General features: G+C 41.0%; 2 protein-coding genes across 4 annotated transcripts in view; both read right to left on the minus strand.

Annotated features, from left to right (window-relative positions):
- Positions 1 to 3,020: 3,020 nt before the first annotated feature.
- Positions 3,021 to 182,719, minus strand: ARFGEF1 (ADP ribosylation factor guanine nucleotide exchange factor 1). 3 transcript variants are annotated; one of them, XM_030553237.1, is made up of 39 exons: positions 182,511 to 182,719; positions 121,656 to 121,686; positions 113,817 to 113,973; positions 112,372 to 112,518; positions 101,613 to 101,792; positions 96,944 to 97,220; positions 96,244 to 96,357; positions 95,220 to 95,392; positions 93,702 to 93,835; positions 81,549 to 81,783; positions 74,406 to 74,505; positions 74,118 to 74,257; positions 73,705 to 73,813; positions 72,234 to 72,435; positions 70,598 to 70,709; positions 69,533 to 69,738; positions 69,362 to 69,446; positions 62,983 to 63,154; positions 60,724 to 60,875; positions 53,838 to 53,966; positions 48,482 to 48,640; positions 46,518 to 46,668; positions 39,376 to 39,466; positions 38,149 to 38,189; positions 37,889 to 38,058; positions 35,851 to 36,002; positions 35,509 to 35,681; positions 33,267 to 33,427; positions 32,165 to 32,295; positions 29,703 to 29,832; positions 27,713 to 27,848; positions 27,488 to 27,626; positions 22,773 to 22,845; positions 13,209 to 13,338; positions 9,886 to 10,025; positions 9,217 to 9,385; positions 6,954 to 7,092; positions 5,344 to 5,461; positions 3,021 to 4,440 (listed from the first exon to the last, which is right to left on the minus strand). In XM_030553237.1, the coding sequence occupies exons 1-39, from the start codon at positions 182,632 to 182,634 to the stop codon at positions 4,276 to 4,278; spliced, it is 5,547 nt and encodes a 1,848-aa protein (XP_030409097.1). In that variant the 5' UTR covers positions 182,635 to 182,719; the 3' UTR covers positions 3,021 to 4,275. The 3 variants fall into 3 exon arrangements, with proteins under 3 accessions (XP_030409097.1, XP_030409098.1, XP_030409099.1); XM_030553238.1 differs by lacking the exons at positions 112,372 to 112,518; positions 113,817 to 113,973; positions 121,656 to 121,686; positions 182,511 to 182,719 and adding an exon at positions 111,834 to 112,346; XM_030553239.1 differs by lacking the exons at positions 112,372 to 112,518; positions 113,817 to 113,973; positions 121,656 to 121,686; positions 182,511 to 182,719 and adding an exon at positions 111,806 to 112,346.
- Positions 182,720 to 223,874: 41,155 nt separating this feature from the next.
- CPA6 (carboxypeptidase A6) overlaps positions 223,875 to 288,358 on the minus strand; it is a 121,229-nt gene continuing 56,745 nt past the window's right edge. The window contains exons 2-11 of the mRNA XM_030553241.1: positions 282,372 to 282,447; positions 268,336 to 268,460; positions 261,729 to 261,843; positions 258,170 to 258,271; positions 257,159 to 257,263; positions 243,864 to 243,974; positions 243,518 to 243,608; positions 233,782 to 233,984; positions 225,801 to 225,885; positions 223,875 to 224,148 (exon numbers count right to left, since the gene is read on the minus strand). Of these exons, the coding sequence (XP_030409101.1) occupies positions 223,961 to 224,148; positions 225,801 to 225,885; positions 233,782 to 233,984; positions 243,518 to 243,608; positions 243,864 to 243,974; positions 257,159 to 257,263; positions 258,170 to 258,271; positions 261,729 to 261,843; positions 268,336 to 268,460; positions 282,372 to 282,447 (1,201 nt within the window). The 3' untranslated portion in view covers positions 223,875 to 223,960. The remainder of the gene's footprint in view (positions 224,149 to 225,800; positions 225,886 to 233,781; positions 233,985 to 243,517; positions 243,609 to 243,863; positions 243,975 to 257,158; positions 257,264 to 258,169; positions 258,272 to 261,728; positions 261,844 to 268,335; positions 268,461 to 282,371; positions 282,448 to 288,358) is intronic.

Below are 288,358 nucleotides of genomic sequence, written 5' to 3' on the forward strand. Positions count from 1 at the left end.
CTGTGAGAATGGAGTGTGGCACAATTACTTACATTAGTTTGCACACTTGTAGTTATTGATGGCCAGACACCTGGTATGTCTCCAATGGCTATGTTAACTAGTTGATTTGACTGTACAGTAGCTTTGTGGGTGAGTGCTTGGCACTTGTCTGACTCTTCATTCTTTCCCAAAAGTGTCACATTCTTGTAGTAATATAAAACCAATAGCAGTGGTAACCAAATAAATGAACATGCATACAGCAGTACACATCACCTCATTCCCCTCATCCTGTGATGCAAGTATGTGGGCACACAAGGCATCCCTCCTTTCTCATGCTGACTTGGACCCCACCCCTAGTGATGAGATGCACTTGGATTTTCTGTAGCAGGCCTACAACCTATCAGAGGGCCATAAGCTCATACTATGTGAAAATTCTTGCCTTTATTCTTAAATGTGCAGAATCCCACAACAGTACAGATACACTGACTACAACACCATTTTCATCATCCTGCAACTGCTGTGTGTGCAATTAAACCTTTTTGTCAGGGGCTCTGTGGTCAAGGCACAGTTTCATGAGCCATGGTAGCAGAAGGTAAGGAAGGAGAGGAGGCATACTCTCAACAGTAGGCCCAGGCCCATTGATTATGGGGTGGGGGAAGGTAACCACAAGCTTTCAGCACCCTGCCATCATGCACTTTTCCAGTACATCCCAGGTTGGTGTTCATGACCTTGCCTCTATGGCTGACCAAGCTCTGCACAACACTGTTGTAGTAATCCTTTGGGTTGATATACACTTGATCCTTATGGTTAGCACTCCATTCTCTGCAAGCCAGCTATTTACACTTACAACCCAGGGGTAAAGCACAGTATTAATTGCCTCAAATCTCCATAACCCCCACAGCTTAGCTAGGTACCTGTAACAGGCTGGGCTGGGGCATTTTTAGATGGCAACAGCACCCTGCTTCTGGAACAGCATTACCCCCCTCATTTCACTGCTCCATGGAAGTCTTATTTCCTCCAGGGGGACTTCAGGCCTCACTGCTGGTCATCCCATCATGGTATGCTAGTTGTCCTGCACCAGAAGTGTTGATCTACATGGGAGAATCTGCATAAGCTGCAGCAATTGAGGGAACTCTGAGGCCTGCCCCTGAACTGTCATCCACAATCTTGCAGACCATCAATCCTGCGGCATAAGCAGGTCAGCCACAAGCAGCAACAGCTTCTCCAAGGGTGCTGGATCCATGACTTGGCCCCAGCTAGAGTGAACAGGTGAGAAACATGTAGAGCAGGAAGTTCCTCCATTAGAAGTGTTGGTGGGCTAAAACCACTTCCATAATAAACAAAGTCCTAAAGCAGCTTCAGATAATCTTGGATATACCCTGAAAACCTAGAGCCTACTCTGTGTAACTGTTTCACCAGTGTGGCTACATGTACAATTAGGTATGGGTCATGTGGTGCTGCACCATAGGTGCTGGGAGAAGAGCTTAGCTAGTACATACTGTAATATGGATGTGATGGTGCACCTCATAAGGCTTTATAGAAATATTCCAGTTATCAGATACATTCATAAGCATGTTTTATGTAACATATCTATGTAAAGGTTATGCTCTACTGACTATTCCTCCCATTTGTGTTTACATGTATCATTTTTGTGTTTGAAGTTATGAATATTGGCTGTGTACCTGCTTGATTTCTAAGTAGCCTTAATAAAGCATTTGGTCAGCTTCTTGAGAAAGGAATGTGCAAATTAAGTGCCCACTTAAAGAACAATGAATCTTGGAAGGCTTCAATCCACATAAGTCTATCTAAGGATGTTCAGGGTAGGATGTAAACAATGGCTGCTGCCTGTAAAAACCTAGTCATGCATGGACATGTGACTTGTCCATATGACTCCAAAACTCCATCTTGGAGCTGGACTTTGCATAAGAGAGAGGAGGGGGTCTCCACCCACAAGATAAAGTCTATTTAACCCCCTGGGAAACCCCTCTATTTTGTCTTCAGCTGGCTCAGGAGACAGCCCCTCCACCTCCAAGGATACCTGAAAGAAACTGGAACAAAAGGACAGTAACTACAGGGAGTGTGAATGATTACTGGACACAGACTAGAAGGAGACTAGTCTGTAAAAGGAAGCTTACTGGAACACCACATGGATGAGATTTTGTCTGTATTCAGTTTTCTTACTGTATTAGACTCAGACTTGCATATTTTAGTTTACTTGGTCATTCACTTTGTTCTCTCTGTTACTACTTGGAACCACTTAAATCCTACTTTCTGTATTTAATAAAATCACTTTTTACTTATTAATTAACCCAGAGTATGTATTAATACTTGGGGGGGGGGAGGGACAAACAGCTATGCATATTTCTCTATCAGTGTTATAGAGGGCAAACAATTTATGAGTTTACCCTGTATAAGCTTTGTACAGGGTAAAACGGATTTAGTTGGTGTTTGGACCCCATTGGGAGTTAAGCATCTGAGTGTTAAAGACAGGAACACTTAAGTTGCTTTCAGTTAAGTCTGCAGCTTTAGGGCATGTGGTTCAGACCCTGGGTCTGTGTTGGAGGAGACTGGCCTGTCTGGCTCAGCAAGACAAGGTGTTGGAGTCCCAAGCTAGCAGGGAAAGCAGGGGCAGTAGTAGTCTTGGCACATCAGTTGGCAGCCCCAAGGGGGTTTCTGTGATCCAACCTGCCACAATGGACATATCCTCAGAGGCAAAAAAGACAGACAACCATAACGTGTATTTCTCTTCATCCAACTACCAAACACATGCTCTTGTTCATTTTGAGTGCCTCCTTCCACTCTAATCCATCCCCACAGGGAAAACAAACAGCCTTATGCCAGAGGGAAACAAGGCATTAAAACCCTCAAAAGTCTGAAGCTATGCTCCTGGCTGCATCCCTGCTCCCACTCAGAGTGATCGTATTATTTCTTAGAAGTTCAGTATATTTAGCTTCATTTGTTAAAAACAGAATGAAGACTATGAAAGGTCAAGGAAACAGTGAAACAAGTAGGTGCAGATTACACTGGTTTGATTGCACTGATGAAAGAATTCAAAAACTTTATTGACTTATAACCTGATTAGAATATGCCAGATGAGAACCAATATTGTACAGAAAGTTGTACAGAATTTTTACATAGAAAACTTTACATATCTGTACCATATACATTTTGTCCATCTGAAAAAATTTTCTACATCCACTGTAATACAGAATGCTTGACAATCTTGTCTTTAACCATCAGGGCACAATTCACAGTATGAATACATTTCCAATAAATTTAATCATCCCCAAACCATGCCAGATTTGTTACTTTAATATATTCAACATTAAATTCTGTACATAGAGTGAAATCTACATCAAACAAACAAAAAGAAGTGACAGCAGACACAACCTAGACTGTTTGCAGTGATTCAAGTTCCAGTCCTTGAAGGATCATCATATTTCAATGGCTCTTTATATTTAAAAGCCCTAAAACAAGTATATTACAGGTAGTTATGTCAGCTGTGAGATTTTCTACCTCTGTTCTTGACAAAATTCAGCAACACTAACTTTTGGGCTACAACAAAACAAAAATCATAACTCAAAAAAATAAACCCAAACTTCTAGTGCATTTGGTAAACCATAAAATGTTATGGGTTTTTAGCAAATCAATAATACAAAAACAAAACAATGCAGGAAGAACTGTATAGGGTTTAATAATTTATATTACAGACCTGCATCTCTGTACATTTTTCACAGAAGGATGATTAGCAATATCTCAGACCGCCTGAGTGTGCAAAAAATTTTAAGATTAAGAGTATCAGACATAGTTGCTAAATACCTTTTACCATGAACAATAATTTTCCATTCTTTTTTCACTATAAACATTTTATCCTTCAAAATCCAGCTCTCCTGAGTTGTACTTCTGGCAGAAGTTCAAACCTTTACATATATAGTTCTTTGGGTACGTTTTAATTTCACACCCGCCATAAACATCTGTTGCTATACTGCTGTCTAGGACAGTAAAGGATATCGTAGCCCATGCTGACAACAGGACCGTGCTAAAAACTGGCTCTATGCTCAACATGAGCCAGGAAAGAGAACCAATAGAGATAATCCACCAGAAAACTGAAAGGAACTGGAGTGTTGCAAGCCTGAATTACAGCTGTAAGTATCTGTACCATTAACCCTTAGATACACGTTGCCATACAAAGAAACCGTTTTTATGGCTATCCAGACAGATAGCCTCAGCTACCAGGTCCTTTTAAATAGCCAAGGGATGTAATCGCGTAACAAAGGAATATTCAGTCAGTGCTTGCTACTGCTTGTATGTTCCAGGCTCCTGTTCTAGTGGTTGGGATATCTGAAAAACTACACCAATCCGCAGGAAAAACCTTCGCAGAACAGCTCGAAGTTCAGGAATTAGGTCAAACTGCATAATTTCACACAAGAGAGGGTAGTAGAATGAGGCATGAGCTTTGAACTGAGGGGGGAAAAAATAAAAGTTATTCTATTATACATGAACCTTCACAAGCCTGTTCTTTAGAGTGGAGGATTTCAAATACTGTGCATCGAGGTGAGAGACAAACATTAATGGAGTTCAAGTACAAACAATTTTATAATCAGGCTGCTTGTTGAAGGCGCATTGTATGTGATGTATTTTGAGATATCCTGCAGTGGCTATATCCTGTATTTTGTTAAACTATTGCTCATTCTGAGAAAGAAGGGGTTTTTCCTTTTCCATATAAGATTTGTGCACCTTGTCAGCTTACATCTGCGGCATGGCATCAAATTTTACTAAACCCAAGAAAGTTTAATGGGGGCAACGGAGGTCTCAGATGAAAGTACAATAATTACTTGCTATACAATTGCTGAAACATTCTAATTTGTCCAGAAGATTCATTCCAAAATTCATTATTTCACATAGCATACGAGTATACAGGGACTGGGTGTTATGGGAAGAATTAAGAAAATAACATATTTATTAACCACTAATCCTTCCCTCATAGTAGCTGTTTGTGGGAAGCAACTTTTAAAGACAGCCCTCAAGGCAGATGCATCATGTCTACATGTTATTTTATCACAGTATGCTTGTCCTGCCTGCCATCCCCATCCTCCTCTCTAGTGTCTGTCATCATCCCTCACATCCTGTCTCAAATCAGACAGCAAGTTCCTTAGGGCAGGACATTTTCTCAATTGTCCGTAAAGCAGCACGAACATTTAAAGGTCTATAACTACAAAGCCAATATATCGTCTTAGTACTTTTTTGGCTTTATGTTTTCAAAGTTTTTTGAGCATACCAGTGTTCAGATAATAAAACTTGGAACCAGTTCTTATTTCCAGTACTGCTTATTTTATTTTAAAATATTTTTATGCAAATACTTACCCTTTCATCACTTATCTTGAGAACCTTAGTCAAGAATAAGAGTAGTAGATTAGTCCAGGCTTCCCGGTGACTTTCTGATGTAAGAGTAAGGAAGTAACTTAGAGCTTCACTGCAGACACTATAGAGAACATAAAATTACAGAAGGTAACAAAGTGTTTGTAAATACAATTGTAACCATAATCAGGGCCGGCTCCAGGCCCCAGTGCGCCAAGCGCATGCTTGGGGCGGCATGCCACGGGGGGCACTCTGCCGGTCGCCAGGAGGGTGGCAGGCAGCTCCGGTGGACTTCCCGCAGGCGTGCCTGCGGAGGGTCCGCTGCTCCTGCGGGACGTCCACTGGAGCCGCGGAACCCGTGAGCGGCAGAGCGCTCCCCACGGCGTGCCGCCATGCTTGGGGCGGCGAAATGGCTAGAGCCGGCCCTGACCATAATCAATACTGAACAGGGCCCTGGCCAGAATAGCACCATTTTGGGAAAGGGGGTGTAAGCCTCATTAGCCAGAATAAATGAGAAGTGCCCTAAAAAATGTAAGTAGGGGAGAGAATCTCAAACCTCATCCCTGTTGTAGTTTTGCACAACTGGTACTTTTACCAGTCCTAGGACTGTAATATCAGGGATGCTGCCGATCAGGACTGAACTGGCCTGGCAAAGTGAGGTGCCTGCCCCAGCCAGTGCTATCATGCTCAGGCCTATCATATTTTCTTCCGATATATTACACAAAACGGTAGTAGCAGGCTCTAGAAAATGATAGAAGCAGAAAGATACTTAACGTACTTCTGTATTTCATATAATTTCTGGATGTGATAACAGATTTATCAGTCTTTCAGAGTCACTGTATAATCTGTAAATCTGAGTGCTATCACCACTGTATTTAAGTCTTACATTGTTCAGTCACTTGAAAGGGTTTTGTAGACTAATTTTCTGAATTATCATATTTGTAAGAAGAAAATTTTTAATAACTAATGCTCCCAAGAGGCACTGTGTGTCAGTAGGTTCCTGAAGCTCAGTGGCACCTGGGCCATTTCCTACAAGTGAGAGTATGTAGTGAATTCTCAAAGAAAAATGATGTCTATTCTCAGATTCATGTGAAAAGTTGACTTTCTGTCCCCCTTAAACAACAGTAGCAAAAATTTTAGGAGCAAAGGAAATTCCCTGCCCCATCCCCACATGGAACACACACCAGGGTGAAGGCTGACACCATCCTATGTTCTGCCACTTTTGCAAGGTTTTATGGACAGGACAGGGAGAGAGCGGAGAAGATCAGAAGAATTGCTCTCTTCTACCCCACATCAGGCATTTCAGCTGTAACTTTCATTGTACTATTTCCTTTTCAACATTATATAAACATTAACTGTACATATAGCAAGTTAGATAGAGCACATTAAAATATGTATTTAAACACGAACCACATTAATGTTACAGCTATTGCAATGATCTTACTTCAGTAAAAGCAGCAAAGAATCCTGTGGCACCTCATGACATGCACCTGACGAACTGGGTATTCACCCACGAAAGCTCATGCTCCAAAACGTCTGTTAGTCTATAAGGTGCCACAGGATTCTTTGCTGCTTTTACAGATCCAGACTAACACGGCTGCCCCTCCGATACTTACTTCAGTAGTCTTTGCTGGACTTCATCCCATGCACCGGTACGGCTTTCATCCATGTACATGCGGAAAAGAATGCGCAACCCACAGGCCAGGCTACTGGTCTCCTGTTTCAAAAGATTGGGCTTTGATTTGCCTTTAAAACCTGGAGAAATGTAAGGAATACATTTAAATTTGTTACTTTCATCTTCAAGTTTCCCTTTGTACTTTTATCTTTTTAAAATCCTTGTTTGCCAGTAAGTGGCCACTACAAATTACCCATTTATTTAGATCTTGCAGCAAGGGCAGTGTTGTTGTTTGGGGTCTGTGCACTACTGTAACCTGAGTGATGAGACTAGAGTCCAACTGAGTCCTTGGGGAACCGAGTAAAAGAGGAACCTCAACACTAATCAGACAAGACACATGGGAAACAGAGACAGAGAGAGGTGAAATGACTTGCCTAAGGTCATACAGGAGGTTAATGGTAAATCCAGGAATAGAACTCATATCCCAATCCAGTACCCTATTCACTGGACTACACTGTCTGAATCACGCAGCGATGGTTTAAAATACTAATTTTTATATAAAAAATAAATTGCTAAAACACCAAGGTTTAGCAAGCTATTACCATGTGTGCTTATTAACTGCTCTCATAAGGTTCATTATAGCTCAACTGCAATTAAAGATCTATACTATATAAATGCATATTGTTATACATTCACACCACACACAGGATCCAACTGAGATGGCCATGTGAGTGCATGCTGACAACAGACACCAAACAACTAATTATGCATTCACAGTATGGTGGGTGCACTATTGCTGAAAGTATTAATATACCTGGACTTGGTCCTAAAGAATATATGAATACATCATACTACAGGAAATTTCCACTTTCCACCAACAAAGAGTCCTAGACAATGGCATTTATTTCACACACTTAAGTATATATATAAAACAAAGGCTGGAATTTTTCAAAGAAGCCTATTATGGGAATTGGGTGCCTAACTCCTTTAGGCTCCTTTAAAAATCCCAGTGAAAAAATTAACATTTAGTCCAGAGTTTAAGGCCAGAAAGGACCACTGGATCACCTAGTCTGACCTCCTGCATATCAGAGGCCACCAAACACTACCCAGCACCACACTACAGTGCTTTCTGTCATCAAAGCATTTTACAAACATTAACCTATCCTTCAAATCACTGTAAGGTATTATCAGCCCCTTTTATTACACAGATAATTTAATAATAGAAAGTTAAATGAGTTGATGAAGACCAAGCAACAAGTTATTGGAAAACAACAGGAATAACTCTTAAGTTTCAGGCTTAGGACAATAGACCAGTGGTAGGCAACCTACGGCCCACATGTGGCCCATCAGGGTAATCTGACTGTGGGAGCCACTGGGAGCTCTAGGGGGCCATACCTGCAGACAGTCAACATCAGCAAAATGTCTTGCAGTCCACAATCAGATTACCCTGATGGGCTCTAGGTTGCCCACCACTGCACTAGACATTGCTAACCACAGGCACCAACTTTCCAAAGTGCCAGGGTGTGCTCGACCCATGGCTCTGACCCCGCCCTGCCTCCTCCCATCCAGTTCTGCCCATTCCCCCAAGCACACTGTGTCCTCGCTCCTCTACCCTCCCTCCCAACCTCCTGCATACTGCGAAACAGCTGTTCGCGGAAGGCAGGAGGTGCAGGGAGGGAGAGGGAGGCGTTGATTTGCAGGCCTGCCGGTTGGCAGGAGACACTTGATGGGGGGTGGGGGGAAGCTGATAGGGGCCATTTTTCCCCCATGAGTGCTCCAACCCCGGAGAACGTGGAGTCGGCGCATATGTTGCTAACTCAGTTAATGAATTAATGTTAGCTGTATGACCTAAGGACTGAATTCTGTACTTAAATAAAAGTCCCTACCAAAAAGGATATGTGTCTCAAATGAAACCTATCACTAAGCTGTGCATTTACTTTAGGACAGCTAAGTACATCCTCACAGAGTTTGGTTTAATGTTATAAACCAAAACTAAACTATCACACATTTTTATTTTATCTTTTTCCTTTTCTGAAAGGAAAGTTTCTTTTAAAGAAAAAGAAAAGTCAGATATTTAAGTAACCAACTAGAAAAGAATCTCCACTGAGCTCTATGACTAATATACCTATAGCTAGGGCTAATGCACTATGCTGGTGCACCCTAAGGTGATATTGCAAGGCAATCAGCTCAAAACCCCAACTGATTCGGTTCAAAACACAGTAACATTGTTTTCTCAAATACTTTTCTAAATGGAGGTGACCCACCTGCTTTCCAGAGAGCAGTTCTTTGTTCATTGTTTGCATTAAAAGCTTTAGCAAATCTGTGAGATTCCAGCAAACAGTCCAGCAGTTTGAAAAGCTGTTGCGATGTTAGAAAACGATACATTCCTTGATCTTGTGTGTCCACATGAACATCGACGTCTACTGCATCTCTCTTTAAAAAACAGATTTAGAACAGTAAGACTCAGAACAGTACTGACTACTGATTGCTGGGCATGGCAGTCAAGCTTTGCGATATCAGTCATTAACAACTGATTATGCCAACTCAAGGGCAAAAGGCTGTTGAAATTTTATTGTTCTATAATTTCTCTTTTAAAGACAGACACTATGAATTATGCCCCTTACCTTATTTCTAGCCATACACATACTTAAACTTAGAGCTGGATAGAACAATCAAACAAGTAACACCACATACGAGGTAAGGAAATTTTATCACACGCTAGTAATATCTAAATTTAAGCCTCCACAAAGTGGTCTGCCTCTGTGGGGGAGGCTGAATTAATGTAACGTTTAACAGACACTTTGGTTGCTTTGTTGGAAATTATGTAACTGTTCTAAGAAACTATTAGTTGACTGAAGTTGCAAGAGCTTATGGAACTTAATCTACCAGTGAAAATCTTCCCAAAAGGCTAAACACCAACCACTCAAACTTACCTGTGCTGCTGCTAGATTCTCTGCATCTTCTTTTTTGCTGGTTGCTGGGAAGAACACAATGTTGTCGATAGTCTGAATAAGCTCCAGTTGTACAACACATTTGATTAACAGAGCAGCAAACAACTTCTGTTCTGGAAATTCTTAAAAAAACACACAGCAAACTTACTTATTCTAGCAACTTTACTTTTTTTGCCTGAGTAACTGTTAAAGTACAATTTAAATCTGTAAGTTATTTTAGTGAAGACTTTCAGGACAGACCTACACTTAAAAGAATGTAATTGCATGGATAGTTAAAAACCAAGTCTGAAATGTAAAAATGCATCCACTGAATTATCACCACACACAAAAAAGTTTGTCAATATATTTTTTTAATTGGGAAGTGTTTTTTCCTCATCTTTTCCAACCTCTAAAATTGTTGAAGGGTTTTAGTTCAGTTTATAGGAGGCAGGTGTCCATCACCACAAAACTACCAACTAAGTTGCGACTTTTCTTGGCAGTATCAGCAGAATAGCCAGAACTCAACAGGCGAAGTGATTGTCACTTATAAAAATGGACCCTTTCAGACTAGCATTTTGATACATTTGCCTTCTCTATACTGGAAAATACTTGCAAATTAAATAGGGTAATTAGTCACTAGTACGTCAAGCATCTACACATACATTTGCAACCAAGGTTCTAGAGGCTGCTTTGTAACATTTTGTAATATTTGTTAGCTCTCCTCTGGGCAGGAATGAAAATTTTTTGTTCTCAGCTACTGTCAGCTTATAATGTTACATCCCCCACAAAAAATTAAATTCAAGGAAAGAAAGATTAAGTTACTAAATTATAATAATTTTATAAGGAGTCAAATACTGTGTTTAAGAAATCTTGCTTTAAGTTACAAATTTACTAGCAACCTAAAGCAAGATTTTTAAACACAGGGTGAAATCCTGGCCCCGTGGACGCCAATGGGAGTTTTGCCATTGACTTCCAAGGGGCAAAAATTTCACTCAAGGTGTTTTTCTCCTTATAAAACTGTTCCATTTTTGCCTTCACCACAGAGAATTAAAAGTCATATATCCATTAAGTAATATCTTCAACATGGCGTATCTCAATCTTTTTGTGCTGGCAGCCGCCTTTGGGCTTTATAAAAAACTGTGACCCCTTACCTTAAATATCATTAAGTAAATTATGAATAAAAAACTAATATTTCAAACTTATGCAAATATACAGAGAAGTGCTGTCAAGTGATTAAAAATTAATCACGATTAATTGCACTGTTCAACAATAGAATACCCTTTATTTAAATATTGTGAATGTTTTCTACATTTTCAAATATATTATTTCAATTACAACACAGAATACAAAGTGTACAGTACGCATTTTCTATTTTTATTACAAATATTTGCAATGTAAAAACACAAAAAATAGTATATTTCAATTCACCTAATATAAGTACTGTAGTGCAATCTGTTTATAATGGAAGTTGAACTTACAACGTAGAATTATGTAAAAAAAACTGCATTCAAAAATAAAACAATGCAAAATTTTAGAACTTATGAGTCCACTCTCCTATTTCAGCCAATTGGTCAGACAAACAAGTATAGTTACAATTTGCAGGAGATAATGCTGCCTAAGTCTTGTTTACAATGTCACCTGAAAGTGAGAACATGCATTCACATGGCACTGTTGTAGCCAGCATCACAAGATATTTATGTGCCCTATGCGCTAAAGATTCATATGTCCCTTCATGCTTCAATCACCATTCCAGAGGACATATGTCCACGCTGATGACGGGTTCTGTTTAACAATGATCCAAAGCAGAGTGGACCGACACATGTTCATTTTCATCATCTGAGTCAGATGCCACCAGCAGAAGGCTCATTTTCTTTTTTGGTGGTTTGGATTCTGTAGTTTCTGCATCGGAGTGTTGTTCTTTTAAGACATCTGAAAACATGCTCCACACCTCATCCCTCTCAGATTAGAAATCTCACATTGGTACCTTCTTTGTGTTTTGTCAGATCTGCTGTGAAACAGTTCTTAAACAAACATGTGCTGGGTCATCATCTGAGACTGCTATAACATGAAATATATGGCAGAATGTGGGTAAAACAGAACAGGAGACATACAATTCTCCCCCAAAGAGTTCAGTCACAAATTTAATTAATACTTTTTTTTTCTTTAGTGATTATCATCAGCATGGAAACATGTGCTCTGGAATGGTGACCGAAGCATGAAGGGGCAATATGAATGTTTAGCATATCCGGCACGTAAATACCTTGCAACGCCAGCTATAAAAGTGCCATGCGAACGCCAGTTCTTACTTTCAGATGACATTGTAAATAAGAAGCAGTCAGCAGTATCTCCTGTAAATGTAAACAAACTTGTTTGTTTTAGCAATTGGCTGAACAAGAAGTAGGACTGAGTGGACTTGTAGGCTCTAAAGTTTTACATTGTTTTCTTGTTGAGTGCAGTTATGTAACAAAAAATAATAATCTACATTTGTAAGTTAGATTGCACTACAATACTTTTATGAGGTGAATTGGAAAATACTATTTCTTTTATCATTTTTACAGTGCAAATATTTGTAATAAAAATAATACAAAATGAGCACTGTATACTTTTCATTCTGTGTTGTAATAGAAATCAATATATTTCAAAATGTAGAAAAACCACCAAAAATATTTAATAAATTTCAATTTGTATTCTATTGTTTAACTGTGCAATTAATCGCGATGAAGTTTTTTTAATTGCAGTTAATTTTTTTTATTTAATTGCATGAGTTACCTGTGATTAACCGACAGCTCTAATATAGAGTAATTTTTTGTTATTCTTTGCAGCTAGCAAATATGTATGTGCACTTTTCAGCGAGGTCTTCTTGTGCAAAGGATAAAAAAGAGCTCAAGCAAGTACTTTGCAGAATGAAGGAGAGAAGAAGGCAAAGTGCAGAAAATATGATTGCAGCTATTTAATGTACAGTTTCACAGCAATCAAAAAATAAACCTCATTGTGTTGTGTGTACTGAAGTGCTAAGTGCTGATAGCAGGAAACCTTTGAAATTAAGTCAGCATTTGGAAAGTAAACATCCACAGTTAAAGAACAAGCCTCCTGAGTTCTTTAAAGAGAAAATGGAACAGCTTGAATAGCCAGCAACCACTGAGGCCAAATACAAGGAATGTCAGTAAGAATGCTCTTGAAGCTTCATGTCTCACGTCACTTGGTATTGCCCAAACATGTAAGGAACATACAATAGCTGACAATCTCTCACTTCCTGTGGCATTAGACATTGTTACAAGCATGCTCCACCATAAAGCATTCCTCTTTTTATTTAGAGAAAGACTTACTTGCTGTAGGTCTGGTTTTGCTGATCTCTTCACCTGCTGTGGACCCCACAATGGGCTGAATCTGGTGTCTATCTGAAGATCTTGGCTGGACAGTATCATGAATATCTACAGATTTCTGTGATATTGTATCCTGAAAATAAAATAAACCCAACAGTTGGTACATGAAATAAATTGAACAGAAGCTCACCAATGGGTTAACTTTCAATAAAATGTAACTGCAATTTACTGACAACAACAGTTTCTGAGGAGTTTTCTATTTCATTATATTTTTTAAATAATCACAATAATATGCACTATAGCAGTTTTTTATATTAGAATTGGGAGAAGACCAAGTCAAGTAATAAGGTTCACCAAGATAAGGGTTGACAACTTATCATACATGCATATAGAGCAAAGTAATATAATCATATAACTAAAATAAAATATGTAATTATATATTGAAATCAAATCAAGAGCATACTTTGCACTTAAAATCATTTTTTACCATTTTCAAATACTTCAGTGGACCATGTACTAGCATGTCAAGTAAAAGCTTAATTCAAGTTTCAATGGATTAACTAAAATACATTAACTGTACTATAATTCTGAAACCTGGCATTGCTCTATACCTTCCTGCCAAGTGCTTTATTAACAAATTCTTAGACCCACCTAGTGAAGCATCACTCTCCAATATATAAATGGGTGAAAATGAGGCATAGGGATGTAAGTGGCAGATCTTGGAATGCTTCAAATAGCAAGAGTAAGTGGGCAATATATCTGAACTTTAATCTTTATTTGCTTCAAGTCCCCAGAAGTCATGAATGATCATCTCATGATGGGTGGTGGGTATAAATCACAGAAGTCTACTGCAGCAAGATGTTGGCTTGGCCGACGGAAGTATCAGGCAAATGTCCTATTAAATATTATTACTATTATTGTTATTTGATAGCTAGCTGCTTCAGCAGATTTCTGGGATATGTATATCAGGAATACTAAAAAACAGGGGAGTTATATGAGAAGAGCTGACAAGATAAGATCTATGACTTGGGGATGATCTGCAAGAGAAAAGCGGCTACATTATATGAATAGCTTCCTTATTCTTGCTGGGTTGAGTATTCTGCATACTAAATTGAAGAATTTTATTTCATTTTTTCACTATTTGTTGATCACTATTTGTTGATCACTATTAAGGTCTGGTCCACACTACACAGTGAAACCGATTTTAAAAGCGTTAAATCGATTTAACGCTGTACCCGTCCACACTACAATGCACTTTATATCGATTTAAAGGGCTCTTTAAATAGATTTCTGTACTTCTCCCCAACGAGAGGAGTAACGCTAAAATAGATATTAACATATCAATTTAGGGTTAGTGTGGCCGCAAATCGAAGTTATTGGCCTCCGGGCGGTATCCCACAGCACACCACTGGCCGCTCTGGACAGGAATCTGAACTCTAATGCACTGGCCAGGTATACAGGAAAAGCCCCGCAAACTTTTGAATTGCATTTCCTGTTTGGCCAGCATGGAGCTCTCATCAGCACAGGTGACCACGCAGAGCTCATCAGCACAGGTAACAATGCAGTCTCCTGAGAATCAAAAAAGAGCTCCAGCATGGACCGCACAGGAAGTACTGGATCTGATCGCTATATGGGGAGAGGATTCAGTGCTAACAGAACTCCGTTCCAAAAGACGAAATGAAAAAAATTTTGAAAAAATTTCCAAGGCCATGATGGGAAAAGGCCACACCAGGGACTCAGTGCAGTGCAGAGTGAAAGTTAAGGAGCTCAGACAAGCCTACCAGAAAACCAAAGCAGCAAAGGGAAGATCAGGGTCAAAAACATGCCACTTCTACACTGAGCTGCATGCAATCTTAGGGGGCTGCGCCACCACTACCCCCCCCCTTGTCCGTGGATTCCGAGGTGGGGGTTATAATCTCAACCATGGATGAGGATTCAGTGGAGGGAGAAGATGAGGAGGAGGAAGAGGAGGATGAGCTTGCAGAGAGCACCCAGCACTCCGTTCTCCCCAACAGCCAGAAGCTTTTTGTGACCCAGACAGAATTACCCTCCCAGCCCTCCCAAGCCACTAGCCCAGACAGTGAAGCCATGGAAGCGACCTCTGGTGAGTGTACCTTTGTAAATATAAAACATGGTTTAAAAGCAAGCATTTTTTAATGATTGATTTGCATAAGGGCTTGGGATGCATTCACTGCCAGTAAAGTTACTGGAAAAGTTTGTTAACATGTCTGGGGATGGAGCGGAAATCCTCCAGGGACATCTCCATGAAGCGCTCCTGGAGGTACTCCAAAAGCCTTTGCAGAAGGTTTCTGGGCAAGGTAGCCTTGTTCCGTACACCATGGTAGGACACTTTACCACACCATGCATGTAGCAAGTAATCGGGTATCATTGCATGACAAAGCATAGCTGCGTATGGTCCCAGTGATTGCTGGCATTCAAGAAACATCCGTTCTTTATCTCGCTCTGTTATCCTCAGCAGAGTGATATCGTTCATGGTAACCTGGTTGAAATGAAGAAATTTAAGTAAGGGGACAGAGAGATGGGGGAGGGGAGGAAGGATAGCGCTGAGCTTTTTAGCATTTGGCCAGCAGGAATCTTCCCAGCTACCAGCCACGCGGTGGGGGGGGGGGGGGGAATGGTGGTGATTAGCAGTGATCTTCCATGATACCAGCCATGTGGTGGGGGGAGGGGTAAAGCAATTCTAGAGAGATGGATTGGGGAGGGGAGGGGTTGGTGTCTGCTGCTTCTTGTTAACAGGAAAGAAGCAGCAAAGGGAGAAGCTCTGCCTTACCATGACCGCATGCAAGCTGAATTGTGATGCCCGGACCTGCGCCTGTGTTGATCTGTAACACCAGAGCCGCAGGCACTCAATATTAAAAGATTCCAAATGTGACCTTGTAGTGAAATCACGTGCTATGTAAAGTGAATAGTGTTGTTCACTGTGAAAGAGTATAACTAGTGTTCTGTAAAATGTATCTTTTTAAATCCTTTTCTCCCTATCTTCCCCCACTCATGCAGCTGCACATTTTTCAAGCCTCCCTACACCATCCCGAAGGCTAGCTCAGATAAGGTGGAGGAAGAAGAGGACATGAGATGAAATGTTCTCAGAAATCATGGAAGTAACCCGCAATGAAAGAGCTCATATGAGGGAGTGGAAGGACGTGGTAGCAAAGTACAGGAAAGATGCCAGTGAATGTGAGGACAGGAGGGATCAACGTGAGGACAGGAGAGATGCTCGAGATGAGAGGTGTAGGCAGGAAGATCAGCGGTGGCGGGATGCAACGCTGGAGCTGCTGTGTGATCAAATGACATCCTCCGACGTCTGGTGGATCTTCAGGAGGAGCAGCGGGGTCACAGAGTGCCGCTGCAGCCCATGTTTAACCACCCTCAGTACTCACCATGTTCCATGTCTTCCTCACTCAGACGTGTAAGAACGCGTGGGGGAAGGCTTTGTGCACCAGCCCACTCCAACCCCGTGGACAGTCCAACCAAAAGGCTGTCATTACATTGAAATGTGCTTAGTGGCCTTTTCCTTCCCTCCTCCCAAACCACTCCCGGGATACCTTGTTAATTAACTTCCTCTTTTTGTAATTACATGCTTTTTCAATGAAGGAGGAGGGTCGGTTGCTTACAGGGAATGACTTTTAATAAAGAATACATGCTTTTTAAACGATAGTGACTTTATTTCCTTAAGCAAGCTGTAATTGAAGGGGAAGGGTGGGTTGCTTACAGGAGGAGTCAATAAAGGGGGGGGAGGTTCATGAAGGATGAAGGAGAAACAAACACAGCAGTCACATTGTACCTGGCCCGTGATGAAACTTGTTTTCAAGGCTTCTCTGATGCGCACTGCTTCCTGGTGAGCTCTTCTAATCGCCCTGGTGTCTGGCTGCGCGTAATCAGCGGCCAGGTGATTTGCCTTAGCCTCTCATCCCGCCATAAAGGTCTCCCCCTTACTCTCACAGAGATTGTAGCACACAGCAAGCAGCAATAACAAAGAGGACACTGGTTTGGCTGAGGTCTGAGCAAGTGAGTAATGTGCGCCAGCGGGCTTTTAAACGGCCAAATGCACATTCTACCATCATCCTGCACTTGCTCAGCCTGTAGTTGAACAGCTCCTGACCACTGTCCAGGCTGCCTGTGTATGGCTTCATGAGCCATGGCATCAAGGGGTAGGCTGGGTCCCCCAGGATAATGACAGGCATTTCAACATCCCCAACTGTTATTTTCTGGTCCGGGAAGTAAGTCCCTTGCTGCAGCCGTTTAAACAGAACAGTGCTTCTGAAGACGTGAGCGTCATGAACCCTTCCTGGCCATCCCACGTGGATGTTGGTGAAACGTCCCTTGTGATCCACCAGTGCTTGCAGCACCATTGAAAAGTACCCCTTGCGGTTTATGTACTGGGTGCCCTGGTGCTCCGGTGCCAAGATAGGGATATGGGTTCCATCTATCGCCCCCCCACAGTTAGGAAATCCCATTGCAGAAAAGCTATCCACTATGACCTGCACATTTCCCAGAGTCACAACCTTTCGTAGCAGCAGCTTAATGATTGCTTTGGCTACTTGCAACACAGCAGCCCCCACAGTAGATTTTCCCACTCCAAATTGATTCCCGACTGACTGGTAGCTGTCTGGTGTTGCAAGCTTCCAGAGGGCTATTGCCACTCGCTTCTCCACTGTGAGGGCTGCTCTAATCTTGGTATTATGGCGTTTCAGGGCAGGGGAAAGCAAGTCACAAAGTTCAAAGAAAGTGCTCTTATGCATGCGAAAGTTTCGCAGCCACTGCGAATTGTCCCACACCTGCAAAACGCTGCGGTCCCACCAGTCTGTGCTTGTTTCCCGGGCCCAAAATCAGCGTTCAATGGGTAGAACCTCACCCATTACCAGCAGGAGCTCCAAAGCGCGGGGGCCTGCGGTTAGGGAGAAATCAGTGTCCATGTCCTCATCACTCTCGTTGCCGTGCTGCCGTAGCTGCCTCCTCCTCCCCTGCCTTTGCAGTTCATGGTTCAATCATAGACTGCACAAGAATGCGCGAGGTGTTTACAACGTCCACGATTGCACTATTGATCTCAGCAGGGTCCATGCTTGCTGTGCTATGGCGTTTGCTTTCAGTTCACCCAGGAAAAAAGGCACGAAATGGTTGTCTGCTGCTTTCAGGAAGGGAGGGGTGAGGCTGTACCCAGAACCACCCGCGACAATGATTTTTGCCCCATCAGGCACTGGGATCTCAACCCAGAATTCCAAGGGGCAGGGGAGACTGCGGGAACTATGGGATAGCTACAGAATAGCTACCCACAGTGCAATGCTCCGGAAATCGATGCTAGCCTTGGACCATGGACGCACACCGCCGAATTAATGTACCTAGTGTGGCCGCGCGCAGTCGACTTTATAATATCCGTTTTATAAAACCGGTTTAAGTTAATTCAAAATTACCCTGTAGTATAGACGTACCCTTAGACTACTCCCTGCCTTTCATTTTTAAGTACTCATGGGAAGAGGTAGAAATATTAAATTATGTAATTTAATTTAGAAATATGAATATTCTATCATTAACTGCTGAAGTAGATTATATAGATGTGTGATTATTATTCCTTTCAATAAGCAAATATTTCCAGTGTTTATTGTCCAGTAAATGCAATTTGAGATTATGATGATTTAAATCTAAGTATACGACATTTACAAACAATTACAGCACACCAATAATAGTAACCAGAATTGGGTATTCATCAAATAGTGGACAACTCTTCTCCTCATTTTATATGAATGCATGTTTGATTTTATACTATTGCGTATAAAACCCAGCACTGTTACCAGGGCTGGCTCCAGGCATCAGCCCAGCAAGCAGGTGGTTGGGGCGGCCAATGGAAAGGGGCGGCACGTCTGGCTGTTTGTCAGCGGGTCGCTCAGTCCCTCTCGGAGGGAAGGACCTGCTGCCGAATTGCTACCGAAGACTGAAGGCTTTTTTTTCCCCCACCACTTGGGGCAGCAAAAACGCTCGAGCCGGCCCTGACAGCTGCACTCAAAACATTTTAAGGAACAATCTAAGACAAGAGGGCCATTTGGATACAAAATAAAGGGAGGCAAAGTGCTCTACTGGTTATGGAGGAATGGGAGTCAGAACTTCTGGATTTCATTTCCAGTTTTTGCTGATGCCTCGCTCACTGCACGAAACTGGGCAAGTCAAAATGACTGTCTCTCAGATTATGCATCTGAAAACATGAGTATAAAGACTTTCTACCTACCTCACAGGAAAACTGTGAATCAGCTTTATTTTAAAAAAACCGAGTAAACTTAACTGCTGATTGATCATGAAAATCCGTAGACCCCTGCAAACCATACCACAGGATCTAAGGCTACGTCCTCACTGAAAAAGGTACATGTTTTACATTCAGATAGCTAACTTGACATAAACACACGTTATTTTTTTGCAATGAAGACAAAGCCTGAGACTCTGGGCTTTTTATAAAACATCACTGTGACACTTAAAAAGGACAACAGCAGCTTTTTAGTTTATTCAAATGATCAAGGACTATCCAGTGCAATATTCAATTAATTTACATATTTTACAACTTTCAGCTTTATTTCTAATAATTTCAAATGACTGAAAGTTCAAAAATATTGCCATCATCTATCATTTTATATAGTGCTTTTCATGTTCAAAGCACTTCACACACATCAGGATGTGGCAAGTACATCTAATAACACTGAATGAGAGTACTGGCTAGAGGTCTAATACAACCAGAAATGAAACTGTTCACATTTGTGTTTGGCCATAACTAGACTCCATGAGGAGAAATGGAGGAAGTTCACATCTTAGGGTATGTCTACACTATGGGATTAGTCAGATTTTATAGAAACCGGTTTTTTAAAACAGACTGTATAAAGTCGAGTGCACGTGGCCACACTAAGCACATTAATTCGGCGGTGTGCGTCCATGTATCGAGGCTAGCGTCGATTTCTGGAGCGTTGCACTGTGGGTAGCTATCCCGTAGCTATCCCATCGTTCCCGCAGTCTCCCCCGCCCACTGGAATTCTGGGTTGAGATCACAATGCATGACGGAGCAAAAACAGTGTTGCGGGTGATTCTGGATAAATGTCGTCACTCAGTCCTTCCGTGAAAGCAACAGCAGACAATCATTTCGCGCCCTTTTTCCCCTGGACTGCCCTGGCAGCATGGCAACCATGGAGCGCGTTTAGCCTTTTTTCACTGTCACCATACGTGTACTGGATGCTGCTGACAGAGGCGGTACTGCAGTGCTACACAGCAGCATTCATTTGCCTTTGCAAGGTAGCAGAGACAGTTACCAGCCCTATTGCACCGTCTGCTGCTGTCATGGGTGCTGAGGTCAGCCGGGGGCGCATGGACAAAAATGGGAATGACTTCCCAGGTCATTCCCTTCTTTATGTTTTGTCTAAAAATAGAGTCAGTCCTCCCTAGAATATGGGGCAAGTCTACCTGAGAACCAGAGAGCACAGTCGCTCCAGGTGAGAGCCCCAGATATCCCACAGAAATGAGGAGCTGCATGACATTCTAGGAGGTGCCTCTGCAACAACCCCACTCGTTGTTTCCCTCCTCCCACACCCCTCCTGGGCTACTGTGGCAGTTACCCCCCCATTTGTGTGATGAAGTAATAAAGAATGCAGGAATAAGAAATACTGACTTTTTAGTGAGATAAAATGAGGGGAGGCAGCCTCCCGCTGCTATGATAGTCCAGAATCTCCATTAGACATGAAAGTGGGGGGAGAGGAGCTCAGCCTCCAGCTGCTATGATGAGGATGGTTACCAGCCCTATTGCACCATCTGCCAGGACTGAATCTGCAGGACACAAAGCTTAAAGAAGGGAAGGACCAGGAGTCATTTCCATTTTTGCGCCCAAGCGCCCCTGGCTGACCTCACCGAGGCCAGCCAGGAGCACTCACAGGATGATGATGAGGACGGCTATCAGTCATATTGTATCGTACCCTCTGCCACAGGGGAGGGGAGGGGAGAGGATGTTACTGTTTAGCGCTGCAGCACCCCATCTACCAGCAGCATGTAGTAGACATACGGTGACATTGAAAAGAGGCGAGAAATGATTTTTTTCCCTTTTCTTTGAAGGAGGCAAGGGGGGGTAAATAGATGACATATTCCCTGAACCACTGGTGACAATGTTTTGACCCTTTAGGCACTGGGAGCTCAGCCAAGAACGCAAGTGCTTTTCAGAGTCTGCAGAACTGTGGGATAGCTCGAGTCCTCGGTCCCCCCTCCCTCCCTCCCTCCACGAGTGTCCATTTGATTCTTTGGCTTTCCATTACACTTGTCACACAGCACTGTGCTGAGTCCCTGCTGTGGCCTCTGTCTATCATAGCCTGGAGATTTTTTCAAATACTTTGGCATTTTGTCTTCTGGAACAGAGCTCTGATAGAACAGATTTGTCTCCCCATACAGCGATCAGATCCAGTATCTCCCATACGGTCCATGCTAGAGGTCTTTTTGGATTTGGGACTGCATCGCCACCCGTGCTGATCAGCGCTCCATGCTGGACAAACAGGAAATGAAATTCAAAAGTTCGCGGGGCTTTTCCTGTCTACCTGACCAGTGCATCCGAGTTTAGATCGCTTTCCAGAGCGGTCACTATGGTGTACTGTGGGATACCGCCCGGAGGCCAATACCGTCGAATTGCAGCCACACTAACCCTGATCCGACATGGCAATACCAATTTCAGTGCTACTCCCCTCGTCGGGAAGGAGTACAGAAATTGGTTTTAAGAGCCCTTTATATCGATTTAAAGGGCTTCGTTGTGTGGACAGGTGCAGGGTTAAATCGGTTTAATGCTGCTAAATTTCGTATAAACGAGTAATGTAGACCAGGCCTTAGTGTTACTGTTCTGGACCTTGATCCTGCAATGGCATCCAGATAGATGGACCTTTTCACTCATGCAGAGACCTAGGCCCCCCACATCCTATGAAGATTTACCCATGTGCTTCATTTAAAAAGCATGAGCTGTTCCATTGAAATCAATGGGACTCAAGCCCTTGTCACATAAATATGCAAATCCAAAGAAACAGCAGCATGTCAGTTTATACCATCAAGGCTATGAGACTAGATAGGCTACAAACTTCATTTATTGTTAAATCAAAGTTTATATTCTTATTATGAAACAATCTGAGAGAAACCCTAAAAAAAAAAAATCACTGAAGTGCAATGATTCCTGTGATTGATTTTATTGTGTTAGCCTAGCTAAAAAGATAAATGTACTCACTTAAATTAAATCAAAACAATGTTATAGTCCAAGGAGCCTGGACATCACTATATATGCAGGTTATCAGGAATATGCACATGTACTGGAATATAGGTTGCCTACTTCTGCACAACACAATGTATGAGCACTGCATAAACAGACTGAAAAAACACTTTCTTGACAACTGAATTTTTTTTAAAGTACATTATCTAGAAAAGCATTTCTAACCAAACCACACCAAAATTTGGATCTAAACTAAGCAAATTTTAATTGTTCCAAACAACAATGTATATTCAAGGCAAACCTGTGAAAGCTTTAAAAAAAATTAAAACTCATTTTACAAAACATACCAGTTGTTTCTCTTTCACAGCAGATGGTGATACAGGTCCAGCCTCTCCACCTGTCGGCCGCCAAGTCAACAGCCTTGAAAACACAAAGAGCACACACTCAGCAGTTTTGAAACACAAATCACATATTTAGATACTTACATACAAGACACACATTCATATGCAATGGTCGCCCTGTGTCTAGTATTGTTAGAAATTAAATTGATAAAAGGCATGAAAAATGAACAAAAAATGGAGGCAAAAATATACTCTGTTAATTGATACTTCCAGAAATCTATTATTTATATACTGTTTTTGAAATATAATTTGCTTCCATTATACGCAAGAAATAAAAGCAAAAATGTTTACTTCACACTTTTCCAACTATAGCTACTTTAGTTCTTAGCTTTAAAAAGAAAAAAACCTCTGGTGTTATTTGTAAACTTTATAACCGATACAGAGCAGAAGCGACAGTAATACTTTGCACTTCCTTAACTTCCACCTTAAGATGTCAAATCACTTTGCAAACACTGAAGAATACCCTTGTGAGTTATCTGTATTACAGCAGTGCCTGGATTTCCTAACTGAGATCAGGGCCCCATGGTGGCAGTGCTGTACATGCACATTGTAAGGTCTTCAGAGAGCATTACTATCTAAATAGGCAAGACAGATAAAGGGTGGGAAAAGTGTATACTAACATTTCTTATTTAATAGAATTGGAACTAAAATCCAGAGAGATTAAATGATTGATTTGACAAGACTAGAACGGACAAGAAGTCTATGGAAGAGCTTGGAATTGAACCCAGATCTCAAAAGTCCAAGTCACAAACAAGTCTTCAGGCAACACAAAGCAGGCAGAAAGTTGTCACAAAGGGGTAGCTGGGAATCCTTCTGGAACAGAGATGGCTAAAGCCAATGTAGTTGGTTTTATGCTACCCAGTCATCATCATTACCTGTGAAAGGAGGTGGGAAATGGGCCCAGAGCATGCTGCACTCTAACAATTCTCACTGGCATAATGGACTTAGGGAGCTATTAAGTGCCTGCAGAAGTTAGACCAGGGGTCGGCAACCTTTCAGAAGTGGTGTGCTGAGTCTTCATTCATTCACTCTAATTTAAGGTTTCGCATGCCAGTAATGCATTTTAACATTCTTAGAAGGTCTCTTTCTATAAGTCTATAATATATAACTAAACTATTGTTGTATGTAAAGTAAATAAGGTTTTTAAAATGTTTAAGAAGCTTCATTTAAAATTAAATAAAATGCAGAGCCCCCTGGACCAGTGACCAGGACCCAGGCAGTGTGAATGCCACTGAAAATCAGCTCGCGTGCCACCTTTGGCACCCGTGCCATAGGTTGCCTACCCCTGAGTTAGACTGTTCCAATTTTTGCTAGGAGCTAGTTCCCAGCTCCTGGCCAGTACCAGGATAAGAGGAGGGGCAATTTTGCCTCTATCAATCTCAGCTATGCCAAACTCTGCTTTGGCACACCTGAGGGTATGGCTTCAGCTAAAACAACATTATAAATTGTACAGATTGTATTATTTCTTCTGATTTGTAACAAAGATGACTTCCATCCAGGGCACCAGACTCTGATGCCTGTGACATACTTAGAAGTGTGTGCACATGCCTGGTGGGGCTCACGGCAGGATTTTTCTATTGTCACCATGTTGCATAAGTACAGGAGCAAAGGTAGGGCAATGGATTTCTGCAAAAGCAATTGAGATATTGAAGAATTAATAACTCAATGACTTTGCAAGCATGCCAGGCTACCCACATGATTCTTCACAAAAGTGATAAGTAATTATTTTAGTTACCTCAGCAAAGAAAGAGTTTCTCAAAGAAAGACAAGTATTATTTCAGGATTGTTTAATCACTTTTGAAAAGAAAGAGTACATCTACACTTGGAGCTAGCAGTGGGATTCCCAGCTCGAGCAGACAGTCTCTCACTAGCGCTCATTGAGCTAGCATACAAAAAGAGTAATGTAGACACAGTAGCATTGGCACCGGCAAGCGGCAACATGGACTAGTCACCACACATCCATGTCCAGAGTCTGGGAGGGTTTGTACTCAGATGGACTAGCCTGTGCCACTGCTTGCAACTGCCCATGTTAGAATGGCCACACTACTATTTTTAGCAAAGCAGCTCGATGAGAGCTAGCGTGAGTATGTCTAGCCTAGCTGGGAATATCACGCACAGCTCCAAATACAGACATAGACAAAGAGAGCCTGGCAGCACTGGCAGATTCCAGTACTATGTATGAAGACTCGCGTATTGAACAACTTTTGAAGCAATCACAATGTTTCTCACACTTAGAGGGATATAAAATACAACATACAAACAGGTTTACTGAGTTGCCAATATTAAAAATAGTGTGAGGTAAAGTGCTGGCTGGTTCAAAGGTTAACAACAGAATACAGGGTCTTAGGGTACGTTTCGACTGAATCCAAGACATAACTGCAGCTTGGGTAGGCACACTCTCCCTAGCTCTAATCCAGCTAACATGGCTAAAACTAGCAGTGAAATTACAGCAGCACAACTTCAGTGCCGACTAGCAACATGACTATGTACTCAAAGGGCCTGGGTGGGCTTCTTCACTGCTAGTTTTAGTTGAGATAGCAAGATTAAAAGGTACCTGTCTGAGTTGCAATCACACCTTCACTTGCATTTTAGTCATACCCTTATTTTTAAGGCATTGGGTCAAATGCAGCCAGTTCGTATGCTGGAAGGCACCTAGAGTTAATACTGAAGTCATGACACCTGGAATAAATGCTAATTTATTAACTAACCACTTCCACGCTACTAGTAATAAAGCCCTTGTCCTTGATGCAACCATATATTCCTCTGCGCTCTTTGCTTCTGCCTGCACTTCAACAAACAGTGTCGGAACAAGGAGAAAGGAAGAAAGAGTACGTGAAGTTACTCAGAGCAAGGAGGGGTTGTTTTCCTCATCCCCAAGCACTGGAGCAGCATTCAGAACAAACTGTGTTGTCAGGGCTGCACTGTAGAATAGAAAGAGGAGAGAGCTGAGGCTCTTTGTACAGCTGTAAGGGCAGGAAAAGCCCCAGCCCAAAGAGGAGAGACACAAAAAGATAGGACAATAATATGAACTCCATGAAGAGGAGACTCTACAGAGAAACTGCACTGCAGGTCACAAGAGAGCTATAGCACAAAGGCCCAGCTCCCATTGGAAGAGGATGGAAGCCACACGCACGGAGGGAGGAAAATAAAATAGTTTAAGGGAACAGAAACAGCAGAAAAACAGGATGAAAACAAGGAGTATGCAAAGAGAAGTTCATTTTTGAAAGAAATGGAGTCAGTATTTCCACTAACCCTTCTAGAAAGTCTTAAATTTTGCTGAGAAGACATGGCTAAAATGAACAGGTCATTTTGGGCAGTTTCATGTTGCATCAGGGTTGTCAGTAACAGTGATGGGTACCAAGTAAATGTCCTCATATGCCCTGGAAGATGAGGCAGATGACATACTGATCAGAAGACTGTATGTAAAAACCCTGATAAAACAGATGATGTTTCACTGGGAAGACTGCATATCTCCCACAGACTATAAATGAGACCAGAGGGATGCTTGTGATAATACAAAAATTTCAATCTATAAAGCTCAAGAAGAAACAAAATGAAAACCTGAGGAAACTCTGACAGAAGACACACAGGAAAAAGAGAACAAACATATGGAAAATGTGATAGAAAAATCACAACATTCGTGGAAAATGGGTCCAGCCTGAGAAGCAAAATACCATAAATGTCAGCAAAAGGGAAACTGTGAAGCATTATGCACGTCTTAAAAGCAGGTGCTTAGTAGACAATGCAAAAGAACCATCGTAAGATGTCCACAACAGAAATTGTTATGGAGCTGCCGATGTCTGATTGTATGAATGCACAGAACGGTGAAGGGGCTTGGTACTTTGGTGAAATGAAGACTTAACACGTTCTGCTAGCACAAGTTCATATTAAAAATGTACACGGTAGCTGACACAATGGGTTAGTGTGTTTGGCTTTTCACATCTGGCAACATGGGTTCAAATGTCACACTCGGTCACACCAACAAAAAACACGGTGGTAGCTTTGTTCCAGCCTTCAGCAAACAGATATCCACATCATTTCACCACCAGCCACAATCTGATGCTTTGATAGGGTGTTTTTAAGTAAACAGATTAAAACTGGGCAAGTGTGAAGATGATGAACCAACTATATGGCTTCCCTGACAAATTAAGAAGCTTACTCTAATACATCTCACTTGGCATATTTTATAGCAAAACTCCTGTTAGATTATTTCATGTGTACTTAAAAAACTGAAAGGCCCACTGACCAATAAATAAGACTAAGAGAAGAAGCAAATAAAACCAGGAGATACAATTCTTCCTCAGTGAAGCTGTAATTTTAAAAATTTGATTAGACCTCAATAATTCCTGTTAAAAAACCTCCCATGTTATATTTCAAAGGTTTTTTAAAAAACAGTTGATTAACATTTACAATATGTAGAAAAGGTACACTGAATACCCTTGTTATTCTGAATCAATTTCCTGTTCTAAAAGACCATTTATTTTTAGTCTTCTGTTGACAAATAAGCAAACAAAATATTAAAAACATTAAATATAACATCCTAACTTTTTGGTCACCCAGAGAAAATGAAATTGATTTCAAACCATGGAGCCCTTATCCAAATTATCTTCTAAAACGAATAGCAAATACAAATTTTACAGTAAAAAGAGGAATTTTCTTACGCATGGGGGATTGTGGTTTTGAAGATATCCAGCATGCAGTTGCATGTTTTATCCCAGATTTCTAGGGTAAACTTTTCACCATTTAGAATGACGACATTCTCCAAACAGTTGGTACCAGATCGTGCTAGCTGTTCATTGTCTGGAACAGAAAATAGTGCATTTGTTTGTTTGCACTCAACAGGATAAAATGTTAGCATTGTCTAATACAACTTGGTACAGTCTTACCTTGCTGCACACACCAGTACAGCTGTGCAAATATATCATCCAAAAGGACATCACTAAGTACTTCTAAATACTGGGTGAATACATCACATATTGCATAAAGTGCATGATTGCAAGTAGTTGTCATCCATTCAGCTTTCTAGGAGAAAAAATAGCAAGGTGTGTACTATTGTAAAGTTTCAAATGTATCTTATTAAGAATGCATGAAAGTCTTATTTTAACTTGTAGGCAATTCCTGTTCATCTGTGGGGGAGCTATTGGGTACGTGTTCCATCTGCACCTCTTTCCTAATTTCTATTTTTAATCTCTACTGCTATCCCTAAACTAAATTGCAACTACTATCCACAACGACATGTAATGCTGCATGGATATGGAGGATAGGGTGGTCTAGAATCAGTCCCTCCACTTTTACCCTGCTTACTGTGAGGTTAAGAGCATCAGTTTCACTAACCCATTGATAGCATTAAAAAGCATAAACGAAGAAAGTATGAAAATCTGATCCCAAGGAGAAATTAAGTAATGTAAATATGAAGAGTACCTGATATAACAACTGTAGCATACAGTAACTCCCTTTCTTTTTGCTGCTATTTGAGAGCAATGTAAAGACTATGTAAATCATTGATGAATGCTAATATCAATTTAGTCTCACTCACTATTAGCTAACTTTTCTATATCTTAATATTTGACAAAGAAAATCTGGCCTTTCACAAATCAACTCTACATATTTTCCAAAAGTAGTTGATATCTTGACCATATTTATCACCTATTATATCTGCCACTTTAGGATAAAAAAAAATATATGGCACAGCTGAAATGTATGAAATAAGCAATCGCTAAATTACCAGAACTTAGATGATCTTTCTTTAATGCTTTTAAAAGCAAGTGGCACCCCTCACTACCTCAGAGGTGTGGGGGAGGGATATTGTGGGCTCTGTGGTTTCTTTCAGGATCTTTCCATTTTATCCTGCTCACGGGAGCTCAGCTTTCTCATGAATTTGAAAGGTGGGATTACTGCTGGGGGCAGCATCCTAGCTGACTGGCTGCTTTGAGGGTTGCACTGGAAGCTTATTGGTTCCCATGTACCAAAGGAGAGAGTAAACCCACACTCCCAGCCCAGAACAACAGCTCCCACACCTGGGGTTTGGGGTGGACATGTTGTTTTGAAACTGCTGTGGATGTTGAATGAGTTGCCTTTTTAAAATTGGGGAAGAAATTTTATTCTCACTGTCAGAATGGCCAGCATAGGAAGAGTTTTTTGCCTTTCCTACAGTAGCTCAGGGACCTAGTGGGTAGGTTAGAAGTTGCAACTTGGCAGGTGTCCAGTGAAGGTACTCATTTGATAGGGAGTCTGGTTCCCTGATAACAGGAATTGGAAGCTAGAGGAAGGTTTCCCCTAATGAAACTAGGAATGGGATAGGAACTCCTGAAGTCTGGTACGGAGAGGTGTCAACCTCTTTTCCCCCAGCCCCTTATAAACTTCATATGCATGCTGTGCAGTGAGATCCCAGAAATGGGTTGGAAACATGTGACAGATACCCTTCACCAGGTGAGCAGATTATGAAAGGAAGGATGACTTGCACTGAACGGGTTACTGATGGATAGTTCCCAGATGACATCAGTTAATAAATTTGCTGCCCAGTTCAACCATATCCCTTGTGTCTGATCTTTCTTCCTGCAATTACCAATTCCTAAACCATTCTTCCAACACGCAAAATAAGGAACTATTATAACCTAGTACATGGAATTATCAGCCTTCACTATACAGATGGGGTTGACAATACAAATAAGAAGAAAGATCCTGAGTACGTTCAACAGAACAGTAATACAATTAAGATAGTTCTAGCAACAAGTGAAAAATTCTGATTCACAAGACATATGGGTGTGGCTTTATGTGTGAGAAACATTTATTCCCCCTAGCTGTGAATCTTATGAAAATCTCTCCCCCTCAACCTCTCTCCCCCTCCCTTTTTTTTTTGTTTTTGTTTTTGTTTACCTCTGTCTGCTGTTCTGGCAGTTTCATATTGTCAAATATCCTGAAGACAATCCTAAACAAATCCTGCCACCAGTGTTTTTCATAAGTATGGCCATATGTTTTCATTATTTCAAACATTACTGTTAAGCCCCTGCAATTAAAAAAAAAACACACTAGTATGAGAAATCATAAAAAGAAACACTACATGCCACAGATGTGGCACTGCTACACTAATGATAATATTCAAAACCTGCATGAAACACATTCTATACATTGTTTTTATTTTTAAAAAAATGAATGGTAAAGCCAACGGGTTAAAAAAATATATTTTTAGAAATTGAAGTGGTACCTGGAAAATAAAGCAAGCATTCATGAGTACTTCAAACTGAATAGGATTTTAAAGTTGAATTTCAAGGGATAGAAAACTGAGGGCACAAATTTCACCTGAATAAACTCTTTATAATTTTGTGTAACTTGTCAGAATTTACAATAAAATATCATGAATGGAGATACCAACAAGGTAAATCAGTGTATATTTTCTTTTAAAAAAAGTGAGCTTTTCCAAATGCTGGCTGAACCTAGGAAATATTCAAGGTGACTTGTAAAAGGGAAAAAATTGGGTTGTGCCCTTTTTGATTCTCTGTAAGAACAGACAAGAGTTTTTAAAAGATTCTACTTATTTTTTTAACTGAGAAATTCAGGTCTCATTTTTTTTCCCCCCAGGAAGACTAAGGATATGTCTAGAGAACTGGGAATATTGTGACATGAGACACCATGCATATGAAATCTAATTGAGAGAGGAAGTTATTTTTATTAAGATTTTTAAAAAACTTTTCTAGTAACACATTTAATGTAAAAATATTCCAGAAACAGTTAAGAAGAAATTATCTAGTAAAGATTCACCACCTCTCACCCTTTTAATTAAGGGCTGGGAATATTTCCAGTCAACGTCTTTGACCTCCAACAAGTCATACAGCACAAATATGAAAAGAAGCCTTCACATTTCTGATACTTTAAAATGTAAAAACAAGCGTTCTTTATTTTAAATACCAGGTGTTTATACATTAGATGGAAGCAATACATTGCATACAGTTCCATCTTCCTGTGCAGGTCATCTTTTAGCTGCAAACAGCAGCAACTCATTTACAAACCCTCTTCCTTTCATCTATTTTACATTCTGAACAATAAAAATTAAACATTAAAATTAAATGTATCCCAATAATGAGCCCTTCAAGTAAACATACATGTATCTCTTTCAACACTTCTTGATTTTTAGGGCTGGGCCTAAATTTGGCTTTACAGTTGTCCTTCCCAGTCTTTATCACAGGTATATAGAATTATAAATTGCCAAATACATTTGTATAAGTTGTTTGTTACAGTTACTGGAATTCTAATATACTTTTTGATACATTTGAATCTGAGTTGTTTCCTGTTAGTGACATTGAAGAATTAACCTCAAAAATCTAAAATATAGTTTACTTTTCTATCTCATTATTTGACACACTGTAAACACACTTCCTTTATGAAAAAGGAAATCCAAACATTTCATATACATCATTAAAATTTTCAATTAAAAAAACACACATTACAGAATAGTAATAGTAATAGAATAGTGTGGGAAAGTACGGTATAACTTCTCCCTTTCAATCTCTTTCTGCAATCAATTACTAATTTGCAGACTCTATTACAATATCTGCTCTGGCTTGAACATAATTTGCAAATACTCAAAGAAAATATGCAAATTCAAGTATTCAACAGAAACCACAAAGGAATCCTATAGGATTTTGTCATAATTTTCTATAAATATTAAATCTGGTTATTACACTATTTGTTCACATTTGTTTAACAACAACAAAATAGTGTGTAAAACTGCCAGGGGAAAAAACATATTTGGAAGACATATTAACCTAATTTCCTATTTTAACAAGAGTTTAGGGCATACTGGTTGTTTACACAGTTGGCCTACTGTGTCAAAATTAAAACTGAATGATTCTGACTAATTTACAACCTCTATCATAAGGAGGGAAAGTTACTGTTTTACTTTTACTGAACAGGCACTAAAAACAGCACTGGGTTTGACTATCACAGACTTTAAGAGAGAAACAAGACATACAAGAGAAGCCCATATCATAATGTCAAGTATTTCACCTGTTGTATGATATTTCTAAAAGCATGTATCCATGTTCAATGGATCTTCATCAACTTAAGTAACAAAGCTAACTTAAGTCAAAAGTTTCTTCAGAGAAAAAACAAAAGATTTTTTTTAAATTAATGTTTCAGCATGTTTAAAATGTATTTATAGCACTTGCCTATCCTCCCAAAGTGATAGCAATTAAATCCAATATGTAAGTTACCAATTTTAGTCAAATCCGTTATGTTTGCCAACAGACAATTACCTCCACCTGTTTTTAAAAATTTTTAAAGGCTCATAAACAAGAAAAACAAACCACTTGAAAATTTAAATTACAAATACTGATTGTTACCTGGTTCTTACATCTAATTTGCATCTATTGATGATACAGGATAACTCAAAGAGAATTGGGAACCATCCTCTCACCCACACCCTGTCTTCAGGAGCTACATTCATATCATCACTTGTGTATTCCTTGAAAGCCTTGAGAAGCAAATATAGGATTAATGTAGCAGAAGCATAGTATCATTTACAAGTTATAAACTTTCTATTTTGGTGGAAGGTAGAAGTACTAAGATAATATTAGAGTAAATGTATTATATAAAGCACAATTTAAGTACCGTTATGGATATTATATTAGAAAAATTATATTCAGTATTTTACAATTTGGTATTAAGGTTTGTAAATGATACCACAAAATATGGCAATAAAATCTACCTTAGGAGATACATTGTGGTCAAGATAAACTAAACATTTTTTAAAATTATTCTTATAAAAGGTATGAAAAACACATTTTGCAAGAAACACCTGGATGATCTACTCAGCCACCATTTTTAACTTTTAATTTAACCTCTCAGTCTCCTATTCTGTCCTATAGAGACATCTTTGAGGATAATAGTAATTTTTTTAATTGACACCTATACCTATGCCACTATAGCAGGGGTTGGCAACCTTCAGCATGCAGCCCATCAGGGTAATCCGCTGGCAGGACGTGAGACATTTTGTTTATGTTGACCGTCCACAGGCACGGCCCGTAGCTGCAGTTCGCTGTTTCTGGCCAATGGAAGCTGCGGGAAGTGCTGGTGAGCACATCCCTGTGGCCCACTGCTTCCCACAGCTTACTCTGATGGGCCACGTGCTGAAGGTTGCCAACCCCTGCACTAAAGGTATGTTAGCAAAGGGTGCTCCCTGCATAGGAACAGATACTGAGAAGTTCCAAGCCCCAACAGCTCTCACTGAAGGTCCCAAGAAAATTAACCAACACAAAGTGCAACTTGTTCAAAGCCTACATCAAGAAGTTTATAAACAAACGTGCAGCCCATGCTCTCTCCTGGACTTTAAAGTCCCTTGTAGAATTTAAAGCCAAATTTTTAAAGCTGGTACAACTGCACATTTTTATGTAATGAAATTATTATTAATTTAAACACTTATTATTTAAAAAGTATGGTTTATACCTGAGGTCTGTCTGATACATATTTTGCACAATGGCGAATGAGGCGGATTGCTTCCATGCTTGTGTCCGGAAAAGCTGCATTGCATGCAAATTCAGACAAACATTTTACTGCATCCTGGAAAGAATCTATGGTGGCTGGGAAGTGTTTTTCAAATACAATTGCTGGAAAAAATACATATATATAGTAAAATTAACACATGGGTCCTTCAAACATTTTCAAACAAAATGTCGATTGTCCCCTAAAACAATTTTTAAAAGAACAAGATGTGAATATAGCATAGGAAAAGTGAAGACAAAAGCGATAGAAATGGCTGAACAGATTTGTGTCGCTGCTTGGTTCTGTTAAATGTGTAATTATTACAAAAACCAAAAATATTCTGTTAAGAATTCATACAGAGGGCACTGTGTTTTTATAATACACCTCTACCCCATAAAATGCTGTCCTTGGGAGACAAAAAAAATCTCACCACGTTACAAGTGAGACGGTGTTATATCAAATTTGCTTTGCCCCCCCCTTCCCTGTTCCCTGACCGCCCCCTCCACAGACCCCAATCCCTAATCACCCCCAGGATCCCAACCCCTACCCAACCCCCCTGTCCTCTGACTGCTCTAACCCCTATCCACCCCGATAGCCACTCACCAGCAGCGGCGGGAAGCGAAGCAGCCCGGCCTGTCCGCTCCCAGCCACGGTGCTCTGCTTCCCGCCGTCCGTGAGTGCAGAGAGGTTGGGGAAAGGATGCCTCCCCCCCGCACTCACTTGCAGCGGGAAGCAGAGCGAAGCAGCCCCAGCCTGCTCCGCTTTCCTTGCCCCAGCCCCAGCCGTGTCACTGAGGGGGCGGCTGGGGAAAGGTCCTGCACTCACCTGCAGTGGGAAGTGGAGCACCACGGCTGGGAGCTGGCGGAGTGGAGCTGGCTGGGGCTGGGGCTGGGCTGCTCCGCTTCCTGCCGCCAGTGAGTGAGGGGAGGTTGGGGAAAGGACAGCCCCCGTACTCACGTCGTCGTAGGAAGTGGAGCACTGCTGCTAGGAGCTCGTGAAGTGACGTGGGATGGGGCCAGGCTGCTCCGCTTCCGCCGCTGCTGGTGAGTGCAGGGGGAATCCCTTCCCCCAAGTCCTGTCTCCCAAGCGACATGGCTGGGGCCGAGGCGATGGAAGCAGAGTGGGCTGCTTCCGGCCCCCCACTAATTCCCCGGGCCACTTGGGACTGCGGGGCCCCCAAAAGTGCCCCCTCACAGCTCCTGCCCCACAGATCCTGGGGGGGAGCCCCTGAGCGCCCCTGAGACCCTTTGCCCCTTATCAAATCCCTCAGCCCCGGCCTGGCCCAACACCCTTAACACGCTGCTCAGAACAGCATGTCAGAGCTTTACCGTGTTGTATGTGAACCCACGTTCTATCGAGTCGCGTTATAATCGGGGTAGAGGTGTATATTTTAATTTCACACCCATTCACTGATGTAGTCTTCTAAAGCAATGAAAGCCCACAATTAAATGAGTTAAGGCTTGATATTTAGCACTATCTATATTTAAACACATTTTTACTAAGAGCTGAACAGCATCCCCCAGGACAGACTACAGCATCAGTAATCAGTTGTAGGCCTTTTCCCCCCACCCCATATTTGTGGTTCAATTGTATTGGCTTTACATATTCACACTTGAGCAGTGAATTACAGAGCTTTGAGAACTTTCTTGAAAGACTGCCTGTTGCAGTTGCACAAGCAATCCCTTTTGGCATTGAAAGCTTGGAGCCAAAATCATAAAAGATCATACAATCCCAACTGCCTCACTTCCTTCTTTTAAGATAGAACCCTAGGCCAGAACTCAGAGAACAAATGGAAGGTGTGCAGGTAATGTGATTATGCAACATACTTGAAGAAATACATCTGAAAATTTTAAATTCACAATCAAAAATGAAAAAAAAGTATAACTTGTTTAAAAAATTCATTGTCTCTCAATAGTTGACTTTTCAGTCTAGAATAAATGTTTATAGCTCTATTATAAAACTTAAGTGTAGAGTAGAAAGACAAATGACAAACATATTACTTTATTACTTTTTGAAGTATATATTCTCAGTGAACTATAAATTTTTAAAGAAGCAGTACAAACAGAGAAATGTTGTTTAAACATGTATTTAGGAGAATTCTGCTAAGCAAATAATAAAATTAGAGCAAACTGAAAAGAACAATGAGCTGTTCATTTGCTTCCACATACCCTGCAGTGATATCTGTAAATTATGCATCAGTACTTACTGACAATGTGCCCTGTAGTTTGAAATGCAAGTTCCACTATACTTTCATCTTGATCTGATGCGGCCAAATGAAACACTGAAAATATATTCTTCCAACCTGAGCGAATGTTGGCAGCTTGAGAGTTTACCATCTGTGCTATGCACCGTACAACCATGTCTCGAATGGTAGGAGACCTAAATTATAAACAAAATGTTAATAAATAGTAACTGAAGCTACTGTACTGATTAAAAAACAGAACTTTTCTAAGGACCAATTTTATTTTACAGAAGCAATTCAGACAAAATAACGGATTCAAAAAGCTGCTGGTTATGTTCCCAAGGAATCAGTTAACTGCATAATTACCTGTTTCTCTTCATTATGTGTTCAAACGGCCTTAAGAAATCCTTCTGGAATCGGAAATTAGCAAGTTCTCCTTTTTCTAAGAATTTCATTGATAACTGCCTTAAGGAATCTACTGCAAAAATAGCTACATCTTCATTAGGATTGCAGCCAACCTAGTAGTGTAGAAGTAGAAAACACACATTCGCATTAAAACTGCATTTTAAGAAATGAGTCTGAATTGTCTTTACATTTGAAGATGGAAACGGAAGAGCAGAAATCACAAATTCAGAAGTAAAACTTAAGATACGAAGTTAAAAATAAAATTATTAATTCAATCAATTCCTACCAGCAGCATGGCTCAGTACTTAACCAAATACGTTTCTCACTTCCTAACCTATCCAACTTGTATTTTGAAGAACACATCCCAACTTTTAGAGCTCTCTAAAGATAAACAAATGAGCTCATTAGAGCTACTTCACTGGTCAAAATGATAATACAGCGGACCCTTGCTAGAATGTGCGTTTATATAGTGCAAATTTGCTTATAGTGCGGGACCGCACATGGATCCCAAATTTAAATTATCTTCATTGGAATCCATGGTAACGCAGTCCCCGTGTTAGCGCGGGACCGCGCATGGATCCAAAATACCACGTTCTAGCGAAGGTCCTGTGTATTAAAAAACACAGAAGACAAATAAGACATTTAATTTAGAACAACAGATTAACCCAACACTGCAAAGAGCCAAAGCTTAGTTAAGAAACACAAAAAACACTTTTTACAACACCCAATGACCGCATATTACCACCTACAGCAGCCATCTTTAGGTCTATACCATGATTAGGGCCGTACCAAAGTCATTGTTTATTTTGGTCAATTTCAGAGTCACAGGATTTTAAAAATGGTAAATTTCATGATTTCAGCTATTTAAATCTGAAATTTCACGGTGTTGTAATTGTAGGTGTTCTGACCCAAAAAGGACTTGGGAGGGGGATCGCAAGGTTATTTGGGCGGGGGGGGGGAGGAGGGTCGCAAGCATATTGTAAGGGCGGTTGCAGTACTGCTACCCTTACTTCTGTGCTGCTGCTGGCAGTGGCACTGCCTTCAGAGTGGGCAGCTGCAGAGCGGGCAGCTGCAGAGCGGCAGCTGCTGGCTGGGAGCCAAGCTCTGAAAGCAGAGTGACCATCAGCAGCAGTGCAGAAGTAAGGATGGCACGGTATGGTATTGCCACCTTACTTCTAGGCTGATGCATGCAGAGCTGGGTCCTCAGTCAGCAGCCGCCACTCTTTTTGCCACCCCGTTCTGAAGGCAGCAGCGCAGAAGTAAGGCTGGCAATACCATACCATGCCATCTTTACTTCTGTGCTACTGCTGACGGTGGCTCTCTATCTTCAGCGCTGGTATGGTATGGTTTTGCCACCCCTACTTCTGTGCTGCTGCTGGTGGAGCGCTGCCTTCAGAGCTGGGTACTCAGCCAATAGATGCCACTCTCCGTCGCCCAGCTCTGAAGGCAGCACAAAAGTAAGGGTAGCAATACCACAACCTTCCTAAAATAACCTTGTGACTCGCCTGCAACTCCCTTTTGGGTCAGGACCTCCAATTTGACAAAGATGATCTCCTCCATGAAATTATTAAGTAGAGGGTAAAAGCACACAAAGACCATATTTCATAGGGAAACACGAGTTTTCATGGTTCATGATGCATTTTTCATGGCCATGAATTTGGTAGGGCCCTAACCATGATTAACAAGTTTGCCAATTTATGCCACTGCCTTTGCATTTAATACAGAATATATCAGCCTTGTGAACAGAGAATAACTAGACAGTCCAAATATGGGTTCAACAGAACAATATAGATAGCTTTAGCCCTTCTACCCCACATTTTGTATTTTTTTTCCTTTTCTTCTTTAATGTTCTATTTCTATCTATACTACAGGATAGTCAGTTAGAACTGAATTTAGGTGTAAAATTTTTCAAATTTAGTTTTGCAAGGGTTTTAAATAGATAGGAATCATTTTCTGATTGCGTGAGCAATTCAAATAGTGTAAGGATTAGCAAACATACCTTATTAAAATGATCTCCAATCACTTCCCAGATTCTAGACCACTGTAGTCTTATCCGACCCATGTTATAGTAAGAAATCTCTACTATCTTCTGCAGACTAAACATTCGAGGATGGGTAGCAGACAGCAGTTCATCCACAGATACGGCACAAAGCCAACGGACAAAATCCACTATTAAACAATCAAAATTCATTTAGTATTCTTTCCAAGCTTTATCAGAAGGCTACTTTGTAGATTAAGATAAAAAGTGGCAAAACTTACCAATAGCATTTCCATCCAGCCTTGTAGATCCTGTAAATATTCTGAAAAATTCACAATTTATAAGACTTTATTATTTTAAAAAGGGGCTTCTTTTACAAAAAATAATTTATACCACAACTATTTTGCTGCTGTGCTACTGCCCAAACAGATTTCTGGCTATGACAAAATCTAACTGCCTTAAATAAAGCATGTAAGACTTGATAGGTAAATTCTCAAAATCTGGAACTCTACCAAAAATGTGAATCATGGTTTATTATACTTAGTAAGATTTTAGAACTACTGTCCCTCAGCAAACTTCAAGAGAAGGTAAAGTATACCAAGAAACACAGCATTTTAAATATATAAATCAGAAAGTACTTTTCATTATGCCAGAAAGATTTGGGTCAATATTCAACATTTACAAATGATACCACATGATATAATTTTGACCAAAATATTTGGTCACAGTAAATACCCAGAACTGACATCAGTCTTGTGTATTATGCCTAAATCCTAGCGACTCGTGCATTCCTTCAAAGGAATATCACTTTGAAATAAAGCTATCAATTTTGAAAGCTATTTAGATACTGGGGGCCTCAGACTTCTCCATATAAAATAGCAAAATTTATGAAAGGTTCCTGTCTGATGCAGTTTTGAAAATAAAAACCAACATACTCCTGTAAGAGTCCACTTTACTTTTAGGGAAAATCTAAAACGGTAATAAATATCAAAGACAGCATTCTTATAGATGAGTACTAGTCAGGGGGGAATAGATTTGCAGTAATTGGGTAGAGAAGCAAAAGTGTTTAGTGTCAGTAGTTCTCTCTCTCTCTCCATAAAGGAGACAAAAATCTATACATTTTAACTGAAGTATTTATTCTTAAATTTATATAGAAAATCAAGATGGATCACATTTTATACAGCAATAGCAGCTTCTTTTACACTCCCTCAGTTTTGCCCCTGCAGTTATTACTAACTATCTGTAACTATCCTGCTTCTCTTTTCCCTGCCTTCCTTCTACCTTCTGCTATGATGAGCAACTCCTACTGTGCAATAACACAAAAACAAAATAAAACAAAAACAAGCACTTTGTGACATTGCAATATGGTGATGCAGATATAGCATTTTTGTAATTACTGGGAAGTCAAATAACCTACTTATTTTTTCTATCACTAGTTGAATCTACTGTATTCACATACTGTGAAAAGTTCATGAGGTATCCAACTGGAAGGAAGTTAAATACTGTACCTGTCTACAGCAACAACAACACTTTGGGAACTAGTTTCTCCAATGGATTCCTGAATACTCGCTATCTGCTTCCAGTCTACATTTCCTCCAACTATAGGGAACAATTAAAAAAAGAAAAGAGAGGGGAGAGAAGGACAGAGAGGAAAGTATTTATGTCAGTATCAAAATAATTGAATATATTTGTATTTACGAAGACGACCAATTTTTTCCTTACCTGTTAAATTGGTCATCTCATTGAGTTAGGGTTGCTCCCCCAAACTTGCTTCAAGAGAATTCTCTCTCCAGATTCCACTTCTGTTGGAATCAAAACTCCCAGAAAATACTTCCAAAAAATGCAAACAGGAAGAGTCCTATCGGATTTTAAAGTTAGCTTTTCTGGTTTTTGCATCTTTGGAAGTATTTTCTGGAAGTTTTGGTGTTGAAACTGGATAATTAGTAATAGCGTCCGGTGCCTGGAGAGAGAATTTGCATATTCTACCAGGAGCAAGTGAACAGAGCTATCAGGATTGGCGAAGGGCTACTCCATGCGAATGAGGAAAAACTAATCCCTGAGGGCAATGTTCCTAACACCATAAAATACAAAGAACAACAACTAGAAATAAATGAAAATACTTATTTTGAGAGCTAGAAACTGTGGCTAAGATTTTTTAAAAATCAGCCCCTAAATTAGTCTCCTAAATCCACATTTCGGGAACTTTCTGAAAATTCTGGTCAAAACCAATAAAAACCAGAAACATTGAATTAATATTGCCATGGTGTCTTATTAAGGACGACTCTTAGGCACTGTAACACACAGAGAGTGTTGAATTGTTCTAAAATAATCTATCAGGAAAAGGAGCAGAGTAGAGTCAGAGTTCCAAGGCCAGAAGGGATCACACCAGATCATAATAGTCTGACCTCCTGTATATCACAGGACACTCAGCACCCCCCACACTTAACCCAACAACTCAAACTAGACAAAATATTACAGCCCACAGCAGACTAAACTATTATGGGCAACATGTGGAGAACAAGAGTGACTGAACTGCACCAGAACCCAAAGCAGAATATTCAATGAAAGCCATTTTTTTCCAATTTTAGAATCTGGCAAACAGAAAATTATTGTTTTTTTCTTAAGTCTCCCAAAAATGTGTCACTCGGGGGTTTCCCCTCTATGCAAAGAAAGTAGAGTCAATTCAATTGTAACAGCTTACCTACTTGGTTCCTCACTCTTCCAAAACTGAACAAGAAGTTGTAACAAATTCTTATGTGAATATTAATTGTTAATTTTCTATTTTTTTTTAAATATGTACATCACCCTTACTGGCTTGCAGAAACTAAGTGATTTATTTGTATTAGTGAAATTGATGTAGGTCCAGATTGAGAGAGGCCATAAGAAAGAAAATGACCAAGCAATATTTTCTATTCTTTCCAAAACGGTCTCCCCTCAATCTGTCACAGAGGAAGGAGTAAAACAATAAACAGATGAAGTGATGGGGGAAAAACAAAAGTAGTGAGAAAATAATATGGAAAATAAGGATTGCAAGTTTTGCTTAGGAAAAAACAGAGTTTATTTTGAGACCACCTAATTTCTTTAAGGTTTATTTTCCTCTGAAAGGATGTGTCCGCTGTGGTAATTGTGACGAGGTAGATATTCAAGACCAGGTGGCTGCTTTACAAAATTCCTTCAGCTGAGGCTCTAGTTGTGCGTATATTATGCTTTTCAAAGTGGTTTGAAAGCAAGTACATAAGCTTCTGCAATGCAATACTCGATCCAGTGAGAGAGTTTAGAAGTTTTGGCTTCTAATAATTTTGGATGAAAAGCTTAAGTGACAATGGGACTAACCAACTCAGGGATTCAAAAGGGGGTAGAGAAAGCTTTAAAAATAAACAAGTTTACATCCTATGGTGGAGAAAGTTTTGGATGGTGGCTTGACTTATTTTGCTGCCTCCCAGAGTCTTAAAATGTGGGGAAGCAATACCAGGGAAAATCTCTACAATAAATTTGGAACCTCCTAGGTTAAGGATGTGACTCTCTAAAGAGCATATACTTGGAGATGCACATACTTTAGTGATACAAAAGAACTATAGGACTGGAATTCTAAAAATCTTTGAATTAGGTCACTGGCCACGTCCAGTGAATCAACTGAAGTATTTTCTCCAGATTACAGAGTAGCCTTTCAGGGTAGTCAGTTCTCTGGATGTTGCAAGTGTTTCAGCCACTTTGAGAACTTGATCTGGTCAGAACTTTCTGTTTCAACATGGACGCTCTCAGGTTTGATTAGCTTGGATTTGGGTGTTATAGAAGTCTCTCAGTGAGGAGATGCAACCTGTTAAGAAGCTCTGGATGAAGAAGCAGGTACATCTCTGTCAGGTCAGAGAACCCTGTCCTCCTCTGGCACTTTGTTGTTGGATTTCTCCTTTTTAATATGGAACTAGTGGCATAAATTGTAGGTGGAAAAGAGTATGGAATGTAGTTCCATGAATGAGGCACAGCATATATTCCAAAAGTTATAAGGTCTCTTTTCCAACAGAAGTGCAGTCTCACCTTCGCAGTTCAACTTGATAGAAAGAGTTTACCTTCTGAGAGTCTCAATGTGCCCATTAACTTTGTTTGCACAACCCCTTCACTTGATTTATTGCTTACCTGCTGAGCCAGTCACCTTCCCATTATATATGTGTTATAAACAGATAGCTAAGGGTTAATGTCTCTTTCACCTGGAAAGGAGTAACCTGAAACACCTGACCAGAGGACCAATCAGGAAACAAGACTTTTTCAAATCTGAGTGGAGGGAAGTTTTGGGTGTGAGTTCCTTGTTCTTTGTCTTGTGTTTGTGCCCTCTCGGCTATGAGAGTGATTTTTCTATCTCCTGGTTTTCTAATCTTCTGTTTCCAAGTTGTAAGTACAAAGATAGTAAGACAATACGGTTTATATTGTTTTCTTTTGTATTTACATGTGTGTAGTTGCTGGAATGTGTTAAATTGTATTCTTTTTGGATAAGGCTGTTTATTCATTTTTTTCTTTTAAGCAAATGACCCTGTATTTGTCACCTTAATACAGAGAGACCATTTTTATGTCCTTTTCTTCCTTTTTATATAAAGCTTTCTTTTTAAGACCTGTTGGAGTTTTTCTTTAGTGGGGACTCCAGGAAATTGAGTCTGCAGCTCACCAGGGAATTGGTGGGAGGAAGAAGTCAGGGGAAAAATCCCTTTGTGTTAGATTTACTAAGCCTGACTTTGCATACCCTCTGGATGAAGGGGGGTGGGGGAGAGATTAGCTCTCTCGGTTCTTGTGTTTTCCAGGACTGGAAACAGGGAGGGTGGAGTCCCTCTGTTTAGATTCACGGAGCTTGCTTCTGTATATCTATCCAGGAACCCAGGGAGGGAACACCTGGAGGGGAGGAGGGGGAAGGGAAATGGTTTATTCCCCTTTGTTGTGAGACTCAAGGAATCTGAGTCTTGGGGTCCCCCAGGGAAGGTTTTGGGGAGACCACAGTGACTTAGGCACTGTATAAATCCCTGGCTGGTGGCAGCGTTATCAGGTCCAAGCTGGTAACTAAGCTTGGAGGTTTTCATGCTAACACCCATATTTTGGACGCTAAGGTCCAGATCTGGGAAAAATGTTATGACAATATGTCTTTGTGAATACAGATTAAAAAGGATAGAGCCTGTTTCACCCAGGTGAAGGATACGCAGTGCCTCCCTGTGAAGGGACAAGCTTCCCATTCCTGTTTATTAATGTACAGTATGTTTCTGTTGCATCAACTGACAATCTGGACATGGATTTAAGGGAGGCTTTCTTGGAAAGGCTAGCTGGGCTAATCTGGTAACACTTCATTCTGGCAGATGGATGTTCCTTTTCAAATCCATGCCACACATTAAGTGACCCAAATATAATGCCTGAATTGGTTACTTTACTGCCTGGTAGGATGCAGGTGTGGAAATCATACGTAACCTTTGCCCTTTGATTCCACTAATGGAGATATGATAGTACAGATTGCGGAAACACAATTCTCTATGTCTGCAGATGGAATCACTGCATGTGCCACTATGATTAGAGTGCGATCGCAATACAAGAGACCATGATCTTTGGTGTTATAGTAAGAAAACGATTAATGAGAGGTTGGCCCTTTAAATCTACTATCTAAGTACTCCTGTTCTTTTTTCGGCTACAGACTAACACAGCTGCTACTCTGAAACCTAATATAAGATGTAGCTTTTGAACTGATCTTCTGTGGAAAAAAATTATGGCCTATAGTGAACCTGTCTGTATTCATGCAGAACTAGGAGAGTGAAAACCTGCCCCTCAGAAGAAAAAGTGATTATGGCTCTACTGTATATGCTTCATAGTAAGGAAATGATCAGGAAGAGTCTGGGCTGTTCTAGACCTCAAGAAGCTGAACAGGTCCATGCAAAAAGAAATTTATTCAGAGCAGAACTCTCCTCAATCAGGAGGCCTTTTCACAGACAGAAAACCCAGGAGGTGATCTGTTTACTCCATTTGACCTGGACTGCCATGATGGGAAAAGAGGAACATGAAGAGAAATCTCAGTGGATGGTCCCACTTGACAAACAAAGCACCAGAAATTTGTCATCTTTCTCCCCCTAAAGGACAAAGGGAAAGAGACAGAGAGAGAAAAAAGGTTTTGCCTACTGTTGCCCCAAAATACGCGTTACAAATCAGGACACTAATGGATAGGGCAGGAACACTTAACTGCCACTCTGTTTGCATAGCAAGATACAGAGATTCTGTCACAAGAGGAAAAGGGGTATTTGCCTCTGGAGTTTGCCTCTGGTATTTGCAAGAATGAGGTTCAGTTCAAAACGTGTTGGGCTGGAGGGAAGAGGTCAGCCTACAGAAAAATTCTTCTAGTTGATTCTTGTCAGAACCACTTGCCTTGGGGATGTTCTCCTTTCATAAAGGAAATGTTGAGGGAAAACAAAGAACTGTTAAACCTCTAGGATTTATTAATTAAAAAAACCACACATGTCCATACATGGATACTGTGGTGCAATTCTTAATTTTAGACTTTTTTGTGGGTTACCATAATTCTCACCTAGAAGGGAGAAACTTTTCTTAGACGAGAAACACATTACTCCAACTTGCGAATTCATTCTGCACTCATCCACAGATAAGGAAGACTGAGAATCTCTACTGTATCTTATTTCTGAGTTCTCATGCATGGGATTAAGAGCACTTAGAAGTCCCAACTTTTCTCCAAGGATATGGCAGAATATTTTCAGTTTGTTTACTTTTAAACTTCTTTTCCTAAATCTAAATCTTTTATCACTTATTCCACTAGGAAGGCTGATAGGGGTCATCTGTTGCCCCCGTCCTCCCACCCATGCAGCTGGTGTCGCGGGCTCCCTCCCTCCCCCACCTAAAATTCAATCAGGGATATTTATGGTATAAATCATGGACAGGTCATAGGCCATGAGTTTTTGTTTCTTGCCCATGACCTATCCATGACTTTTACTAAAAATACCCGTGATTAAATTGTAGCCTTAGACATGAGTATTTTTCCTTGAAAAAAACTATGCCTGTATAGATGTGCATACATACTAGGATATTTAACAGGAAGAATACTGCTGGAAAGCAGTAATGTCAGAAGGGACCTTGAGTGACTGTGGGAACCAAATTAAAATGCAAGTTTGCAGCCTAAGAGAATAAAACCAAAATAAAGGTAAATTGATTTGGACTTGCATGCTTCAAGAGAGAACTATCCTGGGCAGTGAAGCTGTAAACTCTCTTTTACAGGGACTAGAATACTGTGTGCCTCAACAATAGCAAAATCTGTAGCAGTGTAGGGAGAGTGGATGGAGGCAGGTCATAAAAGGGAGCCAGGGAAAAGGATTGGCTGAGGAGTCAGGGCTGATATTGGGCTATGGAATAGACTGGGACGACAGCCCTCAGACCCCTGGCTGCGGAGCAATACCAGGCAGCTAGTAACAGAATCATAACTGCTCCAGGAAACGTGTTGCATGACAGAGAAATCTTTAGCCAAGACTCAAGCTTTCACCAGCGTGGAAAGCTGTTCTCATGAAGCAAGAGGGAGTCTGGCATCATACTAAAATCAAATTTAGAAAAATCAAATGTTTCTGTTTAATGGTCTGCCTGGGTACGTGAGAAAGAAAACTGGGCATTGTAGTAAGTGCTTGAATTGTATCTACAACCTTCATGTTTTTCCATGGATTTACTGTTGCATTACTCCCCATTCTCAAACAGATTTCTTGAACTGCAACCTTAATTTTAATTTAGATTTTTTTGTACATTTGTTTGGCTTTATTTATTTATTTTGGTGTTATGGAATGGGTGTGAATTCAAGAAAGTTTTATTTTCAATTACATAAAAATGTTCCAACATGTTGGTTTTAATGGCTTTTTTTTATCTAACACTGAAGATGGCACATCTTTTAAAAAATTACAAGTTTCTGTCTAATTAATAAGAAATATAACATCCACTTTTTATCATAATGTAAAAATAAAGAATCTTACTGATGGAATGAAGTTTGGCTCTCAAAACTTTTTCTATAAAAAAGTAGCCACATAAGTAGGTAACAGATTAAGATAAATAATTTAAATCAAGTTTTAAACTAATCATTTAAATCACTGTAGTTTAAACCAATCCACCCTGCATATTTCTCACAAAAAAGTCCACAGGGTGTACCAATCAATCCACATTCATAAATCTACATCCCAATTTTATTTGTATGCAAGTTTGGCAAAACAGACATATATCTGGTACAGCGAATTAGCAATATTGCTCAATCTAGCAACACAATACCTTTAGTATGAAGTACTTTTGTGATCAGCTACATTTTAATTTCCTCTAAGAAAGTACTATAATATTAATAAATATTGCAATGAAGCCATTTTATGCCATTCCTCACCCTGTATCCCCCACAAAGTGACAATAAATAGATAAAGTATTCTTAAACATATTTAATTTGAGAGTAAATATCTCAGTCACAGTCCTGCATTTGTATTAGCAACAGAAGAAATGTTTTTAATAAATAAGGATTAAAATGACTTTTTTCCATAATTATGCCTCACTTCAATAAAATATCTCTGGCAACCGCGAGCTGAGAACCAAATTTATTCAAATATTATATGTCTATACGAAGCTGGATAACTAAACTACTTAGAGCATTCATATTACTCACCTAACCCCAGGCCCACAAATTCATCAGGTGCCTGATCCTTCGTTCCAGTAAAAGAACCTTCCCTGCCTCTCACCGTCCCAGAGATGTAACGTGGTTTTACTCCAGTTCCTATTAATTGTGCCAGCTCAAGTTGACTAATACATTTCAGAATCTAAATTAACACAAAACAAACTATTTAACAGCAAGAAGTGGATTTTTAAAATATTTAATATCCTCATTCACTTTTATAAAATTCATTATGAACGGGCAGATTTCAGGGTTTTAAAAAATAAAATTCTCATTTACACATATACATACATACTACACACCCAGACTATATGTGTATACAGAATATGGCAAAAACTAACAGTAATCTTTTAAAAATACAGTTACTATCACTTCACTTTATGAACCCAATCCTGCAACTTTACTCATGTAAGGGCTGTAGAACTGGGTCCAAAATATGCAAGTCTGTGAAGATACAAAATAAAATTATAAACATAAAATGAATGTGTACATATAAACACCCACTCTATATACATACATACATACATACATAGCACATACATATTCAAAACCCACTGTACTCCTGAGGGAATTGTGTGCCAGGACATGGACTTGGCAGCGATACTGCACCCAACCCTGACACAGCACAAGGGCTTGACCTTCCCCAGAAACAGCCTGGGGCCCTGGCATAGCAGGTGTGGGCCGGCAGGCTCAGCCCAGCAGGATGCAAGTGTGGAGGAGCTTAGTGTGGGGGGATCCAGATGTGGGGTGAGAGCGTTCTTTGTGGGACAGTCTGGGTGCAGGTGGGTCTGGGGGAGAATCTGGATATACACGGGCTTGTTGGTGGAGAGGAGTGAGGGGAGGGGGGAGTTCTGGTTGCAGGGGCAAAGGGACTGTATGGATGGGGTCAGAGTGAAGGTGGCTGGGGCTCAGCTGGGGGGTCTGAGTATTGGGGCATGGGGTTTGGCAGGGGGTTCAGGGTGTTGGGGGCTCAGGAGGGGGTCCGGGTGCTGATGGAGTGGGGCTTTGTGGGGTGGGGCTCCAGGTGAGGGGGGCTTCTAGGAATGATCCCCATGGATAGGGGTTGAGGCTCATTGGGAGGGAGGATCCAGTGTGGTTAGCTCAGCAGGGGGTGGGGCTGGGTCCAAGAATGGGGGTTCGGATGCAGGGGGTGGTCTGGAAGCAGAGGGGATCCAGGTGTGTGTGTGTGGGGGGATCAGCGGGGTGTGGTCTCGGTGCAAGGATGGGGGTCCAGACGCAGACGTGTACGGCTCAACCAGGATTCTGGGGCCAGGGGAGAGGGAAGACTCAACGGAGTTGTGTCTGGGTGAGGGAGCATCCAGATGCATGGAGGTTGGGTGGACAAGGGAGCAGCTTTCCACTGCGGCTAAGGAGTGATGGGGCAGGGTGCAGAGCCAAGGGAGATTTCTGGGGGTGGGTCTGACCTAGTCTTCACCATTCCGTGCAGGGGAAGTATGCTCCTCTCCCACCCCCAGCCCAGCCAGACTACCAGCTGCTGGGTGCAGGGAGGTGGGACTTGATGTGCATGCATGCATCTCCGGGTGCAGGGGATTGCAGATGAGGATTGGCACAGTGGAGGTTCAGGTGCAAGGGAGTGAGGCTTGGTGAGGGTTCTGGGTATAGATGTATAGATGCATGGAGGTTGAGCAGATGGGGGGGAGGAGGCCTGGATCACACACCCCTGCCCCCCGCAGAAATTTACCTCTTCACTGGCTGCTACAGGCGACCTAAACAATGCACCTGCGCTGCTGGGAAGGGGCATGTGGCTGCTCTTGCAGCTCCCTTTGAATCCCCATCAGAAAGTCATTTTTCTGCAGGGAAGCAAAGAAATCTGTGGAGGACATGAATTCTGCATGTGTGCAGTGGCACAAAATTCCCCCAGGAGTAACACTGTATACAAAATCAATGTATTTTCATGTACATACTTTCTTATAGTTAAGAATGAACTACTCTTGTACCTCATGCCAAGAATTTCCTAAATAGTTTCCATCTGTATGAGCCACTGTGATGAGTGTTTTTATTGTGTCAATATTCTTCTGTTTCATTTCAGTTATACCAGAACTCACTGTAAGCAAGGTAAATCTTGCTAGCGCTTGGACATAAGCATCTCTTTCAAGCTACAGAGGGAAACAAAAATGAGTTGTTTCTGTTAGTTTACTTAACTTGTCAATGTCTAAATATCTTTTGGTTCCTTTATGTATTATGGAGGCAATCAGACAATTTTTATTTTGAAATCGTTATCTCTTATAATAATCCCATGCACACATGAAAAGTGTATTAGGAATATAGCATCAGATGTTAGTTCTGTATGCCCACTCTTTGAATAATTGTATGCACCACCCATCTATGCAGTAATCTGAGCTGTTTGGTTTATAAGGCCCATATCCCTAGCTTACCCTACATTGACATAGATTTCAACCTCAAATAGCTGGTTGCAAGACCTCAATGGCAACTACACTGAAAAGTAGGGAGCCATTACAGTCATGAAATTTAATACTGATTGTTGCTAAACTCATCTGCAAAATCTCTTTGCTTACTGAAACTTAAAAACAGGGGAGTTTTCAATGAGAACCTATATGTTACTGAAAAAAATAAGGTAGGTTTCATATAGCTGAATTTCAAAGCATTATATTAACTTAAAGCATCCCTCTCTCTTTCTCTAATGAGCTATAGGATAAGGCTCTCCTTGTAAAACTGTAAACCTGGGAAGGTAAGGTGTCACATGTAGCAGTCTAAAGCATGTCATTTTTAGTAATTTCTTCTGAAACAAGATGCTACATTTTGTATTTCAAGTTAAGATAAACAAATATTCAAGACATCCCACCAGATGAGATGCACTCACTGTAAAAAACTGTAAGGGAAAAAAAAGATATATGACTCCCCAGCAGCCTCTCCCCAGTTGAGAGATACTATTGCCCATGCCCAAGCGCTGCCTTGCCATGATCTGCTGACAGACTTTCACCAGAATAAGTCCTCGGAGAGAGGATCCAAGAGATATTTATTAATTGAAGGCAGAGACCTACATTATGCATTTGTGTGTTCAGAAAAAGAACTACTATAAAATGAACTTGTTATAACCCAATTCCTGAGCTCTAGAACATCTGAATGTAGGAGCAACCCTTTCTGGATAGGTGAGTGACTGACCTACCTTCCATGTGAACAGAGTAGAGCTACAAAGAACAAGAGAAGGGGTTTCTACATGTGTATAACTGATGTGTGTGGATGACTTACTCATGTAGAGGCCAAAGGCCAGAAAATACATTCTTTGGAAAAGGAAGCTCATTACAACTCTATTTCTCATATGAACCTATTGCAGGAAGTAACTATGAGGAGATTAGAATTGATCTCACAATGAGTATTTGTGGTTACAGCTCCTGGAAAGAGGGTTTCTTATAAATCTGATTTGGATAATACCGGAGGACATATTTTTTCCCTTTATCTTTTTTATAAAACATGGACCTAGCCTGCAGAATTCCACTCCTGCAAAGTCACAAAATAGATATTAATTACAAAATGCAGCGAGCTGTTTGGGAATTTATAAGGCAGGTTTTTAGATAAAAGTTAAAGAGCAAAAGAGCTGGAATAAAATGTGCTACAAGCAGAACAGATATCCATTTTGTTGGGTACAATCTAGTATCTTTTCTGTATTTGTGAAAATCCTCAGATAAGAAGTCAGCAATGGCCAATTGGTAGCAAACAGAAATTCTGTGTGGGCTGCAAGGTTTATAAAAATTCCAGTGTATATGAAGTCCAAGAATTTACTGCTAATTTATTTCACGTAGAAAATACTGGCAGCAGCATCAGAATCTTGTATAGCTAAATGTTCGATAAACCTGTGGGATTACATAATTCAATGGGCCATATTCAATACTGACTGGCATTCTACTTTACTCTGGACTTAGGCAGAGTGAACACAGTTCAATCAGAGGAACACTCTCCCATGATACCATCAGATGAAGAGGGACTGCTGAACAAAAAGACTCAGAGTCAAATCTCCCATGAAGAGAAAAGCAGTAACAGAGAAATTTAAGGCACTCTCTTCTCATGGCAGATGTTCTATTTTCCCTCATGAAATGAGAAAGAAAGAGTGATGCCTTTTTCTTACTAACCACCACTACTACAGAAGGGGAGAAAAACAACAAATGAGCCCACCCATCAACTAAAAAGGATAGGTGAGCTGAAATATGCAAATTAAGCACAGCCCTTGAGGACCCCATTCTGGAAAAATCATGGAGCAGGGTTGAAATAACTGGCTCTGTGGATACAGAGAAAGAGGTGGATGTGATATACCTTGACTTTAGCAAAGCTTTTGAGACGGTCTCCCACAGTATTCTTGCCAGCAAGTTAAAGAACTATGGACTGGACGAATGGACTATAAGGTGAAAAGAAAGCTGATTAGATCGTTGGGCTCAATGGGTAGTGATCAGTGGCTCGATATCTAGTTGGCAGCCGGTATCAAGTGGAGTGCCCCAGGGGTTGGTCCTGGGGCCAGTTTTGTTCAACATCTTCATTAATGATCTGTATGATGGGATGGATTGCACCCTCAGCATGCTCCCAGATGACATTAAGCTGTGGGGAGAGGTAGATACGCTGGGGGGTAGGGATAGGGTACAGCGTGACTTTGACAAATTGGAGGATTGGGCTAAAAGAAATCTGAAAAGGTTCAACAAGGACAAGTGCAGAGTCCTGCACTTAGGAGGGAAGAATCCCATGCACTGCTACAGGCTGAGGATCGACTGGCTAAGCGGCCATTCTGCAGAAGACCTGGTGATTACAGTGGATGAGAGTCAACAGAGTGCCCTTGTTGCCAAGAAAGCTAACAGCATATTGGGCTGTATTAGTAGGAGCACTGCCAGCAAATCGAGGGAAGTAATTATTCCCCTTTATGTGGCACTAGTGAGGCCGCATCCTGTGTCCAGTTTTCAGCCTACCACTTCAGAAAGGATATGGACAAATTGGAGAGAGTCCAGCAGAGGGCAACGAAAGTGATTAAGGGGCAGGGGCACATGACTTATGAGGAGAGGCTGAGGGAACTGGGCTTTTTAGTCTGCAGAAAAGAAGAGTGAGGGGGGATTTGATAGCAGCCTTCAACTACCTGAAGTGAGGTTCCAAAGAGGAGGGAGCTAGGCTGCTACTCAGTGGTGGCAGATGACAGAGCAAGAAGCAATGGTCTCAAGTTGCAGTGGGGGAGGTCTAGGTTGGATATTAGGAAAAACTATTTCACTAGGAGGGTCATGAAGCACTGGAATGGGTTAGCTAGGGAGATGGTTTTTTAAGGCCTTGCTTGACAAAGCCTTGGCTGGGATGATTTAGTTGGGGATTGGTCCTGCTTTGAGAAGGGGGTTGGACTAGATGACCTCCTGAATTCTCTTCCAACCCTGATCTTCTATGATTCTATGATCTGGTATAAGATATGGAGTGAAAGCCCCAAGACAGACTTGTGTTACAGCATCAGATTCACTTTAAAACTATAATAATGAAAAACAGATTTTAAAAATGAGATTTTATTGTGCTCAGAGGTGAGGATGCATGGCTCACAGAACTGTGCTGTGCTGTGCTGTGCAGGAAAAATCCATAAAATCAGAGAGACCCTTCCAGCTATCAATGTTATGATTTTATCATGACGCATAAAATACTGATTGTTCTTAGAAAGTGGTCTTGGGTAACAACCCATCTATAATTCTTCAACAAGACTGACACACAACATGAGAACACCAGTAGGAAGGTGGGAGAAAAATTTAGCATGGAACAGACAACATACTTCTCAAACATTCTTTATAAGGGAAATTTACCAACCATTCCTCAATCCCCAAATAGTCTTGTGTCCAAAATGGGCAATACTTATCAGAATCTTGCACAATAGGAACTTCCTAATCTAAACAAGAGAAATAAGCACAGTATCTTAGAGATCACTGAGTGGTAATTGTTGGCAAGCCATAATTATTTTAATGGCAACCAAGATACAGAACTCTCCAGAACCTGAAGGTAATATCATGGTCCTCACTTAAGAGGGAAAAGAACCAATAAACAATACATTTTCCTTTGAGATTGAGGATTAATCATCAAGAAAAATAAGCAGAAAGCCCTGAATGACAAGGAGCAACCTACAAACTGAATGAGATAAATCCCTATGTTTTGACAGAGGCCGATTCCAAGGAGCTGTTCTTAGTCTATATTGAAAATTCTGACATGCCGCTTTCAGTAAATTATTCATGGACCATTAGTTGCTTTTCACAATTTAAAGACATTTATGCTGACCAGTGTGCCTTTCATGTTGCCAGTACACGTGCTCAAAAGAAAATATGTTACATCACACTGAAGCCCCAGTGTTTTATTCTCTGATGGCAAGACAGATTCATTCACTGATGCCCATAATACTTGTGAAAGTGGAAGACATTGGCTTCTGCTGAGAGAGACTCCTACACACCTATTGCTAGTATGAGAAGGCAATTATTAACTGCCAAAAAAGTTATAAGAGGGAGATTACTATTTTCAGGAGGTGATAGTGTAAATGTGTTTAGCTTAGGGATCACTTTTTTAATAATTAAAAGTTTATTTTCTATTTTCAGTAGACTCATTTACAATTGTGGTGTCAAACATAAAAGAATTCAGCCTTCATCCCAATCACCAACATATATTCTCAGATTATGGAAGATCAGTACATTTATTGGCCATTTCCCTATACTGGCAGAATATTATGTTTAACAGCTGAGAGTTTAAAGCCATCAAAAGAAACTGATTCCCAAGTTTAATCAGTATTATCCACAAGAGCCAGTGTGTCTGGAATTCTTGACATCCCATTTTATGCGAGATGCATTAGTGCATTATGTCTGGAAAGACATTCCCAGTGCCACAGAGTTAAAATGATATCCAATTACAGAAGTCTCAGAATAGCTTTGGTCTCTCTCTAAAGATGAGCATAATGTTTCCACCAAGGTTCAGTGAACTACAAATTTTCAACTACACAATATATTTGAAAAAGATTCATGTTAAGAAACAGAACCTTTTGTGGCAAGATTTAAGATGAAAATAAAAAAAGTTTGTCTGTTCATCTGAAAACTCTTCTTCGTAGTCCTGTATATATGGAAACGTAAAGTTTTACAAACAACATCTGAAGCAACTTAGAATTTAAAATAAACTCAATGCACTCAGTTAAAACCAGGTACAGTAATAACTTCAGAACAAAGAAGTCACTGGGTATTGCAGTACTTACATCTTCAGGTAATGATGTAAAGAACTTAGTGAATGTACTACCATTCCATTAACAGCACCTAAGCCAAAATATTCTCATATAATCTTAACATTTAACATTACCTGAATGCTGAAAATGCATGCAATCCTGATTGCACATCGTATGCCTTCCAAACAAAGAGATGCAACTTCTGTATCATCACAGTCTTGTAGACCCACACTGAATGCAGCTAGGAATGGTGTCCATGCCAACTGGAACAATAAAACCACACATCTTACATTAATTTTTAATATTCAGTCTCAATAAGAGAAAACTTTATTCCAACAGAAAAAGAAGTATAAACATCACTGTATCTCGCTGAAAAATAATAAAAAACAAAATGCTTAATCCACAATAACTTCGGAGTGGACTTTCTACTAAAAAGAAATGGGAAGCAGAAATAGGGAAAAGAAGTTATAAGGCATGGGGATGATTTTGGACCAACTGAAGTGTAATACAGACACATAGGTTCTAGTGACAATGCAGTCTTGTCCAAAGCATTTTTTAAATTATATATGTTTGTTATCTTAGGCAGTGCGAGGGGTTCTAAAAGAGAAAAGCTGTGTGTAAGTTATATATAGTGGATATTGTTTTTATATTATCTAGATAACAGTTCTCCATATGCATACATAATTCTTTGCATAATCAGATACAAATAAATATATTTGCATATAAAGTTCTGACAATAGCCCCAAAACTTAATTGCACAGTGAAAGGTGCAATTCAAATTTGCTGAATGGTGCCATCCTGACACACACAATTTCAGAGAATTACTCCCATATAAAGAGTCAGATTGACAAAAATGTAACTGCAGAGTTCTTGAAAAACTGTTAATGAAAATATTTATCCTAGTGCATGCCTTATTTGTTAAGGGAAGTAAGATAGGCTGCTCCGCTCAGCTGTCTATAGCATATTATTATAATGATTTTATATTAGTTAAACAGCATGGCTAACTACTATTTGGCCTTTTTCATACGATGAAAAAACCCTAACTATACAATAATCATCCCTACCAAGGTGCCAGGGGTGGAGATAGAAGGAAAGACAGTTTTTCCCCTCTCCAGAGAAGGGGATTCTGACATTCCTACAGTGACATAACTTTCAGTACTTCAGTTTGAATTTTGAATGAATAGAAGAGGAGATTAGATTTCTATTACTTTAGCACGTCTTTTTCCTTTTCTTTTCACACTGAGATTTTCCCTAATGTTTATGTGGACAGCAGTACTATAAGTCATTAAGAGTGTTTCTAATAGGACATTGTTTGCATACTACAATTTTGCTGTATGGTGTGTTACACATACAGTTAGATTCACATTATGGTAAATTTCTAGAATTTCTTCAAAATGTACCATTTGCTCATTTAGGATGAAAATCATCCCTTATGAAGCACAAGTCCTATTTTGAGGATTTCAGTGGTTCACAGGCCTTGTGGTCGCACACAAGGTGAATTTCACCTGCACTTATTTTTATCATGATATACAACATCACTAGGTTATAAATTTCACTACTTCATTAACAGGAAAAGATATGCATACAGATTTGAGAATGTTTACAGAACCTAAATATGAGGAAAGCCAGGATGGAGTGAGCAAATATTTATTCTTTACTACATTGTAATCACTACTTTGAGATGATAATTATGATTCCAATCACTGGCTCTAAACATTAAGCTGTATTATTGGTTCTTACAATTAGTTAATGACTGGGAATGATAAAAGGATGAATGTCTTGGAACTGAGTCTAGTACACCTCCACCTCGATATAACATAAATTAGGATATAACGCGGTAAAGCAGTGCTCCGGGGGGGGGAGTAGGGGAGGAAGAGAGGTGCACACTCCGGTGGATCAAATCAAGTTCCATATAACGCGGTTTCACCTATAATGCAGTAAGATTTTTTGGCTCCTAAGGACAGCCTTATATTGAGATAGAGGTGTAATTAGAAACTCAAAGAGGAAGAGATATCCACTGAAAGCTCACATTACAGCTTTGGGTTTTTCTCCCTTTAAAAAGAGATGGGTTTTGCAGATATTCTTCTCTGCAAAGTAGAGAGAGAAAATTTTATAAAAATGGGAAGTTTGTTATTTTACATATGCTATGTGACTGACATCACATTCCTTAACTTAGATGGATCAATTTCCGTTTTTTAAAAATACTTAGGAAACTCACACACCCATAAATAATGTCTGTCACAGTTCAAGGCAACTGCACCTGTATTCCTACACTGTGGTCCAGCAAGGGCACCAACTCAAGGCTCCTGGCTTCTCAGCCATCACCACTCTTGGGTAGAGACCCACATCTCCCTCCTGCCAGGCATTTATTCAGGCTGCATTGTTCCCTGCCTACACTATGTTATTCCCAGTAAGCCAGACTCCCTAGACAAACCAGCGTCTGTGCTCTGCTTTTGCCTCAGAGGATATAAACAGTATCATTGCCCTCAGTTATAAGCTACCACACAGATCTTTCTAAGCAAGTCTATTTATATGCAAGGTGAAAGCACTACAGAGATAATCTATTAAAAACAACAAAGGAACCTATATGCATCATGAAATGCTTATCAGAGGTCACCTCAACTCTAAGGTCTTCCAGGTGTCAGTCTTTCCAACCCTTCCTTAAGGATTGCTCCCCCACAACCTGGACAGAAGGTTCTGTCTGTTTGTATGATCAAAAAAAAAAAAAAAAAAAAAAAAGGCCCTCATTCAGTTTAAACTCAGGGTATTTATCGGTTACCTTTGAAGAATACAATTTGAACCAATTTATGCGGGCCTGTTCAGATGATGGTACCACTCTGGATGTGTTAAAATCTGAGTGAATTTGCCTAATCACACTAACTGTCCTTTGTTCCTGGAGAGCTGTGAAAGCACCTTTACTTGCTAAGCTCCCCATTCCTACAGCCCTTCCACCACTACAGGGAAACGGTCTAGCAGGAGAGAAAGGCTCTGCCAGTTCCCCACTGCTGGAGCCCTTCCTCACCACAACAAAAGGTCCCAGCAGTGAGGAGCTGCTGAGCCCTTTCTCCACAGCCTCCCTGATTCTGGAGCCTTTCACTGACACCTGTAGCCACACACAACAATGTGGACGTAGTGAGCTTTTCATGCCAGCACACAGCTAAACATACATTACACACCGCCACCAATGGGGTGTAGTGTAGATGAAACCAGAGTTTGCAACTCCCTACCCATTCTGAAGTCTCACTGTCTCTGTCCTGACTCAGGTAACAGCACTGCTGGGCCTGCACATGACTGCTGGCTCCATACCATTTTCTCCTTTCCCAAGTTTGACTTCCTGATGTTACCTGGCCCAGTGGAGGGATCAGGAACTGATAGTGGGGGTCTGGGATGCATGCAGCATTCAGGCTGAAGTGCAGAAGGAATTGCAGTGAAGGAGGACTTCCTCCTCACAAATATATCTCACCCTGCCCTGTCTTTAGTAGCTAGAAACCTCTTCAACACGCCACTCAATAATAACACATAATCGACAGAAAGGTAGCCAGTTCCCAGATGTTTCAGGTTTTAATTTAATAAAACAACTCTTTGAGCTAAACCAATAATAAATTTCACACCCTATCAAAGCATCAGATTGTGTGTGGTGGTGAAGTGATGTGGATAACTGCTTGCTGAAGGCTGGAACGAAACCACCACTGTGTCTTTTGTTGGCTTTGCAGGCTCGTTTTCATCCTGTTTTTCTGCTGTTTCTGTGCCCTTAAACTACCTTATTTTTCTCCCTCCGTGCCTGTGGCTTCCTTCCTCTTCCAACAGGAGCTTGGCCTTTTCCCTGCAGCTCTCGTGGCCTGCAGTGCAGTTCTTCTGCAAAGTCTCCTCTTCATGGAGTTCATATTTTTCTGTCCTTTCTGTCTCTCTCCCCTTTGGTCTGGGACCTTTCCTGTCCTCACAGCCCTACAAGAGCTGCAGCTCTCTCCTCTTTCTATTCTACAGTGCAGCCCTGACAACACAGCTTGTTCTGGATGTTGTTCCAGTGCTTAGGGATGAGGAAAACAACCCCTCCTTGCTCTGAGTAACTTCACATACTCTTTCTTCCTTTCTCCTTGTTCCAACACTATGTTTGTTGAAGTGCAGGCAGATGTGAAGAGCACAGGGGTATATACGGTTGCATCCAGGGCAAGCACTTTATTACTAATAGTGTGGAAGTGGTTGAATAATTAGCATTTATTCCAGGTGTAATGAGACCTATAGTATTAACTCTAAGTACTTCCTACTTCAGCAGGAATTTGAATTGATAATCCCACTCCAGGCTGGTTCAGGACTAAGCCACCTTCTAAGGGAGTACTCTTCTCAATTATCAAAGACATCTGGTGCTCTGCTCTGCATTTGACAGTGTTACCATGATAGACAGAGACACATTTGAATATATATTCTTAATCTGGGAGCTGTTAATCTGAAAATCAGTTTTTAAGTGGGGCAAATAGAAGATTGCTTAGATCTACACCAAGGTAAGGACAAGCAATTCAGAACCACACATTAGCAAAGCTGTATCAAACACTAACCTACTCCTTCCATTGCAAACACTAAAAAGTAAGAAAATATTTTAAGTTATTGCACACCTTTTCACTATACCCAAGAGCCCACAAATTCACAATTCCACTAAAAGCAACAGCCTGTTTTGTTAGAATGAACTTCCTTTGGCCAACACATGACATAAAACAAATTAAATCTCCCTCAGAATGAAGAGGAATTCTTAACCAGAGAACAGGGCTGTGTAACAGTTACTGACTACTGCCTTGTCATTTCCTTCCTATGCAAATCCCTTCACGCTATTGCCTTCTCTCAACAAATATTTACAATTTCTCATTCATTCCTCATCCTTTACCCTGCACATTTCTCCTCAATTTCTTTTTTACCTTTTTGGTTCCTTGTTTGAGGATGTCTCCCCGCCACCTTTTTGAGCAATTCCTTTTTAAAATAAAAAACACTTACTTTAAAAATACACCCCTTTTCTTCAGCTTTAGCTGTAGCAGATAAAGGGCTTCAGTTCCTCCTTTGAAATTAGGCCTTACTGGTAGGCAAAATAATGAGAGGATGAACTATTTCACCCATCACTCCCTTTTGGGGGTCCTTAAAAGAAAAGAAATGTTAAAGGGGAAACTGTCTGCAGAGGCTGTCTGAAATTTGATGGCTGGGAAGCAGGTGGATTGGAAAAAGTATACTTCAGTGTCATGGCTGCCATCCCAAGAGTCTCCCGGGACAACAGGATTCAATGTAAGAACTGGGCTTTTGTTGTCCTGATCTCGAAAGACGTTCTGACTAAATCAGGCCAAGGACCAGTCGACACTGTCACCTCCACTGGCTTTGGCTAAATCCCGAACACGACCTGGCATGTGAGATTTTGGTTCCTTGCTGTCACCTCTTCCCCCCCATCATGTATCCTTTTCCTTCTCTTTCCTACACCTCTCCTTTTGCCTTCTGTGTCTGACTTAGCCAGCCATGACTGTATATTTTGCAATACTCCAGTAAGACCAAAAAGGCAGCTAAAAACAATGCCCTACACAGCGCAATGCTAGTATAAGTTTGCCAGCTCTCAGAGTGGCTACTAAGACTGTGTACCATGTCTGTGTTTTTCTAGCAACAAGGCTGAAAAAAAAATAGCATCAAAGACAGAAACTGCATTTTCTATCTTTGCTGTTCTTTCCTCTCCCTAGTTGTGTCTGTGTCTTGATTTGTCTTCTAGGAAACAGAATCAAATTTTAAGAGCAGCAACAAGAGCTCTGGCTCCTCTCAACTAACTTCTTCCCTTTTTCCCTGAAAGGACAATTACCACCATATTTAAAACCATCTCAGAGACTATCAAACAGGGTTGTGTTTTCCTCCCCTCCTAAAACCTTTATCCAACTAAAGGGAAAAGAGACAAGGGACACTGTTAAAAAAAAAAGCTGTATTTAATACTTTACATTTCTAATCCTCTAACTGCCTTTCCTTTAGTTTTTGTATCTTTACGAAAAGGTTGAAAAGATTTTTAATGGTGAGCACCATGGTACTAAGTAGACCGAAGGCTCTGTATTCAGAACCCTGAACCTTGTTTAAAATCATTGTTGTACAGTGATAGAGTCATGTTAATATCTTTGGCCTGGTCTACATTGGGGGGGGGAGGGGAATCAATCTAAGATACGCAACTTCAGCTATGAGAATAGCGTAGCTGAAGTCGACGCATCTTAGATCGACTTTGACTGACTTACTTCATGTACGAGCGGCACAGGATTGACAGCAGCTACTCCCCCATCGACTCCGCTTCCGCCTCTCGCCCTGGTGGAGTTCCGGAATCAACGGGAAGCGCGTTCGGGGATCAATGTATCACGTCTAGATGAGACGCGATACATCAATCCCCAATAGATTGATCACTACCTGCCGATCCAGCAGGTAGTGCAGACATATCCTGTGACTCTCGGGGCCAATTAATTCCATCAAAATTAATATAACAGAACACGCAAGAATGGAAAAGGAGGGGGAACAGAGAGAAAGCAGGAGAAAGGGAGAGGACAGGTAGGAAGCTTTTAAAATATATATTAAAAAGTTACTTATGCAAATGAAGACTTATCATTCCTAAGCAGCATGACGTTGACAGGCACAACATCTTTCAGTAAAACAACTAAATGGTGCTTCTTATTGGTTTAGTAATATCAACCTGGGCTCTATTTCTAAAACTGTGGTGTTTAGCCCAGGATACGGTTATAAACTCATGCAGGTAGCACCCCTTCAAGTTATTTAAACAGTTCTACACTTCCAGAATAGATTAAGTAATGCGATTTTTTTTTAAACAATTCTGATTAATTCTTTTACAACATGAAACAAAGTCCAATAAGATTTAGATTACTCTTCTGGAAGTTTTGAAAGACCGAACATTACCAGTGAAATAATATGGAATCCCGTAGTATTTCAAACAATGCCTTGCAATCTCAGTGTTCCAAGTTAACATTATATACCTATGTAGAATTTCAACACAGAACATGAGAATCTCACCTTGAACATTGGTCTCACATGCTCCAAATGGGTTGCACTAGTAAAAGGTGCCTGAACATGGCTCACTGCTTCCATGAGGGCTTTTGCTGTTTTAGCCATCTGTTCCATTTCCAAGTTATACAGAAGACGTCTCTGCTTTTCACTAGCAACATCTATAAACACATTTTTCCTTTTACATTTGTGTTTTAGTCAAGGCTTTCTCACAGAAAGTAAGTAAAATAGTAATTTTGTTACATTAATCATTTAAATGTTGTATTCTGATATATTTAGAAACTAATGACATCTAAAAGTTAATGCAAATTTATCTTGTTTGTTTATACAGTAGTATAAAAATCAAATTACATCAATGCACTAATAACAAAAGTATGTGAGTAGTGAAATGTTTGTTTTTTTAAATGACAGTTTACCTTAATTTTAGTCTATACAGAAATAATCTATATACTAAATCAAAGAAAGCTTATGACTGAACTGAAGCAAACTATTTTAAGAAGAAATACTAAGCAAGGTACATGGGCTGGATTAATTTCACAAAGTGGACAAATTTTATATCGAACTATCATAACAGCAAGGAAGGATTAAGTGTGGAAAGATAAATATTTATCTCTTTCTCAAATGTATGTGGCAAAATGCCTTAAGACCTTTTCATGCTGGTATTGAAGCCTCTATCTCATAGTGAGGGACAACCCAGAGAGAGAGTACAATCAGAAGAAACAAACACTTAAATTTTCAGGGAACATTTAATTCATCAGAGTTTAATGGCTTTATAAAAAGGAAAAATAAACTGCTAGACAGAAACAAGCTAAAGAGCAGGAAAAAAAAGAGGTAGCTACAGATGGAGACTTGTGACGTTGGAAAGGAGTTATGAGTAGAGTGTTCTTGGGGGCTAGTTTTAGAATCATTCATTAACTATATATACAGAAAAAAATTGGGTAGCTTTATAAACAACAGGATCTTCACATTTGCAGAAAATATGAAAACCGAGTGCACACAATGAGGAACCATCAGATTCAAGAACATTTGGACCATTAAAATGATGGTCCAGAAGACAAACAGTTAAATGTTTTTTAAAACTATTTAAGGAAGGAACCAATCTAGGGAACGTGTGCTAAACGAGCAATTATAAGCCATAATGAAAACAAGATTTTGAGGTGTTATTGTTGGGAAAATCATAGAATATCAGGGTTGGAAGGGACCTCAGAAGGTCTTCTAGTCCAACCCCCTGCTCAAAGCAGGACCAATCCCTAACTAAATCCCCAAATTGCCCCCGCAAGGATTGAACTCACAACCCTGGGTTTAGCAGGCTAATGCTCAAACCACTGAGCTATCCCTCCCCCTATTATTGCATTAAAAAAAGATATTGCTATAGGTGATGGACAGGATACAAAACAAAAAGTGACATGGTTACTTTACTATAAAGGTCTCCTGTGGAATACCGTACACAGTATTCATCACTGTACAACAGCAAAAATTATGCTGCCAAGGAAGTGCTGTGTAGAGCAACAAAGATGACACCTGTACTAAACAATATCAATTCTGAGGCAAGATAAAGTCAGAATAAACCCAGTTTAATTAATGCATAAGACTTCAAGGGGGCATAACTGACTTTCAAAATTAAAAGGGACAGACATATGGTAATAAATAGTCACTCAATTACTGCAGAAGATGACATAACTGAAACCAAAAAGAAGATGACCGGAACAAGAGCTCTGTGTAGCTCTAAAGCTTTTCTCTCTAACCAACAGAAATTGGGCCAATAAAAGATATTACCTCACCCACGTTGTCTCGACAAAAAGAAAGGAACTGATGGATGGGCAAAGAGTAAGAAAGTGAGAATAAGATTAAATTTAAAGAGGGCAGGAATTTTGGGAGCCAGAGTTCTTAAATATTAAGTTCACAGAAAGAATCATTTAGTACTACATGTAAAGACCTGTAAAATTAATCATCATAGGTTCACTTTTTATAAGATAGAAAAGAAGAGGGGGGGGGAAGAGAGAGAGAGAAAGCAAATTTAATCCCATTTCAGATTTCCTAGTGTATCCTTTCCTGTGTGTTTCTCTTAATATGTATGTTTTTCAGGGTAGGTACTCGTGTATAGTATGGCACTGAGATTACTACTGGTCTTAAACCAATAACTATTCACAGTGACATTAAACAAGACGCTGTTAGTTTAGTACACCACATTCTTAAACCAGGAGACCACATTATGAAACAAAGAGCCAACATTTATTCTGTGACGACTGATACACTGCTTGTACTTACTTTGTTTACTGGATTTTGTGGGTATTACTAGTTCTTTCGTTTCCTTCATAGATATCTTCTTCCCTGCTATTTCATTATAGATAGCTGACAGATACTCCTCAGGAAGGTCCTTACTGTCATTGATACCTCTGTTCATCTTAATATACTGCTCCTTGGTCATTTTGTTCTTTACCTGGAAACCAAAAAGAAGCAAATAGTATGAATGAGAGAGGCAAAGGGGATGATTTTTAAATGGATTTAGGCACCTAAACAGGCAGATAGGTGCCTAAGCCCACCAAATAATCACCACTGACATTTTCAAAGCCACATCTCAGGTGTTACCTAATCCTCCAAAGTGGCTAAGTTTCCACCAGTCAGCATTTTCAAAACGGTCTAAGTGCTGCTGCCACCCCACCGGCGGTAACGAGGTGCTAGAACGGTTAGCTCAAGCCAAAGCCCTGGAAGCTCCAAAGCAGAATTTTTAAATTAGGCAGGGGGATGCTTATCTTGCCAATGGGGGCCTGATTAGGGTGACCAGATGTCCCATTTTTAAAGGGACAGTCTCATATTTAAGCTCTTCTGCAAATGTCCCAGCTTTTAGGCAAATTGTCCTGTATTTTGTGACTCTCCTCCCCATCAGTACTGGTGGGTCCTGCTTCTGGCCCGATCCCTGATCACTAGCTGCCTGCCCATCAGCAGTGAGTTGGGGGTCCAGTGGCCAATGGGCGGTGGGTATGCAAGGTTGGTGGCAGGGCTGGATGCTCTGCTCACTGCGTGCTGGCTCTCGGCCCCGTCCCATTTCCAGCCAGCACTGGCTGTGCGCTCCAGTGGCTGGTGAGTGTGGGCAGGTGCCGGTGGCAGCCGGTTACGTGTCTCCTCTGTAGCCCACCCATCAGCCTTTTACGTGCTCCTCCTCTTGCTGTCCTCTCCCTGCTTTGTCCCTTCACATATCCCAGCCCTACTACTCTTTCATATCCTCCCCAGCAGGGTGTGTCCCGCTCCCAATGCACTGCGGGGAACCAGTCCCTGGTTGGTGAGCTGAGCACTCCAACAGCCTCGCCGGAAGGCTCCTTCCTTCCCCCACTGTCGCTGGCTGGGCCAGCGCCCCAGGAAAGCCCAAGAACCTCCAGCCTGGGGCGCTGGCTAGGAGGAGCCAAGCCCTGCATGTGCCAAAGCCCTGCACGTGCCAAAGCCCTGCACAGCACTGTCATGGGGAAGCCTCTCCGACCCTCAGGAAAGCTCTGTAGTGGCGGGTGGAAGTGATTTCCAGCCTGTTCGCACCTCGACCCTGCAGGCTCCACAGCAGCAACCTGGGCAGGGGCTTAGCACTCTCTTCACCCGCCCTTCCCCTGCCTGGTTAAGTCCCCAAGAACCACAAGGCTGCTCCATCCCCTAGGCATCCTCCCCCATTGTCCCACCTCTCTGGCCGGTTCCCTGGGCCTTGGTGCACAATGCATCCTTAAGGCTTCACCCCTTCTTGCCTGTGCTGTAACAGGGAGACAGGAAGTTGCTGGGTTATGTTAGTGGCCAGCCTGGAGGTGTTAACTGCCTTTTAACACTGTGTGGGCAGGAAAGGACAAGGGGCTTCCAGCCACAGGGGAGAGGGGAGTGCGGAAAAGATGAATTCTGCCAAGACATAGGCCAGGTCATCTCTCCCCCCGCCCCTCCTCCCACGTGGCTGGAAGCAGCTCCTGTCCTTTCCCTCCCACACAGTGCTGAACAGCTGCTGCTGCCACACTCTGGTGTGAACCCTGGCAGAAATCTGGGGAGGGAGGACATGCGACCCTGCATGCCCCCCACGTGTTGTCTCAGGAAGACACAGCGTCAGATACAGGAGAGGCAGATCTGTCCTGGGGGCCCTGCCAGGCACAGAAGACGAAAAGGTCCAGGAAGGGTGGGTGGATCAAGGTCAGTCGGTCACCCCCCGTTTGAGCGAGGTATAGGGGTATGTGTGTGTTTGTGACCTCTTCCCGAGTGTGTTGAGAGTAGGAGTGTGTGTGTCACCTCTCCCTAGGTGAACCATAAAACCTTAAAGATAAGAAGGTAAATAAAAAGAATACAACTACACAATATTTTTCTTTAATAGGAGCTCAGTCAACTTGATGTTAATTTGAACACTGGCACTGCATAGTTCTGATTGCCATTGAACTCGCCTGAATAAGAGTAATTTTACCAGGTGTCCCATATTCAGCATAGCAAACTATGGTCACCCTACGCCTGATCCTTTAGGTGTATACTGAGCATGTGTAAGACCTGATACTCGTTAGATCCCACAGCAAGAGAGCCAGATGCAGGCTACTGACAGGCAGAGGACACAGCACATGCACAAAAGACAGGAAAACGTAGGATGAGCATGAGCAGGACAGAGAGAGAGAGAGAGAATATCAGCTGCTGGTGGACTACCTAAGCAGCTGACTTTCAATAGGTGCCTAATTCCAGAAGAGGGTTCATAGCTGGTGGATCCCAAGCAGAGAGAGGTGCTTATCTCTGGGCCATCAAGCAGGTAACACCAGGTTAGCCACTGATGGTATGTCTACACAGCAATTAAAAACACACACCTGGCCTGTGCCAGCTGATTCTGGCTCACAGGTCCCAGGCTTAGGGGCTGTTTAACTGAAGTGTAGATGCTGGGTTCAAGGTGGAGCTCGGGCTCTGGGACTCTCCCACCTTGCAGGGTCTTAGAGCCCTGGCTCCAGCCTGAGCCCGAATGTGTACACTACAGTTAAATACCCTTACAGCCCAAGTCAGCTGGCCCAGGTCAGCTGCGGGTGTCTAACTGCAGTATAGATATATCCTTTAAGCCAGTGGTTTTAAAACTTTTTTTCATTGGCAGACCCCTTTGGAAATTTTAGACATAGTTTGCAGATCTCCAAGAGTCCGCGGGCCACAGGCTGAAAACCACTGCTTTAGGCACCTTAGGATACATTCATTTCCCCAACCCCTTCCCTGCATTCATTCCTGGATAGCTTAGGCAGCTCCTCACCCAGCTGACTGGCTCTGAAAATCCCTTTCTTAAGCACTTAACTATCCCCAGGCACTTTACAGGGAATCTATTGAGCATGGCGCCACCTAACTCCAAGCTGAAAATTCCATCACATAGTGGGCTGCCCGGGGGCTAGGCATTGCTTCACTCACCTGAGAAAAGCCTAAAAGTGTTTAAAAATCTGGTCTAAAGTTCATAGAAATCATGCTAGGATTCATGAACTCTAATGAAATCTATCCATTTATCCAACAAACTGATAACTTTTCTCATTTGTTTGTGGATTGAAGAAAGTTTGTCCTCTCAAAAAAGCAATTCTCAAAACTGGTACACCGGCAAGTGCAGACTCTTCCCTATTCATGCTCTGTTAATGTACCATAATCCTGTTTTATCCTGAAACATCCCTGTGGTAACAATTCTATTCTTAGCCATCTCTTAGAGTACCTATTGGGTTTCTGGGTCTCCTCTTAGTGTAGCAGGGTGGTTACCTGCTCCTGCCCTTCGGGGCTTAAAACAGGCTAAGAGAGGGCTGTGGCTAGGGCAAGAAGCCTGGGCTGATTGGGGAAGGTAATTTCAGATGTGGCCAAGCCCCAGTCATGCCCAGCTGGCCCCTATAAGAGGCAGTGAGCCAGGAGCCTAGTCAGTCTCCATCTGTCTGTAGAGGGAGAAGGGCCTGGCTGTAAGGTGTTAAGTAAGGAACCTAGATCTGGAGCAGGACTAGGAAAGGGCCATGGAGCTGGGAGCTCCAGCCTGGAAAGCCCCAGGCTGCAGGCCTGCTGACAGGTCTATTAGGTACTGGGTTGCAGGGGACAGCCCATAGATAGGCAGAGGCAGCAGGTCCAAAACTCCCTTTGCCTATGATGAGGGGCATACACTACAGTCTGCCTCAGTGAGCAGGGGCTAGATGGGGACTGTCAGTAGCCTAACACTGAGGTGAAGCAGGGATAGTGGGTGAAGGTTCCCCTGGGAGGGGGAGACCCTGATACTGAGCGGGTTCTGCAAGGGGGGGTGCAGAAACCCAGTGAAGGGGCACTGGGTCCTGGGAGGGACATGGGGGCCAGAGTGAGGAAAGGCAGAGCACCAGCCAGCAGATGGCGCTCCTGGCTGGAAAATGAGCAATGCCTGAGGATGATTAGCAGGAGGTGCCGCAGGGGTGAGCCTGAACACTTACAGTTAGATATACAGCATGTGTTGAAACTAGAGAAAATCTACAGAAGAATCCCACCAGTTCAGATGAACCAGTATTACCACCAGTAGGAGCCCTACAGCAGATAAGACTCCCACAGCTAGACCTGTTTTACCACCAATTTAAAGCAAGCATAACTGAAACCATGGTCAAATGGGTCCTGCAGCAGGAGTCTACACTACGACTCCAACAGGGGCTAAATATTATTTCATCTGAACCAAAGGACTTTTTTTTAAAAAACATTTCCCCAGCGTAGACAAGATTCCCCTCTCAGTTATATGAAATGGTGAAATTATGTGGGCATTACATGATACTGATGAACATATGGTAGAGATTAAGCCAAGATCCAAATTAGTCAATAAGCATAAAAACAGAACTATTATGGCACACAGCCTAAACAATCTACTCTAAGTTTATTACTTTTTCAAGGTTAAATCAGAGGTAGTACCAAATACTCTAATAATTTCAAATGTGGTGAGTATTGCATTTATAAAGGAGCTGCACTGACGGGGGTCTTTAAGCATTTTCCCAAATGGTGAAGTTACACAAATCTCTTTCAGTTTTCAAACTGGATGGAACCAGGGCAGATTTAAGATAAAACAGTAGTTAGTATCTGCAAGAATTCTAGCTTTGATTGTAAAACCAGTCACTAAGGAAAGTAGTATAATATAAAAACCAGTGGATATAACTCAATTCAATTAAAGCTAAGAAAGAAAGTGACATCTCACTGCAGGAATGGCCTAATGGACTTGAACTGAAAACTTCAGAAGCAAGAGAAACATGTTAGGATAAAGATATTCAAGCCTGTCTGCAAAGGCCTATACTTTAAGTATTTAGGTGTATTCTTATCACTTAGCTAGTTATAGAGGTATAAACGAAAGAATCAAAATCACTGTCTGTGTAATGGCCTTCTCTTAGGCCACATCCAGACTAGGGTATTAAAATCGATTTTAGATACGCAACTTCAGCTACGTGAATAACGTAGCTGAAGTCGAATTTCTAAAATCGAGGTACTCACCCGTCCACACGGCGCGGCATCGATGTCCGCGGCTCTCCATGTCGATTCCGGAACTCCGTTCGGGTTGATGGAGTTCCGGAATCGATGTAAGCGCCCTCGGGGATCGATACATCGCGTCCAGACTAGACGCGATATATCGATCCCCGGGCAATCGATTTTAACCCGTCGATGCCGCGGGTTAGTCTGGACGTGGGCTTACTGTGACAGGCTAAGACCTTCAGCTAAGATGTAGTTAGGCAGCCATAAGCTGGGAAGTGTATGTTCACATCCTCACATTCCAAACTAGTCACAGTGAAATAAGGTGCTATTGGCTATTAGGAATACAATCCTGTCCTGATATTCCTAACACCTCCAGAGAAAGGGAAGAGCTTAGAAGATGTAAAAGGAAACTTAGTTTGATCGCATCCTGTCTGGCAAGAACTCACTTATCAATAGACACAGCTGGAGAAACCTTATGTCTGTATAGATGTAGTTGTGAAATCCTCACTTCTGTATTGTTTTGTATGTTTATTTGCATGGTCTCTGTCTGGTTCTGTAATTGTTTCTGTCTACTGTATAATTAATTTTGTTGAGTGTAAACCAATTAAGGTAGTGGGGTATAATTGGTTAAATAACCATGTTATAATATGTTAGGATTGGTTAGCTAAATTTCAGTAAAATGATTGGTTAAGGAATAGCTAAGCAAGACTCAGGTTTTGCTATATAGTCTGAAGTCTATCAGGAAGTGGAGGGGGGAAATGGAAACCGGGACTGCGGATGGGGGAATTGGGATCATGTTTTGCTAAAGGGGGGGATGGGGATGGGGACAGGGACACAGGCAAGGATCTGTGGTGTCAGAGCTGGGAAGGGGGACACTAAGGAAGGAAACTGGAATCATGCTTGCTGGAAGTTGACCCCAATGAACATCGAATTGTTTGCGCCTTTGGACTTCAGGTATTATTGCTCTCTGTTCATGCGAGAAGGACCAGGAAAGTGAGAGGGTGAAGGAACAAGCCCCCTAACAAAACACAGATTGTGTGTTACTTAGAAGGAGCAGACTTATTAATGTTAGTACATTAGTATAGAGTAGAGCACAAAAATATTACAAATACATTGCCGTAAAAGTTGAATGTTCTTATGTTAGAAATTCTGTGACATGCACCAAGTCATTTAAAAGTACAAGAAATGTTGTTTACATGAAACCTGATATATGAGAAAGTTCTTTATAGCAACATACCTGTGGGCTATGAAGATCTGTCGTTAACATGATAATTGAGTAAGCTAAGACATATGCAGTGTCTGCACTAGCAAAAAGGGTTTGCCTGAAAAAACAACAAAGCCACATATTACTAATTCTTACTCATCACTCAGTTTCACAAAAGCATTAAAATAAGAAAATATTGCTTACCCTTGGTTACATTCTAAATATCTGGCAGCAAATTTCTCCATTAGCCGATCAATTTTCTGAGCCTCTCCTGGAAGACGGAATCCCTCTAAAAACATGCGTAGAGCCGATACAAAATCCTTTCCTGAAAAGTCATGTTGGTCCACATATGCATACATGACTTCTTTGTTAAATTTATCATTGTCTCCCAAGAACTCTCCAACCTGAGTCTAAAATAAGGACAAAGAGAAAGGTAGACTACCAAAACAACATGCTGCATTTATGTACAGTATGCAATCTGCCACAGCATATTTAAAATCTCCTATTTATAGCATTAGGAATCTTTTCCTGCACCTTTTTCCTGGCTTCTGATTGACTAAGTCAACCCAGCACAATGTTCTAAACAAATATTAATTAGACTGTATCCAATGAAAGCCCTTCATACTTAACACTGCAGAGCTTCCGAAGACAGGGAAGGAAAAGGTGGGCTAGCAGCAGATGAGAACTGGAAAGAGTGGCACACTGCGCTACATTCCTTCACAGTGAATATTTTGTTCACACGCAAACAAAAGCAGCTCTTTAAAAAAATATTAGTAATGTTTCTCCACTGGTCTGTAAATAGCATATTTTTATTTTAGCCACACACACCAGAACAGTGTCTCCCTGGTGTGCGCTCTTCTGTCTACCCTTTTCCTCCTTGCCATTCTGTTCATTCACCATTTTGCTCCACTCCGTGTGTTATATGCATGCATGGAAAAGATAGCAACAGCGTATCAAAAAAACCCTTGTGACAGGTCAGCTGCACTGGCCATTTCCCGTTCTTCTCCACCCAGTCTCTTTAGGGGAGTGTATAGTAAGTGGGCATAGTAAGTGGCCATGCAATGCACTCTTATCCCTACATTCCTGGATCCAAGGTCCGGTAGGCCACACAAGATCCAATGTGAGGATTCCTTCTTCCCCTTACTCCTTTGTACAGGCATAGTACACTCCAAAGCATTCTAACTCTATGTGATTTATAATTAGCGTAAACAGGTAGCAACATAAGCACAAATATCAAACAAACTAAAGTTACCAGAACAGTTTCCTTACCGAGTCTAATCTTTCCTCTTGATGCAAGAACTGGGCAATATCTTCAGGAGTAGTGCCCAGCATTCCCTGCTCTTGCAGGTACTGTATTCCTCTCTTTGGTTTCTTATTAAATCTGCATAAGCAATGTCAATATGGTATTAATTATAGTAAACATCTCTCTCTCTCACACACACACACACACACACACACACACACACACACACACACACACACACACACACACACAGATAAGACAGTCAAGTTACTGATATCATAGGTAACATCAAAATCATTTTTTTATTTGCTAATTAAAGTTATTTTAGTTTTCTTCCTCTAAATTGGCCAAAATGTACACAAAGTAGGGACAGACCACTCTCGTCTTTTCTGCAAAGATTGAAGAGGTTAGTCTTCAGTAAGGATTTAGTATCTGCCCTCAACCATTCATCATGGGATGCCTTTTAGTCTTTCAAAACCACTTTCTTTTGCTAATGATTGCCAGTATTGAGGTACTGAACTGGGCAACTCCCTCTAAAGATGGTCTTAATGTATCTAAGGCCTTGGCTACACTGGCTTTACAGTGCTGCAACTTTCTTGCTCAGGGGTGTAAAAAACACACCCCTGAGCGCAGCAAGTTACAGCGCTGCAATGCACCAGTGTAAACAGTGTCCCAGCGCTGGGAGCGTGGCTCCTAGTGCTGCAAGCTAATCCCCACGGGGAGGTGGAGTATCTGCAGTGCTGGGAGAGCTCTCTCCCAGTGCTGGCCATACCCTAAGTCCTCAAATCACTGAGCAATACAAATATTCTTCCTTCTCTTTAACCAATGGAATGTTAATGTGGTGCAATATTGTTCACACAAGTCCAGGATGCTGGAGATTCAAATTGTCTGGAACAGGAACTTCTGTTCCATATAAATTCCAGAATAAAAAAACATTCTGAAATGAAATGAAACAATGAAATTTCCCACAGAAAGGAAATTTTAAAAATTAGTTAAAAAGATCATAACACGTCATTTTGATCTTTTCTAAATGCTTGAAGCTCCTTGAGTTGCCTGGAGGCCAAAGAACCTGCCAGGTGGGTTGTCTTGGGGTGGTAGAGCCTCAGAACTCAGAACAATTTTCTTGTGAAAATTTGAAAAAATTTAATTTTTACCAAAAATGATTTTTCTGTCAGAAAGCTATTCTACCATACAATTCCTAACATTTCTAGTGAATGTCTTAACTATTCTCCAGTTCACATTAGAACAGGGCCATGAAACAACATGCAGAGAATTTCCTTTAAAGGAACTAATAGGTAGACTTTTGTCAAATAAGGCATTACAAAAAGTAAGTCAATTCTTTTGACTGGTCTATTTATTGTATGAATCTAATATACTTTTTTTATCCAAATCTGGATCCCCTTCTTTTATGCCAGGAATGTGGCAGAGGCAGAATGCTCATCCTCTCTAACCATGAGGAAACTGGCTAACATACAGGGCATTGTTGGCAGCCTCCAAATGGAGCAGCATCTAGAGCTCTACCATCGGAGGAACATCTGCTACATCCAGAGGTTTTTGGATGATGGAAGAGAACTGAGGGAAGAATGGAAAAAACAGGGGAGTCCTCAGAGTTCCAAGAGAGCCTGAGAATCCACCATTCTATGGGTGACCAAGTACACTTACAAATCTATTCCTTGTTCTATTATTTCCTTCTGTTGCTTTAGGACCTCAAACTGCTCTGGGTTGTCAATGCCAGACATCTGTGTGCTGTAACTGCCAATTCCTGATGAGGCCGTGGAGTCCAGGGAATTTAAGCTTCCGTATCTGTTAATTGTGTCTGGGTGTTTGGTTTCATTACTCTCCTGCTCTGTAGGTTTTTCTTGGCCTACAAAGTGCAAACAAAGGAAACCAAGTCTTGTTTTCAAAAAGTTAAACATACTGTAAAAATTACAAAATCCCAGTTCAGAAAAAATCTGAAAAATAAATTAAGGTTTATAAAGTTACTTTACTGTTATTTAATAGAAACCCATGCCTAGCGTATATCAAAAAACTTTTTCACAGTATAAAATGTATTTGAAAATGAAGTTTTACATTAGAAGTGGTGTCTCTCAATATAATATTGATGGCAGTTATCTTGCCAAAAGCAGTGACATGGACGTGGGATAACTGTCTTTGTACAAGAACTCCTGAACTCTAATCGTAAGTATTTCCCCTCTGATTTCCAGGAACAAGCCATATGGACAAACTTTTCAAAACTTTGTGCTTAAACTGCCTGGTTTTCAGAAGTGCCAAGCAATTAGTATTCCCATGGCCTTCAATGGGAGCCCTGGATGCTCAGCATCTTTGATAATCAGACCACTTTAGGTGCCAGTGTTTAGATACTCAGTTTGAACATTCTGGCCTTCACCTCTCAGTGCCTCTGTTATCCCATATATTACATGGAAATAAGAAATAGTAATAAAAATAATGAGCATTGTTTACGGCTATTATTATTTCATCATCTGTGGCTCTGGCAATTACTACTGGGCTTTACCTTAGAAAACATAAAAAGTGGTCTCTATCCTGATTTAGTATTAATCAAAATAACATGAAGTTCAGTATTTAAAAATTAGTGGAGATTGAAAGTCTCAACTCAGAGTAAGTTTTATATAAAACAGCTGCACAGAACTGTTTTTCTAATTAGGAGGGTGTAATACAATTAAATTAAGTAGCTTCTGATGTTTTACTAATCCAGGAATTGAAATAACTCAAGATCAGTTAGGCTTGAAACAAATTTTTGCACTGAAAGTTCCATAAGAAATTTAACAAATGGGACATATTGCTCACTTGTTTGTGCAGCTTCTTGTACTAATGCAACAAATAGTGTTTAAGTGCTGCAAGCTTACTAAACCATTGTGGCTAAGTAGGATGTGTTACACTTAGCTTTCTTAAGTGCTTATACAACTGGAAACATTTTTAAAAAGCCTGTATTAGAAAATCAAGAGCTTGTGCATTTTTGTGAATATTAGGTATGACTGCCAAACACCTGAACAGCACCATTCAAATAACCTGATGGATCAGGTTACCTAGTTACTTGAGCAACTATGGTGAAGCTCCTAAGCAGCACATCTCCACTCATTAAGTGCTAAAGCATAAATATTCCAAAACATCTTACCAAGGGTTGTCTGAGAATTGGGATTAACATATTGATCCTTACTCCATTCTACCATGCACTTCAAGATCGATACTAAACATTCCAATCCTTTCTTTCTCAAACTTAACTCCTGGAAGAGATTTCAAAAGTTGGACATTTTAATGTAATGAAAAGACTATTTAAAATACACCTCTACCTCGATATAATGCTGTCCTCGGGAGCTACAAAATCTTACCACGTTACAGGTGAAACTGCGTTATATTGAACTTGCTTTGATCCACCAGAGTACACAGCCCCGCCTCCCAGAGCACTGCTTTACCACGTTATATCCGAATTCATGTTATATCAGGTTGTGTTATATTGAGGTAGAGGTGTGTTTTATATGCATCATTCCTACAAACTTGTAACTTTATAAAACTTGCCAAAATACCAACCTGAATATTAGTCATGCCAAGTTCTTGGCTACCCCTTCCTTGAGCAATTTTTGATAGGTCATTAACCAGTCTTTCAAATATGTTTGCTGCATTTAAGTCACAGTCATAGTTTACATAAATATCCACTACACTCTGGGCATCTGTAATAATGAAATAAAATGAAATGTTGATAAAACTTATGTAGCAATAGAAATAAGAATAAAAAAAAATCAAAAATTAAAAGATATTTGCACCTGCAACTTGTCTAGGACACAAACATAAAAATCAGAACCAAGGGATTGTTAGTACCTGCACATATCCTTGTCAGTGTTTGTATAACCATCCATTTATGATCAAATGAGCTAGTAGATGTTTCCAAGATATATAGGAAAATTTCTTTGAAGAAAACCTAGGAATTATTTCAGGAAGAGAAAAAAGCCATCTATTAAATTTCAACCACATGTACTTCTTATAAACACATTTTTTTCAATTGCAGCTTTTGACTCTGAAGCCTTACATTCTGATCCATGCAATACTGAATGCATGTAGATAATATATGAGGCAGTCTCTTGGGGTGGAATATGTTTTCACTCATGATTAGTAGGTTTTACAGTCTGCAGGACCTTAAAAAGTCACTACACATATAAATGTAGGGCTCTTTCCAGAAGTAGTTACAGATTCATCAAGTCTAATGCCAGAAGGAACCACTGTGATCATCTAGTCAGACCTTCTACATAGCATACGCCACAGAACTTCCCCAAAATAATTCTTAGATCATATCTTTTATAAAAACATCTATTCAGATCCCAGAAGGCCAGATGCTGGCTGTACTGTGGGACAACTTAAACTAAGAGAAAATACTCTTGCACACTACAGCTGCTTAATGTTTTTAAAAATATCCATTTTCTGTAATAGACTTGCAGATCTGTTTGGGCTTGGGGGGGTGGTTATTAATTCATTAAAAAGGACCCCACTTCTTATGAGACAGATGGCACAAGGTAGAGAAGGATGAGTCCATATGATGGTTTAAAAGTAACATAACTCTGACAACCTTCAGTTGAAGCGGGTTGTAGGCATATGGAGAGAGGTGTGTATTCTACAGTCCCAGATTACAGATGTTGGACACTTAGCCAGAGAGCACTCTCTGCCTCTGGCTTCTAGGGAGTGGTGCTATGGACCTCGCATCTCTAATGCATGAATCTGGCTCTTACTTTTTCCTCAGAAACATACTTTCAGCTTTCCTTCATCCAAACTGTTGAGGAGGGAGACCTTTGGCTTCATAGCTCCTTTCTCTTCCTTTCACAGAGATCCATAATGGAGTAATCAACTAGAATAGTGGAGTTGTGGTACCAAGTATGCTTGGCAACTAGATTGGGCAGAGTACGAGAGAGAGGACAGACCTGAGCTGTCGTATGAAGGACATACTGATGGTGAAGTATGCCCACAGAATAAGAAACAGTCAAAGACTCTCAGAATATGAGCATAAGCAGCTGCTCAAATTGCCTCAGTGTGAACAGACCCATTAGTTTGCGCCATCTCATAAAATACGAACTACTGCATCAAACTATCTTGCTACTGTCCACTTCTGAAATTTCATCTCTCCCCCCACTGGTTGCTATTAGGATAAGTCTATTTTTGCTTTAGGGTAGAAACATCCACTTATTTTGGGAAAAACAGCAACAGTGTTCTCTAAATAACTTTGACAGTAAGCATTTTTTTAAAGCGAGACTTGACCAGATGTGTAGCATAGATCACCACCACACAGAGCTCTTTAGATTATATATATAAAAAACCCAGATCAGCAGAGCTCTCTAGTTACTACTCACAGTAAAGAAAGGCCACTGGGAAGTATGGAGAGATCAAGGACTACATCCTTTTTGAAGTTGATTTTATTTGATAAAAGCATTATTCAGAGCCACAATACCAAGAGTTTAAAATAAAATAAATAAATAATCACTACCACACTGAACATATCCCTTCCTACTAAGACAACTTGTTTTACCATTTACAGAATCTTTCAAATGCAATACCCACTGTGTTTCCATATTTTGCAGAACCTAAACAGAGCAGCATATGTAAAGCTTAAATTTTTCTCAGACTGCATCCTTATTTGTTATGTATGAGCACATATCCGTTGCTCCTGGGGGAATTCTGCGCCACTATGCATACGCAGAATTTATGTCCCCCCGCTGATTTCTTTGCTTCCCTGCAGAAAAATGACTTTCTGATGGCGAAGCAAAAGGAAGCAACAAGAGCAGTCATGCACCCTCGCCAGCAGTATGTTTCAGGTGCCCAGGCTCAGCAGGAGGGTCTGGGTATGAGGGGGTCGGGACTGGGTGGATGGGGAGCAGCTCCCTGTATAGTGATCCCTCCCCAGGGCAGCCGGCAGAGAGGTAAATCACTGTGAGGCAGAGGGCAGGACTGGGGAAGACCCAGCTGGTGGCTCCTACCCCAACGCCGGGCTCAGCTGCTAATCCAAGCTGGGTTGAGGATGGGACATCCTCTTCCCCTGCATGGTACCCCACCCCCACATTTCTTCCCAGGCTGTAGGAAGCTCTGCAAACTCCACCCCCAACACGCGCACGCGCGCACGCACACTCACACACACACACACACACACACACACACACACACACACACACACACACACTTCCTGCACCTATTGCTCCTCAGCTGCATGGGGAGGGATCACTATACAGGGAGCTGCTCCCCCATCCACCCAGTCCTGACCCCTCATAACCAGACCCTCCTGCTGAGCCTCACCTCCTCCCCTGCACCCAGAACCCTGTGATGAGCCTCATTCCTCCTGCACCTGTGCCACCCACACCCGGATCCTCATTGTTGCAAGTCCCAACCAGCTGCACTTGGATCCCCACCCTACTGAGCCCCCCCAAACCCAGACCCCTCTGCGGAGCTCTACCCCTGCCCCCCCATACCCAGACACCCCTCCTGCTGAGCCCCAACAACCTCCACCTGGGCCCCCTCTGCAGAGTCCCATTGCACCCAGAATCCTCCCCAACAATCCCCTGTGCATCTAGATCCTCCCTGGACCTGGATCCCCCACAACCAGATTGCTCCATTCAGAACCCTCTCAACCCACACCTGGATCCTCCACATTAAGCCCCTGCACACTTGGATCCTGCCTTGCTGAGCCTTCCTGCCCACACCTGGTGCACCTGGCAGAGAGGCAGAGCCCTGGGATATTTCTGGGGCAGACCCAATCCCTGCACTCTGTCAGGGTTGGTTGCAGCCTCACTGCTGAGTCCATGTCCCTGTGGAGGAGCTGCACAGAGATCTCTCACCTTTGTGCAGCCAGCTGCCTGTGCTCCTCAATGCCATATTTATTTGACAAATAGAATTTGCAGAATTTTAATTTTTTGGCACAGAATGCCCTCAGGAGTAATCCATACTGCTAGACAAAGAGTCTGGAAACAAGTAAATGACCAGTTTCTGAGATAGAATCCGTGGAGGTTCCAGTACCAAATGTAGGAGTCCAAAGTATCAGAATTATGGGCCCCAGGCTTGAGCTATGAGGATAACATGAACTTTGTCCTTTTCCGCCCTCCAGACAACTCTCCGAGGAAAAGACATACATTAAATTCAGTCAATAAGAAATAAATCTATAATGCCCAGATCTCTGTGCATTCGTGAAGAGACCAGACTTCTGGCTTTTAGATGGTCTTCAGATAAATACATCTGGGGAGAAATTAATTTTCTGAAAATTGTGGTGACTGTTTTTTTAAGCAACCCTCAGGCTGATTTTAATGTCTATTACTTGGATAGCTGAGAGGGTGGTTTGTTTGTTTTTTTAAACCACCTAATGACAAGAAAGTTTAAGTACTTATGTTCGTCACAGGGAAAACTTGATGGCTATTCACAGGTGGGGGGACACAGGTAATAAATCATCAGGGCCTAAACCCCAGTAAGTCTCCAAGTTATTATAGCCATGCTATTTGCACAGACTGACAAACATTCAGATGCTTTTCTCCCACCCCCAATGACTTTTTTTAATATGATCAAATTACCATTACAATGATGATTCATGCATCAGTGGAAACACATGGAATATATGGACCCTTTTAGAAAGATTGTTACAGTAAGATGAGTGAAGACAGAGAGAGGTCCCATATGTCGGTGGAAAGAAAGATGAGATAGCAACCAGACAGATTCTGATCGAGCCCAGAGGCCATTCTGGCTGTTTAAGTGCAATAAAATAGTTCAAAATGAAAAAGGATGGATGCCAATCTGTGGTCTTCTTTCTAAATAGCCCAAGTGGAGAGCATCTTCCTCTTAAACAAGCAGGTTTCCAAGCCTTCCAACAGAATATAGTGCTCAATCTCAAAATCAAGTGGTCAGTCTGAGGAATTTCATATCTACGTGGAGAATCCTACCCCTGATCCTGAGACAAAAGATTCAGTGTAATAGAAAGCACAGCCTGTGGGCCATCTTAGCTCCAGGACCTCACCACAACTGCCAAGCCCAGTCTGGGGCTAACAATTACAATCTGTCCATTCCTTTTGGACAACCTGTAGGATCAGTGGTATCGAGAGTACACATAAAGTAACTCCGAGTTGAAGTCAAGGAAAAAATACATCTGTCAAAAATTATGGCTCCTGTATTTCCTTGAAACAAACCAGAAACATCTCTCATTTTTCTTGGTGGCAAAAGAATGCAGTGATGATCTGCCTTATTTGTGGGAAAGGGAATACAGGCTTGACTCCTTGAGATATCATGCATGGTTGTACTTGCTTGAGGAGTCTTCTAAAATGATGTCTTTTTCAGGTAAGCACAAAGCCATTAAAGTGATCTGACGATGGATTAATCTTAGAGCATGACAGTTTTCCGAAATGGAACTGGCAAGACTAGCCTCTTTCCTCACAGATGCTATGGCAGAACACCGCAGAATTATCCCTCACATTTGAACAGTTTTAGATTTGATTACAGGGAAGAACTTATCTATATGGTGCACTTATGGGGTCCCCGTTATTGCTGTTAATATATTTATACTCACAACAACCCTGAGAGGTAGCCCTGAAGGATTCAACACCTGAACTGATTATCAGTACAGATGGTAAGAGAGATAGGGAAGGGACTCCAACATCACGTGCCTCCTTTGTCCACCACAGCTGAGAATCCTGAATGTCTTGGAGAACAAACAGCAGCATATCCATGGTGGTTAAACATACAGAGCACTTCCATAACTAGCACTGCAGAGGCTTCAGACAGTATTATGAATGGCATGGAATAGCTACCCAATGCCCTAAAGCCTAAAAGTCACCAAAACCACCACATACTTTCACTGAGACTAAGGCCTTAGAGATTACTGCTTCCTGTTTGTCTTAGAATCTGCTCTTTGGTAAGGAAGCTTTAATAGCTGTGGTGTCTGTATGGGCTTTGATAAATTCCGTCCTTGCTGCTGAGATGAAGATGGATTTCTGTATTTATACCCAGAGAGTGAAACAGCATGCACATCCTTTGAGAACTGAGGACACGGATGAAATGGGATCTTATTCAATCACCAAAATACAAGCAGATTTGTGCCCTGATACTTGAGGAGAGTAGCCACAGCAGTCAAATGTTTTGGTTTTTTCTAGAAAAGGAAAACAGCTAACATGTTTTCAGATACAACCAAATAAACCTAAGTACCAATTAGGCTACATTTTTTGTTCTAAAATTTCTTGCATAAAATACAATTATATTATATAGTGCACAGCTTTTAAATTATATTCTTGTTTTATGCCCTATACTCTAGAACTAAAACTTCTGTTTGCATGGCTGAACTTTGCTTGACAGCAGAGTTTATTTACAGATTTTGTCACTTCAGAATCTCATCATTATCCTTCATCAATACTGTACACAGCCAATTAGATTATATAATTCCCAGGTTAGAGATCTATTCCCAGATTATTTACATTTTGTATATAATTTTGAATAATGTATAACATTATGCATTATTTACATATAATATATAATGCATTATTACAAGGTTATGAATGCCTTTCCTTTCCTTGAAAGCTAATATTCTACAATTCTGTAAATATCCACTTTGGTCACAAAATTACCATGTGTACTATACTGTGGGTATATGGATTTCCTATCTTTCATTAAAATCTGTTCCTGTATAAACAAGGTGAAAGTATGCCTTCCCAGAGAATTAACACACATTCACAGTCAAATATGGTGGAGTTGTGTTTATTTTTTTAAGCAAATTTGACCTTTGACCAAAAACCTGAGCTCAGGTGATAAGGTAAATAATCATTTGTCTCTCAGAAAGAATTAAGATGATTACTAAATTAGTACAAATGAAACTAAAGCTATAATGCAAGTAAAAGTAGGCAAAGAAACGTAAAGGTTATTTTATAAAAGGAGCCTGAAGCCTAGTACTTAGATTGAGGCTTACTGGTAGCAATAGTTAAAAAGGCCATGTTAGGCCTAATAAGAGATAGCATTAGCAAGCAGCCTTGGGTCAGAAGATTAGCAATATATATATCTTGTGATAAACTGTCTAGACTGAAAAAGGTTTCTTTAGGCAGCCATTCTTAACTGCATTGTATTGAGAATCTTCTGTGTGCACAAATGCTTATGATAAATTGTCAGAACCCCAAAAATGGGTAGCAGGTATGACAATATGGACAAGAATCCAAGATTTAATCAAATATTGTCTTGAAAACAGGTGGGTATAAGAAATAGGTGCTTAAAAAAGGGAATCAATTTGACCCTCCGTGGGACCTTTGGATAGCAGGACGATGACAAACTAACACTTAATCTCTCCTTAAGGGGAACCCAAAGCACCATGGATTCACGTTTATATGTGACATGGATTCTGATTTTATTCTTGTTTTCTAGATCTGTGATTTTGCTTATATTGATCATGATAATAAAACTCACCATGGCTATGTGGGTGTTTCACCAATCAACTTCTTCATAATATCTAAGTGCCACCAAAGAACAAATCTTTTATCAGTGACAAAAGCATTTTTCACTCCAAATTAATCATGCCACTGCCAAAAGGATTTCCTAGTAATTTCTGTGTGGTAAGCTAACGAGTCAGAGTATTAAGATTTGAACATTAAATTATTTAAAACACTTACATTAGAACTGCAAATTCAATCTATATTTTCTACAAATATTCCAGACGACTTTCCATACAGAATGTTGGCCTATCTGCTCTACCTGAATGATGTTTCAAGTGCATTATCAGTAACAGCTAAAATACTATCAGTGATAGCTCCCTTTGTCCTTGGGGGAGAAGGGCTTTTGGGGAGTGGGGGAGAGTGCAGCGGTGGGAAGGTTTAGATCTTCTCATATTGGGGAGCTCAGACTCAGTAGCGAGAAACTTGGTGAACAGTATTTTAGAAAAATTCAGTGTTTCCAAAGTAGAAAAACCATTGAGCTACACGAATATGGTACAGTTAAAAAGCAAACGAAGTCACTGAAAACTGTATAACATACCTCAATCTGCATCTTTAGGTGTGTCTTGAAGTTTGAGAGAAGTGTGAGGAATATGGAAAGTGAAAGCTCAAAAACTTCTGGAACAGATGAAACTCCATTCTTGGACAATGCAACACAAAGGTACTGCTTAATAGCATTTATAAACATCTCGTTTGTCCTGAAGACAGGTCCTGCATTCTGTAGAATGGACAGAAGCAACTGCAATGAAAGAATCTTTGATCGCAGCTCATGAGACCTAGAATGAAATAATATATACCAGGTATGAACAAGTTTGTAGTCACAAGTGGAAAACATGCTTCTGGAAAGTTTTCGTGAGCCACACAATTATTTTATGTTTCAAGTACTTGAAATAACATGCTGCTGTTTAAAAACACTTTGTTAAAGAAAGTAGCAAAAAAGGTGATATTAGTTCCAAAAAACAACAACAATTTGGCACATTTCAATCAGGCAAAAGTGTGTTTAAGCCCACGGTAGCCTTTTGCAGACCCGCCCCTCCCTCTGTCACCTACACCTACCCACACTATCCTCTCCCCTCCTGAATAGCTGTTTGGGGCTGGACATGGGATGGTTCTCCCCACTTCCTAATCATGAGAGAAAGAAAAAGAATTCTCTTCTGAGTGGCTTGGAAAGATGGGCTTTCTCTCCCAGAAATGGGGACACGGGGGAGAAGAGTGACAGTTACAGAATTCCATAAATTCTTCTTTTCTCCATATGCTCCTCCAGCATGGAAAAATGAATAAGGGACTCTGTGCAGCAAATATACTGCCTGATCTATTTAGGCTTTTTTCTCACCACTTAGCACTTGACACCTCACTTTTCTTTATACACGTATAGTCAGAGGTCCTGTCATCAGTCTGCCACTTGCTCTACTTAAGAGCAGTCAAACTAAATGGCACACTAATCAAAAGTGCTGCAATAGCAAAGTGGGGTGTGTGATCAGTATACTTGCATTACAGACTAAAACTGAAAAACAATTTTGGAAACAGCTACAACGCCCATCCGTCAACAACCCCCCCCCCTCCCCAAACTAACAAAGAATGAAAAGTCAAACAGCAACCATAAGATCTCCACGGAAGCTATCCAGGGGTGAAAGCAGAAATAGGGATTTACCGGTACGGGGCTGGGCTGGGTTGGGGCCGGCTCTGGCCCCCAGAAGTGGCGGGGCCTCAGGCAGAAGAGCCAGTCGCGGCCCACCCTATACCAGTAAGTGCCCTCCCTGTCCCCCATGGGGGTAGCAGCGGCAGCCAGAGGCTTTGGCGGCAGTTTAAAGGGCCTAGGGCTCGGCCACTGCTATCGCCCTGGGCCCTTTAAACTGCTGCTGGAGCCCCCAGCTACCGCTGCTACCCCAGGGCTCCAGCAGCAGGGCTCCGGCAGCTATTTAAGGGGCCCAGGACTCCCCAGCTTCTACCTACCCCAGGATTCTGGCAGCAGGGCTCTGGAGGCAATTTAAAGGGCCTGGGGCTCCCGCTGCTGCTGGGAGCCTCAGGCTCTTTAAACTGCCGCCTGGGGAAGCCGGACCGCCCCAGTACGGTACACCGGCTTTTGCTGGTACGCCGTACCAGGGCATACCGGCTTACTTTCATCTCTGAAGCCATTCGCCATTTCAAAGAAATTTGAAAAGGTTATATGGGGTCCACCACGGACTACCAATGCAATCACAGGAAAATCAATTTGAGAATGATAGCCTCAGATAGGGCTAACAAAATAACCTTTGTTCATTGCTAAAGAGAAAAGAGATAACATACCATTACTGCCATAATAACCTGAGGAAAAACTGTTCCATGCTCACAAGTTTGGCAGTCAGTTTAAACCTCTGCACATTAGGAAGAATAACTGCAGGGAAGCCTCTGATCCCAGGATGCCCAATGACATTTAACTGTTTTTAAAGTACTATTTTCTTAGGAGCAAAGAATAGCACATTCTCATTTCTCAGATAAACACATTTGACTACTAGAAAGACAAAACTTGGGCCCTGACCAACAATATATAATAATAGAGATGCAGCTGCAGTTTAGGGAGTTAAGGGACAAATTGCAACGACTGTGAATAAATCAAAACCACTCCCATTTGGATTTTGCACTAGCCAAATAAAAGTGACTTCCTCCAATAGTCACTCAAAGTCCTGGCTGATGTGGTAATTACATTCTGGTAATTGTCTTGGGAACTAATGCTATACACAGAGGAAGCATGCTGTCTTAAAACTAGAGGTATGAATGTCAGAAAAGTTTGATTAACGATAGATTTTTTTTTTTTGTGTTAGGGGGGAGGGGAGGAACAAGAGAGAGTATTTGCACCCTTAAGGGTGATGGCATCCATGAAGTGTCCTGGATTGTAGCATGTTTCTCTCTTAGCTATATGAGATTTATCCTTATTTCTGGATGTCTGAGAGAAAAAATGATCAGGTGGCTTTTATGGAGAGCAAGAACATGGACTTGTGAGAGTATGAAGAAACATTTGTTGCTAGTTGCCATTTGTCAGATATAAAGAATTCCGGAAAGAGATCCCCAGATAATACTGATCTAGGAGGTACATAAGATATGGTTCAGTAACTCCTCACTTAACATTGCAGTTATGTTCCTGAAAAATGCAACTTTAAATGAAATGATGTTAAGCGAATCCAATTTCCCCATAAGAATGAATGTAATTGGGGGGAGGGGTTAGGTTCAAGGGTTGTTTTTTTTTTGGCCATACAGTACAGTACTTTAGTTGGGAGTTGCCCCAGCCTTACCCCACACAGGCACAGCCCACTGGCACTGGAGACAATGAGGCAGGCAAGGAGGTTGAAGGTGCTGTAGGCTAAGAGAAGCATGTTGTGCAGCAGCAGCGGCAGCTTCCCCTACTCTGCGAGCACCAGGGGCGGAGGGCTCAACCCTCAGCCTGCCCACGCCACCCCTTACCCCAAGCCCCCACTTAACCCAGCTCTTCTTCCCTCCCTCTTTACTCCACATGCCACATCCTTGCTCCTCCCACCTTCCTCCCCTGCCCGTGGCAATCAGCTGGCTTGCAATGTTCAGGAGGGAGGAGCGAGACACAGCACGCATCCTCACTCCTCTCCCCTCCCTCCTGCCCACTGCAATCAGTTGACTTGCCATGTTCAGAGGGCAGGAAGGAGGATGGAGGAGTGAGAACCTGGCACACAGGCTACCCTCTCCCTCCCCTGCCTCCTGCCTGCGGCAGTCAGCTGGTTTGCGGCATTCAGGAAGCAGAGGAGGGAGGGGGAGCCTGCGTGCTGAGTCCTCAATCCTCTCCCCTCCCTCCTGAATGCTGCAAGCCAGCTGATTGCCACGGGCAGGAGGGGGAAGGTGCTGATCCACGCGGTGTGCAGGCGGGCGGGAGGCACTGTGGATGGGAGGCGCAGGGGAGCTGATGGGGGGCTGCCAGCTGTGGACAAAGCAGGCAGCCAAATGCCGTTATAGCAAAGCATTGCACAACTTAAAATGGAGCATGTTCTGTAATTGAGCAGGGACATAAGATCGAAACAATGTTAAGTGAGGAGTTACTGTACAGGGTTCTATCAGTCAAACATCTGAGCTCCATAACACCAATAATTTTGTTAGATTCTGCAAAGAGAGAGACTAATTTTGTTATATTCACTTTAAGAGACACCGGTGTTACAACGTGGCCCGGTACCACTCTACTGTCACTAGTCTGTTGCAAATGGATCCAATCACTGGTTCCCATGTGCTTCCAAGCCAACTGGAGCTGAGTAAAGTCTAGTCACTGTTTCTAGCTCTGGCACCCAAATAATTAAACTTTAGAACATCCCTGTGACAAAAAGAAGTATCTCCATTTCATTCTACAGAGAAAGACGAGTTAGACAAATGATTTGTCTAAGATCAGACAGGAAATCTATGGCAGAGCTAGGAATAGAATCCAGATCTTGACTCCCAGTCTTGTGTGCTTTTAACAACAAGGCTTCCTCTCCAACAACTATGGTCATGTTCATGAATGCTTACTTTTCAGTAAACATGTTTTCAGTTTATTTTAGTTATTTTTTCCTCTGTTGTTTCTCTTCGTTTTTAAACATTACTGGAATTTTCTCTTGAGACATCTGCATGTGTGTTCTCAGTCTTGCTTTTTCACTACCTGATTTCCAAAACCATTTTTTTTTTAACTTAAGAATTCTCTAAATTGATTTTAGGTACATTGCTAATCATTTATTTTTAAAATGTTGCAATTATCTTATCCACTATTCCCCCCACTAAAAACATGTTTGAAATGGCTGACAAGCCTTCAACGCTTTAGAACCGGAGATCAATTCCAGGCATTACTCCAAATGTAGGACATCTTTGAATGCCTTGGCAGCTGTTTCTTTTTGTCCCAAATGTCATTTCCTTCAATTTACCCTATGCAGAGAGTTTAATTCATCCTAATTTGCAGGTCAAGGACTCTATGGAGTAAAAGGATGGACTCCAAGTGCCTCAGCAGCTACTGCTGCCCTCCAGGAGTAGGTTAACCCATTACTGCCTTTGGTAAACTGATATCCTCATTTCTTAATCTCAGACAGTTTAAAAAAAATCATGTCAGAATTTAAGTTTTCTTTCTGGCATCTATGCAGACCAAGGAGAACGAAAACCAAACACTGTTCTCAACTGATATTCATTCCTTTACTTTACACTTCTGTAGTCCAAAATCATGGATTATTTAACTCTTAAATGCTTCTGGTGGAGTGTCTTCACCTTTAGAAATAGGAAAACTGTTGGATTAGAGCAAATGAAGAGCAGTTTCTGATCAGGCACCAATAAAGCAAGTGGCTTTACAATGAAGTTGGGAACTGCTGCTTTACTCCAACTTATTGCTTTGAAAATCTGAAAAAAATCATTTATTTAAAAAATGAGCACCTGTAAGTGTCAAAGTTGTTTTTGTTTTTAGAAAATAGATTCCTTTATTTTCCTGAAAAGAAATGTTCCTTCAAGGTTCTGTCAAGATCTTCAAACTTCCTATGGCATGAATACAAGAAGGCTCAAGTTCTAGATTAGGAAGGAAGACTTTGCAAGCATTCTTCAATTCAGGCTCAAACAACTTCACATCTGAAAGCAACAGGTAATTTAGCAGGCCTCACTTCCTTACTGTCCGCTTCTGAAGCTTTGAGTACTCTTCAGCTTTGAGGAACATATCCAAAAGTGAACATTCAGCTAACAGTGCAAGATCTTCTAGACATGTGAAACTAAAATACATTTCGAAGTTTTGGACCCCAAAAGAAGAAGCTATATTATCTATTAAGGTCTGAATAGAGACTATTTGCTCAGTAAAAAGTCCATGAACTGAGTATTTATTCTCTGCACACACCTATAGACAGTGTGACAGACCCAGACCAGTAGGGTATAGGAGTCTGGTAGAGGGCAAATATACTGGTCACTGGATGAGTAGTTTTCTGTTCCCTGAGTGACCAGAGCAGGGGCTGCACTAGAGTAATCAGGAACCTGCTAGAACCAATTAAGGCAGACAGGCTGATTAAATCACCTGCAGCTACTCAAGGCAGGCTAACCAGGGCACCTGGGTTTAAAAAGGAACTCACTCCAGTCAGGCGGGGAGGCGCCAGAGGAGAGGAAGTGCATGTGAGGAGCTGGGAGCAAGAGGCGCAAGGAGCTGATAGTGAGAGGGTGTGCTGCTGGAGGACTAAGGAGTACAAGCGTTATCAGATACCAGGAGGAAGGTCCTGTGGTGAGGATAAAGAAGGTGTTTAGAGGAGGGCATGGGGAAGTAGCCCAGGAAGTTGTAGCTGTCATGCAGCTGTTACAAGAGGCACTATAGACAGCTGCAATCCACAGGGCCCTGGGCAGGAACCCAGAATAGAGGGCAGGCCGGGTTCCACCCAAACCTCCCAACTCCTGATCAGACACAGGAGGAGTTGATCCAGACTGTGGGGAAGATCACTGAGGTGAGAAACTCTGCCAATAAGCGCAGGACCCACCAAGGTAGAGGAGGAACTTTGTCACAACAGATAATCACAAAAAAAGATAAGTTTGTTGTACAACAGGTATTTCTAATAGGTATCAAAGCCTTTTGGTTGCACATACACTTCAACTAATATCATGGCGTTAGGAAGTATTTAAAATATTTTCATTCATCTGTGTAGCTGTGCTCTAAAAACAAGAAACACACCAACTTATTTCTTCCAAGAAAAGCACACAGTTTTCTAGGGGACACTCAAATGCCCAGAAGATACAAAATTTATATCCAAAGCTACAAAACGGAAGTTCTGTACTAACAAAGGTCTGAAACTCAAATATCAACACGTGGCTTCCTTTAAGATTAAAGAAAACTGTTCTTATGACAACTGGCCCTCTGAGCCAGTTTGAAAAAAACATGTTTTCAATCACTTGTGTTCATCATTGATTCCAAGTTTTCAGGACAGACTACCAGTAATGTATTCCCTTGCCAACTAAGGTATAATGGTCAAGGTGCCCAAACTGAACAGCAGGGCACTAAGAACACAGTATCACTGACTTGTTGCTGCCAATGCCAGTTCTTCAATGTGAAGAATTTGCTTTTAGATCAAGTAAAATGAGTAATTTCTTGCTTCAACTTGAGTGTACACTTTCTCTAACTTTTTGGTTTTAGATGCAACTGAAGTACAAACAAACAACATCTCCTTTTGGGAAAAATGAAACTGGCCACATAACTGAATCTAGATATTACTAAGAGCAAAGTAATGAAAATTGAAACCACAGATATCCTGCATTCAAGCTCTTTAGGAACACTGCTAGAGAGATGAAGTGTTAACACAGTGGACTAGACTAGTTTAAATGGGAGACTGAATACATTTCTAGGGCACTAATAATCCAGTGTCAAGTTTTTATAGCAGATACAGTGATCACGCAGTCTGAGGGATGGATAACCAGAATCTTATCGTAGAACTTTGGATGAGAATATTACAACCTTTTTTCTGATCCTACAAACTATTGTTCTACTTGCTGAAATCACTAGTATCCTGGACTATTCCAAGGTTATGATATCAGTGGTAGCAGCATTTCCTGACTCTGTTCAAGGGCATCTTCTCTCCCTAAAGAGCTGCATTTAGAATTCATCATCACAGGCAATCCACTTCTTTTATACAACTTCCCTTTAAACTGAATTGGATGGTCAATACTTATTCACACTAAGGAAACATTTAAATGAGTCAATAGTTGTTTTATCTTTATTCAAAACTTGAAAAATCTTATCTCTGAATATATTAGCTTCTGGGGTCATCTGAGTGCACTGTCCACTCCTTCCCAGTTCTACCCCCTCTGCTGCTCAGTGGTCCACAACTTGTGGCTATTTGCAAAAATAAACTGAAATGGGATTAGGGCAACTCATGACGTGGGGTCAAATGGGAGACAAGAGAATATTAATGAATACCCAAGCACCAGGCATGTGTTTCAGGTTTTGGAAAGCATGAGAGATAAAAGACTGGGTGGTTCAGATTATTTAATATATTCCCCCCCTCATTTTTTACATTTTCCTATGGGTGAAGACCCTAATCTCCCAATACAGTTAAAAAATATGCTCTAACAAAACTAAGTTTCTCTGAAATTGACGGTTCACTCTACTAGACCTGTAGAAACTTAACAGGTAGAGGCTTTAACTCGGGTATCTTTGTGTATATGCCCCAACCATTAACTTATGTATTGGTTAGCTTTGTCTGAAGTAGCCTTTGGCAGCTGGTTCTCTGTTAATTCCTTCCCTGTGCTATCCCCCAAAGGACCATGATAATCTAGCAGGAATAAAAAGAAGGAAATTTCCTCACTAGTATATATGCAGTTTACAGTTTATTAGATACCCCGCCCTAGCCAAAATCAAAGAGGGGGGAAAATTATTCTTTGGGTGGAACCAGACTGAACTCAATCATCTCGGTTTCTGCTGGTTAGAAATTTGTTTCCAAACACTAAAGGGAGAGGTTACTTACCTTGTACAGTCACTGGAGTTCGAGATGCATGTCCCTATAGGTGCTCCATGTCAGGATGTGGTGCACACTCGTGCACTCTTGATCAGAGCTTTTTGTCAGCAGTGCCTGCGGATCCATGCCTATGACCAAGACATCCTCATGCTCCACTATGAGGGTATATAGGGAAGAGATACCACTCTGGTTCCTTCTAAACCAGGAAAGTCCTTCAAAAGACTCCAAGGCAGAGGGGAAGGAGACCAGGCATTGGAGCAACCATAGAGGCACACACTTCGAAGAACTCCAGTTACTGTACAAGGCAACCTCCTTCTTCAAGTGAAGTCCCTATGGGTGCATTACATCAGGAGATTGCTGAGAAGCACCTCAGTTACAGAGGAGGAGGATTTAGTATAGTCCATAGAACAGCATCACCAAAAGCCATGTTCAGCTCTGGAAGCAGGCACAAGAACATAATGCTGGGAAAATGAGCACATCAAAGACCAGGTGGCTGCGTAGGTAGATTGACCTCTGGTGGAATATGCAATCACCTTTAGAGGGGGGCACGCCCCGAGGCATCTTAACAGGTTAAGTTGCATCCTAGAAGCTGTTTGGACAATCTTTGGGTGGAAACTGGATGTCATTTCATTTGTTCTGCAATCAAGAGGAAATGCCTGGATGAAGACCTAACAGGGCCTGTAGTGAGGTGGTGTGGCTACCCGCTGCCCTGGAGGGTGCCGAGCCCATCCGGATGCCAGAGTGGGTGGAGCTAGGGAGCTCTAAGCCCACCCCTTAGCAGGTCAGGCGGCGACCTGGTAGTATAAAGGCTCGCCCTCAGAGCTCGATAAGGCCCCAGCTGCCGGAGAGACTAGATGTCTTCAGTCTAGCCTGCAACTGGGAAACTCCCATGGCCCAAGCTGCAGGTCAGGACTGGCCTGACTTGCCCTGCGCTCGCTACCTGGAGGAGATGCCAAACCTGCCCTGCGCCCACTACCCGGAGGAGTTGCCAGGCCTGCCACCTCATCCACTACCCTGAGGAACCTATGGTGCTGGACCCTCCAGAGGACACCATCCTGACCCAGGTACTAACCAAGGGGGAGTCTGGAAGTAGCCCGGGGCCAGATGACCCTAGTTTGGCTGCAACACTGCCAGAGCCCATGTCAATGTGTTGCGGCCAGGATCCCCACTGACTAAGCAGCGGGTCTTCTGCCACTGAGAGGGCCCCGGGCTGGGACACAGTGGACAGGGAGGGCCTGCATCCCTCCTGCCACTCAAGAGTTGGGTGGCAGTCTCCCCCTCTCACAGGCCTTTGGAGGCTTGGGGCCTACTATTGACTGAGGGCCTGAGTTCTGACTCTGCGCTGCCCCGCCCTGACCCAGGGCCTGGGCTTACGGTGTTCGTTCCAATTACCACCAGGGCTACCGAGGAAGACCCCACGAACAGACTAATTCCCCAACCATCAACTGCGGCTAGTGAGCCAATATGGCTCCCCGCCGCCCCGGAGGGGGTCGAGCCCTGGCAAACCCTTGTACAGGGCCTAGTGCTGTCTAACTATGAGGATGGCTACTAAATTTTTTTGTTTCATTTTGTTTAGCACTTTGAGCTGTAAAGGCATTAGGGATAAGAATACAGCCATACACAAGGCCAAGGAATGACTATGGCATCTCCCACCAAGTTGCAACTGTGCCCTCCTCTCAAGAAGAATCGCCTGCACTTTCAAATTGGATGAAGTCACAAAGAGGTCTATCTGTAGATGGTAAGATATAGCTCTCTGAATACCTTGTTCAGTTCCCATTCGTGGTCGATGCAGACATGCATGCTGAGGAAGTGTGCCACTGTCTTCTGTAGTCCTGGTAGATAAACAGCTAAGATCAGTATGTGGTGTGATATGCACCAGTTCCATCATTGTACAGAGTCAGCACATAAAAAGACTGGGATCTATAAGATGGTGGGAGTGGCACGACCAACTCAGCTGGTGAGGAGGATGATTTGTGGAAGGTGATGTTTCTTCTTCCTCATCTGGTTCTAGCTCATGTATAAGATCCTGCTGTGGAGCAAGACCAAAGGGTAATGGGCTGTTACTCCTGATGCGCTCTGATGAGATGCGACCCTGTAGAACTGGTTACTATAAGGGGCCCACAGGTTCCAATAAGCTGACTTTCATGGGGCATAAGGAAAGGGTCAGGACCCCAAGGTTGTCTTGCCAGGGTTGCCAGGTGTACTCAGAGCATACTTCAAGGAAGAAAGGTTGAAAAATAGAGGAACCATGTATAGACACCTTAGAATTGGATGACATGTCATCCTGTGGTCTACTGGAGGGGCAAGTGGTGCCATTACCAGTGGTCAAGTTGGCCTCAGATTCTGAAAGAGATCCTGCAATGTCACTGGTACCACAGCTTGATAGCTGATGGGATGGTACAAGAGAATGATACCAGCTGGAAATGTCTCCATACCCTCAAAGAATGTGTGTGGGGCGGGGGTCTGCATTGGCATCAGAGGATGAGTCACCACTGACGATAGTAGGACCATATGGTACCTATGCTCTGGGAAGTGGGTTGGCACTGCTGGAGAGTGTCTCTCAACAATTCTCTGTAATGGTGATTTAGGCTCTTCCAGGATTCGAAGGTCTTCATGGAATAGGAGCTTGGACTGTGGTGGGGACTCTAGGTGGGTCTCTCGGGCATCATTATGCCAGGTGGTACTGGAGACAGCACTGAAGTGCAATCCGTGTGCTTTTCATATCTGGCTACAGAAGCTGATGACTTTTCCGGCTCAGCTCTGGAGTCGTGTTTCACAGACACTGCGTTCAGTCTGTCTAGGTTGTTTACCTGACAGCTTCTCAGTACATGGCATGGTCTTCTTAGCTGATGCTGGAGTCATGGTACTGGAGGGGATGGGAGTCTCACTGCTACCCACATTGGGATGCAAGGTCTCCTAAGACCCAGACCAAAGGGGCGACTTTCCCTTTCTCTTTTCCCATTCTGGGGTCTTTTTCTTCTTTGAGGGTCTAGATAGCTGTGATGTATCAGAGGGGTAGCTGTGTTAGTCTGGATCTGTAAAAAGTGACAAAGAGTCCTGTGGCACCTTATAGACTAACAGAAGTATTGGAGCATAAGCTTTCGTGGGTGAATACGTCTGACGAAGTGAGTATTCACCCACAAAACCTTATGCTCCAATACTTCTGTTAGTCTATAAGGTGCCACAAGACTCTTTGTTGCTTTTGATAGTTGTGAAGGGCCCCAAGGACCTACTGTCACACCAAAGATAGTCACCTGGGTTCTGTGAGCAACCAGATCCAAAGTATGGAGGGTGAATCAGACCCATGGATCTCAGAGAGCACTCCATCACCAGGTACTCCAGTCTGTCTTCCCTCAATTTCTTACATCTGCTTTTAAGCCTGAGCAGATCTTGCATTAGGAGTAGACATGAGTCTCCCCCAGGCAGCAAAGGCCACTTGAATGACTGTTGTTGTGAAGGGAAGATCTATAGCAGGTCTGGCAAGATTTGACACCCAGGGTCTTGGGCATAATCTGTCCTTGAGGCCATGGACCAAGGTCAGAGTTTAAAAAAAAAAAAAGGAATTACAATGGATCCATCCCCTCCCTATGCACCTTCGTACCACAGAATGAGGATGTCTACGGCACAGGTGCAGCGCTGCAGACACTACTGATGAAAATCTCCAACCAAGAGTACATGGGTTTGTGCACAAAAGGACACTATTTGAAGAAGAACTGTAGTGAAAGTACTCCTGATAGAATCTTATGCCTTCATCCCCAGACAACAATCTGAATTTTGATTAGTTTATTTTCCTTTCTACTGTCTGGGGAAAGCAATACTGTTCACAAGTTGCGACAATATAGAAAGAGAAACAGAAAATAAACTTACAAGTAAAATATTTGTCTTTCAGTCATCACACATTAAAAAGTTATCAAATATTTAAAAGCCTTTAATCAAACATTGGACTTTATAGTTTGGAAGTGGTTTGTAATTAAAAAGTGATGACTTAGTTTACTGATAAAATAATGACTAGATAGAAAAGCACAGGCTTATAAGCCATGTAAAGTAGTTAAAACTTACCAGAGAACAGAGCAGAAAGAGAGATGCTGCCATTCAACATATAAAAGATACACTAAAAATAAAGTACAGCTCAGTGGAAACTTTCAGATGATGTGGCTTTTCTGTCAAAATTGCTAACTATTTGTTTCTCAACAGCAGAAGACCCTTATGTGTGTTCATTTTTATTTTTTAGCATCTAAGTATTTTCATAAAAGAAAATCATGCTGACTTACTTTGGATCTGGTGGCCCATCTGACAGTGGCTTCATAGAGAGTTTGCACAATGACCTGAATACTAGGAAGGCATCCTTTTGTAAAATGTGGGAAAACTTAGCACCAGGTGTAGGTCCTGAAGAATTTCCAGATTCCTAAAGAAGTTAACATATTTCAGAATTCCATTTGCGTTAGCAGTGTGTAGGGAAATCCCCACCTCCTAGCAACGATAAGTTAGGATATTGAACAAATACAACCAATTTTTAAATGTAAGTTAAGGTTTCAGACTAAGTTTTAAAAATTTAGTTTGGCAATTCAGTTAAAATAGACCTGAATACAACACTGATAAAACCGCCAACTCAGTAAAGTTAAGCGTCACCAATGAAGATGTAAAGTCAGAGCCAATAAGTAAAGTGTGGACAGTTTCAAATTATAGAAGACAACTGAGACCATACTGCCCTCACTCAGGGCTCCTAGAAAATAACTTTTACAAAAGAAAAGAAATGGTAACCTCAACTATAATTGTACTAGTGGGTTACATAAGAATATTTACACAGCCATAATGCCATGGCATAATTTATCATGTATTTTTATATAGTCTTTATATATGGTGAATGGCAAAAACTTTTAGAATAAAATATTCACTTTTTTCTATTTACCAACTTCTGGTGATGCTATAAATGCAATTATCATTTCTGTAGAGGATATGATGAGTCTTATCAGAGACATATGCTGTGCAACTAAAAGATAACAGCATCTCTTTAAACATTAAAGCATAATTAGGGTTGGAAAGACTATATTTTAAACTGGTACACATTGGTAGTAAAGTGCCAGTACAGACCTCTGTGCCTATGCAGCGTGTTTTTTGAAGCCAACGGGATTCTACACATGTGCAGGGATTCATGTTGCCAGATCTCAATGCAAGATAGGAAGAGTTCTTTTATTTCTTGCTATTACAAAAGCTTAATATTAAGAAAATGAGGAATGCATGAAAATAATTATTTTCAATGAAAATTCAAAATCAAATCCTCCCAATCATAGATATAAAGGCATGGCATAGCTTTAATCATTACCATTAGGGCACCCTGTAACGTGCAGGGAGGGGGATTGTTTTGTTTTTTTAAATGGACATTTGAAAACAAGGGAGAATTGGCAATGGGTTCTGAAGTTATTTTTATGTTATGGAAGAAGCACCTAGAACATACAGATAGGTGTCCTTTTAGGCATTTATATAAATCCAAAGAAAATTAAATTCTATGTTATAATTTGAGCATCTACCTTTTGTAGTGAAAATGTTTGCTGCCCTGCATGTAACTTGCTTGCAAAAGTCTTAAATAGGGGTCTAAGAGGAATACAGTACATTTAAAAAATAAAATAAAATAAAAATGCCTGAGATTCCTTTAACAGTGATTTATTTTATATAATTATATTAAGACGTTATCTACACAATTGTAAGATAAACAGATTATTATTAATAATAATAAAAAGAAACTGATTATTATTTTCTTTACATGCTTCAACATTTATTTCTTTTAGTACCTGAGTGTCATTGGAAGAGACAGATAACCTGTCATCAGGTAAAGATGGCGTATATGCAACAGAGATTGGAGTCCCTGGAATTCCATTTGCCTGAATATTTTCACTGTCACTGCCATCTTCTAAAGTTCCAATTGTGCCATCAGCACTTCCACTTTCAGCAGTCCCTTCTACATCTAATGGGGGAAAAAAGGTAAAAAGCAAAATATCATGCAAAAACATACAATATTCAAATTTAAAATTAGAAGAACTTTTCTTAGAAGTTCAGTGCACTAAGATTAAAAGCGCCATAGGGAACAATCCTACAAGGTACTGAATTTACATTACTGTGAATTTTTTTTGGTAAATAGTAAGTTCAAATTCACCCAAAATTGCATTTTTGGGCCAAAGACATTCAATTAGTTTGAACAGAATTCAATAAAATTTCAGACAAAAAAACAACCCCACAAAATTCAGAAATGTCAAGTCAAATCAACATTTCGTTATGAAAATGTCATTCAAAATTTGAAATGTTTTCATTTTGACCCAAAATATTTTTTGTTTCTGCAAGAAAAAAAATCAGTTTCAGTTTGAAACAAAACAATTTCAGCAGAAACAAAACATTTTTAACTGAGCTAAAAATGGGCATTTTGAATATTTTAGTATTTCATTAATGGTCTGAAGAACAACTGTAAAGAACTCACAAGTGTAGAAACAAAATGGAAGTGGAGATATAAATGCAGTCAGAAATCTGAAAAACTGATTATAGGTGAAAATTAAGCAAACTATCACACCTAAAAAATTCCCCCTCAGTTAAGGTAAATAGTAAAAAGCCCCACTCTAGTTCATTTTATCATCAAGTGGTACAGTTTAAAGTGGGACAGTTGAAAGACTCTCTCAGAGAGTAAATATGAAGTTAAAATGGTTTAGAATTGTATTTTATTTTAAATATACACAAATGGTTAAAGGAATCCTTAATGACTGCTTAGGCAAAGGTGATCGCAGAACGAAACTGGCAGTGTATAAATTTTAAAAGTGATTATGATACCTCCAACTATTATGTTCACCATTTCCTGCACAATACTCTGTACAATATCTTGTGCCTTTTCTTCACATGCATTGTTTTCTCCATCATATGTTCCCGCATCACTTTTAGACAGATCTTCAAAAAAAAAGGCAGGAAAGATATTATTGATAAGCACTTAAGTCAATCAAGAAGGTTTTAAATACAATATTATACATTAAAAAAAAAACAGAGCAAGACAGCAGTACTGAATGGCTAAATGTACTTTTCTTATCACAGGTAAGAAGATCCAAATATGTTTTAGTAAGGCAAGGAAAGGGGAGTATATTAGTTAGCCTTAGAGATAATTAAAGTAGTAATTGTGTAAATTTGTGAAAAATACTCAAAGAATATGTTAACATTTCAATGGGCTTAGGGTGAAAAAGCAAAGGTTGACGTGTACATTTTGCAATATGTGGCTGCACATTTGTGACTGCCTGGATGCAAGCATGCATCTAGACTGCTATGACTAGAGCAGATGTAATTTATTTGTGGCTGAAATATGTTGTGAAGATAAAATGTTATCAGTGGCAGCAAGGGAAACTGATATTTGTACACTATTCTTAACTGTATTTTACTAACTGGAAACAGAATAATCTTCCATTTAGTCGCTCAGCCCTTAAGTACCATAAAACTCCACACCCTCTTCCTCCTCCTCACTAAAACCAAACCACACAGTGATTACCTTCTGCTGCTGCAGCCTGGTCAGCTTCTGTCTGTTCATTTTCTACACTGTAAATATCAGAACCATTTTCTGCTTCTGCATCTTCTTGAAGGCTCTTGTCCACATCATTTGTGCTGTGGTCAAGTTCTCCTTCATGGTCTTGGGGTAGCTGATTGGCTATCTGTGATGGAAGATGTCTCAGCTGAGGTGATTCTGGTTCATGATGGCTTAAGGGTGACTGCTGTAGATGGTGCTGTTGTCGGTGTCTTTCCTTCTCCATCTGTTTGGCTTCCTGAAGCTAGAAACAGATTAGATATTCACCAATACACATTTTGTTAAAAATAAAATGCTGTTTGTGAATTGAAAAAAAACAAAAAAAAAATATGATTCGTATACCCTAATTTGTACTGCATAATAAAATTTTATTATTAGTAAAATGTTCAAACATATATTCAACAATGTTCAAATATTCTCTTATTGTATCTATGTACATCCTGCCATGCTACATTAGTGAATGAATACTTTTATTGGTAGTACATTTGCTTATGCTATATTTGTATATGTGCTGTGACTGGGTGAGTCCGCCCTTTAAGAGGGTTAAGGCTAAGTTACACCACTCATGCCACACTGAGCTTGCCTCAGTGTGATGAGTGCTGAAGCTATATGATAGATAGATCAGGTGACTAAACCAGGACTACTGGAGGGATAAGAACAACTTGTGGGAAGTCTTGGTGCAGAACTCTGGGGTAGGTCCGCACAAAGAGGGACATCCAAGGAGAGCAGCCATGTGAATAAGTACTCTCACAAAAGAGCTGAAGGGCTGAAAATATAGGAAGAGGTGTAGTACTAAAAATATTTGTTAATGGTTGTACTGTTGATATGGGGATAGAATCACCAAGGGAATCTAGCACTGGGACTAACCTCTGAATCTTAATATTACACTACAGATTTTCCACTAACTTACAAATACTATTTACAAACAGATAATGCACAATGAGCATGACCTACATTCTGCAGCAAGTGATCTCTATCCCAGATTCGTCCAGTTACAAGCAAAAACTCTTCACTTGCTAGACCCTCTCTGACAGAATGTGTTTTTAAAGTAATTATATCCCCTTTTTTTTACTTACTGATTAAATAATTGCCTCTACCCTTTTTTTAAAGCAATCGTTTTTAAAAATGGATTTGAGATAGGTCTCAAGAGTCAGATGTGAAGTGGAAGATCGGTTTAATTCAAATGAAGAGAACAAAAACAGGAATAGTTCGGAGAATTGAAAGACCCCTTGTTTATGGGATGTTAATGCAGTCCTTTCCTGGTATATGAAGCCTCCTTTTCAGCAACTTAATATGCGTGAAAGAGCAGGGAAGGAACATTTTCCCTATAAAGTGACAGCCATAGTTGGAAGACAATACTGCTCTTTCCTGATTACCACTGGTGAGTGAATTTAACAAGCAAGGAAGTATAGGCCTGGCCCTGGGCATTGGCCCTCCAGTCTCTGAAATGGGAGTAGGGGAGTAAGACAATACGAACATCACACCTACCAGCAAAAATGTAAGATGAGAACAGGAAGTGTTCCTCTCTATCCTCAGCCTGGAAAAGGAATAAGGAGCGATGTCCCCTCCCCATTTTCCCAGCAAGGGAAAGAAAGGGGAAAAAGCTCATCTACTGGCCAATGTTGATGCAAGAAGGCAGGCCCCATTTCTCCCAACCCAATTCGAAACCCAGACCGTCACAATCCTAAACCCAACACTGGTACTGCCCCTAAATCCCAACAAAGAGGCCTCAGTCTTCAGTTTTAGCCTCTGAGTAGCATGTGCCTAAAATGTCATTCCCTGCCTATAACAACAACTACACAACCGACACCTAAGAGCCAGTTCACAAGAGTTCTCAACAGCTCAGCTATTTCTTGAACAATAATATCTGACAGCAGTCATACCATGTATTTTCAGAAACTAATGAGCAAACTAATGAATTTAGATCACTGGATGACTCAAACACTGTTCAATCTGAAAGGAAACTGCTTGCTAATATTCACAAACTAATAGCAAAAATACCAGGCTCTTCAGGAAAGAGCAATGAAGTTAAGCACTTCTAGGACCTGACCTTCCTTCTGTTTCCTGTGGCAATTTGCTTTATTAACTCCTTTGCTATCAACAGTAAAGAGCATGGGGCACAAGAAGCAGCAGACTCAGCTCACCACTTTCACTGCAAACTATGGCAGTACTCTGTAGGCATCTGTTAGGGTGACTATTACACACATTAAAAGAACATCAAGCATGCAAAGTCAAGCATTCAGAAGTTAGGAAATTCCAGAATTACAATTGCTTGTGCAACCTTAATTTAACCCCCTTGCACTTATGCATTATGATACAGTCATTAAATACGTGATCACACTTTTTTCTCCACAAGATCCATACCTAGTCAGTGCACATGATGGATGGTGCTCAATTAAAGAGCAGCTATTCAATATTTTGTTTTTTCCTTAATGCATGCTCAGTTCCTGGTGTCCTGTTATTTTCCTTGTTGGACCTATCCTGTGGCAGGTAACTTCAGGGTACCAATCTCGCTTAGGGCAATTTCCACTCCACCATCCGCAACTTCCATCAAACTCAGCCCGGAGTAGTCCACACAAGAGATCCACTACACTACAGTGCAAATAAGTGATGGTCACATAAACACCACCCTATATCGGAAACCTACTGACCGCTATAACTACCTACATGCTGCCAGCTTCCATCCAGGACACATCACACAATCCATTGTCTACAGCCAAGCCCTAAGATACAACCAAATTTGCTCCAATCCCTCAGGCAGAGACAAATACCTACAAGATCTTTATCAAGCACGCTTAAAACTACAACACCCACCCGGGGAAGTGAGGAAACAGATTGACAGAGCGAGACAGGTACCCCGAAGTCACCTACTCCGGGACAGGCCCAATAAGGAAAATAACAGGACACCACTGGCCATCGCATACAGCCCCCAGCTAAAACCTCTCCAGCACATCAACAATCTATAACTTATCCTGGAAAACGATCCCTCACTCTCACAGACCTTCGGAGGCAGGCCAGTCCTCACTTAAAGACAGCCCCCCAACTTGAAGCAAATACCCACCAACAACTACACACCACACCACAGAAACACTAACCTAGGAACCAATCCCTGTAACAAACCTCGTTGCCTATTCTCTCCCCATATCTACTCTAGCGACACCATCAGAGGACCCAACCACATCAGCCACACCATCAGGGCCTCATTCACCTGCACATATACTAATGTTATATATGCCATGTGTCAGCAATGTGCCTCTGCCATGTACACTGGCCAAACCAGACAATCTCTATGTAAAAGACTAAACGGGCACAAATCGGACATCAGGAATGGTAACATACAAAAGCCAGTAGGAGAACTCTTCAACCTTCCTGGATATTCTATAAACAGATTTAAAAGTAGCCATACTTGAACAACAACAAAAAAACTTCAGAAACAGACTTCAAAGAGAAACTGCAGAACTAAAATTCATTTGCAAATTTAACACCATTAATTTGGGCTTGAATAGGGACTAGGCGTGGCTGGCTCACTACAAAAGCAACTTTGCCTCTCCTGGAATTGACACTTCCTCATCAATTATTGACACCTCCTCATCCACCCTGATTGAATTGGCCACGTCAACACTGGTTCTCCACTTTTGAGGTAACTCCCTTCTCTTCATTTCTCAGTATAATAATGCCTGCATGTGTAATTTTCACTCCTGCATCTGAAGAAGTGGGTTTATGCCCAAATAAATGTTAGTCTTTAAGGTGTCACCGGACTCCTTGTTTTTGTGGATACAGACTACTCCGATACTTTACATAAGCTTGATTCATTCACCCAGAGCATACTCTATTCTGTGCATTGAATGAGGGAAGCTTTCTGTGGGGGGAAAAAAAACAAAAAAACAAAAAAACAAAAAAAACTATGTGACTGTGTTATTAAGGACCATCACAGGGCATGTGCACAAGGTAGGGTGAGGGGGAGACTGGCATTTCATAATCTCGGAAGGCTGGACTTTGCAACCATAACATTCTTTTTACATAGGTTTGTGTGTGTGTAACTACCTAGGCTTTTAAAAAATGCAAATTAAACACACAAATGCTATCACGTGGAATCACACTGACACCCATATGGTTCATAAGCAGGGTTGAACCTTTTGATCCACATAAACATCTGCCACTTGAGCTAATGGAGTCAATGATAGCAGTAGAAAGTTGTCATCCTCTGTGTAGGCTGACAGCTAGAGGAGGACGTGACACACTTTGCCAGTTGGTTTCACAGCTATTTGCTGACACCAGAGGAATGTTGAGATTCAAGGAGTCTGATTCCATTCCAACTTCTGGAGGACAATGTGCAGTACTATGTGTTTCATGGCCTGTGCTTCACTACATTGCAAAGCTCAAAATCAGTTTCCAGTTTACCGAAGAAATGAGCAGTTCCTGCTTCAATTCTTTTAATCCATCAGCTAGTTCATATACCAAAAAATCAAAAGAACAATCTGAACGATCAATACCGTAAAAAAAATTAAGTAGTTATTTATTGAATGAAAAGTTACAAATACCATGCTATCTTGTAGTATGAATAACCAAACAAGTCTATAATTTAAAATGATCTTTTAGGAACTATTTTCTACATACAGAATATTAAGATACTCACCGCTTGGTTTTCCATACGTGCAAATATAACATTCAGCATTTGTGTGAGAGTGGCCTTGGCTGTGGTTTGATTTATGAGATTTTTGCTTGCGAGATAGATATTGTAACATGTTCTTACAGCCTGCAGCACGGTTCCTTCATGAATTTCTATGTGTTGAGATGTTACTGCAGTGAGTAAAGCCTAAAAAATAACATATTAAGTTAGAACTCTTCTTCTTAAATGAAGCATTGAACTAGTCTAAAATATTTTCTATGAACATTTCTATTTACAAAACAAATCAGTACACAGCTTCAGTTACATTTCTTGTTTACTGATAAGTTTTTCTATGGCACTCATCAAGTCATATCCAAGTACCTCACACACATTAATCAAATTATCTTCATAAATACTCCTGTGATATAAGGAAGTATCCTTGTAACCATTCTACAAATGAAAAACAGAGGGACACAGATTTGCTCTAGGTCAAAAAGAAAGTCTGTGGCAGAACTGGGAATAAAAGCCCTAGTTTTTGAGTCCAAGCCCACTGCACCAAACTACAACTATTGTTCCACTCCACATCCACCTTATGGCTTTGCAAAACATATGCGACCTTTACTCAACAAGGGTAAGAGCCTTTGGTGATGAATTCAACAAGGTTTCTCAACAAAGGCTCTTAAGGAAACTAAGTAGCCATGGGATAACAGGGAAGGTCTTCTTATAGATCAGTAACTGGGAAAGGAAACAAAAGGGGACAAATAAATGGTCAGTTTTCACTGTGGAGAAAAGTGAGCAACAGGGTCCCCCAAGGATCTGTACTGGGCCCTGAGCTGTTCAACATATTCATTAATGATCTGGAAAAGGGGGTAGACAATGAAGTGGTAAAATGTGCAGAGAATACAAAATTATTCAAAATAGGTAAGTCCAATGCAAACTGTGAGAAGTTACAGAAGGCTCTCACAAAACTGGGTGACTGGGCAACAAATGTTGAGTAGCGCCAAAGTAATAAGTGCAGAGTAACACATATTGGAAAAATAATCTTAACTAAACATATATGATGCTGGGTTCTAAATTCGCTGTTACCACCCAAGAAAAAGATCTTGGAGCCATCATGGATAGTTCCCTGGAAACTTTCACTCAGTGTGCAATGACAGTCAAAAAGGCTAACAGGTATGTTAGGAACTATTAGGAGAGGTACAGAAAATATAATGCCACTATATAAAACCATGGTGTGTCCACATCTTGAATACTGTGTTCCGTTCTGGTCAACCCAGCTCATAAAATGATACAATAGAACCAGAAAAGATTCAGAGAAGGGCAACGAGGATGAACAAGGGTATGGAACAGTTTCCATGTGAGGCGATACTAAAAATATCAAGGCTGTTCAGCCTAGAAAAGAGATGATTGGGGGGGGGGGTGGGGAGAGAATATGATAGAGGTCTATAAAATTATAAATGTTGTGCAAAAAGTGAATAGAAGTGAATATTTACCCTTTCCCACAATACAAAAACCAGAGATCACTCAATTAAATTAATAGGCAGGAAGGTTTAATACAAAAAAGAGAAAACTTTTTCACACAATGCACAACTAACCTGTGGAATTCATTGCCATGGGATGTTGTGATGGGCAAAAGTATAACTGGGTTCAAAAAAGAACTAGATAAGTCCAAGGAGTATGGGTTAATCAATGGCTATTAGTCAAGAGGTCAGGGATGAAACCTCGTGCTTTGGGGTAACCCTACACCTCTGAGTGGAAGACAGAGGATGGATCCCTCCATAACTGCCTCATTTTGTACACTCCCCTTGAAGCTCTGTTTGGGCCTCGGGCAGAACAGAATACTGGGCAAGATGAACCATGGTCTGATCCATGGCAGCTCTAATGTTATGCCCTTAACAGTGTATATCTACAAAATAATGTCCACCAAATAAAAAGCAAAGTAACTTTGGGGGGGAGGGGAGGGCTTCACACAAAAACTCAAATTTATTACAACATAATTATCTGTAAATATATTAGAAATATTCTCTTGTCTTCATGGATTCATAGATTCTAGGGCTGGAAGGGATCTCAAGAGGTCATCAAGTCCAGTCCCCTGCCCTCATGGCAGGACCAAATACTATCTAGACCATCCCCGATAGACATTTATCTAACCTACTCTTAAGTATCTCCAGAGATGGAGATTCCACAACCTCCCTAGGCAATTTATTCCAATGTTTAACCACCCTGATAATTAGGAACTTCTTCCTAATGTCCAACCTAAACCTCCCTTACTGTAGTTTAAGCCCATTGCTTCTTGTTCTATCCTTAGAGGCTAAGATGAACAGGTTTTCTCCCTCCTCCTTATGACACCTTTTTAGATATCTGAAAACTGCTATCATGTCCCCTCTCTGTTTAGTTTGGAAAAGAGAAGACTAACAACTCTTTCACCCTTCCTTCACAGGTCATCTTCTCTAGATCTTTAATCATTCTTGTTGCTCTTCTCTGGGCCCTCTCCATCTCTGGAGCTATTTAAGAGTAGGTTAGATAAATGTCTACCAGGGATGGTCTTGACTCTTTGCGCCACTGACTATGCTCACCAAGCAGCTACACCAGACTTTCCTCAGATGCTTGTACAATTGAACCCTTATCTAAAAGTTTCAGGTAGAAATTGTAAGGAGAGCTCTGCATACACAATTTTTTTTTCTATCATTCAACTTCAGGACAGGCAAATTTACATTTGGTGGCATCTTTTCTTAAGTATACTAAATCACATACAGTTATTATACAAGTTAAAATTTTAGCAATTTACAAATACCTAGAAAATACATTAAGACCTACACAGAAAAACAATGACAATAAAATATATATATATCTATTAGCAGCAACTTAAGAGAAAATATTAAAGAATAGTGTCTTATATGTGCATAGCCTTTCGCCACCATAGTGTGGGCAAGATTAAGTTGAATTCCTTTGAAGGATTATTCCATTGATGGGGGAGCCAGCAAACTGAGAAAGATACAAACTTTATAAATTTAAAATTTTTTATTTTATATGTTAGATGTTATAAATTTTCTTTGGATTTTGTACTGGATCCTTTTGCAAAGCAGGATTCCTTTCATTAAATTACAACAGGAATCTTAAAACAGAAAACGGTTTTTCCCAACTTAATCTTTCTTTGATAAAAAAACTTCATATGTTATATATCTCACAAAACTGGGTGACTAGGCAACAAAACAGCAGATGAAATTCAGTGTTGATAAATGCAAAGTAGTGCACATTGGAAAACAATCCCAACTATATATAAAAAATGATGGAGTCTAAATTAGCTGTTACCACTCAAGAGAGATCTTGGAGTCATTGTGGATAGTTCTCTGAATACATCCACTCAGTGTACAGTGGCAGTCAAAAAGGCTGATAGAATATTGGGAATCATTAAGAAAGGGACAGATAATAAGACATGATACAGGTCTATAAAATCATAACTGGTATAGAGAAAGTAAATAAGGAAGTGTTATTTACTCTCTCGTAACACAAGAACTAGGGGTCACCAAATTAAATTAATAGGCAGCAGGTTTAAAACAAACAAAAAGGAAGTATTTCTTCACACAATCAACCTGTGCAACTCTTTGCCAGAGAATGTTGTGAAGGCCAAGACTATAACAGAGTTAAAAAAATAATTAGATAAGTTCATGGAGGATAGGTCCATCAATGGTTGTTAGCCAGGATGGGCAGGGATGGTGTCCCTAGCCTCTGTTTGCCAGAAGCTGGGAATGGGCAACAAGGAGTGGATCACTTGATGATTCCTGTCCTGTTCGTTCCCTCTGGGGCACCTGGCATTAGCCACTATCAGAAGACAGGATCCTGGGCTAGACGGACCTTTGGTCTGACCCAGTATGGCCGTTCTTATATACAACTATATAAACTATAACTATATAAACAATTCAAATAGTCAAAGAAAAAAAAAACAAGGTTTTAATGACAAAGTTATTCTAGAAGTAACAATACACATTAAAACTATAACCACCAACTTTTCAGCCCATCAGGATTCTTTTGCTCAAGACAATCTTTTAAGAGAAGAAAAAAAAAAAGCAAAAATGTGTCTTTGGCAAATACACAACAGTGACACAATGACAAATACACAGACAGCAAGTGTTTTTAAGGTGACCATAAGAAGTAACTGAAGTTCAAAAACAGTAAGAGGTGTATGATATAAAGCTAATTTCTTAATATACAATGATAAAGGAAACCTTATATTAAATTACCTTTTTCGTATATTAAAGAAGTGTAAAAGCTTTCAATACAGGTAATTTTGGATGCTGCAGGACATGTGATACACACAAATGATTAAGCCTTACATTGTGCAATTTTTTTTAAGGTGCTTTTAAATGTGAAGGAATTCAGAGCTCTGAATGGGCATTCTTTGCTGTTTAGTTTTATATTTAAATAAACAAACATTAAATAAAAACTATGTAGTGGCCTAATGTTGTTTGAATCAATTAAAACTTCTTTAAACTAGACAAAAACAACAGTTGCATTCTTGACTCTCTCTCCTTTCCCATGAGAATCAGGATACTATACGGAGGCGGAATTCAAGTAGTCATCTAAAAACAAAACCTAGGGAAGGAGCACCTGATTTGATGATCTGCTCAAATGGTTCCATAAAGACCTGTCCTCTAGCTAAGAAAGGATATCTCCCCTACTCAGAGGTCAAAGAGATGTTTTAAGGTAATTTCAGTTCTCTCCCTGAGGCCAGGCATTTAACTAGTATTAAAAGGTGAAGCCTGAGACGCAGTTATGAACTCAGTTATTAGAGAACAACTTAGGCTAAAATGAATGGTTGAAAAATTGAAATTCAATAAAATTTTCTAGACTGAAAAGCTACAGAAGTGTTGCCGAAGTGTAAAATAAATTCTTCAGACATCTGTCAAAGAGAGGTACAATCTGTTCAACGTAAGACTTCACAGTGTACATGGTTTTCATTTTGTTTCTATTTCTGACAGATTTCTATAGAGTGAGATGCTGTTTTTCCATCATTACTTTTTGATGAGAAAGACTTGTACTATTCTTGATCAAATGAGGAATTCTATCCCGCTCTCCCTTATATTTTGGGCACTCAAGTTCAGCATCTGTCTTGATCTATTCTCTACAACACGGTCCACACAACTGCACCTTTGTGTGTCCATTTCCATTTCTAGTTTGTGGTCAGATCTAGGTAAGTGAACTATTGAATTTCTAGTTTAACTCTTTTTTTTTTTTGTAGTTAAACCTGTATACATCAATTTTTCTTTATAAACTTCTTGTTTCAGATGCACAACACACAACTCCTCTCAGCCTTGAGAGGGATGATCAAACAGTGCCAGGTAGGCTATGTAGGTTTTAACCAGGATCACATCCAGAGTCTCAAAGCTTTCTTCACTGGGCCCATCACCTCAGGATACACACAGCTTCTTTGCCTTGCTTCAGATCATTAGGTGGACACACCACCCTGCTCCTTAGCTTCAGATGTGAAAATCACCAGAGTAACAGGCCAGAGGAGAGGTAGTAAAACAGTCAGGTTGATTGACAGCAACTCTTACACTCAACTCTGCTGCGATCAGCAGGAGAGCATCTCTTAGAGAGACTTCTTCAGATTTTCTGAGATATGTTGGGGAATCTTCAGGTATCAATTCTTACGTTTCACATTCTCACATTCAGTTACGAACTCCATATTATGTTATTTTACTTTTAGGCATTTCTTTATTGTTATATATATAAAATGAATGATATAGTAACAAATGTAACAGCTCTACTAAATTCTTGGAGTGATTTTAGATTTAGCAAATAAATTGCATGTTTACCAATGAACCAGTTTTAATCCAAATGAAAAATTAACATTCTATAACTAAATATTCTGTTCTACGTTTGTGGAACTTGCATTCTCTTTCTATACTGAACGATCCACAAAAGGACATAATGCTTACGTTACAGTGAAACAAACAGGGACAGGAAAAACAAGTTACAAAAATGCACAAATGTGTTACATAAGTAAGTACTGTTTTACAATGGCAATTTCCAACCTTTAGTTTAAAAACATAAAAAGATCTGTTTGTGCTTAGTAGATTTGTCTTAATGGTCTTAAAAAAAAAACAAAAAAACAGACAGTTCAGGGTGGTTCAAAATCTTGGACTGAACCTTTACAGGGAAAGGCTTTCTTCTCAGTGAAGCCTGACTATACAAAACACCCCAACATTGGTGGGTTAATGCCAGATTTTGTAGTCTTCATTTGGCCAGCAGAAGAGGTCTTTTCCCTATGAGAAGTGTTATATTCCCATTGTTTAATTGTCTGGGGTATTTTCTACCACAGAAAGGCAAGACATAAAACATAAGTAGTCCTAACCAGTATTTCTGGCACACGGGTCTTGGGAACGCAATCTGGTTTACTGTGAGAACAACTAAAAGGTTATCTGTTTACAGCACAATGTAGAAAGCATAGAATGAATCTTGAGTAAAGATTCTGTTAGCTAACTGGCACATTTATCTTTAGAGAAGGCAATTAGCTAGCCACAGACCAACTTCTGGAAGAAACTTAAGGTAACAAAAACAAGAATTTAACCCATATATAAAGAAGTGTATTGATAACATTTTGTTGATCATCAGATTGATGGAATATTTTACTATTGCATTTTATGATTACAATCATGTCTTGCAAGCCACATTATCCTTAGGGCAAATGGGAAAACAGCTTTCTTTATACCATTTCTAGATTTTTCTAACTGAAGTTAGATACTCAGTTTTTAAAGAGCTCCACTTCTTCAAATGTAGAGGCACATTGCAATAATGAAATAAAGCATTTATCCTCAATGTTCTTTCTATTCAGAAAAAAGGATGTAATCATAGACACCATATCCTGGGTTCTGTCACCAGAATTCAGGATGAAGCATAATTATTCATCTACAGGGCAGGCCTCTTTCCTGATTCAATTCTGAATGTTACATTTTTTTTCTAATTTGAGTAACTTTTCAATAATCAGCAAGCTGTCCCATTGTCTTCACAAGTGAACCTAACCAGTTCATCAAGTTTCTTAGCCTCAGTTTCCCCTCATAGATGTGACGGATCCTTCTTTTCAGAAAACTGGCTGTAATGCCTCTGAGGATGTTCCAGTTTCTCTTGTAAAATGGATTTAAAATCCTGGTTTGATTCTGATATCTAATTTTCAGTTGTGAAATTACATTACATGTATTGTATTGTATTAAAGCCCCCAACATAACATACACAAAATACATCTTAGTTTTAACAGGGGGCCTTCCACATCCCCAACTCTCAAAACTATACCCACTATGAAAAGTCATCTCCCCCTAAACTGTGATAGCAGATATCACAAACTAATCAGGGTCAGCCAGTCACTAACTTGGAAGGAAAACCTCCAAAGAAAACCATATTCAAGGTTTTCAAAAAAGTATCTAATGCTAAGTTCCAGAGGCAATGTTTAGACATTTAATTAAGTACTGTAATATTCAAAAGTACTGAGCACCCAGCAGTTTCTTTTCAAGGCAATGGAAGCTGCTGGGTGCTCAATACTTTTGAAAATCAGGCCACTAATGGCTTGTCTACACAAACAGTTAGCTTGCAGCAAGCTAGCTCAAGTATAAACATACCCTGCATTAGTCTGCTGTACATTAAGTGCATCTGTGCATTCTGCTGCCATGCACTAAAACTTCCATGTAGCATTTTGATCTACTCCATTTCAAAGAGGGACAGATCAAAGAGCATTATGGAACATTTAGTGTACAGCAGCAGAGTCCACACAGACACATAGTATGCAGTAGACTAGAGTGGTGTATATTTACACCCCACTTGTCACAAACTAAGGTGCATATATAGATAGGTCCTTAAGTTATGTGGCAAATGAGCAACTGAGTGGGTGGCACCCCACCCTCTCCTAGCACTGAATTCAATGTCACAAAATGACAGTGAAAAGTGTTGTGCTGAAGTTTTATTGCTGTCCCTTCAGTTTTTCCCCATCATTCCATCTTTTTTCTAGCTCTCAAAATTATTTTTCTATTAAACACTAATGTGAACCGCTCTGTTTTATGAGGAATGAATCCATGAAGAGCATTTTACTTTGAATCAGTCTCAAAATTTAACATACATTAAATATTTGCTTCTGCCTTTCTCCTCCTTCAGACACTAACCAAGACCACCACAGCCTTGCACAGAGGTCATTGTATATGTAGCAGATTTAGCAGTCTTATCACCCAATAGATGATTAGATGCTTTATTCACTCAAACTAGGAAGTTGTTTCATTTTAACCTTTCAGCTTATCACTGATAACAGAAAGGTCTCTTGAAAAATCAAAGGAAATTCTCCTAGCCATGATGAGGCTATGGGAATTTGTGGCTATGAAAGAGCCAAAGATACTCAGCACGCAAATATCAGACCCACCCAAAAGAGAAAAAGCAAGGACATTTGCTTATAGGGCCATCTTTCTTACCACTCCAATTTTCTTCTACAGACATTGATACAGTTCAACTTTTTTTTATTATGGATAATAGATACTACATATGGAAAATTACATAAAAGTGTGAATAGAACTTCAGATTTCAAAGGTGAAAACATTACAGAGGCAAGCCATGAATGCTACCTTAGCCCTACTAGAGTGAGGCTGAAGACACGGCAACTGATACACACATGCCGAGGGGGCCAGATGGAAAACAGATTTAGAGCAGAGGACCTTCACGCTACCATAAAAGGAAAGTCAAAAGGTTCCAATTACTGAAAAATTAAATTATTTGCAGAGACAGTAAATCACCACACTCTAAGTGGTCAGTTACAGAGAACAGTAAACTTAAAACTGCTCTCCAGACAACAGTAGAGCAAACTCAAGTCAGATTGAAATGCTGCAACAGTCTAAAAGAGAAATCTGAACTCAAAGAAGGAAGTTGGGAGATACAGAGCATGAATGGGAAACAAGTGACCTTTGTAACAAAATGAGCAGGTCTAACCCTGAGAGCAGTGTCTGCACCAGTGGATGCCTATGTATGAGAAATATCTATTATATAGCTCACATTTAATCCATTCATCAGTGTGCCGTTCACTACTTTTCATTATTGACAGATTATTGTCATGGCAGCATAGATGCTCTCCTCCAGCATCGCTGTCAATGGCGCTCCTTCGATGACTATTGAAGTGATGAGAAAAGCTCTTTGGCAACCCATTTTATGCAAAATATATGCAGCGTTTACAACAACAACATTGGGAAGAAAACACTGGACTTCCTGAATGCACAAATCAACAACATAATCACAAAGCTGGCACAGTGAAACACATCACTAACTCTAATGCTCCTACTTGATCTCTCCCTGATGGACGCTCCAGTTGTTTAACATAACCTTTCCCAAAGCTACAACCTTGCATATACTTTAATTTATAGTTTACCTCTCCAGGAACACCTGGTAGTTGAAGCACATAACACAGAGACTTTGCAAAGGGGATTATAAAATTACTCTTTGCTTTAGACCAGAGGTTCTCAAACTTCTCCCCTTGGAGATTCATGTCCCATGTATGCCCCTCTCTTTTTAAGGGGTTGAGGGGAGAGATTCCTTGTATCCATGGGGGCCAAGAGGAAGGGGTGCCCTGTATCCACAGGGACTGGGTACTCATCATATGGCAGTTCAGGAAACCTTCCACTACCTACAGTAGTTGGGCAGCTGCCAGGACCCAGTTCTCTACCCATCTCACTCCTCTCTCATGCAGGAGAAGCAAATGGGGCCACACTGAAGGACCAGAGCGTTAAAAGGGAAGCAGAAGGATGCACCCGGTGAGTATTGGCACCCCTTCAGGACAGAGCCCCTCCTGACAATGTCCCTTCAGCACCACTACATCTGCTTCCCCTGCGCAGGCTCTGTTTGTCAGGGGAAGGAGACAGGGCTCGGAGCCACAAGGTTACGCTGAGGAGGGAGCTATGTCCAGCAGGGGTAGGAACATCCTGAGGTACAGCCCTCCACTCCCTGCTCACAGACTTCCCACCAGCCTCCCCTAGAGGAAGATAACTGCCAGCTGGTGACACTGTGAGGGAGCAAGGCAGGCAGGGATTGTTCCCAGCAGCTAAGACTGTCCATTGAGATCACCCACACAGACCTCTTGTGACCCCTGCCCTTCACTGTGACTCTGTCTTTGGACCCTCTGAGAACCTTGTTGGGGAACCTCTGCTTTTGACAGCACATGGAAAATAAAGATCCAGACAAAACAATGAAACACCTACAGGCCCTTCCCTGTCTCAATTTCCTCACCCCTCTGGAAATGTTCTTCGGGCTTATGCTGAGTTCTCTGGGATGTCCAAGACCATCCCATCTTCTCCTCCTGCACACCCTTCTTTATGGCTTCTGGTCTCTTCTTCTCTCTCTGAAATGGCTAGTGAGAATCCTCCTTTTAGAAAGCTGACGTCCCCTCAGTCATGTGGCACACTGATCAACCTCATCAGCTGCTTAAAGTCCCCCACCTACAGCAATTCCTCCATCCAACTAGAGCTCTGTTGATGGACTGTGACTTAGATTCCATCCAGTCATCTGTAGACAAGGCTTCATGTCATAATCATGACTCCATATGCAGTGAGAGAGAAAAAGGATAACAGACATGTACTATCAGTATGCTAAGAATAGAAAGGAACACCTTATGAAACAGGGCTGGTGTGGGAGATGAAGAAAGCACTAAAATAAAAACTGAAATTGTGTTTCCAAACAAATACTAGGCTTTGTATCCTCAAGGACATGCACATTTTCTTGCTATCATTACTAAAATCATTTGAAACCACATTTGGTCAGCAATTACCTTTATTATTTGTAGCTGAACCCCTTCGTCTGTTTGAGGACCTTGAAAACAGCCACATATTGTCTCAATAATTCTATCGATTAATTTTTTGCCTGGAGCTGTACTGTCTGGAGCATTTCCAGTCAAGTGCCCATATGCTATAAGTTTCTGAAGGAAAAAAGAAAGGGACATGCTAAATAAATCCAACCTTGCAATCAAATATGTAGATTCACATTTATGACACAAATGAAGTCAGGATAATTAGAACTGTGCAGTGTATCCCAAATCACAGTACATTTCAAGCATTTGTAAAAAATCCTTGAAAAGCATTCATGTTCTTATCCAACAACTGCAACATCACCCAGTATGAAGTTTATCAATTTAGCTTAACTAAAACACTACAATTTACAGTCTGTAAACATTTACTCAAAATAAAAACTGTCAACAATTTTACTGGATTCCGAGACTGACTCAAAAATTATACAGCTATTCACATTACATTTTTACCTATTATATCTGTACTATGCAATATCATAATACACTTAACAGAAAGCAAGTTTACAGGATGATTTTCAAGGCTGGCAAACAAAATTGGAACCACTAGGTGTGTTTTGGTTTGTAAGTATTCACTCATCTTTGCATGTGTGCTTCAAATCTTGCGAAAAGGAAAGAGTATTCTAAAATAACAGAATTCTGTTCTGAGCATTCCAGCCATGAGACTACTTGTAAGTCTCAATAACCTCCCTACTCACAATAGCAAGAGTAGACAGGCAGCAAAGTGAGACTGTATACCAGGTATGCACGTGCCTATGAATACTAATATATGCACTAGGTTCATTGTTTTCAGGTCACCTAGGGGAAGATAGACAGAATTTTTGGTAGACATCTGAAGCGTTTTTTCAGAAAAACATTACAGGACCAGGATGGAAAGATTAATCTACTTCACATGGGAAACACATGTCATGGGCTCAAACTAGAGTGTTTGTGAACTTCAAACTTTGACTATTTTACTGCAATTATGAAGAATATAAAAAGTTTTACAATAATATACCTGTTCTGGTAAGAGATGTTTAGCCTTTCAGAGAGTTGTTTTCTATACATGCACATTAATACAAAAGACTGAGGTTTGGGACAAGTTACATTATATATAAATTAGCATACAATTAACTAGTTGTATCTAGCTCTCTCTCTCTCTCTCTCTCTCTCTCTCTCTCTCTGTGTGTGTGTATATATATATATATATATATATATATATAAGTTTTTTTAATATATTAACTACATTTTCTTCCTTTGCTCTTCAAAACTAGTCTACAGTTGTCTGAAAAAATCATATACATTTTGGTTAGCATGTCCCATACAGTAGCTGAAAAAGACATTCTTCCTTAGTTACATTTACCCATCCCCTTCCCTCCAAACCAAACAAGACTTTTTTTCAGACAGTTAATAAAGCCCAATTGTATACAGACCTGTAAACAATCTAGAGATGTATTAACAATCCTGGGGCACTTAGACTGGCATGCCAATTCGAATGGTAAGAAGTACTTGTCGGCTTCAATAAAACTTGTCTTTGATTTCACTGGTGGAAGAGTGCTTGAACCAGGCTTTGCTTCTCCATGAGGGGGACTAAACAGAATAGTCTGATCATTAGAATGTAACAAGTATCTACACTTAAGAAAGCCTTCCATCACAATACTAGTTTTTCCCTCATTTTTTTCCACTTGTTCTTAACCTTAAGAAGGGAAATGATGTATTGAAAACTGATTTTTATTAACTGAAACTATCAGAAAAAATGCAAGAGGATGGTAACTTGCAATAAGTAAATATTCTCAGTATGAATATAAACTTTGGTTCTACCTGAACGATTCCTTTTCTTAGATCAGACAGGTCCCATTGATTCCAACATTGGATCTTCAGTTGCTCTTGTTGATTTGGAGGCAGGCAAACTTGTTTTCTCTGAATGCAGGTGTAACCCACACACCAATCCACACACCTCCTGGGTGTGGTGTTTGGTCACCTCTAGTAGCACTGAGACCACTTAGAGATTCATGAGTCTGCTCTACGGCCTTGGCTAAGGCCCATATGGCTTTTAGCTCATGCAGTTAGCTCCAGAAGTCCCAGGTTCAATCCTGCCCAGTGACGACCAGGGTCTGTCGGTGTTACACAGGCTTAGCCTCTCCCACTGAAAAGTCTGCACAACAGAACTTTCAGAGCTGTGAAATACTCCTTAGAATTATCTAGATCACAACTTGCTACTACACAGTAAATCGTAACTCAGACAACATTGCTTACTGCAAAGCATGGAGACTAATGACTAGATCATCATTCTATACGATCCCTCACATCCTTCTGGTAATGTAAGCATTTGAAAGGTGAGCCAAATCTGTAGATTTTCTTGATCTAACAAAATATGCTAATGAGAACAAAAATAATTATATTCTCTTCCTCAGGCAGGTCCACAGACTATAAGAGTGGGATTCTTACAGTAGTATCCACTTGAATGACCTTTGAACTGATTACAATAATTATATACAATTTTATAAAAACTGCAATTTTTGAACTATTATTTCATGTAGCACCTTCTTTTGAAAGAGATGTCCACTAATATTTATATCTAATATTTAGTGAAAAAGTGGAACATTAAGACCAGCCAGTTCTGCTGCATATCTCTTCATAAAGAGTAAGAAATGTTTATGCCAATTTTGGTTTTTGATAGAGGTGTTTTCACTTGAAACTTCTAGAAGACAGAGGTCTTGTTGTCTCTGACTGCTGGATGGCACAGGACAAGTAAGGAGGATTTTCTAAACCTTTTGGTGCGTGCATATATCTCTGACAAATTGGGCTATATCTTCTCCTTAAGGTGATTTGTGAGAGGCAAAAATGAAGTGATCATAACTTCCCAAGTTCTGTGAAAGACTATTCATTTTTGTGGACGAAAGCTGAATTTGTCCTCACAACTATCTTAGCCCATAGAAAAGTTCAGAACTACAACAAAACAGATACATTTCTTGAAATGGTTCAAACTGATATTTAGGATGCACTTCCAAAACTAAATTAAGAAACGAGAGCAGGGCAGTACACATTTGTTGTGGAGTTGTTCAAGCAGCTGCCTTAAGGAATTCCTTAATATTCAGGTGAAAATAAATTCTCTTTTTACTTAATGTTTCCAGGATAGAGAACAGAGCCAATACTTTGGTATCTTATTTTAAAACACAGGAGGGGCTCCAGTTATACAAATTTACTTCTGAAGTCCATGGACTAACCGGTATAAGGAAAGATCAATATCTGTATTTTCACCAGTTTAAGAAGTGAACTGCATTAGTGGATATCTTTCTTGAACAAATCATGGTTGACACCAGCCCAAGTTTCCCTTAGTCTCTACCATTCAAAAAAAAAAAAAAAAAAGGGCAAGAGGGAGGTAGATTCAATCTTTTTCAATTCAGCATTTGGATTTTTATAATATCTGCAAGAGATGCAGTTTTCCCTGATATTGTTTTCTTAGAGGCTACCTCCTTGGAGATTCTTCCACATTCCAAGCTCATTTGAAATTCCCATGCAAGCCGTTTCCTCTTAAGAGGAAGATAGTCAGATCTTCTTTGTCCACCTCTGGTAGGGCTCTGAGGGAGGTTCACACTATTCATGCTGTAGGATATTAGCACACTCTGTGGATCTAGCCTAGGAGATCCCAAGGATTCACTATCATACCAAGTTCTGAAAAATTAGATAGATTGAGTAGCTTATGGGGGGGGGGAGGAAGAGGGAGGGGAGTACCAGGAAACCCTGTACAGTGGGAGTTCGATATGTAAGCCACATGGATGGGGTCTCAAAGAAACATTAAGGACCTGCCCCAGCATAGCCTGATGAAAGGAGGTTATTGCTGTTGCTTGAAGCTTAGGAAGCCCCTTAAAAAGGAGCTGCATAACCATAATGTTCCACTTGTCTCTGAACACAGAATCTTCAGGTAGGCTCAACTACTGCTGATGCTTGGAAAGAGCGGGCAGATCTCCTGCAAGGTGGAACTGTTTACTCAAATGAACATCTGAGTCAGACCTAGAAGTCAGAAGGGTTTCACAGACCCAGGAGACCACCTCTGCTGAGTTCAGAGTTAGCTTTATGAGCAGATAAAGCTGTATGAAGCAACAAGAAAGCCTTGCTCCTGCTTTGGAGTCCACCATGAGGGTTGTGGTTACACACAAAAAACAGCTGAGGCAGACCTGGCAACCAGTTTAAAAAAAGGCCTAGGAAACTTGTTGTGCACAATGTAGCTTGTCCTCGCTTGTGCAATTGATCCTGGGTAGTGTTTGGTACTCGTCCTCCATTTGTAGCAGGGTGGATAAAAACAAATGTTTAAAAAACATTGTCTTTTATTTAAACTGGATTTTTATTTTTCTATTTAAATTTTTTTCAATAAACCTGTTTAATATTAAACCTGAATGTAATAGAAAGTGTTTTAAGGCCTAAACGTACTATAATCTCTTTAAATCAGTGCCGTAACAAGAGCAAAGCGAGTGAAGCACTTGCCTCGGGCGAGCAAAGTGGAGGGGCGCAGCTCTACCGCGATCGGCGGCGCTTCGGCAACAGCTCTATCACCGCCGCTTCTTCGGCGGCAATTCAGCGTTGGGTCCCTGAGTCCCTCTTGGAGGGAAGGACCTGCCGCCGAATTGCCACCGCCGCTTCATTCGTTCTTAGGCGGCAATTCAGGGGCGGGTCCTTCTCTCCGAGAGGGACTCAGGGACCTGCCACCAAATTGCCGCCGAAGAGTCTGGAGCCGGCCCTTCCCTTGGGCACAACAATTTCTTGTTACGGCTCTGTTTTAAATATTTAAATTAAAAATATATATATGACAACTCCATGAGCCTCTATCAAAAGCTTTGAGTTAAAGGTTGCTCTTTTATATAAAAAAAAATCGGGCGGAAACCATCTAATTTTTTAGGTCAAACTTCATAAATAATGGTACAATAGGTTTTATGCTGTATTAAGGGTTCGATTCTATGGGAGACCTATGGGCTGTGCTACTGAATGCAAAGGACTGGCAAATTCATCACAGATGTTGGAACCCAGCCTCTGACTCCAGGAGACACCATTGTTCATCTCATCAGGATCATCCACTGAACCCACCTGGGTATCTCATAGTCCTATTTTATAGCTTCTTCCTGCTTGAGTTCTGACTGGCTCCTTTCTAAAATTATGAATATTATGACTCTGCCAAGCATGGAAACTTGCTTTCTAGCTCATGGAATAAGACTGACCTACCAGCCTTTACTTCTGGATGGTTTTGGGCACGTGAAATAATGGCCTTGCTGTCTCCTTGCATGTGTCCAGAGAGAGATATAAACAGAAATCCATTAGTTTCTCAACAGTCTCCCTCTTGGTCGCTAAACAAATAAAATATTGCAGTGCAGTCTAACGGGGTTTTCAACGGATTGTTGTTTGGTCTTTTGTTTTTCTGGGGGTAGAGGTGCGGCAGGGCATTGTGTAACAAGGGAGAAGGAGCAGAATGTGCAACCAGAAAGGAGCAACACTGGTGTCAAAGCAGGACACTGTGGGAAGAAGGGACAACATTTTCCAGAGTGAAGCCTCTAGTGTTGATTTCAACACCCAGAAACTGGGGAAAAAATGCCATAGCTTCAAATCATAAAGAAGACCCTATTTGGGAATATTTCAAGAAATTCCTGTACCTCTGGGTAAAAAAGGAACTCCTGCCAAATGTAAACAGTGTAACAAAGATACAAGGCCTGGTAGTCAGAATGAAACAACATTATGAAAAATGTTCCTCAGAAAGCAATGACTTAAGATGATGACGTGGACACGTTTGAACAATCTGCATCAAATTGTTAGTAAACAATGCTGCAAAAATAAGTAATGGACTGCTTACTATGCTAGCAAATTATATAAGTAGTCAACACCGGACTAAAGAGAAATACAGAAAATATGCTGAATATAGGAAATCTATTTCCATAGCCTTGAAAAAACTGCAGAAAGATTGCTGCAATATTGCTGATGCTGCTGAAATTCATAAAGAACTTCCAGAGACACTGAAGAAAGAAATACCCAACAACAAAGTTAAATTGCAGGCAGTAAAGAAGTGGATGGATCAAACGCTTACTCCACCTCATTTTCTTGCCAATATTCTCAACCTAAAGTGCCAGGGTTGATCCTTAATGGATGAAGAAGATGCTTCTACTATGACTTAGGCATCTAATAATCACCTATCAGACATGTCAACCATAATAAATTTCACGGCTGCAGGTGAACCATTCAAGCAGTACGTTTGCCGATGATGTTTTAAAGAGAGAGTCACACCACTGAAGTCACTAGCTAAGCACCTGGAACCAGAGTTTGTTGAAGTATTAATCCAGCTTTTTGCAGCAGTAGCCTCTTAGAATATTTTCTTCATTTGGACTGATTCATTCAAGGTTGAGAAATCGATTGGGAGGTGAAAAGGGAGGAAAACATCTCTCTCTTCCAGTCTATGAATAAAAACAAGGAGGAAGAGGATATCTACTAGTTTTAAAAGTTTGAAGGACAGCCTAAGTAACTTAGAAGACTGTTGTCTGATTTTAAAGAGAGTTAGATGAGTATGAACTTAAGCTCCAATCACTTTCACTTAGGCATATTTGAAAATTTTCCCAGACTGACTTGAAATAATAAGTTTAATTCACGGACTACAATTAATCCTTCTGTTCCTTTAATAAATCATGTGAAAGCGATAAGAAGTTTATATGTCCAAAACATTAAAGGTTTTGCTTAATAAGACTAAATTTTATTTACAGCTGAGTGTTTAATTAAATTCCAGTTAATTTCCTAAAGCAGCTTGCCACAAATCATGAGCAAAAAGTTAAATATCTAGTAAATAAGCAATGTAATTCACCATTTTCTAACATACTAAAAATGTATAATTAAGAAACTGAAAATACTAATCTAATTGATTAAATACATGTATAGCTGTAGTATACCCTCCTAGATAGCAAAAAGATGTACTAAATCTACCATAAAGGCTGTACTTAGCTGTAAATCAACATGGTTTCAGTGGTTACAATCAATGAGAATTCACCTTCCTTTAGAAAATAACTGAAGTACAAATGGAAAAGTTGATTACAATCGATAACTTCAACTGAGGCTTTCCACTTGGTGATTTAAATCATAGTTTACATTGTGGCTTTAAATCAATCCACCCTGACTAGTACCAATCTTAAATAAGGAGCATGACAAGCATTTCTTCCCCCTGAGTTCCCTGACTAGATTGAGGTCTGCCCCAACAGCAGATCAGAGCCATACAACACCTCAAAGAAACTTTTTCAAAAGGTTAATCAGAATGTGGAGTTAATTATTAACTACCTAGATATCCAATGTGAGATAAGAAAAGGAGTTTAAAATGAATTTTGGAGAAAAATAAGGAGATACTGTGTCCTAATGCTCTGCAAAGGAAGGCCTTCTACATTCTCTGCAGCCAAAGACAATTGATAGCTCTTTGGTAGGAGGGGTACATACTACATCCATAGCTAACAAGTCTATGTGCCTCCAAAGCAACAAAGGAAACTGAAGATCCACTATTAGAATCTTTAGACATGCCTGAAAAACATATAAACAAAATAAAAGTCGATTTACAAAATGTTTCATCATAGGTAAGGATTATATGTACACTACACACAAAAAAACTATATACACTCACAAAACAACTGTGTTAAAAATATTAAGGCTACAAAGCCTAACACTCAAAACTATAAAATGTCAGAATTGAGGTTGCACATGCAATCTGGATGAGGCCCCTTTGTGCATATGCATTGTGATATAGTCTTTAATTACATGATCACATACTATTTTTCCACAGGATTCCTGCCTCATTCAATGCACAAGATGGATGATGCTCACTGTATAAAAAGCTATTCAATATTTTGTTCTATCCTCATTGTTCAATGTGTGGTTGCATATCTTAGTTACTGAACACTATTCAAATGTGCTATGAGAAGAGAATTATTCATTTCCTCATGGCCTTTTCTATGGTGCTCATCTGAGTGCTTCAAAACATTAATTTTATTTTCACATTTCTGTGAGGTGTGGGAAGGGACTCAGACAGAGAGAGATTAAGGAGAGAAGTGTCTACACATTTTAGATGCCCAATCTGAGGAGCCTAGGTTCTAATTTTTCAGAGTACAAAGCAATATGCGATACTTGATATCTTCCAAAGCACAGTTCCCCTTGCCTTCAGTTGCAGTTATGATTATTCAACATTGCTACAAATCAGACCCTGCGGTCTCAAGATCGACCTCCAGAAAATGAGGAACGCACAATTACTGGCCTATGAAAAGTTTGGTTTAAGTAACTTGCCTAGCATCACTTGGGAACTCTGTGGCAGAGGCCGGGATAGGATCCAAATCCCCTGTGTAGCATTCAACTGCTTTAACCATGAGAGCATTCTCTCATCCCCTGCCTCATTCACAAAATATCACCCAATTTCTGCAGCAAATGAGGCAGGAATCCTACAGACAATAGCCTCCTTCACTACTCAGCTCTGATTTATCCCTAGAGCACAGCTCATCTTGTGCACTGAATGAGGCAGGCGTCCTATGTATCATGTAGTTAAAGGCTATCATAACAAATGCTCAGTTTGCCAGGGTGTTCGCAGATTTGCTGACAGCAGAGAACACACACTCTAGAAGCTTGGATTCTATTCCAACTTCTGGGGGGGAGTGTTCTCTAATGGTCACAAATCTGTCTGCCTCTATACATCCTGCATGTGTTCCATTCAGCCTGTCCTAGATCTGTCTCTCTACTCCTGACTCCTCAACCCAGTGCCAGTTTCTTCCCTTAGCCTACCTAGTCTCTACATCACAGTCTCCTTGCTCAGCCAGTACTAACCTCCAACTCTGGGCTCCCCATCTCAGTCTCCCTGGAGCTCCTCGCCCAGCCAATCCGTGTCTCTTCCTTCCTTGGTTGCTCATCTAATCTCAATATCTGATCCTAGGTCCCATCCCAGTTAACTGCCCACAACAGCCAATCCAAGTCTACCTCCTACATGGCCCCAACCCCAATCTATTCCATCCTCTCCCCACAACCCTCCAAATCTTTGTGCTCACTCTCAGTTAAACGACAGCTGCAACAGACGGGAGCAGCAGTTGCAGGCAAGCTCCTGACTATTATTCATCTCACAAGAGATGTTCAGCACCTTTCAGGATGAGTCACCAGATGGGTAATATTATATGCTTAAATTCATAATAAATACTATACAAGTGTCTATATGAATATTCTTCCTATCTTCACAAGACAAATTATTTTTGCTTAGTAAGAGGAAGAGAATTACTACATACCTTTGTTTTTCTGTTTCAGCTTTTATTTCCTCTGAAAAAGGAAACAGCGAATTAGAATTCTTATAATAAAAGCATTGTTATGGAAATATTAATATGCACAGTTACTTCTAATTTTATTTGTTAACAGGTGGAAAGTCAAACTTCTATTTGGACTAATACCAAGTTGTTTTTTGTCATTGTTGTTTTTAAACCAAATTTCAGTTTAAAACAGCAAGCACCATCATGAGCAGTTCAAGTGTTTCTATAACTCATTTCTGATGTAACTTGCAATTAATTATTAATTCAGTATCAAAACAAAGATGAGCTAGATCTCAATTTTCCATGTTATTTAATATTTAAAGTGGTGCCCAGTTGCCCTAAACAAAATCAGGGCCACTTTGTGTTAGGCACCGTTTCAATAGACTCATAGACTCATAGGTCAAAAGGGACCAATCTGATCATCTAGTCTGACCTCCTGCACAAGGCAGGCCACAGAACCCCACCCATCCAATTTTATAACAACCCCTAGCCCAGGACAGAGTTATTGAAATCCTCAAAATTGGTTTGAAGACCTCAAGCTGCAGAGAAACCACCAGCAAGCGACCCGTGCCCCACACAGCTTAGACAAAGATATAAAAGGCGGGGGAAAAGACTGCAATCAAAACAAGTATAATTCTTTGAGGACAAACAACTCTTACATTAGGCTGTTTTATCAATCTATGCATTATATCCTGTCTTTGCAAACTTCGCAAGTCTGTTTTATGAATTAACAGGAAAACTACATTCATAACTTCTATCAGTTTTACCTATAAAAACTCTCTCACTTGTGCTCTTAAGAAACCATTCATATATGCCTGGATGTTACAGACAATTTTTCCTTTATGAATATACAGCTGGCTGCAAACAGCTGCTCACATTGAAGCAATGACCTCGGACAAAAACATACTCCAGTAGCATTTCCACTTCAGACATATTATTAAATTTTTTTAATTATTGCAACTTAGAAATAATGGATTTCTTATGAGACTTCAACCCCTTCCCCATCCTTCATATATTCAGGTCAATGACATACAAAAAATGCTTAGTTTTACCCAGTATTTTAAATGTCTAGACTCTAGACATTGTGACAACACATTAAACTATTGTGTAGCTAATTTTAAGAAATTTATGTATCTTCAGATACCAGATTACTTACTACTCACAACAAAGCAAACTATAACATCTTTCATAGGAAATATATGGTGTTTACTAGACATTAAGGAATCTGATTTCCACAGAATTTGCTCTGATTACAGTAGGGAAAGACTGACAGTCAAATAATAAAATTATATAGGATTAATATATAAATCTCATTAATATTCATCACAGAAAAAGAGAGTGATACTGATGTATCATCAGAGCAAAGTTTCTGGTTCTAATCGTAAGCATCGACCAAACATGCACAGAGTATTTGGGGAAAAACCCCAAAACAAAAAATCCCTTCATTCAGTCATGACATTTTTCTTCACTTAGAAATGATAGAAAAATAAGATTGCATTACAAGTTACCTTTGACCATGATAATTAACCAAGAAATCATGTAGTACTTTAGCCTCACATGCACTGAATCATTTGAATTAAGCAGCCACCCCCTTTCTCCATAAATGAAATTTATTATTCAGAAGTGGAGTTTCTCAATTCTGGACACACTAAATACGTACGGTTCAAAGCAAAATTTAAAATGATCACTTCTTTACAAACAGAATCTAATGCCCTGAAACTGCCCAAAGTACAACAAACTGAAGTTGCTATCTTTATAGTTGAACAGTTCTGAGTATGTACAAATTGTATGAACTTCTAGTTTTTTCCTTTTTAATTTCAAAACAGAAATTCTAACTAGCTACAAGACAGAGCTAGAGGTTTGACCTTTTCAGTAATAGAAAGATGTGTACTTCTTTCAAAGTGAACATTAAGATTTATTGACCAGAGGTTAATTATTGACCAAGGTAAACTAGAGGTTGATAAGCATCTAAAAAGACAATATATATTAGCATTCACTGAAATACAAATTGAAGTCAATCACAGAATATCAGGGTTGGAAGGGACCTCAGGAAGTCATCTAGTCCAACCCCTGCTCAAAGCAGGACCAATCCTCAACTAAATCATCCCAGCCAGGGCTTTGTCAAGCCTCATCTTAAAAACCTCTAAGAAAGGAGATGCCCCCACGTCCCTAGGTAACCCATTCCAGTGCTTCACCACCCTCCTAGTGAAAAAGTTTTTCCTAATATCCAACCTAAACCTCCCCCACTGCAACTTGAGACCATGACTCCTTGTTCTGTCATCTGCTACCACTGAGAACAGTCTAGATCCATCCTCTTTGGAACCACCTTTCAGGTAGTTAAAAGCAGCTATCAAATCCCCCCTCATTCTTCTCTTCTGCAGACTAAACAATCCCAGTCCCCTCAGCCTCTCCTTATATATCATTTGCTCCAGGCCCCTAATCATTTTTATTACCCTCCACTGAACTCTTTCCAATTTTGCCACATCCTTCTTGTAGTGTGGGGCCCGAAACTAGACACAGTACTCCAGATGAGGCCTCGCCAATGTCGAATAGAGGGGAATGATCACATCCCTCAATCTGCTGGCAATGCCCATACTTATACAGCCCAAAATGCCATTAGCCTTCTTGGCAACAAAGGCATACTGTCGAGTCATATCCAGCTTCTCGTCCACTGTAACCCCTAGGTACATTTCTGCAGAACTGCTGCCTAGCTAGTCTGTAACAGTGCATAGGATTCTTCTGTCCTAAGTGCAGGACTTTGCACTTATCTTTGTTGAACCTCATCAGATTTCTTTTGGCCCAACCTTCTCATTGGTCTAGGTCCCTCTGTATCCTATCCCTACCCTCCAGCATATCTACCATTCCTCCCAGTTTAGTGTCATCTGCAAACTTGCTGAGGGGCAGTCCATGCCATCCTCCAGATCATTAATGAAGATATTCATAGATTCATAGACTTCAGGGTCAGAAGGGACCAATGTGATCATCTAGTCTGACCTCCTGCACAAAGCAGACCACAGAACCCTACCCATCCTCTTCTATAACAAACCCCTAACCTATGTCCGAGTTATTGGAGTCTTCAAATTGTGGTTTGAAGACCTCAAGCTGCAGAGAATCCACCAGCAAGTGACCCATGCCCCACGCTGCAGAGAAAGGAGAAAAACCTCCAGGGTCTCTGCCAATCTGCCCCAGAGGAAAATTCCTTCCCGACCCCAAATATGGCTATCAGCTAAACCCTGAGCATGTGGGCAAGACTCACCAGCCAGCACTCAGGAAAGAATTCTCTGCAGTAACTCAGATCCCATCCCATCCAACATCCCATCACCGACCACTGAGGCACTCTGCTTGACACTGGCTGCCAATTAGACATGGAGCCATTGATCACTACCCGTTGAGCCCGACGATTTAGCCAGCTTTCTATCCACCTTAAAGTCCATTCATCCAGCCCATACTTCTTTAACTTGCCGGCAAGAATAGTGTGGGAGACCGTATCAAAAGCTTTGCTAAAGTCAAGGAATAACACATCCACTGCTTTCCCCTCATCCACAGACCCAGTTATCTCCTCATAGAAGGCAATTAGGTTAGTCAGGCATGACTTGCTCTTGGTGAATCCATGCTGACTGTTCCTGATCGCTTTCCTCTCCTCTAAGTGCTTCAGAATTGATTCCTTGAGGACCTGCTCCATGATTTTTTCAGGGACTGAGGTGAGGCTGACTGGCCTGCAGTTCCCCAGATCCTTCTCCTTCTCTTTTTTAAAAATGGGCAAGACATGAGACTTTTTCCAGTCATTCGGAACCTCCCCCATTCGCCATGAGTTTTCAGAGATAATGGCCAATGGCTCCACAATCACATCCGCCAACTCCTTTAGCACCCTTGGATGCAGCGTATTCGGCCCCACGGACTTGTGCTTGTTCTGGTTTTCTAAATAGTCCTAACCTACTTTTTTCTCCACAGAGTGCTGGTCACCTCCTCCCCATGCTGTGCTGCTCAGTGCAGTAGTCTGGGAGCTGACCTTGTTCGGTATAACTGGGTATCTCCATTATGCCTAGGGATTTCACGGCATTTTTCACTCTTAAATTAACAGTCTAAAAGGAGAATAATTAAACAGCCCAGGAAAAAAAATATTCATGTCAGATGAGCCAAACAGGGAAATAGTATCTGCAGATTCTTATTGATTAGGAAATTAGTATTTCATTAAACTCACTTATAGCAAAGCCATTTCATAACTCAGTGTTCCCTCTCTTTTAAACAAACATTAAATTCTCTTATAAAAACTATTTTAAGTCAAGAGAATCCTTCTCAAGCTAGATAAAATTTTGTTTTCCCAAGGAGTCTATTTAATTTTGTAATAAAGATACAATCACAACAACATTAAGCTACTCTTTGTAATTTTTATGATAAAATTAAACTGAGTTGTATATGTTTAGGAAACAGAGGGAAGCCTGCCAAATGTTGAGGAAAACTTAAGGTAATGCTTCGTATAAACAGTGAATGCCAGTTTGAAATCTAATAGCATTACTTCTGTGGCTGGCATTCCTTCTCTTCTCCCAATTAGAAAGCATAACCGGGTGGCTAGTTTCATTAGTGAAAATTCCACCAGAAACCAATTTAACTCTTCAAGTCTCAGGATCTGAAAACAAATGTATGGAATACATACTGGCAAAGGTCTAAACTTACTAGCCAGAGACCAAAAGAATAAAAGATATGGGAGCAGGCTCAGGGGTAACACCAAGGAAGATATACTAATTATTGGAAAAGGAGATTTCTACCAGGGTGTTTTGCCTAAAGTCAGCTCCATCTTCATATCAGTCTGGACCTACAAGATGTCTGATTATTTGAAAGCTTTTTCTTCTGCTGGTGGAAGGAGAAACAGCTCTTTTTTCCTCAGTCATCTTTGGAACTTTACATTACTTTACTTCACTTCCACCCCCTTTTCTGGGTCTTTCTCTATGAATAAATAATTCTAGAGCATTCCTTTCTGCTATTGATAACTTCACCAAGAAGCTGAAAACTAATATACCCGTTAGTTTGACCTCCATCTGCTGGGTTTCCTCCATCTGCTGGGTTTCCAACTGCAGCAGAGAAATCAACCAGTCTTGTCAGATACCCTAATTTTTAATACGAAGTGAAACTAACCTATTAGGACAGGGGAACTCGAAAAAGCCAAACAGTTTTGTCTAGGTGGGCATCTGAGTAACAATGGGAAGAAGTGTGGCTGTTATCCTGTGCAGTGAAATGACAGAACAGGGAGAGGTGGCATCCTGTTCAACTTGGCAGAGACAGAGACAAGATATAATAGTTTATAAAGGCCTTTAAAAAGTTCTCTCTCTATTCACAATTAATGTGTTTGGTTTCTAAATCTATATTTGTTTTTATGGTTATGTCTAAATCATGAAAAGAAGTTCTGACTGGTGAAGTTGTGCTAACTAACCATACTGTCATTTTATTGGTTTCAGAATTACAATCCAGAATTTTTAAACCAATTTTATAAATTACATTTCAATAGCCAGCAGGAGGCATCTCAGTTTTGGACCAGCTCTACAGAAAACTTGATTTACAGAAAACAAGCTACATGATTTGTGCAGTTTTGCCACTTTGAATTTTAAAAAATCTAATAGCAATTTAAGTTAATGCTTTATTTATCCTCCAGAAATTCAATTCAGAAAGCCAACAAGCATATTGTACAGCAATACATCAACTATAATGAACAGTTTGTCATAATCAGTGATATCTAACTCCTCTGATATTTTCATTAAAACATGCTTATGTCCAAACAGGGACACCATTTTCTATACTGCAGGAAATCAAGATATGCTATGAGCAGTGATCTCTCTCAATAAGTTGTCATCTCTCCTCCCTTCCTGCTACAGAACAAAGAAGTCAGAGTCTTCAACCAATATCCAAACAAAGGTACCAAAAAGTCCTCCAAAGTGAAGTGACCCAAACCAACAGACTACGAAGACGGGTGTATGGTAGAGGCATTGTGTCAAACATCTAAAGAATTTATCACTGAATGCACTCTGCTTCTAGACCCCTCCCATTAAAACGGGGGACTGTTAACTTCTTGTGCCACAGTATCCTGAGAAAATGGGAAGAAAAAGTAAGTTGTGTAATGGAACTCAACAGAAACTTTCATAAACTCAGCAGCCTGTACTCTATAGTATATAGGCACAGTGGGTCAAACATACTTCGTCAGTTATACATGAGTAAATACCCACCACACTTCCCAGTCAGTTATTCTCCCACAACCCAAACGTACTTTGGATAGCTGAAAATGGCCTGAAGCCACACATAAAAAGCAAATTATGAACCCTCACTTTACACACAGCACAACTTGATCCAGATAAGTGCAGTTAGTTTCACCTCTGCATCTAGTTTTACATATGGAAGGGCTGCAGAAAGAAAGTGACATAGCCAGCTATTTTTTCTATCGAGACTGCCCATGCATCAAGCATTCACGCTGGGCTTCTGCTTTAGTAGATACAAAAATACACAATCTGCATTAGACAAAAAATAGGAAGAAACTTGTCAATAAAAGTACAAAGGCAAAGGAAAAAGAGTTAGGAGAAAACAAAAACACCCAAACAAACAAACAAACAAAAAAACAACAGAAAAGAAAACTGGAGGAAGAGACCAAAAGGAAAGGGGCTGCAGGGGGACCCAAAAACAAAAGAAAAAAACAGGAGACACAATGTAAGAGGAGATGACAAAAAGTGTTGATTGTGGAAACTGGTCTATGTACTTGAAACAGCATTCTAATCATGGTTAGTCAGTCTCTCTTCCATTCCTTCCTTAAAAAACACACATGAATATCTCCACTTTACGTTCCAATGCTCACAGCCATTCTGTTTGTTCTTTCCATTATGTAGCCTCTGTGCTGTTAGACTATGAGACTTTTGGGGAAGAAATTCTTCTTTAGCAAACTTCTCCAACTGCACAGCACTATGTAAATAGATAAAAAGGACACAGGCAGATGGGGAAAGAAACAAAAAGCATTAAGTGAGGAAGGGAAAGAACAAATGGTGAGTCTCACTATGCGTTGCCTCACTTTTTATTCCTCAGTAGCAAAGAAGTGAGCTGTCAGAACTGTGTGTTTTTGTATTGCTGTAGATAACCTGTAATAACTTTTCTCCCCTATTTAACCTAAAATAGATCTTGTAGATAGAAAGAAAATTACAGTAAAATTTTAAGACCATACAGCTTGTAGGTCTTTCCCTATGCTATTTGTCTTCTGACATTTATTGACACTTTCCTAAAATCTTCAGAGGAACTAGAAAAGTTACTATTTCATGGCTATGATTCTACTCTCAAACCATGATGGTAGATGAATCAGATTGGTGACCATGAGATACAGGACAGCCATGCTAAGGTACAAGCTAATGAAATAAAGCCTTCCCCATGAATCTGAGTGAGATTTCCACAGTAAGGAAAAACACAGTTAGGTTGATAACAGTGAAGGGCAAGATCACCCCTTCTCATGAGGGAAAACACACACACACACACACACCCCCCCCAGGGACTGGAAAATTCTGCTAAATTACCCCCAACATAATAATAGATTTGGCAGTGGAAGGGAAGGAGAGAAAACACTGTGGGGGACTGGGCAGGGATTCAGCTTCTAGAAGCCACAGATGTGCTGGAGGCCTGTGGTATCAGAACAGAGGCCCAGAACTTCTGCATCAACTCTAGGATTCCCTGCTAGTATACTGTTCAAGTGAAGCTACTGAATTATTTTGGGAAAAACTCTCAGGAGGTCATATTACATAGAGGGGTTCTGCAAAAAAGCCAGTATATCCTCAGGTGGTATTAACTGAGCTGCACACTCTGCTGGGATGGGGATGATGGCAGAGAGGCAGAAACATACATCCCACTCCCCATGAACCCCACAATACCCACACATAAATCCTCCCCCCCATAGACGGCTCTCAGGCTATATCTACAGTTGGAGCTGGGGACGTCACTTTCAGCTCATGCTGGATTTCCTGTCTTCATTAAAACAAAAGATAGCTAATATTACAGTTAATATCACAACAAAAAGTCACATACACTAAACAGAACAAAAATGTGTATACATATCTACTATATAGATATTAATGACTGAACAAGTCAACATGAAAATACATTTTTACTGGTAATGATACAGAAGAATTTATACTACAACATGGAAAATAATAGTTTAGTAAGTTTACCATCACATACTATGATACTGGAAAAATGATAATTTTGGCAAACATTTCATTTATGACATTTCCTTCTAGAAATGTACATGCTTCATTTCTTCCCCATTAAATTTCAGCAGTTTATAGGTGTGTCTCACTGTAGCCATGGTATTCTAGAACAGAAAGCTCCTACTTAGTTCACACTTTGCTTTTCAACCAAGTCCTTGATCTGGCAAGGAGTTGCACACAGGTTGCAAGGTCTCTGCATAATGTTAACCAGATAACTTAATATCTAGGCAAAGAAGGAATGAAAGTGAGAAGTAACAGTTCAAAAAATGCAACCTTCCTAAATATACAGAAGGGAGAACTGGACAAAGCACCTAGAAAATCTAATATGCAAACAAGTGAGTTACAACCCAAGATAAGAGAGGAGAGTCTGAAAGGACAAAGCAATTCTGAGTCAGTTCTTTTGAGTCACTGCAAGTGAATGAGTTTCCAGGCAATATGCAATGAAGAAGCATTTTATACAATATTAATAATGAAATAGTGTACATTCTGAAGTGTATACTTTAAAGCAATTGCTTGATTTAGTTAGCTTCTCTATATTTTCTCTGGTTAGTCTCTCCAATATCTGACACTGCCAATATTGCTCAAGTTGGTATGCAGCGACTGTGGGAAGGAGAAATCTTTCAAAAGTCACTACAGGATTTTCAACGGGGGTGGGGGGGCAATTTCTATGTTGTTCTTTTCATGGTTACGTATACTTGAGCCCTCTTGACTTAGCAGTCTCTGTAAATGCCTCTGATTTCAAAACTCTAAACACTAGGTGCTAAGCACTGTACTGCAGCTATTATTGCTGCACTTGTTTAAGAACCCTTTGAAATTCACATAGGACATCAGCATTAATCAAGTCAAAAAACCTTGAATTTTTCATTATGTATTTAGAGATAAACTTAAATTATGCTGTTAAACATTTCTACTATGGTAGTTTTTAAATGGGCCCCAACCTGATTGAGTCCTTTGTGCTAGGCACTGTACAAATGTTACAGTCTCTGCCCTCCACAACTAACAATCTAAACAGATTATGCTAAATAGATTTTTTAGTTTCTTTAGAATGGAAGTGAAAAGGTATCTAAATGGATACCAAAATTGCCCATTTTATCTCATCACTCTTTGCTGGTACTAAAGCTTGGCACTAGCAGAGAAGGATGCCAATATCAAAAGCCTCTCTCCCTGACTAAACAGCAGCAACAGAAGACATGTTAATGCTTTGAAGGGGATTCAGAGACTTCCAGAAGGAACTAAAATAATCATACAAGATCAGGGTTGGAAGAGACCTCAGGATGTCATATAGTCCAATCCCCTGCTCAAAGCAAGACCAACACCAGCTAAATCATCCCATCCCACGCTTTGTCAAGCCAGGCTTTAAAAACCTCTAAGGATGGAAATTCTGCCACCTCTCTAGGTAACCATTCCAGTGCTTTACCATCCTCCCAGTGAAATAGTGTCTCATAATATCCAACCTAGACCTCCCCCACTGCAAGCTGAGACCATTGCTTCTTGTTCTGTCATCTGCCACTACTAAGAATAGCCGAGCTCCATCCTCTTTGGAACCCCCCCCTTCAGGTAGTTGAAGGCTGCTATCAATCCCACCTCAATCTTCTCTTCTGCAGACTAAATAACCCCAGTTCCCTCAGCCTGTCCTCATAACTCATTTGCCTCAGTCTCCTAATCATTTTTATTGCCTTCCACTGGACTCTCTCCAATTTGTCCACATCCCTTCTGCAGTGGGGGGACCAAAACTGGACACACTACTCCAGGTGTGGCCTCATTAGTGTAGAATAGAGGGGAATAATCACTTCCCTTCATCTGCTGGCAATGCTCCTACTAATGCAGCCCAATATGTCATTGGCCTTCTTGGCAACGAGGGCACACTGTAGACTCGTATCCAGCTTCTCATCCACTGTAACCTGCAGGTCCTTTTCTACAGAACTGCTGCTTAGCCTGTAGTGGTGCATGGAATTCTTCCTTCCTAAGTGGAGGACTCTGCACTTGTCCTTGTTGAACCTCATCAGATTTCTTTTGGCCCAATCCTTCAATTTGTCCAGGTCACTCTGGACCCTATTCCTACCCTCCAGCATATCTACCTCTTGCCCCAGCTTAGTATCATCTGCGAACTTGCTGAGGATGCAACTCATCCCATCATCCAGATCATTAATAAAGATGTTGAACAAAACCAGCCTCAGGACTGACCTTTGGGGCACTCCGTTGATACCGGCTGCCAACTAGACATTGAGCCGTTGATCACTCTCTGTTGACCCTAACAATCTAGCCAGTTTTCTGTCCTCCATATAGTCCATTCATCCAATTCATACTTTTTTAAACTTGCTGGCAAGAATAGTGTGGGAGACTGTATCAAAAGCTTTGCTAAAATCAAGATATATCACATCCACCGGTTTCCACATATCCACAGAGCAATCATAGAAGGCAATTAGGTTAGTCAGGCATGAATCCATGTTGATTGTATTTAAGTAGCCCAAACAAAAGAGAAGCAAGGGAAATCTGAGCCAAAAGCAGTGCCTGCATTTAAACTGCAATTGTGGTAATCCAAAGATTCACCATTCCAAGTGTACAGTTCTTTAAGATAATCAAGACACAGAGGACATACATATCACTGCAGAGATAGCCCATGCTCTAACCTAGGTGTTGCCCGAACCTCCCTGCCTTCCACACAGAAAAACCTCTCATCCAGGAATGAGGGTGCTTTAAGCCTAGGACTCAGCCGAGGCTAGCAACCTGCCTACTTCACAGCGAGAAGGCAGACTAATCAAGCCCAGGTGCCGATGTCTTCCAATACCTTCCCACAATTCCATCTGGGCCATATTTTTGTTCCACTGGACAAAAAAAAAATTATATATATATATATGCAGCTTCATTGCTTTTCAGAGATATCAATTCTAGCCCAGATAAGGTGCTCTCACTGACAGTCAGAGGCATCATGTCTGAGCAGTAAGAAGTTTCAGGGCAAAAAGAAAAGAAAACAGATATGAGCTGCTATAGAGATACACAGGAACTCTGCCAATAGATCAGACTGCTCCTTTAGCAGGACAAGAAGAGCCAGGCTGCTGCTGCGAGGATGTTGGAAAGAGAGGAGAAAATGGTAAGGGACTACAATGCCCACAACCATGCCCCAAAATAGGAAGAGCGACAGTTAGAGCTGGAAGAGGAACAGCAACATAAGGAGCTGATGGACTGAGAACTCGGCCCCTTGGCCACAAGAAAATGCAAGCCCCTGCACTGCTCCCAGCCCAGCCTGCTCCAGGGGCCTCTCCTCCATTGGCCCACATCCTGCATACAGGATGGGGAATTAACCAGTCAATACAGTTCATGGATGGTCAAGTACATGGGCAGATGTACTCATTGCACTCCACCTCCATGCATCACAGGGGGAAGAACAAGTTCAACATATTCATAAATTATCTAGAAAAAGAGATGAACAGTGAGGTGGTAAAATTTGTAGATGATACAAAAGATACTCAAGATAGTTAAGTCCAAAGCAGACTGTGAAGGAATTAAAAAGCAGACGAAATTCAATGTTGATAAATGCAAGGTAATGCATATTGGAAAACATAACCCCAACTATACATACAAAATTATGGGGTCTAAATTAGCTGTTACCTCTCAAAAAAAGATCTTGAAGTTACTGTGGATAGTTCTCTGAAAACATTCACTCAATGTGCAGTGGCAGTCAAAAAACCTAACAGAATGTTAGGAACCATTAGGAAAGGGATAGACAAAAAGACCCTAAGTATCATAATACCACTATATAAATCCATGGTATGCCCACACCTTGAATGCTGCACACAGTTCTGGTCACCCCATCTCAAAAGAAATATATTAGAAATAGAAAAGGTAAAGAGATGGGCAACAAAAATGATTAACATTTTCATTCATGACCTTGGCAGAAAATAGGAGCATGCTAATAAAATCTGCAGATGACACAAAGTTGGGAGGTATTGCAAATATGGAGGAAGACCAAAAAAGCACACACGAAGATCTGGACAACCTTGAAAACTGGTGAAATAGAAATGTGATTAAATTTAATAGTGAAAAGTGCAAGGTAACACTTAGGGACTAACAATAAAGAATTTTGTCTATAAGCTGGGGATGTATCAGTTGGAAGCAACTGAGGAGGAGAAAGACCTAAGTGTATTGGTTGATCACAAGATGACTATGAGCCATTAATGCAGAAGTGGGCAAACTATAGCCCACGGGCCACATCTGGCTGATGGGACCCTCCTGCCTGGCCCCTGAGCTCCTGGCCCAGGAGGCTAGCCCCTGCGCCCCCCCAAGCTGTTCCCCCTCCCCCACACCCTCAGCTCACTGCACCGCCCGCGCAATGCTTTAGGCAACAGGGCTGCAAGCTCTTGTGGGGACAGCGCAGCTGCAGAGCCACGGCCTGACCTGGTGCTCTGTGCTGCATGGTTGTGTGGCTGGCTCCAGCCAGGTGGTGTGGCTGCCTGTCCTGGTGCTCTGGATGGCACGGCTGTAGTGCCGTCAGCCACCGGTGCTCCAGGCAGCACAGTAAGAGAGCAGGGAGTGGGGGCTTGGGTAGAGGGCAGCAGACTTCAGGAGGGTGGTGTGAATAGGGGTCAGGACAGTCAGAGGGCAGGGGAGGTGGGGGTCGAATGAGGGCAAGGGTCCCGGGGGGGGGGACTCTCAGGAAGGAGGGGCGTTGGATGGGGCCACAGGGGGCAGTCAGCGGCAGGGATTCCAGGGGCAGTTGGATAGGACAGGGGTCGGGGGGGGAGCTGGTAGGGGCGAGAAGCGGGGGGCGTCCGATAGGTGGCAGGGCCACACCTGGCGGTTTGGGGAGGCACAGCCTCCCTTAAGCGGCCCTCCAAACAATTTCGGAAATCCAATGTGGCCCTCAGGACAAGAAGTTTGCCCGCCCCTGCACTAATGTGATGCAGCTGTGAAAAAAGGTAATGCAATCCCATGATGCATCGGGTGAGGGATGTCCAGAAGAGAGAAGGAAGTGTTATTGCTATTATACAAGGCACTGGTGAGATCTCATCTGGAATAGTATGTACAATTCTGGTCTTCCACATTTAAGAAAGATGAATTCAAAATGGAAAGGTGAAGAGAAGGGCTACTAGGGTGATCCGAGGAATGGAAAACCTACCTTATGAGAGGAGGCTCAAGGAGCTTGGCTTGTTTAGCCTAAGCTAAAGAAAGCTGAGGGGAGATAAGATTGCTGTTTATAAACACACAGATAAATAAATAACAGGGAGGAAGAGGAGTTTAGTTAAGTGCCAATGCTGACAAGAGCAAAGATATACACTGACCATCAACAAGTTTTGAAATTAGATTAAGTTCTCTCACCATCAGAGGAGTGATGTTCTGGAATAGCCTTCCAAAGGGACCAGAGGGGGCAAAGGCAAAAAACCTAACTGGCTTCAAGACTGAGCTTGATTTTATGGAGCGGATGGTATGATGAGACTGCCTACAATGGCATGTGGACCATCTATGACTGCTAGTAGGAAAAATTCCCAACGGCTAGAGAAGGGGCAATAAATGGGAAGGGCTCTGGGTTACTACATAAAATTCTCTCTCAGGTGTCTGGCTGTTGAGTTTTGACTACATGCTCAGGGTTCAACTGAGCTCCATATCTGGGGTTGGGAAGGAATTTTCCCCCAGGTCAAATTGGCACAGACCCTGGAGAGTTTTTTTTGCCTTCCTCTACAGCATGGAGCACAGGACACTTGCTGGTTTAAACTGGAATAAATGGTGGATTCTCTGGGACTTGAAGTCTTTAAATTAGGGCTGTCAATTAATCGCAGTTAACTCACGCAATTAACTAAAAACATAAATCATGATTAAAACAGTTAATCGCGATTAATCACACAACAATAGAATACCAATTTAAATTTATTAAATATTTTTGGACGTTTGATTTCAGTGACAAGACAGAATACAAAGTGCACAGTGCTCACTTTATATTATTTTTATTACAAATATATGCACTGTAAAAATGAAACAAAAGAAACAATATTTTTCAATTCACCTCATACAAGTACTGAAATGCAATCTCTTTATCCTGAAAGTGTAACTTACAAATGCAGATTTTTTTTTTTGGTTACATAACTGTAGTCAAAAACAAAACAGTGTAAAACTTTAGAGCCTACAAATCCACCCAGACCTACTTCTTATTCTGCCAATCGCCAAGACAAATAAGTTTGTTTACATTGATGGGAGATACTACTGGCTCCTTCTTATTTAAAATGTCACCTGAAAGTAAGAACAGTCATGACACTTTTGTAGTCTGCGATGCAAGGTATTTATTTGCCAGATATGATAAACATTTGTATGCCCCTTCATGCTTCAGCCACCATTCCAGAGGAGATGCTTCCATGCTGATAATGCTCATTAAAAAAAATCTGTCAATTAAGTTTGTGACTGTGTTCCTTGGGGTGGGAGGAAGGGGAAAAACTGTATGTCTTCTGCTCTGTTTTACCTGCATTCTGCATATATTTCATGTTGTAGCAGTCTCGGATGATGACCCAGCACATGTTTGTTTTAAGAACACTTTCACAGCAGATTTGACAAAAACACAAAGAAGGTACCGATGTGAGATTTCAAAAAATTGTTATAGCACTCCATCCAAGGTTTAAGAATCTGAAGTGCCATCCAAAATCTGAGAGGGATGAGGTGTCAAGTATCCTTTTAGAGGTCTTAAATGAGCAAAAATCGGATGCAGAAATTACAGAATACAAACTACCAAAAAAGAAAATCAACCTTCTGCTGGTGGCATCTGAGTCAGATGATGAAAATGAACATGCATCAGTCCACACTGCTTTGGATCGTTATTAAGCAGAACCCATCATCAGCATGGAAGCAAGTCCTCTGGAATGGTGGTTGATACTGTCATAAACAGATTGTTAAGGGTTAATGTCTCTTGTACCTGTAACGGGTTACAAGCAGGGAACTGAACACCTGACCAGAAGACCAATCAGAAGACAAGATACTTTTAAATTTGGGTGGAGGGAAGTTTTTGTGTGTGTTCTTTGTCCGTTGTGGGGTCTTCTCTTGGAGGGTCTGAGAGAGACCAGACATTACTACAGGCTCTCTAAGTTTCTTTCCAAATAGTAAGTAAAAACAGGTGGTTTAGGCTTTTTGATTGTTTTACTCTATTTGCAATTGTGGATCTGGCTAGTTAACTTTTATATGTGTAGTTGCTGGGAATATTTTGATGTGTGTTGGTACTGGGGGGAAAGTCTCTTTCTGGTGTCTGTAAAGCTGTAGGACCCTGTAATATTTACACCTTGAAGTTACAGAGATAATTCTTTACTTTCTCCTTTCTTTTATTAAAAGGTTTCTTTTAGGAGAACCTGATTGATTTTTTTTTCTTGTCTCCCTTGTTTTATTCCAGGGGATTGGGATAACTCACCAGGATGGGTGGGGGAGACGGGAGGGGGAGAGATAGAATCTCTCTCTGTTTTCCTTGAATCTGTTTGCCTCTTTGTGGAAGGGAAGGGAGATGCTTCTCTGTATGGTGATTTAGAGGTTGGATCAGTATCTCTCAGGATAGCCCAGGGAGGGAATTCTGAGAGGGGGAAAGGTGGGGGAATGGTTTATTTCTCCTTGTTTTAAGAACCCAAGGGATCTGGGTTCTTGGGGTCCTCAGGGAAGGTTGGGGAGGTCAGAGTGCCCCAAAACACTATATTTTTGGGTGGTGGCAGTGCTATCAGATCTAAGCTGGTAATTAAGCTTAGAGGATTCAGGTGTTAGTATCTCATTTTCTGAACTCTAAGGTTCAGATCTGAGAAGGAATGCTATGACAGATGCATGAAGGGACATATGAATCTTTAGTGCATCTGGCATGTAAATATCTTGCAATGTCAGTTACAACAGTGCCATATGAATGTCTGTTCTCACTTTCAGGTGACATTGTAAACAAGAAGTAGGCAGCACTATCTACCCCAAATGTAAACAAACTTGTTTGTCTGAACGATTGGCTGAACAAGAAGTAGGACTGAGTGGACTTATAGGCTCTGAAGTTTTACATAGTTTTATTTTTGAATGTAGTTTTTTGTACATAATTCTACATTTATACATTCAACTTTCATGAAAAAGAGATTGCACTACAGTACTTGTATTAGGTGAACTGAAAAATACATTATTTTTGTTTTTTTACAGTACAAATATTTGTAATCAAAAATATAAAGTAAGCTCTGTACACTTGGTATTCTGTGCTGTAATTGAAATTAATATATTTGAAAATGCAGTAAACATCCAAAAATATTTAAAATAAATGGTATTCTATTGTTAACAGCATGATTAATTTGTTTAATCACGCAATTAATTGAGAGTAATTTTTTTTAATCGCTTGACAGCCCTACTTTAAATCATGATTTGAGGACTTCAGTAACTCAGCAATAGATTATGGGTGTATCACACAAGGGGTGGATGAGGTTCTGTAGGCTGCAGTGTGCAGAAGGTTGGACTAGTTGATCATGATGGTCCTTTCTGACCTTAAAGTCTATGAGTCTATATTTACTGAATAGATAGAAGAGCTGCTGCAGCAACAGATTTCAGCAAATGGAAAAGTGTATTTACACCTACTAAACTAGATTTCAGATAAACACCATTTGAAAAATGAAATAAATCATAAACGATTGCAGTTACTTATTGTCCTAGAAGTTTGCCAAGACAATTGGTGTAGCCAGCAATGTAGGATTATGGTGAGGATGTCAAAATCAGTCTTTTATTGACATAACCCAGGGAATCTGCTGCAGTTGATGACTGGTATCATGGCAAGACATTTTCTAGTTCAGCAGTAAAAAAAAAAAATTAAGGTGCAATGTTAGATTTCACTGACTAACGATTACTAAAATTTGATAATGCACATTAAAAAAAAACCCTTGTATTTCACAAATGCAAAACTATTCAAACAGTCTTTAGATGGCAATTGTTACTGCTTCTACACTCGAACTTCAAAAACCTAAACCAGCAGGCTTCTGCAAAGCAGCAGTAACTTTCTTTGGGCAACTCAGGATAAGACGTTTATTTACAAAGCTAACAATTAACAATTTAGATGGTCTAGAAGTTCCATTAACTTATTACTCTGTTGAATACTTAATGTCTAATATGTTGATTAAATATAGTTTATTTTGCACTTTCTATATAAATGACTTCCACAGACTATCATACAGAGAGCAAAACATGGCATTACAAGAGGACAGAGAAGTCTAAAGCTGTAAAAAACCAAGATGTAACTATTACATTTGAAAAACAGTGTATTTGTATAATTAAAAAACCTATCAAAATACATACATGCAAAAAAAGTTCTGGCTGCATATGGAAACTTAATGTGGCATTTCATGGCTTGAGTTCTTAACTGTGAATCCTTTTATTGTATTTATGGAATTTCCCAGGGTATTTTTTTTTAAATTGGCAATATTACATGCATATCCTGTCAATAGGAACTATTGAGATAGACAGCACTGAAATGACCCGAGCAAGCATCTTAGGTAGTCTGTGGAAGAGAGAGACCACTTCTTGTGAAAGTTAGAACATTTGCACCTTCCAAGACACAACTGGGCAAGGTCTCTTCCTGCAAAACAAACCAACCAACCATTCTTCTCCAATACACTTCGCACCTCGCAAGATCCACAGAAACTGTGATTCAATTCATTTCTAACTCTTACCTAAAGATATTAAAGCCACATCTACACAAAGAAATGTTACCAAAATAATTCCTATTGGAGGAAGCCCAGACAGTAGTTTCTGGCAATGTTAGTTACATGTGCTGAAAAGCAGGGCTGACTAAGGCTAGGTCTAGCGTAGCAGAAGTCAGCATATCTTAGGTCGATTTACCTGGCCGTGAGGACGTTGGTGAGTCGACCGCTGCTGCTCCCCCATGAACTCCGCTTCCACCTCTCACCACGGTGGAGTTCCGGAGTCGACGGCAGAGTGATCGGGGAATCGATTTTATCGCACACTAGATCCGATAAACTGATCCCCGATAGATCGAACACTACCCACTGATCCGGTGGGTAGTGTAAAGGAATCATAGTAAAAATAGATCCAGCTACAGGAGAAGGCAGATATGACAGCAAATGAATAAGTTAAGCATAGTTGTACTGAGACTTTAGCGCAGGGGTCGGCAAACTCTGGAATGCGGCCTGCCAGGGTAAGCACCCTTGTGGGCCGGGCCAGTCTGTTTACCTGCCATGTCAGCAGGTTCAGTGGACCGCAGCTCCCACTGGCCGCGGTTCGCCGTCCCAGGCCAATGGGGATGGCGGGAATCCGCGGCCAGCACATCCCTGGCCTGCGCTGCTTCTCTCCACCCCCATTGGCCTGGGATGGTGAACCACGTGCAGCGGAAGCCACTGTCCGCCGAACCTGCTGATGCGGCAGGTAAACAAACTGGTCCAGCCCGACCGTGTGCCAGAGGTTGCCGACCCCCGCTTTAGCCTTATCTCCCCTAAGTTTCCTCCCTATGGGATCAGCAGCAGCACTTTTTTGCAAAATCCCCTAGTTTTGCCAAAGCCTCCATACAGCTCTAGTTCACTTATGTATCTGCTCTCCTGTCTGCCGACTTCCCCTGCTAGGTCCTCGTTGTGCCTTCTTCCATGCCCAACCGTTAGCCTTGGAACAACCTTTCACTTTTTGTGAGCCATTCAACCACTTACTCTTAAATTCCTCCTTAAACAGCCACCCACCTCTATCAACACTTTCAGAGATGATTCACACACATGCAAAAAAAAAAAAAAAAAAAAAAAAACATTCTATTCAAAGAGAAACAGAAAATTCTAAATCTGCTCAATCTGTTCTCTGATCTACATTCCCATCCCATCATTTTCTTTCCACAATTCTTCTCCCTATTCTTTACCTTTTGTTGCTTTTCATCTCTGTTGGTTATAATGCTACAGTACATGCACTAACACACCCTTCTTGAACACCTCCTGCCAGCTTACAGCCTACTTCAGGTTCTGGTAAAACAGTCACCACTTCATGTGTTTTAATTTCCCAAGTCTGCAGTTGGCCATGCTACTTGAATGGGGGCTCATTTTCCTAACTCAATGTTCATATACTCAAGGTGGGGTGGGGAAAACAAAGAATTCACTCTGCTGTGGCTCACAAGCACTGTATCCTGCCAAGATCACAGACGGGGAAGACAGGAAGATACAATGGCTGAAGTGTGTGTATTTTGGTTGAATGGCACATGGCAAAGTGAGGTCCTATGCAAATGCACAGACCTAAAGACACCACTGATCATGACCACTATACAGCATTCAATGAACCAAAACAAGTGACTGTGATGAGTTTAAGAAATATTAATATAAGCAATGTATAGTTTTGTATGCACACACACACACACACTATATATATATATATATATATATATATATATATATATATATATATATAGTGTGTGTGTGTGTGTGCATACAAAACTATACATTGCTTATATATATATATATATATACACATACACACACATACACACACTATATTGTGACAAAGTTCTTCCTCTACCCTGATAGCTCCTGTGCTTATTGGCGGATTTGCTTGCCTCACAGATTCACCCTATGGGTCAGGAAACAGCCCAGAGACCCTCCCCTCTGGTAGAAGCCACAGTCCAGGTCAATTCATCCTGTGTTTGATCAGGAGTTGGGAGGTTTAGGGGGAACCCAAGCCCACCCTCTCCTCCAGGTTCCAGCCCAGGGCCCTGTGGACTGCAGCTGTCTAGAGTGACTCCTGGTACAGCTGCGCGACAGCTACAACTCCCTGGGCTACTTCGCCATGGCCTCCTCCCAACACCTTCTTTACCCTCACCACCAGACCGTCCTCCTGATGTCTGATAATGCTTGTACTTCTCAGTCCTCCAGCAGTGTGCCTACTCACTCTCAGCTTCTTGCATGCCTCTTGCTCCTAGTTCCTCAGGTGTTCTCATTAGCCTGGAGCAGCCCCTGCTCTGGTCACTCAAGGAACAGAAAATTGCTTATCCAGTGGCCAGTATATCTCCCTTCTACTACTCTGCTGTTCCCAACTCGCATGGTTCTATCACTACATATATATATTCCAAAAGATTTAAACTCCTAATTTCATATTAAGATATAAGATGTTCAAAATTAAGAACATACCGTTAAAGAATTTTTAAAAATTTACTGCATGCTACTCAAGCTTCAGATCTGAAGCATTAGATATATGCTGCTCCTTGTCAATGTCATACTTGGAGGCATTACAGGACTAAATGCCAAGGGAACGCAGATTGAGAACACCATACTGAGATAGGTGCCCAGATTTGTTCTGCAATTAAATGTTAAAACTTGAGATCCTTAATGATAAGCATTCAGCACAAACATTAATTACATTTCACGGCCTGATCCCCTCCGATGAGCATAGCAAGTTGCTATAGGTCTTTTGCTTTAAAAATGCTCATCAATTTAAGTTCTAAATCATGGCTTGATATTTAGAAAAAAGTGAGGCAGTTGAGGAAGAGAAAATATATCTTTGAAGAGATACATACATATTGCAAAATCGCAATCTAAAACCCAACTTCTGCAGGAAGCAGAGGCATTTTACAACAGTTTCAAATAACTTATTCAAGTTAATGGAAGTGGCACTGACAGGATGCAGGAGAGCTGTGTCTAACATTTGTTGGCTAGAGGAAACAACAAAGATCCTTTGAGGATGGCAACATAAGAAAAGAAGGATGATAACGATGGAGCACATAGTCCATTCTAGAAACAAGGGAATAGAACATCCTAATCTCTGCAAACAAGAAAATTTAAGATAAAGGAGAACTCCATCGGATGATTTTTTCCCCTCACTTTCTGATTTGTTATAAAGGCAGAAGCAAATCCATTAAAATATATTTCATCACTTGTCTAACCCCACTAAAAGTGCAAAGAAACAACGCATTCACAATTATGCACAGGAGTGTAACACTTGTTTGGGAGATATATAGATAGATATAATTTATTTCAACAATAGATAATACTTTGTTTTAGTAATAAATATTGGGCTCACATCACAGAAGGTGTGTCTTTCTCAAAAAATTTTTTTTACATGCTTGTGAATTCTATACTAGAATAATACAAATTTATAATCTTAGTTTAAAATTAGAAACACTAATATTTATTTTAAAGGAACTTTGACAACTTTTTCTAAACCATATCATGCAAAATCGTACTAGATTTCTCATAAATCTTTTCGCATTGTTCCATAAACCTTAAAGGATTTAGGCATCTTCTAGACATGAGAAAATCTGAATAATCTTTACAATAGAAAGCACAAATAAGGAGGAAGTGATGCACTATAAAACTATTCTACAAATATTATGGAACAGAACCAACACATTTCATTTGAGTGGTTTACAGACACATCATCCTGTTTTATATCAGTTTTACTGTGTTACATACAGAATACGAAAAGCCAGTGATTAAACAAAATATCTTCTGCCTTCTGTATACTCCTATTTCTTAAAGGACCTGTTCCTATAGAAAAGTCCATTTCTACAGGATACTAATGAAATATGAATGTTTCATTATATATTAAACAGCAAGCACAATAATCAAGTAGATGTAAATAATTCATTTCTATGTTACTGTCACGACTACAGAGCAAATTGCCCCTTACATCCCTGTTAGTCCCTCTCAAGTACATCCTACTGATAGGCCTGGTTCTCTGCACATCACTGTGGGTGGAAACACATCATCCAACTACTCTTCGCCCTGGTCTACACTGGAGGGGGGAATCGATCTAAGTTATGCAACTTCAGCTAAGCTGCCACTCCCCCATCGACTCTGCCTGCACCTCTCGCAGCACTGGAGTACAGGAGTCAACGGGAGAGTGCTCGGGGGGGTCAATTTATCATGTCTAGACTAGACACGTTAATCGATCCCCGCTGGATCGATCACTGCCCACCAATCCAGCGGGCAGTGTAGACATACCTTTAGACTGGATCTCTTAGCTGCGGGCATCTAGTTCCTAATAGCGTTAATAACATAGTCTAACTTGGTTTGGGCACCACTAAGGATTTCTTTCCTCAACTGGTACAAAGCACAGAGCAAAAGGTAAAAAGGACCTAAATACATGGGTATTATTTTGCAAGTTCCCCTCAGCCCAACTAACTCCAACTCAGGCAGGCATAAACTGACTGCCTTGATTGCAGTTTCTAACTCTCTCCCTCTACACGCGTTTGCCAGGTTGTCAGCTTTTCACCCATGCCCTGGATAGCCTCCTCTCCCAATTGACACAATTCCCCTCCCCTTTGTATGGTTTTGGAGGGTTAGCATCCGTTCTGATCCCAGGCTCTAGTCTTGAGAAGAGCAAACCACTCCAGCCGGAATGAACCAGACAGGTAGTTTCTTCCCCATTGATGGTTCAGCCATTGTTTCCCCCAGGAGTCTTCTTTTTGCCATTCTTTCATTTCCTGTCAGGTTTCCTCTTCTACAGATTCCTTGGATTTAACCCTGGCATTTAGGCAGGTTAATATCATCCAGATAATAATACTGCATGCCCCCTCAGTTTAACAAATACAGATATTTCCCAGTTCTCCAGAGTTACCTAATCACATACTCATAGGTCTTCAGGCAGCAGTTTGTATTATACACATCCATTTCCTGAAGAGACCATTTAAAAAGTTTAAAAGTTATTTCAGGTTCTACATCCGCCCACATTCCATGTTAATTTTGGTGGCCTTAAAATAAAATTATCTTTTTTCAAAAGGTGTGTCTCACTCCCAAATTGCCCTATGAAAGACCGATAGAAATAAAAAAAATCATAGAATCATAGTATATCAGGGTTGAAAGGGATCTCAGGCGGTCATCTAGTCCAACTCCCAAAGAGTTATGGAACTTATTACCTATTTGCATACAAAACCCTCATCTACCTTAAAAGAAGATTAAGGTTGCAAAGTCGTCAAGCACTCAAAAAATAGGGAATACTATCATCCCTCTAGTGTTTATGCATTCTGATATAGTCTTTAATTATATGATCAGATATTATTTTTCCACAGGATCCTTTCCTCATTCAATGCACAAGAATGACACATTGTTCAAGGAATGAGGCAGCTGGGTCATTTTTTTTTTTTTTAAATCCCCATCTGTGTACCTAAGTGACTTCAAAGCACAAGTTCTATTGAGTTCAAACTCTGAGGGAGGATAGCCTGGTCAAAATATTTCTACTCTCTTGACTTCTGGAAGTTCAATATGACAGATGGTGGTTACAAATATGGTACAGGCTATTAGCTCATGAGTTTTGTTAGACTTGGTGTTCTCACAGTGAAGTTAATGGATTTCTGAACATGTCTTTTTCAGCACAGATAAGCATTTTACACATGAAACAACTCAGTAGAAAAAAGTACGTAAAATCTGAAATTCTACTGACAATTATGAAATTAAAGAAACAAGTACAGAACTTCCACATTAGCAGTTTACAGACTACAAAATAAGATGTAAAGAACTAGCAACAAGAAAAAACAAAGTTATTTTTATGAAAATTTTCTCCACCTCGATGAAAGTTACTTTTGCTGACAACGGGTGCAACTAAACAATGCAAAACAAAATGTAACTGTAAATGCAGCCAAAGACAAACCAAGTGCAACATCACTTCAAAAACTGGGATTAAAAATTTTTTAACAAGGTTTTATTTTTCTGCATACTGTAGCCTCTTTGCCTGCCCAATCACATTTACGCTGCCCCCAACCTTCTGTTTCCCTGGTCCCCACTTCAGTCTCATTTTCTGCTTCTTCACATTCCTCTTGTAGTCCACCTGAGCCCACACAAGGTGAATATAGGGCTAAGACCCTCCCTAAGAGCCAACTAGCTTCAGCCTCATAAACAATGTGAGGTGGTATCCATCTTCACTAGGGACAGCCTCACTTTCACCTGCTAATGTCACAGGAAAATGGTAGCCATCCTTCTTGAGGCTCCAGTCCCACTAAGGAAAGTAAGGGAAAATATGAATTTGAAGTCAAGTACACCTCTACCCTGAGTCCTTGGGAGACAAAAAATCTCACCGCGTTATATCAAACTTGCTTCCCTCCCCGTTCCTTGTTCCCTGACCGCCCCCTCCAGAGACCCCCACCCCAATCAACCCGAGGATCCTACCTCCTACCCAACCATCCTGTCCCCTGACTGCTCCAACCCCTATGAACCCCCGCCCCAGCCCCCGACAGGCACTCACCGGCAGCTGTGGGAAGCAGAGCAGCCCGACCCCAATCCGCTCCACTTCACCAGCTCCCAGCTGTGGCACTCCGCTTCCCGCCATCGGTGAGTGCAGAGAGGTTGGGGAAAGGATACCCTCCCGCACTCACCTGCGGCAGGCAGCAGAGTGATACGGCCCCAGCCCGCTTCCCTTTCCTTGCCCTGGCCCCAGCCGTGTCACTGAGGGGCGTCTGGGGAAAAGGTCCTGCACTCACCTGCAGAGGGAAGTGGAGTGCCACGGCTGGGAGCAGGCGGAGTGGAGCTGACTGGGGCTGGGCTGCTCCACTTCCCGCCGCTGGTGAGGGTGGGGAGGTTGGGGAAAGGATGCCCGCCGCACTAATTGGCAGCAGGAAATGGAGTGACACAGCCCCAGCCTGCTCCACTCTGCCGGCTCCCAGCCACGGCGCTCCACTTCCTGCTGCAGGAGCGCAGGGAGGTTGGGGAAAGGATGCCCACACCACTCATGTGCGGCGGGAAGCGGAGCGCTGCAGCTGGGAGCTGGCGGAGTGGAGTAGGCTGGGGCTGGGCTGTTCCGCTTCAGCTGCTGCTGGTGAGTGCGAGGGAGATTTCTTCTCCCAACCCCCCTCCCCCGAGTGACAAGGCTGGGGCCAGGGAAGCAGAGTGGGCTGCTCCCAGTTCCCCACTAATCCTCCGGGCCACTCTGGGACTGCGGGGCCCCCAAAAGTGCCCTCTCACAGCTCCTGCCCCCCAGACCCTGGATGGGAGCCCAACTGCTCCCGAGACCCTCTGCCACTTATCAAACCCCTCGGCCCCAGTGTGGCCCGGCACCCTTAACACACTGCTCAGAGCAGCGCATCAGAGCTTTACCATGTTATATGTGAACCCGCGTTATATCGGGTCGCGGTGTATCAGGAAGTAATGAGAAGCCTTAAAATCTCCCAAGTATTAGAAGATGACTTGTCTTAAGTCATGTGATTTGGCAACTGTGAGGAGGGCAGCTGCTACTGCTGCATCTGCTGCTCCCCATTCCCACTCCACCCCCAGCCTGGAGCTCTAGCTCTCTGCCGACCATATATAGGCAGCCATGTGCAACTTGGACCATATTCAGTGCAGATAAAAGTCAGTGTGATCTGAGGGAATAGGGCATGCTCTATGCAGTTGCAACCAAACTCAGTGGGGATAGAGAATGCTCAGTGCAAAAGGAATGTCCAGCGATTCCAGCACCCAACCACAAAAAAACAAAAAAACTTTAAAAAAAAAATTATGTCAAATAGTGATCAGAGGCTTAACATGCAGGCTTGGTCTACATTTAAAAGTTTTATGACCATAACTCTGTGAATTAGGGATGTGATTTTTTGCCAACCTATTTATACTGGTAAAACCTCTAGTGCAGACACTATCATACCCAAATAAAGGTATCTTATACTGCTACAGCTTATTTAAGTTCCCAAACCAGAATAAGGTATTCCAGTACACGCGCTTCTATAGCAGTATAACTATGACCACTATAATTTTACCGTTATAGTTAATGCAGTACATGTTTAATGTAGACAAGCCCTCATCCAAACAGTGATGGATTTTCATAGGAAAAACAAAAGATACTTCCCTAAGCCAAGAGCTACATGCCTGCCAAATTTCAAGACCTTACTCCAAAGTATGGAGACACTAGTGCTTCTCAAAGACATTCCTATAAGAATTTAACATTGGTAAAACAATGTATTATTCCACTAACTTCATTCTGAGAAATGGCTGTACTGTTAAAATATTCAGACTGAGGCAAAGACCTAATATGTAAACTGAGCCTTGAAAAAGTTTCACAAAAAGAGTTACAAGCAACTGAAAATAGGGGCTTATAGTTGAAAGTGTTAATCAACCTTAACTATAGGAGCCTCTTCCAGCTACATCTGTAATGTTTTAAAGATATATATCCATAAATGTATTACTGTAAAGAAATCAATACTAAAAATAGTGTGCAAATGGAGAGAAAAATAGCCTGTTCAATTTAAACATCAGACGTGCCTATCACTGTAATATCTAGGTATACGCATAAAGAGGCAATATATGCAATGAAAAAGAATTATAATGTCTTTGAATAACAGAGACCTAGCTATGGCCCTATACCAGTGCAATAGCCTAAAACTGTTTCGTAAAAATAAGAACCCTTAAAAAAAAAAAAGTTAGTTAGCATACAATGTTGTAAGAGATTGGGTGTTTTTCATGATCTAAGGATGCAAAAAGCACAAGAAATAAAAAAATAAGGATATTCTTGTATCTTGAATTTTTTAATAAAACCTCTAGCTACCTAAGCTATAACCCACACATGCATGTCTAATCATAATTGAGTTATATGTATGAAGGTATTTATTTTTATGTGAGCATGTTTTTTCTTTCACTGAGCAATTCCAACCATATGAAAGCAGGGTGATATATATCGTAATACATTTAAATTCATTTACTAAAATAATCTTAGGGCAAATGAATCAATGACACTGGCAATAAACTCCACCATAAAGATTGTTTTTTAAAATCTATTTTAAAAACATTCTAACACATGACAATTACTGAACCTTGCATTTTGTCATTTTTCATTTGTTGAATATACTCAGCTTTATAGCATGCCTTCAAAGATTCTTTAGACACGTTAGATCACAGTAACACATTTGCTAAATCTAATTTCTAGCTATTACACTTCTTTAGCCAGAACACCCAGAGTAATTTGTACATGCTATACAGGGATCCTACAGTTGTCCATCAACACATCAAATCAGGCAGGCTCTTTATCATCATCTTGCTGATAACACTTCTAAGGAAAAGGAAATAAATATGTGGTGGATTAACAAGACACCTGTCACTTGGCATCTCTGAAGATGTGAGGGGAAACATTTCCCCCCCCCACACACACTTTTTTTGTTTGGGGAAAAAAAAAAACAACAAAAAGACAAAAAATGTTTTGAATAAAGATACGCTGTCAAGAGCAGACTATCTATAAAGAGATAAAAATTTAATAGGTACAGTTTTTATTATCAGCATGACCAACAGCGGTACACTGTTGAGCTTTCATCCTCTCCATGGGGTCAATTAAGAACTCTCAATCTTAGACACTGAAATGTAGGCGGCAGAACATCCTCATTCCCACATGAATGAGTGCTTCAAAAATCAGTATAATGAATCTATGACCATTACATAATTAGCCAACTAAAAACAGAAAAAGAAGTCACTGAACAACTTCCAAACAGATAAAACACCGTCCCATTGTTACAGTGCTGATCTGGCACTCTGGAGACGCAAGTTCAACTCCTTTCTTTGTCATCAACATTCTATGTGGGCCATGAACAAGTCATTTAGTCTTTCTGTACCTCAGTTCTCCATCCATAAAATAAGAATATCATCTCCCAGCCTCTCAGGGGTTTTGAGAGGACAAATTTGAGATTATGAGGCTCTTAGGTACCATGTTAATGGGGACCATATAAGAAACTAAGACAGAATAGATGGTATTTGTGACTTTGATTCTATCTAACATAAGGACTGAAAAACTGACTACAAGTTTGCAACAAGAACACTCATATGGCTTGACAATTAACATAAAGAATGATACATGGGGAGTACTGAATTTGAGGTGGAGAGAGAATATCTAATGTGGTGCGTCAGTGATTTGAGTTAGTCCCAGTCTTATTAAGTATTTCATTAGTATGTCTAAAAGGAATACACAAAAAGTTAATGAAACTTACAAATGATAACGAAGGAGCTGAATACTAGGTAGGGCAAAGAAAAACCATGAGGAGGTCTTAGACTGGAAACAAGGGAAGAACACAAAATGAAACTGAACTTGGGAAAAATCAAAGCATATGAAAATAAACATGGGAGAAACAGTCCAAAGCAGCTGATATTCAAGTCTGGAACACAGTCATGCCAGAGAGACAAAGTAATAGGCGTGACAGTAGACCGCAAGTTAGATTTGAATTTGTAAAGGGATGTGGCAACAAAAGAAGCTAATGCAGCTTTAACCCTGCAGGATGCCACTCAAAGAGATGATGTTACTATGTCAGAATAACGGGATGCTTACATCAGTAGGAGACAAACATAAGTGTAGACACACGCATAACTAGGCTGACGTAAACTGACTTGCGTTGATCTAACTTGGAAACGTAGAAAAATCTGAGTCAGTGATATTCACTAGGCTATGAAATAGCTTCCCAAAGGATGCGAAAGAAGTCCTGTCACTTGGTAAATTTAAAACTGAATGCAACACTAGGAAAAAAAATCTGTAGGGAATAAACCCGAACTAGCAGTATTAGACAACCTCTTTTCCATCACTAAAATGCTATGTCCAAATACTTGTTATAAAAAGCATTTTAAAAAAAAATTGTAAAGCTAACTCTGTAGGGATGGATACGAAAATCAGAGAAAATATGGGATTTGTAGAAAAAAGCATGTGTCCATCTATCTCATTTGATTGTTGTGGGGCATGCTTTGTTCCTTCCCATTACATATAAGAAAGGGATAAACCAAGAGTGAAAGGAATCTGAATGAATACTCCCTACCCAGAATTTTTTAATGAAATGTTGACAATCCTTTGGAGAGTCTCCCCTCCCCAGCACTACTAAATTTTAGCTTCCATTGCATGTTAAAATGCATCGTAAGACCAGACACCTACTTCTGAAGTCCTGAGTTTGAGTCCCTTTCAAGATACAAACGGGAACTGCCCTCATAGCAGGAGCTTTAAGTGTCTCAGAAACATGTTTACCTCGTTCTGAAAATGTTGTATCAACAATATCTTTAAGCTATCAGAAAGCAGTTGGACACTTTGTCCTTTTCTGTTTACAAAGTTAAAAGCAGTGTTTGTAGAAAATGCCTTAATTTTTACTTTTACTGTTCTGACTGGAAGATCTTCTCACATATGGGTGATATTTTTTCTTCTATGCTGGATTTTTGAACACTGGATTATTTCTTGCCAATACCACAAAAAGGAATCAGCTTCCAATATAAACAAAGGACATTTTAAATAACTTGTACAAAATGTGTAGCTTTGGTCTGCAGGGTAACTCTCCTAGTTATGATGTGCTCCTTGCAGATGTAATTGTAACTACGAATGCTATTAAATGGGCAAAAACAGGATACACAAGATAGAGGCTGAAATAGGTTCTTGGTCAATCACTAAGAACACAATTTAAGGTCTGGTCAGCAAAAATTCATCTTTACAGAGGTCTTTTCGTATCAGATACCACAATAAAACCTTGTGTCACAGGTAAGCAGGGAGAGTCAAAAGGGTTCTCATCTTAGAATAATGACAGATTTACAATTTGCACTTACAATCACAGCTGAAACAACACCAAGTTACATACAGTACTTCTGGTGGCAACTGTGTCTTGGAAACCAGGGTTTCACTGGCTTATTCAACCTGACCTACAAAGAAGGGAAGGAGGAAGTCATGCCAATGTTTGTTTTGTTTCTTTGTGATCCATAAAGGCAGCAAGTAATTTTTTTTTTTAAATGGGGAGGTTGGCATTTTCCCCACCCATATTAGAAATTCAGGTCTCTCTATTCTGCTTTGCTCAAAAGGGCAGGGATTTCTGGAGACCAAACAGAGGTACTTCAAAAGTGAAACCTGAGTGACAGAGTGGAACGGGATTTTTCATCAACTTATGTAAAATCCTGTTTGTTTGAAAAACCTGAAAAGAAATATAGCAGAACCTCAGAGTTACAAACAACAGAGTTACGAACAGACCGGTCAACCACACATCTCATTTGGAACCTGAAGTATACATATAAGAATTATATCAGTTTATGCCCTCAAGGAGTCAAAATTCCACAGCAGAAGAGGGTCAACAGAAAGACAACGTATTAAAAAGTTAAGCCAACGCACCAGCTTGTTGGCCAGCTACATTGCTGTAAATATACATTACTATCTTAAATGTACTATGTATCATTTAAACATCTGTATTTGTCATGACCAACTATTCACTGAATTATTTTTAATAGTTACTTTCTATACATTTTAATGCCTATTTATAACCAAATAGAAATATGAATTACCCATTTAATTGTATTATCTGTTTTGCATCAGATAAGAATTCAAATTCTTCTCATGTAGCGTATAACTTCTGTTCTTTATACATCACACACAGTAACAGCTGTTCATACATGAGGGATTTTGAATTCAAAATTAGTACATTTCAAATTCATATCATCCATAAAACATCATTTTCGTTGCTACAGAGATGTTATAAAAATGACAGGCTATTGGGTTTTAGCAAGCAATAGCCTGAAGAAAACATAAAAATACTTTTTACTAAAAAGCTAATGTGAAAAATTTTATTAAAGAAAACTTAAAATAAAATATTAACATACTACATTGTATATCACTTATTAAGGATCAGGTTAATATTCAAAGAACCTGGCGACAGATTCTGGCTTCCTGGCTAGGGAACCCTCCTCCTCTGAGTACATTAAAAAAAAAAAAAAAAACAAGAGAGTGACCAAATTTCTAAATATCCATACTCTTTCCAGCACTTCTCTTGTGTACATACTTGGTACGCAAGCCCTTACTTTACAAGGATAGCCCATATTTTCTATACCACAAATCCATAGGAGGAGTCGTCACAATTTTCCAACAATGTGCAATACAAAGTCTGGGTACCAACAATAAATTAATTTGCTGTTTGGTTTAAAATGTAAATCTCCTTTACCGGAGCAATATGCAAGTAGCTCAGAACTCCACAAAGAAAGTATTTTGTCATAACATGAATCTCTTTAATAATTTCCTCCTGAAAACTATTTAATTGCTGGACACAATCACCACATATGCACCCTTTTCCTCACAATGCCTTCCTCAGAATGTCACCCTACCAGTAAAAATAAGATGGATTTTACTTGGAGTCAAATACCATCTATACTGTAATTTATATTTTTTCCTTTCTGAGTTACACAAATTAGAGATGTTTATCCTCTTTCCCCATATATCAATTTCTTTGTCCAAACACCTCTCTCATCTTTTCACTTGGGTCATCTTCTTATTAAAGAACTTTTTCAATCAAATTGTATACATCTGTAAGGAGGCGCCCTGGCTCCCCACCACGCCTGAGGGGGACGAGCCAGAGCAGGCGCCTCAGTGGGCAGAGTCAGCACGGCCTGTCCCCGCCCCCCGGAAGTCAAGGGGCGGGACAGGAAGTATAAAAGCCCGGCCCCAGCGCTCAGTTGGAGGCAGGCTGCCGGAGAGGACAGACGCTGGTGCCCGGGCTCCCGCCGGGCCAGACCTGCCCCGCGCCCACTACCCCGAGGAGCGCTGGCCTGACCTGCCCCGCGCCCACTACCCGGAGGAGCGCTGCCCGGACCTGCCTCGCGCCCACTACCCAGAGGAACGCTGGCTGGACCTGCCCCGCGCCCACTACCCAGAGGAGCGCTGGCTGGACTTGCCTCAGACCCGGTACCCGGAGGAACGTCGGCCTGACCTGCCGTGTGCCCGGTACCCTGAGGAGTGGCCTGAGCTTCCCCACGACCGGTACCCAGAGGAACCTATGGTCTGGGATCCATCAGACGACGCCGGCAAGAACCAGGTACCCAGAGAGGGGGAGGTTGGAAGTAGCCCGGGGATAGCCGACCCTGGTTTGGCTCCGGAAGAGCCCGAACCCATGTCAGTGTGTTGCGGCCAGGATCCCCACTGACCGTAGCGGGTCTTGACCGCTGCTAGGGCCCCGGGCTGGAACGCAGTGGAGTGGGAGGGCCTGCGTTCCCCCTGCCACCCGTAACCGGGTGGCAGACTCCCCCTCTTCCCGCCTATTGCCACTGCTCTGCCCTGACCCAAAGGGCCAGGGCGAATTAGACTTGTGTTTGGTGCCCCGACCGAACCAAGGGCTGGGCCCCGTTGACTTTGCTACTGCTCTGCCCTGACCCAAAGGGCCAGAGCTAATTAGACCTGTGTTTGGTGCCCCGCCCGGACCAAGGGCTGGGCCCCTTTGACTTTGCCACTGCGCTGCCCTGACCCAGAGGGACAGAGCGAACTAGACTTGTGTTTGGTGCCCCGCCCGAGCCAAGGGCCCGGGCTGATACTATGTTTGCTCAGCCCCTGCTAGGGGCCTGAGCCTGAACTATTACTGCCCGGCCTGTCCAAGGGCCTGGGCTGATACTGTGTTGCTCAGCCCCGCTGGAGGCCTGAGCCTGAACTATTGCTGCCCGCCCTGTCCAAGGGCCGGGGCTTATTGACTTTGAGAGCCCCAACCCCGGCTAGAGGGCCAGGGCTCTACACTGTTTACAGACCTTATACCCCGCTCAACACCTGCCGAGGGGCTAAGCTGACCCGGACTGCAGTGCGTAAGGAGGCACCCTGGCTCCCCGCCGTGCCTGAGGGGGACGAGCCCCGACACAACTGGCTTACAACATCTTAGAAATTAAATCTTTTGTTCCAGCTTGCTCCTAGGTCAACTCTTCAAAGAGTGCTTAAAGGTCTTATTTGAGTTTTGTGGGATAGTCTATTGTTAACCCAACTAATTACATGGTTTAATTGTGATGCATAATAAGTCAAATTACGGAAAGCTATTCCGCCAGACTCTGAAGGTTTATAAAGTATTTTAGAACAAACCCTTTATCTTTTATGTTTCCATATGAATTTTAATAGCACATCCTGCCATGTTTGTAATGTCATGTCAGGGTACTAACTGGGATATGCTGAAACTAAAGTAACAATTTTGGGAGTATGCAGTGGTGTTGTAGTCTTCTTAGTCCCAGGATATTAGAGTGACAAGGTGGGTGAAGTTATTTCTTTTACTGGATCAACTTCCATTGGTGAGAGTGTTATGCTTTCAAGCTTACACAGAGCTCTTCTTCAGGTCCAGACATTCCTCTTTACTAAGGCTACCCGGCCTAGCCAAGAAATTTCATGTTTTGTTCCATTCCTTCAAACCTTATTATTTTATTCCACATTGGAGAATAATTTGCCTGAAAATGCAGAGTTCTTTGGCTAATATCAGATAGATGCCTGCCAGTAACAAACCCAGATTGGTCAGAGTGAATATATTTGGGCAAGATGACACTCAGTCTGTCTACGAACATGGTATAAATTTTAGTATCCACATTAAAGAAATAAATCTGTATGATGCACAATTGGTAAGAACCTTCCTTCTTTAGGGATGACTACAATTTTTGCCTCTTTCCATGAATCTGAAACCTCATTTCCCCGCACTACACAAACAATTCAGTTAAAATAGGGACCAATGCTTGCTTTAGAGCTCTGTAATGCTTCCCAGAAAACCCATTGAAGCTTTACTGGATTTTAAACTCTTAATTACAACTTCAACATCCTCTGCAGCAATTTGGCTATCAAGATGTGATGTTATATGTTTGAATATGACCATTTATATAATTGATATTGCCACTGTTATAAAATTGCAACAAATTTCCAGACTCATGGCAAAGGATATAAAAGACACTGTGAAACTATTTCGCATTTGGAGACAATGTATACCTTCAAATTAGCGACAAAACTATGGGTACCCACATGGCCCCACAATATGCCAACATTTTTATGTTGGACTTAGAATAACGCTTCCTCAGCTCTCATCCCCTAATGCCCCTACTCAACTTGCGCTACATTGATGACATCTTCATCATCAGGACCCATGGAAAAGAAGCCCTTGAGGAATTCCATCATGATTTCAACAATTTCCATCCCACCATCATAGATTCATATATTCTAGGACTGGAAGGGACCTCGAGAGGTCATAGAGTCCAGTCCCCTGCCCTCATGGCAGGACCAAATACTGTCTAGATCACCCCTGATAAGACATTTATCTAACCTACTCTTAAATATTTCCAGAGATGGAGATTCCACAACCTCCCAAGGCAATTTATTCACCTCAGCCTGGACCAGTCCACACAAGAGATCCACTTCCTGGACACTACAGTACTAATAAGCGATGGTCACAAACACCACCCTATACCAAAAACCTACTGACCACTATACTTACCTATGCGCCTTCAGCTTTCATCCAGACTACATCACACAATCCATTGTCTACAGCCAAGCTCTAAGATACAACCACATTTGCTCCAATCCCTCAGACAGAGACAAACACCTACAAGATTTCTATCAAGCATTCTTAAAACTACAATACTCACCTGCTGAAGTGAAGAAACAGATTGACAGAGCCTGAAGAATACCCAGAAATCACCTATCCAGGACCGACCCAACAAAGAAAGTAATAGAACGCCACTAGCTGTCACTCCAACTAAAACCTCTCCAGCGCATCATCAAGGATCTACAACCTATCCTGAAGGACAATCCCTCACTCTCACAGATCCTGGGAGACAGGCCAGTCCTCAGTTAGATAGCCCCCCAACCTGAAGCAAATACTCACCAGCAACCATACACCACACAACAAAAACACTAACCCAGGAACCTATCCCTGCAACAAAAGCCCATTGCCGACTCTGTCCACATATCTATTCAAGGGACATCATCATAAGACTAAGCACATCAGCCACACCATCACAGGCTGTTCACCTGCACATCTATCAAAGTGATATATGCCATCATGTGCCAGCAATGCCCCTCTGCCATGTACATTGGCTAAACCAGGCAGTCTCTATGCAAAAGCATAAATGGACACAAATCAGACATCAAGGATAATAACATTCAAAAACCAGTGGGAGAATACTTCAACCTCCTTGATCACTTCATTAATTACAGACCCAAAAGTCACAATACTCCAACAAAAAAAACTTCAAAAACAGACTCCAATGAGAAACTGCTGAATTGGAATTTATTTGCAAACTGGACACCATTAAATTAGGCTTGGATAAAGACTGGGAGTGGATGAGTCATTACACAAAGTAAAACTATTTCTCCATGTTAATTTTTTCCCTACTGTTACTCACACCTTCTTGACAACTGTTTGAAACAGGCCATCCTGATTAATCACTACAAAAGTTTTTTTTCTCCTGCTGCTAATAGCCCACCTTAATTGATTAGTTTCGTTTTAGTTGGTATGGCAACACCGATTTTTTCATATTCTCAATGTGTGTGTGTGTGTATACCTATATCTATATCTTCCTACTGTATTTTCCACTGCATGCATCCGACGCAGTGGGTTTTAGCCCAGCATTACAAAGTATTTACAAGCCAGATACGCTAAACATTTGTGTGCCCCTTCATTCTTCGGTCACCATTCCAGAGGACATGTTTCTATGATGATGACACTTTGTTAATAAAATTGTGTTAATTAAATTTGTGACTGAACTGTATGTCTCCTGCTCTGTTTTACCCCCATTCTGACATATATTTCATGTTACAGCAGTCTCGGATGATGACTCAGCACATGTTCATTTTAAGAACACTTTCACTACAGATTTGACAAAACGCAAAGAAGGTATCAATATGAGATTTCTAAAAACAGCTATAGCACACGACCCAAGGTTTACGAATCTGAAGTGCCTTCCAAAATCTGAGAGGATGAGGTGGGGAGCATGCTTTCAGAAAACTTAAGAGAGCAACACTCCAATGTGGAAACTACAGAACCTGAACCGCACCAAAAAAAACCCAAACAAACAAAAAACAGCCTTTTGCGGGTGGCAGATAATGAAAATGAACATGTGTCAGTCTGCACTGCTTTGAATTTTTTTTTTTTTTTAGTAGAACCCGTCATTGGCATGGATGCATGTTCCCTGGAATGGTGGTTGAAACATGAAGGGATATATGATTCTTTAGCACATTTGGCACATAAATATCCTGTGATACCAGCTGCAGCAGTGCCACGAGAACGCCGGTTCTCACTTTCAGGTGACACTGTAAACAAGAAGTGGGCAGCATTATCTCTGACAAGTGTAAACAAACTTGTTTGTCTAAGCAATTGGCTGAACAAGAAGTAGGACTGAGTGGACTTGCAGGCTCTAAAATTTTACATTGTTATTTTTTAGTGCAGGGGTTTTTTTTGTTTGTGTTGTTTTTTATAAATTCTATATTTGTAAGTTCAACTTTCATGCTAAAGAGATTGTACTACAGTACTTCTATTAGGTAAATTGAAAAACACTTTCTTTTGGGGAGTTTTACAGTGCAAATACTTGTAATTATATATAATTATATAAAAGCCCCCAAAGAAAAACATATAGTGAGCATTGTACACTTTGTAACTGAAATCAATCTATTTCAAAATATAGAAAACACCCAAAATTATGTAAATGGTTGTTTATCATCATCTAATTAAATCACAATTAATCAGTTCATTTTTTTAATTGCTTGACAGCCCTAATTTTAATTAAATTAAAAAAAAATCTCATTGCACTCAATCACTGCTTCTTTACAGCATGATTGTCCAGTTTAACATCTTCAAGCTTCAAGAGCAATTTAAAATATGTTCTGCAAGTTGATGGCACTGGCTTCTGTTGCTTGATTTTCTCCCCCAGAGGCTGTCCTGGGACTAGGATCTGCCAGCTCTCCTTAGACTTCTTTTTTCTTTTCTTTCTTCTCTGGCTCCACAGGTGATTTTTCATATTTAAGGAACATATCTGTGGCTTCAGGTTGGCTTGGTTCTTTTTAATCTTCTTAAATCGCTTTAATGCATTCCCCCTTTATTGTAGAGTGTTGGATTCAGTCACCATATTCTTTACTGATTTAGCCATAACCTCTTAGTAAAAAAAGTATTATGGGGGCAATAAAATGATGGAGAGCATTTTTAACCATTTGATGAGTTTTCTTCTGTAGTTAAAAGCATACATTTATCTCCATAATATCAAAATGCACAGACTGTTCAATATCCAGGTTTTGTAACAGACTTTATACTCAAAAGCCTTCTATTTCATCACGCACTATAAGTTCCATAGAACAGTTATATCAAAATACATTTTCAAACAAGCGGCATAACAGCAACTAATTAGGTTTGGTAGATAAATTTAAAGTTTAAAGACAAATTTAAGCTGTTGATGTCAAAGCTGCAAATAAAAATAAGTATTAGAACATCACTTTGGACAGAAGGCCCAATTTTTCAGAATTCCACATGACAAAGTCCATGCACAAAAAACCTAACGTTCACGTACAACTTCAAAGACTTCAAAAAGTGGGCACAGGGTTACCCAAAGCTATGTTCTAACTGGCCACATGGTGGGTCACAGAATCATAGAAGCATAAAACCACAGGGCTAGAAGGGACTACAAGAGTCATCTTTCTAGTCTCATCTAGTCTAACCCCCAAAGTCATACCTGTAAACCAGCTCCTGATAGTCCACAACTAGTACATTAACAAGAAAGATCTGTAAGCAAACAATTTTGCTATGCTCCTGTATGCATTCCAGCAAGAACAGAGTTCTGCAGTAGCAGAGCAAGCCCATGTTCTGTCTCAGAGCCATCTTAGGATCATTCTGCAATAGGATGACAACAGTCCATCTGGAATCTAGCCAACCACTTTGTTAATACTTTGATGTCACCTAATTCCTGCAAATGATTTCTCAAATATTTCCTATTTAAATTCTCCAGGTATTATTTTTCATGTCTAGTAAGACAAAAGATTATTCTCCACTAAGATAAATATTCTCCAAACTCCCTTTTCCACTTAAACTATATTTTAACAGAAATAACCTACATCAGGATAAGTAATACTAGTATACTTCAAGGGATTCATGGCACTCATACTTCAAAATACACAGAACATAAACATGAAAAACATATAAACACACATTGTAGTTTATTACTTCAATGAATTTAATTTATACATACATGAGAAAGTACCACTTGTAGCTCTGCAACAATGCCATGCTGAAAATAACCACAAGAGCTTTAGAAAATTTTTCACTGTTTGTGTGTTCAAGAACTGATTCACCCCTACATATCGAAGCAAAAATATAAGTTAGGAATAATTGCAATCACAACGTTAAAGGCTAGGTTTTAAGCAAACAGTGACAAATCTCATTTGATTTGACAAACCATTTAATTTATTTAAAAACCATTTAGGCAAATCACACTTCTAATTAAAAGTGAAGCATAAAATTTACTTATTTCACATTTATCTACAGATTGTCATTCTATATTTAAACTATTAACTCTATCTGCAAGTGTAATATCACAGCAAAGCCTACAACATGGATATCATACAGATGAATGCAATATAGATGTTTAGATTACATTTCACCTTAACAGTGATCTATGTGTATACTAAAACAAATTTATTTGTAGAATTTACAACAAGAATATGTCTAACACTGGAATAAAAGACCTGCAGCACAGCCCTCGCTGGCCCAAGTAACCTGACTTGGGCTCATGGGGCTTGGGCTGTGGAGCTAAAAAGTGCTATATAAGATGTTTGGGCTTGGTATGGAGCCCGGGGGCTCTAGGAACCACAGAGGATAGATTTAAATTACCAAGCGGAAAGCCTTGATTAAATCAATTTTAATCGACATTTCCATTTGTACTTCAGTTATTTGCTAATGAAAGACTAACTCACTGGTTGATATAGCCATCAAAACATGTTGCTTTACAACTAAATACAACAGAACTTCAGCGTTATGAAAATCAGAGAGTTACCAACTGACCAGTCAATCACACTCCTCATTTGGAACCAGAAGTACACAATCAGGCAGCAGCAGAGACCAAAAAATAACCCAAATACAGAACAGTTTTGTTAAATGTAAACTACTAACAAAAAAGGGAAAGCAGCATTTTTCTTCTGCATAGTAGAGTTTCAAAGCTGTATTAAGTTAATGTTAAGCTGTAAACTTTTGAAAGAACAATTGTAACATTTTGTTCAGAGTTAGGAACATTTCAGAGTTACAAACATCTTCCATTCCCAAGATGTTCGTAACTCTACTGTAGAGTCTTTGCACTAGATTTTGTACATCTTTTTGCTAGCTAAGAGGGTACACAAAAACTATATATACACATTTATTTAAGCAATTATCTGGCTTAATATTTTCAGATTCTTAACTTTTAGCCCATGATTTGTGTATTAGGATGGTAACTGAAATTTAATTAAACATTGAAAACAGCATAAAATTTACTTTATTAAATAAAACAACCTTAAACGTTTTGGATACTTTAAACCTCTTTTATCAAAACATTTTTTATATTAACAACTAAATGATTTATTAAACAGAAGGATTAACTGTAGTCAGCTAATTAAACTGTAGTCAGCCTGGGAAAAGTTTCAAATATGCTTAAGTGAAAGTGACTGGAATTTCAACTCCTAGTCTTGCCTAAGTCTCTCGAAAATGAGATGATCTTCTAAGTAGCAGACTGACCTATTGTGCTATATTAAAAGGCCTCACCTCAAAAAGTTAGACGAATAGGGGGCGGCGGGGGAGAAATCTTTCTTTAAAGAGAAAAGCAGCCTGTAACTCAGATTTTTTTTTATAGAGGCTCATGGATTCAGCATATTTAAAGTGTTTTAAGAGATTATAAATTTACATAAACATTTTGTATTAAATTCAGATTTCATTTTAAACAGGTGTATTTTTAAAAAGGAAAAATGTTAATTTAAACAAATTAAAATCTGATTTAAAAAAAATTTTCAAAAAAATCCATTTTTATCCACCTTGTTGGAAACTGTTCAGAATATTACTCCTCAGAAATTCTTTAAAGAAAGAGAGCAAACAACTTATGCTAAACTCTCTTAAAGAGAAACAGAACAACACTACAATTTGAAGTGGCATACAAACTAAAAATATTCCTTAAATCATGCTCTAGATCTATGCAGTCGAGTTTTTCCTTTAGTCGTGGTTATGTATGATTATTTTGGCCTAATTCTAGCTGTAGAACTAAAAATAAAGAAAAATATGACAGCACTAGTAAGAGTAGATTACAGATTACTGAGAAGCAAAAACCTGTCACATGAGTTAGTACAAGAATGATCAGTTTATGCAGTAGACAGGCAAGTGGCCAACTTTCTATACAAAATCAGTTCTGATACATAAGTTGCTATAATGTGTAAATTTCCTAATGTTTAAAGGAATTGGTAGCAAATCACAAAAGTGACCCTGAATTTGCATTTCAAAGACAACATTACCACAATTCTTATGCACCAATTATTTCTCCAATCAGTACTTGAAAAACTCTCTCAACCTAGGGTGACCAGATGTCCTGATTTTATAGACATAGTCCTGATATTTGGGGATTTTTCTTATACAGGCACCTCCATCCTGATTTTTCACACTTGCTATCTGGCCAGCCTATCTAAACCAGACAAGTGGGCTGTTAAACTGGAAAACCACTGGAGATGAAAGATTAGAGTGGTCAAAGGAACAGTGGCACATGGAAAGGAAAAGAAAAGATAGGAAATACACTTTTTCCAGGAAGGGAGTGAGAAGATACACAAGCAGAGTATCAAAAAGCCTCTGCTCTATTACAAAAGAAGCAGGAAACAGAATGGCATAGATGCCACTTTTTCTTTAAGTTAAAGGAGTGAGTAAAAAAGGAGGAACAGAGAAGTGGAGCAGCTGAATGCAGAATTCTTGATTCGAACTTAAGAAAGCAACATAAAACTCAGGAAATCCAGTACAATCTTGGCACCTCCTACTTTTCTCTAATACACCCAACAGACTGGAAGACAAAGCTTCTCCAGATTCATCTGATTGCTGACTCTCTATACATGCTCATGTGTCTCCAAATCCATTTTCCAATTGTTATGGTAAAAAACCTGGTATCAGCAAAATAAAAGTTTTTAATTCCTATTTCTGGGGTAATCTTACTAGTATACATCTAAATTTGTTTTTACATATCTACTTATAAGGACAGTAGTGCACTCAAGTATCACATCTTAAATGAAAAGAAGAAAACAACAATAAAATGAATTGAACACAGTCAAGTGTCCCAGAAATTCAACTAAAATTGTCCTTATTATAATAAAGTTACAGGTAACTCCTCTCTTCCCTAACATGAAATTCTGCCCATCTTTCAAACTTATACCTATATAGTGTTCCACTCTGAGGGTATGTCTTCACCGCATAGTTAGCCCAGGCTATGGCCCTGGCAACTCTCCTTCCACCCACACAGAAAAACCTCTAACCTGAACTTGAGGATGCTTTAAGACCAGCCTAGCAGGTATGGTTGAAGATACTGTCTTGAGCATAGATTTCCTTCAGCCCAGAAGAACACATGCTAAACATGCCTGGGTGTTGTTAGTCCTCCAATCCTATTCCATAATAGCACCTTGGCTATACTTTTTGCATAAGTTCTCCTTTCTTTCAGACTTGATTTTAACTCCATGTTTGCCTGCTCCATTTCTGCTGTACTTCCACAGCAACTGGACAGAGAAATGCTTCTCCTGTGTTGCCAGCTGGCCGGAGCTGACACTAGCATCCTAGTAAAATTGTGATGTGATGTCAGTAAGACCTATAAGAGCACTTCCACACAGAAGCCCAGGAAGGACAGACAAGTTCAACAATACACTGCAAATAAATTCATAGAATGGTTCAGTTTAATATACCAGTAAGAACCAAAAGATATCCCACTAGAAATCCAGCCCAGCACTGAGGATGCAGCCCTGTCAGTCCGGCACAGGTAGCTATGGCTCTGCAGTGAGAATGCTCCCCCAGACTAGATTAGCCTGGGTTAACTCTGCAGTGAAGACATACCTTAAGTGCTTGCTGCTGTCTGTCTGTTATAACGCTTCATTTTCACCTGTCTGCAATTCAGCCATAGAAAGTTTAGCTTACTGCTATCCACCACTTTCCCAGTGCGCACGATACCATATAGCATTCCTTTCAAAACCTTGACTTATTAACCAAATGAGGAAACCTGAAAAAAATGATAATTTTCTTGCTTTTGTGAATAAGCTGTAATCTTATTTCTACCACTTCCTCACCTTCTATGGTCATCTGAATATACAGTGCCATACCCAGGAGTGTCCTATAGAATACAACTGTATTAATTTTACAAACCTTGCAACAGAACTACCACATCTTAGAGACATAAAAACACCAAAGAATTAAGACACCTTTGTTTAAAAGACACTGCAGTTAATGTATTTTCATTACATGCAGTTAATACTGCATCTCAGCAAAAATGGAACAGTCATATTCAAACTGTGGAAGTGGTTTCCATCTACCTCTCTAAACTTAAAATACAAAATAAGGATCAAAACTTCATCAACTTGCTCATGCAGGTAGCCCCATTGATTTATATGTTTTACTTGTCATTAAATTCACTGTACAAGATTAAATTTAAAAACCACTAATATTAAAAGTAGTCACACAACTTGCGCAGGACATTATAAAATAGAACCTATTAAACAGTTATAGTAAATGGGACCACAGCCATTTAGAAAAGGCACAAGTGCGAATGTGATAAGGTGAGTGCTTCCTTCAACTCAAAGTGGGGTTCCAGCTAAAAGCTGCAGCAGGCCTACAACAACCATCTTGACCTTTGTCTTGCCATTGAAGTTCTATAGTCATTGCTGAGAGAGAGAAGGTGCAGGGCCTACGGCAATCCCTTCCCTTCTTTGTTTTACCTAGGTGTACAAGGTGTAGGTCTGCGCTTGTCCTGGTGGGGAAGGACCCATGCTTTCAGCAGCAGCTCAGTCCAAGCAGCCCTATTTAGGGGTGGCCTGCATGCCCCAACTCGGCAAAGGCCCTAGAAAAGCTCCCTTCCAACTTCTTCTTTCCTGACTCTAAACTAATCATTGCTTGCTGGAATGCTTGCACTACATTAACCGGATTTGAACTAAAAGACCATGAACTTTGGAAAACAGCCATAACTGATAGAGAACTAGATCAACTGGGCGTCAATATTTCACCCTCAGTAAGACAAGACTTTCGGAAACTGGATCATTAGATGAAGTGAACTACCACTTCTCCTGCTATTAGAAACCTGAAAATGAACAAAAATGTGTGTGTTGGATTAGCTGTCAAGAAGTCTGTCCTCAGTGCAAGTACCACTTATCAATGACAGGCTCACGCAGCTGGATGTGAATACGAACTCAGGAACCCTGAATCTTCTGTGCATCTACAGACCAACACTTGACTACTCCAAACAGCAAAAAGCTGAGTTCTATTCTCAACTGGAAAAAATCATAAAGAAAGTCCTCATAAGGAACTGACTCGCTGTTCTTGGTGATTTCAGTACCCATGTGGGTAAGAGCAATGGGACACATTATTAGCCAACATGGCACAGGTAGCCTCAACAAAAATGGCCAATGTGTCCTTGAGCTTTGCACTTTTGTAGCTATAGTCTCAAATATTTATTTTGCTGGCAGCAGCGTCACATGGAGGCATGCCCGCTCAGGACACTGGCATGAGCTTGAGCTCATCCTGATCCATTGAAGAAACGTTCACAATGTACTGCATGCTCGATCAATGCATAGCGCTGATTGCGAGACTGACCGAGACCTTCTCAGCACCAAGCACCAATTACATCTTTTAAAGATCCATCATGGAAAGCCAAATGGCAAACCTTGCCTCCACATTACTAACATGAAGAACTGACACTTGTGCAAATTTTTAAATTTGCGCTTGAGTGTTTCTAAAAATGATCAACTTGATTCTCCTGATTCTGACGCTTTGTGGAAAAATTTCAAGAATAAGATAGTGGCTAATGCCAAAGATGTCTATGGAACAACAACAAAAAAACAACCTGACTGGTTTTCAGCGTCTGAACATCTGCTGCTCCCACTCATAGAAAAGAAAAAGCAAGCTCATCTAATTTTACTTCAACAATCAACTAAGTAGAAAACTCTTAAGTTCAAAGAGGCTAAAACTGCAGTCCAGAAAACCACCAGAGAAAGTGCCCAAGAGCATTGGCAAGACCTGTGCAGAAAGATTCAGAACTGCCTTGAAAAAAGGGGACCTTTGTGGTACCAACGGTGGAATCAAAAAGTCACTTGGTCCAATTTGTAAAAAGAATGCAAACCTGAAAGCGAAAGAGGGTGCCATCCTGAATGACAGGCAATAACTTGACCAACGGACTGAGCATTACAAAGAACTCTACTCAAAGGATGCCATTATCTGTGATACTGCCTTACCTGCCATCTCCCAGCTTCTAACGATGCAGGAGCTGGACCAAACACCAGCTCTTGAAGATGTAGAGAAAGCTATCGAAGAAATTGCACCTGGGAAAGCAGGAGGAAACGATCAGATACCTTTGGACCTCCTAAAAGCAGGGGGGGAAAGCTTGTGATAGCCACTCACTTCTCTGCGCCTGCTGGGAAAAAATCCTTAGAGTCACTTGGGACTAGCAGATCAACAACAACAAGATCCTTGAGAGAACTGACCTACAGTCTATGCAGACTACGCTTGATTTCGTTAGCTGGGGCAGTGTATGCCTCAAGATAGTCTGACGAAGACTGTGCTTTATGGACAACTCCAAGAACTGACTGCAACGTAACGGAACTGTCAAACTATCAATACAGTGATAAGGTCAAGTGTGATCTCAAGAAATTCAGTGCTCCCACTGACAACTGGGAGAACCACGTCCACAATCGCTCAGTCAGGAGAAGCTAGGTTAAGGCTAGTGCAGTCATAGGGAGAGCTATCAGGACCCCAGGCTGAGGTTCACAGGTGAGCCAGGAAGCAGAGTGTGCTCCAAGCTCCCTCTGGTGAGTGGACCTGTAGCCACTGTGGGAAGGTCTGCCGCTTGCGCATTTGGCTCTTCTCCCACACTACTGTCAAGCACCACTAAGTAACTGACTTCATCGTGTTTCTTTTCATCTGCCAAGATGTTGCATGGCCATACTAAACAGCTTTAGTAACAAAGACCATTATTTTAATAATACCTAATTATCTTTTCTTAAATGTGTCTGGAAAGCCTATAAAACTGTTTACATCAGTGATTCTCAAACTTTCTGCTGAGCTGCTTCTGTCACAGCACTGAAGCATCTGTCAGTCTTCCAACGCTACTCCTGTTAGTTGCAGGCAAAACCAACACTCATGGTTCCCACAGGCTGTTTAGATCAACTAAAAAAAAAAAAAAAAAACAAAACACACACACAAACCATCAAACCACACACTTCAAGCTGCAGCAAAATCTTTCTGCATCCTACATGACTATTTCATGTCAGATGCTTCTTCTGTTTCTAGATAAACACATGACCAAATCTGAGAATGACGCCAAATCTGGATGGGTACCAAATGTTACAGAAACAAACAGCAAAGAGATTAGAACAGTGAAGACTGAAAGCAATGATTTATTATTATTATTATTATTAATAAAAATATTAGGAAATGAAAGATCTCTATACCAAGAGGAAATAAGCACAGATAAAGACAGTGGATGTGACCAAGCAGCTATACTCATCTCAGTATTATAAGGTTATTTTCATTTTCTCACTGTAATGTTATCTTAATATCTTTTCCTATAACCAAGTGCAATAGCTGACACGGTGAAAATGTGAGATCAGAAAGGATCTTTAAGTAAGCCACAAGATGAAAAGTTATCTAAACCAGTGACTGTTAAGTTTTTTCAACTCAAATGATTATTACCGGTATTTAAAGTACATGAATGCCAGTAACTGACAACTCATAATAAATCTTTTATCATATCAGTGTGTACATGCTGTACAGAGTGGGAAGAAAAATCCAAAAAAGAAAACCATTTTTATTTGAAGACAGTTGCAAACAGTAATAAAGTTTTAAAAGTATACCCTTTAATACAATATTGGTTAAGTTTTAGAAGTGTATTTAGTAATACTACATTTGACGCAAAACTGCAAGAATGTTTTCACAAGTCCCTCAAATTAAAAAACTGGGATAGAAGACTTTTTTGGTTTAAAAAAAAAGTTACAAATATTACAAAAAGTAAGATGGGCATGTAGTCAATACTGTTAGAACAGTGACCTCCATTTAGCAGCAAAATTCAATAATAAAAAAAATAAGAACAGAGCAAGGACTATGTGCTGTTTCACTGCAAGTAATTTCAATGCTAGCTACATAAAACTTGCTATGGGTAGAGCATGACCCTATTTTACAACCTTAACACTTTGTCACACAAGAGATGGTACTGCAAAACTGCATGTGTTGTTCTAGCTCAGGGGTCGGCAACCTTTGGCACGTGGCTCACCATGGCAAGCACCCTGGTGGGCCGGGACGGTTTGTTTACCCGCCGCATCTGCAGGTTCGGCCGATCGCAGCTCCCACAGGTTGCGGTTCGCTGCTCCAGGCCAATGGGGGTGGCGGGAAGCGGTGGCCAGCACATCCCTCAGCCCATGCCGCTTCCCACCACCCCTATTGGCCTGGAGCAGCAAACCATGGCCTGTGGGAACTGCGATCGACCGAACCTGTGGACGCGGCAGGTAAACAAATCTGCCCAGACCGCCAGGGTGCTTACCCTGGCGAGCCGTGTGCCAGAGGTTGCCGACCCTTGTTCTGGCTAAAGTACAATATATGAAGGAACTAAGTAAACAGAGAGAAAAGAATAAGAAGAAATGGGAGTTAAGAAGAATGTTATGGAAGCCTGATCAGTGCTACTGCAGCTGCGTGAGGATTCTTTCCATGACCCAACCAGTGCTTAACCACCCTGACAGTTAGGAAGTTTTTCCTAATGTGCAACCTAAACCTCCTCTGCAGCAATTTAAGCCCATTGCTTCTTGCCCTATCCTAAGAGGTTAAGAAAAACAATATTTTTTTTTTTTACATACTTGAAAACTATAAATGTCCCCTCTCAGTCTTCTCTTTTCCAGACTAAACAAACCCAGTTTTTTCAATCTTCCCTCAAAGGTCAAGTTTTCTAGACCTTTAATCATTTTTGTGTCTCTTCTCTGGACTCTTCAATTTGTCCACATCCTTCCCAAAATGTGGCACCCAGAAGTGGAGACAATTCTCCAGTTGAGGCCTAATCAGCACAGAGTAGAGCAGATGAATTACTTCTCGTGTCTTGCTTACAACTCTCCTGCTGATACACCCCAGAATGACATTCGCTTTTCTGCAATAGCATTACGTTATTGACTCATATTTAGCTTGTGGTCCACTATGACTTCCAGACCCCTTTCTGCAGTACTCCTTTCTAGGCAGTCATTTCCCATTTTCTATGTGTGCAACTGATTGTTCCTTCTTAAATGGAGTACTTTGCATTTGTCCTTATTGAATTTCATCCTATTTATTTCAGACCATTTCTCCAGTTTGTCCAGATCATTTTGAATTTTAATCCTATCCTCCAGAGCACTTGTAACCCCTCCCAGCTTTGTATCATCCACAAACTTTATAACTGTACTCTCTATGCCATTATCTAAATCATTGATGAAGATATTGAACAGACCCGGACCCAGAACTGATCCCTGTGAGACCCCACTCATTATGCCCTTCCAGCATGACTGTGAACCGCTGATAACTACTCTCTGGGAACGTTTTTTCCAACCAGTTTTGCACTCACCTTAAAGTAGCTCCATCTAGGTTGCATCTCCCTAGTGGGCTTATGAGAAGGTCATGAAAGACAGTATCAAAAGCTTTACTAAAGTCAAGATACGCCACCTCTACTTCAGCCTTCCTATCCGCAAGGCTTGTTACCCTGACAAAGAAAGCTATCAGGTTGGTCTGACACAATTTGTTTGAGACAAATCCATGCTGACTGTTACATTTTCTAGATGTTTGCAAATTGATTGCTTAATTATTTGCTCCATTGTCTTTTGGGTACAGACATTAAGCGGACTGGTCTATAATTCCCTGGGTAATTCTTATTTCCCTTTTTATAGATGAACACTATATTTGCCCTTTTCCAGTCTTCTGGAACCTCTCCCATCTTCCATGACTTTTCGAAGATAATCGCTAATGGCTCAGATATCACCTCAGTCAGTTCCTTGACTATTCTAGGAGTATTCCATTCACTTGTGCAATAAAGCCACATGCTTGATACAGTACAGTAAAACTTTACTTGTATTTTTAATATAGTAATACCTCCCCGCACTACACATACTGAAGCTGCCATAAAGATAGATTGTTTCCTCCCTCAAGGAAAAAAAAATCATCCCACAACAGCAGTGAATATTTTTCACAGATTAATAGGTTATAAAAGCAGAAGTGATTATCTTCCTGCATGATACAGGCCATAGCACGTCACCGAATTAATTCCTGTTTGAACTAGAGCTTGTCTTTTAGAAAACAAGCTATCTTTATTTAAAAATTTACACAAATGGAAAAGCCACCATTGTTTCAGTGTAAATTGTTTCAGTGGCTAATTATCCTCACTGAAAAAATTATGTATAGTTCTAGTTGGAATTTGTCAACTTCCAGCCTTTCTATCCTGTTATCCCTTTGTCTGATACAGTGAAGAGTTCTCTATTATCAAAGTTCTATTCTCCATGTAGAGTATTGTACTTATTTACTGTGATCAAATCAACCCTTAACATTCGCTTTAATAAACTAAACAGATTGAACCCATTGGTCTTTCACTATAGGGCATGTTGCCCAAACCTTTCATTATTTGCATGGCTCTTCTCTGAACCCCTTCCAATTAATCAACATCCTTCTTCAACTGTGGACATAATATCCCATTGTCGGTCACACCAATACCAAATAGATGTTATATGATGTGTCTTTTCCTACTCAATATTCCCCTAGTTATGCATCCAACGATTGCCTCAGCACCTTTGGCCAGAATCACACTGGGGGCTCATGTCCAGCTGATTATATACACCATGAGCTTTAACTCCTTTTCAGAATCACTGCTTCCCAGGATAGAATCCTCCATCATGTATGTATATGGCCTAGTGTCTTTATTCTGGACACATAACTTTACATAGGACCATACTAAAACAAACACTGATTATCTGCACTTAAGTTACCAAGCGATCATTGCTGTATCAGTGACTGACCTCTTCATTATTTACCCCACCCCCAATCTCTGTGCAGGGCCGGAAACCTGGGAAGTCACCCTGGGCGTCAACTTCCAGGGGAAGGAATGGGCAGACACTTGGCCATTTTATTTATTTATTTGGGGGGGAGGAAGAGGGTTGGCTGTTGCTCTAGGCATCAACATCTGGAGCGGGGAGCTGGCAGGTGCTTAGCTGCTCTTTCTCTTCTCGCCTTTGCCCTCCCCCACCCCCACCAAGCCACTATGCTTGGCCTTCTTTTCCTTCGTTTTTTTCTGCTCAGCTGCTTGGGGAGTGTCAAAAATATTTTCTGCCATGAGCTGCAAAACAACTAGGGTCAGCTCTGTTTGCATGTCATCTGCTAAATTTATCAGTAATGATTTTTGTTTTCTTCTATGTCACTTATATAAACATTAAATAGTGCAAGGCCAAGAACTGATGCCCGAAGGACCCCACTAGAAACATATCCACTTGATGATTTCCCATTAACAACTACATTTTGAGATCAGTTATTAAGTGGATGAAAAACTGGCTAAGTGGCATGTTGATTTTGTATTGTTCTAGTTTCTTAATCAAAATGTCATGTGGTACTGAGTCAAATACCTTCCAGAAATCCATTACATCACCACTTATTTTAATCAACCAAACATAAATCTTTTAAAAAAATTAGATATCAAGTTAGTTTGACAAAATTTATTTTTCATAAACCCATGCTGTCTGGTATCAATTATATTACTTCCCTTTAATGAGTTCCATTCCAACTATTCCATTATTTGGCTCAGGACTGAGTGAGGCTGACAGGCCTATAATTACCCAGTTACTCTTCTTAAATGCTGATAAAACATTAGCTTTCTTCCAGTTCTCTGAAACTGCCCCAGTGTTACAAGAGTTATTTAAAAAAAAAAAAAAATCAACATTAAATAGTGCAGAGCACTCCTTGACCAGCACTTTTAAAAATTATTGGATATAAGCCACCTGAACCCACTGATTTTAAAATGCCTAGCTTTAGCAGCTGCAGAGTATCCTCCTTAGTTGGAATGAAAAGTATTCCATCACCACATGCCATGACTACATCACATGGTTTTGTCCCAAATACAGAACACTTACTGAGCACTTCTGTCTCTTTTGCAACATTATTGATGGCTACCATTTCCCTCTAGTAATGGACTAATACCAGTTAGGTTTCCTTCTGTTCCTAATACAATTTTAAAACTCTTTATTGTTCTTATCTCTGCTAGCAATAGAGTTCTCCTTATGTCCTTTTGCTTCCCTCATCAATTTTCTATAATTCCTAGCTTCGATGTATATTATTACTATGAACTTCCCCCTTTTTCTATTTGTTAAATATGTTTGTTTGTTTTATAATCTAGTAAAGTGCTCTTAAACAATTATTCTCAGTTATTCACATTGTTCTGTTTAATTCTCTCTCAAAACTGATTTGGCTTATAACTGTTTTCAGCATTGTGAAACTAGCCCCTTTCAAGCAGATGGATATATATCATTGTTCTGGACTTTATCAAAATGAATTATGTGAAAACAGAACCATGTCACATTCACTTGTATCTAATCTACCACTAATTTTTAGTATGTGATCAACTCATCATCCATCTAGATGATTTCTAATATAGAATTACCACATATTGGATGCAACACTTTCTGAGTTATGAAATCATCTTCTAAAAATTACAGAAGTTGCAATGACAACTTAGTACTGGCAGCATGAGACTTCCAGTATACATCACTCAGACTGAAGTCCTCATGGTAACACAGCTCTTTTCCCCTTGCACATTATAGCTAGGTGCTTAAGGACATGGTCATCCTGTTCTCTAATGTGATTTGGTGTCTGTAACAGACATCACCTTGTACCCAACCTTGTGCTTTATCTATTGGAAGCAAATGATCTTGAATGCTTGCGGATCAATGTTCTAAGTCGTCAGTGACTAAAAGTGGTAATGCCATTTTTGACAGAGGGCTCCCATTCCTATGCTATATTGGTTCTTATACCATGCTGTTCACTATAGTATGTAAGCACCTATCCCCTTCCCTTTTGCCCACTTGTTCCTTCCTAAAAAAAATAAAAAACGCACCCAATGCTTATAATCTATTTAACATTTCAATCATGTGAATCTTGCCCCCAGGAACTAGCTTGACTTTAGGCTCACAAATGAGCCAGTTAATCTTTATTACTCAAACTCCTGGCATTGGTGTATAGACAATTACAGAATTTCTTTTCTTTGTGTCCTTTGGTGTCTTGATTAACTTTTTTTTCCCCCAACATCTTAGACGGGCTAAACAAGTACTCGCTTGTTTCCTCTTTTCACCTTCCCCTTTCCTTATTAGTTGAAGTCTTGCCTGCTCTCTAGGGAATTCATTCTCCTTTTACCAAGATGGAGGCCACCTACTTCCCCATAGAAGGTGGACCAACATTCCACAAAACCCACTTCGTTATACCACTTGCCTAGCTAGTGCTTCATTTCTAGAATCTTCTGCCTTCTTCACTCGCTGGACAGGACAGGACTTCAGAGAAGAATGTTCAACTGATTTTCTACTACATCACCTTTTTGAGTTCTCTGTAGTCACAGAATCATAGGCCTGGAAGGGACCTTGAGAGGTCTTCTAGTCCAGCCCCGTACACTCAAGACAGGACTGAATATTATCTTGAATGTCCCTGACAGGTGTTTATCTAACCTGCTCTTAAAAATCTCCAGTGACGGGGATTCCACAACCTATCTATAATCTGCAAGACATCCCATGAAGCAGCATTATTAGCAATGACATGCATTATCACCAGTGGATCCTTGCCCACTGATTTAAGAAGCGATCAAATCTTAGTATCAGGAGTATTAAGTACCAAGACTCATGGTTTGGCCCCAGGAAGAAAGAATGCCATTCTTTTGTCTGCCTGTCCCTTTCAGAATGTTATTTACATTCTTAGTATAAAATTCTCCATCAAAAAATCATACGTCTTACTCAGATCGCTAGAGCTTTTTGTGAGCATCTTATGGTTTGGGCTGAGCAGCCTTCCACAAGTGTGTCCTATATACCTTTCTGTTGCATTTGAGCAGTTAGATATTCAGAGATGTATTCTGTAGTTTGCACGCTGAAAACATGGTAACAAATGGAAAATTTTAGCATTGTATAATTCCTCCTGGTCCTCTCCTCTCGGATAGTCAGAGACTGACAACTCTCATCTGTCTCCAACTGTGTAGAATGCCACCTCATCCTCTTGCCTCTGGTGGTTATAAATTGCCAAGCTTCCTCTTCAAATGCCTCTTTTCCAGTTTCTTGGTGGCCAGTTACTTTTGTCCTTGAATCTGCAATAATGATGTTTCCTGAATCTGGCTGTTCAAGAACTCCTCGGCCTCCCTGAGGTTCCATAGTGTCTGTACTTATCCTTCCAATTCAAGAATCTTTTCTTTCAGGTCACGAACTTTCACTTCATATAATGGAAGTTCATTCTGGCTTCAAGCAGGAAAGTAAACATGGAACATCCATTACAGGTCTCAGATACCAATCCACAGCTAGTCACCATGGTATCAAACATAGATCACCACCTAGAAAAAGAGCCTCTCACATGCCCTCTTGTAAGCTCCTTCTGAAACTCCCCATTTGCCTTTTCAGGATTTTGCCTGGCAACTGGTATATACCGAACTTTGCTGCTCATCTCCACACTTCCATTAACAAGGAGCGATTAACTATTCAAAAAAAGACTTCAAACATTGAAGCTGATCAAAGAGTCCCAGCCAAACGGCCCAAACTGATACACAAATAAATAGACCAGTCTCTCCCTGACCTGTTCAAGATCTTACAGCCCAGCTAGACAACCCTCACGAACAACACAAAAAAGACATATCAAACAACAAGAATTCTCCCTCCAAACACGAAGTCCACACATAGGCTATATGAAATTACAATTTACCACTCCTGTTTGTCAATTTTCATTGGCCACTGAGCAGTAAGCCAGTCATTTTTAATCAAGTGCTGTTATAGTATTATCTCCAGAGCCGTTTTTTCCTGAAAGACTCCAGGAAAACCTGGTTCATCAGACATCTGATTTCACCAGTCAGAGAGAGAGCAGTTTTTTTAAAATATTCCAATTTGGAATATCCCCATACAATAACATACCCAGAATCAGTGCCACTATAATTCTAAAAAATGCAAATGCAGAGGAAGTAGAAGTAGATAGAGAGACTGAAGAACAAAAGGAGTAAAGATAAGAGCAAATAGGGGGAGAAAGACAGGAGAGAAAAGAATGAGGTAGTAAGATGAGGAAAAATGTGCTGGTAGGGAACACAGAAAAGCAGATTACTATTTCACATTTTCTTTTTCCTAGTCAAAGATGATTCACTGTTAGAAATAGATGCAGTGTAGTCACAAGACAACTTTATCATTCAAGTTTAAACATTCCAATTAGCCCTACCGCAGTTTATTATACAACATTAGCTTCAAAAGTTGAACTTTGTGTTACAAAGATGGTTTAAGACAAAAATTTAAAATTGGATTCAGAATGTATTGAAAGTCAAGATTAAGAAGGCTTAGAGATACTGTTATCTTAAATAGAGGATATATTTTATTATATGCAGTGTGTTGTTATAGCCATGTCAATACAGGATATTAGACAAGGTGGGTGGGGTAATATTTTATCATACAAATTTCTGTTGGTGACAGAGACAGTAAGTATGAGGTATTTTATTGTAAATAGAGTTCCAGCTGAAAAACAAATAGGGTGAAAGTTTCTATTGGCTTTTCATTTTACCAGAACAGCAAAATATTTGACATGTCTTATCCATTAAATTCTTCCCTACCCACATTTGAGCCACACTAACTTATTATAAAAAAAATAAACCTAATACAAGACACTGGCTGATCAGAGATTCACAGCCCTTAAGTAACTCTAGAACAAAAGCAGCAAAGAATCCTGTGGCACCTTATAGACTAACAGACGTTTTGGAGCATGAGCTTTTGTGGGTGAATACCCACTTCTTCAGATGCACCTAGAACAAAAGGAATTAGCGTCCTTTTTTCCCTTCCAAGGATTAGCATTGGTCAGTGTTATCATTCCAAACCGTCAAGAAATTACTGAATATGGCGTTCAAGATTATGGAGCCCTGTTTTCTAACTACACTTGTTTTCCTCAGTCCTGTAAATTGATAGCACTACATCAAGTCTCAGATGTGGGAGCAAACCTGGAAGACACTTTACTGAACCAGTGAAGTCTCAGTGTTACTGATAAGTCTTCAATCTTAGCAAAAGGGGAAGAGAAGTCGTAATTACACAATGGCCCTGCTAGCAACAACATGAATATAGCAAGCTCCTTACTTCACATCTCAACTGGAAGAGTATTACAATATATGTTGAGGGGGAAGACAGTGACAATATTAACCAATGAGATTTTGTTGCTTCGTGCTATCTGAGACATAAGAAACAATATAAAAAACAGAAGAGACTAACCTATTTTAATAAACTAGCATTAATATATTTTAAAAAGAACTCTGAATCAGAAGAAGCTATTGGGACAATGTAACTGCAAAGTGTATTATTCTTTTCATAGCAATACAAGAGTACAACAGAAAAGACAGTAAATCTGCTAAGTATTGTATCTTTCCGATTAAGCGTATAGGCACTCTAAAAACCTGGCCTCAGTTCCTAAAAATTAACCACTACATTTAGTAACAAGGTACAAGGTGTCATTTAAGATAAGAAGCCTGCCAGTGTACACAGGAAAAATAACTAACAACTTTGCAAGAGAATTTATTCCAGAAAAGGCACATGATATAATTCAGAGATTTAATTTAACTGCACTAGCTTTGAAGCAGACTTATTAAATGCTCTACATATTCATGACATGGCCTTTGGTTTCTGTATTGACCATTACACCTATTACTACACATGTATCCAATTATAACTCTCACTCTAGAAGGTGACTGTGTGAAAGAGTTCTACAATGAAGAGGAGAGGAAGGAGAGCAGAGGAGACCCACCCAGCTCAGCTCTACAGCCACAGATTAAGGTGAAGGTGAGTCAAGTCTACCGAGAGGTTTACTTTTTGTCATTTTCAGAGAATTACACTCAAATCGTAAGTCTGTGCTGATATTTATCACTGCAACAATTGCATGATGCGGTATCTATACTAAATGGTCACACACTGTGTGCATGTGACATGGTACAAAGGTTGAACAGACCTCCCTGCAGGAGGTTCCACATCCATGTCACACCTCACCCAGTGGGGTCATAAATGGAGGCCTTCCCAACCCAGACAACAGCATGGATTTCTGTGGATTAAATTCCAGGCAGGGTTTTCAGTGTCACCAGTTCAGCAGAGCATGGAACTTCAAGCAGATGAGTAGTTCTTGTTTTGTTTAATTCTATACTGTTTATTTGGAGTTTACAGATTTAAGGTTGTAGAGAATATGGCTAGAGATAATTCTAATTTGTGGTTACACAAGTACTGTGTATATAAACCACAAATTCCAGAAAGGAACTCTCTCTTCAGCTATTCAGGTTCACACACTAACTCAAAAAAAAAAAAAGTTTAATACTAAATATTTTATTTCAATTAAAAAGTTAAAATCCTGTTAACATCCAACTGAAAAACAATGTAAGGATACCTAAGTAGATTAGGCACACATTTCAATTTACCTTAACTATATAATAATCTGGCAATATAGTTGAAAAACTGGAAATTACAACCACAAAATGGTAGCAATCATTTGCCTGCTCCCCACTAAGAATAATGGGAGATCTCATTCTAATGTCTGCATTAGGCAGTAAATTAACAGACAATTCAAAAGATGAACACATTCCTGCTAACATTTTAAAAGATACTGGTGCACAAATAAGTAAACAATATACAGTTCTTTTGTCATCTGTTTTCCATGAGAAATAGTAAAGGAGTGTGGGAAAGAATATATGAAATGTTCAGGCTTCGTAGAAGCATTACAAAAAATGGAATGTAAAAAAAAAAAGGGGGGGGGGGAATGTCAAGACGTAATTGACAGTGTTCTATATGAAACCCCACACAACTTGGCAGACTAGACCAGAATCTAGGTAAAAACTTTTAATGAGAGGGAAGAAAGATGAAATGTAAAACACCAGACATAATTCTGCTGGATTAAAAAAAACTGAAGAAAACATAGCTATAATTCAAATCATTTTGTGTGCACGAAAAGAGGTTCAATTTACATTTTAATAACTGGTAAATGAAGATGTTTACATTAAAAGAACCTCATCTTCACTCCTCGTTGGAAAAAAGAAAACTCAATCATAGTTAATACTCCAGAAAATAGTTTCCTTCATTCATGCTTTTAAAGCAAAAACACACTAGAGAGTAAGATTCTAAGAAAAGCGTAATAGTAAAGAATGCCAAGCAATATGTAGGGACTAAAAGTAAGAAGTGACAATACTCCTATTTTAAAGGTTTTAACTTCCTGTTGTTCACAATAACTCCTTGAAATCTCAAAATGTTTCCTTACTAATTTCTTTGCTTAGTACATGAGTATGCTAGAAGTTTTTTGTTTTTTTAACTTGTTATTTATACATGCTGGGCTCCTGACATTGACCGCATGATTTTAGAAAAACAGAACAAAAGGAACATAGAAAAATTGTTTATAGAAACAACGATGTAAAACTTACAGCCAGATCTAATATAAGGAACATTAACTAGATCAAATATTGGATCCCACCAACCTGACAATTTCAACAATACAAAACAAATAAATGACTGAAAAAAGCAGCAAAGAATCCTGTGGCACCTTATAGACTAACAGACGTTTTGGAGCATGAGCTTTCGTGGGTGAATACCCACTTCCTCAGATGCATGTAATGGAAATTTCCAGGGGCAGGTATATATATGCTAGCAAGCAAGCTAGAGATAATGAGGTCAGTTCAATCAGGGAGGATGAGGCCCTGTTCTAGCAGTTGAGGTGTGAAAACCAAGAGAGGAGAAACTGGTTCTGTAATTGGCAAGCCATTCACAGTCTTTGTTCAATCCTGAGCTGATGGTGTCAAATTTGCAGATGAACTGAAGCTCAGCAGTTTCTCTTTGAAGTCTGGTCCTGAAGTTTTTTTGCTGCAGGATGGCCACTTTAAGGTCTGCTATAGTGTGGCCAGGGAGTTTGAAGTGCTCTCCTACAGGTTTTTGTATATTGCCATTCCTAATGTCTGATTTGTGTCCATTTATCCTTTTCCGTAGAGACTGTCCAGTTTGGCCGATGTACATAGCAGAGGGGCATTGCTGGCATATGATGGCATCTGGGTTGGATCTACAACCCATCCTGGACAATGATCCCACACTTTCACAGGCCTTGGGTGGCAAGCCAGTCCTTGCCCACAGACAACCTGCCAACCTGAAACATATTCTCACCAGTAACTGCACACCACACCATAATAACTCTAGCTCAGGAACCAATCCATGCAACAAACCTCGATGCCAACTCTGCCCACATATCTACACCAGCGACACCATCACAGGACCTAACCAGATCAGCCACACCATCACTGGTTCATTCACCTGCGCATCCACCAATGTAATATATGCCAGCAATGCCCCTCTGCTATGTACATCGGCCAAACTGGACAGTCTCTACGGAAAAGGATAAATGGACACCAATCAGACTGCTGAGTAGGGACCTTCATATTATATCAGTATTGTATATGTTATATATTTCTAAGGCATCTAAGCATTTGATATTTTTAACACAGAGCACAGTTAAATAGAAAACAAAGAGATCAAAAAGTATTCTCTGTCCAGCTTCCTTTGGTTCCATGGCACACATATATTTGCTGTTTTTATTAAAGGCTTTCTCCAAAAGGTGGGTCCAAAAACTCCTTGGCTAAAATATTTTTTAGCTTCCATTTAATATTCAGATCTGTATTAACTACAACATATCCACCAAAACAAGGACCCAGGCAGAACTAATATTTGGATCAGAGTCACAACTGATTTTAATTACAGTATTCTTCTAATCTACTGTCAGTAGGTAATATCCTATTATTATATCATTGGCACTGCTATGCTTGGGAAGATCCCAAAATAGTAATGAAAAAGCTTTTTAAAAAATTCATGAAATAATTTAACCAGATCTTCGTAGATTAACTATTCAGTTAATCAACAATATTTTAGCTAATTTAAATATATACAATGTATTTTAACAACATTAGGTAAAAGCTAAATCTCATTTAACTAAGAAAAACAAAATCAACTCCTTAGCAGATCACCTGCAGTAGCTTTAAATCATTATGCAAGGCCTCACTAAAGTTTCCTTAACAATTGGTTTCAGCACTCAACATCCAAAAATCCAAGATAGTAATATTTTTGGTTTTATAAGCAAGAAGTAAAAACCGAGATTTATATAATTACAATTAAAAGACTTCTGTAATAATATGGAGAGGCAGACCAAGCTGATAGGGGAATAGATTAGGAATCAGAACATTTCCAGGAATCAACCACATTCCTAGCTCTGCCACTGATGTGGTGTGGGTGAGACATCTCACTCCATGCCTCAGCTTCCCATCTGTGAAATGGGGAAAATTATATCTCTCTTCCTTTGTAAAGCATTTCGATATCTATGGATCGAAACTGCTATTCAAGAGCTAAATATTACTGTTATAATTAGAAGATGGGGCCATAAAAATGTTGAGTCCCGAAACAATCACCCATTAAGGTTTTTATTCCATCAGTCTAAACATTTTTTACAGTAAAAATACTATAATTTATTAATATCATTTGTTCGATTATCCTATTCAAAAGATCTATGAAGTCTTCATATTTTATATATTAGAGAATATATATAATCTTGTATTGCCCTTATCTATCTCACTCTCCCGTCCTCTGCCATCTTCACACCCGTGTGTCATGTCTTGTCCCTATTTAGATGCCAATCTTGGAATTAGATCCACAGTTGAAGGTTTCAGTAAAGCTCAACACTGACACAGTAATCAATAGGGTTCATTGTGAGTACGGGTCTGCCAGCACAGATCAGTTTGCATTATCAGGATATTAGACTGCAAGATATTTAGCGCAAAAACTATTTATATTTTTATAGCACCTAACACAATGGGACAAACATCCTGGTAGTAGAATCTGGATGCTCCAGAGATACAAATAAATAATTCAATTTTTGAAATAAAGTGTAATTTCATGAGGTTTCCTACTGTCTAATTAATTCCACATAAGATGGTCTGGATATAAACTCAGTTTTTTAAACTGCATGTTTTACATTTAGTTAATTTAATTTATTTAAGTTGTAAATAGAGTAAATGCATCATCTATGTTGTAAATCAAATGGACATTATCCCACTTTTGTCTTTTTTTAAAAAAAAACTATAACTGAAAGATTAGAGATGAAATACTTTCTTCAGTTTGTTTACTATTTGTGTTTGACAGCATTTTGTGAATAGACAATTTCACTACATCCAATTTCCTCTGTTGGTCAGGGTATATCACAAACAAAGGAGACAAATATTTTATTTTTAAAAAGGAAAATGTGATTTTAAAAGTGACAAAAAGTAGCAGAAAGACTCATGAGCTGGTATAGTACATGAAACTACTTATAATTGATTTTTTAAGTAAATTTCAGGTTAATTATGTTCTTTTAAATGAATCTACTTAAAATAAACATTATCAAAAATTCATAAGATAAAATCACTTCAACAACAATATTGCCAATGTAAGGAAAAAAGAATACATCCAAACAAATCAAAGGTAGATTTTCTTCCAATTAAATGATACATTGATTTTTATGAATGTGCAATCATTTCTCAGTTCAGAGATCAGTACCTTGGCCTGTGCTCATTACACTATGAAGTTTAAACCAAAATGCATGGTACATACATCCAACCTTTTTTTCTTCTTAATATCTCCTCACCTAAACCCTATATAGTCAGCTATGTCACACACCTAATACTGCACAACATAAACATCTCCACTCTACGCTCAGCTGTCAGACAACTAAAACTCGCTCATCTCGAGCAACATGAACATCTCCACAATGTCTCCCCCTTCACTGTGGTTACATTAACTCTGCAATACAATAAAGGGAGTTTCTTTCCTAGCAGCTATTTTTCTCTCCATACACACACACTACAGAGGTTCCTTTTAGACAGCTATCGACTGAATCTCCTTCACCCTCATTCTTCCTCCCTACAGAATAGCTTCCTAATTCAAGAACAGACATCAATTTTAGCCATGGCCTGAGTGTCATTGTCTCTGGTTTTCCATCATCCCCTTTTCTTTCTTTCTCTTCCCCTCCCCCTTTATCGCTGCCTGTCACCTGCTCCCTCCCCGGCGGCCTTGTTCTTCCAGGTCAGCTCAGCACACACACACTCTGCCTATTCATCCTGGGCGTGTGGGGCGGAGATGCCCTGGCAAGCAACCGACTGCATCCCTTCCCCTCGCTGTCAACAAGGGGCAACTCGGCAACCTCTCTCTCTCTCCGAGATCCAAACATACCAGTAGTTGCTTACAATGTAATAACCAAAAGCCTTTGGTTCCCCCTCCCCCACGTTTCTTCCCATCCCTAGCTACACAAACACCAGCCCGGCCACTTCTTCTGCTTGATCACAAAGGCCTGTCTTATGCTGCCTTTCGATCACCAGCCCCCACTAACCCTCCTTCTCCTCCTCCATTCCCTCCATCAGCCCCCTCCACTCTCCAATGCCTGTGCACCCCCAGCTCAACGAACGGCCCCCACCGCCGCCTTGTCTCCCACATCACCCGGCTTAGGGAAAGGGGGGCCTGAGGGGAGCGGGGTCAGCCCAGGGGCACCGCCTGCCCCAGCCCCCTCCCCGGCTCTCACCTAGGGCCACCTCACAGGCTTTGCGCAGCTGGGAGTGATGCGCCTTCTTCACCTCCTTGTCGGCCAGGATCTTCTCCAGGGCCCGGGTCAGGAACATGTTCTTCGTCTTCTTGCCTTCATACATGGGAGCGATCGGGGGGACCGGCCGCTCCCGCCGGGGGAGGCAGCGGAGACCGGGCAAGGGGGGCACTCGGGCGGCTGCGAGTCCGGGACTGTGGCCGCCCGGCCGCTGGGGGCAAAGAGGGGGGAGCGGAGCAGGTCACCGAGCCGTGAGCGAGGGCCCCGGGGACGGGCCCGGCCAGGGCGCTGCAGCCCCTGGGCAGGAAGCTCTGACCGCGGCGCTCTCAGCCCCGGAGTCGCCCGCCCGCACCAGCCTCCATTAGCGGCGGCGGCGGAAACAACCTGCGCTCGCCATGTTGGGAGGAAACGACGTCAGGCCGCGGCCGAAGGGCTGCGGAGGAGGAAGCGGCGGCGCGATACCCCAACCCGGCAGGAAGGCGGAGGGAGGGAGCGCGCAGGCAGAGCCGCGGCGCTACGGAGGCTCAGCAGGGACTCACCTCCTGCCCGCCCTGTGGGTGCGCTACAGGTGCGGAGGGAGGGGTAAGGGCTGGGGAGAGCGAGGCGCTGCCACCTGGGAGCTACTTCAGCAAAGGGAGCGGCAGCACCGCCCCCCTCCGGCCGCCCAGCGAGCGAGCGAGCGAGCCTTAGGCAGCGCTGCCTGTCACTGGGGAGAGACTCCCTCAGGCTGCTCTGCTACCTACCGCCACCCTCTTCCGGGAAGAGACTCCCTCGGACAGAGCTGCTCCCCACCCCCAACTTTCACCCTGGCTACAGCAAGAGATTCCTTCAGGGAGACTGCCCCAGGACTCTCCCTGCTCAGGGGATAAAGCTCTGTTGGGCAGACCTGCTTGCCCGGCTCTCCCCAGCAGGAAGAAGTCGGGACTCTCTCGGGCAGATAGAGGTATTTATGTCAATGAGATGATGTCTCTTTTGCGTTCATACTGGCCCTGCCTCTCAGCCCTTCTCTTTGATTTGAGATGTAACTCACAAGAGCAGGGGTAGGAAGTGTATTTATATAATTGCAAACTCTGCATGACACTAAGGAGGGCTGAGGAGGACCACCAGGAGTTTTTCTTGTTAATACTAAATAGTATTACTGTGCACTTCTAAAGTGTTGTGGGTGCTTTTGTCCAAAGACCTCGAAGCATTTTACAAACATTCAATCTTTCTGAAGAGTTGCTTTTTCTTTGCCATTAATACCATGATTACCCTACCCTCTTAAAGTCCCATTTTAAATACGTTATTTCACAGGGGCCATCAATGTTAACACCTCTCCTCTCTTTAGCATAAAGTGACACAGGAAAAACAATGCCTAAACGAAAAAATGCTGCTGTAATTTTTTGCACCTCCACTACATGATTAAATGGTGTTTTTTGTGTTTTAATTGTTGTCTGTGTTTATCTTCTTAGACTTTATTCCCCTGGGGTAGGGACAGTATTTTCTTCATACTCTGTAGAGAACCAAGCCTAAAGTCAAGTATCAGAGGGGTAGCCATGTTAGTCTGGATCTGAAAAAGCAGCAAAGAGTCCTGTGGCATCTTATAGACTAACAGACATATTGGAGCATGAGCTTTCATGGGTGAATACCCACTTCGTCAGAAGTATGACATGTATTCACCCACGAAAGCTCATGCTCCAATAAGCATAAAGTCAGCTCTCAACAAATGCTAGGTAACAATAAATAACAGTATGTCCCAAATTTTGCACTTAGAATTAGTACAAATGTATCTAATTGTAGGATTTGACCCTAACTAAGTCCAGGTCTACACTAGGAGAATTTTGCTGGCATTAGTATTCCCGTATATAATACCAGCAAAGAGCTCATAGTGTGGATGTAGCTTATACCAATAAAACTGAACTTTTGCTGGCATAATTTATTCTCCCCCTCCCCCCCGAGCAAAATAAGATATACTGGAAAAAGCACACTTTGCTTTATAACTGTATATACTGTATAACTATGGGTATGTCTACACTATGTAATTAGGTTGATTTTATAGAAGTCAATTTTTAGAAACCAGTTTTATACAGTTGATTGTGTTCACACTAAGCGCATTAAGTCAGCGGAGTGCGTCCTCACTACCATGGCTAGCATTGCCTTACAGAATGGTGCACTGTGGGTAGCTATCTCACAGTTCCTGCAGTCTTCGCTGCCCATTGGAACTCTGGGTTAAGCTCCCAATGCCTTATACGGCAAAAACATTGTCATGGGTGGTTTGGGGTACATGTCGTCAGGCACCCCTCCCTCCGTGAAAGCAACAGCAGACAATCATTTCACACCGTTTTTCCTGGGTTACCTGTGCAGATGCCATACCACGGCAAGCATGGAGCCTGCTCAGCTCACTGTCACCATACATCTCCTGGATGCTGCTGGCAGACGCGGCACTGCATTGCGACACAATAGCAGCTCATTGCCTTTGCGGCAGATGGTGCAATAGGACTGATAACCGTCATATGTCTCCTGGGTACTCCTGGCAGACCTCGGTGAAGTTGATCGGGGCGCCTGGGCAGATGTGGCTATCCTCCTCTTACTTAGAGCACCACATGGGAGCCAGATACTCCAGGTCATTCTCTTCTTTAAGTTTTGTCTCATGGAGATTCAGTCTTGCCTGGAATATCATGCCAGCTGGAGGCTTCTGCCTCAGGCTGCTCTCCCAGCCAGCAGCACCACGCAGTCACACCTACCCTAGCTACCCCTTGCTCCCATGGCTCATGAAGCCTGGACAGTAGCAAGGAGCAGTTCAACTATAGGCTGAGCAAGTGCATAATGGTGGTAGAATGTGCCTTTGGACATTTAAAAGCTTGCTGGTTCTGTTTGCTGACTAGGTCAGACCTCAGCGCAACCAACATTCCCATTGTTATTGCTGCTTGCCGTGTGCTCTATAATATCTGTGAGAATAAGGGGGAGACATTTATGGTGGGGTGGGAGGTTGAGGCAAATTACCTGGCATCTGATTTTGAGCAGCCAGACACAAGAGTGATTAGAAGAGCACAGCAAGGTGCACTGTGCATCAGAGAGGCTTTGAAAACCAGTTTCATGACTGGCTAGACTTCGATGTGGCAGTTGTGTGTGTTTCTCTTTGATGCAAACCCGCCCCCTTTGTTGATTTTAATTCCCTGTAATCCAACCACCTGCCCTCCTTTGAAATAAAGTAACTTGTTTTGAAACTATGCATTCTTTCTTTATTAATTTAAAAAAATGAGATAATGGACAAGGTAGCCTGGGTGGAGTGGGGGAGGAGGGAAGGACAAGGCCATATTGCTTATTGTAGCCACACTAAAAATCAAACTGTTCGAATTACAGTCTTCTGTTGCTTGGGCAATTCTCTAGATTGGAGTGGCTGGGTGCCTGGAGCCTCTCTCCCCCCTACCACCGGCCGCGTTCTTAGGCATCTGGGTGAGGAGGCTATGAAACATGAGGAGGAGGCTAGGCTGTTATACACTGGATGCAGCAGGGGTCTGTGCTCTTGTTGGCTTTCCTGCAGCTCCAACAGATGTTTCATCATGTCCGTTTGCTCCCCCATTAGCCTCAGCATCACATTCTGCCTCCGCTCTTCGCGCTCACTTAATTATTTCCTGGCTTCTGCCACTGAATGTCTCCATGCATTAAGCTGTGCCCTGTCAGTGTGGGAGGACTGCATGGTCTTGGAAAATATGCCATCGCAAGTGCATTTTTTTCGCCTTCTAATCTGCAATAACCTCAGAGACAGAGATGATAGGGGGAGCATAGAAACATTCTACACTCTATGATTCTGGGGGAACTGCATGGACACCTGTGCTGCTAAGTTCGCCACGCTGACTAAACAGGAAATGAAATTCAAAAGTTCCTGGGGCTTTTCCTGTGTACCTGGCTTGTGCATCGGCGTTCAAAGTGCTCTCCAGAGCATTCACAATGGAGCACTCTGGGATAGCTCCCGGAGGCTAGTACCATCGATTTGCATCTGCACTAACCCAAATTCGACTCAGCAAGGTGGATTTTAGCACTACTCCCCTTGCTGGCAAGGAGTACGGAAGTCGATTTTAAGAGCCCTTTAAGTTGACGGAACGAGGTTGGTTGTGTGGACGCATTCATTTTAAAATCGACCTATCACAGCTAAATTCGACCTAACCCCATAGTGTAGACCAGGGCTATGTCTATACTAGGGGCTTTTGCTGGCAGAGCTACATCAGTCACCAATCACACATATAACTGCCATGGCTATCCCAGCAACAGTTTGTAGTGTAGACCTGGTTTAACCCCAATAACAGTCCCCTGGGGCAAGTAGGAGGTACATAGAGATGTCACTTACAACTGAAATGTATCTAACTTTGGGACAGACCATGCAGCTGTTTCAATAATGTACAGAAACATTACATTACATTACAATCCAGGGCAGGAACAAATGAAAATACTGTATCTAATTGAAGGTGCAAGAGAAATATAGGCAAGTGGAATGTGATATAATATATTGGAGAGTGAGCAAGATAATTAAAATTGTTAACACCCTTACTGTTCCAGAAGGCACCAGGGGATCTTTAATGACCTCATACAGTTAAGGCTGGGTTTTCGTCTCACCCAAAAGATTGTAACTCCAGCAGCACAGTGCCTGTCATAACTATAAAGGGAAGGGTAACAGCCCTCCTGTGTACAATACTATAAAATCCCTCCTGGCCAGAGATACCAAAATCCTTTTACCTGTAAAGGGTTAAGAAGCTCAGATAACCTGGCTGACACCTGACCCAAAGGACCAATAAGAGGACAAGATACTTTCAAACCTTGGTAGGGGAAGGCTTTTGTTTGTATGCCTTTGTTTTGGGGGTTGTTTGCTCTTGGGACTCAGAGGGACTGGACTTCAATCCATGCTCTCCAAATCTTTCTGCACAAGTCTCTCATATTTCAAACTTGTAACAGCCCGGCAAGGTGTGTTAGTTTTATCTTTGTTTCCTCAACTTGTAAGTGTTCCTTTTGCTAGAGGGTTTACCTCTGTTTGCTGTAACTTTGAACCTAAGGCTAGAGGGGTTCCTCTGGGCTCTTTGAATCTGATTACACTGTAAAGTTATTTTCCATCCTGATTTTACAGATATGATTTTTACCTTTCTTTAATAAAAAGCTGTCTTTTTAAGAACCTGATTGATTTTTCTTTGTTTTAAGATCCAAGGGGGTTGGATCTGGACTCACCAGGAACTGGTGGGGGGAAAGGAGTGGGAATAGTTAATTTCTCCTTGTTTTAAGATCCAAGGGTTTGGATCGGTGTTCACGAGGAACTTGGTGGAGAAGTCTCTCAAGACTACCCTGGGAAGGTTTATAGTGCTTGGGAGAGAGATATTCTGCGTGGGGAGGTAGACAGAGTTTCCCAAATGTCTCATAAATAATTTGGGTGGTGGCAGCAAAACCAGATCTAAGGTGGTAGTTAAGCTTAGAGTTTCTCATGCAGGTCCCCACGTCTGTACCCTAGAGTTCAGAGTGGGAAAGGAACCTTGATAGTGCCCCATAAAAGTATTTTGTGGAGTTTGTTAATTACACTCTTTTCTGACTCTGTGTTCACTGAAAAGCCTTTCTCATACTAAACCAATATTGATATTCCGTATGCCAGTCACGGTTTCATACACTGCATATGTCAAAGTGGCTTTGGCTTTTCAAACCTAACAATGGGGACCAAGTGGCAGGACTAAGAAGACCTGCAGATGCCTTACTGTTTGTTTTGCAGAAATCACCTCAGCACAAATCTCTTTAGCAAAGCCATAACTGGATGGCATACAAAGAGAGTTTTCTATTGATTTGTTCAGTCCATTTGGCAGAAACAGACTGTATATTATTTTAATGAAATTACTATACTCTGAGACACCTTCCTTGGTCTTTTGTGTTGTCAATGTTAATGTGTGGGCAACAGCTTTGTTTGGTACAATGACATTTCTGTAGTGAAAGCCTTATTTTGCAGCATACAAGCACATGGTCTATGTCACAGTCTGCACTCAGTATTTGTTTTCTACATGTGACAATTAAATCTAGTTGGTGCCAGTTTCCAGATCTGGGTTGTTTTCTACATGTGACAATTAAATCTAGTTGATGCCAGTTTCCAGATCTGGGTTTTCTCCAGGAGACCTTCCGGTGGTGACTTCCTTGTAAGTAGATGTTGGTAATGAACAGTCTTCAGTGAGTGCAGAGCTCCAATAGTCTTTGCCAAGTGTTCTTCATTTTTCCCACTCCGTTGTGGTCAATGCATAGTGGCCATGTCTCATGATCTGAGCCAACTTCTGTGTTTAAGTCTCACAGTAGATAGAGTTGCTTGTCTAGTGGTGTCTTATTGATGATGCTGTTGACTTGCTGATAGAACAAGTTCTTCTCTTCAGAAATGGAGGAAAGTGTTGGGTCATGTGTACTGATGACGTTGGCAAAGCCACTGTGGTATATATTCTTAGAGGTATGATACTTTCTGATGTTGCAATGAAACATCCAATCAGAGCAGAAAACAGAGAGTGAAGAGAAAATTGCAGCAGACCTGACGTACTAGTAGTGCACTGGCTTTATGCTCAGACCCTGTGCCTTGTGTCTCTGGCACTTTTGGCAAGGACAGTTTTTGGTTGCAAATTTGACTTTTTAGCCACTTGCAATGCTGCAGCATGACACTGGACTGCTTTGACGCTTACACCATCGTCTTTCAAGATAGATAGTTTCCATTATAGACTATGAAGAAAAAAAGGTAACTGCATTCAAATGGCACATGTGCATGCAGTTATCCATTTTGCATGTGTACATGTGTATTTCCATACACAAAAGATGTGTGTGCAAATGTCACAGGTGTAATTTAACTGGCCAGTTTTTGAAAATTTGGCCTTTAGAGTTGTTGCTGAAACTGCGGGGGGAGACAGCAAAAAACAACAACAACAACAACAACAAACTTATACTGTATTCCAGCTGTGTTTCATTCCAACTTCAATAGAAATCCAATACACTTCTTTTTGTTAGGTTTGTTATATTTTGAAGCTCTAGTTTCTGTCTTCAGGTTAGAGCAACTTCAGCTCAATTCGTTGATTTCCAGAACATCACCCAGTTGGTGTTATAGATCAACATGCTAGTCAAAGGAAAAAACACTAAAAGTCTTTGGAAACTGGGCCTTCCACCCCCACAGAGAGTTTTTTGGGTTTTTTATTACTTTTAAATGAATTACAGTTAACAGTTCTTTAAATGATAAGGGAAAAATAAAGCTGCAATTTATTTCCCTTTTATTCAACATACTGGTCTGAGAAGTGTAAAGTAGGTATAACTTTCTGGTGTCCCAAGCACAAGATAGGGCCAGGGGCCACAGTGTGGTGACAATGTTTTTAATTTCTTCAACTGAATTTTTGATTGACAAGTTTCCTCCAATTTTTGGCTTCCCTCTGGCCAACCATAGAGAGTATGAATCTGGGTTCATAAAAAGTGTTTTGAAAGAGAGTAGAAGACAGACAAAGATGTCAGTAAGTAAAGTTCCTACTTTTCTCTGAACAGAGCATACGCATACTGAAAACTTACCCCCTGCCTTGGGTTTGGCTTTTTTGGTAACTCAAATAATAACAACTCAATATAAACTTCAACATAAACTTTTTCCACAAGCTTTGCTATTTGTAGAATTTTCCCTATCTCAGACCATTGTTGCCTCTACGAAAAGATTCAGCCTCTCTAGTATCCTGATCAGAGCTAATTGAATCCACCTGCTAGTAGGACTCATATAAGCAATTACATTGTACTTTCATGCAGTATTCAAGTAAGTAATATACTCCTATATTGTGCCAAAATGTTAAAAATTCTGTGAATATTTAAAAATTCTGCATATTTTATTTGTCCAAATAACACAATATAATCACACCAGTTACAGTTATTTTGGTAATTTATTTCAAAATACCTGTCAGCAAGTATGTCTGTAACAATACAGGAAACAACAAAAAATTTAGGAAATGTTTTTTGACAAATAGATTCCTTATTAGGCATAGTAACACAGAACTTTGAGTAATTCATTTAAACTGTAATACAGAAACATATTTCCTGCACACCTCAGAAGCAGTGCAAAGGCTTGGGACTGTCAGAAGTAATAGAAGAGCTGAAGGAGTGGGAAGAAATTGCTGGGAAGGAGCCTGGGAGTGAACTTGGAGGGTTGTTGGGTGTGGGTAGAAGTATGGACATTTTTTGGGGGGGAAAGATATTGTTAGGGAGATGGGGATCCCCCTCAAGCAGACCCTGGCTGACCCCTAAGTCTCTCCAATTCAGTCAGGCACATGTTCCCCATCCCTTGTATCCCTGCAGGCCCACTCAGCCACTCCACTCCCATACTCATGTGGCCCTTGCACCTTCCCTTCCTCCATCCCATGTGTCTTTCCACCCCTACTCAGCCCCCCATTTCCCCATGTGGCCCTGCACACCCACTCATCCCTTGCCTCAGTCTGTCCCATGTCACTAACCCTTCTGAATACCAGTCTATGTGATCCACCAAGCAGCCCCACGTACCATGCTCTATCTGTCCCCATATTCTGTTCCAGGGTGCTGTAAGGTATGCCACCAGTTGCTGACTGCTATGGTGAGCCTGCTGCAATCTGTTCTGGTGCAACAAGCATAACTACAGTGCCTCCCTAGCAGAGTGTATTTTCTATGGTGTAAAGGGGTGGTTACCCACTCCTGCCCTTCGGGGTGGAAAACAGCCTAGGCTGATTAGGGAAGGTAGGCTCAGCTGTGGCCTAGCCCCAATCAGGCCCAGCTGGCCCCTATAAAAGGATGTGAGCCAGAGGCCCAGGTAGTCTCTTTCTGTCTGTAAAAGGAGAAGGGCCTGGCTGCAGGGAGCTAGAGACATGGTACCCGAATGGAGCAGGACTGGGAAAAGGCTGGGGAGCTCCAGCCTGGAAAGCCCCAGGCTGTGGCCTAGCATAAGGCCAATCAGTACTGGGGGTTGCAGAGAGAGCCCAGAGATAGGCAAAGGCAGCAGGTCCAAACCCAACCTTGCCAGTGATGAGTAGGCTGATACTACAATCTGCCCCAGGGTGCAGGGGCTAGATGATGACTGGCAGTAGCCTTATACTGAGGTGAGGTGGGAATAGTGGGTGGGAGTTTCCTGGGAAAGGGAGACTCTAAGACTGAGAGAAAGGAGTCACTGCCAGGGGGCAGCACCCCAACTAACAGGGCACTGGAGTCCAGGGAGGGACATGGGGGCCAAGTGGTAGTGGATCACTGGCCTGCAGAGGGTGCTCTGGGCTGGAAATTGAGCTAAGTCCCTGAGACCAGCAGGAGGTGCTGCAGGGGTGATCCTGCACCCTTACACTTGGAGAAAAAATTCTTCAGGGAACATGAATTCTTATAGGGATGAGTCTGGTCCATTAGCTAGTTAATTTTCAAAATGCTTTTGTAAGGCAGGTTTAAAATGGTACATGACTATGCCAAGTTTTTAATATCCTTATGAGTTATAAAGTAAGAATATTTTATTTTAATGAAAAAAATCAATATTTTATTTATTGGGGAAAAGGTATTTGCTTTACCCCCTATATGCTAGCAACAGGCTCCCGTAACATTCTGTAGCTGATGTGACATGACCAGCATAATGCATGCTGGGGTGTCTCTCAGACTGGAAACTGAGTAGGCTGGATATTTTCAGCTGGAAGAGAAGAAAAAAACTCTATACACTGTAACTTAATTTTTATGTGCTGAACGATTCTCTTCTCTTTGCTATGTGGTGCATTTAGCACATCCAATCTAAAACTGGTGCATTTTTTCAAAGTATTTGCAGGTCACATTTAAGAAGCTCATAATAATAAAAAAGCTGAGAATATAGAGAACTGGAAAATGCTAAATAGGAATTTAGCAGAAAAAAATCTCTTTTTAATCTGGAAATATAGTAAATCAGATTAATAATGAGGATGGTTTCAGCTGTTCTTCCCTTCTAGATATTTTAATATCCATGTTGAAAGGCTCAGACAGAGAGGTCATAAAAGTCATATGAATTAAGGTGGAAAGCAAAGAGACTGGAGCAATAACCATTTTTAACTGCTATGAGGTGATCTTTGAATCTTCCTGATCGTTTCCTTCAGCAAATGCAGCTGGTTATTTCCTATCAAAAATGCAATAACTGTTATTTCAACATATACATTATAAACTGTGGGTTTCATGGATGAAATGAAAGGGTTCAAATATGAATAACAAAAGAGAAAGTTGCAGGGGAGCTGCTTCTGTTCTTTCCTAGAAAAAGATATTAAAGGTCCAACCATAGTGATTCATTCTAACACACTAGTTAAATATTTACTAAATGCATATTTATTAAAATCATTTTTAGAATAGTGTTTTGGAAACACCTGTGACAGGTTTGATAAGTATAATTTTGTACTCTGCTGCTCTCTTTCAATAAAAGCAGTCATTTTAGGTCTCTATCTTACTGAGGTAGAAAAGAAGATTGTGAGAGAGCAGTGCTGAGCTACTAGTGGGGCTACTGGGCACAATTCGTTGTTATTCATGGTCCAATAAGATGATGAAAGCTAGAGAGCAAGTGCTGTTGGCTGGCCAAAATATTACCTAGCCTACATCAAGAGACTTTGAACAGCAGCCTCTGCAGGATACTTATTTTTTCCAAACCCTCAGATGGATCTTTGCATTGGACATTGGTTTTTGTGACTGCTCCTGTGGCTTGGACAGCAGCTTGGGCTAGCAACCCAAGCTTGGAGTCAGGTGAGCTTGAGAGCCCTAGCTGCAGCCTGAGCCACAATGTCTACACAGCTATTTTTAGAGCACTATTTCAAGCTGAGTTAGTGTGTCTGTCTTCCTGGGCTGGGAGGCTCACTCTCAGCTGCAATGTAGACATACCCTGTGAGGCCTGATACTGCAACCCTTATTCACAGGGGCACCCCCAGAAATTTTTGACATGGTATGCCCTGTCATTTGCCCCAGTGTCTCTCCTGCCAAGTCTATACCATGCTGTGCCCCAAGAAAGGAGACACCACTTTGGGGCCCCTGTGGGGTCAATGACCAAGTCCTGCACTGTTGACTTCCCCCTGCCACAGGAGGGAAGGGGAAGGAGATGCCCAGTCACCCTGGCAACCCTCATCTCTCCCAACCAATGAGAGGAGGGGAGACAGCATCAGTCCCAGTAGCCCATAAGAAGGCAGACCCCGTACAGAACCTGGGAAAGCAGGAGGGATGCTGCAAATAACTCAGCTTTCCCTCCATGTGGCAGAGACCAGCAGGCAGTGGAGGGGAGAGAAGTACTACAACCTGCCATAACACTTCTCGGCCCAGCAGCTAGCTTGTCTGTAGTCTCAGCCTGCAGAAAAACCTCAGGAGGAGACAATCTGCACCCCTTGCCACCAGCTTGCCAGCAAAAGGAGGAGACAGCTCATCTCTACTGCCACTGCCTGAAGCCTGCTTGCCCTGCAGCCAACGCACACTGGATCTGGGATTTGGATCCAGAGACCTGACCTGCGGGTTCCCAGCTTTAAAGACAGTCAGCGCAGTTCCAGAAGAGAGTGGGCAGTTAGTCCCTCTCCAGTGATCCCTAGGGAGAATCTGCTTGCCTGGATCTGTCTTCTGGCCACTCTTCCAGATGAGGAACCTGAGTGAGTACCCTGTATTATAGGTAGTTATGGTTTAATTTTTACCACATTGCATCTGTGAAAGGACTTTCATCCAGCTGGATCAAGACCTGCACTGCCAATTCCCAGTATAATAAACTGTAATATTAACAACATCTCTTTACAAGCCTGCTACATATCTCCACGTACACCACCAAGGTACCTATGCGGGACAGAAAGAATTGAGTGGTGAGGGACACTTTTGTTTAGCAACACTGGGGGAGTGTGTGGTCATGTGACCTAGTGTGCTTGCTAGCATAGCCTTTAGTAATTCAAAACCATTATTAGGGCTGTCGATTAATCGCAGTTAACTCACATGATTAACTTAAAAAAATCACAATCACATTTTTAATCACAATGTTAAATAGAATACCAATTGAGATGTATTAAATATTTTGGATGTTTTTCTACATTTTCAAATATATTGATTTCAATTACTACACAGAATACAAAGTGTACAGTGCTCACTTTATATTTTTGTTACAAATATTTGAACTGTAAAATGATAAACAAGTGTGACATTCTATATCTTGAGGGGGCATCCTGGAACCCCAATATTCCTCGTTTTTATATAATCATGATCTTACATATAAAGCATGCCTGTGTATCTGCTGAAAGTCATTTCTCTATCCATATATGTATATCATTAATGCATACAAAGTTATGAGAATTGTGTTATATGGCTGTCAGTCAAACATGCCGTAAGTTGGGGAATCAGCCAGATATTAGCTTCCCAGAAACAACAGCAAGGAAAGTAACCAACACCCTGGTGGGGTTTAAAACAACCCGCCAGCAACAATTGTCCAGCAAGGGAGCTACAATTCAATGATTCACCTGCATGAGGCCATACAAGGGGAATTGCTCATCTGTGCCTGGAGACTCAACAATGCCTCCAGACATGTCTGGAATGGTGGTCCCCAAGCACATGGGATTGAGGTTATAAAACAGAACACAGTGGCCACATGCTCGGCCTTTCTCCTTCACCCACCTACACTGGAAGCAACAAGGACACTCTGAAGACACCAACTGAGGGGACTTGCTCGAATTTCAATCTGTTTACTATGAACTGCAGTATCCAGCGGGGTGAGAAAAACTGCTTAGTCTAGTTGTTGCCCAGTCTAATAAGGTTGAGAGATTAGACTGTGTGTTTATATTTTATTTCTATTGGTAACTAACTCTGACTTTTTGCCTATCACTTAAAATCTGTGTTTTGTAGTCAATACATTTGTTTTACTGTTTATCTTCAATAGTGAGTTTGTATGAAGCATGTGGCAAATCTGCTCAGGTTTTGCAAAAGCTGATGTATATCCACTCTCCATTGATGAAGTGGTGAACCAATTAATAAAGCTGCACTGCCCATCGTGAGAAGTGCAAGATGGTATTTTCCTGAGGTACAGTGCTCGGAGCTGAGGAGATTTTGCTCTGTTGCCTTTCTCTGTGTGACTCATGAGTGGCTCTGGGAGCATTCATGCAATCTAGTTGGGTATGGGGTCTCCACATGCGGTTGTGCTGAACATGTGTCAGTCTGCGCTGCTTTGGATAGTCACTGAGCAGAACCTGTTATTAGTATGGAAGCATCACACCTCATCACACAAGGGTTTATATATCTGCTTGGAACCTAGGATTGTTTACCTGGCTGGGGATATAGGTTATAGCCTGGGTTTCATTTTAACACAGGCTCTAACCTGCCTACCTTGCAGTTTGGGGTCAGGCTGAAACTCAGATTACAAAACTTGGGTACTGATAGTACTTCAAGACCTTCCCACAATTCTCTGTGAGCCGTATTTTCCTGCCCTTCTACATACTCACTGCACCAAAAGTCACCTGCCAGTATATATATAAACACACCTGGATGATGTTTAAACCTCATATGTAATATGACCTGTTCCAATTCTGCACAGCAGTTGAATAAAATTTGAACAGAGATGCTATCTGGGAGATCCTCATCTCAGTGTTCTGCTAGATGGCCAGGGGCTCTTACTAAGATTCTGCTGGTCCTCTGAAGTGGGGTCGGTAAGGTCCATGGCTTGGGGAGATGTACCTAAAATCGTCACCTCTAAGAGAGAGGCTGGCAAAGGGAGGTGGGGGATTAAGCAGATGGCAATTCAGTGCAGAGAAAGGATTAAAAACCTGAAGACCGCATACCACACGGCAAAAGACATCAATAGCAAGTCTGAAAACTTGCCCCTATGGTGTGTGTGATGGGTTCCTTGGCATTACCCTGAGCACAGAGTTCAGTGTTGTGCTGGGCAGGATTTTGAGACCAAAAGCGCTTATTTTTAAAACAGGCCCAGAAGGACTGGCAGAGCTGGAAGAGACCTTGGTTACAAAGGGAGTGCGGGAGCTGGAACAGATTACGTGGAGAAAGGGAATGGAAGACATTCTTGACTGGATTCTATGTACCTGTTCAGGGAAGGGACCGGGGAAAAGACTGGAGAGGAAGTGGCCGCTGCCATCTTTGTTGTTGTGGTGGGAGAGGGGGAATTACAGCTTAAGTGGGAGGGTTTTGCTGTTTATGACTGATGCAGTTATTGTTATGGAAAACATTGTGTTGTGTGGGGAGTCTGTTGTTATTGTTGAGAGCAGAAGCCACGCCATTTCCCTGGGCCCCTTTTCTTCTCTCCGTCCCATCCCTCTGCTCTCCTCCTCACCAGATATGTATGATCCAAGATGGATTCTAAACAGGGGGATAAATTACACACAACTACTGGTATACTGTAGCTAGAATTTCACTGATCTGTTCAGAGCTGAAAGTACAAGATAAGCAATGCCTGCAGATGCAGAGATGCATGTGGCACAAGCATACATGCATTTGTGTGTGTGTGTATATATATATATATATATATATATATGCTGCACTCTACCTTTTTCCTCATATTGTAACAAATATTGAAACATGGTCTGAGACAGCCTACCTTTTAAGTCCTACTTTATGACCTTTGGCTGCAAAAAGTGTCTTGGTACTGCTGGTACTTGGTACCTTGGTATTGCTGGTCCCTGTTGGCGCGGCAGGTTGAACAGGCAGATATGTTGTAAGTAAGCTTCTGCATCCTAGTTCAATGTCCACTCCTGGCTTACTATGCTTGAGAGCTTTTCTTACGGGAGAAACTCAAGATGGTCCAAAGCCATCCCCTGAGTTTACTAGCCCTCCTGACCTGCTGACCAGTCACTAGGCTATGAAACATCTCTTAGCATAGATAGATGATCTTTTGCCAGAGTTCTAGAAAAGTTAGTCCTTCTTTCAGTCTGGTGTCTCCAACAAATTAACATGATCTTCCAATCTTGAAATCCTCTTCCTGAAGTATTATCAGTGGTAAAAGGTCCCTGGTTTGTGGGTAGGGTTGCAAGGTGCCTGGCTTTCAACTAGAACATCTGGCAGGTTCCAGTCAGCAGTGCTGACTAGGCTGTTAAAAGTCCATTTTGTGCCAGGTTGGCAGGCTCCCTAGCTGGCTTCACGTGATTCCTGGAAGCAGCACCCTTTCCCTCCAGCTCCTAGGTGTAGGAGCGGCCACTGGGGCTCCACATACTGCTGCTCTGAGTGCCGGCTTTGCTGCAGCCTCCAATGGCTGGGAACCATGGCCAATGGGAGCTGAGGGGGTGGCACCTGCAACTGGGGGCAGCACACAGAGCTGCTTGCCCACGTGGCTCCACCTAGGAGCTGGAGGGGCAGGTTGCTGCTTCCTGGCAGCTGCCAGAGGTCAGTGCCACATGGAGCTTGCACCTCCTCCTGTGCCCCAACACCCTGCCCCAGCCCAGAGCCGCCTCCTGCACCCAAACTCCCTCCTGGAGCCTGCAACCTCTCTTGTCGCACCCCTGCCGCAACTCAGAGTGGCATCCTGCACCCAAAACCCCGAGTCCCTGGCCCCACCCTAGAGCCCGTGCCTTCATGCCCCTACACCTCAACCTTCTGCTGCAGCCCTGAGCCCCCTCGTGCACCCAAACTCCCGCCCACAACTCCTTCTGTACCCCTGCCCCAGCCCAGATCCCCCTCCTGCATCCCAAACCCCTCATACTAGCCCCACCACAGAGCCCACATCCTCCACTGGAGCCCTCACCCCTCCTGCATCCCAACCACCCTGCCCCAGCTCAGAGCCCCCTCTTGCACCCTGAACCCCTTGGACCCACCTCCCAGTCCAGAGCCACCTCCTGTACCTCAAGTCCCTCATTCTTGGCCCCACCCCAGAGCCCACACCCCCAGCAGGAGCTCTCACCCCCTAACTCACCCTGAACCCCTCATTTCTGGCCCCACCTCAGATCCCACACTCTCAATCAGAGCCCTTACCATCTCCTGTACCTCAATCCCCTGCTTTAGACCAGTGAAAATGAGTGAGCAAGTGAGTAAGGGTGGGGGAGAGCGAATGACAGAGTGAAATGGGATGGAGTGAGCAGGGGCATGGCCTTGGATAAGGGATGAGGCCTTGGGGCAAGGGTGTTCAGTTTTGTGCAATTAGAAAGTTGTGGGCCCCACAAGAACCCCAGGCCATTTTGATAGGTTTTTAAAATACAATTATAGACAATTTACCGTTATTTCGGTGGGCTGCTGACCTGAGATGCAGCTGCTTCTGAGTAGGCAAATGTGGAGAGATGGAATAAACGCATACCAAGGAGATAAAAATCGCAACTTGTGGTTTTATTGTGACTAAGAACATCAAACGGGAGAAACTTTTCTTTCTCTCCCTGGTCAAAAAAATAGCATGCTTTTATTGCCTTTGCAGGGCCTTTTACCTCCACTGGACTTAAATACCCACCTGTGTTTCTTGGGGAGCGAACCCTGAACAAACAGGGAAAAAGAAAAATGCTCAGGAATAACCTGCTTTAGAACATGCAGAAAGGTTCTGGATGCAAGTCAGACCTGCAGTTAGAATTCCAGAGGCAAATGTAGGAGCAGGAAAGGGAAGAGAGGGGCTGAGACAAGGAAGGAAAACTGCTGGTAGCGTACTTTGAGCATGACAGGGTGATGAGGGAGCAGGATTGACAGCAGCAGAGGGAACTGTTTGAGCTGTTGCTTAGCCTGCTGACCAGTGGGAAGCAGACCCCAGCACCCATATCTGCCCCTACCTCTGTCCCAGCACAGGCCACTCTGGTTCTCCTATCGCCTACAGGTTCTCCTCCACGCTACTTTGTCCTGAAGCCAATGCAGTCACAGAACAAATTTGGCATGGAGTGAGGAATGAGCCAACTCATGCACTACTGGAATGGAAACGGGTATTGACAGGTGTACCCTGTTTGCCCTATTCACATCCAGTCATTAGAGAAGAAGTAGTACAGTGGTGATGTGCAATTGCATTATCACTGATGTTGACTGCATGCCATTATTGTAGGTTTTGTTTACACTTTTCACTTTTATAAACATTTGCATTCTTTATTTAGTGGCAGATGTTGTGCCCATGTTTGTTTTTAATAAAACATTTGTTTTCACAATGCATTGAAAGGTGAGTGCATGGGAAACAAAAAAAGAGACATGAAGTGTAAACCAATGCTTTTAATAAAGTCTCATAACAACAACTGATAAATTGATATGTGTATACCACAGGAAATCACAATATTCCACATCTGTCATAAACAGATAAGGAAGAGTTAATAGAACAGAAGTACTTCATCTCTCTTTTGCCTGTAAAGGGTTAACAAGATCAGTGAGCCAGGCTGTCACCTGACCAGAGGACCAATCAGGGGACAGGATACTTTCAAATCTTGAGGGAGGGAAGTTTGTGTGTGTGCTGTTAGAGTTTGGTTGTTGTTCACTCTGGGGGCTCAGAGGGATCAGACGTGCAACCAGGTTTCTCTCCAATCTCTCCGATACAGGCTCTTATAAGTTCAGAATAGTGAGTACTAGGTAGATAAAGCGAGTTAGGCTTATGGTTGTTTTCTTTATTTGCAAATGTGTATTTGGCTGGGAGGAGTTCAAATGTGTATTTGGCTGGGAGGAGTTCAAATTGGTATTTTGCTGAAAAGATTTTAATTTGTACTTGTATACTTAGGCTGGGAGGGTATTCTCAGTGTCTATAGCTGAAAGACCCTGTACCTATTCTGTCTTAAATTTACAAAGAAAATTTTTACTGTTTTTCCTTCTTTAATTAAAAGCTTTTCTTGTTTAAGAACCTGATTGTTTTTTTATTCTGGTGAGACCCCAGGGGACTGGGTCTGGATCCACCAGGGAATTGGTGGGGAGAAAGGAGGGAAGTGGGAGAGAGAGGTTAATTTTCTCTCTGTGTCAGGATTACTTTCTCTCTCAGGGAGAATCTGGGAGGGGGAGAGAGAAGGAGGGGGGAAGGTGGATTTTCCTCTCTGTTTTAAGATTCAAGGAGTTTGAATCACAGTGGTCTTCCAGGGTAACCAAGGGAGGGGAAGCCTGGGAGAGGCAACGGTGGGGGAAAGGGTTTTCTTTCCTTGTGTTAAGATCCAGAGGGACTGGGTCTTGGTGGTCCCCGGGCAAGTTTTTGGGGGGACCAGAGTGTACCAGGCACTGGAATTCCTAGTTGGTGGCAGCGCTACAAGTACCAAGCTGGTAACTGAGCTTAGAGGAATTCATGCTGGTACCCCAACTTTTGGATTCTAAGGTTCAGATTGGGGAAAGATACCATGACATCTTCACATTTCCCCAAGCAAAGCTAGGAGGTGGGCATATAAGGTATCCCTTATTTCTGTTGCTCTCCTGGATCTAGCACCAGTGATCACAAGTGCATTTTCTGGTTGCCTGTACTGGGCCCATAAACCAACACTGTCTTTGACTCACTCCTGGTTAAAACACTCCTTCTTGCATGTGTTGTTCAGCGTACAGTGCATCCTAATATCACAAATGGCACTGGCACACTGGCATCCAAATGGTTTTATAGACAGTGCCATTTTGCCTTCAGTTGATCAAATGCACATTCTGCCACCATTCTGCAGCTTCTCAGTGTTTCAGCAAACCTCTCAGGTGCTCTGAAATCAAGGTATGGCTTCATGAGTCAGGGCAGTAGAGGATAGGATGGGTCTCCTAAAATAACAGTGGACACAGACTTGCTTTGATATCAATGTTATTGGGAGGGAATAAAGTTCCTTCTTGTCCAAATAGGTAAATGCCAGATCTCCTGAGTAATCTACACTGTATTAATAAACCTCTCTCTATAGTCAACCAAGATCTGCATACTGCGCAAGTAGTATCCTTTCTGAATGACATATTCATGTGCACTATCAGGGCGGCACAGTGTGGGTCAATGTACTATTGATGGTCCAAGCACAGTTTGGGAATCCCATTTTTGTCAAGGCAGCTATTATTTTTGGGACATTAGCAATGTTCACCATCCAGGAGTAAACTACAGCAGTAACTGTCTCACAAGCCTCAGTTACCGCAGCACAAACAGTTGACTTGCCAATTTCAAAATGATTAGCCACCTGAGGTAGCCAGTTTCCAGAAGGCAATAACAATCTACTTCTAGATTGCTGTGACTTCACTCATTTTCTTTGTCTGGTGCTGGAGGGTGGGAGCAAATTCTGAACAGCTCCATGAAGGTGTCCTTCCTCATGTGGAAGTTCTGGATCTACTGCCAGGTCTACATGACAATGTAGTCATGCTCAGTCTGTGCTTGTGGTCCTGCTCCAAAACTGTCAGCACAGGGGGATTCTGTAGCTATTAAACCTGTATCAGCTATCTCCACTACTCCATACATCCTGCTTGAACTACTTACCATAGCCTGCCACCTCTTCTTCAAGTTGACAAGCCACTGTGGAAAGGCCCTCCACCATGTCTCATGCCCTCTCTCTGTCTCTGGTTGTGGAAATGGTCATTGCATTACAAGTGCCAACAGATGGCACAAGTCATTGTCCTGAGCTGGATCCAGGTCTTGGCACCAGCTGGAACAGAGGTTATGGATAGAAGTGAGGAGCATCCAGAGCTCAAAGTGCTTTAGTTTACCTAGTTGGCAGGCTAAGAACACTTCTGCACAGAGGTGCAGAAAGGACAAACAAGATCTCCCACCATACACGGTGAAAGAATTCACAGAGTGGTGCAGCTTAATGCAGTGTGTAGAACCATGGGATATACCCCACTTCACACACCATTTATAGTTGACAGAATGTTCTTCTGTATCTATGCTTTTCTATACTTCCTTTTCTTCTACTCACCAGTGGTCATTTTACTACTGGGGTAGAGCACCATTTCCTTTATCACAAACTATGGATTAGTGACTTCATTGAGAACAGAACTGGCTTCTGTAACAGCACACAGAATGGATGACAGCTTCTTATTCTGAATATTTATTATGTTTACTAATTTCCTAATTTAATTTTCCAATTTGCACATTTTTATAAACATATGTGGTTCGCAGACATTTTTTTTTACAAAATGGTAGTTTTTCTTTTATGTTCAGAGGCTACCTTAGACTTACAAGCTTTTAGTGATAATATATTGGAAGTAGGAAAGAGAAAAGAAGAGGTGACTAAAGAAGAAAACTGATCTAGGGTTGCCACAGTTGCAGTCAGCTGTGTCTCTTCAGCTGGCACGCCACAAGTATAGGATATGGACCAGTTGGTTTGGCATTCTCTATGAGGGCTCTCCTGTTTTGGAACTCACTCCCCCCAGGATGGATTTGGAGCTAGCCTATGGTAACCTATGAATACTGTATGTTGGCCTGGCTATTGATCTGTTTATTGTATGACAATATTAATTTAATTCAACAAGAGTTTGTCTGTAAAAACAGGCTGGAGGAAAAGAGAGTGCCAGTTTTCAGCAAACATTTAAGATTTGTTAAAGGACAATGCCAGGGTTATTAGCTCTGATGATTTTGCCTGCAGCCAATCTATAAATTTGGTTTTGACCGGCCCAGAAAAAGGCCTGTGAACACAGAAGAACAAAAGAACTCTGGCAGGATTAAAAAAGAGAGGGCAGTAGTTGTTTTGGGGCACCACACTGTGACTCAGGACCCTACTGGGGGTGTCTGAAGAGGCTAGGCCTGCCCTCTGTCAGGGGATGGCAAGACTTTAGGTAAGATGGACATGTGTGTCGACTGTTTGTTTTAAAATTCTTTTTTTCTCTAATGCTTTATTCCTACTGCTAGACTAAACAATGCTTTTGTTTTAATAAGGCTGTTTGGTCATAATACACACCACTGGTTACAGATGCCTGAAGGGAAGAACTGCAGATGCCTATGCTCAGTGGAACCTGATGGGTAGAAAAAACTTGATACACTTGATACACAAGTCCTGGTCTAAGATTGGGAGAACTGTGAAATTCCATCATGGGAGAGGTAAAGGCATGAGGCCTAAAAGCAGAAAGGGGACAGAGGTTCAGCTAGACCTGTAACCACAACACCCCCATTTCTTCATAATAACCAAAGTTGATTGACTTTCACAGTGCAATATAAGGGCAGTTTGTTTTTCCCAGCTCGGAAGGAATGGGAAGGTTCAGGTAGGCAGTCTTAAAGATCTCAAGTATGTTCTTTATTGTTGGGTTATTGCTGGTTGCCATGGATATGCTGAATACTAGTTGGTGGCCTGTTACAGGCTTGGTCTTGTTGGTGTCACTAAGCATAACCCTACGTAACTCGAGAGGGTGGAAGGCCACAAGAGTATGGAGCCTTCCTGGTTTTAGGCCTCAGCAGACAAGAGTCCCTCCATGTTTGAACTTTAATCGACCTAAAAGGCCAGGTGTAACAGCTGTTATCAGTTGCAACAGTTCTAACGGGTCTAAAGCAGAAATAATGAAGCTGTGCACCTTTAGCAGAAGGACAAGATAACTTGCAGAAGGAAAACTTACTAACGAGCTGCTGCGGCCAAGATTACTTAATGCACCTGCGCTTACGGAATTGCTACAGGGGGAGGAGGAGGAGGGAGGGGAAACGGGGGATTGCTAGTCAGTGAGAAAAGTTCTCATGGATATAAAGGAACAGACTGCTTGTTTTAGGTGTGCTTGATCTGAGTCAATCTCCCTGCACCGCTTTGAGATCTCAAATAAACTTGGTTTGCTTCTCCACCCTGGTGTGTTTATTGGCGCGGCACACCAGGCGACGGACCCCCCCGCTGTTGCTTGGCCTCAGGCAGTTATCTGCCGGCAACAGTTCTTGGCGCCCAACGTGGGGCATTGAGGCTAAAATTAGCCTTGCCTGGATCCCTTCTGGTGGTCGATGGATTGCGGCGACGACCGACGCCCAGTGCGCACCGGTGACTTCACCGGGGGCCTCGGCGGAGACGCAGTTCGACTGACCCCAGAGGGCACAACGGTGCAACGCGCTCGAGTAGTGGAGAAGCAGTTGAGGGCGACGGTGAGGAACCGGTCCCTTGGATAAGGTAGGAACAGTCCAGTGGTCTGGATTTTTGCCTGTTATGACCTGGGGACGCCCAGTGTCACCCTAGGATATGGGGCAGGGACAGAGTACAGGCAGGGCATGGTGTACACCCTTAGAATGCATTCTAGCGAATTGGGAAGTGCTTGGATCAGATCCACTAACTAAAAGCAAACTAAAAAGTTCTGTATAGTAGACTGGCCTCAATATCAACTAGAGGACCAGAAAGGTGGCCACCGGAAGGATCACTTAATTATAACACGATCCTCCAATTACTCCTGTTTTGTCAGCAAATGGGTAGCTTCTGAAGCTGTGTGTATGGAGAGCTCTTGTAAAAATACCCCACTGTAGCTCCAGTTCCTCCTTCTGTCTGGCAGAGTGCAAGGATCCAAAAGCAGGTTAGGGATAGTGCAGGGACAAAGGAGGGACCTGTCTAGAAAAGGGAGACCCTATGTCCTAGTGCACTCTCTCCCTGTTGTAGCTAAAAAGCAAGATCAGATGCAGAATGGTACTGGGGGCCAGTGTAAATGACTGTTACCGGAAGACGCCCAGAGTACCCTGTGAAGCAAAAGCTCGTGACCAGGACTACTCTAACGCAAGCCCGGTAACTAGTGGATCTTTAGGAGGTCCGACCCATGGTGGGCTGACTTGGCCTGGCATCGTCCGGTGAGGAAGCTGCCTGGGTCTAGGAGTGTGTGTACCCATCTTCCCTTTCCCTTTCCTTTCCGTGTGGGCTACTGACAGTCTGATCATCTCACTGGATGCAATCAGAGTAAGCGGCGCCGTCTCCGAGAGACTAGCCGACGCTCTTTGCTGAAGGGAGGTGTAGGAGGGTCGTGGCCATCCTCGTTAGCCTCTCCTGTGTGAGTACCCTGTAGGGAAAAATCCTTAGTTTATGAGCCGCTAGCGTGGACAGGGCACCCTCCCTGTGTGTGTAAGTGGAAAATGGGTGGGGGGCAGTCTAAACATTCCACCTCACCCCCTAGGATACCCCAGCATATTACATGTACGTACATTATGGTTCAACAACCTGCAGGTATTTAGAGAATTGGAATATTTACACGCGTGAAAATCCATCTAAACAATGCCCAGTAGAAGGTACTTCAATCTAGATAAGATCATACATCTAAGAGGAGCGTTTAATCACCAAAAAGCCCTGACACAGGGTGAGCAAATTTGTCTATTGAGGAAAGGAACGGGTTAATTTAAAAATCATCTTGGCCTAGGGATGGAAGTGGGGGGGGGTTGCTCTGCGTTCAGGGTCAGGAATCGGCGCGGACTGTGCTTGGTGCAGGGAGGAACTGCTTTCGGCCCCAGCTGGCTGTGAAGGAAAAAATATAGACAGAGGCGAACCAAAGGCAATACAAGTTACAGAACTAAGATTACATTTGCAAAGCTTAACTGTCCAGTAAGATCCAACAGTGTGCCTTTGTGACCCCGGAGCCAGTGTGGCTTGGTGACACTGAAGAAGCCACAGGCAGCCGACCTGGACTGGAATCTCTGAAAGAGACGCTGCAGAAGATTCCAGGGTGCAAGAGAACAGCCCTCCAAAGAACGGAAGCAAGTTAGAAATTCTGGACAAGCTGTATACAGGATAATCTCCAGTCCACCTCTCCCCCCTTCTCTGAACATTATACACAGAAGTGGCCAGTCTGGACGTATGTGTGTGGGTATGAAAGGGGCTTGGGGCATTAATGTTTTCCTGAGTGATGAGGGAGCGTTCCCAACACTCTCCGTTGTTGTTTTATTATTTTATTAATGGAGCTTTAAAATACAGTTATATGGTGTGTTTTCTTTATCTTCCCCCAACGATCCTGTAGTGTCAGCCTGATCACCTGACATGAGGGATAGATTGGTAACAGAAATTTGTCACAGTTTGGTGAGCAATTAAGAAGGGGGGGGAGCCCTGCAGAATTTACACCATCTATTTGTTTTACCCTTGTTATTTTGTGTTTGCTTTGCTTGGTACTGTTGGTGTTATATGTTGAGAACTGCATGAGTAAAAGTGAGTCCTAATAGGATAAGAAAACGCTATCTGGTTCTGGTTCTGTTCTGTTTAACCGGTTACTGTTGTTTTCCTGCTCTGTTCATTTGGGCGTTAGGAGTGTGGGCAGAACTGAACCTCTTGTTCGTAATTCCTCGGAGTGGAAGCCATGTGTGCGAGAAAGTTCTGAGGTTGAATGGAGATCCTTCTGTCCCGTCCCCTGTAGCGGTCAGTGTATAGAAGTGGGAAAGTCTGGCTTAGACTGTAATTCCCTCTGCGTAATTCTCTTTTCTGTTTAAGTGTCAAACAGATGAATGAGTCTCTGGGTAAACCCTCTAAGAATAGTCCTTTAAATTATATGTTAAGTAAATGGCCTTTGCCCAATGGGCCATGTGTTTTTGTCCAGGTGGCAAGCCTCATGAAGGAGGACTCGGGTAGTCTTGTGAGTAAGAATGTTTAAGGGAAGAGACCAGGAGGGGTGGGGGCTAGATGAGAAGCCCACCCTCCTAGCTAAACTGGTAGTGGAACAAGTTGGTGCCCATGGAAGGGACGGTTCAGCAACAAAAGCAGGATCGGGCCCAGGCAGGCAGGCAACAGAGAGAGAGAGAGAGAGAGATTGGAAAGCAGGTTGGAAAACTTTAAGGGTGCAGTGGAAGGAAGGAGTAAGTAAGTGTAAGCATGGAGATTTCAAATACCTAGGACTTACTTGGAATGGTGATTGAAGTTGATAAAAGTGGCTGTTGGGAGACAAGCAAGTGATTTAAGGGAGAGTAAGAAGTTAACTCTGTAGTTGCTGAACGAAACAGCAGTTGAACTTTGTAAAAATGCTAAAGAAAAAAAGTTTTTGGTGTCTGTGAAATGTTTGTAAATAAATTCAGGCAAAGAAGTTATTGGATTGCAATCATTTGGTTTGGCTATGAACAATTTAGTTGAATTAGCTGAAGAATGTATACAGTGTTATGTAATTGAAAACCTGGGCTGCCTATGAAACAAATACAAGAAACTATGGGGTAATTCCTCTGTTTTGCCTGAAGCCAACAAGAGTATTTGTATATTTCAAGTGATGATTGTCTGCCCAGAAGGGGTGGGTAGACCTCTCTTTTTTGTCTTTCAGATAATCAGAAAAAACTGATGCCAGCTGAACAGCATTCAACATATCATGCATTTACTGGCACAACAGGAATCATGTTTTGTGTTCTATGTTCTGTCCTGTGGTGTTTGTCTTGTGGCCGTAATTTTTGTGTTTAATATTTTTATAGGATAGTCTAGTTAAAATCAAACAAAAAGGTTAAATTAAAATGCAGATATTTGTTTTGTTCAACTTGGAATACAAAGTGTTTAGATAAATCAGGAGAATGTAATATACTAAAGTCTAATGCATTTCCTTAAGTAAGGAAAAGAAACTTTCATTGGCCAAACTGTTAATTGCAAAAATTGTTGTTAAAATTTGCATACCAACAGTCTTTGAAAGCAAAGACATGAAAAGTTAACCCACTCCCCATATTGTACATGGGATCTTTCTGGCTACCTCAGATTTCTAGCCAGAGGGCTGGGGATGGTGGAAGGCTATTGGACTAGAGGTTGTATTGAGTGAACTCCTCAAAGTGGGTGTGCTTGTCCTGGCTTGCTGCTCCAAAGCTCTGTAATAAGGTTATTTTAGTAAAAGGGTGTGTGTGGCATATATTAAATAATAAGACTAATTACTGTATAATGACAATGTTTATGTCTTCATTGTTGGGAAAAAGGTGTATAAGTAAAAAGTGGAAGTTTCCTTTGCAGGTTAAAAGAAGCCAAGAAGGGAAGAAGGACAAAGAACAGAATGAATTAACTGAAAAAAAAAAATTAGCTAGCAAGCTCAGGCTATAGATAAGACACTGACTCCATTCAAGGACACTGCTCACAGTTAAGACTTGGCTAACAACTAGGAAAAGGAGGGCTTGAATTTGCCCACACAGCTATGAGATCTGAAAAACATTGCCAGGCACTAATGAAATGTGTTAAGTTTCTTTTCTCACAGGTAAAGAAGGGCTACCCAAAGACCCTAGCAGCCCTGCCACTCCTTGGAACCAGGAGACAGGATTGATGTAAAGGTCCACCGACAAAAGACTGCCTTGGCTCCATGCTGGAAAGGCCCTTATTAAGTCCTGCTACCTACCAACACCACTGTGAAGTGCCAAAGACTGACTGCTTGGACCCAAGATTCTCACTGCAAAAAGACCCCTCCACATCGGGAGAATTCTCCTACTGATGATTAGCCTATTTCACCTTCTAGCTCCACTGTGCCTTCTGGACAGTAGGGAAAAAGTACAAGGATGCTGCACCACGACTGTTTCGGGAAAGAAGAAGGAACACTCAGAAATTGGCAAAGTCCAGGAATTCCTGACTAGAAAGGACATTAAGAACTGACCCTGGTGAAGAAACAAAGAATTATACACTGGTGGGAGGACATTTGTGGGACCCATGTTTGGGAATGTGGTATTAATTGGGTTTTGGGGTTTATTCTACAGGCTGCGCCCTGTGTTTTGGATAAATCCTTCAGCATATATATCTCTCTCTAATTGGATTTTAAATAACAAGTACCCAAAGAGTTTGTTCTGCTACTAGAAATTTTACCCGTATTGAAACCATTTCAGTGACTAATAATGTATGCTATTAATGGAAATGCCTTTTGACAGTACCTGAGAATAGTTAAATAACAGGTGTATTATAGTACTACACCAAGAAAAGATGGTATTAAATATAACTGAGGCTGGGAAGGCATTGCAATGGGATCTAATATGTTTAGGAATTCGCGATTTCCTAAATGACCAGCTGATGGCCATTCGGAGTGATCTTGAGTACCAGACTTGGCCCACTGCCCTTACAGACGCATCAGGAATACCATCTGATCTGTGATCATGGAGACATACTTGGACACTTCCTGGGTGGAAGTGTGGCTTCCCAGGGCTGGGTGTGCGCCCTTATAGGGGATGAATGCTGTACTTATGTCCCAGAAAGCGCACAGGATATTAACAAGCACATCCTGTCAGCCAAACAGGCTTTTGAACAGTGGAAGGCCCAGGAAAGGAAACCTACTCTTTCTGATTCCCTCTGGGGCTGGTTACTCAACCTGGGAGAACTAGGGGAAGGTATTGTTCACCTCCTGCTCACTGGTGTGGTGTTGTGTATCATTACTCTTCTCTTGCTTGCTTGCTGTAAAGCACTCCAGCTCCCTAGAGCTTAATCACATGTTATCCTTTAAATGTGAGAACACTCAGCCAAAAGTTTGTTGAGTATTCTCAAAGGAGGGAGTTGTTGGTGTCACTAAGCATAACCCTACGTAACTCGAGAGGGTGGAAGGCCACAAGAGTATGGAGCCTTCCTGGTTTTAGGCCTCAGCAGACAAGAGTCCCTCCATGTTTGAACTTTAATCGACCTAAAAGGCCAGGTGTAACAGCTGTTATCAGTTGCAACAGTTCTAACGGGTCTAAAGCAGAAATAATGAAGCTTGTGCACCTTTAGCAGAAGGACAAGATAACTTGCAGAAGGAAAACTTACTAACGAGCTGCTGCGGCCAAGATTACTTAATGCACCTGCGCTTACGGAATTGCTACAGGGGGAGGAGGAGGAGGGAGGGGAAACGGGGGATTGCTAGTCAGTGAGAAAAGTTCTCATGGATATAAAGGAACAGACTGCTTGTTTTAGGTGTGCTTGATCTGAGTCAATCTCCCTGCACCGCTTTGAGATCTCAAATAAACTTGGTTTGCTTCTCCACCCTGGTGTGTTTATTGGCGCGGCACACCAGGCGACGGACCCCCCCGCTGTTGCTTGGCCTCAGGCAGTTATCTGCCGGCAACAGTCTAATTTTTGATTGTGTGTTTAAGAATTGTCAATGAATACCTAGATCACTAATTTTTAACTGGTGGGTATATCAAAATAAACATATATCAAAGAAGTAATATTCTTTTTGTTTGACAATGAATTTCTCAGTGTTTAAATAATATTACTTATTGAGTATCCTTTTAATAGAAAAAAAAACAATTTTTATCATAGATTGGAGAAACAGTCTGGCTTCTAACTTGTTAAAAATGTCCCTCATACCTAATTGCAGGTAAGATGATTCCTAGCCAACAGTTTTCCATTTCATTTAACATATTTTAAATTTTCAGCCTTAACTTTTACACTGTAGTGGATGTGAGACTAGAGCAGTAATTTTATTGTAAAAGTATTTGCACAATTCTGGTTGTCATGCCTAAAAATTGACCTTCCTTTGAAGTGGTCCCACAGAAGTCTTATCTTGAGGATTCCAGTGTTGTATTTTATTTGGAATTTATTGGGTGGACTTAATGTCACACTGCATTGCCTAATATTTATTGTATTCCTCATTACAAATAAATCTATATATCTAGAGCAGGGGTAGGCAACCTATGGCACAAGTGCTAAAGGCGGCACTCACACTGCCCGGGTTCTGGTCACTGGTCTGGGGGGCCCTGCACTTTAATTTACTTTTAAATGAAGCTTCTTAAACATTTTAAAAATCTTATTTACTTTACATACAACAATAGTTTAGTTATATAGTATAGACTTATAGAAAGAGACCTTCTAAAAACATTAAAATGTATTACTGGCACTCAAAACCTTAAATTAGAGTGAATAAATGAAGACTTGGCACACCAATTCTGAAAGGTTGCCAACCCCTGATCTAGAGTATCAGCCCTATCCTGAAAAAGTGAACAAAGCCCAAGTAAAAGTTTGTACATAGGAAAATGCACTGCAATACAGTGGGGCTGGGGAAAGGAATCATTGCATGGTTGTCTACTGCAGAATATAGGGAGAAATGCAGACCACTGCTGCTTTTGTATGTGTGTTTTTACCCATATGGATTTATTCTGACCACACCTCTATTTTGAACAGTATTTATGACAAGAATGGTTTATTACAAAAAAAGCCAAGAGCACTGTTTTTCCTTACACGTGCTCCCAAAGTCTCTCACATTTCTACAGAAGAAGTGCATTACTTTATTCTCTTCCAAATTATCCTGTGGAGTGGCACTGCAGATGAAACAACTGTATTGCACAGGCAGCAAAGACTAATCTTCTCTGGATTCTCTGCTGCTTTGCTTCTCTTACTCCGTGCCACATAGCAGATATTTACCAATTTCTGCCCTTTCAAAACTACATGTATGTAGCTTCAAGACATGGCCTCAAAACAGGAGGTAGCATAAGTGTACACATTTGTGTACAATGGGACACATAGCAGGTGAGATGTTAGGTGATACAGCATGATACTATACCCAGAGCCCCCCTCCACACTAAATATGTTAAAAAAAATAAATTATATCACGGGACTCCTCAAGATAAGATCATGTACATGGGGCCACTTCCAAGACATGTTAATTTTTAGGTATGAAAACCTTGATCATGAGATGTGAGATCCCTCATACTAATAATAGATTCTTTTCTAGGTTTTTTGTTCTTTAGTCTTCCTTCTTCAAAAATTAGAACTACAATCATTAATATCCTTTACTTTAAGTTCTTTAGTGTAGAGGTTGTTTTCTAAGTCTCATGCAATCCTTTTAAATAAAAAATTATTATTCTTTGTTTATTTGCCAAAGTTTGTTTTCTTACTTTTGATCTTTCAGTTGGCTTCTCTGCCACTAATTTCTGTTTGTTCTCTCAGTAGGCAGTCTGACCCTTCTATCACCTAATTACCCCTCATTATTGTTTCCCTTTCATCTTCCCCTGTATCTATTGGGTTTTCAGTTATTTCATCTCCTGCTAAAATTGTTCTTTTTTCCAACAGCCAAAAGAATCTGACTAATTCCACTCCATTCAGTACATAATATTACTCATATTTAATCCAGATCTTTTACACCACCACTAATTAGGCATTTCCTCTGAGCCTGTTCCTTAATCTTCTTAATAAAGACTGAAGAGAGAAAACAAACCCCAAACATATTAGTTGGCACTTTCATGCTGCATATTCCCACTATGGAGTGTAATCTTTTTTCTTTCAGTTTTTAAACTCAGGATATACATACAAGTATTTTACTTACTGACATTTTTTAAATAGCTCTCAGCAGGTCACCATCCAAAGAGGATTTTTCAAAGAGAGACACATCCATAAGTGTTAAGAAGTAACACCCAGAAGACTGTCTTATAGCAAACTTTTGTGTATCTTTCAATAGACAACTAAGCAGGGTAGGGACAGTCTTTTGTAGATTGAGACCTTGATACCAGGTAATAGATGGGATTTTACATAAACATACATAGAGTAAAAAGAAAATATGTAGATTTCAGCAACTTTGAGTGACAATATTATGATGACATGTTTTATGTTGAGTGTCTTCTCGGGGTGAGGGTCTGTGTTCATCAGCTGTTTGCACACATTACACTGACTGGGCCAGCTCCTCAGCTGATGTAAATTGACGCAGCTCCACTGAAGCCAATAGACCTACACCAGTTTGCACCAGCTGAGGCACTGGAACATGCTGGTGACATGCAAAAAATGAGTGTTTCCTCCCTCCTTTTAAAATTTTTACATTAATTTTAGTGTTTGTATAGGGTGGTGGCCTGACAGCCCTGGAGACTTGAAGTATTCTGTCCTCAAAAAAGGTACACCATGAGCCAGCTTCCCTGTATTGTCCTGCCAATGGGCCTCAAAACTGACCTGGAAGAATCAACTTGGGGGGTGAGAAAGTAGTTAGTTCTTCAGGCACAATCCATCCTTGGCCTCTTTTCAAAGACAAGCAGCAAGGTGTCAATTAGTACCAACTGTGGGGGTGGATTCACTGTAATTGAGTAGGACTGGATCCACCAATTCACCAAACAGACAGGAGGATGGTAATAATTGTTGTGTACTTCCAAACTGGGCTACTAAGAGCAAAAAGCAATTTTGAAAATGAAGCTTCTTCTGACACCTAGCCATGTCTACGCTGGGGATTAGTCGGCTTAACTATGGCATTTGTGGGTGTGAATTTTTCCTAACTTTTAAGTGGCATAAATACAGGCCTAAAATACAGCCAAGGTTTTAATAGAAAATATCAAAACATTCTCAGGAACTACTCTTTAACTCAAAAAGTCATTTACATCTTGTTATATATATATAGTTTTGAACAGGCTTTTTCATGAAGTTCTAATGTATAGCACATTTTTCACAATTTTTCAGTCTTGCCAGGTATCCTGAGCACCCTCTGATCACTTTGATTTCACTAGGAGTTGAGTACACTCCACACCTCACAGGATCAACCCAGAGCAGAAAGGGCATCATTAAAGCAGAGACCATCTTTTTGTGGTGTGTTTGTACAGGGCCTCTCAGACTGGGGTCTTGGGTTAGGGCTCCTAGGCACTGTGGTAATAATAATATATTATTAATATCAGTAGTGGCTCCGCCTTGCAAATGACCCGCAGGAATATCTTGCAGCAAACTGAGGAGAACTTTTTTTTTCAGTATGAAGAAAATAAGTTCTTGCAGTATCAGGGATCTTTAGGTGTCTGTCCAAACCAGTTGGACTCGTAGGTTTACATAGTTTACGAGATAGACATCGAGAACATGCTGGCTGCTATCAGCAACTGTATCATTTGCCAAGTATTGCAGTTACACAGTTATGTAAAAGTCATTATACAGTACATGTTGTACAAAGAGACATCTCATTTGTCTGTGAATGAATCTGCGTAAGTATGTGGGGAAGTTCACATATTTGTAAGAGATTCATGATTTAAATTGGTTACCAAGGGCTAGCATTTATTATAGCTTTAAGATGCTACTGTCAGACAGTATTCTTTTCCTTTTTGAAATGGATGAAAAGAAATGGAGGAGAGAAACAGCATGATATGGCAAATTTCACCTCATAAGATATATTCAAATACAGAATGCTTTTCTGACAGTTTCTGAGGAACAAGGTCAAATATAATTCTAATTCTCCTACCACAATAGCATGAATTCCACTGAATTAACCCTTAGGCTGTCTCCCAGGAGAATAACAGTATGTCATTTTTGACAATACTTAGCTCTGTAAATATAATAATTTATTTCAAACTAGATGACTTATCCCTCAGAAAAACAAAAGATATACTGACTTGCATGTATTAAAACTAAGCAATTTTGGTCAGTTGAGCACAGACAAATATTCTACTCTTAGCTTTTGTTGTTTTTGTCCCTTTTAACTCAAAACCAGCCAAACCAAATTTTTGGAAACTAGAAAAAAAAATCAATAACGATATCAATCACTTGGACTATGGCAAATCATGGAACTTTTCAACCTGAAGATATTATTTTTGTCAAAGTTATGACAATTTAAAAAAAGAAGTCATATAGACTATAGCACTGTTTGATAGATCTTACAGGTATACAGTATTTTGATGAAATATAAAAATTCTGATTAAAATTTATACCTGCCCAAACTGTCTCTCTGTATACCTCTTCAGACACAAATTGATATTCTGTGCAGAAGTGATAATAGCGTTTGATTAATTTTTTGTTTTTAAAAGTATAAAAACAACAATCTGAGTGATACTCAGAGAAGTACTTGTATACAAAATAATATGACATTTCAGAAAGAATGGCCCATAGTCTGCACCAAAGGAAAAAGCACCCACATTCACACTCATAACTACATCTTTTCAGACTAGACTACCTATTGGCTAAGGTAAAGTATATACTCCTAACAGCCTTGAGATAGGTTAGAATAATTTAGTGTTATGGGTGTGCTTTGCACCATATCTTCTTTAATTAAAAAAAAAAGGGCTGGAAAGAGTATCTTTAAACCTTAAATGCACAGGATGGACATTACAAATAAGCTGTGCATCTAATTTCTTTGTTGCAGTGGGAGGACTTTCTTTGTCATGTGTAATGAATGCATTGTCTGCATGGCTTGAGAGTATGACAGAATTTTTTCAATTACCATTTGAATATATTAATTATGAATGCATTCCCTAATGTCTTAATTCAAGGGCAGATTCTTCTGTGGTTGACTCAGCCATTTACCCAGGGGATAGTTGAAATGAACTGCAAACTGAAGACAGCTAGATTTTCCTGCCTGTTCACTCCGTTCCTGCCAATCCAGGGTAATTAGCAAGGGACCCATGGGGTTAAAGATTCACCTGTTCCCTGAAGAAAAGGTAGTTGAAGTGCCTCTGCCCCAAGAACTTTTTCTTTTTCCAGCAATGAGGTAGGGGTGTCATCTCACTACTTTCTAGTCTGGGCGGCTCCAGGCACCAGCACAGCAAGCACGTGCCTGGGACAGCAAGCCACAGGGGCGGCCTGCCGGTCGCTGTGAGAGTGGCACATGGTCCTGCGGCTTCAGCGGCAATTTGGTGGTGGGTACAAAGGCGTGGGATGGGCAGATCCTGACTGCTGTGCTTGGGGCGACAAAAAACATAGAGCTGCTCCTGTTTCTAGTGACTGAAGTCAGGGGAGATCCCCCAATTTGTAAGTATTTAAAATAAATAATAATTTATTAGAAAAAGACTGGTAGTTAAATCAGGCCCAGAATCTATCCATCTGTTCTTTTCATTTGCAAAAGAGGTTAGCTCCAGCCCCAAGGATGTAGAATTTCAAACTTTAAAATTTCAGCTGCAATCTTATGGCAACAGGTACATTCAGCTACAGAGTACAGAAGGTGGGGAACTCATTTACAAGCTACCGTCTGTGGATCTTTTCTTCTCATGGCTGACTAACTTCTTGCCAGGATATACTGGCAGCATTGATGACTTTGTGGTGCTAGTGTGGCATGAAAGTTTGTGGATATAATCAACTGGACTGGGAATAAGGCTGCACACTGATTTCTTCTTGTATAGCTGATCTGAAGAAAGCAATTAAGTCTCCATGGGTCTTACACTTTTATCTTCCATGAACATGAAAATTTAATATAAATACATTGACTATAACAAATGTTCTACATTTTTCAGTGAATCTGAAGATTTTTAAACCGAAAGATGATACGCAACTTGTGCTAATTTACCAGATGGGTTTTTTCAAAAAGGGTAAAAAGTTTGGGATTCTTTAGTCATATTTTAAATGTTAGTTTTTTACCTAATTTGCATTGTCTTAATTAAATGACTCTGATGACTCTTTGTTCTAGTCTGGTATAATATTTACAGTTAGGTGGATTTTATATTTTGAAAAGCATCAATATTATTTATTTAGCTTTCTGTTGAATTGCCCTATTTTCCACAGCAGTTGGGTAATGATAGAACCACAAGTATGAGGTATTATTCTGGTGCTTTTCTGTCACTTAAGAACTAAAGGAACATGATAACATCTAGCTTTCAGTAGTAAAAGTCAACAACATTAAATCATATGGCTGGCAAACATTTTTCATAATAGAATTTGATTGTTGTATTAAAATAAAACTGGAAATTAAAAAATCTTCTGACAAAGCTATATAAGTGGCAAGGCGAATGCACATAAACATTACAGATACTCTTACACAAGATAAGCAGTACTTTATTCCAGAATTGGTGTAATTGATTTCAGTGGGACCTAGAGAATAAGCTACTACTCAACATGAGTAAAACAGAATCTGACCCTTAATTATTAGCCTCTCAGTTACGATGGAATTTCTAAGGTAATTATTAAAAATCACTTGGATAAATAAAAGTAAACAAAAAAATGTGTTGAGGCATGGTCAGTTGGCCCACAGACCACTGGCCAGATTTTGATTTTAGCTATTCTGATGCAAATCCAGAATAACTCCATTTACTTCAGTATTGACCTAGCTGTTTCTCTCCTCTTAAACAATATAAAGAAGTTGGAAATCTGGAATCAGTGATTTTATTCCAGATTTACACTGGTATGACTGAAAACAGAATCTGAATCCTATTCATACTGCTGGTTCTGGCAGTTAGGAATGTGTCTTAAGTCATAAATATGACATTCAGATTGTGTGGTCATTGGCTTCTATTTTAAAATCTGATAACTCTTAAACTTATTTTGAAAATATGTTTCTATATAATTCCTCTCCCCTTCTACCTGAAGCATTAGCTTCAGTGCTTTTCATAAACTCTTTCTACATTGTGTAGATACAGTATATTTAATTCACTGCCATTGCATTTTACAGACAAATATGTGTTATGTATATTTCTCAGTAAAAACACTTGTCTGGAGACTATATACTGGTCAAGATTATTTGGACTCTCTAAAGCCTATATTTGACTTAGTTCAATGTTATGATATAGGCTCCCATTCGTTGCAAATTCTTTTGCTGAGAAGGATGTCTTTGAGAAACTTAGGAGTGTCTCCTACGTATCAATTAGTTTCTACATTTTTTAAAAAATATTATTGAAAGTTATAAGACAGCAGAATTGGGAAGAAATGCCACTGAAAATCATGGCTAATTAATATTTTCAGTTTCAAAATCTGTGTAGTTATTCTGTTAGTCAACAAAATTGTCACTTCTGGATTTCACAACATCGCCATATAGGACATTGTTGACCACAAGATTAATAATAGCAGAATGCTACCATTGACATATTTGATGCTATCTTGGATGATAAAATATTCTCAGCAAAACATGCACAGCAAAGTAAAATCAATGTTTCCAAAGCTGGTTATCAGTCAAGTTATCTTGTACATGATAGAATGCTAGTAAAAATAATAAATAAAAAGGGGACAGCTGTAAGTAATTACTGAGTAAGGTTAAATATTCAGCCAGCTTACATTTGTGAGTCAAAAAAGAACATCAGTCTAATTTCAAGTAGTCAATACTGAATTTATTCTTCAAGGTAAAATCTTCTATTTATAATAAACTTTTGATGATTCATCATAAAGTATCATATTATCCGTTCGTAATTTAGCACATATATCCTGGATTTTGCTAGTGACTCTCTCTTCAAATATTCTATATGCATTTTAGTGCTCCTGAAATCCCTGTGAGCATGAAAGGATTGATAGGCAGTGAAGTCAGTGTAATTCTACTGTGCAGGGGGAGCAAGATGCAGGGACCCACATAGGAAGTGTCCACTCTCTGAGCACCACAGAGTTGTGTTTTGTGGGGTCTCCTCTATCTCCATCATAATGGTGATGTGAATAGTTGGCCAGTGGTTCTGTGACTAGAATAATCCACTGACCAATCTCTCCTATGTATGTGGTGCAACAGTTTCTAAGGTTGCTGCAGATTTGAGGGGAGAAGTGTTACTTCCCACCTTGATCCTTGAAACTCCCAGCTGCAGGCTATGTATTTGGGCTGCTCACATGCAGCTTCCAGGATGTAGCCACAGTAGTATAAAATAGACTGCTCTTGACATCAAACATTTTTAAATGTCAAAGCTTCTTAGACAAATGTTAAAATGTTTGCAATTTTTTTTTTAATTTTGCAAAGAGGTCAGCTGGATTTTCAATTTTAGACAAAATTATTTAGAGAAGAAAGACTACTTTTTTTCAAGAGAATTCAATTCATCTTTCACTACTCTTCAGACCAGATGCTGTAGAGTTAAGACAGATGTTTCAGGGGGAACCATGACAGCATAACTCATATGGAATCATATTTTATCCCAAATAGTTCATTTGGACATATAGCGTACCTGCTATGTTTTCTGTGCTACCCCTGCTCTATAGATTATTTCATCTGAACTTGCTCACTATGACAAAGTTCTAATGAAAACCATGCACATCTCTAAAATTCCACATTTGACCAATTAGCTTTTTAGATGCAGAATTAAGGAGAATATTTATTAAGGGCTCAGTTGTGAAACCTGCTGTGTGTGTGTGTAGGGTAGTTAGCGGGTGTAAGGAGACCCATTACTTCCCTAAGTGGGAGCTACCCTCATTGCCAGAGCCCGTGCGATCATGTGACAGGGCATTCTGATGAATTGCCTCAGAGTAAACCTAAGGGCAAAGCTATGCTTAATTGATAGAATGATATGGGCTGAGGGCCCAAAAGGTTAATTAGCTCAGAAGAGGCACAGGAAGGAAGCATGGAGTGAGGAGACAGAGACAGGCAGGTTTTTGAGAGTCAGAGCCAGGAGAGCTTTCTCAGGAGGGAGTTACTGTCTGTCTCCTCCCTCCTTGGCTGAGTGAGCTAAGGTGGTGGGGTAACACTGTCAATAAATTGCACAAGGTGTTTCACCAGAAGAAGACCTCAGAGCAGCCTGTGGCTAGAATACAGACTGTAATGGGATGATGCCCTGTCATATTGGGGGCTTGTCTGGGAGTATAGCTGGCACAAGGGTTCAGTGGCCAGGACCCTGGAGGAGACTGCAGTGGCTGGTGGAACAGTAAGAGGAAGTTGCCCGCAGTCATGCCACCTGGAGAGGCAGGTGTTGCTCACCTGGCAGAAGCAGCAGCAAAAGCACCTGCAGGACTTTGTACTAGGACAAGTGAATGTGCAGCAGCAGTCACTACAAAGGGCAGTGAGTCTTGATCGGGGGACAGAAATGGTAATGGGGCACAGGGATGGGGCTTCTCTAAGATGGGCCCTGTGGATGACCCCAACTCATTGCTGGGAAGGTGTGTAGAGAAGAAGCAGAAAGAGCTCATGACAGGTACTTGTACCCTTACTTTTTACCAGTGTGGGCAGCAGGGACATGCAAAAAGAGGCTGTCCAATGTGCAGTGTGGTTTTGCCAGGTTCTGTGGTTGGGCTGGGACTTGTTGGCAGGGGACAGAATGGAAACTGTCTACCATTTCTGTGAGGATGGGGAGGAAGCACTGAAGGGGCCTGGTAGACATGAAATCAGCTTGCTCTGTAGTCTGGCAGCAGTTGGTAAAAACTCACTAGATGATTCCAGTTGTAAATGTGAACATTGCATGTGTCCATAGGGATTTAAAAGTGCTGCCTTATGACAGAGGTACCCTTGGAAGTCTGGGGGATGTTCACTTTGGAAACAGGTAGGAGTAGGAGATAAGTTATTCCTTACCATTGTGTTTGGCAGTGACAGCAGGCCCTTCCTTTGGGGAAAACAAGTGGTTGTTGGCGTGCCCCAAGAGGGGAAAAATATCACCATGATGTGAGAAAGTGATACCCTAGGAGAAAGGAAGAGACAAAACAGAAGTAGCTGCCTCTAGACAAAAAGACACAAGCCAAGATGAAAAGGAAAACAAGGTACTGTAGAAGGTTTTACATTGTATTAGATAGGAGAATAAAAGCCAGGACATAAGGGGAGATTCCTTGAGGGTGTGTGGAAGGATGTAGGCCCAGTGGATAAAGATAACCTGGATTTGTTAATGGTGGTTGAGTGGCCATCCTCTCTTCTCCACTGGTGCACCAAGGGGAAAAAGCTCAGGTGCATTTTGGAGGGTTAGGAGAACCAGGAACCCAGAGTAATCAGGTGCCCATGATGTGAGGACCTGAAACAGAATTTTGGAGGCAACCTCCATCCACTACGAGTGACTTCTGCAGGTAGAGAATGGACGGACCCTATCAGGAGGGCCTGGATGATCAACCTGGAGATGGAAGGAGAACCCTGAAAGGAAGCACCTCCAGTAAGGAAGGGAGAGCATTGGGTAAGAAAAATCTTTGTCAGGTAAGATGGGGGCGAGATGGGTGACAGAGTGCAGGGCAACAGCACCTGTACCAGCATTTGGATCACCAATGAACTTGGCATGGAGTAAATCTGAGGGACGAACCTGTGCCTAATTTATAGATTGGGATGGGCTGAGGAGAACCTACAAGGTAAATTCTCTCAGAAAGTACAAAAGAGACAGGAAGGAAGTGCTCAAGGGGGAAAGAGAGAAACTGGCAGGTTTCTGAGTCAGAGCCAGGAGAGATCTCTTGAGGGAAGATACCTTCTGTCCCCCTGTCTTTAGTGAGTTAAGCACTGTATGCTTGCCAATACTGAGCTGCACAAGTTTGCAATGGCTGTGGGGAAGATACTCTAAATAAATTTAATGAGGTGTTTGACCAGAAGAAGATCTCTGAGCAGTTTATGTCTAGCAAAGAGATAGGAGCAGGACTATGCTCTCTCATGTGTGGTAGTTGTTTTGTGGGTGCTATTCCCTTTCTATGCAGTTAGATGAGGGATGGGCAGGGAGTGAGCAGTGCCTTGGTTTTTGTCCCCAACTCATTGGCCAGTTGTCTCAGCAAAAAGACTGGTGAAGATTAATTCCTCCCTGAAGGAAGAGAAATGCAGGAGCCCGATTACAACTCTGACTCTCAGTCTGGTTCCTCCCGGGCTCCTGGATGGCTCAGCTAGATGCTAATCCTTACTTGGAGTGCGTGGTAAGATTACAAGCTACCACTAATGTTGCCTCTTCCTGATTGTGTGGCTTGTTCCCTTCCTCTCTTCCACCCTACTCTCAAATGTCATTAGTAGATGAACATTGTGAGCTGAATCTTGAATAACTCCGCAGCTGATCAGCACCATGACTAACTGGGTGGACTCTGTGCTTTTAGCATCACCATCAAGGAGCCATGCACAGCAAGGGGCTGTTACCGTATTTTCCAAAATGGTTTGTGATCAAGGCAAGGTTATAAATGGAAAGATATATATATATAGATATATATACACACATACACACATACTTCCTGAGTGCTTCTGTGCTTTGGACTCTAATTAAATCAGCACAGAAGCTTGATTTAATCAAACAAGTCTGAGTTAATGTGAATGCTTTTTAGGAAGCAACTGTTCATAATAAAAATAATGAAAGTGAATTTTAACGTGCAAAAATGCATCTCATGTAATTTAGATCTTGAATTGGATGATTCTTCTAATGGAAAAATCCCAAACATAACTCAGTCTACTACAAAAAGGCAAAATTAAGACTAAGTAAAGAGATTCTGTGTCACATTATAGTAATTGAATTGCAGAAAGCTAAATCTAAAATGTCTAAGCCAAAATCAAGTATATTTTAAGTAGCTTGACCTAAACATGAAAGGAAAAACAAAACAAAACCATAAACCAACAAGGAAAGTTGCTTCCAGTCATAGAAGTGACTTTTGTGTATGTATGTATTTTAAAGTGTGTGTGTATATATATAAAACAGCTATATAATAATAATAATACATATATATTGCAAAGTTACACACTGAAAATAAACATCTTTCTCATTAATGATATTTTATCCTTAAAAGTTATACAGTACTAGATTCTGCCATCCTTACTTCATAAGGATGAAATCAATAGAACTAATCACTGAAGATGGTTTTTATTCCACACGAGTAAGGGTGCCAGAATGCAGCTTCAAGTAATTTATTTGACTTTGAGTTCTGTAGATATTTTTTTATATAACACCATAGGTATCTGTGATACCGTACAGACAAACAAGTGACTTTCTCTGCTCCAAGGAGTTTAATAACTAAATGCGATAGATCAAGGGATGACATTACAAAGAGGGGTTGGGGAGGCGCATGGGAGGAATGCTTCATATGTCTGTAGATTTTATTAACAAATGTGATTTAATTAACACTTCATGACAAATTTAAATTCAAAACAAAAGTACTAAAACATATAAAATGTTAAAGATATAGCAACAAAAATATTATTTTGAAAATACCAAAAAACCTCTGTGCTTTCAGCATTGTTCTTTCAAATACTGTGCTTCTTCACTAGAAACCTGTCAGCTGCAAAGCTTCCACATTTTAGGTCCCTTTCAGTTAAAAATACATTATCAGTCTTTAAAACATGTGAAAACCTTGAATAGTCATGTAGCCACTCACTGTAAGTACCTAGAAATAAGAACTTTAATTTGTTTGTTTTAGATTAAGGGCCAAATCCTCAGCTGGTGCAAAATGGTGTAACTTCATTTCCTACAGTTATGTACAGAAGCTGATGATCTTGTCCAAGTCCACAGTCACTGCAAATTATTTTGTTATACATCCATACAGTGGAATATTATATCTATTAATTGTTCTATTATAATTCTTTATTACAGGGAATGCTACTTTTAAAACGTATATTTATACATGATAATATGCTGGTCTCTCTATATAAGAATATCTAACTCTGAATATTTAAAAGAAAACTAGGAGTCAAATTCTGGCACTACGTGAAAGAAATGGCCTCTAAAGTGCAGACACATATGGTGAAGAAATCACACTGTTTCCTGCCTGTAGTCTGGCCAGCAACAACCATGGATCACATGTAAATTATTCCTACCTGGGATACGGGGCATTATGTAGAAGGGCCAGTGCTGGGTTAGGGGACATAAGTGCATGAACGTATGAACTATACTGATCTATAGACCCCTCTCTGGAGCGTTCATTTGTGGTTCCTGCTGATGCTGTGATTTATGGGAGAATGGAAGGAACTGGGTAGCCAATTGTGCCCCGTAGTTCTGGGTGTGGGTTTCCTTGCAGTCTGCAGTGTGTGGAACCTGCCAGAATTTGGCTCGAAAACTGTATTTAGGACTGGATCTTTCTCCAACTGAAGTCAGTGGCAAAAATTTCACTATTTCAATAGTCTAGAATCAAGACCTTAGTATACATCCCTAATAAAGACAGAGTATTTAGCTGTGAACAAACCACTGATGTGATATATTAACTTAGTAGGACTTTTGCAGTGCAGAAGTTGAAAAGATTTTCACCTCCCAACCCTCCAAGGTAGAATAATTACCACATTTTCAACTGTGAGCTACAGTTTTTAAATGTCAGATTTAGAATTGCAATGACTTGACAGTGTCTATTTAATAAACACCTGAAGTAAAACATTAGCTAAGTTCTGGATCCCAAATATAACTCTCAATGACACTTCTTTAGCAAATGCATAGTTATATTTTTAACTGCTAGCATAGTCTCTGTACAAGTGGGTTTGATCAGAGTCTCAGGAAGTAAAAATCCAAAATGGCCAGTGTCACGCAGCTCAAATGCAAATGCATAGGGGATGCCATTTTTGTAGGCCCAGTCCATAGAACTACCAGAGCTCACATCTGGAGAAGGAAAAAAAAGTATCATGATTTGTTTGTCCTGTTGAAAGAAATATACTATTATCATAATATTGTACTTCAGACTCTTAGTGAGTACTTACAACTCAGGGCCTTATCCTCCAAGGTGCTGAGCACCCTCATCTCCCAGAGAAGTTCATAGGCATCCAATATCTCATGGAAGGGACTTAGCATCATATATGATCAGGCCCGCAGTTAACATGGGAAAAATCTAATAATTATCTTTTATGTAAAAAGACTTTCACACCAGGAAAGTTTTTCTCTCCATTCTCTTTCTCCTACCTCATTTACTGAACCCCTATCATGTGCTCACTGCTGTACAGCGCTTCAAGGACGATGCTGTCCCTGTCCCCAGATGATTACAATCTAAGGCCTCAGCCCTGCAAAAGTGTCCATCTATGCAGACCCTTTCTTTGCATGGTCCAATTGACTTCAATTGGACTCTTCATGTATGTAACAACATGTTACAGGATCAGGGCCTAAGAAGACAAAGTAGACTAAGTTTTTCCTTTAATTTTTTTTTTCAAAAATCATTTCCATCCCTTCTCTATTTTCCGTGGTTTGCTTAGTGCATAATAACATTTGCAGGGATGGTGGTTAACACTGATAAACCTCACAGAAGAACTGTGTTCCTCATATTTTTTCCTTGCCTCTATATTTTAATTATCATATATACTTAGATAAAGATTATCTTTTATAGCCTATTTTCTTCGACATGATCCTAACCGTTAAGTCCCACTGCTATACTTGTGACGTGGCAAAAGACTGTATGGTTATAACACAAGCTTATCACTCCGCTGAAGGACTAAGCACAAAGAGAAAGTGAGTTGTGAGGAAAGTTGAAAAATGCTTTACTGAGCACATTTGTATCAGTAGCAGAGGAAATACAGAAAACTATCTTGCTATGTTTATAAAATGCCGTTTTAAACCTGTCCTAACTGAGCAAATTCAGTCTTAAAATGGTTATCAAATCACAGAGTCCTAGTGAAAAGTTTATAGGGTGTTGTAGAAAACTATTGAACTTTTCCCTTATTAACCTCCCAAGAGAGCTCAGCTGACAAACATAGTTAGCTAAAACCCAAGCGTTAAAGATCCTTTGCCCTTGGGAGAAGAATAAGCATTTGAATTCAATATTTTTTTTAAAGATGATTTCCAAATACAGGTGTGCTTTCTATTATTTATTCTCAATGAGAAACTGGGATATTCCAAATCCAGTTTTTAAAAAGACCACTTCAGTTTCTGAATGAACGTCATGTGAAGTGATATCTCAATTACAAGGGGAGAGAGCGAGAACATGGAAATGTTTACTATGAATTATTTTTCTATCAATCTCAAGATTTAACTGTTAAATATCCTGTTTTGAAGTTTTCTGTTGATCTTTGTGTATGCTAAAATTTACTGCAGCTTCTTGGACATGTTCCTTGTGTCTCTTCTTTTCTCTCTAGAAACTGTTGCATTTATCTCTGCCATTGCAGATGGATTTAATCAGTTACACCTTCCCCTCTGTCTTCCTCATACCTGCCACAATTTGATCAAAGTTCACTTTAGACAAGATTTGCTTTCTTTGTTATAGTACTGGCTGCCCTATATACCACGTTTAGGTCAAAGTAACAAACCAGTTTATGAGAGAAACTTACACAAAGTGCTAGAAGCAGGGCCATATCTGTATCTTATACCATAAGCGGACTGAAGAGCATTAACAGCATTATAAGCTGCAGATTCCTGTGTATGGAAGGAAAAAATAAATACTTTAGACTTCACATTAATTTCTGTAACAGGATTGGAACTTCAGCTACAGAACACTTACTCCTAATGCAATACTAGGTTGGATGATCCTAATGCAATACTAGGTTTTATGATCCTGTGGAGCCTAAGTTACCATATTTTCAGGAGCGCTGGCAGTTTTTCAAAGAGACAATATTAAAGACACAACAGCTTGCTATCTCACTGTGAATGAAATATAACAAGAGGCCAATGTAGCTGCATCAGAAACTTTTGGATGACCTAAAAATCAAAACGGAACCTTGCAAAAAGTGGATAGATGGACAAATTGCTAAGGATAAGGATAAAACAATACTCATTAACAGAAGCAAATCAGAAAGGCTTTAGCACCAGTACTGTAAGTTACACATAGCAAGGGACACAAAAGGCAGTAAGACAAGGTCCTATAAATATATTAAGAGCATTAGAAAAATGAAAGAAAGTGTAGGTCCACTACTTTCCAGGGAAGGAGAGCTAATAATAGATGACACCAAGAAGGCTGAGGTGTTTGAAGCAAAATAGGCATTAGTCTTCTATACAAAAATTAAGTGTTAGCAGATGCTTAACACAATTAATATTAACAACAAGGGGGAAGGAACACAAGCTTGAATAGGGAAAGAACTTGATAATGAATATTTAGATAAGTTAGATGTATTCACATTGACAGGGCCTGCTGAAATTCCTCCTAGGGTATTTAAGAAATTAGCTGAAGCAATCTCAGAACCATTATATTCAAGAATTTATGAAGGACTCATGAAGTCCCAGAGGACTGGAGAAAGGTGCTATATTTGCCTATCTTTAAAAAGGGGAACAAAGAGGATCCAGGGAATTATAGACCAGGCAGCCTAACTTCGATACTTGGAAAGATACTTGGACAAATTGTTAAACAGTCAATTTATAAGCATCTAGAGGATAATAAGGTGATAAGAAATTGCCTACATAGATGTGTCAATATCATGCCAAACCAACCTCCTTCCCTTCTTTGTTGGGATTTCTGGCCTAATGGATGGGGGGCAGGGAGGAAGCTGTAGATGTGATCATCTTGATTTTAGTAAAGCTTTAGACACAGTCCATCATAAGCAAACTAGGGAATGGGGTCTAGATGAAATTGCTATAAAGTGGGTGCATGATTGGTGGAAAATGTGCACTGAAAGAATAGTTATCAGGGTCACATGGGGAGGAGGGGTACTGGAGGGTCTCGCCTGAGTCTGGTGCCTACTCAATAATGACTTGGATGATGGAGGGGATGGTATGTGTAATAGAGTGCTGGGCAACAACAGCTGTACTATAACTCTGATCACTGGATCATCAATTAAATTGTTTTGGAGTAAATGGGAGGGGAAAAGCTGTGCCTAATTGATAGATTCGGGGTGGACTATAAAGGGCTATAAGACTAATTAACCCATGAGCCCATAAAGTATAAAAGGCACAGGAAAGTAGTGCTTGTGAGGAAGAGAGACACTGGAAAACTTTTGAGAAGCAGAGACAGGGAAGAGCCTCAGGGAGAGTGCACTTCTGTCTCTCCACTCCTTGGCTGAGGGGGCTAAGAATTATGTACTTGTAAATACTGAGCTGTGCAAGTTTGTAACAGGGAACACTGTAAATAAATAGCACAAGGTATTTGTCCAGAAGGTCTCTGAGCAGACTGTGGCTAGAAAACAGACTGGAGTAGGATAACATGCTGTTACACTGCAGACTTGTCCGGGATCTGAACTGGTGCAAGCGTTAGATGGCTTAGAAAATGTAGGAGACCTGGTAATCATAGGTGCTGGAAATAGGAGTGGAGGAGGTGCTGCAGCACCTCCTGACTCAAAGTAGTTTCCATTCTATACATGGTTTACAGTTTGGTTCAATGGCTCACAGCATCCCCCACTATATAAATTGTTTCAGCACCTCTGCTGGCAACGGTAATGAGACAGCAAAAGAAGATGCAGAAGACTCTGTAAAGTTTCTAGCAGTCACACCATCTGGACAGGCAGGTGTTGCTCACCTGGCAGGAAGAGCTGGAAAAGAGTCCCTGTGCCTGATTGCTCTCAGGACTTTATATGAGAGCAATCAGGCACAGGGACTGGGTTTGTATAAAATCGGTCCTGTGGACAGCCCAAGTGCACTCCTGGGCACCTTTGAGAGGGTGGCTATGGGTGCAGGCTGGGACAGAAAGTTGGACACTGTGGCTAGCCTCCCTCCACTGTGATTGGGGAAGCTCCCAAGTGGCCTATGTGGCTCTAAATGACAAGCAGGCATAAAACTACAAGGTGGTTACAGGTGGCTACGAGGTGGTTACAGGTTAGACAAACACCTGTCAAGGATGGTCAAGGCTAACTTGGTCCTGCCTCTGCAAAGGGGGGTTCACTAGATGACATGTTGGGTGCCCTTCCAACCCTACATTTTTATTATTCTACAATTTAATGGATAAATACACTTTTGACAGCAAAATGATTTTTGTTTGCAGCAGTGGTGTTGTAGCCATGTTGGTCCCAAAATATCAAGGAGACAAGGTGAGTCAGGTAATATATTTTATTAGACCAACTTCTGTTGGTGAAAGAAGCAAGCTTTTGAACTGCTTTTCAGGTGTGGGAAAGGTATTCAGAGTCTCACAGCTAAATACACAGTGGAACAGATTGTTTTGCATGAGTAGCTAACATACATTAGAAGACCATTCAAGGTAATGTGGCCAGGTAACACCTCTGCAGTCAGAGGACAAAAAAGTGGGGTTAGTGGGTTATGAATTGTTGTAATAAACCATAAATCCAGTGTCTTTATTAGTTGCATGATTTTTAGTGTCTATCAAAGTTACGAACTGAAGCTTTGGGGCTCATCTTTCGAAGGTGTTGTGCAGGTTTCCTTTGAGGATGAGGACTGAGAGGTCAGATATGGAGTGATAGTTTTGTGAAAAGTGTTTACCCATGGATGATAGGTTGTTTTTGTCTATCACGTTGTGAGTTCATTTTTGAGGATATAGTGATTGTCTGGTTTCACCCACATATTTATTATTGGGGTATTTAGTGCACTGGATGAGAGATGCCACATTGTGATAGGCATGTGTTGGACTATGGATCCTGAAGGGCATGTTGATTATTGTATCAGTGGAGATGTCTACATGTTTTTGCATCTGTTATGGCAGGGTCTGGTACTGCTTTGTTTTTATGGATTCTGGACTGTGGGGAGTTGTTTCAGGATGTGTTCTCCACCGACCATCGGTTGTAATTGTTTATTGATACCCCATATGGGTTCCAGTGTTACATTTTTTTTTTGTCCAACAAGTAGGGTTCTAGAAAATTTGTTTTGGACTGGGCATGGAGCTCAGCCTGTATGTAGCTTTTCACTGGTGCTGAAACTACATTTTATCCTAGAAGAAATTCCAGTACTCTAACGTAGAATCCCACAAGTGGTCTTTTTTGGTTTATAGTTGCCTCTGTTGGTTTGTAGTGGAAGAACTGTGCTGCAAGAGGTTCCCAGCCTATGTTTTTTTCTCTCCCAGCCCCATAAGGGGGAGAGAATGCATGGAACTAGGAAATGAAGCTAATGCTATAATGAGCTCCTGTGGGAAATTCAACAGGTTTGGAGGTGGGAGTGATCCTGTGTAGACTGGTCATTTCCCAGCTCTGCTCCTGCCCAATCACTTACCCCAAAATAGAGACCCCCAGCTACATGCCATTCTTTGAGATCTGTGAAAAGGGTTGGGGCTGCCACTTGGGCCTATTTCTCCTATGAGATTGCTTGCAATCCACCATCTGAAATACATGTAGGGGAGTAGAAAAATGCTATGATTTCATATGGGTGACCTACCACTGAGGAATAATCTTACAACATCACACCAGGATGTATGTCATGGAAGGGAGAAAATATTGACAACTGACATTCAATTTCAAGGTTCCAAGGACCCATATATCAAATAATGGTCAAACAAACAAACAAACAAAAAACCCTGTTGAAAACATTTTGGAGAAATTCTATTGCAATATTATTTCAAAAGAAGGATAATATTGTACTGATTCCTGTTCAGATGTGGCAACTGAGTGAAGGTCCATGGTAAATGACCATAATATGCTTCCAATATAAAGGAAACAAACACCTGGATGCAGTGAGTGCACAGTTCTCAGGCTACCAGCAATGTGTTCACTCCATCTGTTTGTGCCACATATAGAGAAGGAAGGGAACAATTCTGAAAAGCTTCATATGCTATATAGGTCTGATCCTGAATAATGCTGAGCAATCAAAATTCCAAGCGTGTTTCAAGAGCAGGCCCTGAGAACTTGCAATTTTAGCAGATTTCAGCAAAGGGAGCTGCGAATACTGAAACAAAGAATTATATAGAAAAAATATGACTAGTAAATTAAACTTTAAATAAAAAACCCTTCAGACTGAAATAACTGGTGCAGATATTTACCAAACAATAACTGAAGTCCAACTTCCCTTTAAAGATCTTAACATAACAGGTTTCAATTGAAACTTAATAAGGGAGTTGTCTAAATTAGAGCCAAATATCTATGCACGTTGTTACCAATACTGCACTCCAGTTTCAAAGCATCACTGAATAATTTACCACTTTAACTGAAACAACAGCACACTAGTGTGTAGTGAACTGGACAGAAGCATCTTTGCTTTCTGCTCAGGAATAATTAAGGACCCTATTTACACTAAATGTTCCTAACCCCTCATGCATGTGGAGGCCCCTGGAACAGCTTTCGCTTGCTGACCAACCTCAACACATGAAATCCATCTGGACGAATAAAGCGTTTTCAGTCAACCACAGGAGAGAGATAAATGAGATGGAAGCTTCATTATAATTCTGCTTTCCACCTCAGTACAGCTCTTCACAAAAGTTCAAGTGAGCTGAAATCTTACCATATTTGATTATGGTAGATATTTTAAATATTGAAAATCAATACATCTTGAAGCTAAACTAGCAATGGATAGCCATTTCCAACAGTTGACAAGAAGGTGTGAGTAACAGTAGGGGGAAAATTAGCATGGGGTTTGTCAACTGTTGGAAATGGGCCATCCTGATTATCACTACAAAAGCTTTTTTGTTCTCCTTAATTAACCCACCTTAATTGATTACCCTCATTACAGTTGGTATGGCAACACCCATTTTTTCATGTTCTCTCTGTATATATATCTTCCTACTGTATTTTCCACTGTATTCATCTGATAAAGTGGTTTATAGCCCACAAAAGCTTATGCTCAGATAAATTTGTTAGTCTCTAAGGTGCGACAAATACTCCTCATTCTTTTTGCTGATACAGACTAACATGGCTACCACTCTGAAATCTGTTACCAACAGCTTGACTCTTCCATTTCACTATGCTTCTCTCCTATGTTTACTGCTTGTGTTGAACTAGCCCATCAATACAAAAGTACTTTTTGTTTGCTTCCTCTTCCAAAAAAACGTTCAGGGAGCTAGTGAGATTGAAATGTAAACAGATGTAAAGGCCAGGATGTCAGTGGAACATTAATAAAGTTTATTTTGATTGCTTTATATTTAAAAGCCATAATTGTCCAGAGATGTTGGCTTCTAATTGGAGGTTATTGCTAAAAATGTCTTTGGCTGCTTTTTCAGGTATCTGCTCCACTCAGCTTGTCACTGGCTCTTAAAGGGCCTGATCCCAGGTCCAGTGAAGTCAATGGAAAGGCTTCCACTGATCCAATGAATAAACCCAAAACTGTTAAACCGACTTCCTCTAATTTAAATGCTACAGATGGGAAGGGTAGAGAGTGGGCCAGCGTTCCCCAACACAGACTGGAAGAAGAATCCAGATGATTAGAGCAAGATGCATTAAAGATTTACTGATGTGTAAAAGCCTTCACTTTAAGAATCTTTCTCAAGAATTAATTTCTTGACCCACTGCCTGCTTCTGTCTTTGCCTGCTACTTTCTCATTTCATTCCCGATGTGTCCATAAGGATATTCTGCAATTTTCTTCTTGGCACTGGAAGACCAGTTCTTCCTAATGCCATATCTTCTCTTTCTGCTGTCTTGCCAGTTCTTGAAGGTAGGTTTGTTTTCTCTATTCTCCAGATGAAATATAGTTTCATGTTCTTGATCTAATGATAGTGACTACTTCACTTGGGTGGAACTCCCTCTAGACCCAACTCTCCCTTCACGAATCAACAGATGATTCATTCACTATCAGGAATTACTTACTGATGCATTGCAAATTAAATGTTTGGTCATGCTGCAACTCCTTATAATCCTCATTTTTAGCTGTTCTGGCTTTGTTGGGTCTAAACTTTTGGTGAACTTTGGAGCCAAAAAAACACCCAGACTGGCCGTCTCTGCATAATCCTTTCTGAACCTTTTTTTTTGAACAAAGCACTGACCTGCAAACTACTCATGACACCCCCTTCCTCAAGTAGCCATTAGCCTTTATCTCTATGCATTTACTTGTTAAACTTGCTTTTCCTGTAAAATCTTGATTGATTATGCATGACCATTATCTTTTATTAATCACTTTGTTTACTTCTGTGTATAAATATTGATGCTCACCCCTAATAAAGGGGCCACACTTATTCTAAAGCTTTTGGGTTAGTGTGAGCCCGTTGATCAACGCATTGGTGTCTGGTCTCTGACAGAATTATGTGCCCATAACCACTCCGCACGAACTCGGGTGCTGGAGAGGTGAGTAAGGACTTGCTTTATTACCTAACAGCTTCTTGAATCACTCATAGTTTACTCCACTTCCCAAGCATGACATCAGACACAGGAAATTTTCAGGAGTTGGAGCAATTAAGCCTTAATAGAAATAGTGTCAGGAAAGATCTTTTAATTGTCCTAATGCCTCCTCCCCCCAAAAAAATGCTGCTGAGCCCCTCAATCCATACTCCAGATCCATGCAACTAAGAGAATTCAGTTTGTACTGTATTATGATGGAGGAGGAGTAAAACCTAAGTGAAGCTGGTGAGTATGATACCGCCCTACATTCAGGATAAAAGTTAGGAGCTGTTAAGCTCCTTTTTGGAGTAAGATAGCTGAAATAATAGGAGCCACAATCCAAAAAAGAGGCATAGTGAAAGGCTAGTCAGAAACTGAGCTATGTGGGTGGAGGGAGTTTTGTGGTGTACTAAATGCAAATACAGCAGGTGTGTATTATTTGGTGGAGGGGTTTGTGTCTGTGGACAGAAGCAGACCTCAAGAGAAAGTCAAGAGGGAGACATCTTTGGGCAGTGCTGTCTGAAAAGATACTTGGTATAGTAAGCAAATAAACTGTCCCCTGTTTAATTTTATACAAAGTCTGGGAAACTGGACTTTTTAGAAAAACTTTGTAAATAAACAGGATTGCATGAAAAACCCCTGACTCCTTCATCAATTTCTCCTAAAGGAAACAACCCACAAGACCTTAAATATTGGCTGATTGCTCAGATCAAAGGGGGTAACAGTATTAGCTCAGTGAGCTGTAATATTAGGGGTTAGAAGCTTTATTTCTGGATGAAATGTAATAGTTAATAGGTTTTTATATTGTTAATAAGTTCACGCTTTAAAATATCAAATCTTTTTTATGTCAAGTATTTATACCTCTTCAGTTCTTTCAAACATATAGAGATAGACTTTCAGCTAAGTGCATGGGGATTTAGTAACAGCTTCCATTAATATTTAATAGTTTACGATAACACTAATTAAAACTCCACTGATTAGCCTATAAATTACTTTATAGAGATTGATGGAAGAAACGATCCCATTCTAAGTGAGTCACCATTAATTCAATTAGAATAAAGGTTACATAACCAGTATAAGACTGTAAATAGAGCTGAAATAAATATTGCTAAATATGACATATTAGAGAACCATGTCTGCTTTCTAAACAATAACAGAAATAGCATAGAATGGTGTGTAATCTCCAAGAACTACTGCACTTACCACACAGCTGAAATTTGGAATTGTTGCATACTTGTAAGAGTATGGATACAACAACATCTGAGCATATGCATGAAAAGACAGATAGGCTTTTATTTGTTTCCGGTGTTTGCGAAGAAAGTGAGCTACAGCCTTTACTTCAGGCTCAGACTCGGGAAAGGGACCACAGTATGTATCATCACATGGGTGAAAGGAAGCCCCCTCATCTACACATTGAAAAAGAAAAATAGCAATGAATGTTCACAAACCGCATGTAACAGTCCAATTCTGGCTTACCTTGTGCTTATGGAGACGCCTAAAAAACAGCACACAAATTGCCATCTTACTTCTGAAAACACAGAGAACCTGCTACCTGAAAAGAATGAATGGAAGCAAACAGCCAAGAAATCAGTGGAACAGAATGAATTTTTATCCACTAGGCATATATCCCTTCCACAAAGATGACACAGGCCTCCCCCAGGAAACTGGAATTGCAACTGGCACATAGCAATACATTGAACAATTCAGAACTTCCATTCTTCACGGCAAACTGAATTTCACTGTTTACAGGAGGATTATAAGGATCTAGGATCTTATGAGATTACCCTGTTTACTATTGGAGATATGTTTATTTTCATGATTCATTTAATGCTGTAACTGGAGATGAAATATCAAGAAAGTGCAAAGTCTTTGGGACTCTGGAAAACAGCTATAGAAAGAGATCTAGGGGTCATAGTGGACCACAAGCTTAATATGAGTCAACAGTGTGATACTGTTGCAAAAAAAGCAAATGTGATTCTGGGATGCATTAACAGGTATGTTGTAAACAAGACACGAGAAGTCATTCTTCCGCTTTACTCTGCGCTGGTTAGGCCTCAACTGGAGTATTGTGTCCAGTTCTGGGCACCACATTTCAAGAAAGATGTGGAGAAATTGGAGAGGGTCCAGAGAAGAGCAACAAGAATGATTAAAGGTCTTGAGAACATGACCTATGAAGGAAGGCTGAAACAATTGGGTTTGTTTAGTTTGGAAAAGAGAAGACTAAGAGGGGACATCATAGCAGTTTTCAGGTATCTAAAAGGGTGTCATCAGAAGGAGGGAGAAAACTTATTCACCTTAGCCTCCAATGATAGAACAACAAGCAATGGGCTTAAACTGCAGCAAGGGAGATTTAGGTTGGACATTAGGAAAAAGTTCCTAACTGTCAGGGTAGTTAAACACTGAAATAGATTGCCTAGGGAAGTTGTGGAATCTCCATCTCTGGAGATATTTAAGAGTAGGTTAGATAAATGTCTATTAGGGATGGTCTAGACAGTATTTGGTCCTGCCATGAGGGCAGGGGACTGGACTCGATGACCTCTCGAGGTCCCTTCCAGTCCTCTGCCCTCATGGCAGGACCAAATACTGTCTAGACCATCCCTAATAGACATTTATCTAACCTACTCTTAAATATCTCCAGAGATGGAGATTCCACAACTTCCCTAGGCAATCTATTCCAGTGTTTAACTAACTATGAGTCTATTTCTTGTAGCTGTAATATTTGAAAAGATGTTTAGACAGGATGCACTTGAGACTTAGGTGACTTGGTGGCCATCTGCTCTGGTGGGAGTAAACCATCTGCCCTCACCATAACCACGGCATACCCATGTTTGCTTAAGTATAGCTATCTTTTCAAATCCCAGCTCATGATCTTAGAGCTATATTCATTTTTGAATCTGCAGTTGGGGCTGGTAGTTTTTTTTTTCATCACTTCTGTAAGTGCCACCCCATTTTAGGTATCAAGCTGAGTAGCTCTCAGCGGTGGCTCCAGGCACCAGTGCTCCAAGTGCCTGCCTGGGGAGTGCCCTGTCTGCCTTGCTTGGGGTGGCAAAAAAGCTAGAGCCGCCCCTCGTAGCTATTGCAATTATATTTCATGTTATTAAGGATTCCTGCAAAGCCTGGTTTCCTTCCACTTAAAGTGAAAGACATTTATCATACAAAAGAAATTTATGAAAAAAGTACTTAAGACCCTGGCAGTAGCAAAGGAATATGGTAGTCATAGTGTTATTGCTCTGCAGCTCTCTGTTAAAATGTGCAGTTGTCATGTGAAAACACTTTATTTAGCTCAGGCTAAGCCCAGAACCTGAGCTGAGGCTAAGAAGTGCTCAGCACAGCTCAGGAGGGAGGATACAGAAATGACTTTTGCACTTCCTGATCCTGCAGCCTCCTGGGTTCCTGGCATAAATTATAGCAGTCTGAAGGCTGGTCTCTATCATTCCAAGGAGCAGTTCCAGAAGTCTGGACTCACTAGCATAAGGGATCCATGGACATGGCCCTTTTTCCTAGCCTTGTGTCCCCACAATCAGGTGGGGTGACTGGTTTAGGTGCCACTGATAGCTTATTGCCACCCTGGACATTCATGTATGTTGGGGGAAAATCCTCAAATGTCTAACCTGGTGGGTTAGTTTTAGGCAAAATCTGTGTCCCAATTTAAAAAAAAACAAACCCAAACCTTGTGAAACTACTGAGATTGTTGGGGTTTTTTTGTTTTTGTTTTTTAAATAAAAATACCAAGCAATCTCTCTGTGAAACCCATCAAATATTTTGCACAACTTTTGCCAAAATAGGAATTGGTAAGAAAATTTTCTTATTCAGAAAATTGTTTTGAAGAACAGATCTACTTTTAAGGTAATGTATATTAAAGAGAGAACTTAAAAATGGATTTCAATAGTGCCTTGATATGACTATACTTTCATTGCCAGACAGAAATCTTGTCCATAATAAATAAAAACAAGATGTAACCCCCTGCTTTCAGATAAACCCATATTTATACCATAAATTAGTTTTAATAATGCCTACATGCTGACTGAACAACCCTGAAGAAGGTTCCTCCCTCACACAGAACCAGTGCAGAAAACAAGATGAAGAGCAGGCTCTAGTTTCTCTCTTTGTATAAGAATAGATTTTTCTAAACTCTCTTCTTATAATGAAGTTGTCCTGTGAATGAATGACTTTGGATAATGCAATGAGCTCACTACGAGTTTCCATACTGGAAGTTCTTTAAAGTTACAAACAGAATTGGGGAGAGGAGGGGGAGAAACACAGTAAACATCAACTACTATCAAGTATCAAAGCTACAGTCACAAGGAGAAAATAGAAATACAGTAAATGTCAACCATCTGCCTGATTTTTGTATCCTGCAGTGTTTTATTGAGACAGTCAAATCCTTCAAAACACACTGCAGATGTGCAAGGCCCAAAATAAACTGGAAATGCTGTGTTCACACTGTGTAGAAGTGCTGAAATGAATAGAGCTCATTTTCATACAGAAGCATTGAGGTGGGATTAAGGGTGAGATAAGGAACAGTAGAAGCCCCAGACTTGCTTGCATCTCCTACTTCTGTCAATATGAGGTAATCTTCTCCACAGCCCAGCTATGTGGTGAGCCTGAGGAGGAAATTCTGCCCCCAACTCCCAATTCTCTATTCTAAGTGTCAGTGAAGCCCTTTAAATTGTGTTTGGTTTATGAGATGAGGATTTGTTCCTAAGTATTTGCCTAGTGTTTTTTTAAAATATTATTTATACTATAAATAGTGTCTAATGGATCTGCATGAGGATTATGTTAGGTGTTATATGCACACATGTAATAAGACAGTCCCTGTCCTAAAGAGCTTGCAATCTGTACACTCTATACTTTAAAACTGTTGCCGCTTCTAGTGTTGACTTTGGTTGCTTACTCCACACTTTAACTTAAAGGAATAATTGTGTTTCCCTTGAGCCACGCGCTGCAAAGTGAAATGTACTAAGATTACTGATAAATTTCCTTTTTTAGTCTTCACAGAATACAAAGCAATGGAGTAAAATATAGCATCAAGGAGCTACGCTAGAAGAGAAGAGAAAAGAAGGTGGCACAGCAGTGTCACTTAATTCAGAGAAGAAACTCCTGGTACCCAGCCATTTGGGTGTCAGACTTGGGCAGGTACCACACAAAAACAGGATTTGTGCTCACAACGTACGTGCCCAGAGGCACCCATATGCATTTCAAACCCTGTCTTCAAACTGTAAACACAAACGACACAATTAAGAAGTTTTAGAATCTACCTTATGAGAATTCACAGTGCAGAACTTTAAGCAGATCAGGACAATGTAAGCATGGAAATATGATAATCCTCCATCATCTCCACTTCAGTCAGGGTAGTGAGATGACTGAGCACGCGACTTGGAGTAAGGAACTTCAGAGTTCTAATCTTGTCTCTTTCACTGACTGATTTGTTCATCCTTGGGCAAAATACTGACCTTCTAATCACTCTCATTTTTTGTTTATGAAAAAAATATTTTCTCCAAAGGGATGTTCTGAAGATCAGTAAATTGCTATTTGTATAGAAGTCCCTTTAAGGATGGACTGGGGTCTCATTAGAGAGCAGTCTATGTATTTGGTGGAGTGAGGAGCAGGACTGAATGAACACTACATTGCACTACTTGATGACATTTTCCTCATCTGGACACATGGAAAAGAAGCCCTTGAGGAATTCTACCATGATTTCAACAATTTCCATCTCACCATCAACCTCAGCCTAGATCAATCCACACAAGCGGTCCTTTCCTTGACACTACTGTGCTAATAAGCAATGGTGACATAAACACCACCTTATACTGGAAAACTACTGACCCCTTACCTTCATGCCTCCAGCTTCCATCCAGGACACACCACACGATCCATTGTCTACAGCCAAGCTCTAAGATACAACCACATTTGCTCCAATCCCTCAGACAGAGACAAACACCTACAAGATCTCTATCAAGCATTCTTAAAACTACAATGCCCACCTGCTGAAGTGAAAAAACAGACGGACAGAGCCTGAAGAATAACCAGAAGTCATGTACTACAACACAGGCTCAACAAAGAAAATAACAGAACGCCACTAGCCTTAACCTCAGCCCCCAACTAAAACCTCTCCAGTGCATCATCAAAGATCTACAACCCATCCTGAAAGATGATCCCTTACTCTCCCAGATCTTGGGAGACAGACTTGTCTTCGCTTACAGACAGCCCCCCAACCTGAAGCAAATACTCACCGGTAACCACACACCACAGAACATAAACACTAACCCAGGAACCTATCCTTGCAACAAAGCCCATTGCCAACTCTGTCCACATATCTATTCAAGTGACACCATCATAGGACCTAATCACATCAGCCACACCATCAGGGGCTCATTCACCTGCACATCTACCAATGTGATATATGCCATTATGTGCCAGCAATGCCCCTCTGCCGTGTACATTGGCCAAATAAAAGAATAAATGGACACAAATCTGACATCAGGAATCATAACATTCAAAAACGAGTAGGAGAACACTTCAACCTCTCTGGCCATTCAGTAACAGATTTAAAGGTGGCAATTTTGCAACAGAAAAGCTTAAAAAAACAGTATGCAAACTAGATACAATCAATTTAGGCTTAAATAGAGACTGGGAATGGCTGAGCCATTACACACATTGAATCCATTTCCCCCATGTTGTGTCCTCACAGCTTCTTGTCAAACTGTCTTAAATGGGCTATCTTGATTATCACTACAAATTTTTTTTTCTCCTGCTGACAACAGTTCATCTTAATTAATTAGCCTCTTAGAGTTGGTTGGGCAACTCCCTCCTTTTCATGTTCTCTATATGTGTATATCTATCTCCTCACTATATGTTCCATTCTATGCGTCCGATGAAGTGGGCTGTAGCCCTCGAAAGCTTATGCTCAAATAAATTAGTTAGTCTCTAAGGTGCCACAAGTACTCCTGTTCTTTTTTTGAATGAACATGGGGAATGAATTCTGACTTCTTAAACTATAAACCATCAGGGCAAGGATATGTTGGTTTTGTTCTGTATAGGGCAAAGGACATTGCAGGAACTAAATAAATAATAGTCATTGTTGTGTATTTGGTTGTTGTGGCAATAGAATCTTGTGTTGCTATGGCAACTGAATTAGATTATTAGGGGATAGCCCAGCCAGCTTTTGGCTGGCCATTGGTTAGTTCTGTGTGTGGCAATAAATGGCTGCCTCAAGGTTTACAGTTCTGTGTTCCAGTGATTTCTTCCTAAATCTGTTGCCCCCAAGGATGTAACAGTCCTAATTCACAAAGCAGTCCAGATAGTATTGTTATAGGGCAACAAATCCATTCTGCACAGAAAAGAAAGATTTCACTCATTCAGAAAAGACAAATATCTTCCAGAATCAAGGAACAGGAATTTGTATTTCAATGCAGGGGTGAGGGGCAAGGGAGTTAAGGGAAACTGAGATAGATCAATTGGGGACTGAAAAAATGTGTGTGGGTATTAATAATATGATAAGATACAATAAAATATTCCTCCAAGGACATGACATGAGAACTGCCCACTACAACATGAAAGCAATAGTTTCTTTTGTGCACATACATTTGTTTTTCAAAATATCTATGGCTGGTGGTCATAAATTTAAGCAAAGAATGGTGCAACAGCATGGGCTGTAGCTTTGGGTTAGTTTGGCTTTGCATCTATACCCTAAAGTTGCCCTAAATCAGGGGGTCAGTTCTGGGAATCTCTCTCCCCTACATGGGGGATTCTCAGGTTGCATTGACCTGTTATAGCTGCTCTTATACCAACCCCCTCCCTGTAGCCAGTGGAGTGAGTAGTCCAACTTAGGAGTGTTCTACACTAGACCATTAGATTAACCCAGTTACATCACTCAAGGATATGAAAAATCCACACTCCTGATGGACATAGTTAAGCTGACCTAAGTCTTCATGTAGACTGTGCTAGATTGATGGAAGAATTCTTCCACTGATCAAGTTACTGCCTCTTCGGGAAGTGTATTACCTGTGCCAATGGGGAACCCTTCCTGTCCCCAATGAAATGCTACAGTGGCACAGCTGCAGTGCTACCATGTGCTGGTGAAGTGTTTCAAGTGTAGACAAGCTCTTAGTGATCCCAGAGTGGCAGAAAAGCCCTTTAGGGCCACAGATAGCAATATAGGGCTTGTCTACACAAGGACAGTCAGGACAATTAAACCACATTAAACCCATGTGTGGATGCCCTTACTCAGAATTAAAGTGTCATTAATTAAGTTTACTTTAATTCACTTCCAAAATGGAGAAAGCTAAACCAAATTAAGGCCACTTTAATTTTGAATAAAAGCGTCCACAGCATGGTTTAATGCTGTTTAACTAATCTACTTGAAATTCACACATTTAGTTAATTTGGATTAATTTTCCTGAATGTTTCTGTGCAAACGAGTTTTAGGGGAGCCTTAAAGTTGCTCTAAATTGCTCCAGGGAACAGCACAGATTTGTCCCAAATCAGGGAAGCACAAAGATAGCCTTTGCCTCGTCCCTCCTGAGCACTGTTGAGTGCCTCTTTATCACAGCTCAGGACATGGGCCCATGTGTTTAGGCTCTAGCCTAGGAAAAAAGTGAGAAGTAACAGATTGGAATTGGGTTGGAGGGAGTGAGATGGTAAAAGCAGAAATATTAACAAGATAGGCAATATGAGAGAAGAGGAATGGAAGCAACAGTATAAAATTTAAACAAGTAGATTTAAGGGCTCATAATAGATGCAGAAGATGGTGTCAAAAACTGTAAGTGTATTTTACTGGATTTTCTAATGTTTCTGTTCTGTCCTTCCTGACTTGCCATCACTATGATTAATACTGCTTGCCTAATTTACTTTTCTCCATAAAATTTGCTAACTTATGTAGAGATAAAAATAACAAATCATTAGATGGCAGATTGTGGAGCCTTTCCTCCTAGCAGTGACTCAGCATTTCCTCATGCAACTAGTCTCACTGAAAGTAATGAGACTATTTTTATTATTTGTATTACAGTAGCATCTGCAGGCTCCAAGCTGGATCAGACCCCCAGATTTAGGGCATTTTTTCAAAAAAGAGCTAGCTAAGTTCATGGAGGATAGGTCATCAATGGCTATTGGGCAGGGATGTTATCCCTAGCCTCTGTTTGCTAGAAGCTGGGAATGGGTGACAGGGGATGGATCACTTGATGATTACCTGTTCTGTAATCAAACCTCTGGGGCACCTGGTATTGGCCACTGTCGGAAGACAGGATACTGGGCTAGATGGACCTTTGGTCTGACCCAGTATGGCCATTCTTAAGTTCTTATGTTGTGCTAAGCAGTGTATAAATACATAATGAGAAACAATTCCTGTTCTTAAGAATTTACAGTCTAAATAGACAATTCAGAGGGAGGGGAAACTCAGATGAAAAGACTTACCCGAGGCCACACAACAGACAAGACTAGAACCCTGGTTTTGTAGGTCCCAGTCTAATGTGTTACTTACTGCACCACTACTTGAATATATAGGTATATATCCATTTACATGTATTAAAGACTCTGCAATCTAGATTATAAAATGCCATTTCTAGTTCAAGGGATCCATTTCTAATAATCTGCTATAATTCATTATTTTGAACTTAATCTATATTTAAGCAAAATTTAGGTCAGTTTCTGTTATACATATTTATATAATAGAGTTAAAAATTAATCTCTATACAATTAAAAGTAGCTCTTTGTTTCTTTTATAAACCTCCACTAACAGCCACCTTGAAATACTAAAAGGCACTTTGCCTCAGCAAGGCCAGCAAAACATCTGAAGTCTCTAAGCCAAAACATTTTAGAAACATAAATTAAAAAAAGTTAGGAATTAAAAACCAACAAACAGATCAGTTAACACCATGAGTTATATTCACCATTGTGCATCAGTTCATTCCAGCAACACAAAGTAAGCTGTAAAGCTATCTTAATTGGCTTCTTAAACTGGGTTTACAGCTGCTTTGCATCACTGGAGCAGTGCAAAGCAGTTAGTGCATACTCTTAACATTAAAACTTCTTTCTCCACTTTTACCAAATTTCCCAGATAAACTCCACCTTGTGGCACCTGATATTTCAGAAAACGTGGTTTCTTTTCTGAGAAGTTAGGAGGAACATTCACTATCAAGTCTACAGTATAATGCAGGGGTGGCCAAACTTACTGATTCTCCAAGACACAAAAGACAATCTTCAGAAGTTCAAGCTGGGGTGTGCCTGCTGGGGCTTCAGCCCCACTACTGCTGAAGGCCCAAGCACTGGCAGGCATGCCCTGCAGGGCTGAAGCCCCAAGACTCGTCTCCTGCTAGGCAGAAGCCAGAGGCGATGCATGGGCGAATGCCAAGGGTCATGTGCCCCCGAAGATTTTTGCCAGGGTTTGCTGGCCCCACTCAGTTGCATGGTGTCACAGGACCCCCTCACTGCATGGCAGCTGCTGGGGCTGGCAAACTGGGAGCTGCGACCATGGGGAGAGACAGTGACAAACAGCTGGGAGCTTCAGGGAGAGCTGCTGCTTTTGCTGCTGCTTCTCCCAACGGAGTTAACACCTGGGAGCTGCAGTGAGGGGCTACTGAGGGTAAGGGGTGTATGTGACTTAAGCTGTTGGGGGGAGCAAATTTATAAATTGTATCTCCCATGCTCAGCAGGCACCAGTCATCTTCGGCAGAAGCCGCTAGCCCCATCACCCTGCTGAAGGGCAGAAACCCTGAACTCCCCCTCTGCCAGTCTGGAAATGGAGAATGGGCAGGTGGTGCACTATGAGCTGTACTTTAACGCGTGTGGCTTGTGAGCCATGGTTTGGCCAATGGGACACTAGCTTCAATCTTAACTATGGAGAGGCTACTGCTGCTGTAGAATTTTCTGATCTATTCAGTGCTCTGGACAGTTAAATGCAGAATGACATTGTTATCCACATTCAGGTTATTTCCAGACTTACCACACCATTTCACTTTCCAGTTACGATTAGCATCTACACCATGGCAATGAAACTGTGAGTTCTTTGACCTCGTTTTCCTCCAAAATCGATCCTAGTCATAATTTTTAAAATAATGAAAATTGTTGAATACATGTTGCTAAAGCAACTATGTACATGTAACAAATCATCTATGTTGAAGATGCTCAGTGCAATATTTTAACTTTCTTACAAGTCAATTATATCCTTAGGCCACATATAATAAAGTGGTGGATCAAATCATTACAGCATTCAAATGAGACTTCTGTCTATAGTCATTTCATCTTTTCGATCTTAATATGTTTTCAGAAACATTGCCCAAACTACTTACATGGGTCCAGCTAAAATGGTATCCATCCACATTAAATACTGGCATGATGTAGAAATATAGCTGATTTAGCATCCTTCTCATGGCAGGATCACTCTGGTATGTCTGAAGAGCCTAAAGGAGGAAGTAAAATAGAAGTAGTTTCTATAATAAACTGACTGTGGGCAGTTAGTACTACTTCATGGTTTACTTCTTTAACAAGGGCTTGACCTTACTGCATTAGTGTTATTCCAACAACTGTGCTTGAATGAAGTATTGTCTGTCCATAAATGAGACTAATAGCAACATGGTAATGAAACTATATTCAGAAAAGACTTTCAAAAGGAGATCATCCTATTGTTAGTTAATTTCAAACATCCAGGAGAATGCTGGAAACTACTTGCTCTAAACAGAAACAAGTGCACTGAGCATTGGTGAGATGGCTGGGCAAAGGAGCTAAAAGTCAGTGGACTAAAGCTTCAGCTGGCATGAATCAGTTTAGCTCGCACTAAGTCAATGGAGCTATGACGATTTTCACCAGCTGATGATAGCACCTAATACTGGTGAGGTCATGACATATGAAAAGGCAAATGACAATGGTCGCATCATATGTGAGACAAAGATCTCTTAAATTCAAAATCATCAACCCAAATTACTCGTCCACTTACAATTGGTCAAATCCTGTAGCCTGCACCAAGCCTGTGTAACATAAGTTGGACCAGTAATTGAAGGTGGAGGAAGTAATTCTTCCCCTCTGCCAGATGCAGGATTGCAGTAGCCCATGCACATGCTGCACTCTTGAAGTGAGTTCTGGCTGGTCTATGTATCTGCAATTCCACCAGCCCCACAGACTCTCCTCCATTGTATGCAGAAGTGTGCAATCCTTGTGTAACTACCACCATCACTGGGTATTAACTCCAGCATTAAGGCTCCAATGCAGTAAAATGTTTAATCATGTGCTTAACTTTGAGGGAAGAAAATGTAACACATTGAACATAGGATACATAGGCATGATCCCAGTATCTGGCCACCCTGTGCAATGTACCCACAGCAGTTCCATTCTACTGAACGTCCTCAAGGTCCACACAGGAATTGTGGTGGGGTTTACTTAAAACTGATGAGAGCTAAAATTATTGTTACTCACAAATGCTAGGGCTACAGTATCAGATCAGGGAATTTAATACCTATGCAGCTTGGTCCTGCAGATGCTCCAAGTGTGAAGCCCCCACTGAAGTCAAAGGATGTTATTTTGTGTGATGTAGCTACAAGAATGCTCCCATAAATTCACAGCAAGGGATATTTAGGTTAGATATTAGGAAAAACTTTCTAACTGTAAGGATAAGTATGCATTGTGACAGATTACCAAAAAAGGTTGTGGAATCCCTGTCACTGGAGGTTTTTCAGAACAACTTTGTCAAGCATCTGTCATGGATAGTCTATGTATGCTTAAACCTGCTGCAGCATGGGGAGGGACATGGACTAGATGATCTCCGGAGGTCCCATCCAGCCTCTTCATTTCTATGTTCTATCATTGGACTTGTCTGGGGACAGAGGTACTGGACACAACTCTTCCTCTATAGCAACCGTGTTATTGTTTCTATGAACCATTTGCCTATATTAACTTTGTTAATATTAAAAAGCCACTTCAAGGCTACCCATCAACATGGTCACAAATCTTTGTATTAGTGACACTGCTCTGCTGGACTAGCAAACAATAATTTTGTCAGAATGAAAGGCTATGGTTACTCCCGCTGTGATGGCTTAGAAAAACAAGACCCTGATCCTTTAGACTTAAGCATTTGCATATTTATGCAAATGGAAGTAAATGGGGCTACTCATACATGTAAAGATATGCACATGCTTAAGTCTTTGTAGGATAAGGGAAATTATAGATGCTGTAAAAGATCTATATTGCAATGAAATAAACTCAAAATGTGAGTTAGAGCAACTGAGCATCTCTTCCAGGCTTTTTTGTAGGGAGAGAGGATTTAGTTGGGGAAAGGATAGACTTTTTTGCAGTCTTATGTTTTCTTCTCATTACCAAATGCTACCAAGTATGGTAGAGATCATGTCCCTATAATGAGGATTTCCATGTCAAAGATATTGAGTTTGAAACTGTCTCTAGTTTTTGTTTTCTGTATAGTGTTCTTAGGCGTCAAGTCACATACTGTAATTGTGCTCTTTTATAGGAACTGTTTTTTACCTTCAGTGTTGTGACGTATATTGTATTACCAGGTTGACATAATATGATACATATGTCTTAAAAATCACACTGAAGAGCTTTTAGATGTCAAATTCTTCCTCAGCAGGGCATCCAAATAATATTTATAAAATATAAATACAGTACATAACAAAATTGTCACGAAAACTCAGAGAAAAAATTAAAAAGTAAACTGAAAAGGTTTATATGCTTTAAATTTTATATGAATGGTTGTAAAAGGGTGGCTGGCCACCTTTGCAGGACCAGGAAGCCGGGGGTAGCCAGTCCTGTTTAATTAGCTCCACCCTGCCACAACTGGGTTGGGTACAGGAATTAAAAAGGGGGGAAGCCAAGGAGTTAGGGGCTGAAACTTGATCTGGAATGTACATCCAGCAGTGGCAGTCACAAGAACATAAAAATAGCCATACTGGGTCAGACCAAAGGTCCATCTAGCCCAGTATCCTGTCTAGTGGCCAATGCCAGATGCTTCAGAGGGAATGAACAGAACAGATAATCATCAAGTGATCCATTCCCTATTGCCCATTCCCAGCTTCTGGCAAACAGGGGCTCGGGAAACCATCTCTGCCCATCCTCGCTAATAGCCATTGATGGACCTATCCTCCATGAATTTTTCTAGTTCATTTTTTTGGACTCAGTTATCAGGCCTTACAGCAATAAAAAAGGCTGTCTCCATATGCACAAATAATTGAATCAACAAAATTATATTTCTAATAATAGAGTGAGGGCTGTCAAGCGATTAAAAATATTAATCGCAATTAATCGCATGATTAATCACACTCAAACAATACTAGAACACCATTTATTTAAATATCTTTGGATGTTTTATACATTTTCAAATATATTGATTTAAATTACAACATAGAATACAAAGTGTACAGTGCTCACTTTATATTTATTTTTGATTACAAATATTTGCACTGTAAAAAAACCCAAAAGAAATAGTATTTGTCAATTCACCTAATACAAGTACTGTAGTGCAATCTCTTTATCATGAAAGTTAAACTTACTGATGTAGAATTATGTACAAAAAAAACTGCATTAAAAATAAAACAATGTAAAACTTTAGAGCCTACAAGTCCACTCAGTCCTACTTCTTGTTCAGCCAATCGCTCAGACAAACAAGTTTGTTTACATTTGGGGGAGATAATGCTGCTCGCTTCTTGTTCACAAGTTACCAAAAGTGAGAACAGGTTTTCACATGGCACTATTGTAGCAGGCGTTGCAAGATATTTACGTGCCAGATGCACTAAAGATTCATATGTCTCTTCATGCTTCAACCACCGTTCCAGAGGACATATGTCCATGCCGATGATGGGTTCTGCTTGATAACAATCAAAAAGAAGTGTGGACCGACACATGTTCATTTTCATCATCTGAGTCAGATGCCACCAGCAGAAGATTGATTTTCTTTTTTGGTGCTTTGGGTTCTGTAGTTTCTGCATTGGAGTGTTGCTCCTTAAAGACTTCTGAAAGCAAGCTCCATACCTCATCCAGCTCAGATTTTGGAAGCAGGGGCAGTTCCAGGCACCAGTGCAGCAAGTGCTTGCCTGTGGCGGCAAGCCGTGGTGCGTGGCCTGCTGGTCACTGTGAGGGCGGCAGTCAGGCAGCCTTTGGCTGCATGCCTGCGGGAGGCCCACTGGTCCCGCAGCTTTGGTGGCAGTTCGGTGGTGAGTATGCCAAAGGCGTGGGACTGGCAGATCACCCGCAGAAACGCCACCGAATTTGCATGACCAGTGGACCGCTTGCAGGCATGCCACCGAAGGCCTCCTGACTGCTGTGCTTGGGATGCCAAAAAACCTAGAGCTGCCACTGTCTGGAAGTCACTTCAGAATCTTAAACCTTGAGTCGAGTGCTATAGCTATCTTTAGAAATCTCACATTAGTACCTTCTTTGCGTTTTGTGAAATCTGCAGGGAAAGTGTTCTTAAAATGAACAACATGTGCTGAGTCATCAGCTGAGACTGATTTAACATTAAATATATAGCAGAATGCGGGTAAAATAGAGCAGGAGACATACAATTCTCCCCCAAGGAGTTCAGGCACAAATTTAATTAACCTATTATTTTTCAAATGAGAGTCATCAGCATGGATTCATGTCCTATGGAATGGTGGCCGAAGCATGAAGTGGCATACAAATGTTTAGCATATCTGGCATGTAAATACCTTGCAATGCTAGCTACAAAAGGGTCATGTAAACTCCTGTTCCTACTTTCTGGTGATGTAAATAAGAATGATCTCCCGTAAATGTAAACAAACTTGTTTCTCTTAGTGATTGGTTGAACGAGAAGTAGGACTGAGAAGACCTGTAAGCTCTAAAGTTTTGCATTGTTTTGTTTTTGAGTGCAGTTATGTAACAAAAAAAAATCTACATTTGTGAATTGCATTTTCACAATAAAGAGATTGCACGACAGTACTTGTATGAGGTGAATTGAAAAATAATGTTTATTTATCATTTCTACAATGCAAATATTTATAATAAAAATAATAATATAAAGTGAGCAGTGTACACTTTGTATTCTGTGTTGTAATTGAAATCAATATATTTGAAAATGTAGAAAAACATCCAAAATATTTAATAAATTTCAATTGGTATTCTATTGTTTAACAGTGCGATTAAAATGCGATTAATTATGATTGTTTTTTAACTGTGATTAATTTTTTTGAGTTAATAGCGTGAGTTAACTGCGATTAATTGACAGCTCTAAATAGAGTTAGTACAGATGGGAATACAGGTAGCATTAGTCTGGATCTCAGCACATATTGGGATAACAGGGAATGAAATGGTGGAAAGGCAGCTAAAAGTGCTGTAAGAAATGGAAGGACAGACACAGAAATATCCTTGAGTAAACAGCAATTCAAAAGTCTAGTGAAGAAAAATTTAAAAGAGGAATAGCCAAAAATTTGGATCAATGAGAATAGAGGAAGAGGAATTTTTGAATTCTGTTCTATAATTGAGGATAAGGACATACTTCATGGCCCTGATTGGACAAATGAAGTGATTTTGTTCAGAGTACTGACTGGCTATTATGGCTTAAACAATTTTTTTTTTAATAAACCACAAAGCTGGGTTATGTGCGCGCTGTAACTGATCATCTTTTATGTGTTCATAAGGGCTTTGATAAAGGAAGGGAAAAGTTACATTGTTATTTAGTAAAAATATGGGGGAAATGCAATTGTATTAGAAAGGTGCTGTTACATTATCTGAAAGACACAGGACAGAACATGAATTGCTAGCTATTTAGTGGAGTATAGCTGGTGGTGGCTATAGACTATCCAGTCAACTCTGCTTTGACACAGGGGAAAGGGGAGAAAGGCAAAAGGGCTGGCTGCAGAGGAGAGTAGTCAAGCTGGGTTGTGGCTGGAGAGTAGAGTAGGCTCATGAAACAAGGAGACAGGCTCCAGGGAGGCAGTCTTGGGGCTGGTATTCCAGAAGAGAAACGGAGCAGGAGCGTCAGGGAGTTCCTCGGGAGAGGCTGTCAGGGGAGATAATGGGAACCTGGTAGGAAAAAAAATGGTCTCCAGGGAGAAAGCTCAGTCAAAAGAACAAGGAAGAATCCTGCAGGAGGCCCCTGAAGCGGGAGAGAATGAAAGAGACAAAAAAAAAAATCTCCTGGGAGCTATAGCCCAGGATGTTCTGAAGAACTGTTTTGTAGTTTTTGCTTATATCTGGAAAAGAAAAGTGCCTGTAAAAAGATTTTGGGTCTGGCAGTGGGTCCTTTGTGGGCTGGGGACAAGCCAGCATTTTACAGGGTTTTTATTCTTGTAAATAAAAGTCATACCGTGACTATAAAAGAGAAATAATGCAACGACTTAAAAATGATCCCACATCTTCCTCTGCGCCTTAGGCAACATCCAGTTTCAAACAGTTGATAGATACAGGGGTAAATAAATTAAAAAAAACAACCACGATTGGAGCTGCCGCGCCCAGCTGTATTGATTGTACAATATTGAGTCTCCTTGACTTTTTAATGCTTCTCTGTTTTGTTTTGATGCTTGCTATCTTGTGAAATGATACTGTGAGAGGTTTTGGAAGTCAATATAGTCCCAAAGTTGTACTTTTAGAATCTCAAGTTGAGTCTTAGAATTCACTTGAATGATTGATGTGTTTCTCTTTAAAACATTTTAAAGGTTTATCTTAAAAGTTTGTAACTATCATCTGATTTAAAACATAATGGACCTGGTATAGCTTTCTGACCAGTGTAAATCAAAAGTAACTTCTCTGAAATAAATAGTTACCCATGTGTAAAACTGGTGTGACATCAAAATAATTTCTTTATCTTGAAAATATTTCTCTCATATCCTGTTTTTATTTTTACAAACTTAATGCTTTATATCTATAACAAGACAAGACAGGCCTGTGTATTACTGTCAAATGTCTTGATAACATCCACGAGGCCTTTGCCATTTTGTCTAACAATCACTAAGGTGTATCATAAGAACAGCCATACTGGTCAGATCTATCCCGTTATCCTGTCCTCTGACAGTGGCCGATGGCAGGTGTCCCAGCAGGAATGAACAGAACAGGTAATCATAAAGTGATCCATCCCCTGTCACCCATTCCCAGCTTCTGGCAAACAGAGGTTAGGGACACCATCCCTATTACTATTATACTAAGCCCTCATCCAGACTAACCCGCGGCATCGGCGGGTTAAAATCGATTGCTCGGGGATCGATATATCGCGTCTAGTCTGGACGCGATGTATCGATCCCCGAGCGCGCTTACATCGATTCCGGAACTCCATCAACCCGAACGGAGTTCCGGAATCGACACGGAGACCCGCGGACATCGATGCAGCGCCGTCCAGACGGGTGAGTACCTCGATTTTAGAAATTCGACTTCAGCTACATTATTCCCGTAGCTGAAGTTGCGTATCTAAAATCGATTTTAATATCTAGTCTGGACGTGGCCTATGCTATATTACTCTACTATATTGTATCAGTATTATACTATGCAACCTGCCTTTTGTAATGTGTATCAAATCCTCAAAATAATGATTAAAGTGAAAAAATACTAAGTGTTAAAACATATATTCTCATCACCATGTCAAATACAACTTATATGTCAAGCACTAATCATTTTTCTCCATTAATGTTTGTACAATGCTTTCAGAATATAAAATAATTATATTTTATATGGCTTAATCCTGTATCCCGCAAGGAAATCAATGGAAGTTTTGCCACTGAATTCATTGAGAGCCAGACTAGACCCATAAATGCTGAATAGTATTAATACCAAAAAGAGACGATGATATAGGAATGTTGCCAAAAATCGGATAGAGAAAAAATAAACAGTGACTGATAAGAGAGGGCCACGTCTTAAGCTGGTATAAACCAGCACACCTACCTAATGATTAATAGAGCTATTGCTGGTTTACCCCAGCTGAGGATCTATTCTATATATAAACACACTGTGCCACAGAAGTGCTAGAAGTCACCAAGGCTGCAAATCAAAGAGTACTGAATGAATGAATCTATGCATTTTACAAAGGAAGGGAATTGATGGAAAATGACAAGGCAAGGAGGCAGGGTTCAGAGAAACTTTTAAATTGTTGACATGCTAGCTGGGCCTAATAACCATATCCTGTCCCACAATTCGTTGTCTTTACATTTAAGTTAAGGTCAAGATTTGCTATTTCTGATTTTGGATTAATAATTATTAACACCAACTTAGCCAGTTACTATTTTAGCACTGAAAACTGACTCTGTTGTTGTTTCCTCAGCAATCATACCACAACATTATTTCTAATGATAGCGGCTTTTAGCTTCTCTCTCTGTGTTCAAACATCAGTAATAGCATCATTATTGAAAGTAACTTAAGATGTTTGTTATTTTCTGTACATTTTAAATTATTATCAGGTCTGGCCTTAGGCACCAAGCAAAGCAGCTCCTTGTTTGGTCCCACATAATTCTACACTGATTTGATAAGTCACGGGTTAGCCTATCCTCATATCTGGAGACAACTCATAACTTAATCTGCTCTCCCCTCTTACATCTTAGGGATCTGCTTTTGCTTGGAGCCCTACAAGTCATAAGCCTGGTGCTAGATCTATGATTCCACATTAGGTAATAAAGTGCAACTTCATGACTCAGATAGAGATCTTAAAACATAGGATCAAACTTTCAAAAGTTGGAGCTTCAACTGTGCCTGAAAAATGTTTGCAAACAAACCTTCCCTGCCATTTTGGAGTTGTACAAGAAGCATCTTCTACTGGCACTAGATCAGAAACAGCAGCTGGAAAAATGACAAAATATTATGTTCTCCTGGGAAGGCTTAGCAGGGAGCCTATGGGAAAACTCCAGAAAGGAGAAGGAACCCCTAACCTAGGTGCCTGAGACAGGTGTAGTCTGAGGTCTAGTGTGCAGAAGCAGCCAAAATGGGACATATGATCACCCTAGCTCTCATGGAATATAGGAGTGTATTCTTCTGCTGTGCAGATGACACTGCTGAGCAATGATGGGTGTTCTCCTATATTTCTAAAACTAATCTGTCTCCTTATTAAGAAAGGTATTTACAAGGGTGCTGTGCTTGCAACTAGCATTCCAATCGTGCACACAGACTGGCTTCCTAGTCCCTCCTCTAAACTCTTTGCTCCTGTAATCTGTGGTCCTCCCTCCCTACATGCAGGTCAATACATGCATTGAAGAGAAACATAGGGCTAGTCTACACTGGCAACACATAGAGAACTCTCCCAGCACTCTAAAACACCCACCTCCACAAGGGGCGTAGCTACCAGCGCTGGTGCACTGTCTACACTGGTGCTTTACAGTGCTGAAACTTGCTGCACTCAGGGGGGTGTTTTTTCACACCCTTGAGCGAGAAAGTTGCAGCACTGTAAATTGCCAGTGTAGACAATCCCATATGCACTAGTTTAAAAGCCCTTGTGTGTATTGGTGTTTGAATGTCCTAGTGATTGATAACAAATAGTGATGATCACTGGGAAACTCCTCCTATAGGCACAACACAGCTGCAGTGATACTTTTATTTCATCAAAATGTATTCATGTGGTAAAAAATGAATAGCTGCAATCTGAATGAAAGTAATTTTTACCTTCACAAGATCATTGTGGGTTGTCATGAAGATGCAGTTGACAAGTTTAAAGCACACAATAAAAATAACATATCTCCCTACACTAAGAAGCTGCAGATAATTTTATCTCTTTTTTGCTGCAGAACAAAGGAAAAAATACTTTACACATTTTTCTTGTTGAGCAGAACTGGACTCACTATGGACCAAAAGAAGAAAAAAAAATGCTTTTCAAAGCTCCTTATAAAACAGTGCCTCAATCATCACATGCCTCACTGTGGTGACAGCGAAGTACTACACTCAGCGTTTTTATCATTTGCTTAAGAGTTTATCCATTAAAATTACACTCATAGTTAGGACATGATCCTGCAAACCCATGCTACCGTGCACAGAGCTTAGCTCCATGGAAATCCATTTGCACTAGTGGCTAGTAGCAAGTATTTGCAGGATCAGGCAGGGATACACATCCAGGAGACTTTTGAGTATTAGATTTGGCTGAGGTTTTCTGTTATAAGTACAAATTTTCAAATAGAAAAATATATTCAGAGTAAAGCCAGAAGAGAGATCATTTATGATTATCTACTCTCATCTGTATAACAAAGGCCACAAACATGTGTGCATGTGCACACACACACACACATTACATTTAGAACAGCTTTTCCAAATGGAAAAAAAGAACAATATTTATTTAAAAAAGGTAGGTGTGGGCCTGCACCAAATTTTTAAAGGAAAACATCGCAAACTGTGTAGTGTGGGATCAGCTTTACACAAAGGAGACCGACTCAGACAAAGAGAGGCATTCTCTGATCAACAGCAAACTGCAGCTGCCTGTGGTTTCTAGTGCATGTTAATATAAATAAATATTGAATATTTAGCATCTTAAATACATAGGACAGTGTTGCTTATTCTCTAGTATTGTTAAGGACCAGATTGCGTCTGGCTGCCTAGTGTAAGCAGGGTAGGCAGGAAGAGTGCAAAAATCCACCATCTTATGCAGCCAGGTTCAGCTGCAATCCACATGCTGTCAGTGTACTCCATAGGGCACAAGACACCCCAAAGAGAGAGAGTTGGGGAGGAGGCAGGGCCATGACCAGGTGGGCAGGGTGGACTATGCTGCAACCTCTGAAGAGGCGTAGCAGCAGTCACACTCCAGGAGAAATTCTACCTCCTTTAGGCAGAATTCCTCCAACATCTGCCCAATGCAGATATGTGTGGAGCCCTAACATGCATTGACTGTGACAGCTGCTTTACCCAGAATTTAAAGATACACACTGAAATGTACTGAAAGGGTACCTCACAATAACGTTTTATGACAGCACTTTAATACTAAAATAAATGATAAGAAATAAATACTTCATCTTTCATGAACACAAGTTTAATATTTGTTTTCTTTCCAGATAAAATGCAAGGGAGAGGGGAAGGCAAAAAATGGCAGGTGACAACAATCTGTCTTTCTGCTATCTACAGAACAGCAAGCAGCTTGATAGAGTGGTGTAATTCTCTGCATTATCAGAACATGACACCTCTCCCCCTTTTCCTCATACTCTGAGGAGTCATCATTTTTTCTGCTTTAGAAAAGGGAGCATAAATTATGACTCTGGTATATCTACACTGGTTAGACTTTTTATTCATGACTTTCACCTTTTTTATTTTCAATAAGGACTTGTGTTCACTAGAAATTTAGAGAGTTAGAACATGACCTTAAACTAACACAACATTGACTACAACTTTGCTGTCACACTAGGCAGCCACAAGCTGTATTTAATATTATGTTAATGGGTCATGAGTAAAACTTGGTTCCAGTGGGATTTACCCACAACCAGCTGCATGATGTTAAACACAACTTGTTCCTGTGTGCCGTGACTGCAAAGTTATAGTCAGCATCACATTAGTTAACAGGACTCTTCAAGGTTGTGTTCTAGCTCAATGTAATCTTCTAGTGAAGATAAGTCCTTAACTGGTCCTAGAGACCCTCCATTCCACAAGCTGACTTTTCATAGCTGAAAAAGCCTGATTGAGATGCCTTCAATACCAATCAATGCTTTTCTCTGTTTGGACACATGGGTTGCTATGGAGCCCTCCCCTCACTATGGCCTGAACTTGCTGCCTCAGCTCTTGCAAGAATGGAGAGTAACTTCTCAGTTTTCTGAAAAGCAAATTATTATAGGGTGACTGGCCCTCTAAGGGGAGATGGGCACAGCCCCACTATCCTTGCATTAGTTGGAAGAGCTCTCTTGGCCCTTCCTGCCTGGGGTCAGTATTGAGACACTGTGTATGGATGTCCAGAAAACTTGCCTCCTAATGGTCTGTGTTTTCTGAAACTCAGATTGAACTTTGGAAGGGACGGACTGCCTGCTTCTGGGCTGCATACACACTTAAAGAGAGGATTTGCTAACACAAGAGAATTGCAAAGAGCTGAGAGCATCTTGAAACTTGGACTGTTTCTGGACCTCTCGTAAAAATGGCTAATCATTTATTGGGAAAATGACATCCCAATCCAAATATCTCAAGTTCATAATGTTTTTGTTTTTGTTTACTCTGGCCAGAAACTGTGACTATAATGAATTCCTTTCCTGTTGTGCTTTTCTAAAAATTGGGATTACACATTGCACTGAAGAAGGGGGATAGAGGAAATGCAGTATGTGAACAAATATGATGCATGAGAAAGAGTGACAGACACATTCATACATTCATTTCTCTAAGTAAATTCTGAGCTGTACACATTTTAATTAAGCACAGAACGCTAGCCTACAGCCCCACTGAGCAACCTGGTGTAGGTTAAAAGTATCATTAAACTTGGATTTAGAGCATATTGTGTGTGAATGGGAGCAAGAACTGAAAGAGCCCAAGTTAGCACTGCAGTGAATACACTCTTGAAGACTACAGGGCATGGATCAGGAGTTACCACAATGCTGATAGGTTAGGAAACCAGAGGCAGCTTTCCTGAGTAAGAGACAGTGTTGCTACAATATGGGCTTAGAGGAGAATCAAGGAAAGAGGAAAATGTGTGCGATAGGAAGACACTTGCACTCAAAGTTACAGCAGTAGTTTAGGATAGTTTGTGTATGAAGGATTTTGAGCATTGTTTGATTCCATAAATTGTGCTGATCTAAAGTGACTAGCATTTGGCCGGTAAGACCCTAGGCATTAAATAAAAATCTTGTAAAATTGTCATATGTCTGAATTGAGCCGAGAGTGAAAATGAGAGTAAGAGGCAACATGAAAAAGAATACTGGTGAACTGGAGCAGGCAAATGAAATGCTGAATTTTAATTGGTTTAATTTCCCTGCTTCATTGTTTGAAGAATGACTAAGGGAACGGGAGTTTATTTGTGAGTATGTATGTGATGTTTAGACTCCAGATAAATCAAGGTTTAAGGATACAAAACATCGAGTGGGGTGGGGGCAAAAGGAAATTAATGAGACGTGTGTTCAGACAATCCAGAGTTCATCATTTTGGATCAAATTCATCCCTGGTGTTACTCCACTCACTGCAATTGAATTACACGTGGGATGAATTTGTCTTTTTCAGGCTAAGTTTCAAGGACAAGGATATTGCCAGATTGCAATACACTACTAACAAAGGTTAGTGCTTGGCCTGGCATTATCTGGACCATTATCTGACTTATCTGGACCGTTGACAACATATCAGTCTCTATAGTGTGGGCATTCTCAATAGACTCCCATTCCAAATCTCTGCCAATACATGTAGGGCATGTTTTTGTCATGTGTGCCTAGCTTTGTCTAAGGTTGCATGCAGGGGTGACAGCCCCACTCAGGTTTGGCTTGGCTGTCCCTCCATTATGACAGAATGGTGGCCAGACTAAATCTGAGTGGTGCTGTGACCCCACATGCCAGGTTGCAATGCCCAGAGCGGGGAACTGCACTCAGCTTTGTGTTGTGGGCTGAATGCAGGGTGAGCAAACTCTCTCATACTCCTCCCGCACAAGGGTCTCCCCTGTGCACTGATCCCGCAATCCATCTACAATCTTCCTGCAATGCACTTGTGTGTCATGTCCCACTGTTCGGTAAACACTGCTCTAAAGTAAAAATACTATAAGGCATTGAAAACTTACTTCTTTTACAAACCATTGGCAGAAGGCAGGACCAATCCATTCTCTTGCATGAATGCCACAGTCTATCCAGACAGCTCTCTTGTAAGGCCGTGATCTTTTACCCAACTAAAAAAGTAAATATTCATTGTTACCACAGCATGTCTTAGTGCTTATTGACATTTAGTGAGCAACAATAGTAGAAATGAACACAGTTAATTAGCTACAATAGACATTTTGAACTTTTATTGTAAACAGTTACAAAAAGAGATACAGATCTGTTATTTTGGAATGGGAATTCTAGGTATCATCCATGCAGATCATTTCAACGTTACAAACTGGAGAACTGAAAAAGTCACAGGAAAAGTCAGAGCTATCAACTCCTCTTATATTGAAGAAATAAGTCCTTATGTGCCACTTGGAGTAGGGTTAGAATAATGTATTTTGGGGAATAATTTAAAGATTTTTCCTGAAATCAGCATGTGATGTGAAACCAAATTTTAAGAAATAAGTGGGAAAGGATGCAAGGAAAACATATAGAAATACTAACTTTTCCTTTGTAAGCTTTGGTTAATTTTAAGCATTGAATCCCAGCATTTCATCATCAACAGCTCAACAAGAATTATGTGTGGCACAATGTTCAGAAGAGGTCCAGGGTTTCTTGTGGTCCATCCATCCTTGAGGATACTCATTCTATAAGTCAGCTATAAACACAGAACTTTCCAGCTCCCTTAACGCCAAATCCTGCTTGCCTTACTCACACAAATAATCCAGTAGATTGCAAAGAGAATACATGCAGAGGTAAAGACAGCAGGATTTGACTCTTAACTTTCTAATGTGTGAACTATTTTCTCACAGGTTATTGCATTGTTTATTAAGGGTCTGATCCAGAGTGGTGCTGAGTTCACAAATCCTGCTGACTTCATTAGGAGATGTAGATGCTTAGAACCTCTCATATAAATATGCTGTCTGGAATAGGTGTTTGAGTTTGGTTTCAGGTGTTAGATATAACTGCTTTAACTATTTAATTTTTACCTTTAGCACAAACAGAGGTCTCCCTTCATATGATTTTCCAACAGAGAACATATGAATGAGATCTGAATGAGTTTTGTTCAGACGATACATCCAACTTTGAATCTGAAAATAGAGACATAAAATTGCTACCTTAGTCATTAACATTTCTGGGAAAGAGATATTAAAGTGAAGGGAGAAAAAAAGACTAATGAGACCTGTTTTGTTTTGTTTTCCAGCTGTATCCTGTCTGTCATTTAGAATGTGAACAATGTGGGGAAGGGAGTGGAACAGTCTACTTTGTTCCATGTCTGCACAGTGCCTAGCACACTGGGGCCCGGAGCCTTTAATAGGGTTCATAGGTGCTATTTTAATACTACTTTTACTGCTATGACTAGGCCCTCAGTTTGATTTTTGATTTGGTCTTTCATTTGTACTATCTCTGTGCTCTAATAAATGCTCTAAACCTTTTTGTCCCCCCTTGCTTCTTCAGTAACTTCATGTCCAGTCTTCCCTCCCTCTAATTCTTCCTTGATGGCAGCTCACTACAACAAAGTGACCGCTAGCCTCCCCCTTGGAAATCACAAAGAATTTGGAAGGGAGTATGTCTACCTTGAAGACCCCTCCCACCAAGAAGTGGTACGGAGGAAGCAATCTAGGTAGCTTCCCCCTGTGAGGCCAACTAACATTCCCTAAAGACATTAGGAGCTAAATGGAGAAAGAAATCTCCCCTCTGGAAGATGGCATCAGGTAAAGATGGAAAATGGGCTTGTTGGGAGAAGGGAGGGGAGTGGTAGAAGACACTAGTGTCAACAGTTTCATTTTTTGCTGTGAGTGGATAGGATACTGCAACTAAACCTCAGGGGCTGTAGAGCCCCACCAACTGAACTCAGTGGTTTTGATTCTAGTGCAAACTGACATAGGTGGATTTCACAGAGTTCTAGCTAACACCCTCTGCACCGGCAGCACTAGGTTCTGTACTTGAATGCACATTGTCAAATGAGAGGATTGATTTTTCCTTCTTCCTCTCCCTACTCAATGTCTCAGTGCCAGATGCTGTGAAGAGGCTCTGCACGCATAGCTTCAGAGGAGGAGAAGCAACAGCAACAGGCCATATCATAGTTAAAAAAAAACAATTGTAACTAGAAAATATACAGAAATTTTAAAACCTTGGAGCCTATTCTTAAGTTATTACTCAGAGAACATTCCCTTTGCCTTCAGTGAGAGATTCATAGACTCACCGAATCATAGAAATGTAGTGCTAGAAGGGATCTAGAGAGGTCATCTAATCCAGCCACCTGCACTGAGGCAGGACCAAGTAATCTTAGAAGACCATCCTTGACAGGTGTTTGTCCAACCTGTTCCTAAAAACATCCGGTGATGGGGATTCCACAATCGTCCTTGGAAAATTATTCCAGACCTTAACTAACCTTTATAATTAGAAAATTTTTCCTAATATCTAACCTAAATCTCCCTTGCTGCAGATTAAGCCCATTATTTCTTGTCCTGCCTTCAGTGGATGTACAGAACAATTGACCACTGTCCTCTTATCAGCTCCCCACACAGTCTTCTTTTCTCCTGACTAAACATGCCCAGTTTTGTACACCTTTCCTCATAGGTCAGGTTTTCTAAATATTTTTTTATCATTTTTGTAGTTCTCTAGATTCTCTCCAATTTGTCCACATCTTTTCTAAAACATGGCATCCAGAAGTGGACACATATTACAGCTGAGGCCTAACCAGTGCCAAATAGTGTGGGACAATTACATCCTGTGTCTTACATATGACACTCCTGTTAATACACTCCAAAATGATTAGCTATTTTTGCAACTGCATCACATTGTGACCCATATTCAATTTGTGATCCTCTATAACCCATAGATCCCATTCAACAGTACTACTGCCTAGTCAGTTATTACCCATTTTGCAGTTATGCATTTAATTTTTCCTTCCTAAGTGAAGTATTTTGCACTTGCCTTAACTGAATTTTATCTTGTTGATTTCAGACCAATTCTCTAATTTGCCAAGGTCATTTGAATTCTAACTGTCTCTTCCAAAGTGCTTGCAACCTCTCCCAGATCTTGATGTCATCCAAAAATTTTATAAGCATACTCTCCTCTCCATTATCGAAGTCATTAAAGAAAATATTGACTAGTACTGGACCAAGGACTGACTCATGTAGGACCTATTAGAAACGCCCTCCCAGTTTGACAGCAAATCATTGATAACTACTTTTGAGTACAGTCTTTCAACCAGTTGTGCATCCACTTTATAGTAATTTCATCTAGACCACATCTCTCTAGTTTGCTTATGAGAATGTCATGTGGGACTCTGTCACAAACCTTAGTGATATCAAGATATAATTCATCTGAATAAGAGTGAATTTGGCTCCTAATAATAATTTAATTAATACAGCTAGTGTCTATCTTTATTTCTCTATTGGTCCACTGAAATCCATGAGAGTTCTTCACATGGAAAGCTTGCAGGCTTGGGCCCTTAGTAGAGGAACTATTATCTGAGTACTTTTATCTCTTTGGGCCCCATCCTGAAGACACTTAAGCATGTAAGAAAATTTTAATCACAAGTAGACCTGTGGACTTCAATGAGACTTCTAATGTGAATAAGGTAACCATGCCCCAGACTCTGAAGTCAAAAGAATTTAAACCAAAGTCATATTACCAGTAACTGGTTTAAAACAAAGAAATTTCTAATGGTAATTAGTTACATTTTTAAAAAGGAAAAGGGAACATAAGAACGTAAGAATAGTCATGCTGGGTCAGACTATTGGTTCATCTAGCTCAGTAGCTATCTTCCAACAGCAACAGATGCTTCAAAAAGAATGAATAGAACAGGGAAATTATTGAGTGACCCATCCAGTCTCAGCTTCTGGCAGTCAGAGGTTTAGGGATACCCAGAACATGGACTGGCATCCCTGACCATCTTGGCTAATAAACCATTCATGGACCTATCCTCCATTAATTTGCCTACTTCTTTTTTGAGACCAGTTGTACTTTGGGCCTTCACTAGATCCCCTGGCAACAAGTTTCACAGGTTGACTCTGCATTGTGTGAAGTAGTACTTACTTGTTTTAAACCTGCTGCCTATTAATTTCATCAGGTTACCCCAGCTCTCGTGTTATGTGAAGGAGTAAACAATACTTCTTTATTCACTTTCTCCACACCATTCATAATTTTATAGACCTCCATTATATCTCCCTTTAGTTGTCTCTTTTCTAACCTGAACAGTCTCAGTCTTTTTTTATTCTCTCCTGGTATGGAAGCTGTTCCATACTCCTGATCATTTTTGTTCCCCTTCTTTGTACCTTTTCCCATTCCAATATATCTTTTTTGAGATGCCAAACTTTGAAAGAAAATATTGCAAATAATGGATTTTAAAACAAACTTTAAAGGGTCTATATTTGTATTTTATATAAAACATTTAGAAAACTTGCTGAAAATGAATATGTATGTTTAATTTTTAATAGCATTTCTATTCATTAGGAACAGAACACACTTCTAAATAGATAGCCTTGCTGAAGTGAATGGGAGTTTAGATAAAAGACACCATCTTCATTTTTGACATACTTCTTCCAGTGAGTGATACACTTCATAATTGTATCCTGGTACTGATCTACGATTCCTACATGATCGCAAACGACTTTGTTTTTCTATCGCTTTCTGTAGATCAGATATGATGATCCTAGATTAAAAAGAAAGCAGCATTATTAAATGGCATGAATAAAATAGAGTGCAGTGCAAAATAAATATCAGATTTAAAGAGAAATACAGCCATGGTAAAATCGTGCTGATGTTACATCATCCTTTTTTATTTTAACAATAAAAGTTTGCAGGCTTATTAGAATACATGCTGCCAAATAAGTAGTCCAATTGCTTTGAAACACAACAGTGCTTTCAAAAATGGAGGCAGCTTGTTTTTCAGTGAATGAAACAGAATGATGTTGTCATAAACAGATGGTTAAGGGTTAATGCCTCTTTTACCTGTAAAGGGTTAAGAAGCTCAGTGAACCTGGCTGACACCTGACCAGAGGACCAATAGGGGGACAAGATACTTTCAAATCTTGGTGGAGGGAAGTTTTTGTTTGTGCTTTTTGTTTTGTTCGTTGTTCGCTCTTGGGGCTAAGAGGGACCAGACCTACACCCAGACTTTCCCAATTTTTCTGAATCAGTCTTTCATGTTTCAAAATTGTAAGTATAGCTAGGCAAGGCGGATTAGTCTTATGTTTGTTTTCTTAACTTGTACATGTGTCTTTTTGCTGGAAGGATTTTTACCTCTGTTTGCTGTAACTTTGAATCTCAGGCTGGGGGCGGGGGGGGAGAGGGGAGTCCCTCTAGTCTATATGAATCTGAGTACCCCGTAAAGCATTTTTCATCCTGATTTTACAGAGATAAATTTTACCTTTTTTTTTCTGTAATTAAAAGCTTTCTTTTTAAGAACCTGATTGATTTTTCCTTGTTTTAGAATCCAAGGGATTGAGTCTAAACTCACCAGGGATTGGTGGGGGGAAAAGGAATGGGGGAGGGTTAATTCCTCTTTGTTTTAAGATCCAAGGAGTTTGGATCTGTGTAGCCTTTCAAGGCAACCCAGGGAGGGGAGAGTCTGGAGGGAAAAAGGAGGGGATGGTTAATTTCTCCTTGTTTTAAGACCCAAGGGGTTTGGGTTTTGGGTTCCCCAGGGAAGGTTTTGGGGGAACAGAAGGTGTGCCAGACACAGACTTCTGGCTGGTGGCAGTGTACCAAATTTAAGCTAGTAATTAAGCTTAAAAGTGATCATGCGGGTCCCCACTTCTTGAACCCTAAAGTTCAGTGGGGGAAAAAACCTTGACAGATGTAAACAACTTAGCCTAATTTAAGTGTATTTAAGTTATGTTTGTATGGCAGCACTTGCAGCTTACTTTTATACTTGGAAAAAATATGTGCAAAATATGCATGCTTATGTTTTCTCTCCATGTAGAAGTGCTGAACCATACGGTGGTCAGACACAAAACAACAAGGAAACATCAGACTTGGGCATTGGAAATATTCCATCTAAAGCAAAAATGAATGTGTAAATTTTTCCTTGGTTTATCATGTATAGTTATACTACAGTTCTTCTAAGAAATATTCATCTTGCAGTCAGTCCTTTTAAAAGTTTCTAGCAAAAAATAAGAAACAAAAATTGCGTAATGTAACCTAAATATACGGTCACACACTTAGACATAGACAGCACGAGGGGCCTGGTATTGAAAGAGAAATGCAGAAAAAAGCTTTTCTATTTTTCTGCCAAGACCAAAGAACGGCATAGAAAGGTCACTAACTCGTGGAAAGAAGTCTATCCAACATGGTACAGTGCTGTGATCTCAAACATTCAGGGCCAGATTCTGATCATACAATAGCTTAAATCAGGAGTACCTTCACTGAATTCAGTGGCGATATGCTATGTCAGTGTAAAATTAAGAACAAAATCAGGTTTTGAGAATCGTGATGCTACTCTCTCGAACTGAGTTGCTCTAGCATTGCAACTAATGCCCCCAGGCATCATTTTTATAAAATGAGGATGATGCTCAGTCTTTTTAATTTTTAAAGTAGCAATGATTAATGCAGAAAAAAGAAATGCTCTATTTACTAATTTCATAAACTGCTAACTATATCCTTTAATATGTAATCAGCATATCAGTATGTGTACCAAAGTAATGGTTACCTATGTTCTTCAAATAAATATCTCAGGGAAGTAATATATATAATTATGATTGAAGGCTTCTTTACAGTCATATATTTTTTAATAAATTCCAGGGTTATAGCCTTGATTTTCTGAGCACTCTGAGCCCAGGCCAACAAAGCCCTTAAGCATGTGCTTAACTTTAAGCATATGAGTGATCCAGCTGAAGTCATCTGCTCTGTTGAATCCTGGGTAGAACGTTCAGCACCTTTCAGGATCAAGTCTTATTGGTTCATCTTGAAGTGTGTAGATTTAAACAGAACTCACCATATATAGATTTCTGTGTCTAAAATGAGAATACACTATAGGGTCTCTTATTTACTTTCAGCGAGCACATACAATGTTTACTTATTGTGGCCCAGAGCTCTAACATCAATTGCAATCAGATGTCAGGGACTGAATAGTCAACCTATACACGGCAGGTACAAGAGCCTGTCACAGGGAGACCGGTCCCTTTCAGAAGAAACAGATCCAGTTTCCCTGTGACTAATTAGCTGCTTGCAAGTGGGATCTCATAGAAGGCACTTGGTATCTAGTATCAGAGGGTAGCCGTGTTAGTCTGGATCTGTAAAAGCAGCAAAGAATCCTGTGGCACCTTATAGACTAACAGATGTTTTGGAGCATGAGCTTTCGTGGGTGAATACCCACTTCCTCAGATGCATGTAGTGGAAATTTCCAGGGGCAGGTATATATATGCTAGCAAGCAAGCTAGAGATAACGAGGTCAGTTCAATCAGGGAGGATGAGGCCCTGTTCTAGCAGTTGAGGTGTGAAAACCAAGAGAGGAGAAACTGGTTCTGTAGTTTTTCACACCTCAACTGCTAGAACAGGGCCTCATCCTCCCTGATTGAACTGACCTCGTTATCTCTAGCTTGCTTGCTAGCATATATATACCTGCCCCTGGAAATTTCCACTACATGCATCTGAGGAAGTGGGTATTCACCCACGAAAGCTCATGCTCCAAAACGTCTGTTAGTCTATAAGGTGCCACAGGATTCTTTGCTGCTTTTACAGATCCAGACTGACACGGCTACCCCTCTGATAGAAGAGAGTGATTCTGAAGAAGCTCAGCAGAGATAGGATTATTGGGCAAAGGAGGCCTGGGGTATGGAACGCAATGGGGAGCCCACTCGCAGGAGCTATTTAGGGGTCTGTGAACTGTTTCACATTGAGAGTCTTCTGAATGGATGCACTTATATTAATAAATGATGCTTGGAAACAGAACTTTTATTAGACTCCAAAAGAGATCTCATTTCTTTCCTGGCAGTGATATAGCCTTAGGCTGTGGCAGAAAGGATAGGCACCTTGAGTGACTACAGGGACTGAAGAAGGAGAAATTGAAGCAGGACTTGCCTGTATTGCAGAAGTTAGCTGCTTGATGGTGCCCTGGTGTGGTGGGTCCTGGGACAGAGACTCTTCAATAAAAGTTGATCTGGTGCATAGTCTGTTTTCATGGCCATCTTATTGCTAGCTAAATAGGAGTTTCATAAACTCAAGGGTCAGATAAAACTATGTATTATAGATGGGGCTGTTAATACTGCCTATTTATTTGCACATTGGCTGAGCCAAACGATAGAATTCTTAGTGGCCAAGTGGAGTTCTCGGAACCCCGTTGAATCTGGCTACAGGGCACTCCTCAACAATGTTTATCATTGTTTGATCTGCGCAGCAGCTGCAGCTTGGTTTGTCTTGAACAGAGCTGGCTCCAGGCAGCAGCTCAGCAAGCAGGTGCTTGGGGCAGCCAAGGGAAAGAGGCAGCAGGTTGGGCTTTTCGGCGGCATTTTGGCAGTGGGTTCCTCGGTCCCTCTTGGAGGGAAGGACCTGCCTCTGAAATGCTGCTGAAGAAGAAAGCGGCAAAATGCAGCCGATCGCAATTGTGGATGTTTTTTTGTTTTTTGTTTTTCCCTGCCGCTTGGGGTGGCAAAAACCCTGGAGTTGGCCCTGGTCCTGAAGACCCCAACAGTGCTGGCTGACTGCACAGAAGCCTTGCCCAGTTCAGAATCAGTTAAGAACTGAACCACTGGGTGGCAATGGATGCACGTTCTTGCTATGCCACCTGTCAGTACCCGGCACAGTCCAGGAAAGCTAATGATCCTCTTAGCAAGCTGAATTCTGCAAGCTCATACTTGAAGAACCCTGGTATTGTCAACTCCAGTTATCCTAAGAATGAGCAATCTAAGTGTTACTACTAAACATTGAGGGTTTATCAACAGCCAAGTGATAGATCAGCACTCTTGCTCATTGCCTATTAAAGTTGCCTGACATGTCCCATTATGAGACTTTGTTTTCACTTGCTTATATTTTTGCCAAATTTTAACTGTTCTGGTTGAAATTTTACATCAGGTGTCTGCCTCAGGCTGAATATTTTTAGAAAGTTTTAGCCAGCAGTTAAGTTGCTTCTTAGGGTATGTCTACACTACCCGCCGGATCGGCGGGCAGCGATCAATCCAGTGGGGATTGATTTATCGTGTCTAATCTAGACGTGATAATCGACCCCTGAGTGCTCTCCCGTCGACTTCTTTACTCCGGAGCCATGAGAGGCGCAAGCAGAGTCGATGGGAGAGTGGCAGCAGTCGACTCGCCGCGGTGAAGACACCACGGTAAGTCGATCTAAGTATGTCAACTTCAGCTATGTTATTCACTTAGCTGAAGTTGCGTAACTTAGATTGATCTGCCCCATCCCCCAGTATAGACCAAGACTTAGAATCAGACTAGTGTCAAATACATTGTTATACCTTGTTTTTTATACCATGTTAAAAAAAATCTGGCCTGCCTGCCTGCTTTGGAGCAGAGACTTGAAATCTGGCAGTTGGGTGACCTGTGTATCAGGGATATGCCTTTTGAGGTGTCCATGAAAATCTGCCCAATTTAGGTCAAGTTATAAACCTTTTGAAAAAGTATCATTTCACACATGCTAAGTAGAGATTTCATAGAGCTTTGCTGCTGAACGGTCCAAAGACTGGTTGTCCAAGGAGATTGGAACTGAGGGCTGAGGGTAGACCGGGACTGGTTGGGTAAGGAGACTGGGACTGAGGGCACGTGGATGTAGATAGACTGGGACTGATGGGATGAGGACACTAGGAATGGGGGCCTGTGAGGGATGGGGGAGGCTAGGACTAGTTGCACTAGGAAATTGGGGTTGAGAATTGGGAAGGGGAACAAAATATTGAATAGCTGCTCATTAAGTGAACACTATCCATTCTCTACACTGAATGAGGCAGAGGTTCTGTGGAAAAATATTATGGAAAAATATTATGGAAAGACTGTATCATAATACATAGGCAGAAGGGATGAGTTTGGCATTTCCTAACTTTTGAGTACTTGATTTTGCAACATTAATAATGTTTTTTAAAGTAGTTTTTTGATGACAATGACAACACTCGTGGATCTTTTTATAGACTTTTGCTGAGACAAGGAACAGCAGCAGGCATATGAATGCAAGAAACTGGACATGTCAATTCTTATATAAAAATGTAACATGAAAGTTAAGCATAATTATAAAAATCACATAATCATCTCATTTTAAATGCAAGAAAAACTGCCATAGTGTAGGGCCCATAGCAAAACAGCTCTGATCTCAGGCTACTAGACCTGCATACTTAATTGTTTTAAATTTGCGTTTATTTTGAGGACTACAAATTTAGTAATTTGAGATCATTGTAATCTATAAGAAATAATCATACTGACAGTGACTTCCAGTCAAAGCATACCACTTTGTTTGTATGCTTTCCAAACATTAATATTTTATTCACACTGAGATAAATACAATTACCGCTATATAGGACCTGATTCAACAAATTACTTAAGCACACACTTAAGAATGTGAGTAGTCTATTGGCTTCAAGAGGGCTACTTGTGCTTAAAGTTACATACATGTAACGTAGGTGCTTGGCTGAATCAAGGCGATAACCACAAGATCACCCTTTCTCTCTACATGAAGAGTGTGATCAATACAATTTGAAACATTCCTGAATACTTAAAAACCTTTTAGTGGGATGTGATCCTTATTCAGTCTTTGTTCTACGTGACCTATATTTTGTGACCAGAACAGAGCTATAAAACAAATCAGTGTATTCCTTTATATAATTAATGAAGCATGAGAGCTCTCTCATTTATAGTATACTTACAAGCAAACGCAACTCCTGTGTAGAGTATGTACAAGCAAACCAGACTATAGAATGGGAACAGTAATTACCATATTTCTCACAACAGATACAATTTACATGCATTCCAGAGACACTAGTCTGCCCTCTGAAGGAGGCCATTTAATTAAACTGTTTGCCTGTGAAAGACTCTGTTATTCCATAAAATGACTGTCTTCTTGTGAATATCTAGCTACCTGTCAGACAAATTGAAAATATGCTGTGCTGTAACAGTATTTTTGAAACACGCTTGGTATTATAGACATAAACCTTAATTAGAGGTCAGATCCCACATTCCACCAGGATAACTCGCAGAAAGTGAAATGGAAGCTTACGTGTATTTGATGTTTGCTTGTTGCAGGTAGGGTAGCAGAATTTGTGAACTGTTCCCTGGAACACGTACATCTGTGACTGTACCCTCTGAGATGTGAAAGATGCTGCTGGGCTGCCACAGGTCCACCTGTAGTGCAGGAACCAACCTGTAATTCATATTTATTCAGTGTAGGTGGGGAAATCCAGGAGTTAGCATGATTTTAATTTTCTTCAATGTATCTAATATGGCATGTTGTTGTTTATTTAGCATTGCTGGAATACTACTGCTTAGTGCACTGGTCAAACACTACTTACTTACAGTAGTTAGAGAATGACTCAAACTTTTATTTTTGAAACACAAATGTTTCACTTTCAGTTTAACAATTTTTTTGACCTCTTCTTGGTCTGAATTACCTGGCATCATAATCCAAGAGATGTTTAAATATCCACCACTTTTCTGTATCAGATTCTCTACATTATATAGTACATTTCTTGTCAAAATCCCTATGGTCAGCAACTTTTGTTTTCATTTTTATTTTTCAATAGGGCAAAGCAAGGAAAGAAAACTGAGGAGAAATGGAAAGTGTTCAAAAATATATTAATGTGGTATTAAGTGTATGATAAAGTTCTGCAATGACACTTGGTAATATATATGCCAGACGTACAACACAAGTTTCAATCCAGATTAGGTTAGCATGGGGCTGTAAAATAGGTAAGATTGTGTTCATACTCAAGGATACAGTCCTAGCTCAGTGCTGAATGACAATATCTAGATGGTGCTGTGGTAGATAGGAAGAGTCCTACATTGCCAAAAAAGAAAAAATGTAAATAGAAAGGTTACAAAATCAAAGAAAGATAACATATACCTAAGTGTAAGTGTCTGCACCTCCAAATTAATCTGTAATTTTTTTCTAAGTACAAAAGAAACGTGGTATATTTTATTTCTGGACACTTTAGCACTGTTGCCCCTTTTGTCCCAAGTGGTTAGCCAATATTTGGGGCCTTGTGGGATTGTTTCCTCTAGGAGGAGAAATCAGTGATGAGTCAGGTATATTCTTTGGTGCAATTGTGTTTGTTTACAAAGAATATACACAAAATCCTTTACTGCTGAACACAGTAGGCAGAAACAACAACAAGCTGTTTCCTTGCTTACTATTTTCGAGTCTGCCCCTCCAGTCAGTCTGTGCCTAAGGAGTTCTGTCTCTCTGCTCCCTCCCAGGGTCATGTTCATGACCACTTCCCTCCCTGCTGGCTTTCTGCCTCTAACACACCCACCCAACCCTCTTTCCAAAGAACCTCTTGGTTCCTGCATTTGGCACAGTCCCAGGGAAATCCCTCAGACCACCTGGTTTAGCGCTGCTCTGGCTTTGCCATGTGACCCATGGCCTGGACAGGGATCTCCTTTTGTTTCCAGTTAACACTACATGAAAGGGCATTGAATTGCTCCTTCTAGTTAACCTGAAAGAAAGATGTTTAACACACCAATCGGCTTTAACCAGGTCTGTGATTTGTTTTTAGATCAAAGAGCCATTTGTTGGGCACAATTAACACCTTTCAGCAAATAATATTATAATTTATTCTTAATATCCAGATTAAGTTGTGTCTATTTATACATTCTGTAGTATATAAAGGTAATGGTTTGCTATACTAGTTTTTAACTAATAGTTTCACTTTTTAAATTTATTGAATTAGGTGTGGCACTGCAGGTACCAAACCTTTCCTTGTCCATAAGATCATTATGGGATCTGGTTTCCCCTGCCTCTGAGGAATGTCAGGTTCATAATACAACTGTTGTTGTGATGACAGCTGTTAAAATGGCCTAGTGAAGAGCTTTTATGCCTCTCATATTATGTAATTTATTGCCAGTAACAAAAACAATAGAGTTCCTTTCTTCTTGCTTTATTTATGTGCTCTATCAGTGTGCATGCTCATGCCCACAACATACTCTAACCAACACTTAATTTGTTTAATACACTTTCAGATAGACCATTTCCACAGTCACTTAGTCAAGTCACTTCCAGTGGAATTTTAATCACCAAATGTTTTGATTACTTAACTCCGAAGAGATACACTGACAGGAGGACATTTTGGATTTGCATTAACACCTTAGTGAATGGTGGGGTATTATACTTGTTCAGTGCTGGGAGACTGGATGTTAGTAGGTAGCAATCTGACTTCTCCCTTCTTGCACAGATGGACTGATCGATGGACACCAGCCTATGTGCTAATACTCTGAAAATAATAATAATAATAATAATAATAATAATAATAATTAATAATAAAACAGTGGAAAGCCAAGCTGCAATGGCAACACGTTAAAATTATAGGGTAGAGGACAGAAGAAATGATTTAGACCTTGATCCTGCCAACACTTTCACAGTTGAGTTTCCTCCAGCATATGAGTTGTCCCACCGAAGTCAGTAGAACTACTCGTGTGTGACATTATTCACCTGTAAATGTGTTTGTAGGATCAGGACAGTAGACTGATGAACATCAACTTCTCCATTCAGGTAAGGCTTTCTAACTTCTATTATGTCTGGGTGGCCATAAATGAGGGAGCCAAAGCCATCTTCTTACTGCCACCACTCTCTACTATGTAGAAGTGGAGTTTGAAGGTAGTGGTGAATCAGGGCCAGCATAGTTAGAGAGTGAGCACATAGGAGGCCTAAGAATTTAATAGATTCTGAATGCAGTCCTGTCCAACTGTCCTTAGTTGCAAAGATAATGGGCCAATTAAAGGATAAGAGGTGTGTGAAAGAGTCTCTAGGGCTTCTGTAAGGACTTGCATGGCAACCAGGAAGAGGCAAAAAGTAATTAAAGCTTTATTTAATATATTAGACAATAACTGCTCAATAGACTCTCTCCTTTATTTGCTTTTCAGTGAGGCTGGTAAAGAGAAGTGTTACATAGTTAGGGACTCAACCAGTTGCAGTGACCACAGTACCAATTGTAATAGAATACAAACAATACATAACTTGCAGGTTCAAGCAGCAAAGAATCCTGTGGCACCTTATAGACTAACAGACATTTTGGAGCATGAGCTTTCGTGGGTGAATACCCACTTCGTCAGATGCATGTAGTGGAAAGTTCCAGGGGCAGATATATATATATGCAGGCAAGCTAGAGATAATGAGGTAGTTCAATCAGGGAGGATGAGGCCCTGTTTTAGCAGTTGAGGTGTGAAAACCAAGGGAGGAGAAACTGGTTTTGTAATTGGCAAGCCATTCACAGTCTTTGTTTAATCCTGAGCTGATGGTGTCAAATTTGCAGATGAACTGAAGCTCAGCAGTTTCTCTTTGAAGTCTGGTCCTGAAGTTTTTTTACTGCAGGATGGCCACCTTAAGGTCTGCTATAGTGTGTCCAGGGAGGTTGAAGTGTTTTCCTACAGTTTTTTGTATATTGCCATTTCTAATATCTGATTTGTGTCCATTTATCCTTTTCCGTAGCGACTGTCCAGTTTGGCCGATGTACATAGCAGAGGGGCATTGCTGACATATGATGGCGTATATTACATTGGTGGAGGTGCAGGTGAATGAACCGGTGATGGTGTGGCTGATCTGATTAGGTCCTGTGATGGTGTCGCTGGTGTAGATATGTGGGCAGAGTTGGCATCGAGATTTGTTGCATGGATTGGTTCCTGAGCTGGAGTTACTATGGTGCAGTGTGCAGTTGCTGGTGAGAATATGTTTCAGGTTGGCAGGTTGCCTGTGGGCAAGGACTGGCCTGCCACCCAAGGCCTGTGAAAGTGTGGGATCATTGTCCAGGATGGGTTGTAGATCCCTGATGATGCGTTGGAGAGGTTTTAGCTGGGGACTGTATGTGATGGCCAGTGGAGTCCTGTTGGTTTCTTTCTTGGGTTTGTCTTGCAGTAGGAGGCTTCTGGGTACACGTTTGGCTCTGTTGATCTGCTTCCTTATTTCCTCATGCGGGTATTGTAGTTTTGAGAATGCTTGGCGGAGATTTTGTAGGTGTTGGTCTCTGTCTGAGGGGTTAGAGCAGATGCGGTTGTACCTCAGTGCTTGGCTGTAGACAATGGATCGTGTGATGTGCCCAGGATGGAAGTTGGAGGCATGAAGGTAGGCATAGCGGTCAGTAGGTTTTCGGTATAGGGTGGTGGTAATGTGACCATCACTTATTTGCACCGTGGTGTCTAGGAAGTGGACCTCCTGTGTAGACTGATCCAGGCTGAGGTTGATGGTGGGGTGGAAACTGTTGAAATCGTGGTGGAATTTTTCCAAAGACTCCTTCCCATGGGTCCAGATGATGAAGATGTCATCAATGTAGCGTAGGTAGAGAAGGGGCGTGAGTGGACGAGAGCTGAGGAAGCGTTATTTCAGGTCGGCCATAAAAATATTGGCATATTGTGGGGCCATGCGGGTGCCCATAGCGGTGCCACTGATCTGGAGGTATATATTGTCATCAAATTTGAAATAGTTGTGTGTCAGGAAAAAGACACAGAGCTCAGCAGCCAGTTGTGCTGTGGCATCATCAGGGATACTGTTCCTGACAGCTTGTATTCCATCTGTGTGTGGGATGTTCATGTAGAGAGCCTCTACATCCATGGTGGCTAGGATGGTGTTTCTGGAAGGTCACCAATGCTTTGTAGTTTCCTCAGGAAATCAGTGGTGTCACGGAGATAGCTGGGAGTGCTGGTGGCATAGGGTCTGAGTAGAAAGTCCACATATCCAGACAGTCCTTCAGTGAGAGTGCCAATGCCTGAGATGATGGGGGGTCCAGGATTTCCGGGTTTGTGGATCTTGGGTAGTAGATAGAATAACCCTGGTTGGGGCTCTGAGGGTATGTTGATTTGTTCCGGTGTTAGTGTAGGGAGTGTCCTGAGTAGATGTTGCAGTTTCTTAGTGTATTCCTCAGTGAGATCTGAGGGAAGTGGCCTGTAGAATTTGGTGTTGGACAAGAAGAAGAACTCTACATGGACTCCTCCTGAGGGTCGAAATGACAGTCTGGACCTCTACATTGAATGCTTCCGCCGACGTGCACAGGCAGAAATTGTGGAAAAACAACATCGCTTGCCTCATAACCTAAGTCGTGCAGAACGCAATGCCATCCACAGCCTCAGAAACCACCCAGACATTATCATCAAAGAGGCTGATAAAGGAGGTGCTGTTGTCATCATGAACAGGTCTGACTACCAAAAGGAGGCTGCCAGACAACTCTCCAACACCAAATTCTACAGGCCACTTCCCTCAGATCCCACTGAGGAATACATTAAGAAACTAAGTTTCTTACTAAGGTTTACAATTCAGACTTGATTCTTATTTCAGAGTTACCTCTGCACAGCACCAAAACATGGAATATCAAACCACTGAAGCTAGTAAGAGTTTTGCCATTGACATAACAGAGTGGAACCAGCCCCCTTCAGCATTTGGGAGCCAGGTGAATACATTCACTTGAAACAGGTATTTCTAGTTGCTGTGTTTTATGAATGCAATGTATGTACTTTGTGGACTAAGCCGTTCCTTCTTTATCTAACACCTTCCTGTCGCTTTTCCTGCAACAATCCTTCCCTTCTACTCCCTCAGTATTTAAGTTCCATTCACTTATGCTCTCTTGCACTCATTTATGCCGATTTATCAGGATTTAATTTATGCCAGCACCATCATGTCCCCTCTGAATTTGAAACGTTGTGTGGATTTCTGATTTACCCTTGTGTAAGTTAGATCAGAATCAGGTTTGACATCTACAGCATCTAGTTACACATGTACAAGATGCTTACTTTATCTGGAACTCTGCTAGGGAGCTGCATCCATTCTATGCCTCTGGCGTGAATGTCTCCTTGGGCAAAGAAGGCAAAGCAGCATTTATACTGAGTGGCTTTGTTAGTAAGTACATTTTCAAGCAGGCATTTATCCTCTGAAAACCCATTCAGAATTTGCCTTAGGAACTGCAAGGTACCAACTGATCCTTCTCCCCTACAAGGTACTGTCTAAATTTCCTGAGCAGCAGAGCCAGGATCAGATCAGGGATTACAATGTCAGCAGCTGCTGTAGGGGCAAGACAAGCAGAAGGGAATGGGGGTGTGGCTGCTAGGACTGTTACTTCAGCCCCTTCTTTTACCCCAGGGAGGGCCTGTGTGCACTTGTATATTTTTGTAAAAGCGGTTGGAGAATCAGGATGGTGTAACTCCATCTGTTACACCAGAATTACCATGGAACAGCAGCTGCAGTTTACAAATGCAATCCAGAATATCTGACAAAGAAATGGCTAGAAAGTCATTGGCTTTGGGGAGAGCAGCAACTGGCCATAAAGGTTGAAATGAAGTAGTTCTTCATTAATTATATTGACCAAAAGGGTCCCAAAGCAGATAAATAGCTGATGAAAGTAAATTAAACTTCAATTATCTGGAAAACACTTTGGAATGTGGCATTTGTTCCAATCAGTCAACTGGATTAAAACCGTGAAGGAGTTTAAAAATCAACAATAGAACTCTCAATTTATCCTGGGCAATGGAGAACAGATGGCCGTGGACAATCAACTGAGGTATGTGACGCAGAGGATAACTGGAAGGATGACAAGAATGGCTATCAATAAGCTAGATACATACTGCAAAAAAAATTGTGAGTTTTCATTTGAATTGTTAAAGAATTTGCTTTCAACGTGCTGGATTCCCTAGTCTACTAAGGTCTCTCAGTGGTGCAGAGTGGACTTAAAAGTGCTGGAAATACCCAGTGGAAAGTTCCCCTGGTATAGGGTGTTATAACCTTAGTCCCAGATCTGGACCTTAGCGTCCAAAATATGGGGGTTAGCATGAAAACCTCCAAGCTTAGCTACTAGCTTGGACCTGGTACCTGCTGCCACCACCCAAAAAATTAGAGTGTTTTGGGGCACTCTGGTCCCACTAAAAAACCTTCCCTGGGGACCCCAAGACCCAAATCCCTCGAGTCTCACAACAAAGGGAAATAATCCTTTTTCCCTTCCCCCCTCCAGGTGCTCCTGGAGAGATACACAGACACAAGCTCTGTGAAACTACCCTCTCCGTTCCCAGTCCTGGAAACAAAAAGCACTTTCCTCTTCACCCAGAGGAAATGCAAAATCAGGCTAGCAAATCCAACCCACACACAGATCTCCCCTGATTTCTTCCTCCCACCAATTCCCTGGTGAGTACAGACTCAATTTCCCTGAAGTAAAGAGAAACTCCAACAGGTCTTAAAAGAAAGCTTTATAAAAAAAGGAAAGAAAAAATACAAATGGTCTCTCTGTATTAAGATGATACAATACAGGGCAATTTCTTAAAAGAATATTGAATAAACAGCCTTATTCAAAAAGAATACAAATCAAAGCACTCCAGCACTTATATTCATGCAAATACCAAAGAAAAGAAACCATATAACTTACTATCTGATCTCTTTGTCCTTACACTTAGAAACAAAAGATTAGAAAGCAGAACTACTTCTCCAAAGCTCAGAGAAAGCAGGCAGACAGAAAACAAAGACCTCAGACACACAATTCCCTCCACCCACAGTTGAAAACATCCGGTTTCCTGATTGGTTCTCTGGTCAGGTGTTTCAGGTGAAAGAGACATTAACCCTTAGCTATCTGTTTATGACATAGGGGAACTCAGCTGGGATGGAAAGCTAAAGGAGGAAACTCCACCACCAGCAGCCACCTTCTCTGCAACTCTGTCATAGGGGAGGGAAGGAACAAACTGGTCAGGTGTGTTCTAGGCAGTAGGTGTGCACAAGGCAGGGATGTGATGGAGCAGAACCCTCCACCCCCCAGTCCTTCACTGGCATATTGTCCAAGGAGCTTATACCAATGGCAGAAGTTAGAGTAGGTCCCCTTCTGCTCTAGTGGGGCTGGGTGGCCAAGGATCAGGGAACTGAAGCCATCTCCCTAGTGCAAACACCTTTAACTATGTCCTACTGCAGTTCTGAGGTAATGGTGAATTGGTAGCAGTTTATTTAGTGCTCACTTTCTGAATAAATTTACTAGTGGGAATATTGGCAAAAACAGGGCATTTTAAGCAAGTATTGGAGAATCTGTAGCAAGCAAGCAAGTTTTGAATTGTAAGGGTGATCATTCTCACTAGAAACCTGATCAAAAGTTATGCTCATCCAGTCAACACTCTGTAGTCTGTGTGTCCAGTCAAAGCTATCCAACTCAGTTTCCAAGACTGGAGACTCACAATGAACTGCTGACAAGGAAGCCACAGGCCAAACTAAAATGAATAATAAAGCGGAGGAAGTTGTGATTTGCCCAAGAGCAATTCATGGTCAGAAAGTTAAAATGTGTGGAATAAATTAATCGGTATGTATTATTCAATCAGAAAAGACAGTGACATTTGAATTGTGATAGGGACTACAGGCCCTAGTCAGGTATTGGTCCAATTGTGCTAGGCCCTGTACAAACAATGATAAAAAAGGCAGTCCCTGCCCCAATCAGCTTCAGATGCTCTGGTTGAAACCAAAACATTTAAAAGATACACTAAAGAAAATAAAAAACACAGCAAACTCCAAGAGTATCCTGCTTGGAATTCTTAGTCCAGGCTTCTGTAAGCTGACATGTAAGAAAGGATTTCCTTCTTGTTGGGTTACTCTTGCCACCAATCTATCCTATTAATCCTAGATCCAGAATACCCTTTCAAAACCTGCTCTGAATTGCAACTAGCTGGCTTCTTCCTAGGAAAGTATAGACTGTGTCAGTGCCAACCTCTTTCTCTCCCCCAGTTGTATTTTTTTTAAATATCAGATGTAGTAGCCTACCAGCTTGTATGGCAGCCCTGCCATCTCCTTCAACTTTCCTGTACAGGTAAACTTTTATTTATGTGTGCCTGAAACTAAGCATATAACATAACAGAGTATGCCTAAGAGTGCTGGAAAACAGTGTTCTTCTAATTCAGCAACCCACAGAGAGTAAAAGAGATGCCCAGCTTTACATTATGATTCTTGTTTAGGAAATGTCAGTGTTAAGAGCAGTCATTTAAATCAGTGTTTCCCAAACTTGGGACGCCACTTGTTTAGGGAAAGCCCCGGGCAGGCTGGACCGGTTTGTTTACCTGCTGCATCTGCCCATTGGCCTGGAGCAGCGAACCGTGGCCAGTGGGAGCCGTGATCGGCTGGACCTGCAGACGCGGCAGGTAAACAAACCGGCCTGGCCCACCAGGGGATTTCCCAAAACAAGCGGCGTCTCAAGTTTGGGAAACACTGATTTAAACAAACAAGCAGAGACCACCCTCCACTCCCCAAACCTCCCTCACAACAAACTTTTCCACTACAAGAAAAATGTTTGTTTTTCCTTGTTCTTGCCTTTGTCCAGGTCAGTGGTCATACAGGGTTTGTCTACGCTGCAATTTGACACCAATGGCTCACTCATGTCAGCTGACTTGCGCTGCAGGGCATAAAATTGCGATGTAGATGTTCAGGCTCCAGCCAGAGCTCTGGGACCCCATAAGGGGAGAGGGTCCCAGTGCCCAGGCTTCAGCCTGAACCTAAACATCCACACTGCAGTTTTATAGCCCTGCAGCCCAAGACCAAGTCAGCCTAGGCCAGTTATGCGTGTTTAATTGGTGTGTAGACATACCCATAAGAAGGGGTAAATTTGCATTTGTTTCATGCTCAGCTCACCGATAGAAATCACAAGCACCTTTGGAATGTCTGCTTGAGATAGAAGGACAATGTTTTGTAGCAGGACAACCACAGACCCTGCTGTGTCCTCTGCAAGACAATAGTGTAGCCATTTTGGTCCTGGGACATTAAGGAGACAAAGCGGGTGAAGTAATCTCTTGTATTGGACCAACTTCTTTTGGTGAAAGAGACAACTTCTTTTGGGCTACTTTGTGCTCTTCTCAGGTCTGGGAATTAATGGGCCACTTAAACTTGAATGGTCCCTTAATGTGTGTTAACTACGTATGCTAAACCAGTAGTTTTCAACCTTTTTTCATTTGTGGACTCCTAAAAAATTTCAAATGGAGGTAAGGACCCCTTTGGAAATCTTAGACATAGTCTGTGGACCCCCCTGGGGTCCATGGACCACAGGTTGAAAAACACTATTCTCTGGTAACAACAACCTTTCGTGGACCTCTTAGATGTAGTCTGCGGACTCCAAGGCTCTGCAGACCACAGGTTGAAAACCCTTCTGCTAAACAATCTGTTATACCTTGTATTTAGCTGTGACACTGAGTACATTTCCCAGACCTGAAGAAGAGCTCTGCGCAGCTTGAAAGCTTGTCTGTTACTAATGGAAGTTACTCTACCTTGTCTCTACAAAAGAGTACACTTGCTTGAGCTGGATGGAGATGAGTCCACCTTTAATTCTGCAGGCTGTACAAGTAGGTCAGAGCCACGTGATAACAGGTATCTGTCCCAAAGGTTTAGAGGGGTTTGGTCAAGATGAACAAAGAACATACAGGGCCCAAATTCAGAAGCCAAAATCCTCAGGGACACCAGCCAGGAATGGTACAAATGTGTCTTTAAGCCACTTTCTCTCAACAAGGACCCAAGTTAACTAGGGGTTGATTTGGTCCCTGACGTTAGCTAGAGCAGTCTGGTGGCTAGGGTTCACTGGAGCACAGTGTGCTTTAGGCTTGTCTCTCCTGGCTCAGTGTGCCCCCATCACTATGAGCCCCAGGATGGGTTCTGTAGCACTTAGGGGAAGGATGGTGCATTGCTTAAAGTCCTAGCCACAAGTCAGAAAACCTGGGTTCAATTCTATACTCCACCATAGGTTTCCTGTATCATACTGGGTGAGCCCCTGTGCCTCAGTTCACTATCTGTAAAACAGGGATAGTGATGGGGTGTTGTGAGGATAGAGACATTAAACATGGTGAGGCACTCAAATACTACAGTGACGAGGGTCATACAAGTACTTAGTGTAGACAGAGTTGGCTCTGTACCAGCCAAACGCTCCCTCATGCAGCCAGTCCCAGGCTAACCCTTTTGGGCAGTTTTACAGCCCATTTGTGCCAGACCTCTGGCCAGAATGAGGCCTTGATTACTCTGAGCCTGCACTGCATTTGGGACTGAGGGAAGGTCTTTTAAGTTGTGCATACACCACTCAGGGTAGACTTGGGCCCTCAGATGGGATTTTCAAAAACCTAGCTCCACTCCTTTTAAAGGCAAGGGGAGCATTAGCATTGACTTCAGTGGGAGCACAGTTAGACAAACATTGGATACCTTTGAAAAGTCCAGTCATGTGTCTAATTCCTAAACCATCACATAACAGAAGCCAACCTGTGGCCCTGATTCAGCAGCGTCCTTAAGCACACTGCTAACTTTAAATACATACCTAAATAGCTTGTTGACTCAGGGGCTAAGTGGCTACACTTTTTGTTTCATAACTTTCTGGCCTATTTCTCTCCTGGTTGTGGTGGGGCAAAACAGTAAGTAAACACTGGGTTTCTTTAACTGCTTTTTTAAAAAAGCACTTGGGTTCCTGAAATAGCTTAAAATTACTTGCTGAGGACCAGATTTGAAAAGGTATTTAGGTCCTGTACACAGGCATGGCTGTCCTGTAGTGTTCCCTGCTGACCAAGCCTGTCTCTGCTGAGGTCTGCCTCGCTTTTTCTCCTTCACTGAGGGCCCCTTAAGAAATCCAGACATTCAAAACACTCTCTTTCTACAGTCCAGTTTATTAGGTCCTGTACAAAGTCTTTCAAAATGGACATCAAATCTAAGTCTTCATTCCAGTTCCAGTTGGTCCTGGACCCTCCTCCTGAAGGTCTACTATTGCTTTAAAATTCGTTTCTTTTCCTCCACTTCCAAGGTGGACACAGTGCCTCCTACTTGGGAGTCTGTCTTCCTGCTTTTCCAGTACTACTTGCCTGAAGTTTAGCCTTCATCACAGGCCTTCCCCAATTATCTTTTCCTGCTGAAGACACCTTCTTACTCTGTGCAGGGATTTCCCTAGTAGTTGTCTCTTCCCTTCATAAGGCCCAGATCCCATCCCATCCCTTCAGCCCAACTGGGCAACAGGTTATCAGTTCAGGTGCACTGGACTCTGCTCCCTCTTAAAGGGGCCAGTCATCCTGTGATAGTGCCTAACTCCCTTTGATTTCACTAGGAGTTAGATGCTTAAATACCTTAAAAAAATCTGGCGCTAATATACCTCAGTAAACCAGGTTATTGTATCCAATACTGAAATAGTGCTGGGCAAAAATGTAAAGTTATTGGTGTTTGTAGTTATTTAATTAAACGTGTGTTAAATCTTGAAATGATTCTGAGTTTTATTACACTTTTTTTTCCCCTCGAGGCATAGAAGATGTGAATAACATGATACTCAGGTGATATAAATTTACAACCCAAACCAAAAAATATTCAAAGTAAATGCCTCTTAAAACACTTCTGAGTTCTTGTGTTTAAAATGTAGTAATCTGAGACTCCCTGAAGGCCAATATAAGAGAATACATAATTAGAGTAATTTGTACATTACTGCTATAGCCTACAGGTTTTCTTTTCTGTGTCTGTCAGTGTGTTGATGGATTTGTAGAAACAGAAATATGTCAGTGTCTTGTTTTTTCTTTTATTGTACATGAATGTTTGTTCATACACTGGTTTCTATTTTTACTTTTTCAGTGTGCTATTAACAATCTGGTCATATTTAGATGCAGTGCTCAGGAATGAAAGTTCTTTCTTTCTAGGGCAGGATTTACTCCTGCTCTGAAAACTCGTGCATGCTCTCTCTGAATCATAAGTTGGGATGGGAAGACCAAGAAGGATTGCAGAACTCCCATGGCCTGATTTTCAGAGGGGCTGACTACCTGCAGCTCCAACTGACTTCTGCTGGATTTGTGCACTTATGAAAATTGGCCATCAATTGTGGAGGGGTCTGGAAAAAGACAAAACTGGATTAGTGACAAGTATATCCAGGACTGTGTAAACCCACTGACATCCCTAGTTTGCCCCTCATATAGATGGGAAGTGAGGTAGCTGCAGAGGGAACTGCAGCCCTGAGACTTCGGAAGCAGCCAAGCTTAGCTTGTTTCCACAAGCTGGGCACAGGGACCAGGATTTGACCCTGCGGGTGAATATTACCGTACGCAGGTACATTTTCATTTATTAAAAAAAAATCTTCCTTTCAACCTTTTTAGTTTATTACATCGACCTAATCAATCACTTTCTAATTAACCCGTCAGATTCCAGCGCACCTTGCCAAAATTGTATTGCCCTGTTGAAAGAGTTACAGCATGTGGTTATTCAAGTTTCTACTGCTCCCACTTTGATGGAGATGGGAGAAGGAATCACTTTCTGTGAGCCTAAGGGAGCATGTAATGAGACAGTTGGGAGAGGTGCTTTGTGGGGACTGCTGTAGTGGAAGAGAGAAAAACACAGAGGGGAACAAAATAAAAATGTCACCAGAAACCCCAGAAGTGCAAGGGAGTTGTGGAGGTTGGGGTTTGCTCTATTTATTTATTTATTGCCACTGGCTATTAAAGTTATTATTTATTTGTATTACAGTAACATCCAAAATTGCTAATTAGGACCAAAGCTCCACTGTGAGACTGGTAGCTACTGTAGAAACATAAACAGACTTTTCCGTGCCCTGAAAAGCTTATGTTTGAGACTATTCACAAGAATCCACCTCCAGGTACCTATAATGCCAGAGTTCAGTGCATGTGCATGGTGGTCCTCTTCCCACATTATCTTGTGTCACAGAGGGCTGTGAGTATGGGTAGGAGGAAGGTTCTGTGCATACCTTCATCCTTCTCTGTGACCATGGTCATTGCTGCTGGCAGAGCAGTTCCTACCTGTTGTTAAGCTCTGCTGGAGAGGCAGCATTCTGGACAGTGCTCTTGTGATAAGCTGATGCAATGGCACTAGGCACAAACAGATGGAAACTTTGATTTCCCTGCTTTTAAAATGGGGGAATCTTTTATTTGTAATAGTTGCAAAGAATTTGAGCTTGGCTGAAATGGGGATTTTTGCCACTCTATTTTAGGCTGAGGCCTCCACTCTTTCTTGTGCTTCCACTCCTTTCTCCATACTATTTTCAGTTGAATGTAACAGGATTTGAAACAGTCACCCTGGGTGAAAGGCACGTGAATTAACTCATTAAAGGCAGCCCTCAAGACGAGCACTTGTATTGAAACCACAAAGCGCGAACTCACCTTAAGCTGGTGAAATATGGCATTCAGTGCTTGTGCTTCTCTCTCACTCTCCGGAACAAGCCGTATTACTTGATCACTGTTGGTAAGAGAACATTGAATTGAAACTTTAAGGACTTGTTTCAAAATCAGGACCCAGAAATAAATCTATCATTTACAGTCCATATTAATTTTGTCTCTTTCTAAATACTGTTAAAATAACAGGTGCGTCAGAAATCTGCTTTCAAACCTGACGCTACTTAACTGTGCACTTCCCAAGTCCAAGAAGTAAGCTGCTTATAGGTGGGGATGGCAGCATCTATTATTAAGGTTTCCCAACACTTCTCATTATAAGACCCTGTTTTCAGTTGCTTATATCTTTGCCAAACTTAAAGCATATGGGCTGAATTTTTCCATAATATGTGTCTGCTTCAGGCTGAATTTTGTAACTCTTTGAAATCCGCTTTGGACTTAACTATCTTGAGTAATTTTGTATCATCTGCAAACTTTGGCACTTCACTGTTTTCTCCTTTTTCTAGATCATTTATGAATATGTTGAACAGCACTGTTCCTAGTGCAGATCTCTGGGGGACACCACTATTTACCCATCTCCATTCTGAAAATTGGTAATTTATTCCTACTCTTTGTTTCCTATCTTATAACCAGTAACTGATTCACGAGAGGACCTCTGACTGCCAGATGCTGGGACTGGACAACAGGGGATGGATCACTTGAAAATTGGATCAGCAGCAACCATACACTGCACCATAGTAACTCTAACTCAGGAACCAATCCATGCAACAAATCTCGATGCCAACTCTGCCCACATATTTACACCAGCGACACCATCACAGGACCTAATCAGATCAGCCATACCATCACCGGTTCATTCACCTGCACCTCCACCAATGTAATATATGCCAGCAATGCCCCTCTGCTATATACATCGGCCAAACTGAACAATTCCTATGTAAAAGGATAAATGGACACAAGTCAGATATTAGGAATGGCAATATACAAAAACCTGTAGGAGAACACTTCAACCTCCCTGGACACACAATAGCAGATTTAAAGGTAGCCATCCTGCAGCAAAAAACACTTCAGGACCAGACTCCAAAGAGAAAGTGATGAACTTCAGTTCATTTGCAAATTTGACACCATCAGCTCAGGATTAAACAAAGACTGTGAATGGCTAGCCAACTACAAAAGCAGTTTCTTCTCCCTTGATGTTAACACCGCAACTGCTAGAACAGGGCCTCATCCTCCCTGATTGAACTAACCTCGTTATCTCTAGACTGATTCTTGCCCACATATTTATACCTGCCTCTCAAAATTTCCACCACATGCGTCTGACGAAGTGGGTATTCACTCACGAAAGCTTATGCTCCAATACTTTTGTTAGTCTATAAGGTTCCACTCTGTCGCTTTTTTGAAAATTGTCGTGTTCTGTTCATTCCCTTTGAAGCACCTAGCATTGGCCACTGTTGTAAGGCAGGACAGTGGGCTAGATGGAACACTGGTCTGACTCAGTATGGCTGTTCTTATGGGTTTTTTTCCTTTACTTCTGCATTTATCCCCTTGCCTTGTTTTTTTCCTGAGGCATTCCAGGATCATGTCTGCTTCTTTATTATCCAGGAAGATTATGCATCAGAGTGGCCTTTGCTGAGGGGCACTATAGTTCCAAAGTAGATGTGAACCCAGATGCCCAACTGTAGTCTCTGGAGCCTCCAAGAATAGTGTATTCAGTTTGTTTCAGATGGGTCACCAGAGAGCGAGTGCTGCCTTCCGAGCATGCTCCCAACTTCTGCCCAGCTCAGTTGTCAGGGACCAACTTAGGTTTCTAAATGTGATGTACTGTCGCTAGAATACCGGGCAGGCTTGTCCCTGCTACAGGACTGCATTATCTATATCTGTGTAAATAGTTATTTAACAGAAAAGGTGCCAGTCGAATATGTGGAGAGTGCCTGGGTTTCACAGGACCAATAAGTGGTGGTGTTGTGCAGTGCAAATGGCTTTCTTTAGCTGCTCTTTACACCATCTCTTACCAGACCCCTCTTCCTCTGCGAATGACTCTTCCTCCTTTTGTCTCTTCTCTCCCTTCACCATCTGTTCCTTTCAATTTATCTCTATCTCATTTCTCTTTCCATCCTTTCATTTTGGCAACATCCCTGCTGAGCATTCCTTGTACTGTGGACCCAAGCCCTGACATCCTTAATCAGGCAAAGTCCCCAGTAACTTCAAAGGGTTTGGCCCATAGTTCCACTAGTGCCAGTACTATTTAAAAAAATGAACCTGGCTCAGTTTCACTCTGCTTCTGTTGACACCACTGGCTCAGTGCTGTGTGCTGGAATAGCAAAGGGGTAATCTTATACAGGGGTTCTTCTGCTTAACAGTGCTAAAAATTGGGAGGAAGAAGTGGCAGGGGTTTGGGAAAATTACCCAACGTTTAACTGTCCAGACAGATAAGAGAGAAGGATATTTTACAAACGGATATGAACCTCAGAGTACTAGGAAGGCTGCACTGTATTAAGGGAAATATCTTTCCCAGCTTCACTTATTGTATTGCACTAATTCTCTTTGCTATCACTCACTTCTTTCTAAATATCAAATAGCTATTTAAAAGAGTACTGGACAGACAGGTCTACTGTGTACACAGGACAAATACTGTAGGACTGAGCTGCTTAAAGGTTATGTGCAGAGACTGACTAAAATCTCCACTGGCTGAATGTAAATTAAATAATAAACATTTATCGCTAGTTTCTGGAAGTACTGGGGAGAGGCAGAACATATGGAACAACAATTTTATATGTAAAATAGTTAAACCTGGATTCAGTAGTCGTTACAACTCAGAGTCAACTGATATTATTTAGGTGTGGTTTTCTTTTTCTTTAACAGACTAACATGGAGTCTAAACTGTCTTTTGGATCTGGCTCAGTCGCTATGCCATGCCTGACTTGATTAAAGATCTGCCAGAGAAAGGAAAATGTCAATGGTAACATGGCTGGTTGGGACAGATTAATTGTTTGATACATTGCTGGAAAATTGCTGTGACCAGGGCTTCTCCTAGAGAGTGCAAAGAAAGCACTTTAGTGTACTTCATACTGTCAGGTTTTTATGAAATGATGGATAATTCAACCTAGCAATCCAGTTTCATTTTCGTGAATGTAAGATGCAAAGTGACAATGAATTCCTGAAAACAGTATTTTAATACCAGCTTTTATAGCCAATTAAAAAGGCTCAGTAATTCTCAAGAAGCATTCCAGCCTTGTTCTTCTGTAAAAGAGCACAGGTATCAGACTCTGCAGTGCACCTAATACCTACCCATCTGTAGTGGGGCAACGACTCACCAGCACAGCGCCTCCTGCTGGTCATCTTGGGAATTAGCTCTTCCAGCCCAGAGCACCTCTACAGGCCAGTGTCTTGTCTGCCGCTGGTCCCCATGTCCCTCTCGGACCACAGTGCCCCTCTCTCAGGGTTCTGCCCTCTGGGTCCTCCCATCCAGGGGAACCCCCAACCCTCTATCCCCACCTTGCCTCAGTGGCTACTGCCAGTCCCATCTAGCCCCCACTCCCTGGGGCAGACTGCAGTCTATAAACCACGCATCATCAGCAAGGAAGGTTGGATCAGCTGCCTCTGCCTATATCTGGGCTGCCCCTCTGCAGCCCTAGTACCCTTCTATGGGTTCTTAACTCGGCTTGCAGCCTGGGGCTTTGCTAGGCTGGAGCTCCCCAGCTGTCTCTTCCCTTCTCCAGCACTGCTCCACCCTAGGTACCCTCCTCAGCTTCCCAGGCAGCCAAGTCCTTCTCTCTCAAGGAAGTTAGAGAGAGTGTCTTCTGCTGCTTCTGGCCCACAGCCCTCTTATAAGGGCCAGCTGGGACCGGATTAAGCTGACCACAGCTGTGGCTGCTTTCCCAATTAACCTAGCTTTCCCCACTGCTGCCCTCTCCAGCACTGCTTTATCCCCTTCAGGCAGGAGCAGGGTGATCATCCCTCTACACCATCAAAGAAAGCAGTCCTGAGGTTGAGTTTTGGCTCCAGATTCTTTGTACTAACAACAAATCAAAATGTTCTATTAAATACTTTCTATGCAATCACCCTTACTATAACATAATGCATTTAATGTGGGGATTCAAAAGTCTACCATGTATGCCAGCCAGACAACTAACTCTATCAGCCATAGGCTAATGTGGGAGATATATGGTGGATCTATCAATAAGCTTCATAGTCAATGCCATGGTGAGATTCCCAGCATGCACCTCTAGTTGCTGAGAAGAGGGAGGTGTTCAGGGATGATTATCTGAGTGTGATCTCTGGACTCTACTACAGAGCTCTATCTTTCATATTGACCGCTGGAGAGTGGATGTCTGATAATATGAAAATCCTTTACCTAGTCTGGCTGTTGGAAGAGAGAAACATCTGGTTTTTTACTTCTTTGCCCTCCTGGCTGCTCTCAATCCCCTGCCTTTCTTGGGGGGAAGGAAGCTCCTCTCCCCTATGAATAGTTCCAGTGTTGACCTTAGATTTTCCAAGCAACAACAGACAGAAATTGATATGATTCTGGTCAGTTTCATGGCTGCACAAGAGCTTCAGATGAGTGAAACTGAACAGAGTGATGTTCATTACATATTTGAAAAGTCTGTGAACAAAAGAGATGCTGGAACTGTCTACCAATTCAGGAAGTTGGCAATCCATTGATTTATGTTGCAAGGTTATCTCTCGGAGGTAGCCGTGTTAGTCTTTATCCACAAAAACAACAAGGAGTCCGATGGCACCTTAAAGACTAACGGATTTATTTGAGCATAAGCTTTTGTGGGTAAAAAACCTCAGCATCTGAAGAAGTGAGGTTTTTTACCCACAAAAGCTTATGCCCAAATAAATCTGTTAGTCTGTAACATGTCACCGGACTCCTTGTTGTTTTTAAGGTTATCTCTGCAAGCATAAGGGCTAGAAATGTCTTTTTTAAACAAACAAACAAACAAACAAACAAACAAACAAACAAACAAACAAACAAACAAACAAACAAACAAACAAACTTATATTTTGTAGAAATTGATGGTGTAGGACCTTACACTTACCAGGACACATTGTCCATTTACCAGTGGGGAACAAGTGAGTGGAATTTTCAAACTATGATTTCATGGGCTGAATTGAACTTGTGTAAACACAACTGAAGGTATTTGCATACCCTTCTAAGCAAACAGCAATACATTAAATGAACTGTCTAGAAGAGACTGGTGGATGAGGAGCAGAATCCAGGCCTTTGGCTTCCCTGGAGAGTGCTCTGCTACTGAGCAAAATGAATAGCTCTGTTAGCTGATGCCAGCTCTAAACACCTTTTTTCTTTTTTTTTTCCTCCCTCTCTAAGAACAGTACAGAAAATGATGCTCTGCTTTTGGGACGTGGGAGGTGCTCTGTATAGCAAATGTCTGCAAAGGCAGATTTTTTTTCCCCATGAAGTGAGAGCAGCGGCGGCTCCAGGCCCCAGCACGCCAAGCGCCTGTTTGAGGCGGCAAGCTGCAGGAGGCGCTCTGCCGGCGCCATGAGGGCAGCAGCCAAGCTGCCTCCAGCGGTTTGCCTGCGGAGGGTCCGCTGGTCCTGCGGCTTCGGTGGACCTCCCGCAGGCGTGCTTGCGGGAGGTCCGCTGAAGCCGCGAGACCAGCAGACCCTCCGCAGTCAAACTGCAGGAGGCTGCCTGCCTGCCGTGCTTGGGGTGGCAAAATCCCTAGTGCCGCCCCTGAGTGAGAGTAGAGTTATGTTGACCACTGGTTGCTCTTCTTTGAACAGACCAGGTAGATTCAGTGAAATAATACTGCATAATATAGACCCATGTGAAGCTTTTCTGCTGGAGAGACAGGACATTAAGATCATTTATGTCATTTCCACACTTCCTGAAGGAAAAATCTTTTTGTTGTTTTTCTGTCTAGTACCAACTCTGATCAGAGCCCCCTGCAAAACATATTTACACAGCAATACCAGTACAGTTCTTTAGATATGGTTTGAGGGACAGCATG

The sequence above is a fragment of the Gopherus evgoodei genome, chromosome 2, assembly GCF_007399415.2.
Source record: "Gopherus evgoodei ecotype Sinaloan lineage chromosome 2, rGopEvg1_v1.p, whole genome shotgun sequence".
Lineage (NCBI taxonomy): Eukaryota > Metazoa > Chordata > Testudines > Testudinidae > Gopherus > Gopherus evgoodei.

Bases quoted from the DNA above. Each gene is read 5' to 3' on its own strand.
- ARFGEF1 (XM_030553237.1), bottom strand. From the start codon at position 182,634: ATGTATGAAGGCAAGAAGACGAAGAACATGTTCCTGACCCGGGCCCTG. The intron at 27,849-29,702 runs GTAAACAAAAAC...TTTTTCTCCTAG, and splicing joins TGCCAGAACAGCAGACAGAG to AAAGCTGAATGGATGACAAC. The intron at 5,462-6,953 runs GTAAGTATCGGA...TGTTCTCTATAG, and splicing joins GTCCAGCAAAGACTACTGAA to TGTCTGCAGTGAAGCTCTAA.